The sequence below is a fragment of the Phodopus roborovskii genome, unplaced genomic scaffold (assembly GCF_943737965.1).
Source record: "Phodopus roborovskii unplaced genomic scaffold, PHOROB, whole genome shotgun sequence".
In the NCBI taxonomy this organism is placed as follows: Eukaryota; Metazoa; Chordata; class Mammalia; order Rodentia; family Cricetidae; genus Phodopus; species Phodopus roborovskii.
This window is the reverse complement of record NW_026126480.1, coordinates 56,265,263-56,510,319: the sequence shown is the minus strand read 5'-3', so window position 1 is coordinate 56,510,319 and position 245,057 is coordinate 56,265,263. Positions and strand designations below refer to the sequence as shown.

At 43.0% G+C, this 245,057-nt stretch overlaps 6 protein-coding genes and 1 long non-coding RNA gene across 19 annotated transcripts; 2 read left to right on the top strand and 5 right to left on the bottom strand.

Moving 5' to 3' along the window:
• Positions 1 to 9,158: 9,158 nt before the first annotated feature.
• On the bottom strand, positions 9,159 to 42,311 carry Plaat5 (phospholipase A and acyltransferase 5). Its single transcript, XM_051193864.1, has 7 exons — positions 41,825 to 42,311; positions 41,287 to 41,380; positions 40,189 to 40,297; positions 16,119 to 16,227; positions 12,966 to 13,228; positions 11,798 to 11,991; positions 9,159 to 10,279 (listed from the first exon to the last, which is right to left on the bottom strand). The coding sequence occupies exons 1-6, from the start codon at positions 42,294 to 42,296 to the stop codon at positions 11,899 to 11,901; spliced, it is 1,140 nt and encodes a 379-aa protein (XP_051049821.1). The 5' UTR covers positions 42,297 to 42,311; the 3' UTR covers positions 9,159 to 10,279; positions 11,798 to 11,898.
• Positions 42,312 to 46,407: 4,096 nt separating this feature from the next.
• Positions 46,408 to 46,919, bottom strand: LOC127227750 (uncharacterized). The gene is made up of 2 exons (XR_007835008.1): positions 46,570 to 46,919; positions 46,408 to 46,477 (listed from the first exon to the last, which is right to left on the bottom strand). It is a non-coding gene; the product is annotated as an uncharacterized LOC127227750 (long non-coding RNA).
• A 1,117-nt stretch (positions 46,920 to 48,036) lies between these two features.
• On the top strand, positions 48,037 to 56,918 carry Lgals12 (galectin 12). 7 transcript variants are annotated; one of them, XM_051193854.1, is made up of 10 exons: positions 48,037 to 48,241; positions 48,534 to 48,712; positions 50,759 to 50,847; positions 50,922 to 51,195; positions 53,028 to 53,147; positions 53,369 to 53,407; positions 54,168 to 54,194; positions 54,704 to 54,792; positions 55,997 to 56,147; positions 56,723 to 56,917. In XM_051193854.1, exons 2-10 carry the CDS (start codon positions 48,644 to 48,646, stop codon positions 56,867 to 56,869), a joined length of 1,005 nt encoding a protein of 334 aa, XP_051049811.1. In that variant the 5' UTR covers positions 48,037 to 48,241; positions 48,534 to 48,643; the 3' UTR covers positions 56,870 to 56,917. The 7 variants fall into 7 exon arrangements, with proteins under 7 accessions (XP_051049811.1, XP_051049812.1, XP_051049809.1 ...); XM_051193855.1 differs by lacking the exon at positions 48,037 to 48,241 and adding an exon at positions 48,254 to 48,452 and having other exon boundaries at positions 56,741 to 56,918; XM_051193852.1 differs by lacking the exon at positions 48,037 to 48,241 and adding an exon at positions 48,254 to 48,452.
• A 9,162-nt stretch (positions 56,919 to 66,080) lies between these two features.
• On the bottom strand, positions 66,081 to 86,486 carry LOC127228794 (phospholipase A and acyltransferase 3). Of its 2 annotated transcripts, XM_051193863.1 has the most exons (5): positions 86,372 to 86,486; positions 85,934 to 86,000; positions 71,794 to 71,896; positions 69,247 to 69,515; positions 66,081 to 66,304 (listed from the first exon to the last, which is right to left on the bottom strand). In XM_051193863.1, the coding sequence occupies exons 2-5, from the start codon at positions 85,946 to 85,948 to the stop codon at positions 66,203 to 66,205; spliced, it is 489 nt and encodes a 162-aa protein (XP_051049820.1). In that variant the 5' UTR covers positions 85,949 to 86,000; positions 86,372 to 86,486; the 3' UTR covers positions 66,081 to 66,202. The 2 variants fall into 2 exon arrangements, with proteins under 2 accessions (XP_051049820.1, XP_051049819.1); XM_051193862.1 differs by lacking the exons at positions 85,934 to 86,000; positions 86,372 to 86,486 and adding an exon at positions 82,825 to 82,902.
• Positions 86,487 to 102,557: 16,071 nt separating this feature from the next.
• On the bottom strand, positions 102,558 to 146,519 carry Atl3 (atlastin GTPase 3). 3 transcript variants are annotated; one of them, XM_051193843.1, is made up of 13 exons: positions 146,350 to 146,519; positions 128,811 to 129,025; positions 128,465 to 128,608; positions 123,616 to 123,720; positions 122,306 to 122,356; positions 118,783 to 118,839; positions 118,278 to 118,370; positions 117,280 to 117,418; positions 109,120 to 109,247; positions 108,525 to 108,581; positions 107,040 to 107,111; positions 104,792 to 105,223; positions 102,558 to 103,581 (listed from the first exon to the last, which is right to left on the bottom strand). In XM_051193843.1, the coding sequence occupies exons 2-13, from the start codon at positions 129,015 to 129,017 to the stop codon at positions 103,495 to 103,497; spliced, it is 1,572 nt and encodes a 523-aa protein (XP_051049800.1). In that variant the 5' UTR covers positions 129,018 to 129,025; positions 146,350 to 146,519; the 3' UTR covers positions 102,558 to 103,494. The 3 variants fall into 3 exon arrangements, with proteins under 3 accessions (XP_051049800.1, XP_051049798.1, XP_051049797.1); XM_051193841.1 differs by lacking the exon at positions 146,350 to 146,519 and adding an exon at positions 146,209 to 146,310; XM_051193840.1 differs by lacking the exon at positions 146,350 to 146,519 and adding an exon at positions 145,915 to 146,087.
• Positions 146,520 to 158,674: 12,155 nt separating this feature from the next.
• Rtn3 (reticulon 3) lies at positions 158,675 to 214,967 on the top strand. Of its 4 annotated transcripts, XM_051193819.1 has the most exons (9): positions 158,675 to 159,163; positions 173,673 to 173,733; positions 185,444 to 187,401; positions 206,512 to 206,719; positions 209,804 to 209,942; positions 210,236 to 210,305; positions 211,341 to 211,387; positions 212,142 to 212,200; positions 213,067 to 214,967. In XM_051193819.1, exons 1-9 carry the CDS (start codon positions 159,022 to 159,024, stop codon positions 213,110 to 213,112), a joined length of 2,730 nt encoding a protein of 909 aa, XP_051049776.1. In that variant the 5' UTR covers positions 158,675 to 159,021; the 3' UTR covers positions 213,113 to 214,967. The 4 variants fall into 4 exon arrangements, with proteins under 4 accessions (XP_051049776.1, XP_051049780.1, XP_051049777.1 ...); XM_051193820.1 differs by lacking the exon at positions 185,444 to 187,401 and having other exon boundaries at positions 158,914 to 159,163; positions 173,673 to 173,729; XM_051193823.1 differs by lacking the exons at positions 173,673 to 173,733; positions 185,444 to 187,401 and having other exon boundaries at positions 158,902 to 159,163.
• On the bottom strand, positions 214,961 to 223,466 carry Zfta (zinc finger translocation associated). The gene is made up of 5 exons (XM_051193837.1): positions 222,895 to 223,466; positions 220,304 to 220,795; positions 219,248 to 219,637; positions 218,431 to 218,982; positions 214,961 to 218,255 (listed from the first exon to the last, which is right to left on the bottom strand). The coding sequence occupies exons 1-5, from the start codon at positions 223,031 to 223,033 to the stop codon at positions 217,792 to 217,794; spliced, it is 2,037 nt and encodes a 678-aa protein (XP_051049794.1). The 5' UTR covers positions 223,034 to 223,466; the 3' UTR covers positions 214,961 to 217,791.
• Between the last annotated feature and the right edge of the window lie 21,591 nt (positions 223,467 to 245,057).

Sequence of the window (245,057 nt, the reverse complement as noted above, 5' to 3'; positions counted from 1 at the left end):
ACATGATGAAAATGGAGGATAGTCACGTGAAAGAATTAACAACACAACTGAAACTTTAGAACAAAAAGAAGCAAACTCAGCCAAAAGGAGTAGAAGCCAGGATTAATCAAATTGAGGGCTGAAATCAATGAAGCAGAAACAAAGGAAACACTACAAAGAATCAATGTAACAAAGAGATGGTTCTTCGAGAAAATCATCAAGATAGACAAACCTTTATCCAAACTAACCAAAAAGCATAGAGAGAGAACATGCAAATTAGCAAAATCAGAAATGAAAAGGAGGCCAAGGTTGAAATCATGCAACACTGTCCACTATGTCTACCATTCTCTAAGTGTTGTTAGTTTGGGGGAATTAATTCATTAAAAAGACTTAGGAGGGTTACAGTATTGCCTGTCTTCCATTGATGTTATCAATGCTACCCTACTGGAAAATCTGAAAACAATTTGTCTTTTAAAATGTTATGTGTAAATATAATGTGTAAATATAATAGAATTGTTTTTAAAACCAAGTAACTAGGATGTAGAAAAGATAACTTAGAAAAAAACAAAACAAAACAAAACAGAATTTCACTTTTATTTAGAGTCCTAGTTCTGCCTGGTGTAAGACAGGCAAATCCTGTCATCTCAGATTTAAAGCAAATGTACCCTTTCAGACTATTTTCTTCTCCCCAAGGTTGGTGTCTGAGTGATGAGGAGGAAAGCCGGGTGTGGCCTGCCACTTCTCTTGGTCCTTGTCCATGCCTAGCACAGAGTGACTAGTTCATCCTCTCATGTCAGTGACTGTTTGATCTGCCACCTTGCACACGGACCCAAAGATACATTTGCTACAATGTCCTACTAGGGTGCATCTTTCTTGAGAGTTTGGAAGTCCTGTGTCATCAGTTGTCACATTTAGTGATTCTCCTGGCTGTAGAAGTTTATTCAGGCCTGTGACCATGTGGAGAGACCGTGTAATGTGTAATCCAAGTTGCTTCAAAATGGCAGAATTCCTGTTGGTAATAGTGTCTAGTTCTCCAGTTAATCAGTTTATAGAAGTAATACCTAAGTGTATTGTTCACACATGGGTCATTTTTAAATTCTGTATATGACAACATTATTTTTAGTAATAATCATGAGATGAAACAAATTCGAATCAACAGACAATGGATCTTCTTATAGTGAATCTCATAGACATGATGGCACCAAATCAATACTAGAAAATATTTTTGTTTGCCATTTTCCTTTTTTTTTTATTTATTTTATATAACGAAGTCCAATTAAATGAAAACAAACATTTATACACAATATTTGGGAATTTGGGCGTTGTTCTTTCCAAACTACTTCCTGCTGGTAAGGGGCTCTGTCATGGGGGATTCGAAGAAGATTCAGAAATCCTGGCTGTAGTCTGTAAGGCTGCTTTGTCCAGCTGTTTTGAATGTAGGATCACCTTGTACTCTGTTTCAGGCGGTCTGGTGTGATCAAACCACATTAGTCTGGAAGGAATCCACAGCTTTTCATTTTCTGTGGAAAAAAAAATAGAAATCCTTTTCCCCAGTAACTTGTCCTTCAACTTAAATTTTGGGGTCAAAACATTTTTTTTTAATTTAATTTATTATTTTACATGTCGATCCCAGTTCCCTCTCCCTCCCTCCCTCCCTTCCTCCCTCCCTCCTTACCTCCCTCCCTCCTTACCTCCCTTTTACCCTCTCTGCCCTCTCACATGCACTCTAACCACCCTCCCCTCCTATCCCCCCACACCAATTCCATATGTAGGGGAATGCCATCCAGTTGGGGTCATGTAGATCTGACAGGTCATGTGAAGTAGGGACTAAGCCGTCTCTCCTGTCTCTAGATTAAGGCAGTTATCCCTCCATGGGAAATGTGTTCGCAAAGTCCTTTTGTGCACCAGGGATACATCCTGGCTCCACTGTCTGAGGTCCCTTAGACTGCTCAGTCCTTCTGGCTGAGACCCTTATTCAGGGGGGCCTGAGTCAGTCCCATGCTGGCTTCCCAGCTATCAGTCTGGTGGCCCGTTAGCTCCTCCTTGTTCAGGTAAGCTGTCTCTGTGTATTTTTGCTGCCTGGTCTTGTCCTCTCCATCTGCATCTGGGTTCTAGTTCCACTCAGTGTTTATGTATGGGTGTTTGATCCTGTTTCCAACAGGCATTAGTTGAGGGCTCCATGGAGAAGTTAGTTGTTGATCTCACTCTCTGGGAAGGGCATTTATGATAGCCTTTCCACGGAAGCTCAAATTGTTAGTTGGGAGCAGTCTTGTAGTTCTCTAGACCTTTCTTTGTGTTCAATTTTATCTTCAAACCAATATTGGCTCCTTCTTTTATGTTCTCTCTCTCTGTCTCTGTCTCTCTCTCCCTCTTTCCTGTCTTCTATTCCTAACCAGGCTCAATTTTCCTGGTCGCGCATGTTTTCCTTTCCTCCCCCTCATTTTCTCCAACTTCTCTCTCCATTCGTTGCCCCCCACTTCCACTGAGCTCTGGGGGGGACTTGTCCCTTCCCAGTTCTGTGAGGGACTTTATATGAATCTCTTAGAATACACCTTGTATCCTAGTTCCTCTGGTGGTGTGAATTATAGGCTGGTGATCCTTTGATCTAGGTCTAAAATCCATTTATGAGTGAGTACATACTGTGTTCCTCTTTTTGTGACTGGATTACCTCATTCAGGATGGTTTCTTCAAGTGCCATCCACTTGCCTGCGAATTTCAAGATACCATTATTTTTTTCTGCAGAGTAGTATTCCATTGTGTAGATGTGCCACATCTTCATTAACCATTCTTCAATGGAGGGGCATCTAGGTTGCTTCCAGGTTCTTGCTATTACAAATAGTGCTGCTATGAACATAGTTAAACAGATGTCTTTGTTGCATGGATGTGAATCCTTTGGGTATATGCCTAAGAGGGGGATTGTCGGGTCATGTGTAAACTAATTCCCATTTTCCTGAGGAACCACCATACTGATCTCCAAAATGGCTGTATGAGTTTGCACTCCCACCAGCAGTGGAGGAGTGTTCCCCTTTCTCCACATCCTCTCCAACATAAGTCATCATTGGTGTTTCTAATTTTAGCCATTCTGGAGGGGTAAGATGGTACCTCAAAGTTGTTTTGATTTGCATTTCCCTGATAGCTAAGGATGTGGAGCATTTTCTTAAGTGTCTTTCAGCCTTTTTTATTTCCTCTATTGAGAATTCTTTCTTCAGTTCTGTACCCCATTTTTTAATAGGGTTATTTGGTGTTTTGTTGACTAGTTTCTTGAGTTCTTTGTATATTTTGGAGATCAGCCCTTTGTCGGATATAGGATTGGTGAAAATCTTTTACCAGTCTGTGGGCTGCTGTTTGGTCTTGTCCACTGTGTTCTTTGCCTTACAGAAGCTTCTAAGTTTGAAGAGGTCTCATTTATTAATTGTTGCTCTCAGTGTCTCTGCCCCTGGAGTTATGTTCAGGAAGCAGTCTCCTATACCAATTCGTTCAAGGGTACCTCCTTCTTTCTCTTCTAAGAGGTTCACTGTGGCTGGATTGATGTTGAGGTCTTTGATCCATTTGGACTTGAGTTTTGTGCATGGCGACAGACATGGGTCTATCTGCAGTCTTCTACACACCCTCATTCAATTGTGCCAGCACCATTTGTTGAAGATGCTGTCCTCGCCCCATTGTATAATTTTAGCTGTTTTGTCGAAAATCAGGTGTTCATAGGTATGTGGGTTAATATCAGGATTTTTAATTCGATTCCATTGGTCTACCTGTCTATTTTTATGCCAATACCAGGCTGTTTTCAGAACTATAGCTCTGTAGTAGAGCTTAAAGTCAGGAATGGTGATGCCTCCTGAAGTTCTTTTATTGTATAGGGTTATTTTTGGCTATCCTGGGTCTTTTGTTTTTCCATATAAAGTTGATTATTATCCTTTCAAGGTCAGTGAAGAATTGTGGTGGGTTTTTAATGGGGATTACATTGAATCTGTAGATTGCTTTTGGCAAGATTGCCATTTTTACTATGTTTATCCTACCTATCCAAGAGCATGGGAGATCTTTCCATTTTCTGGTATCTTCTTTAATTTCTTTCTTTAGAGTCACAAAGTTCTTATTATATAGGTCTTTCACTTGTTTGGTAAGCGTTACACCAAGATACTTTATGTTGCTTGTGGCTATTGTAAAGGGTGATGTTTCTCTGATTTCTTTCTCTGTCTCTTTGTCGTCTGAAAAAAGTAGGGCTACTGATTTTTTTGAGTTTATCTTGTGTCCTGCTAGTTTGCTGAAGGTGTTAATCAGCCCCCTGGTAGAGTTTATTGGGTCTCTTATGTAAACTATCATATCACCTGCAAATAGAGACAGTTTGACTTCTTCCTTTCCAATTTGGATCCCCTTGATCTCCTTTTGTTGTCTTATAGCATTAGCTAGAACTTCTAGTACGATATTGAAGAGATATGGAGAGAGAGGGCAGCCTTGTCTTGTTCCCGATTTTAGAGGAATTGGCTTAAGTTTCTCTCCATTCAGTTTGATGTTGGCAGTTGGTTTGCTGTATATTGCTCTTATTATGGTTAGGTATGTTCCTGTTATCCCTGACCTCTCCAAGACCTTTATCATGAAAGGGTGATGAATTTTGTCGAAGGCTTTTTCTGCATCTAGTAAGATAATCATATGGTTTTTCTTTTTCTGTTTGTTTATATGGTGGATTTACACATAACATTTTAAAAGACAAATTGTTTTCAGATTTTCCAGTAGGGTAGCATTGATAACATCAATGGAAGACAGGCAATACTGTATCCTTCCTAAGTCTTTTTAATGAATTAATTCCCCCAAACTACAACACTTAGAGAATGGTAGACATAGTGGACAGTGTTGCGTGATTTCAACCTTGGCCCTCTTACTTACAGTACTGAAAGGTTAATTTTTCCAACTGCTAAGATCAGATGATTGACAGTTCTCAACTGAGTCTTCTCTGGGAGAGTGACCTTATCTTCTTTGACATTCTACATCAACAAACTAAGCATGGAGAACATGAGGGACTGGTCCTCTTACTGCTTCATGGCAACACTCAGCTCGAGAGCCCCAGTAGGACAGCTCAGTTCTTTCCTGTGACTGTCTTACCAATCAGTTTTTCCCTCTGCCAATCCTGCTCCTTCCCTCAACCCCCAGTAAACTTCTGCCCGCATATGTTACCTGTTTCCCAAGGAGCCTGACCTGCAGTCCTAGGTACTCCACAATGCTAAAATGGAACAGAACTATAGAAATATGGGATAACCAGAGAGGGGAAATTTGTTTATCAGCACTGCTCAATGTGTCTCATTAACTCTGAAGCTTTTCTAAGGAACCCTAGTGAAAAGTCTGGCAGAATAACAGCTGGGTGCATCGCAGCCTATTCTCACCCTGGCAGAAGAGAAGGTGAGGTCTCAGAGATGCTGCTGTGGTCATGGTCTTTCCACAGACTCAGATCCCCCCCCCCTTCTCCATATTAAGCACCAACATGGCATGTCATTTGAAAGCTGGTGCTATGATGCCCTAATCCCAGAAAATACTGTCTTCCAGGATTTGACAGTCACTTAAGCCAGTAGATTCCTCATATTGATTAATCTGTTTTGTTGAGTTTTCTAAGCAACTCTGAGAGTCCTAACACAGGTCCACTTTTGACTTCTTCCCATATTTAAAGATTGACAGGTCAACCAATGTCATGTATTTTTTACCACACATTCTTCATTTTTAATGCATGAATATATATACATGTGTGTGTTCCATGTGTGGAAGGGTCATACACACATGTGTGTGCATGTATGTATTGGGGCCAGAGGACAACTTCAGGTGTTATCCTCAAGAGCCATCCACTTCCCTTAAAGTAGGGTCTCTCATTGCTGGAAGCTTCCTAGCTAGACTAGACTAGCTGGCAAGTGAGCTTGCAGGCTCCCTGTTTCCACTGCCCTAGCACTGGGAATACAAGCACACACTACCACACTCACAATTTTTTCTAAATAGATTCCTGGGGTTAAACTCACTTATTTCATCAAATGGAGACATAGCCACAGTCAGTGTTTACCCAGAGAATGTACTGGATAAATTAGTTGGTAGAGTGAGCCTGTGTGTCTAAGTCAAAATAATAGAGATGAACACATAACCATGGGTGAGGTGAGCTCCTCATAGAGAAGTTTCCAGAACACATGTTGCAGTTTCTGGAACAGCAGGAACACTTGGCTAATGTTACTGTCATTGCTTTATTCCCAGTTACTATTGGAAGATACTGTCATCAAGGGCTTCTGATCTAACAGATGTCTCGGTGGTTAGTTCCTCTTCTTCACTGAGCAGCTAAATGATACTAACTTGTGCCTGCCACTAAAGAAAAGCATAGAAGCCACTGCTCTGTAAATCTCTTGTCTTTGTGACAGAGTTTCTCTGTCCTCTTACTGACTGGTTTAGGAAAAGACAGAGTAGCCAGTGTTCATCAAGGCAAAAAGACAAGAAACCTTTGACCACCGGGGACTTTTTTTCAAAGGCTCCTTATGAAACAAAACTGAAAATACCAAACGTAATCACCTGTAATGCACCTCCCACATACATAAATTCAGAGATATTTTGACTTTGAAGCTGTACGTCAAGCAATCATTCCAAAGGTAAATACAAAATTTAATCTTTTGTCAGGCATGGGGACACACAGCTGTAGTCCCAGCACTCCAAAGGATGAGAGAAGAAGGTCACATGTTGGAAGCCAGCCTGGCTATGGAGCAAGATGCTATTTCAAAACATGAATTAGCGACTGGAGAGTTGACTCAAATTGGTAAAGTACCTGCTGGACGAGGATGAGGCCCTGAGTTAGAATCTCCTGGCACCCATGTAAAAAAAGCCAGAGTCACACATGGCTGTAACCTTAGCATACGGGACAGAGACAGGTGGACCCTAGGAGCTTGCTGACCAGAAAGTCTAGACAGTCAAGTACCAGGTTCAGCTGGAGACCTTGTCTTACAGATAATATAGAGAAGGGCTGAGCAAGATAACCCTGTGTTGACTCCTGGCCTCCATGTGTGTGTACATATGTGGGGATGAGCCCACACTCACACATACACAGCACCATGCACATTTACAAAGAAGTTAACATCTTTTCTTATTTCTCCCCGAAAACTGAGTAACTTGAGAAAGTAAAAATATTTTTGAAACACAATACAAAACCTACCATAAACAAACAAAGATATCCAAGTAGTTTGTTCACAATAAAGATCCTGCCCAGGTAGAAGTCTTGAGAGAGACACCCAGAACAGACTCTTCAATGGCTCCAGTCCCCCCAGAGTCCCAGTAACTGCAGCTTGTTCCGCTAGCATAATGAACTGTTTTCATGAGAACAGTATGAGGGCTGAGATGGCCTCTGACCACTAATTTACCATGAGTTCAGTCTCTAGTCTCCTACCTCTTGTCCCTGTGTGACAAAACATCCCGGGGGCATCCTACAGATTCCAGAATTACCCTTCCCTTCTAAAAATCTAACATTTTGGCCAGTTCACTCTCAAAACAAGAATTCTAATGTGATGGTTCAAGGGTTGGGTCATGTTGAAAGCACCCACTTCCATGCCTACATTTAATCTCTAGAAGCCACATGGCCGAGTGAGAGTTGACTCCCACGTGGTATCCTTTGACTTCCATGTGTACTGCTACATAGTATATGTATGCCCATACACATACACACGTATATAGCATAAGTAAATAAATGTAAAACTAATTCAACTCTAGAGGACACAAAGAAACTACTGTTAGACTAACATGGAACCTCTGTGTTTCCTATGGGCTATCTGTTCAAGAACTCTGTCCTCTGAGCTTAAGAGCTATTATCAGCTTACTCAAAATAGCAAGTTTGAGATCCAGCTTGTTGATGTAGAACAAGAAGGTCATCAGACCTCACCTAAAATCTTAACTGCTCCTTCATATGAGCACAGCTCGGGTGTGTGCACATACACATTGCCAGCTTTCTGTAATTTGGCCTCAGCTGCATGTGGTCTGGTGGTCTCAGGAGGCACTGGAGAACACAGAATGTGGAAGGTGAACTAAAGGGAACATTCAATCTACACAGCTGTTGGGAAGTAGACATCCATGCTGGGATGAGACTCTTGGGTGGTGCAGCTGCTTTGCAATGACCCATGTCCTGTAAATGGCCCCTCACCCATGCTGTAAGGAAATTCCAGTTGGACTATGGTATAACTGTTACTCTGAGCTGTCACTGTGGGCCACAGTTTATATAACAGCATGGCTGGTGACCCTTGAGTCTTTTTTCCATGGCTACAGCTTTCTTGGTGTCTACCAACTACGAATCTTGACTCCTCCCCCTTTATTCTTCAAGAACAACTGATAACATAGCTTTAAGATAGCATAGAGTGTTTATGAGAGAAATAAATAAACTCTGAGTTGAGTACAGGTGATAGCTTGTCTCTATTCCTAGTTTACAAAAAGGGTTCTCTCTGGCCTCTTCCTACAGTCTCTGACATGTACCCCTCGCTAGACCCATGGTGATAGGATCTGAGACTAATGAGAGCACTCAGTGCACAAGAGTGCTTGCTGTGCCAACATGAGGACCTGAGTTCAAACCCCCATCACTCATGTAAAAAGTTGGTTGTGGCCTTATGCACCTATAATCCCATCCTTAGATGCTGGGGGTGGAGACAGGAGATTTGCTGAGGTTAGCTGGCTGCAAACCTAGCTCCAGGTTCAGCAAAAGTGATAAAGCAGGACACTCAAAATCCTCCTCTGGCCTCAGTGCTCCCAGAAGTACACACATACACACACACGCGTGCGCACACACATGCTTGATAGACATGTTCTCCGCTCCCATTCTCCCACTTCAGCTAGCAAAACCACATTTCCCCTGTGGCTGTAACCCCCATGCAGCATCGCTTCCTGAAGTTAGCCTGCCCATCATTAGGTAAAACATGAGGCTTGCAGCATTTGCTGGCTCCTGCGTTACTGCTACTATGTATCCCATGTCTGATTTGTCACAGGACATGCCAAGTGAAGCAGCCCCCCCCCAGTGTATCCACCTACCCTCCAGTGCAGTCTCAAAACAGTCACATCCAGGTCACTTTCCCTTAGGCTCTCCCCTCCCCTCACCCTCCTGCTATCAACAGGGAAGCATGCCCACTCAGAGCAGTGACATGACAAGTTTCTATTCTACAATGCAGGAAACACTACAAGTTTTGTTTCTTAAAAAAAATTCTTTAATAAAGTCTCACCCCCTCATCTTGAAGGTGTGAGATGTGAATTCCAGAGCTCATGGCCTTACTGGCAGCTTGGAAATAGAAGGGACTGCTGTCCAGGAAGCAGTCTATGGCCCCATGTGTCTTCCTTCTCCTGTCTCTGAATGTCAATGGTCTGGCACCCGAGTACCCTGAGTCATTGCTTATAGGCTGACAAATATGCAGGAAGCCAGCACATGGGATTTTGCACACTCTCCAAAGCCTGTTTTGTTTTGTTTTTAAATGGGTGAGGGAACATAATTGATGATATATTTTGTCCATGGGGTTCACACCAGAAAGCCAGAGCAGTGAGCAAGAGGTGGGTGAGTTCACTATGAGAGTCACTAAACACTTTATGCTGGGGGAGCTGTTTGTTAATCAAAGAATTCCCTGTTTGCTTATTAGGCATCAAAATCATTAAGAAGTCCACTAAAACAGGACAGTGCTAGTTTAAAGCTAAAGGGGATGTGCTTGTAGAGGCCTGGTGCTTAGGTTCTACCTTGAAGGAAGCCCTGACACAGACGTGAGTTACAAGACTGAAAGAAGACTTGGGAGCCCAGCTTGTCTCCCAGGTGTTGGGTGGACAGAGAAAGGGGACCACAGGTACTGGTTTCTTGCTAGTCATGATGTGCAGAAATGAGGGCTTGTCTGACTGCAAGCATCCAGGACAGCCAGGCACGCTACACAGGCTGGTGGGAAAGGGCGGAGAAAATGCCAACGAAGAAATATGCCCAGGCTGCAGTATCCAAGAAGCTGAACGAGGAATCAAGTTGGGGTTGCTGAGAAAGGGATGGAGGACAAACACCAAAGTGTTTCCTTGTGTCTGTTTCTTCCAGCAGGAGACAGGCCCCTGAACAAGCAGCCTACGATCTCTCAAACACTTTAAGGTTTCCATCTTGCTGATGCATGCTGTCCGAGTCCTCCATGCTTTCCAGCCATTTCTAGAGCCATGGGAAAAACCATCTCTAGCTTCTTCGGGTGACTTCAGCTTTCCACAGAGTAAAATCTACAGGGACAATTTCAGATCTTCCATCAGAACCACTCCTTCGTTCCAACGGTGGAGATCAGTGGACTTAGGTGTTTTGAATATTCATCTGAAATCAGTTAGGATGGAAATTTCAATTTTTCTGGCAATTATAAGTTTTTTTTTAAGTAGTCTCATTGGTTATGCTTTAAATTGAAAACTTTTTAAATAGTAAAGAATAAGATTGACACATGTGATGGTCAGGGTCAATTATCCACTTGACAAAAATCTAAAATTACCTAGGAGATGGATCTCTTAGCATGGCTGGAAGGGATGTTCTTGAGTTCACTGAGATGGGAAGACACACCCTGAATGAGAACATGCCATTTTATGTGCTAGGCTTGGACTGAGTAAAGGAAAGGAAACGGAGTAGAAACTGTGCACCCATTCACTGTTCTTCTATTCTGACTGTAGGCATAAGGTGCTCGACTCTCTCAAGGTCCTCACCCTGGTGGACCATTTCCTGGAACTGCGAACTAAGTTCACAGCTGCTTTTGCTGAGTTGCTTTTGTCTGAGTTTTTAATCAAAGCAATAAGAACAGACTCTAAGTCAGAAATCAGTACCAAGAACTGGGGTCACTGCCGTGGTAAACCCCACGAGGTGGTTCTTCCATCTTTGGAGGTGTTTTAAAGCTAGACTGTGGGAGTTTGGATCACCCCACCCCTGCCCTGCCTGCGCGCCCCCTGGATGGTGGAAGCAGAGTTTAATGAGCATCTGGTGGGATCATAGAAGGGGAGGATGCTGAAGAAAATGCCCAGCTCCTGGGGTTTCAGAGAGAAGCAGGGACTCTATCAGGAACGAGCTGAGGACCATTTGTGTGACATTTGGGACAATGATCTAGCTTCATCCTGCCCATGTCCCAAGAACCTGAGTGAAGCTAAATTGAAAGAGTATGAGCTGGTTTGTTTGACAGAGGGCACTTTAGGACAGGGGAGTGCCCAGGGTGCTAAGAAGGGCAGCTGAGATTGTCAAAGGGACAATTTATAATATAAAATTAATTCTTTTACTTCTAAGCATGTGGATGTGTGTGTCTGTGTATTAGTATGTGCTGGTGCCCACAGAAGCCAGAGGCCAACACTAGAGTTGAGAGCCACCATCATGGGTGCTGGGAACCAAACTGAGGTCCTCCACAGACCAGCAAGTGCACATAACCACTGAGCCTCCTCTCCAGTCAGATTAAGGTACAGCTGGTCCTAAATAGTGAGCAACAGCTCTCCTTGGTGTCCTCTCCACCCTCTCCTCCCCCAAACAACACTGTGAGTCTGAGAAGGCAGGACTGAGAGAAATAGAAGGAAATAGAAACATCTGAGAACACCAGAAAGAGCCCCTGGGGAGAGGTCTTCATTTCTGGAACTGTTCTAAAGGAGTTTCCAGAAAATTTCTGATGATTTCCCGGTGCTACAAAATAAAATTAGCCTAAGAAACAAACAAAGAAATAAGATTAAACAAATAAATGAAATGTCCCCAACAGTGCCTGGCACACACAAGATTCATAGCAGATATCAGTTCCTCCCAGGATAAGGGTGTGAGGGCCTATGTCAGCTATAGTGAACAGATGTTACACATCCCAATCTTCCAGAAACTCACAGTCTTCTTAAACAGGGCCACAGAGTGAGGAAGGCAGGGAAGAAGAAAAGTAAGTGCATCTCTGTAGGTGACTCTTCCTGCACTCGGATTCTGCAGCATCTTCAAGCAGACATAGGTTTGGGTCTTATGCTATCCATTACTGCTGAGATGACAGCACCTGCAGCCTTTGCTCCCTCCACCAGGGCATGCTCCACCTGCAAAGCACAGTGGTTCACGGGACAGTGGGTACCAATTTCAAGCTGGCACCCTCCCTTGCTCCCACCCCTCCCATCCCCCTCAGGATCCAGCCATCCTGGAGTCTTTTCCTTTAGGAAGGGAGTGCTATCCTCCAAAATCCCTAAAGTTTCCAGAGACCCAGCGAAGGGGGCATCTGAAGACAGGCACCCAAGGCAGGGCAGTCTCCCTTTCCCCAGGCCATGGAACCTCTAACCTTTTTCTTTCCCAGAAGTCATTCAGCATAGGATCTGCCTCCAGACTAATACATAATGCAAAGGATCTCTACATGGGATAGGCTGAAGCTACTGAGGCCCTCATTCAACAAAAAGGGCGTGGGCACAGCTGCACATGAATCAGTATTCGCACTTAGTTCAATCTCATGGCTCCTGGATCACTGATCTCCACTTGGGGGTCTTTATTCACATGCAAATATTCATGGGATGGAGATCCTTCATTCTGGAGCTCACTAAGCTCCTAGCACAGTCTCTCAAGAGCAGAGCACAGCAAGCAGAGGACACAGAGTGGAGAGGAGGATGCCAGAAAACAAAGTGGACAGAGGGGATGGGGACAATGGGGAGATTTGACCCCACTCTGTGCAGAGAACATAAAAGTCACAGGAGAGGCAAAAACAGAAAATGGTGCCCCACCTTTAATTCTTGGGGTTTGGTTTTGTTTTGTTTAATTTTACCTATTGAACAGGAGTTACACCTTCCCTCTGCCCATGAAGTTTTCTAATAAGGGCCAACTATTAATGAGAACAGCTTAAATTGTTACAGGTATCTGGGCTTCAGGGCTCTTTTGCGAGTGTCGTATGTTATCACTGGCCTGTCTGAGCTAGGCAGGTAACAGGGCAAGAACTGGAAAATGGCATATCTATGCCCAGCATCAAAGATGACCTGACAGATCCCAGCAAAGCACGGTGAGGAGCCACTGAGGGCACTCAGGAACACACCTGCTGGCTCCTGGGCACGCCGTATCTAAGGTCATTGACAAAGTGCTCACAGTTCCCTTCGATGAGACTATACTGCACTATCTTGTTGATCATGTTTCTTGTGCGCTGCATGATCTTATCCACGGGGAGGGGCAGGTATATCCCATCCAGCTTGTTGTTGATCTTCCAAGAGCAGCCGTGCAGCACATCCTCCAGCCGGCTGTACTTCACCACAGCACGGTTGCTGAAGATAGATGTGATGCTGCCCACCTCAAACTCCTCACCTGGGGAACAACAACAAAAGTTGGGAAACCTCAAGGTCAGGGTATGCCGGCTCTTCCTAAGATCTTGTGTAACCTGCTTACTGTGAAGTTCTCCATCAAACCATCCGTTTGGAGTATGGCGGAGGAGAAGGGATTGGATTAAATGTACCATGGAGGGATACTTTTCTTGGGGATGAAGGCAGGGCGTGCCCACATATGCTGGTGTGCATGAATGTATGGAGGCCAGAAGCCAAGGTCGATTATCTTCCTTCATCACTCTCCATCTTATTTTTTGAGACTGGATCTCTCACTGAATGAAGAGCTCACCTATTGGCTAGACAGGCTGACAAATGGGCTCTGGGGATCACCTATCTCTGCCATACACAGATTTTAGCATGAGATCTGGGGATCTGAACCCAAAATCTCATGCTTGTGTGGGAAGCACATTATCAATGAGGCAGCCCCACCCAAGTAATCTTTTGCCCTGAGTTACATGCCCTGTTCGGCTCCAGAAGAATCTCGTTAGTAACTCTAGAAATACCTTATCACATGGCCCTGGACTAGACTGTGTTGCCCTGACCCTGTCTTAGAAGCTGAGTCTCATTTCCTAAGCAGATGTAAAGAATCTCCACCATCTGTATGCCACTCCCTGGTAAGGCTCAGTCATGGGCATGATAGCAGTGATCCCATAGCATGCCCTCCATCTGCAAGGAAATAGTGAAGTCACATATTTAGACCTCTGGTGCCTACACTACCACCATCCATGCAGAGCCACTCTGTGTTCATTACCAAGGAGGGGCTCTGCAGATTCAGAAAAAAAAGAAAACATTAGAAAGTTGCTACATTCTCTCACACTCAGTGTTTAGAAGACATGGAACCTGTCTAAGGCCACATGGGTAGACATGAAATATCATCTACAAGGCAGAATTTTCAATATTCCCATCAAAAAGAAATGACAGGTGGGGTGGGGTGGCTCAGTGAATAGGGCATTTATCCCACAAACATGAAGATAAAAGTTCATATCCTCAGAACCTATGGGAAAGCCAGGGAAGAATGGGAGCTGCTCTAACCCCAACACTTAGGAGGTAGAAATGGAGATCCCCATGGTTATCCAGAATTGGTAAGCTATAAGGTTCAGAGAGAGTGATCAAGAAAGATGCCTGATATCAAGATGTCTTTTAACATGATGACATTTCAGGCCTCCACATGTGAGTGCAAGAAGACATGCATGCACACAGAGACCATTATAAGCACTTACACATACAAAGAAAGGGAAACAATATTAGAGGATATGGATATGCTAGCCACCTGTGTGTGGTCATTGCAAAGCAGTCTAAATCACACTGTATCTCACAAACATCTACCACTACTGTATCAATTAAGGACAGGACATTTTTAAAGATTATTTACCCACAAGAGCCACCTGGAGGGTTGCACACAGTATGTGTGTCTCTTTCCAAGTTTTCCAGGAGCAAAAAAGAAAAAAAAAAAATATGTCCCTTATTCTATTCCTGTGTGTTACAAGAAAATCTACTGATTTCCCAAAAACTAATTTAGCCCCATTAACAGCAGCCCTACTTTGCCCTGCGGTGGTCACAGAAAGAGGTGAACTATGGAACCACTGTATCATGAACAGGCACAGAGATGTCATCTTAAAGAAGGGGCTGGTGGGAGGGGATCGCTGCTAACCATCTCTTTAGCGATACAAGTGGGGTGTTTCCCACACAGGCTACAGGAAAGAGGTGGGGAGGGTTTTCTTTTTTATATCATGTTTTAGTGTTTTTACTTATCCTTTGAAGAGTTCATACAATGTATTTTGATCATATTGTTTCTCCTCCTATGCTCGTCCCAGATTCCCCCCTCACTTCTTTGATTAGGCTCCTGGACGGAAAATGGAGACAGGAAGTGGATGGACTGAGAAGAAAAGGAACAGGAAAGGGATTCTACCATGGAGGAAAGTCCTGCCAAGGTGGGAGATGGAGCCCAAGGGAAAGCCTGCAGGAATCAAGGCTGAGAATCAAAGACCTTGGCAGTGACCTTCTGTGACTCCATTTTGAGCCAGCAGAGCTGCGTAGGACACTTCAAAAGACATCAAGTCACCCCTCCCCCACCCCTCACCATGCTCCCCCCCCCCCCGGGACCAGACTCCTGAAATGGCCACTACAAGCAATGGTCCTAGACCACATCCAATTTTAAGTTGTTTATAACAATTATCTGTAATCTCCTATTATTTTCACCATCTGGTCGTTCATCAAATCTCCTCTTCGCTTTAGAAAGCCTCAAGTCCAGTCAAAACCATAGGACATGGAATAAGAAACAAGTAAGCATTTAGGTAAGGCAGCCTAGAGCACACTGGAACATCAGGAAGGCAAAGGCTTCCACCTCAGGAGGAAGGTGACAAAAGATGGCATGGACGTAAGTGGGAAGCAGCAGTTAGGACCAACAGAAAACAAGTGATGTGGGAGCGGCTACCTTCCTTGGTGTCTTTAGAAACGTGATGAAGGATGCCAGATGACTGACATCAGAAACAGGAGTTGAAGGGGATTTTAGAGACATTCTACACTCCTGCCATTCTTAGCGCTAGATACCTGGTGCTTACTAATAAACAAATAAATGTCCGAGAATGTTTATGTGCTAATGGGCAGTGGCTGAGGACCACAGTGACTGACTGTCCTTCTGTTTACCCTGCTAACTTCCATAGCAGTATCTCAATAGTGTATCCATTCTTACTATCCTTCTGTTTACTCTGCTGAATCCATAGCAGTATCTCAATAGTGTATCCACTCTTACGGTCCTTCTGTTTACCCTGCTAACTTCCATAGCAGTATCTCAATAGTGTATCCACTCTTACTATCCTTCTGTTTACTCTGCTGACTCCATAGCAGTATCTCAACAGTGTATCCACTCTTACTTGGGGGAGCCAAATGAACCACACAATCATCTTCCACGTAGATGGCCCAGTGTTCATAGCCAATTCGAAAAATCTCAATCAGGTCTCCAGGTCTAGGTCTTGGTTTGTTCTGTGATAAGAAGAAAGAGAGAGACAGATAAAATGAACATGTCCAAGGAACTCCAGAGCCACAGGCCAGCCTGTTCATAGGTCATCTCACCAGAAGACCACAGAAGACCCTGACAAAATATTGGGGTTGTCTGTGTTGGTGATCAGTCTGTTGACTTGTTGTATGATATTTTGTTTGTGCTCTGACAAATAAATTTCACCTGGAGTCAGAGGGCAGAGCTAGCCACTAGTTGACCAGAGAGGTTTGGAGGACTGTAGACAGAGAGACAGGAAGTGACAGGTGGGCTGGAGAGAGGATCTGGGCCCTTTGGATGAAGGAACTGAGAGAGGAAGGAAGCACCTGGTGGCTGCTCCCAGCTCTCTGATCTTCCAGGTTTTTACCCCAATATCTGACTCCTGACTTTTTATTGATTAAGGTTAATCAAATTAATGCTTCATCTGGCATCCAACTTTTGGGGCATAAATTCCATTTGCCCATGGCTTCATAGCCACTGGCACCCGCTGGAGCAGCACATGGCAGGGCTGCTCCCAGTGGAGACACTGCAGTGCAGGCTCCTTTCCCTTTATCCCCAGCGAGTCTCAGATTTGCTGTTGTGACCTCTCTGAAACAGTCTCCAGTTGCCACCCAAACTCCAGAGGCATCTGAGTTCCAAAAGCCCCTGGACTTATCCTCACCGGCTGGTTCTGCCTTCAGGCAGCTCCCACCACCCGTGTTTCTTCAACACCATCCCCTGTGTGCGTTTTTAGACAGCTGGCTCCCTCTCCACAGTGGGTGGTGGGATTCCTGAATCCCCCTCCTCGGGATGCTGCCACACTAGGTAGCTGACTTGACACCCACTAAGGTTTCTACTGCTGCTGCAACCACCACACACTCTTAGCTCACAGCTACGCATGCACTAGCAGCTGCAGCTGTGCACTGCCTGTGCTATGCAGCTCACACATCCCTGTCACCAGCAGCGGACTTGGTGAGACAATTGGGAATTCTTAAAGGGGGGGAGATCGTTTTTTGTTTTTGTTTTTCTTTTTTTAAAGAGGTTTCCCCCCATGTTAAAAAATGGGAACCATGGGCTGGAGGGATGGCTCAGGGATTAAGAGCACTGACTGCTCTTCCAGAGGACCTGGGTTCTATTCCCAGCACCCATATGACAGCTTCACAATTGTCCGTAACTCCAGTTCCAGGGGATCTGGCACCTTCACACAAACACACATACAGGTAAAACACCAATGCACATAAAAATAAATAAACCTTAAAGAAAAAAATGGGAAACACTATTACAATGAAAGGAATTAGATCTCTGTATGATTACACAATGGATTGTTTAAAAATGGAACAATTAAAGAGGGAGCTCATGGACTCCAGTCTGATAGCTGGGAAACCAGCATAGGACCAACCCAGACCACCTGAATGTGGGTGTCAGTTAGGAGGACTTGGCAGTCTATGGGGCCTCTGATAGTGGATCAATATTTATCCCTAATATATGCATGGACTTTGGGAGCCCATTCCACCCTAGACACATGGGGTGGGCCTAGGCCATGCTCCAAATGATATGACAGACTTTGAAGACTCTGCATAGAAGGCCTCACCCTCTCTGGGGAGCAGAAAGGGGATAGGATTGGGGGGGGGGAGACAAGGGAGGACAGGAGGGTGAGGAACTGGAATTGACATGTAAAACAAGCTTGTTTCAAATTTAAATCAAAAAATTATCTTTAAAAAATGAACAATTAAATGAGGAGATAATTAACTTAGATGGGATTTACTTAATGTCAATATAAACATTATCTTATAAACATCAGTTTGATAATTCTTGTTTTATCCCGAAAATAGTCGGTTGATATGAGTGCCAAGATGCAGGCCTTAGAAAAAGTTACTAGAGAAAACAATGCCGTTTGACTAGTAATTACAAACTGTAAGAGACATTCAGACAAACACAGAGGAATTTAAAGGATAACCAACCTCAGCATTACATTATAAGGTTACAGAGGAACAGCCCAATATTATCAAACAATCAGCTTTAATTTATCCAATCACCTTACAGAAACAACTACCAAATGACAGGTATCCCCAACGCTGTGTAAGAGCTAACTGGACTCCTGAAGCTGTCAGATTTGAGGGGATTTAAGGAAGTGTGTGTGTGTGCATGCATGCAAGTGTGCGTGCCTGTTTCCCTTCTTTGGGATTTTCTGGTGTGAGATTATTGCCTCTTCAGGAGATAAATGTTCAGCTATTAGTGTTTAGAACTTTATATCAGGCAAAACAAAGCATGAGATGGGTCAAATGTATGGGGTCAGAGGGACAAAGAGGAAAATTAAAGTCATATGTAGCTAACATAGCAATGAATTTATGGGAATGTAATTTCTTACAGCAATAGAATACCAAGACTGACATTCTTTCAATCTCATAAACAAACCATAAACTAATGTATGTTTCTGGGAAAATTATTAAAAGATATTATAAAGAACAGTCACTGACCATTCAGGTTATACAAAAACAGGACACAACAGCTCCATCTTTAAAATGGTTCACAGACAAACCTGTATGGGTGGAATTGTATGCGTTTTTCTGTGGCCATCAGAAAAAGAAAAGAAAAAAAAAAAAAAACAAAACAGGCCTTAGAACAGATAGCATAGGAGCAGCTAAGTGCTCAACATACTGGAGAATTGAGCAGTCCTTAGAATGTTCCTGTGTTAGTTATTAAAAAAAAAAAAAAGTCTGGAAAATGGAGAATGTTAACAGATTTGAGAGCCATAAATAATGTAATTCAACCAATGGGCTCTCTACAGCCTGGAATTGGCTTGCATTCTCTATTACCTAAATAATAGTCTATTAAAGTTATTAATTTAAAAGACTTTCTTCACTATACCTTTACAAGAAAAGGCTAGAGAAAAAGTTGCCTTTGGGGTGCCTACTTACAATAATTCTCAGCCTGTTAAGAGATATCAGTGGAAGACTCTCCCACAGGGGCTGTTAAACAGCCCCACCCTGTGCCAATATTTTCTTTTTATGTCTGTCAGGGGTTTGATAATTTTTTCATCATTTTTATTTAACTAAGGATATTAAACAGCCCCACCCTGTGCCAATATTTTGTACAACAGCCATTGGAAATAATTCATGGTTTCCTTAATCTATAATTTATTATTATACTGACAATATCTTCCTAGCTATTTCAAAACCTTACAGAAAATATTTGAAGAAGAAAAAAAATTACCTTATTGGGGATTTCAATTTGCTCCTGAAAAAAAAAAACACAAAGAAGAGATTCTATTGATTACCTAGGATATAAAATAGGTTTACAAAATAACATCAATCCCAAAATGTAAAAATCAAGAGAGATCAATTGCTGACTCTAAACGACTTTCAAAAATTGCTGTGAGACACTAACTTGCTACAGTCCACAACTAGATTAACAACTCAAGAACTGAATAATTTATTTCAAACCTTACAAGGTGATAAGGCCTTAAATAGTTCAAAAGAATTACCAGCTGAGGCTAAGAGAGAATTGGATCTGGTAGAAAAGAAATTACAGGATGCACATGCAGATCACTTGGATCCAGAGCTTGAGTGTATCCTGGTCATTTCACCTTCTACACATTCCCCTACAAGAATTCTTATGCAGAGAGAAAACAATGTCTTAAAATGGATATTTTTACCACACAAGCAGTAAAAAAATTAAAGACCTATATAGAAAACATTTATGAGTTGATTCTAAAAGGGAAATTGAGACTTCATCAATTAACAGGAATTGTGGTATCTTTTACTAATGCTGAAATTCCCTCTTTATGTGTGGAAAATGAACACTGGCAAAGAGCTTGCAGTAATTTTTTGGGAGAGGTTAACAACAAATGTCCCAAATGCAAGAGAATTCAGTGTATAAAGAGAGCTAAGTGGATCCTTCTGCTCATTAAATGGGGAACGCCATTTTCTGGAGTCCTTCAATTCTACACTGACGCAAACAAATGAGGAAATGCGGGTTATAAATCAGAAAATTTCAATAAACTAGCTCAAAGCCCTTATGATTCTGTTCAAAAGTCAATTATATGCTATTCTCATGGCATTATTAGATTTCTAGAACGTTTTAATATCGTTACTGACTCTCGATATGCAGAGAGAGTTGTTTTACATATTGAAACTGCTGGATTTATTCCAGATGATACATAACTGACTTTGTTATTTATTTAGTTAAAAGAAATAATCAGAAATAGAAATCATCCACTGTATATAACATATAATAGATCCCATACCAGTCTACCAGGCCCTTTAACACAAGGTAATGATGAAATTGATCATCTATTGGTAGGGAATGTTATTTTCAGATGTGTGGCTTTTGTTTATGCTGCATTTGTTTAACCCTGTGAAGCTGTGATTCCTTGTCTAAAACACCAGATGAGCTAATAAAGAGCTGAACAGCCAATAGTGAGTAAGGCAGGAGCCGCCCCGCCGCCGGCCCCGCCGCCCCGGTCATGGGGTAACAGTGGAAATATGGTATACAGAAGTAAGAAAGGAAAAAAGTCCAGATGCAAAAGGTAGTCAGAAGGTAGCCAGGGTAATTTAAGTTTAAAAAAAAAAAAAAAAAAAAAAAAAAAAAAAAAAAGCTGGCAAGCCAAGCTAAGGCCAAGCATTCCTAACTAAGAATAAGCCTCAGTGTGTGACTTATTTGGGAGCTGGGTGGTGAAGCCCTCAAAAAAGCCAAAAGAGTAAAATATTGCACAACAAGGAGTTTGCTAGAAGCCTCAGAATTTCATTTTAAAACACCATGTCAATAGAAAGGATTTGAAAAAGTATTTCCCATCACTTGGCAACAAGCCAAGGAAATGTTCTACTTATTCTTTGCACAACCAAACGACACCACCTGCAGGAAGTAACCCAAAGGGCACTAAAAGAAATGAAATTTGGCAAATGGACATGTTTCATTTTTCAGATTTTGGAAAATTAAAATATGTATTTCACACCATAGGTAGATACTCAGGATTTCAATGAGCAACTGCTTTGAGTTCTGAAAAGGCTGATTCTGTAACCACACATTTGTTAGAAGTTACAGGCATTGTAGGTATACCTGCAGAAATTAAGACTGACAATGCTCCAGCATATGTCTCTAAGAAAATGAAACAGATTTTTGCATATTACAATGTAAGGCATATTACATGTATACCACACAATCCTACATGGCAAGCAGTTATAGAAAGATTTAACTCCTTAACAGTGTTTTAAGGTGTAAAGTTTATGTGAGGACATGAAAGTTTAAGATGTGAGTATCCAAGGAAGTGACTTAAGGTGTGTAAATCCAAGTTATGAAGGTTTAAAGGCTTAAGTGCTGACCAAGAGACAGTAATTTGAAATGCTTAAAAGAATGAAACATATTCCCGATTTCTCTCTCTCTCTCTCTCTCTCTTTCTCTCTCTCTCTCTCTCTTTCTCTCTCTCTCTCTCTCTCTCTCTCTCTCACACACACACACACACACACATTATGCTACTGTTATATTAAGACTCCACAAGTTCATAGTCTTAACAGTAATCAACGGAGTTCTAGAGGCTATTAATCCAACTCTGACAGCGTACAAAACACCATACTATACCACTATACATATCAAGATCTTAAATTCCCTTTGGATGTTCTCTAACTATAGACTTCAAAGGTGTTTTATTGTGCTGAAACATCTGTCACAGTTTTCCAGATAGAAGAAAGAGTGTTAATGCTTTCGATCTAAATCATGTCTGGCATGAGTATACTGCCATTTCTACAATGTGAGTTTCAGTACAGATTACAAACAGAAATGCTAATGTGTCTAAAACTTATGTTTTCACAAACTCGAATTCCTGGAAGCTCCACTGAGTCAACTTGGATCCACCTGAACAGGTAAGATTCACTCTAGATAAATACCACCCCCTTCCCTGGTCTTTGGATCCCCCTCCATCAACTACCAGGAACTAAGAGGAAAAAAAATTCCCTAAACTTAACCTTGTCCTCTGCTCTGCCAGCATCTCACCAGGTTCAAGAGACACTGGACGGTTCCACATAGCCTGGACAGCAGTGAAGCAACCAGCTACCCCAGGATGTAGCCAGCATCCCATCTTTCTCAGGTCCCCCAAAGATGGCCAATGCCCCCCAGGTCAGCAGGAAGCCGTCTTGAGAACCTAACCTGCCACACCTAACTCCTCGCCTTTTTTAATAAAGAAGGGGGGAATGCTAGCATCCAGGACCTGGCAGAGTGTGTCACCCCTGCACATATGGCAAGCAGTACCTGGCTCTGTATGCAGGCCCAAAAGGTCCCTTTAAGAGACGAGCTCCACCCACTCCCACTCTCCCTCTTCCTGATGTCCCTCTGAAGAGGCAGGCAGGCCTTTTCATGTCTCCTCTCTCTCTCTCTCCAATGTAAGGCTTAAAAATCTATCTAGAGCCTGAGAAAGCTGGGGAAAAACATGGATCATTTAAGAAACCCTGCTGTACACAAGAAGAGCACAAATTTGAGGTTAGTTTTGTTATAACATGATGTACATACATTTCTACTTTTGTTCAAGTAGAGTATACAACTCAAGTACCTATACAGCTCATTTAATAATGCAATAAATTTCTAGTCCTTGAAAATTATTATTACAAACTATTTAGGATAATAGTCACCTATTACAATCAAATTTGTAGTCATGTTAGGTGCATTTTCAAGGCCAAACAGATATATTTTAGGTAGACGGGTGGTTTTCAAACACTTCAGAGATCTACAATATATGGCATTTAAGATGTTTTAATAATATAAGGTTCTTTTTATGACATTGATATGTGTCTGCTGCTGGTAACACCATTCTATTTCAGAGACGATAATAGGCATTGAAGAAACTCCATATGGAGTTGACTTTCTTTGTGACAAATTTAGCCACTGGGCAACAAACTACCCTTGTCTTGACCGCTGACAGTATTCTGTCCAATTGGACAAGCTGAACACAAAAGAAAGTGCCTGCCAAACTTTGCCAAGACAAGGTAAGACAGTCCTTCAGAATATCCTACTTCACAGAAAAGTCTGTCAGATATTCTAGGTCTGTAGGTCAAAGATGGATGCCCCAACATTACAGAGGAACTTTGGGTGACTGTCCAGGCAGCTTGAGGTCCCTGTCATAAGGTAATGTTTCACCCTGGGGTGAAGTTGAAGACTAGATAATCATATAATCATAGTTATAGGGTTTTTTTTAGTTAGGATAAAACATAAATTATATATGAAACTCTAGACTCGCCAAGATAGGATAGATAACAGAGTATTTTCTCTAATTTTGCCAAATATGAATGGATTGGATATTGTTACTGTAATTCTTAATAACTGTTTTTGTTGTATATAACTATGTTAAGGTTGAACCCTTCCTTTTTAATTGGCAAAAAAAGGAGAAATTCTGTGGATTATGCTCATCATTAAATAAAAGCTGATTGTCCAAGAGCTGGACAAGAAGAGATTAAGTGCAAGAACCAGACTAGGAGAATTCTGGGAAGAGGAAGGGCAGAGTGAGAGATTTGCCAGCAAACACAGAGAAGGAAGATGAGAATGCTGTACTGAGAAAAAGTACCAAGCCATGTAGCTAAACCTAAGTAAGAGTTATGGGTTGATTTAAGTGTAAGAGTTAGCTAGTAACAAGCCTGAGCTATCAGCTAATCATTTATAAGTAATGTAAGCTTCTGTGTGGTAATTTGGGAAGCAGCTGCTGGGTATTTGGGACCAAGAGGCTCCAGGGCAAGAAACATCCATTTACATTGACTCTCAGCCCTGAATGCACCACATTCCCTGTGGCATATGCTTTAACTCCTTCTGACACTTCTTAGGAGTGAGTATATTAAGCTTTCAAAGTAGTGCGTGCTGGGAGAACACTGCACAAAGAAGGAGCCTCATGCAGTTTCAGGGGTGGACAAGCAGGATGCTGGTCACTGCTAAGGTGTGTATAGCTCTGCCTTGGCCTGGAATCCTAGGCACCATCCACCTTGCAGTCCTGACCTAGGAAGACATCATGACCAGTGTCTAAAGAGCTGCTAACATTACTGACAGCCTGATTCCTTCTGTAAGTCCCCTACATGGCTCCCCTGCAGCCACACACACCAGTTGAAACACCGGGGAACCTGTTATCATTTGACTGCACCCACATATCTCCAACAAAGTCTGAACCTCTGCTAAGTGTGTCCTGTCCCTCAACCCTGGGAGGCCCTGCAGCCCTCATAATTTACAGACAAGTCTTTTACTACAGTTTCATAACACTGAAAACTCCACTTTAACCTCCTGTGTGGTTCCTACCTCCTGACTGGCCCAGGTGAACATTCACTGTCTGTTAAAGAGGCTAAGAGAAGAAAAAATGTTCACCTGACAAGGTCTGTGCATATTTCCATGTGTACTTGTGTGTGAATATGTATATGTGTGAGTGTGTCTGAGTGTCTATCTGTATGTGTGTGAGTAGGTGTGAGGCTGAGTATGTGTGAGTTGTGAGTGTGTAAGTAGAGGGGGTGGAATGGCATATATGTATGTGTGTATGAATTGTAAGTGTATGCATGAGCATGTGAAAGTATAGGGATGGGACCAAATAGGGTTGTGAGTGTATGAATGTGTATGAATGTGTGTACGTGACTTTGTAAGAAGTGTATGTGAATGTGTGTGAGAAAGGAAATATGTATGTGTAAGAGAAAGAAAAAAGTGTGTGTGTGTGTGTGTGTGTATTTCAGCAAGAGAGTGAATATATATGAAGAGTAAATACAACATTACAAATATGAGGAGCAACCAGGCAGTGATGTGCATGCCTTTAATCCCAGCACTCAGGAGGCAAAGACAGGAGGTTGTCTGTGAGTTCAGGGTCAGCCTGGTCTACAGAGCTAGGTCAAGGACAGCAAAGGGTACACAAAGAAACCCTGTCTCTGAAATAAAAACATAAGGAGCATCCAGGTCATTAAAAAGTATTTATTGGTGGCCAGTGAGGTGGCTCATCACATAAAGGCACTTATCCCCAAGCCATGTGACCTGAGCTCAATCCTGCAGGACCCATATGGTGAAAGGAGATACAAACTCCACAAGTTTGTCCTCTTATCTTTGCATATGCACTGTGGCACACACACACACACACACACACACACACACACACACACACACACATGCACACACACACGGACATACACTAAATAAACTTAATGTAAAAATAATACAAAATGGTACAAATCTTTAATCCCAGCATTCTGGAGGCAAAGGCAGGTAGATCCCTGTGAGTTCAATGCCACCTGATCTACATAGTGCAATGGTTCTCAACCTGTGGGTTGTGACCCTTTGGGGGTCAAATGACCCTTCCCCAGGAGTTTCCTAAGACCATCTGCATATCAGATATTTTACATTATGGTTTGTAACCATAGCAAAATTAAAGTTATGAGATAACAAAAAATATTTTTGGCTCAGGTCACAACATGAACTATATATATTAAAGGGTCAAAGCATTAGGAAAGTTGAGAACCACTGACATACTGAGTTCCAGGACAGCCAGGGCTACATAGAGAGACCCTGTCTCAAAATGCCAAAAAAATAATAATAGAATTAAAAATATGTATTGTCATTTAATCTATGTCAGGTATTGCTGTGCTGGGAAGTAGGGATGCAGATCAGTCTGAAGCAATCATAGCAGTGGAGGCAGAGAAATGCTAGGGATGCTCACTGGTGTGCCTGAGGGAATGTGCATAAGAAGGCACAGTGTGTGTGTGTGTGCCGTGTTTTATGTTCCTCCATGTGTGTGCAAGCAACCTGCTGAGATTACACAAATACTGTGCTTCCATGAAAGAAAAGCCAAATGTACTCACATAACACATGTGTACCCAATAAGCTTCCCCAAAAATTGATTTCCTGCAATCACCAAATTCCTTCATCCTTCCTACTCCAGTAACGAGTGCTTTAATTTAAGATATCTAATCTAAGTTTTTTTTTTTTTTTTTTTTTTTGCAGACAGTCTCCCTATCCCCTAAGTATATCCGGGGTGGTACTGGGGGAGGCTTTGCTCAGTGCTGCCCAGTGACTCAGAAATCTGAGTCTATAGAGGTGGGAGATGCCCCAAGCTGCCTTTGCTAGCACTGCTCCTTACCACACATACACAAGTTTCTCAGCCATTTATTTACCAGAGCGAGCATTCGGCAGAGGGGCTGGAGAGGTGGCTCAGAGGTTAAGACTGCTTACTGCTCTTGCACAAGACCTGGATTTGGCTCCCAGCACCCACATCAGTGATGAACGACTGCAACCCGGATTCCAGGGTATCTGATACTTCTTCATACAAATAGTCTCATTTGCACCCTTTGCCCAGTCCCTCTCCTGCCACGCCCCCAGGCTGGGTCTCTTCCTTCCACTAAGTCAGTCCTAACTTCCACTTTCCTGTGTGTGTATTTCATTGGCCTAATCCTCCTTTAAGATCTTTTACACAGACACAGACACACACACACACACACACACACACACACACACACACACACACACACACACTTTAGATCTAGGCTCCACACAGGAGAGGAAACATACAGTATTCGTCTTTCTAAGTCTGGTTTATTTCCCTTCACAGAATGGTTTTCAGTTCCATCCATTCTCCCTCTTATGGATTCTGATTCTCCTCTTCAGCTATAGGGTGTTTTGATTGTTTAGTGGCCCACACAGACCATTTCTGTATCTACCTAAGGTTTCTTCTCCCCAGCCTCTCAATTCTTTTAAGCCTGGCTTCTGGGATCTGCATCACCCAATGGGCCACCAACGGCTGAGGATGAGCTACACCTTAAGTCGGTAAAGCTTTGTCCTTTATGGATGGGTTTCTGCGTGACTTAGAGTGCTTAAGTCTTTGTTCGCTTCTATTGTCTGTACTCACAAGCCCTACTGTTCACTCAACAATAACAGACTCACCAGGGTCCCTGGATCCCACCCAAATATATGAGCCAGCCTTGCACACGTCTGAGATGTATGGTCATCTCTCACTGCACATTTCTGGCTGGTCAGCTGAGCTACTGCTTATCCCAGTCAGTATTGTAACCTTGAGGCATGCTTCTGCGCCACTGAAATGGCCATTGACTCTAGCAGCATCACTGGGAATGGAATCGTCCCCATTGTGCTGCCATGGATGACAGACCCTCTAGTAAGTCCCAGCCAGCCAGGGCACTCTGAAGCACAACAGATTTCCACCATCCTTTCATAGAGTATGAGACCAAATTTTAATATTTCCCAATAATGAGAGCTGGAGAGAAGGCTCAGCAGCTAAAAACATGTACTGCTCTTTCAAAGGTCCCAGGTTCAGTTTCCCAGCCTCCACATGGTGTCTGTCTGTAGCTCCAGTACCCTCTTCTGGCATCCCTGGGCATGAAGACCTTACAAGGGCACCAAGCACACACATGATGCATAGACATACAAGGACACAAACAACTATATACATAAAATGAAAATAAATATTTTTTAAAAATACTTGGTGTTGGGTGGTGGTGGCAAACACCTTTAATCCCAGGACTCAGGAGGCAGAGAGAGGCAGATCTCTGTGAGTTCAAGGCCAGTCTGGGCTAAGAGCAAGCTCCAGGACAGGCTCCAGAGCTACATAGAAACCCTGTCTCAAAAAAAAAATGCTTTGATCATAGGGCTGGAGATATGGCTCAGCAGTTAAGAGCATTTGTTCTTACAGAGGACCCATGTTCAATTCCCAGCACCCACACAGATATAACCATCCATAACTCCAGTTTTAGGGGATCCAATGCAAAACAACCGTACACATAAAATGTAATCAATGAAACTGTTTTAATTAAAAAGAAATTCTTTTTAATTTCAGTCAGATTTTCAGACCCTTTAGCGTACTATCCTGGCAGTTTGTTCCTCCAAGCTTTACCTTGTCTTTGTGGGAAGAGGAGGTGCTGAGCCCTGTGCATCTGTCCCACTCTGCTCACAGCCCCACAAGGCATACATACAGTCTACACCACAGAACTTCACTGAAGAAACCAGAGCTGAGGGATACAAGAGCTTTACAATGTACCCAACATGTCCCAGACAGAGCTCACCTAGCAGAGCCAGCTCTCATTCTCTGCCGAAAGAGAAATGCTGTATATAGCAAGGGACTGGCCACTAGAGAGCAGCCCAAGCCAGGCTTCATATCCAGAAAGCAAATGAAAAGTGGATTTCAATGTCTTCATCAAATCCCTCCCCTGTAAGAGACAGAGGGTGTGGAGGACAGCAGGAAAACAAGGTCCTCTAAATCACCTGAGCAAAGACCATATGAACTCGGAGACTGAAGCAGCAACAGGGCCAACACAGGTCTGAACCAGGTCCTCTGCATGCATGCATGCATATATAAACATGCACATATATAATTTTTTCATTTATTTTACATACAGACCACAGTTTCTCCTCCCTCCTCTCCTCCTGTCACACCACACTCCCCACCCCCGACCCCTCATCTATCACCCACCATCCCCTTCTCTGTCTCAGTTCAGAAAGGGTAAGCCTCCCACGGGCGGACGTCAACAGAGCATGGCATGCCAAGTCGAGGGGGCTCCTCTACTGCATCAAGGCTAGGTGAGGCAACCCAGCATGGGGAGTAGGTTCTTCCCCGGGTTTGTATTATAGCTTTCGGTTTAGTGTTTTCATGGGCCTCTAGAGTGTGTGAAAGACTGGGTCTCTGTTTCGGTGCCTTGGATTTTTTTTTTTTTTTTTTCTTCCATTGGTTTGCCTTGTCCAACTTTCAATGTAATGGGTTTGGGAGTAGGGGTTGTTTTATCTTTCTAGATTATATTTTGTTATGTTTTGTCATATCTTAGAAGCCTGTTCTTTTCTAATGAGAGACTAAAAGGGGGTGGATCTTTATGGCAGGGAAGGCAGGAAGGAACTGGGAGTAGAGGAAGGGACAACTGTACCAGGGTAGAGTATATGAGAAAAGAATATTTTTGATAAAAGGGAAATTTGTTTAAAAAAAGAAAGGATCCTATTAAAAATTGGATTTCAAGATCTATGACCTCCCCTTAAGTCCAATTACAGAGTTGTCAGTTATCTCCAAAGTATGTATGCCCCTGTTACACCCTTAGGATTGCCATGTGCCATGCAAGTTATTACGGCTCATAGGCAGCATAGCTAAGCAGGACTGTTGGCTGTCCCCTCATTTAATAGCCTGTAAGGGGCCTTCTGGTTCCATGAAAAACAATCCTTTTCAGGGAGGAGGCTTTCAAGTCAGATCTTGAATGAAAACTTACAGCTGCCACTTTGCTAGACCAGTATCGTCAACCACACTCTAAATACAATTATGCCCACAGGAAAGTACTCTCATCCCTTATCAAGGGTGCTTATCTTTTCAACAGGAGACCACTATAGAAAACCACAACTGAGAACAGTCCACCCTACTTCGGAGACTTCTCGGAGCAACTCTGAACACAGGAGACCTGCCTATCCACGCAGGACCACCCGGAATTTCCACCTGCTTGGTCTCTGACTCCACCTCCAGTCCTCTGCTGGAGTCCGGGGCCCCTCCCAGAGATCCGCCTATCTCTGCGGGTCCACTCTGAGTTCCCTGACCCCCAAAGCAGGGCCTCTGCTAAAGAAAGAGGCCTCAGCTGGAGAGTGCCAGTTTCCAGTAGTGAGATCAGACTATTCTGCAGAAACTTCCAAAGTTTCAGCTCAGCCTTTGTCCTCTTCCGCCATCCATTGGCTAGAGCCATTGGCTAGTGGCATCTTCTACTGGATCCTCAGCCCTGACCCCATCCCTGGGCCCCTGTCTGCGGAGAGACTTCCTATAGAGCTTATATTGAACCTCTGACCCACATAAGCCCACCAGGGAAGTACCATACAAAGAGGGAGAGACCCCACCAACACCTACTGGAAGAAGCTATGGGACGACAGCAATACAAGAAAACACCTAACAACAGAAAGACAAGCATGACACCACCAGAATCTAGGGAATCTACACCAACTAGAACGGAACACAACAACAAAGCACGGGAAGCAGAAGGGAACAACTTAAAAATTACCATCATAAAAATGTTAGAGGCCCTCAAAGAAGATGTGAGAAAATCCCTTAAAGAAATGGAGGAAAAAAACAAACAAAAAAGTGGAAGAAATGAACAAATTCCTTAAGGAAAGTAAAGAGAGTACAGAAAGCCAAGAAAAAACAATTAAGCAGGTGAAGGAAACGGTTCAAGACTTGAAAACTGAAATAGAGAAAATAAAGGCAAAACAAACCGAAGAAATGCTGGAAATAGAAAAACTGGGCAAAAGATCAGGAACTACAGACACAAGCATAACCAACAGAATTCAAGAGATAGAAGAGAGAATCTCAGGCGCAGAAGATAAACTAGAAGAAATAGATTCATCGACCAAAGAAAATCATAAATCCAACAAATCCTTAACACAAAACATCCAGGAAATGTGGGACACCATGAAAAGGCCAAACCTAAGAAATATAGGCATAGAGGAAGGTGAGGAAGCCCAGCTCAAAGGTGCTGAAAACATATTCAACAAAATCATCGAGGAAAACTTTCCAAATCTGAAGAAAGACATGCCCATGAAAGTACAAGAAGCATACCGAACCCCATATAGGCTGGACCAAAGAAAAAAGACCCCTCGACATATAATAATCAAAACACCTAGCATACAGAATAAAGAAAGAATATTAAGAGCAGCGAAGGAAAAAGGACAGGTAACATATAAAGGCAGATCTATCAAAATTACACCTGACTTCTCCATGGAAACCCTCAAGGCCAGAAGGTCCTGGATAGATGTTCTAAAAGTATTAAGAGAACACGGATGCCAGCCTAGGCTACTATATCCAGTAAAACTCTCAGTCAATATAGATGGAGAGAACAAGATATTTAATGACAAAACCAGATTTCCCCAATATGTATCTACAAATCCAGCTCTACAGAAAGTATTGGAAGGAAAACTCCAACCCAAGGAAGGTAACCACACCCACAAAAATGTAGGCAACAGATAATCCAACTACACCAGAAACCAAGGGTAAAACAGGACAAATATATTCACAATACCACTGCCAACAACAAACCTAAATCAAACAAGCATCAACAATCAATGGCCCTTACTCACCCTCAACATTAATGGTCTTAACTCACCTATAAAAAGACAGAGGCTAACAGAATGGATATGAAGACAGAATCTATCCTTCTGCTGCATACAAGAAACACATCTAAGCTTCAAAGATAGACATTACCTCAGGGTAAAGGGTTGGGAAAAGATTTTCCAATCAAATGGAACCAAGAAGCAAGCATGTGTGGCTATCCTAATATCTAACAAGTTAGACTTCAAATCAAAATTGATCAAAAGAGATGAAGACAGTCATTTCGTATTCATCACAGGAGAAATCCATCAATACAAAGTCTCAGTTCTGAACATCTATGCCCCTAATACAAAGGCACCCACATTCGTAAAAGAAACGCTACTAAAACTCAAAGTTCATATAAAACCTCACACACTTATAGTGGGAGACTTCAATACACCACTCTCAACACTAGACAGGACCACAATCAGAAACTCAACAAAGAAACAAAAGAACTAACAGAAGTTATGTCTCAACTGGGTTTAACAGACATCTCTAGAACATTCCATCCAAAGACAAAAGAATATACCTTCTTCTCTGCTCCACATGGAACCTTCTCCAAAATCAACCACATACTAGGTGGATAACAAACCTCAACAGATACAAGAGAATAGGAATAGTCCCCTGTATCTTATCGGACCACCATGCTTTAAAATTGGAATTCAACAACAACACAAATAGCAGAAAACCATCAAACTCATGGAAACTGAACAATGTGCAATTGCACCACACCTGGGTCAAAGAAGAAATAAAAAAAGAAATTAAGGACTTTCTAATATTCAACGAGAATGAGGACACAACATACCCGAACTTATGGGACATCTTGAAAGCAGTGCTACGAGGGAAGTTCATTGCACTAAGTGCCCATATGAAGAAAACAGAGGATAGTCACATAAGAGAATTAACAGTGCAACTGAAAGCCTTAGAACAGAGAGAAGCGAACTCACCCCGTAGGAGTAGACGCCAGGAAATAATCAACTTGAGGGCTGAAATCAACAAAATAGAAACCAGGAAAACAATACAAAAAAATCGATGCAACGAAGAGTTGGTTTTTTGAGAAAATCAACAAGATAGACAAACCTTTATCCAAATTAACGAAAAAGCAAAGAGAGAACATGTAAATTAACAAAATCAGAAACGAAAAGGGGAACATAACAACAGACACAGAGGAAATCCAGACAATTTTCAGGTCATACTTTGAAAATATGTATTGCACAAAAATTGAAAATTCAAAGGAGATGGACAAATTTCTGGATAACTATCACTTACCAAAATTAAATCAAGAACAGACAAACAACTTAAATAGACCTGTAATCCGCAATGAAATAGAAGCAGTCATCAAAAGCCTTCCAACCAAAAAAGGTCCAGGGCCAGATGGATTCAGCGCAGAATTCTACCAGACATTCAAGGAAGAACTACTCCTCAACCTGTTCCACAAGATAGAAACAGAAGGTTCATTGCCAAACTCTTTTTATGAGGCCACAATAACTTTGGTACCCAAACCTCACACACAACTAAGAAAGAAAACTACAGACCAATATCCCTGATGAACATCGATGCAAAAATACTCAATAAAATACTGGCAAACCGAATTCAAGAATACATCAGAGAAATCATCCACCATGACCAAGTAGGCTTCATCCCTGGATTGCAGGGATGGTTTAACATACGAAAATCTATCAACATGATCCACCATATAAACAAACTGAAAAAGAAAAACCATATGATTATCTCCCTAGACGAAGAACTACAGGCAGCTAATGAATCCTGGTTCCACTGTCAGAGGTTCCTTAGATTTCCCAGGCCTTCTAACTAAGAGACTTTGGGCCAATTTCCATTGATGCCACAGCCTACAGGCCATTAATAATCTAAGTCTTGACATTGGAAAGGAAAGAGGAAGAAGAGGAGGAAGAAGGGAAGGAAGAGGTAAGAGACTGGGAGGAGGTGGGGGAAAGAAGATAGTGGAGAGGGGGGAGCGATAAGAGGAGGGGGAGCGAGGGGAGAGGCTACCATGTCACCAGTGGATGAAGAATGACACATATATAAAGACAGGCATGGGAGGTCAATGCAATCAACCTCTGCTGTCTCTGGTCCTGACCAGATGGCAGTGGTGTGGGACAGGTTTTTCTGAGTCTGCCCACAGTGCCTTCCCAGGTGAGCTACTGTGTCACCTCTGAACCACCCACTGACTCTGTGTCACTGTACCCAAGCACAGACCTGAGGACCTAAGAATTCTGCCCCATGACACTTCCCTCTATCCAAACTATTGAGCCAGTGGGTGTCATAGGAACCCACTTCCCTACCAACAAAAACACCATGACTCCCAGGACACCTGGTTGTTTCATCCCACTGGCGGCACAGCACCATGGCAGCAAGCAGTTAAGGACCCTGGTTGACCTTTCCTGGTCCAGACACCCAGGTGACAGCAGCACGGTGCACACTGACCAAGTCTACACCAGAAAACGAGCTAATGAAATCCCACTTCGAGCATCAAGGATGTTGAACAAGCCATGTGGCCCAGGAAATACTGAGTCAGGAAGAAGAAGTGAAAACGTTAAGACATTGCCCCGAAGAGCTGGAGAATTGGCTTAGTGGTTCAGTGCATTCCCTATCCTTCCAGAGGACCCAGCCTTTACATAGCAGCTCACACCTACCTGCAACTGCAGGCCAGGGTATGTAGCACACTCTTCTGGCCTCCACAGGCACTACGTGTATGTGGTGCACATATGTAAATGCAGGTAAAGCCCTTATGCTCATTAAACAAGTAAGTTTTCTTGCATTTGAGGGAGATGTTTTCCTTTGCAACTTTGTCACTGGACAGTCTAGTAAAGTAGAAAAGTAAATGCATTTACACAGACTTGAGAGTCATCTGGAGTTATTCATGCTAAATGCAAGGTTCCATCATTCCCTCTCCTTACTCTCTCATTCCCCAGCTTTTTGTGAACAGCAGGAACTTATAGCTACCCTCCCAGTGGCCTCCCACCCCAACCAGTGTTCAATTTCTTGATGCCTTCCCCTGACTCTGTCTGATTCAGCTCACTCAGGAATGCACTGTGATTTCAAACCCCTTCTGCCATCTGCTGTTTATTTCCTTTGCATAGGATTCAACCCAGATCTGGCCCTTCTCCCAGAAACAGGCATCCAAAGAAAAAAAAACCAGTCTTGTGTAAGGTGCCCAGATTCTAAAAGCATCATAAATCAAGTGGGCATAGAACAAGGAAGTGGGTGGAAAGTTTGTTCCTGCCTGGGGCAGGTGGCAGGTGCTGAGATCGAGTTGGTGAAAGTAAGAGCGTCATTTTCAACTTTAGAAGTGCCAAAGGTTAAGACCTGGTCAGCCATTAAAGCAGACTGACTCTTTAGTAGTGTGTGAGCAGACACCAGAGCAGTCATACGGGGCTGGAAGGGGGAAATCGCCACTTAGGACTCTGAGAGGAAGCTTCCAAAAGAGGACAGAGAGATGGGGGATGAGGAAGGAGGGAGGGAGGGAGGGAGGGAGGGAGAGAGGGAGGGAAGGAGAGAGGGAGGGAAGGAGAGAGGGAGGGAGGGAGGGAGAAAGGGGGGCAGCTGCATCTATGTTAAAGATTCTACAAGGCCAAATGAGAAAGCGTCATGGTTATGGAGAGTTAAAATGTTGTAAATTAGAGTCAAATTATCTTGGGATATTTTTGGTTCCTTTGAAAGCTATCCACTGCCCAACCCTGTGTCTGACCAAACATCCTTTTATGAAAACCTCACAATGTCTTCTTAACAGAACACTGGCTTTCATCGATCCAAATGCTGAGACTGTCACCAGACAGCATCTGAAACCTGTAGCAGAGTGTTGCCAGCCTTGCTGAAACCGCTTGCCCTTGGGCCCTACTACTATTGGTGAATTTATGCTTTTCTTTGTTTGGCAACTAATAAAATCTCATGTAAGCACTTCCACAGTAGAACACAGTATGTGGGGAGCCTGACTCTGTGTGTCCATACCAGGATCTCACATACCTGACTCCAGGAAAACACCTTATTCCCTCTGAGGCAACACTTGTGCATGTGTATTGATGGGAATGATGGGAATATACTCCACATTTACCCCTAACCAAGACGTCATCTCAGTATAAAACCTGGAGCCTGAAGTGTTCACAGAACACGAAAGAATTTGCATATGAGAGGTCCTTTCTTGCCCTCACTTTCCCTTCTGTAGTTCCAAATTATCTACAATCATACACTGTGGTCCAAAAACATAAAACGGGAAAAAAGTGCTAGAAATGAACAATTCCTAAATCTTGTAGTTCTTGCCTTTCTGAGGAGTATGATGAAATCCTGTACCTTCTTGCTCTACACCACCTGGGATACAAGTCATCCTTGCTCACATATCCATGGTGTATATGATGCCCTCCCATTAGTAACGTGGTAGGAAAAACATAAACAGCAACTTCTGCACAGTGGCTGACAGTGACACAGCCCTTGAAAAAAAGGCACCGCTCCTGTATACACATGCAAACACATATACCACACACATACACACAAAAAGAGCCCAGAGCTGCCCAGCTCCTATGATGAGTCCTCCTTGGCTCTTATCTAATAGCAGTCACAAAAAAAAAAAAAAAAAAAAAAAAAAGTTTGCAATCCCACTGACAGAGTGATACAGCAGACAGTGACCATTAAGCTATTCTGTGTCACAGGATCGGCCAAGGGAGATCTCTTACAAAGTTCAGACGGAGATCTCAAAGGCAAGAAGAAGGGGCAACCTGGAAGATCACTTCAGCAGGTGGGTGAAAGTGAAGGCCTTTCTCATACACAAGATGGAAGGCAAGAAACTAGGGACAGGGTGGTGGGCAGACAAGGCCCACAGGTTATCAAAGGCCAGGGGCTGGAGAGGGTCTTTCCCAGAGGGAAAGACAACCGGGTACATGGAAGTGTGGTGGTGAGGCTCTGGCAGAGAGATCAAGACAACAGAGAAAATTAGTTAATCACCATCAAAGGGGTCCTGGAAATGATAGGAGGGGGGTGGAGATCAAAAGCACAGTGAGGAGGGGGTGGGGCCCTGGGCTTTTCAATCAAATCTTTGTTTCAGCTTGAGTTTTCTTCTGTATGCTTCTCTCTCTGCTGAATTCAGTTTTTAGGTCCTGAGTTGCCTTGGTTTCATTCAGCTGAATGTTTGTGCTTTCCTGGGCATCACTCGGGAGTTTATTCCTGTGTTCTGAGGCGCCAGTGTCTGCTACTTGAACTCTTTGATCGTGCTCATGATTGCTCTTTCATATTCTGTGCCCTGGGATTCATCTCAGTAATTCTTATGGGAGAACATTTCTATTGGACTAGAGAACTTGGACTGGAGGGGGCACATATTGTCTTGTCCTTTCATACTGTTTGTTATGTGACCTGGCCATATAGGCTTTTGTTGGCTGCATGTCTGATGTAAGATTCTGGCCTGCCTCTGTTGTGTGGAAGCTTGGTTGATTTGGGATCATATATGAGATGTTGGTAGGCCAGCCCTTTAGACACTCAGAGCTGAGCTTTGATCTAAAGGACAGGAATGATTCCAATTCAGTAGTAACCAAGAAAGCTTTCAGCTGGGGCAGCCTGGGCTGGGGTACAAAGGTGCATTAATCAAGCTGGGCCTGGGAGTATGGGGCCAGTGTGGAAGGGTGATATTCTGGGTAGCTCACTAGGTTGGGCCTGTGCCCAGACTACGGAAAGATGAGGGTCTATCTCAAGGGAAGAGCGGTGTATTTGCATTTGTCTGCTTAAGTTGGCATAATCAAACTCCACTGACTGGATCCCTTATACAACACAGCTAACTTCCTCGGAGCTCTTCAGACTGTAGAGTACAAAACCAAGGTGTAGCAAGGCAAGTGTCATCCTGAGACCCCTTCTTTGAGCTTATGGTGTCCACCACCTCACCTGTGCCCATGTGGCTTTCCCTTTGTGTGCTCTCACAGAGTGGGGGATGAGGGTAAAGAGAAAGAGGGTTCCCCGAGGTTTCTTCTCACAAAAACACCAATCATAGCAGCTCAGGGCCTCATCCCATGACCTCATTTAACCTTAACTGTTCCCTTACTCCAAATACAACCGCACTGAGGGTTAAGATTTCAACAAGTGAATTTGGGGGGGGGGGATACATACATTTAGTCTATAAGAGCACAAATATGCTATGTTTACAAGAGCAGTCCTAGCAATACATGGCAAGGGTCTGAGGAAGCAAAAAGACTTAGGTTCACTGGAAGTAGACAATCATGAGGAACCTGCCCAGAGTGACCAAGGGATGAACATGGAGCAGACACATGCAAGCAGGAAATGAAAAGGGAGAGAATGGGATCAGGAGTAGAGGCAGGACTACATCTATTTCCAGCAAATCTCAAGACCTCATTTCAGGAAATGATCTGGTCCTCCCTGCCCCCAGCAAGCATCAGTCAGACATGTGGCCCCTAGCAGGTTGCCCATGCTACAATGGATGGGTCTACACACATGCACATACCAGCAGTGCTAACTGTTGTTACGAGCAGGTTTTTCCACCGGCCTGGTCCCACAGCCGTGCCAGCCCCAAGTAACACACAGAGAGACTCTGTATTAGATATAAAGCTGTTGGCCAGTTACTAGTTTCTTATCGGCTAGCTCTGTTTTAAATATTAACCTATTTCTATTAATCTGAGTATTTCTATGTGGTCTTATCTTCCCTGATAATGAGTTTGATGACTACCTTATATGCTATCCTTGAGCCCTCACCTAGCATCTGATGGAAACAGAAGCAGACACCCACAGCTAAACATTGAGCCAAACTTCTGGAATCCAGTTGCAGTCAAAGAGAGGGAGCAGGGGTAGGGATCAAAATCATGATGGGGAAACCCACAGAGACAGCCCACCCAAGGTCATTGGAGCTCATGGACTCTAGACCAACAGCTGGGGAGCCTGCGTGGAACCTAAATAGGCCCTCTGCATATGGTCAACAGTTGTGTAGCTGGATATGTTTGAAGGGCCCCTAGCAGTGAGACCAGGATCTATCCCCAGTTCATGAGCAGGCTTTTGGAGCCAATTCCCTATGCTTGCTCAGCCTGGATGCAGTGGGGAGGGCCTTGGTCCTGACTCAATGTGCCAGGCTTTGTTGACTCCCCATAAGAGGCCTTACCCTTTCTGATGAGTGGATGGGAGGGTGGGTTGGGAGGGAGACTGGGGGAAGGTGGAAGGAGGGGAGGGAAGGGAAACTGTGGTTGGTATGTATAATGAACAAAAAAATTAAAATAAAAAATATTTTAGGGGGCTGGAGAGATGGAGCAGTAGTTAAGAGCACTGACTGCTCTTCCAGAGGACCCAGGTTCAATAGTGAGATATTTACTTTGTCTCCTTCTGTGGCACTGACCATGCCCATTGGGGGTGGAGCCATGGGCGGAAGTGACCTGTGGAAGGAGTTCTGGGGAAGAGCTGGGGAACACTCTCTTGCTGGCGGGACTCGGACAGGAGAGCATCCGGTGAAACTTGCTGGTGTTCATCTGTCTAGGTTGTAAGTTATTTCTCCCTGAATAAACATCTATTCGACCTATTTGTTTATCCTGATCCTTATTTAACCGCAAAAGCAGCTCACAACTGTCCCTAACTCCTGTTCCAGGGAATCCAAACACCAATGTAAATAAAATAATTAAATAAATAAATTTTTAAAGGAAAGCTTGGAATTCTCTTTGGTTGTAACACTAGAGACACATTCATTGGTCCTGTGAAAATAATTGACATCTCTATAACCCTAAAAAATTGATATACAGACTCTGCTATATAATGAGAAAGTAAAACCCATGGTTAGGATTATTCTTCTGCTAAAGAGGTATTTAAATGAACAGGATAACAAGGTCATAGTGAAAGCCAATAGTAGCTATTACAGCTGTGGTCTCCAGCAGACTCTGAGCATCTCACCAAACCACTGCTAGAGAACCAGAAAGATCATTCAGGGGGGTAAAGTGCATTGCTACCAAGCCTGACAACCTGAGTTTCATCACACAAGCCCATATCCCCATACACCATAAATAAATACATAAGTAAATGTAATAAAATGTTTAAAATGAAGGACATGCACTATGACTGCACTTGCTAAGAAAATGCAAACTAATCTAAAGCTGGCAGAAAGCAGGCTGGTTGCTGCCTGGAGATGGAGTCATGGTAATAGCAGGGAAGAGATTACAAACAAGTGCTTCACAACTGTATACATGTATCCATGAGATCACAGACCCCCTTGCTGGCTCATTCATGTTCTCTCTCCCTCTTCTCCCTCTTCCTCTCTCCCTGTTTCCCACTCCCCCTACACACACACCAGACCATACCCCTTTGCAACTCTCTCTTTCTGAGACAGGGTTGATAAGAGAGCATATTGTTCATCCTCTGGAGCTGCAGAATAAAGTCATGATCCTACCTGATGCCTGCCATCATGCCCTTTGTTACAGTGACAGTTACAAGATCGATCATTCGGTATGAAGCTTGCTTCCCCACCCACCCACCCACTCCAAAACCTATCAGAGTCAGAAACTCCTTTGTTCTCAGGGTTTGAAGGGCTGGCACTCCCCTCAAGACCCCACCATGATGCTGTTAAGACACTCTTGTCTAGTCTCAGGCTCTTGAACTCCAAAGCCCCATGCTGCCCCTCTCCCACATTGAGGGGCTCTCTTCCCCAATAAAGGTCTTCTAAGGAGTAATCTTATGTCAGCTCCCTCCCAGGAACTGCCATTTTCCTCTGTTCTTCTCAGCTCTAACAATATCAGAAAGTGTCTAATTACATATTTTAAACATGTAGAATTTAATTATGTGCTAAATATACCTCAGGAAAGCTACTTGAAATGCATAACAATATCTCAAGTCAGTGCAGATATTTATTAGACACAGACAGAGAAGTAAAACACAATACAGTGTGCAGTCACCAAGAGACTAAAACACTCATTCTATCAATTCCTGGGATACTCACCTCTGCTGCTTGATTTTTTAGGTTGCCTTCTATCTCCAACTTAGGTGTTGCAGTCAGCTCTGTTCTGTTCTTGCTGGGTGTGATCTCCAAGTCAATTACTGGCTTCTCTCTATAAACAATTTTACAATCACATTTCAAACAAAATTATTCCATAGCTGTTGGAAAGTCTATGTGACCAATCGCTTCAGATCTGAACACCTTCCTATTTTGTCATTGAAAGAGACATCCTTCACACACCTGCCAACTTGATTCCATGAAGACACTTGCTTTCAAACCTCTGCTTCCTGGTTTTTTGACAATTGTTTAAAACTAAATGTATAGATAAGAGGTGTCACATTCAAAATAGAGTCCCTAATCTCAAACCCAGAAAAATGTAGCCAGAGGGAATGCTGCCATGCACTGCCAGGAGAAATTCCACAAAGCCATAACTTGCCATACCTGCCCAGCAAGGGGTCAACTTGGACTGACCCCACCCACCCCTCCTGCTGGCTCCTAAATGTTATTTAGTCAATCTGAGGCCAAAGATGATTGATTCACAGCAATTTCCATTCTCTTCTTTTCAGCTCTAAATGTTTCTCTCCCTCCCACGTTCTTGGAACGCACTGTTGGTTTCCATAAGGTGTGTACACTTTGCACTTATTCCCAAATAGATTCTATTATTCATTCTTCCCTGCCCCCCATCAGAGCGTTTAAGTTTTTGTTGTTGTTGTTCATTATTCTTTTCAAATGCTTAGCATCAAGTGATACTTGGACACCAATTTTAACAGAAGACAGTATGATGCAAAAGGCCTCATACCTCCTTTCACCCCAACCGAATGCCCAGCACAAGCCTCCTGAATTTCTCGTTGGTTTGTGCTCCTACAAACCCACTCAACTTTCAAGAGTCTGCAGATTGGCCTTGTGGGTAAAAACTTCAACAACGTATGCCAATAGCCGTCAGGTCTACAGCCTTGATCAGTCTTACCCGGCGGGCTCTACTCACTGGTTTATTGTTGACTGATTGGACAGAGACCACTTGGTGGGATGGAAGAGTTCTAAGACAGCTTTACAAAAAGGCTTCTGGTACCAAAGCCCCAGTCCTTATAGAATAAATCTTACCCGCGAGGCAAGCTTCTGGCCTGTTCTAACCGGCAGCCTTGCTTGAACCGCTTTGGCAGAAGCTGGACCAACAGCGCCTGAGATCTCGCTGACTCTAATTCAAGAGGGAAGGGGTATGATTTCATATACAACTCCCTTCTATGCGGGAAGAAGTGAACCCCATGAAACACCAGCTCAAGCCTAAAGTGGGCTGGGTGTTCTGGTTTAGAATGGTGTCTGGTGAATGTCTCTAATCCCAACAGAGCAGGCAGAAGTAGGCACATCTCTGTGAGCTCCAGACCAGCCTGATCTACATCTAGAGTTGCATGCCAGCCAGGGCTGTGTAGAGTGAGTGTGTGTGTGTGTGTGTGTGTGTGTGTGTGTGTGTGTGTGTATTTACAACTGTGCCCGGTTCCTGCTTTGCCCTCCACAAAATTTGGAAGGGGGGAGATTAATTAGAGGTAAGCAACTGCCAAGCCATTTCTGACAGGCTGCTACTCTCTGGGACAAGAACCACCCAGAAAGGCTTCGAGGGAAAGGCCCCATTCACGGGGCAGACCTGAGTGGGACACGGTTGATGGTCCAGTGGCAGGCTGGGTGTCACTTGACTCGGTACTGCTGGTCTTCGAGGTGAACTTGGGGCGCGGCCATGGGATCTTGGAGAGGCGGATCCCGTACTCCCCACCAGCGGTTGGACTCAGGCCCATCCCGCCGTGGCCAGCAGGGACAATACGCCTGAAGAGCTCACAGATGACACGGCCCGGGGTCCGCGGAGCTCCTGGATCATGGGCATCGGGTCTGGAGGGACTAGAACCCGAGGTGAGCGGGGAGGGAAAGCGGTGCCAAGGGGCGCGCGGCAAACGGCGGCGAGGGTGCGCGGGGCAAGACACGCGGAAAGGGGGCACGAGCGGGGCGGGGGGTGCAGACGCTGCACCTGTCAGTAAGCTCATCCGTGGACACTGGCGTGAAGGAAGGCGCCACAGCCCCTCAGAGAAAAGGCGGGCGCGCAGTGCTGGATAGAAGTGGGTCATTCGTGAGTCATGCAAAGCCGCAGCGTCAGAGGGAGCATCTGAGGCCTCTGGAGAAGTCCACAGTTATTGACTAGCCAGCCCCACCGAGGGTTTTGAGACCGGATTATGAGGCCTGGGAAGCCCGCTTCAGTTTCGCTACACAGTGAGACTCAGGCAAGCCTGCGCTAGAGTAAGACACAAAGGCTAAATATGGGGTTGGAGTGATGGCTAGAGTTAAGAGCAACTATTACCCCTGCAGAGGATCCCAGGTCGGTTCTCAGCACCACGAGGTGGCTCACAACAGTCTATAACACCAGTTCCGGGAGTTCAGACGCCTTCTTCTGGCCTCTGGCCAGCACCAGACATGCACATGGTACACACAGATGTGCAGGCACAAACACATGTACACATCAAATAAACCTTTTAAAAATTAAAGCTAAATAATGCCAGGCGGTGGTGGCACACACCTTTAATCCCAGGAGGCAGAGGCAGGTGGATCTCTGTGAGTTCAAGGCCAGCCTGGTCCACAGAGTATGTTCAAGGACAGCCAGTTACATACAGAGAACTCCTGTCTCGAAAAGCAAAAATATTAAAGCTAAATAAATATATAATGTAATAAGCAAAGGTGGGATCTCAGAACTGTAGCATACCCAGTACACACAAGATCCACCTATATCCCTTGCTTTCTACCTCTCATCCCTTCCATCCTGAGTGTTATGTCTAATTGTCCATGCATTTTGTTTTTTGAGCAGGCAGGTCTTGAACTCTGGGGCTCACACGATCCTTTTTCAGCCTCAGCTAAGACTACATACAGTAGTGACTTTACCCACCTGGCCTTTACCTCTACAAAATCATGTGATATTTTCACACATGTGTTTGATGTGCTTAGATCGGATTCATTATTCACTCTCTATCTCCTTACCTCAATTTCCACTTCCTTCACATCCCCCTTCATATTCATGTCTTTATTATTATTCCTAAAGTCCACACATAAGAGCTTGCACCATACTTGTCTTTCTGAGCCTAGCTTATTTTGTTTAACACGATCAGCAGTTTCTTCCATTTTCCTGCAAACAATGAAAAGTCATCCTTTGTGATTGAATAAAACCACGAATTCTTTATCCATTCATCCATTGATTTCCCCTAACCTTTTAACTTGTTTTGTTTTGTCCAAATCCTTCTGAATCCCTAATACCTTGTTTTCATGCTTGAAGCTTTGTTTTTAGATTGATGTCTGGCCTGGATTATCTGTGTCCTCCCAAAATTCATATACTGAACTCCTAAGCCCTAGGTAAATGGACTAGGTGAAAGGCTTTGAGAAGAACTTGGATGCTAACAACAAACTCCTCATGGATGGGACTTCTGTCTTTACCAAAAAAAAAAAAAAAAAAAAAATGGATGGAAGGAAGGAAGGAAGGAAGGAAGGAAGGAAGGAAAGGAGGGAGGGAGGAAGGAAGGAAGCTGCTAGAGAACTGGGAACCCCCCATTTCCACCTATGATCCTGAAAATGGGTCTCACCAGACATTGAATCTCTAGAGCAGGTCCTGGAGACATTTCTGTTATCTACAAGGTTCTTTTTTATAACATGCTGTAATGGCTTGAATAAATGCCCCCAAAGGGTCAGATATTTGAACACTTAGTCCCCAGTTTGTGGTGTTGCCTGGGGAGTGCCATGGCTAATCTTGATTGTCAACTTAAAACCCAAGCAGCTGAACATGACTATAAGGGATTCTTTTTTCTGATTATTTGATATGGAATACCCACCTAACTCTGAGCCAGATCTTCTAGTAGCAGCTCATATGAACAAACAGAAGAAACTTCTGCTTTTTGACTACTGACCCTCATTCTCACTGGCAAGTTCGTCTAACCTGCAGCCAAGGCATTCCTGCCTTCTCCTTTGGGATTCCAACATACACTAACAACCAGTAGCTTTCCAACACTGCCCCCATACTCCAGCACCAGACAGGAACTACAGAGACACCTAGTCTGGAGAACTGACTACTGGATTCTTGGCCTTTCCCTCATGAGACAGCCATTGTTGCACTACCCAAGGTATGTATTCATTCATTCTATCAGGCCTGTTACTACGAGAGATTTAGGAGGTGTGGCCTCCTGGAGATGGTGGACTTCAGGGAAAAAAGGCCTTGTGCCATTTCCATTCTGCTCTCTGCTTTGTGCTCATGGTTGAGGTGTGAGCTCTCATCTTCCAGATCCTGCCATCTTGTTTGCTGCTTACTGCCATACTTCCTGTGATAGTTTGAATGTAATTGCTCCCATAAGCTTATAGGGAGTGGCATCACTATTAGGAGGTGTGTCCTTGTTGGAGTAGGTGTGGCCTTGCTGGAGGAAGTGTGTCACTGTGGGGTGGGACTTGGAGGTCTCCTTTGCTCAAGCATCATTGAGTGTGACTCTCAGTCCACTTCCTGTATCGTTCTGATCAAGATGTAGCCAGCACATTTTGCTTGCAGGCCACCATACTCCCTGCCATGATGACAATGGACTGAACCTCTGAAATTGTAAGCCAGCCACCACAGCTAAATGTTTTCCTTATAAGAGTTGCCATGGTCATGTGTCTCTTCACAGCAATAGAAACTCTAAGACACTTCCTCAACCTCATGAACATTTATCCCTCTGGAACATAAGCCCGAATAAACCCTTCCTTCTGTTAGTTGCCATGGTCATAGTTTTTATCACAGCAACAGGGGGGAAAAAAGCAACTGGTACACTTAGCAAAGTGACAGTTGCTTCTTTCACACTGTGTGGAACTCTTCAGCGACTTTCTTCTCCCAGAGTTGTTTCTATGACTTACTCATGTGTAGGAGGCAAGAAGGTCCTTGTACTCACAGATAAGTACTAAGGGGCCATTATTGTTAAACACACAGGATTGTGCTATAGTGCAGTAAATAAGAATCTGGTTATTTGGAAAGAAACCGCTGAGGGTTCCTGTACCAAGGATGCCTCTGGATGCTCTCCGTCTCTGTCCAGGAAGTAAGAGAGAGAGCTGGGGTCTGGGACCCCAGACCTAGTCTCCCCTGGTCACACCCACACCTGTCCTCACACCCCAATGAGCACGGTCAATGCAATGGGTGTGGGTAGGGTGAATATCTCACTACATTGTTCCTTCAAAGGAAGAGATTTATAACCTGCCATCCACTACAGTGAACAGCCTGGTGACTTTTGCATTATCTGTGCATGACTGAGACCATACCAGACCCTTATTGTGAGCTGGTTTTTCCTAGTCAATCTATAGCACCCATCAAGGTGTCCCGTGCACTTTACAAAGAGTTTCAATGTAGTCATATCCAATCTTTATTTGGCTAACTTTGTGCTTTATTGTGCACACAGGATTGAGTTATTATCACCAAGAAAGTTTTACCAATGTGCTGTGCTTAAATATGCCTAAAATAAACTGCTTGGAGTCAGAGTTACAAAGTTTGGACCAACACTGGCTGCTTTGTCATGTTGAACCAAACTCCCTTCTTGCCTCCAAAGAATTGCTACTCTGCTGGCCATGGTGGTCACAAAGACCCATACACACTCATATAGAGACTGTAAATTAGCCCACTGTATGCTCATGCCATGGTTTACTGACCCAATGATAAAGCTACTTGGTGGATAGGTATGATTGTTTGCCTTTTTCCCTTAATTGAAGCAATTGGGAAGGAACCATAATTGTGTATATTCATTCAAGAGAGTTCATGTACCCAAGGGTACATGTAAATTTTCAGCTTTACGATAAAAAAAAAAAAAAACTATCTTTTTTTCTGACAATACCAATTTCACTTCTCTCAGGAATATGTTAGAAGTCTTATTGGTTTACATTTTTATCAGTGGTTAATACTTTCACAGTTACTCTTTCCAGATAAAAGGTTATAAAATATTTTATTAAGTTATTTTATTAGAAGCTGGAGATGTGGCTCAGCAATTAAGAGCACTTCCTGCTCTTAGAAAGAACCCAGATTTGATTCCTAGCACCCACACTAGGCAGCCCACAACTGCCAACACACCAGCTCCAGGAGAGGCAATCCCCTCTTCTGGCCTCTGTGGGCATCTGCACTCAAGTGGCATACACAGGTACACACTAAACATAAACAAAAATAATAAATAAATGAATACCACAAGAACAATGGGATGAAATGTAGTTGGTAATACACCTGTTCATTCATGAAAACCCAACACAAGACAGATGGCCTTGTTCATCCCTGGAAAAGAAAAGAATATCTGTATGTGAGAATGAGAGAAATGATTATTCATGTTAAGAAAAATGAAGCTTGACCCCCCAATTCCCACATACACAGAAATGGTTCCCACTAGGTTAAGTGGAGTGGGGCCAGCTGCCAAGTTCTGTCCATTCTTCCAACTAGTTTTTCTCCTAGTATTCACACCCTCTAATTATCCCATCCAGTTGGAAGGTGTGGTAAGGAAGGGCCCCTTTCATGTTCTGGAGAATGGGTTCTGGGTCCCTCGAGAATGTTCAAAGACCTGGAGAAAGAGACATCATGCCACCAGCCTTTTCACCTGAAGGCCCTCACTGGCCACATCCCTCATCACTGGGCCTTGGAGTGTGACAAGAGCACAAACCTCTGCTCTGTTTCAGGCCCGGTTGTAACCCTCCAAATGCTGGATACTGAATCCTGACCCCTAGAACGTCAGAAATATGACTGTGTTTACAGACACAGCCCTTACAGAAATAATTAAGATAAAAATGAGGTCCAATATGATTGCATCCTCACAGAAAAGGGAGATCAGAACCCAGCCACAGACAGCAGAAACAACCAACTGTATGAGGGCAAGGATTGAAGCCCCAGGAGAAGCCAAACCTGTCAACACCTGCTCTTCAACTGCCAGCCTCCAAAACAGACAAAACAGATTTCTGTTGTTCACAACCCCTCTCCAGTGTGTTGAGTGTTGTTGTGGCAACCCAAGTAAATGAGTGCATCCTTCCTCCTTATTTCCCAGCAGGACTGAGTGTGCACTGGGGGAAGGGCGACATGGGCCTTGGGGACCCAGATCTGATTACTGAGCAGAGCTCTGTATCCTGGCTCAACTGGTCTCTCCACTTGTAGTTTCTCCTTCCCACTGTATGTAGAGTAGCTTTTATTTATCCTGAACACACCCTGGGTTGGATTTCCCACGGAAATACCTTTGGCTCCCCTGTTCCACCTACCCAGCAGGCGCTGAACAAAAGTGCTTTCAGTTACCACCTAAGTCGGGGTTTCACAAACATCCACGCGCAGTGGGATTGCCTGCAGGGTCAATTCTTGAACTTCACCCCCCAAAAACCCTCATCAGCAGGCCTGTGATGGAGGCCCCACAATTCACCTTTCTGGCAAACTTCTAGCCGTGCCCCCCTCCCAGGAATTACTTACTCTTCTGCGCCCCGTGCACTTGACATTTTGTCTACCCTGGTCCCTGCCAGGAATTCCCTGCTGCCAAGCCTGACCCCACAGTTAGATCAGAAAACCTCCCAACTTGGGCTAAAGTTGAGAAGTTAAGCTATTTTTAAATGGGAAGCTTTACTGCAATCTGTACCAGGCCTGGAGGCCAATCCTAAAACACAGCTATCTAGGCGCAGGCTCAAGCACAAGGCTCTGCCATGGTCTCCCTCTTGACACACAGGAGAACAAATGGGTGGGGGCAGATTTCAGGGAGAAGAGAAGACTTGTGGAAGGACACATAAGAGCAGGAGCTCTGTTCCCGCTAACCCAGGTTGCTTATCTGAGACCACGGGAACCCTCCTCTCCCTGCTTACTCACCACTTTCTTGTGACCCCAGCTGGTCCTTGGCATTTGCAGCTAATGCTGAAAAGGTCTCATGGGACTGTACAACTTGAAACAAATAGTGGGGAAAGAGGCAGGGAAATGAGGACAGGAGGAGCCAGGAAGCTGGGGGCGGGGCCTCTCAAGGAACCTGCACACGTGTACCACTACCATGCCTTTCTCTGACCCGAAGAAGGCCCTGTCCAGGTGAGCCCTCGCTGAAAGGAGCCAACCCCAGGCAACCCTTTGAAATGGCCAAGTGCTTCAGACACAGATGGATTAGTTAGCTGGTCCGTGAGTGAGTGCCAGCTACCGGCCCCTGGACACGAGATTCTAAGAGCAGCCACGGTCCAGCCAAAGCTGCTGCTGTGTACCACCAGGCCTGGGGGTGAAGCGGGATCTGATGTGGATCCTAAAGGTAGGCCACTGCCTTTCCCAGGTCTGTTGCAAGAAGCCCTAGGACTCCACAGAGAACAGGTGAGACTAACAGATTGTACAGCTGTTGCAGAGACTGAAGGCCCTGCCTGGGAAACGTGAGTTAATTCAGTGGAGGACAGTGCTGCTGGAATCAGGATTGGCAGCTGAGTTGAAGTTGCTCCGCCTGCTCTCATGTCAGCTGATGAACACCTGGACCCGATTCCTGACAGCTTCATCCTGCAGCCTCCAGTCTTCCACCCAGTGAGTAGGCTTATCACAGTGACTGATCAGCTAAATCTAACTTGCTTGGGAGTGAGTGGGCTCCCAGGGTCCTTGCCTTTTCAATCTGCCTCTTCTGGGCTGGGTGGCTAGAAGAATGGAGGTGGGATTATTGAGAGGGACACTAATGACTAAGGGCAGCTGCTTCTCCGAGCTGGAAGGAAGGGCCTGGGAGCTCTCCCAATCAGAATCCTTCTCTCCCTCTTCCTGTTCAGTGCCCAGGAGACTTTCTGAAGCCCAGCAATGCTCTACAGAAGGCCAAACTCCCAGCAGGCACTACCACTAATGAGCACTGATCATTACCTTCCCCTGCTTGGTCCTCTCCTCCCTAGAGTCCTCCATCACTCAGTTAATTAACACATTCTGCCAAGAGACTGGGAACTGTGCTGCTGGGCCCTGCAAAGCTGTGGGAACCATGCCATATGGAGAGCCTGGCCTCTGGCATCTCCCCAGGTGCCTGAGTAATGGGATGAAGCATCTGAAACCTCCTTGGTCCCCATCGCCTCTTGCTTCACAGGCTAAGAACCACCACCTGGAAGGCTTCTTAGGGTGGTCTGGGCTCTCTGATTGCCACTGGGTGTTGACAAGCAATGCATGAAGGCTGGCTCTGTGACACTGGCCCCAGGTTCACCTGCTGGCTTGTGAGCATGCCTTCTGCAGAGCACCCACTGTGCTCAGATAACTGCTGAGCCACTTGAAGGGAAAAACAGTGAGGTTCCAGTTATAAGGACCTGTTATCTTAATAGGAAAACAGCTGGCCAGCTCCTCTATACTGGTGGTCCTGGGCCAAGCTAGCATTGTGAGTTAAGTGCTCTGAGAGCTCAGGAAGGGGAGAGCAAGAAGGTGCCAGGTTGGAGGGAGAGGAAAGGGTGGGAGAGAACAGACCCAGAATAAGACTTGCAATGTGTGTGTATACTTTAGGAAGGCCAGGTCACCTCTGTGAGAGGAATAGTGGGCCCAGCAGGTGACAAGTCACTTTTGGGAATCCCTGAAGAGAGACCACATCAGGGTCAGCTTGCTCCCAACTTCTCCATTCTTTTTTCCTCTCAGCTCCTAAACTCTGGACATTCACCAGTCCTCAGACACATCCTTCCCAGGTGGCAGTGGGTGGCAAGCCTCAGTGGGGACACAGCAACCTACTGGTGCTCTAACAGGACAGTGACGCTGGATTAGGCTTCCCCCTGGCATTGTGGTTTTTGACATCTCTGCCCAAGAAAGGAGGGCTTTGAAAAGAGCTGGACTAACCACTTGATGGGATGTAGACTTGCCATGGAAACAAATCTATGGACAAGTCTGTGAGGTATTATCTAGGCTCCATTAACCAAGGTAATGAGTGTATCCCTCAGTGTGGGGTGACACCATTCTGGGGGCTGAATCCTGGTCTAAATAAAAAGTATGCATCAAGCTAAGTACCAGGTTTTGTTGCAGCCTGAATCCTGACTGTGGATACAATGTGGCCAGCTGCTTCAAGCTCCTGCTGCCATGAGAGAAGAAATTAATCCAGGAATATTGGAGAGAAAACTGGTTATTCCCTACAAGGATATTTTATTTTGAGAGTGTATCAGTTACTTTTTCTTACTGCTGTAAAAAAAAAAAAAATACTTAGCAATAGCAACGTATGGCAGGAAAGGTTTGTTTTGGCTCCCAGGCATTAGAGAAACATCCGCCATAGCAAGAAAGGTGGAAGGAGGTGGCCACTCTTGAAGTTCCACAGTCAAGAGTCAAGGGCCTGGAATGCTTGTACTCCACTGGCCTTCACCTTTTTACTCAGTCTGGAAGAGGCCTATGAAAGGCACTGTCCCCATTTAGGGTGGGTCTTCCCACTGCAATTAACCTTACCTAGAAAATCCCCTTCAGATGTTCCTAAAAGTGTGTTTCCATGGTATTTGTAAATTTCAGCATGCTAACAGTCAAGATTAACTTCACAGTGGAGAAGCTGGGTTTCCTGGTCCACCACACCTACCCCTGCACACAGGGATCCCTGGTTCCACCTCCAATTGGCACACCTGGTTTCTCTCCCTTGCTCAGGTGGTTCCCTATGTCACAACAATTTTTGGTGGCCTGTATGCAGGCAAGATGGTCATGCTGCAGGGTGTGGTCCCTCTACGTGCACGAAGGTAAGGAGGACTGTCTAGGTTTGGGTAGAGCCCAGATTTAGGGGCATCAATCTGGGCTTCCTCTCTACCTTCAGAATTTCTTGTGGGTCTCTGACCAGAAGGACATCTCAAAAGCCACATAACATCCCCACCAGGTTTCAGGTGGACTTCCAGTGTGGGTGCTGCGTGCATCCGCGGCCAGATATTGCCTTCCACTTCAACCCTCGTTTCTACACTGTCAAACCACATGTCATCTGCAACAGCCTCCAAGGTGGACTCTGGCAAAAAGAAGTCCGGTGGCCGGGTGTCACCCTGAAGAGAGGTGCTAGCTTCCTCATCCTCTTTCTCTTTGAGAGCAAAGAGGTGAAGGTGAGTATAAAGGCTAGGCATCACTTAGTCTAGAATGGCACCCCTACACTATTCCTTCTCTTGTCCAGTTTTCCATGGCATTGCGATAAACAGCACTGTAGAGAAGGGGATAAGGTCCCTGGATCCAGTGGGGAGAGGGATCTGCTGCATGGTCAGAGAATAAGCACTTGGAGGCCTCCTGCTTGGTTCCAGACACTGTGCTGAAACCTTTATGAGAATGTGCCCACTAAATCCTCCCACAGGGTCTGAGATGGGTGCCTTCACAATCAGCTTATAGCTGAGGCAGCAGGAGATGGGGAGAGAGAACTTAATGCCCAGGCTTTGACCTCCAATATGATCCCAATAGAATGATAATGGCACCTTCAGAAGGCCCTACAGGACAAGACAGCTGGTGGAAGGGAAGTCCTGATGCATACAAATTACCCCCAACTTCCTGAGCCTTGGTTTCCTTGCTGTAGATAGGAGGAGGGGAAGGAAGAGGAGGAGACGGATGATAGCAATGGTGGTGATGCTGCTGCTGGTGGTAAGGTGGCGGTAGTGGTGGTGGTGGTAGTTGCCTTGGACTGCATGACAACCATTGCTGTTTGAGAAAGTTCAGCATTTCAACATTGCAGATAACTCTTCAGCACCTTTTAACTTTCATTGTTAATGATTCTCACTGTCTTATAGGAGTTCCCTTATGCCTTTTCTTTGGGAAATTTTGTGTGGGCTTTGAAGGATGAAAATGTATAAAATGGTTAAACTAAATAATTCTTAGGAAAAACTCCCCCTCCACCATGGAACACAGGAATCCCATTGTGCCCTCCTGATTACACCAAGAACAGGAACGTTAGAGGCTGACTAGACACACCTGACCCCAAGGATGAAATCCAGATCAGGTTCCAGACTCTGAGGTCTGAGGCCAGAGTTTAGTTGATAGGTATAGACATCAGAGAGGCATGGTATAAAGGGAAAAGAGTAAAACACCAGAATCCTCCCTCCTGGGAGCATATGAGGGGAACAGGCCTGTGTAGAAGACTAAGACACGAAGGGACAAAATTAGGCAACAGTTCAGTGCAAATACTATATTATGTCTCTTGAGGAATGAAAATTGTCCTTAAGTTGTAGTGGAGGGTCTAGTCCTCAGAAGAAGTCCTTTTCCCAAGGTCAGGCATTTGGTTAAAGGCCTCCATTCTGTCAGGGGCCTTTCTAAAAGGCATCATTCTCCTTATCTCTGACAGGAGGAACTCATGGCCTTGGTATAAGAGGGCTACTGAACCTTTGAGAACACACACATTTAGATATTGCTGAACTTACTATGTTTGTCTCAGGAAAATGCTGCAATGAAGCTAATGGCCCCTTCTGACCCTGAATCATTGAGTCTGCTCTCAATCTTGCCTGTGGCTAAACTATTGAGTACAAAAGGTGTAGCCTTTTCTCGATAAACACAATGGCAGCCATCCTGACTCACCCTCAGATCTTGTCCCCACCCCCAATTCCTACCCCACCACCAGAACACCACACATCCTCTGACCTGAACCCTGACATAGCAGGTCCCCAGCAGGTAGTGACAATGATGACAACTCACATTGGCTGAGAGGGGGAAAGCTCTGTCATGGGTAAAGAGAGCATGGACAGTGCTCTTGTACCAGGATCAGCTCTGCCACCTACCAGCTCCACAACCTTGGACAGATGACATAAGTTTATCTGCACAGTGCACCTGCCTTGCAGAGTTTGGGAGGAAAAACAAGTTAAGTAAAACCCAGGGAGGCATGCTTGCTAGTGCCTGGGATGGATTATGCACACAGTGAGTAGTGGGCTGCTCTTCAGCTGGGCTCTGTCTGCTTCTCCAGGTGAGTGTGAATGGACAGCATTTTCTTCACTACCGATACCAGCTCCCACTGTCACGTGTGGACACCCTGGGCATTTATGGTGACATTTTGGTGAAGGCTGTTGGATTCCTGAACATCAATGTAAGTTCTCTTGGAGCCAAGACTAAGTCAGTGGTGGCCAGAGGCAAACACAAGGCCCTGGATTCAATCCCCAGTGCTGCCTAAACAGCCCTAGATTGATTCAGTAAATCTGAGGAGGGGCCAGGAATAGAAATATTCCGCCACCAGCTTTAAAAGGTATGAGAAGTCATCAGAGGCTTACAGTGGTCCCAAAGGCTCAGTTTCTTTTTCTTTCTTAACAGCCATTTGTGGAGGGTAGAAGAGAGTATCCAGTTGGATATGTGAGTTTCTTCTATTTTATTGCATTTATTTATTTTGTGTATGTGAATACATGATGTGTCCATGTGTGTGTGGTCAGAGAAGCATTCATGGGTGGAGGTCAGAGAACAATTTGTAAGAGTTTCCTTCCCCCATGTGAGCCCAGGGATGGAACTCATTTATCAGGCTTGATGGCTCACCAGTTGGGATATTTGAGTTTTGGGAGCAATGTTGGACAACTGTGCACAGATGCCAGCTGGCCTCTCTCCTCCCTGCACATGGTTGCACAAGACCCAGCTGACCCCTTCCCTCGCTGCTTCGGATACCAGGAATATGCCTGGCTCCCTTAAGCCCCTGGAGAGCCTGGGTTTGCCTCTCCCCCTCCTACCTCCAAGGCAAGCTTGGGAAGATGGGTTGGAGGAGTCTACTTCCTTCAGAGGCCCATGATTCCCATGTGAAGACACTTTCTATGGAGCTTTAGATCAACCCTGCAAGGTGGCTGTGGTTGGTATCACAGGACAAAAAAAAAAAAAAAAAGGAGAGGAGACCCATGGCCTTGCTGGAGATGTGGGATGACAGCTCCACTGTCCTTCCAACACTCACCATTACTCAGAGATGGGAGAGGGGTATCTCAAGATTCTAAGGATCCTCCACTGGGAGCCCACTCACTTGTCTGCTGCTAGGAGAGGCACAAACTCCTTGTGTCCCCCCAGTGCAAGAAAGTAGGAAGGCCTCTTTGCCCAGGCAAATGCTTACAGTCTGCCCTGCCTCTCTCTCCTTCAGCCCTTCCTGCTGTACAGTCCCAGGCTGGTAAGTGACTCTCTCTCTAGGTCTCTCCTGGATGTTTAGTCCCATTTCTGCTCCCTGACTTCCTGCTTTCCCTTTCTTTGTGGGAAACTGCAGCAGTGGGAGGGCAAGGCAGCTCCAGCTCCATCTTCCCTTACTCTGCAAATGGGTATTTAATACTTCCCTGTGACGGCCCAGTGGTAAGCGATAGGTTAGGGGGATCCAGCAGGTCCCAGACCTCCAGCTGCTCATAGATGGCACAGTGCCAAACCACTGCAAGCCTGTTACATACAGTTGAGAGCACATCTGTGGGAAGTGCCAGGACACTGAGCACTGGCTGGAGGAGCATGAAGAAGCCCTCACAGGTCTACAGCAGGCACTTAGAACATGGATGGGCAGGACTGAGTCTCCTAGCTGCAAGCCTACAGAGAAACTCATCTACCATGGTGTCCCTGGGTCCCTCAGGGTAGCCTGTTGGTGAAGGACCCTGACACCCCTGTGATCACCATCTCAGTCATTTCCATTTTTGTCAGGAGGTACCCTGCTCACGCACTCTTCCTCGGGGTCTCTGGCCCGGGCAAGTTATTGTAGTTCGAGGATTGATCTTGCAAGAGCCGAAAGAGTAAGTGTTTAATTTTAAATGCTTTAATTGTAAATACTTGGCAGTTGGGTCCCAAATTGGGGATATGATCTCCTCCTTTGTCATAATGTTTGGTTTAGGGAACAACCAAGCAATCCTAGAAAGGAAGTGTTCCATGGTATTTGGGAGCCAGAACCTGGAGGCTGTTAGAAAACAGATGCTTCCTGCCTTCTCCTCCAATGGGCACTCAAATCCAGACCTGTAGCTTAGATCCATTTAGACCAGAGGCTTCAGTTCCCTAATGTCACCCTGACTTGATAAGAGATTCTCTCTAGATACCCATCATCTTCATCTGGAGCTGGAGAGATGGCTCAGCATTTAAGAGCACTCCCAATACAAACACGAGGGCTGGAGTTCCGAGGCCAGCACCCATGGAATAAGCCTGGTATACTCATAATCCAGCACCCCTGGAGACAGAAACAGGAGGAGTGCCAGGGCTTGCTGGCCTCTAGTCTCACGGAGAAGCTGGAGCACCAAGCTCAGGGAGAGACCCTGCTTCAAAGGAATAGCAAAAAGAAATAGAGAAGGACACCTGACATCCTCCTCTAGTCCCTGGTATGCATGCATCTGCATGAGCACGCTCACACACACACACACACAAATACGTAGATGTTGCATCATGTAATAATACTGTCTAAGCAAAGAGCATCATTTTCATACTCATTTACGGTTCTATACAAGCAACTTACATGCTCTTTCATTTAATTCTAACAGCCCAAGACAAGAACAACACTCTTATCCTTCCTAATTTACAGATGAGGAAACACACAGAGATTAAGTGAGTCATCCAAGGCTGAAGCTCTGAAACTACAGAGCATAAACTGTGCAGCCTAGTCCTTACCACTAAGCTTGTTGCCAAAGCAATAAGCCACAACCTGACTCGTAAAAATAAATGTTAACCGCTGCTGTGACCAAGCCATCCACATTTCCAGGGGAAAAAACTGAGGCTCCAGCTAGGTAATTACTCTGCCCCCATAGTCTTCCAGTCTGGAATTCAAGTATGATACTCATGTGGTGTCTATGCCTCTATGCTGTTATGCATGCAGGTGTCCTGCCCAGAGCCTGACACAGAAACTTAATTCTTGGGAGCTATCTGATCTTCCAGTGGCTCTCCTGCCTCCAGCCTTCAGAGATACAGAGATGAAGGCATCGGTGGCTGACCCACTTCTCTGCCTGCTTCCTGTAGTTTCACCCTGAGCCTGAGGGATGGGACCACCCATGTTCCAGTGACACTCAGAGCTTCCTTCACAGACAGAACCCTGGCCTGGGTCTCCTCCTGGGGACGAAAGAAGCTGATCTCAGCCCCCTTCCTCTTTTACCCCCAGCGATTTTTTGAGGTAGGTCTAAGCCAAGTAGTCACGTCTCTGCTTCCCATAGTGATCTGGACGACTGTGGGCTGGATCCTGGGATGGATGAGCAGGCCAATACCCTGGGGCTAGGTAGCCAGAGCCAGCCCTGCTGCAATGTTCAGACATTGGCCCATCAGTCCTCTATGCTGATGCCAGAGATGCTGGGCGCAGAATCACAGGCATAATTTATTCAGGTAGACCCAAGTATCAGTTGTCTTTAAAAGCTCCCCTAAGCTTCTAAAGGCCAGGTGTGATGGAGCACACCTGTAATCCCAGCCCTTGGAAAAATGAGGCTCAAGGCCAGCCTCAGCAACATAGGAAGATTGACACCAGCCTGAGCTACATACATGAGACCTGGTCTCAAGTTCCCTTTATGACTCCAATGTGTAGCCAAGGTTGAGAACATTTCCCAATGGAAAGCAGCATTGCAGATGGTGAACTTTAACCCCTGGACCTGTCTGTCTCTGATCACTGTGTCCCCTCAGTGAAGGAGGATCCCTATGGTAGTACACCAGGGAGGGTCTGTCTGGAAGCTCACCATCCAATCAAGCTATTCTTACCAGGTACTGCTCCTGTGCCAGGAAGGAGGGCTGAAGCTGGCACTCAATGGGCAGGGGCTGGGGGCCACCAGCCTGGACCAGAAAGCACTGGAGCAGCTGCGGGAGCTCAGGATCACCGGAAGTGTCCATCTCTACTGTGTCTACTGCTAAGGAGGGCTCCAAGGGCATCCCAACCAGAGAAGAGGAAGGGCAGCTACAGCCAGGACCCCACAGTATGGCCTCACTCGCTGTCCTCATAGGACCATTCACCTGTCACCACCATGTCAGGCCTAGTTCACATCCAGGTCACAAGCTTGAGTCTGCAAGGACATGAGGACTCCAAAGCTAGGGAAGGCTGACAGCTCTGTGCCTCCTCTACCAGGAGTTTCGTGGCCCTATCTTTCTAGACTACACTCAAGGGGAACAAATTTAGTAACTCACAAAGACACACACACTTACTGCATTTTAATTTATCAGTTCTGAAAACAAGGGCCCAGGTCAATGTGGTATCTCTGCACTTGTCTTCAGCATTCCAACTCTGTCTTAGTCCTCAGTCCACCACTCCATGGGGCAGTGTGGCTGGAACTCTATATAGGCCCAGCCACTGAGAAGGCAGGTAGAGTGTGAAAGATGAGCCCCAGGCCTATGAGCAACATACTATCTACACTCATACTTCCATCCACACATGAATTTCATCTACAGTCATTCAATAGTTTGTGAAGACTTTGCCCAAAGTGACAAATACCATAGTTGCTTGCTTGGTTTTGGCCAAAGGAAAATAGCCACACCCCAGAAAAACACACTAATAATGGGACCACATTTTAGTCACCCAACCATATAAACAGCAGTAATCTCTCATAAGGTTATAATATAGTCTAGGTAGGTCAGAAGCCATACCATCTATGTTTGATGTTCACACAATGGCAAAATATTCTAATAATTTCTCAGAATTTGTTCCTGTCATAAAATGATGCATGACTTTATTTAGCAGAGCAAGTAGACCAGGAAAAAGGGAAGACTATTCCTGGAAATAAAATCTAGGTTCATCTTAGATAAGACTTCAGAGTCTTATCTCTTGGAAATGTTTCTGTAATTCCATCTACATGCCCATAGCTGCACCAACTTACTGGGTGGAAGGTGTTGATGAAGGATTCACTATTTTATAACTTTATACTCTAAGCAGAGAACCATTTTCTTCCCTCATCCATTTACCAAGATTGATCATACATCTATCACGGGGGAAAAAAAAGCTCAATAAATACGGGGGTGTGGAGAACTTGTACTGCAAATATGCCTTTATCATAATACAGGGAACTAGAAGTTGGAGAAAAAGATGTCTGAAAGGCAACCCCTAGATACCAAGGCCCTGGATTCTGGGAAGAATCCCGGTCAAGGAAAAGATGGCAGGTTGATAGGTTGAGTGTGAGTAGAGTGTGCAGCTTTCATGGCAGAAACAGAGGGCAGGAGACAGGCCACTTAACCAAGAGCAAAGTCTGTACTGTTCTTACATAGTGTGATGCCTTTCTGATAGTTTAAAGTAAATCCTAGAACTCTGTAGAGAAATTCTTTATTCTCCTTACAACTTTTCTCAGCCCCTTATTATATACCCACAATTATTTTCTTAAAATAAACATGTTAAGTACTGGAGAGATGCTCAGCAATTAAGAGCACTGGCTGTTCCTCCAGAGAACACCCCCACACACAAATTCTCAGCATCCACATGGCAGCTCACACCCATCAGTAACTCCAGCTCCAGAGATCTGATGCCCTCTTCTGGCCTCTACAAGCACTGCATAAATATGGCACACAGACATATGCAAGCAAAACACCACATAAACAAAGGAAAATTAGCCCAGAGGTGTTGATGGTGCAGGCCTTTAATCTCAGCAGTCAGGAGGCAGAGGCTGGCAGATTTCTGAGTTTGAGGTCAGCCTGGTCTACAGAGTAAGTTCCAGGACAGCTAGGGCTACACAGAAATCCTGTCTCAAAAACCCACCCAAAATAATTTTTTTAATAAACTTGTCAGTTCCCACAGATATATATTCATGGTTTGCACTAGCACCTCAGCAGCATTTACTGATATAATCATATTTACTTATCTAATCTAATGAAATAAAATATATTGAGAGAATTCTAATATACTATCTTAAAATTTTTGGAGTAAAACTTATTTGGTGTTGATGAATCTTAACAAATACATTGTGCATTTTACCACTAATATGTATTTTTATTATGTTCATAAATTGGCCTGCCATTTTACTTATTCATATGTATTAGTGGCTTTTCTATTACTGTGATAAACTCCATGACCAAGGCAAACTCTAGAAGACAGGGTTTATTTGGGCTTATGGTTCTAGAGGGCTGAATCTGTCATGGCAGGAAATAGCAAGCATGATGGCAAGATGAGAGCTCACATCTTGAACAGCACAAGCAGGAAGCAGGAAGAGTAACTCAAAATGTCAGGAGATGCTTCCTCCAACCAGGCCACACCTATTAAGCCTCCCCAAGCAGGGCTACCCACAAAGGACCAAGTATTCAAACATCTGAACTCTGGTGGACATTCTCATTCAAACCACCAAATCATGCACATGTTAGACTTAAATTGCTGTGACAATTTAAGAAACAGTTTAAGGAGAAAGGATTTACGTTGGTCACAGTTTTAGAGTTTTCCACACATCATGGTGGAGAGCACACGGGACAGCCAGGAAGCCCAGAGTGGGGGTAGGGTGTGCCCACACTTGCCAACTTGCTCTTTCTTTTTCCTCCATGGCTCTCAACCTATTGGACCATGTGCCCTCATTCAGGTCAGGCTTTTCATGCTTAATAAATCCTCATAGACACACAGGGAAGCACGCTTTACTTAACTTCCAGACATAGCTTAACAGAGTGTTAAGATGCAATGAAATACTCAAAAGTTGACATAAAAAGAGACAACAGCAGATGATAGATACTACTGTGGGTACCCTTAAAGATGGCTGCACCCCATCTTGGCACAAGACAGAGTTCAAAGCTGTCAGCAATCATAAAACCTAAAGGTCAAAGGTGTGGCTACAGAAGGATGTTTTGGCTATCTTAGTCTAAGTAACAACAGACTGACTCTCAAGGCTAGGGAAGGAGAAGTTGAATCTGAGGTGTAGCTACTCCTGACCGCAAGGCTAGGGAACAAGAAGTTGGAGCTAAGGTGTGGTTATTGAACCCTTAGAATAAGTGAGGAAGAAAAGTCTGTTTGTTCCGTATGCATGATACTGTGTTCCCCTTTTTGGATAAGGAATATAAGAGTGGTGAAAAATAAACTCGTGGCATTTCAGTATTGACTGATCTGCCCTCCTGAACTTTATTCTGTCTCTCTGTCTTTCTTTATTGTCCATAGCTAGCCTTTCCCTCATCCTCACACCCCCCTTCAGGTATGGACTTGGGACCATTCGGCTGGCTCCGATTGCAGCCCCACAAAGATAGCCCCTGACATACTTACTACCTTGCCTTCCAGATAGAGGCATTAAATCCTCTGGAAGTTTCCATGATAATATCTATAGTACACAGACAGCTCCCTTCTATAAACATCTTGGGCACGCCAAACATCAGAGTTTGTCTTGAGAAGGCGTTCACGGGAAAAGGCGCTTGCTGTGGAAAAGTTTGTTTTCCCTGCTAGACTGGTCTTTGAGACCCAGGATGCCTGTGCAGGGCCCAGTCCTGCAGGGTCAGCCTCACCCTTGTGTAGCGGAGGTGTTTGGAGACTTACATGTGGTAGCGAACTATGGAGTGTTTGGACTCAGCTAAGGGAGGAATCCCCTGCTCAACTCTGTCATCCTGTCTCTCTCCAATCTTCTCTACCACATTTGTGCTCCAGTAAAAGCACAGAGTAGCCAGTCATAGTGGCAGAGGCAGGTGGGTCTCTGTAAGTTCAAAACCAGCCTGGTCTACATAGTGAATTTCAGAATAGGCAGGGCTACAGAGAAAGAAAAAAATTCTATCTCAAAAAAAAAAAAATGTAATACAAAATAATAAAAGTGCTGTCTAAGGCTGAAGAGATGGTTCAGTGTTTAAAAGAAGTTCCTGATCTTGCTGAGAATTCTAGCTCAGTTCCCAGCACCCACATTGGGCAGTTCATATCCACCTGGAACTCTAGTCCTGAGGATCTAATGCCACTGGCCTCCAAGCACAAATGTGCACAGAGCCACAACAGAAGCACACACATATGCATAATGTAAAAATAACCCTTCAGGAAATAAAAGTGCAGTGCAACCTTAGCAATCTAAACCCTGAAACCCCTTCCATCAGCCTACAAACCGATTCACAATGGTTCCAAGGACAAACCGGCTGAACTCAGTGGGGTGCAGCTCAGTCCCCCAACAACTAGACTAAGGCTGGAAATAAAATCTAGACTCACCTTAGAATGGACTTGGGACTCTAACTCTTGATAGTGTGTCTGTAATCTCCTTGGCATGCCCAGAGCTGTGAGCTGTGCCAGTCACTGGGTGAAAAACACTAATAACAAATTCCCTAAAGGCAGTTCAGAGCAGGGTAAAGAACCTGCTCTCTCTGGCCAGGAGACACAATCTCACATCCTAGGGGCAGAGCATGAAAACTCTTATAAAGTTTTTGTGTGCCCAGTACTGATTGCTAAACGGTGAGTTTCTTCCTTAAAAATTGAAAAGGATGGACTGGAGAGGAGGCTCAGCAGTTAAAAATATGTACTGCTTTTTCAGAGAACCTGGGTCTGACTCCAGCACCCACATCAGACAGCTCACAATTGTCTGTAACTCCAGTTCCAGGGAATCTGATGTCTTCTAGCCTCAGCAGACACCTGCACACATGTGGTGCATATAAACTCACACAGACACACACACACAGAGAGAGAGAGAAATAATAAGTTAGTCCTTTTTTAAAACTGCAAAAGAGTTTTATGTAGGTAATACTAAAGGTATGTAGGTAGTACTAAAACAGAAACATACACATGTGCAAACAAGTGCTATGTTTTACCAATGTGGTTTGTGATGGGGAAAATTGTTTATATAGCAACAAAAGAGGAAAGAATATATAGATTTCAATTTATGTAATTGAGCGACTAAAACAAATAATTTTATAATCTTGTATACAGAGATCAATTTTCGTCTTCCCTGTTTGCTTTGTTCTCTAGGCATCCCCAGATAGCCTCTTTCCATAAAGAAAACACCCTGAGTCACTTAGTACATTCCCCTGCTGCCTGACAAACAAAAGAGCAGCAGTTGAGATGGTCCCCTGAGAACTTCCCAGTTTCCCTGCAGAGGGAAACACACCCCAGGGGCAGACAGCTGCCATGGTGCTAACAGAGGTGACTAGAAAGATAATCTGTTTTTAATTGAGCTATACATTTTCCCCACCCTCCTTTAGAAAAAAAAAATCTTTATCTCTGGTCATTGGATATTTGTTTAATAAGGGCACTGAATTGCTCATGACTGTGTCAGAGGATCAGCAAATGGCAATTAATTTCAGGGGATCAGCCCACCAGGAAACAAAGCAGTGATGGGTGAAACTCTGGATAGGCAAGACCTCAGCCCCAGAATGCTTCTTGCTCCTGCTGAGTCTTTGGTGTTTGCTGCAATTTTTCTCTGGTATCTAGCGTGCTGTGAATGGGTGTGGGGAGATCCCCACTGCCTTTGATGTAGTATGATCATCTCTTTGAAATACTCCCGTTCTACTGTGCACTTTTACCTGTGGATTATAATGAAGATGATTTCTTCTTAAGTTGTACTGTCTAACTGATAATAATGAATGTTATTTTAAATAGAGTTTTGATGACTGAAAATAAGCATAAGGAAGTAGGGCCTATGAGTTTCACTTTGGGAAGTGCATGGACTTTCTTAAGGTTTAGGTTAATGATCTGAAAAACAGTTGAGTCCCAGGAGCCAAATCTTGATGTTGAGAGATGTATTCACAGGTTTTGATGTGCATCATAGCTGTAGCAAAGCCTTAAAATGACTTCAGGTTAAGATGTTTTGATAATAGCTTTGAGGTTAAAAAAAAAAAACTTATAAAACAATCTAAAGTTTAGGAAGGCACATAGCTGAGTGAGGAACTTGTTAGGGTCAGGGAACAAGAACAAAGCAGCCCAATTATATGCTGATGTGCCTTTCTTGCTAGGATGGGATGATGATTAATTCTTTGTAGGTCTTAAGTTTGTATATTTTTGATTTTCCTTTTCTTAGAGCATACTTGATATTTACTGTCTTTGTATATAGTTTTGTATCAAGTCTAAATCTTTTCTTTAAACTAAAAGGGGAATTGTAGTGAGCTATCCACCCTGTCCTCACCTGTTGCACTGACCACGCCCATTGGGAGTGGGGACAGGTGCGGGTGTAACCTGGGAGGACTAGGTCTGGGGTCTAGAACCTCAGAGGCTCTCTTTTGCTTCCTGATGGGGACAGATAGCATCCAGAGGCATCCTTGGGACAGGAACCTGCTGGCATTCATCTGTCTCTGTTGTAAGTTATTGCTCCCTGAGTAAACATCCATCAGCTTATCTGTTTTCCCCAACACTTATTTACTCATGATAATTCCTTGTGCCCACTGCTGCCCTTAGCTCCCTGATATAAAAACTGTTGATGACTTAAAATAGAGTTGACTAGTTCTTTTTCATATATATAATAGTTTAGCTTTGTGATTCTTCTAAGATTTCTTATAAGATTACCTATTGAGATAAATAATAAAGTGATTGGTCCTTCCTCTCAGTGTCCTAAGTAGGGTGCCTGCCAGTACCTGTAAGACTGGGGACAAGGGCAGGCTGGTCTGGATTCTAAAAGAGGCCAGCCTCTGGGTGCTGGGCCAGCTGCTTGATGCTAACATGTGAGCAATAAAATCCTGCCTTGAGCAAACCTTTTGCATAACACCCAAAAGGACTGAGGGTTGTGTCTTCATTCCACATCCAGCTCACAGTAGCACACCCAGCCCTGTGTCCCAGTGATGATCACCTATTTAATGGGTTCTCTGTGTGTGTTGAAGTCATTGTGAAATGGATTCCCACTACTACCTGAAGGGGTAGCTAAGCTGAACGCATTCAGAAATGTCAACAACTGCCATGACCAAGCAGAACCCCATGAGCAATGACTGTGATCACAAAGGTCACTTAGCCACAGCAGAGGACAAATTCAGTTCTGCAGTCCCATGGGGCTGTCTTTCTGTTTCATACTACAGGCCCTGAGCAGGTTTGGGAGGCAGGAGAGAATAGGACCAGGTGAGAAGCCAGGTTGGTTCTGTCTCATCACTGTCGATTCAGGCAGTAATGGTGCAGGCCTTTAATCCCAGCACTTGGGAGGCAGAGGCAGGTGGATCTCTGAGTTCGAGGCCAGCCTGGTCTACAGAGCTAGTTCCAGGACATTGAGGACCACACAGAGAAAACCAAAAGAAAAAAGGAAAAAAAAAAGAAAGAAAAGGAAGGAAGGGAAGGAGGGAGGGGAAAAGGGAGGGAGGGAGAAAAGAGAGAGTATTGTGAATTTTGATTAAAAATAATGGCTTAAAGTTTCTATTGCTGGGAAGAAGCATCAGGATCATAGCAACTCTTATAAGGAAAACATTTAATTGGGATGGCAGCTTACAGACAGACATGGTGCTGGCTACATCTTGAGCAGAAGGCAACAGGAAGTAAGTGACACTGATTGGTATCCTGAGCATAGGGGACAGTGCAGCCTGGCACATTTTATCTTTTTATTGACAACTGTCAGATACTTCTTTGTAACAGCTACTTTGGGTGGTATATAATGGCCCCCATAAGCTCATAGGGAGTGGCACTATTAGGTGTGGCTTTGTTGGTGTGAGTATGGCCTTGTTGGGGGAAGTATGTTACTGTGAAGGCAAGCTTTGGAGCTCATACATGCTCAAGCCATGCCCTCTGTCTCAGTTCACTTCCTGTTGCCTGCAAATCAAAATGTAGAACTCTTAGCTCCTTCTCCAACGCTATGCCTGCCTGCATGATACCATGTCCTGCCATGGTGATAATGAACTAAACCTCTGAACTGTAAGTCACCTCAATTAAATGTTTTTCTTTATAAGAGTTGCCATGGTCTCTTCACAGCAATAGGAAGCCTAAAACTTGTCAACCAAGCACCCAGAGAGGGTGACTGGTCACTACAATGGCAGTCCAGACATAAGATGACTTGAAGAAACTACACTCCAGCTATGAGGTACACTACAACCTGAGCTGCTGGAGCCACCAGGGCCACTACAGGAGGCTTTGCTCCAGGGATCTCCCAGAAAGCTTGTGACCGGTCCTTATGCTGGGTCAATGGTTGAAACTGTGTACTATTCGGTAATGGATGGGAATTTTAAGGCATCTACATGTGCCTTGCCCCTTTTCTAGCTACAGAAATAGCCTGTTTTCCCATCCATATATAATAAAGTCTCCTGGATGGCCCTTTTGTCTTCTTGTGGTCTTTAATACAGAGAATGCATGCTGGGCTGACTACAAAAACACATTCTCTCTTGGGGACTCAGGGTTGAGTATGTAAGTGATAATGAGCTGAGGTGAGAAGAGATGGGCAGATGGAAATACAGGACCGGTGTGAGAAAGTAGGAGTACCGAGGAGGAAGGGCCAAGGCAGACGGATCTTGTGCTGGTTGTTTGTTCTCAACGTGACACAAGCTGTAGTCATCCAGGAAGAGAAAACCTCAGTTAAGAGAATTCCTCTATAAGATTGGCTGTAGGCAAGTCTGAAAGGCATTTTCTTGATTAATGATTGGTGTGGGAGGGCCCAACCCACTATGGATAGTACCCCTCCTCGGCAGGTGGTCCTAGGTTGTATAAGAAAGCAAGCTGAGCAAGCCATGGAGAGCAAGCCAATAAGCAGCACTACTCCATGATTTCTGCTTCAGTCCCTGCCTTGAGTTCCTGTTTCAGCTTCTGCCAATGGACTGTGACCAAGGAGCTGTAATCCAATAAACCCTCTCCTCCCCAAGTTGTTTCTAGTCTGTATCACAGCAATATAAACCTGACTAGAATAGAGCTGGAATGCAAAGGGACATTGGAAGACCAGCCACATATATCTTGAATTTCTCTGTGGAAAGGGATTGTACTGGGGATTGAACCTAAAACCTCATGCATCCCGGGACAGCACTCTACCACTGAGCTACTGTCCCAGACCTAGAGGATTTGTGTTTCACACTCCACTGAACATCCACAGAATCCAGCTCCTGAGTTTCAAGGTGTCATGTTGGATCAAGTTCTAGGCCAGGAGCCGTAGTTATCTGAGGTTTCTTGAGATAACAGTGTTGGACTCTACTTCCTGCAGTTCAAAGGGTGCTTCAGCAAAGAGAAAGAATAAGCAGGGAAGACAACTGTCTAGAACCGAGCCCATAGCTTCCCTCCAGAGACTTCACACTAGGTAGCTATGCAGCATCCTTCCAGCAAAGCTCCTTTCTTGTGCTTTATTGTATGCTGTGGAAATAGCCTAATTATAAAACAGTAGAATCTATGAATTAAATTTCAAAGCCTCTAGCAAAAGAAGAGCCCCTAAGGATGGGTAGTCATCCAACTCATTGCTTCTGTTTCTTGTTTCTGGAGAGCATGACTCCAATGAGGCCAAAGGCTGCCAAGCCCACTCCAACAATACCTACTGTCTTGACAGCATCTCTGACCTGCAACAGAAAAGAGAGTGAGTTGGGCTCTGTGCCAAGAATGTGGGACAGGCTATTCATTGCACAGCGTCATTCAGCTCATGGCACCTCACATGCCCCCTTCACTTCCAGTGGCCAAACTTGAAAGCCAACAAATGCTGGCAGGAGCAATGGGAGAAGAAGGGCTTGGGCTTGGGGGGCGGGGTAAGAAATGGACAGAACCAGCTGGCCTGGAGCTTACCTGGACCCAAAATGAATTCAGCCCCAGACTATTTAAAGCACAAAAATCTTTGTAAGGCATCTATGGAAAGAACAGTAATATGGCAGCAGGATAGTGAAGATCCTGGCCAACCAATGGACAAGTGCAAAGTCAGGAAGAAATTACAATTGAGAAATCAAAAATAAATCTGACCTCTATGACACAAAGACCTCATGCCATGTTTCCAGTGTCTGGGCCTGCCAAGTATGGATGTGTTCCCTTTAAAAGGTTGGGGTTTTACTGGCTTTTGTTTGTTTATTTGTTTTGCTGTTTACTTATTTTTCTCTTGTGGAGTCAGGGTCTTTCTATGTAGAACCTTGAACTCAAGATTCTCCTGCTTCAGCCTCCTGAGCAACAGGGTTAAAGGCATGACAACACACACAGCTCTTTCTTTGTATGGATTCTGGTCTCTGCCTAGAGCCCAGAGTCAAAGCATGGTTGCCCCTCTTCCATAGTCCTCCTTTTTTTATTACAAAAAAAAAAAAAAAAAAAAAAAAAAAAAAAAAGGCCAGGCGTCGGTGGCTCATGCCTTTAACCCCAGCCTTCTGGAGGCAGAGGCAGGAGGATCTCTGTGAATTCAAGGCCAGCCTGGTCTACAGAGCTAGTTCCAGGACAAGCTCCAAAGCAATACAGAGAAACCCTGTCTCAGAAAAGAAAAAAAAAGTCTCATGTAGTTCAGGCTGGCCTCAAACTTGAGCTCACTATATAGTGAGGTGTCTTAATAAGAGTTTCTATTGCTATGATAAAACACCCTGAACAAAAGCAACTTGCAGAGGGAATGGCTTATTGTATCTTACACTTCCAGGTAACTAATAAAGATTACTCAGAAACTGATATACACCTAAAAATGATACTCTAGGCATCACAGTATACTCAGCTGATCTCAAATTGTTCAGAATTAATCACAGGGCTCAAATCTCTTACTTTGTAACTGCATATTTGCTGCCGGCTAGAGCACAGTATGAATAAGATGTACCTAGCTAGATATAAAACATTTGTCTTGTATTATAATGATATGTGGTGAGGTCAGTGATGTCGAAGGAGTGGAAGAGGAGAGAAACTAAAATGTTAATTATTCTTGGAAAATGATTAAAGAGAAATTATTTGAAACTGCTCATGCTTGAATGCATTAGAACTTACATAAATAAAGATGGCCTGAGCTAGTCAGGCCATCAGTTTGAGACAACCAGTGTTCAGACTCCTCATTTTTTGCCGACTTCACACATCCTTCCTGCAGCATAAGACCCTATTGGAGCTGGACTCTGACATCCTGCCCTCCCCTCCATTCCTTACCTGGTGCCTATCTTCTGTAGGCCCTGTCTTCCTCATTGTTGACCTAGTTTGGATGGAAGTTTGAACGGTACTATCAAAGAGAAGTCTGACTGCTGACTAGGCTCAAGCCATGGTGTTATGGAGCTACCTTGCTAAGGGAGATGGATCAGTAGTAAAGTGCCTGCCTTGTAAATGCAAGTACCTGAGTTTGAGCTCCAGAACTCTGTAAAATGCCAGGTGTTATGCTCAACCCAGATACAGTGGGAGGGCTTCCATCCTGACCAAATGATGTAATGGACTTGATTCTCCCCCATGGGAGGCCTCACCCTCTCTGAGGAATGAATGGGAGAGGGAATGGGGACTGGTATGTAAAATAAGATTGTTTTTAATTTAAATTTAAAAATTAAATTTAAAAAGAGAAAACATAATTACAAGAAACACACACACACACAAAGCCAGGTGTGGGGGTATGCTTATAAAATCCCAGTGCTAGAAAATGAGACACATTGATACCTGGGGCTTGCTCATCAGTCAGCTCAGCTTAGCTGGCAAACTCCAAGCCTGTGAGAAATCTTGTCTTTTTCTTTATTTGTTTATTTAAAAAAAAAAAAAAAGAGGGACAGTACCTAAGAAATGACACTGGAGGTAGACCTTTTGCCTCTACATACACCCAGGAACACACACACACACACACTTCTATCCAGTGTTTTCCTTGCAGTTCTATATCAGGAGGGGTAAAATGGTCCACGGATAATGAAGGAAAAGCAACATGACCCTCATTCTTTCCTGAAGCTCATATTGTGAGAACAATAGCAAAATAACGCTGATACCACTGGTTCAGACAAAAGATACTTTGTTAAGGCACCCAACAATGACTCCACTGTTCATGGTCACACTTTGTACCCAAAGGCAGTGATCAGTATATGAATACAATATCTAGTTAGTCCTGGTGGTGATAAGATACAGTCAGATCAAACATAGGATGAGGACAACGCTATCTGTAGCCTGCTAAGTGAGGCTGGTTAAATGAACCCACTCATCAGATCTCTCTGCCACTCACTAACACAGCTGCATCTGACTGCTAGGGAAACAGGGCACCGGTTTAAAGACTCAAAAAGATTTGTTAGGTGAAATGAATGGCCATAGGCAGGTGACTTGAGTTCTAGAAGCTTCTTTTCCTCATCTACAAAATGGGGCTAATAGGGCTTACCTCCAAGGCTCTAAGAGCATCATCACAGGGGTGGACTGGTCATCATCACTATGTGCCTGACTTCCCACTCTGAGCATGACACTCTCGGGGACAGGAAGAATACGCCTAGGCTATTTTTGTACTGTTTGAAACTCTGTCTCCACCCACACTCACATCCAGTCACTGTCACAGCTGGGGAAATGACCTGGCACCTAAAGTCAGGTGCAGGGGCTGAGGACACACCTGGTCACTTCGGGGAACTCCATAACGAAGTTGATTCACAAAGTGCTCACAGTTCTCACTGGTCAGCTTGTAGAGAACCTCCTGCCCCACCAGCTCCTCCGCCTGCTGGATGATCTTGTTTGGAGGGAGTGGGGTGTACTCGCTGTCATGTTTGTTATTGACCTGGTACTTGTCCCTCCCGGCCACATCGCTCAGCAGTTCTTTCTTCACTATGGCCTTGTCGGTCAAAGCAGACATAATGCTGGCTGGCCCAGCTCCTGGAAATTCACCTGTGGATCAAAAAAAAAAAAAAAAAAAAAAAAAAAAAAAAGCAGAGAGGAGTTGTTCCTGGACAAGGCCACCACAGGGATTCTATACTAGCCTACTGCTCGGCATCCAGGCTTAGCACCATCCACAAGGGATTAGCAAGGTAGAAATAGGTGAGGCTTTAGAAGAGGTTCTTACGGTACCTGAACCATTATCAAGATGGAGACTAGTAAAGTGCCACGATTTACTGTGATGTTTTAGTGGTAGCAGTGCTAGTGAGGGATGAGACAGGGTCTCACTCAGTGATGCAAGATGGTCTAATCTGTAAATTACTATGTGTCCAGCCTGGTGTCAAACTCTCAACAGCTTCATATGCTGGGATAATGGCATGCACCTTCACCCCCTGACTACTGGAGTTTTTCTTTAACCAGAAGATGTTCTACACTATAACCACTTCTTGATTATGCAAATATGCACCAGGAGCTCCCTATCTTTCTAGAAAAAGTGAATGTAACCTACTGACTCCACATGGGCTACAGTTCCTTGACCTCACCAGGTTGATGGCCTCAGGAGGGGAGGCTGGTCTTCTAGATTCCCACCCTTCTAGGAAAAGAGAGAGAGAGAGACCAAAACTCTCCAGAGGATGTGGTGGTAGCCCTGGCCAAGGTCCTCGGGTGAGAAGAGACAACAAAGGAGTCACTAGAAGAGAAGGAACTTGGGTTCTGTAGGGCCAGGCTGGGCAAGTGAAGATTAGCTGACAGCACAGAGCCAGGGTTTCCTAACCCAACGACCCATACCATGTGAATGAACACTGGCTATGATGGCTGGAAAGGAGCTACACACAAGAAGTGGACCCAGGAGCCCATTGAGCATCACAAGAATGGTTCCCTGCCAGGAGCAGGGCCTCCTGGGTACAGAAACAGCACCTGGCAAGCAGGACAGGACCAGTCTTTAAATGTGACACAGGGAAAGCATCAAGCAATGACAGGAAGGAAAAGCAAGTCAAGTAATCCTTCTTCCATGAAGTTTTAGAATAGGCTGAACTCTTCTAGTATATAAAACACTTGAAACAGGCATGATGGTATGCTCTCTTGATCCCAGAACTCATGTGACATACAGGCAGATCTGTGTGAGTTCAAGGGCAGCCTGGTCTACAAAAATGATTGACTAGCCATTTTAAGATTAGGAGCCATCTTTTTACATGGTCAAAATAAGTTCATTCCTGATTTCTGTAAACTTGGGTTTGACCTGTATTGACTCATTTTCTGGAACCTGACATGTTCTACACCCTACACCCAGACCTCCAACCTAAAATGATAAGATGTTCTGCCAAAAAGTTTAAAATGTTCAGCCAAATTCCTTTACAACCAAAATGCCTGTAGAAATCTCCCAACCCTTAAACACCCACTAGCCTTGAAGTTTGGGGAAACTATATAAACCTGTGCTCAATGCTATTTTCTCAAACCCCACTTTAGGGGGACAGCCCTATCTGACAGAAAGAAAACCTTGCTTAATTTGACCAAAGAATTTGTTTAATGGCCTTTACTCTCATTCTGTGGGATTAACATAAAGAGTTTCAGACCACCTAGGATGACATAGTGAGACCCTGTCTTTGTTTTGTTTTGTTTTGAAACAGGGATGTAGCCCTACCTGTCCTGGAACACTCTATGTAGAACAAGCCTTGAACTCACAGCAATGGAGATCTGTTGTTTTAGCTTCTTTGGCACAGTAGCTATGCTTTAATCTACTGCTATTTCAGCCAGCAATTTCAAATCCGCTGTTACCGGCCTGCTTCTCTGGCAGTGGCCAGGTCACTCAATCTATAGCCTGGCACAAATTCTGTTCCCACAGGCACCAGTTCTGCCATTGCCACTAAAGGTCTTTAAGGCTCATCATTCTATTTATAAATAAGACTCGAGATTCAGAGGCTGGGGTGAAAATCTGCTAGCTCAGAGAGGTTGAGGAGCAACTAACTGACCTCTCCTTGCTGGCATCTCCCAAAGTGTGCATCCTGCTCCACCAAACAAAAAAGCCCCGCTACTCTAAATCCCTCCCTATTCCTTCCAGTGGAAGTTCTCAGGGGCAGGGCCTGGCTATTCACAGGCCTGAGGGGCTTACACCCTGGGTTGTAAGGAATAAAGCTCAAAAACCATCCTGACACATCAGACTGCCTTCACATAAATTAGAAACAAATGGATAATCACAGAGCAAGGAGAACCCAGGGACCACCTTTTGCCCACAGCGCCACACATCCTTTCCCAGTCTCTATGGCCAGCACAACGAAGACTCTGGTGTTCTTACTTGGGGGAGCCAGGTGGATCACATATCCATCACCAACATAGATGGCCCAGTGTCTGTATAAAGGGCGGAAAATCTCAATCAGGTCTCCAGGCTTTGGTTCTGGCTGCAAAACCAAGAATAGGACTATTAGTGATGAGACCAGAGCAGACTGAACTGAGAAGGTGCAGCCCCTTAGTCCCACCAATCGGCTCCATTCGGCAAACCCATGTGGATGCAGGCCCTATAGGTCTGATGGTGGCTTACCTCACAAGGCTACGATCCAGGCCTGCAGGAAAGATGCCATCCCCACCACCACCATCACACACACACACACACACACACACACACACACACACACACATCATGATTTAAAACTTCAAAATGAGGGCTGGAGAGATGTCTCAGCAGTTAAGAGTGCTTACTGCTCTTGCAGAAGACCTGGGTTAGGTTCCCAGCATTCACATGGTGGCTCACAACCATCTGTAACTCCAGTTGCCAGGAGATCCTATGCTCTCTTCTGATCTCCACAGATACAGCATGAAAGTGGTACACATAAATACATGTGTGTAAAACACTAAAAAACATTAAATCTGAAAAAGAAACCTACAAAATACATGACACTGCAAACATGCTCAAAAGTACATGGCTCAGAAAGTCACAGGCTCTAGCTGAGGACCTACTACTGTTGTTTTGATAGCTTTCTTCCAAATACTTGTGTTTATACACATAGACAGAAGCTTCTTCTGCAGTGGGCAGAAGTCAATGCAGAGACTCATAACTTGACAAAGGGTTAAGAATAAGCAGCTATTGAGTGCTCAGCCCTAATGGGACATTTATGTCATCACCAACCCACCCACCTGAGGTTCAGGGAATGTGGCAGAAGAACTAGAGGATAGAGAAGAGTGCTGTTGTCATTTGGACATGATGACATGGCCACCTGAAGAGCAAGGGGACAAGACCAGTCAGCATTCCAGCAGGCATCACCAATTAGATTTAATGAGTTACCAAAGACAGAGAAGAAAGACAGAGAAGAGGCAGAGAGAAAGAAGGAAAGAAAGGGCCGTGTTGGGGGAGTGTCAAGGGGAAGTTGGAGCCGGATATAATCCAGATACATTGTATACATGTATGCAATTATTAAAGAACAAATAAAGGACATTCCTTAAAAACTGCTATGCTAAAAAGTCTCTTCATTACCTTTGTCTTTTTAGTGCTCTTGCTACAAATATTACTTACTGATCTCCTCCTGCTCAAGGTGCTGAGGCAGGATGATCAAGAATTCCAGGCTAAGAGGAAGGCAGATCTCTTAGTTCGAGGCCAGCCTGGTCTAATAGCTAGTTCCAGGACAGCCAGAGCTGTTACACAGAGAAAACCTGTCTTGAAGAAGGAAGGAAGGAAGGAAGGAAGGAAGGAAGGAAGGAAGGAAGGAAGGAAGGAAGGAAGGAAGGAAGGAAGGAAGGAAGGAAGAGAAGAAGGGAAGGAGGGAGGAAGGGAGGGAGGGAAGAAGGGAGGGAGGGAGGGAGGGAGGGAGGAAGGAAGGAAGGAAAAGAAAAGAATTCCAGGTAAAGAAATGGCTTAGTAGTTAAGAACACTGACTGCTCTTCCAGAGGATTCAGATTCAATTCCAGCACCTACAAAGTGGCTTACAACTGTCTGAGTCCAGTCCAGAGAGACCTAATGCCCTTTTCTGCCCTCCCTTGGGGACCAGGTACCCATATGATACACAGACATACGTGCAGCCAAAATACCCATACACATTTTTAAAAGTAAATCATTTTTAAATGACTTCTATGCTAGCCTGGGCCACCTCCTTCCTCACCCCCCAACTCTGAAAAAAAAAACTTATTACAATGTAAAGACAAAAAAAGCATTTAAAATGTAACAGTTCAGCCTACAAAATAATTATTTACAAAATAATAAGTAAAAGGCTGTTCCCCCAAAGCTACACACATTATAATTTTTTTACATGACATTCCAAAATAGGCATAAATATAGAACAGAAAACTGACCACCAATCCTGAGGGGCTGGAGTGAGGAATAGCACCACAAGAAAGGAACATGGGAAATATTACGGTCATTAAACTGTACTGTTCTACAGTTTTTCTGGCTCTCGTATACAAAGTAATGTAATCACATTCCCCACCCCCACTACCTTCTCTTGTCCCCTCCCCTTTCCAGAAGACCCCCTTTGTCGCCCCAGCTGGTCATTTTCTATTTTCATGTCTTCATTTTGTGCAGGTCTCATGCAGGGGGTCACAGCTGCTGTACGTTCATGACATGCATGACACAGTGACCATGCCATTCAAAAGACACACGGTGCTCTAAAGCACCCCTCCCCACCCTCTGGCTTTACAGTCTTTCTACCCCTTCTTTCTCAACGTTCCCTAGTGCTTGGAGTGAGTGACATACCTATCCCACTAGGACTGAGCACTCAACAGTCACTCAGAACTTAGACCAGTTATGAATCTCTCCTTTGACTGTCACAGTGACCTAAGGCTGTGAGTGCATCTGTCCTGACTGCCACAGTGACCTAAGGCTGTGAGTGCATCTGTCCTGACTGTCACAGTGACTTAAGGCTGTGAGTGCATCTGTCCTGACTGACACAATGACTTAAGGCTGTGAGTGCATCTGTCCTGACTGACACAGTGACCTAAGGCTGTGAGTGCATCTGTCCTGACTGCCACAGTGACTTAAGGCTGTGAGTGCATCTTCTCTGTGCCTTGGGGCAATGATTGGCTTGTATCAAAATGGAACTACATATTTTAAAAAGTAAATTGTATATTGAGGTTTGGTTTCGTTTTGTTCTTGAGGCAGGGACTCGCTTAGCCCTGAAACTTGCTATGTAACTGAAAGACAACTTGTGCTGGTTTCCTATACCCACCTCCCAAGCATTAGAATTTCTTGTGTACATCATCGAAGCCTGCCCTCTTTATGCTGTGTTTTGTTCTGTTTTGTTTTGTTGTTTTTCAAGACAGGCTGTCCTGGAACTCACTTTGTAGACAAGGACTGCCTCTGCCTCCCGAGTGCTGGCATTAAAGGCATGTGCCACCACTGCCCAGCTCTCCTGATGCTGTTTTAACTGAAGCTATTATCTTTCCCATATTATTACTTAATTAAATTACACGTTAATTTTTTAAAATATAATTATTTGAGGGTAGTACTATACGCATTTAATCGCAGTACTTGGATAGCAGGGGACCTCTGTGAGTTCAAGGGCAGCCTGGTCTACATAGTGAGCTCCAGGCCAGCCAGGAGTACATAATGACCCTGTTCTGAAAGCAAAACAAAACAAAAGAAGTAATAATGGAGAACTAGAGAGAAAGTTCAGTGGTTAAGAGTACCTACTGCTCAGCTGGGCATTGCTGCTCACGCCTTTAATCGCAGTACTTGGGAGGCAGAGGCAGGAGGATCTCTGTGAGTTCGAGGCCAGCCTGGTCTATAGAGCTAGTTCCAGGACACAGGCTCCAAAGCCACAGAGAAACCCTGTCCAAAAAAAAAAAAAAAAGACCTGCTGCTCTTGCAGAGAGTCAAATTCAGTTCCCAGCACACACTTCAACCAGGATCTGACACTGCTGTTCTGGACTCCACCAGTCCTGATCTGCAAGTTCACAAGGTTTTGTATACTTTGTAAATAACTCTTCTCTCTCTGCAACAGTAGGGTTGAGGAGTTGCAATAGAGACTATAGCCTGCTAATCCTAAAGTGTTGGGGCTGGGAGACAACTCAGTCACTAAAGTGTTTACTTTGCCTGACATCCATTTGAATCCATAGCATCCACATGAAAAAGTCAGACATGGTGATGTGTGCTTTCAAGTGAATCTCTTGGGTTTGCTGTCCAAGCAATCACAATCAAGCCTACTTGGCGGCCCACTCCAGGCCAGTGAGAGATACTGTCTCCAAGGGGGGGGGGAGACACTGAATGTCTTAGGGGTTTTTGTTGCTGTGAAGAGACACTGTGACCACAGCAACTCTTACAAAGAAAGCATTTAATGGATGTGACAGCTTACAGTTTCAAAGGTTCAGTCCATTATCATTATGACAGAGAGCATGGTGGCATGCAGGCAGACATGGTGCTGGCTACATTTTGGCCAGAAGGTAGCAGGAAGTCAATTGATTGTCACACTGGGTGAAGCTTAAGAAAAGACCTCAAAACTCACTCCCACAGAGACACACTTCCTCCAACAAGAACATACCTACTCCAATAAGGCCACACCTCCTAATAGTGCCTCTCCCTTTTAAGGCTGTTTTCTTTTTTTCTTTTCTTTTTTCTTTTTTTCCTTTTCTTTTCTTTTTGCAGTTTTTGTCGTTTTATTTAAACACAAATGAAACATGCACACCAGCTATGTTCTTCTTTCCTTCGATGCATAGCCTGGTGTTGGGATTGGTGACTCTGACGGCCAGCTGTGCTGCTCTTTCCGGTTCTTGGGGAAAATGTTGCGAGCAATCTCAGCACATCAGCAGCACTTCCAGCTCCTTAACACTGTGGACCAGAAACTTCCAGAAGCCGCTAGGCAGCATGCCCCTGGTTTTCTCATTGCTCCCTTCACCAATGTTGGGCATCAGGATCTGGCCCTGGAATCTTCTCCACAACCTGTTTTTGATACCTCTGGGTTTCCTCCAGTTTCGCTTAATTGTAACATATTAGTCTGAGTGGTGTGGGATCTTCCTGGTCCTCTTCAACCATAATGCCACAAAAGAGATGGCAGCCACCTTACAGGTAGCACCAAGGAAGGGGGCCATTTTCTTTCAAACCACCACACCAAAGGAACAATATCCAAGACTATAGTTGTGGAGCTCTGAGGAGGTTTTAAAGGCACAAACCACAACTGCCTCACCTTTGGAGATTTCTTTTGCTTCGTGAGGCATTATCATGTTTTGACTTGTTTTGTATTTTTTTTTTTTTTTCTGAGTGAGCAGCAGTTAAGTGAGCTTACACAAGCAGAATGAGTGCCTGATTAATATTTTAGGAAAATAACTGCACAATAAGAAGAGAGGACAGTTTTGGGAAATGAACCAGGTGGCTCTGAGATCAGGCTCCTCTTAGATTGCAGTCAAGATTCAATTGATGATGGGTCGTGGTCTAGACATCCAGTGGCTAACAATCAGGTGAAGAATAAAGTCCTGCTGACTCACAGGTTTTTTCAAACAGTAACTTAGTTTGAAACTTGGTTTGAAATGGAGCTAATTTTTAAACATTACATTATCTTCTGGCCTAGGAACAATACACACAAACACATACCACACACTCACACACACACACACACACTTAAAAATAAAATAAATCTTTTTTAAAAAATAACCTAGCAGGGCATTAGTGGCTCACGCCTTTAATCCCAGCACTCAAGAGGCAGAGGTGATGGGAGATGTCATTCTGTAAATATGTTTCTCGTATTGGTTAATGAATAAAACACTGTTGGCCAATAGGAGAGCAAGATAGGTGGGACTAGGATAGGAAGAGACAGGAAAGAGTAGGGAGAAGATTTAAAATGGAGGACCTACAGGGTAGAATGCCAGCCCCTCTCTCCGGTAAGATAAAACCACAAGGAAATACTTAGATTAATAGAAATGGGTTAATATTTAAGACAGAGCTAGCCGGTAAGAAACTAGTAACTGGCCAACAGCTTTATATCTAATATAGAGTCTCTATGTGTTATTTGGGGCTGGTGCGGCTCTGGGCCCAGGTCGGCAGGGAAAAACCTTACTCCTAACACAGAGGCAGACAAATTTCTGTGAGTTTGAGACCAGCCTGTTCTAAAAGAGCTAGGAGGACAGGTTCCAAAGCTACACAGAGAAACCCTGTCTCAATAATAATAGTAATAATAATAATGATGATGATGATAAATAACTAAAAGTGCTTGTTATCTAGCCTTGTACAGAGAAAAAATGCCAATCTGACGGACCAGCCTGACTCCATCTTAAAGTTAAAGGCCATTTTGTTATAAGGTCAAATTAAGTTCATTTGCTGCAAAATTCAAATTGACCATGTTTTTAGCATGTTTCTGGAGTTTGACATACTCCCTACCCTATGAAATCTGACTCACACCTCAGACACATTCTAGCCTAATAAGATGTTCTGGTTGGGCAGTGGTTGCACATACCCTTAAATCCCAGCACTTGGGAAGCAGAAGTAGATGGATCTCTATGAGTTCGAGTCCAGCTGGTCGACAAAGAGAGTTACAGGACAGACAAGACTACACAGAGAAACCCTGCCTCATAAAAACAAACAAATTTTAAAAAAAAATATTCTACCAAACTGATCTGTCAAATAATCTAATCTGACTGCTTCTGTAACATTTGCTTGCCAAATCTTTACATCACCAAATTCCTTTGAAAATCCCCCGTTGACACTTTTTCCTATAAAAGAAGCCTGAAAAGTTAACTCACACTGTTCTATCAAACCCTGCTTAAGAGAGTCAGTCCTAGGCGTGGCAAATAGAGCTGTCTTACTGGCTTTAATTTGGGTGGTAGTTCTTATTCTTGCTCAGTAGGATCAACATTCTTGGAGGCCCCATCAAGATTAGAGCCCAACTCAAACTCACAGACCCCTCCCTCTGCTTTCCCTTGGGGTGCACACCTGATGAAGTTCATACTAAGGTACTCCCTTCTGGGACATCTGGTACTGGTTTTGGTGGGATAATGAAGTACAGAGCTCTTGACCAGGGCACAAGTGAGACATCTTTCTGGCTGTATGGGGCTTTTGTTTGTTGTTGTTTTGTTTTGGCCTCGTTCTGGGCTCTGAGTCTTGTTCTGCATTTTGTTTGTCTTTTCTGTTTCTTTACTATAAGTCTTCCATGGACTGAGTTCAGGACAACTAGGCAGAGAAACAGAATGGTTAACAGGACTAGTAACCCCCGAGACTCCTTTAAGTTGTGTTTTGAGGACCTTTGACAAACCTTACCCTCCTATAATTAAGCAGAATTATGATTATCCTATTACCGGGATTGCCTCCAACCCTTCTGTGAGCTGGAGGGGCTTATCTTTGGCTTCAGCTCCCAGGTAGCCTTGGCAGTGGCCAACACCACCCTTGGTATTCCTTGCCACCTGGACCAGATTGGGTATATTCTACCCATCTGCCCATGGATGGAGGTTTGTATGGGTGGAGGTTTGTATGGTCTGAATGAATGGGCAAGCTAGCCAAGGCCTGGTCATAGCAAGGAAGACTCTAGAGACCCCTGGCTGGGAACCAAAAGCCGTCCAAAAATCCTGTCCTACAGGACTCTCAGGCGGGCCCTCTCCCCCACACCCTCCTCTTTACCCTCCACTGCCCCCACCTCTCCCAAGCGCATTACCTCCTCCTCCTTCTTCCACCCCTCGGCCTTTCCAGAAGTCACCCCACTCAACTACTCCTTCTGCCCCAGCTCCCCCAGTGGAGCTGGGTCTTTTCCTCCTTCCATACTTGTCAGGGTGGTCCCAATAGGTGGCCTGATTCAGTTTCCTGCCCCCGGCCAGCCTGAAGCTTCTGTTTCCACTCCTATCCCCAAGCAGAAGCAACTCCAGATTCAGCCTCCTCCCACTGGCCAACCTGCCCAAAACAGAAGGACTCCAGTCCTTCCCCTCTGCCAGGCACCTGAGGGATGATACCTGTGTGTTCCATTTATGACAACAGATCCTGGCAACTGGAAACTAGAACCCCCATTTCAGCAAAGACCCTAACACTCTGACTTTCCGGATTAATTAATTCCATTTTCTTTAACCATCTCCCCACTGAGGATGACTGCCAATAAATTCTCCACCTCTCTTCACTAAGGTAGAGGGCAAATCCTAGCAGAAACAGCTATGGAGCTGTCCAATTACACACTCTTGATAATGATCTGAGAGCAGCAGCAATTGGCAAGGTTCTATTCAGGATACCATACTGGGGCTATGGGACAAAAGATGGTAGGAGGTCACAGTGAGTACCACCAGATTCTATTGGACAGCCTGAGGTTGGCAGCTCACAAACCTACTAGTCTTTCTAAAGAAGCTGATGTAAAACAAGGCTCAGAAGAATTGCCTGGAGGCATACCCCCTATATATACTTTTATAGATCTAGAGGACCCAAAAAAAAACCTTAAGACTATTAACCTTGCCTTTGTAATTCAGTCAGCCTCGGATGTATGTAAGAAAAATCCAAAAGATGAATGGGTTTGTAGGAAAGAATTGGTCAGAATTATTAGAAATATCCCAAAACGTTTTGACAATAGAGACAGCAAGGAAAATACTCTAAAGAAAATAAACCAGGCCACTGTGGCAGCGCTACATGCTCCTGGCACTTTCAGTCCTGAACAAGCCACCTACAAGGAAAAGGCCCAACAAAAGGACCAATACAAGGAACTGGGGCGCTTGAAAAAAATGAATGGCCCCAGTGGAAACGAGTAGGCCTTCCCGGGCCACAGATAAGCATTCCTCAGCCAAAACCAGTCCTGACTCTGGAAGAATTGGGGGGGGGGTCTTTCAATTTAGGCCCTAGAGCCTCAATTGAGGGACACCTGTAAACGTCTGCTAGACAAGGGAGCATCACATTTTGTACTACAGAAGCCCCTGAGACCCCTTGATAAAACAATGGATTCTTCCCTGTTAGGGTCTACAGGGAAAATTAAAAAATATAACTGGACTAAAAAACAGATTGTCGTTTTTATTTTCACTCAGTGGGATCAACAAATGTCTGTTATAAAAGGACCCATGGTGATCCCAGGAGCCCAATTGAATTCTATTGCTTTCTGCATAGGGAACATGGATTGGATTAGCAGAAAGTTCTCTCAGATGCAGGAACAAGGCTGCCTTTTCCAGAATGGGGCTCAGGAACCCCCCTAGTCATCACAACCCTACACAGCACAGGCAGGAACAGTGACAATGCTGAGACTGTGTGCCCACATGATTTCAGAACAAAGCACTTTTATTTCCCACAAAAGAAGGCTGCAGAGGGCTGCAGAGCAACCATTTTCCTTAGCAAGCAGGTTGAGGAATTTCTGGCCTCCAAAATTTCATTTTGGAAAACAACCCCAACTACCTCATAAGGACCAGATAAAACAGAGCATGAGTGTGTGTGTGTGTGTAATCAGGTCATTGAAGAAAACAATATGGATTTACATGGGCAGGCATAAAAACAATAATAAAAATTACTTTCAAAAAAGCAAACCAAAGCCATACATGTTCAAACCAAGGCTCAACTACTTTACTGTAGAGCCCTGGACAAGTTTACCCAAACTCTCCCATCTCAGTCTCCTTGGCCATAAAATGAGGACAGTTATAAATGGCACTAGATTCAGAGGTTTATCCTGAAGATTAAATAAGTCAATAAGTATAAAACATTGAGTGGAGGAGGAAATAGCTCAATAAAAAAAGTGTTTGTTGCACAAGTGAAAATATCTGAATTTGATCCCAAGAACCCAGTTTAAAGAGAAAAAAAGAAAAAAAAGTAAGCCAGGTATGATGGCAGTACACACTTTTGATCCCATCCCCCTGGAGGCTGGGGGAATCAGTGGATCTCTGTGAGGTCAAGCCTGGTCAACATAGTGAGTTCAAGGCTAGTTAAAGCTATGGCACTTTCTGTTTGTTAAAACAGAAAGCCATGCTGGAATGAGTAAAAGCACTTGCTGTACAAACAACCCAAGTTCTCCTAGATGCAAGAAAGGTCGGCATACAACTAAGCCCCGCATTCCTACAGAGAGGGAGAACATGCCAGAAGCCTGTGCGTCAGATAGCTACCCTGGAGTACACTTGCATAGGGCAGAGACAAGAGAGACCCCACCTCAACAGAGTAGAAGGTGAGAACTAATTCCTAAAAACAATTCTCTGATCTCCACCCAAGCACTATATAGCACATGGCTAGCCAATAAAGTCTGACTGGGGATTTCCAGGCAAGCAAGAAATCCAAGCCTCCCTCCAAAACAAAGGTCCAGGCTGGAGAGATGCCTCAGTGTTAACAGCACAGGTTGTTCTTCCAGAAGACACAGATTTGATTCCAGGACCCACATGACAAGTACCAGGGAATATGAGGCTCTCTTTTGACTTCTGTGGGCACTGCACACACATAGTACACCGGAACACACACACACACACACACACACACACACACACATGCTCGCGCACACACATGCCAGAAACTAAAAATGAAATGGGCAGCACCCAGGACTGCCCTCTTGCCTACTGAGCATATGCATATGCTCCCTGACAACTCAGCAGCTGCACTGTGAGTCTGGTTTTATCCAGGAACAGCAAGGACACCTTGGCACTTCTGAAACCTAGCCTAGAGAATTCTCCTCCCTCTTCCCATAAACCACATGCTCTAGAGAATTTGAGAAATACTTGACCATGCCTTTTGCTTTCGATACTGAGAAAAAGATCTGGGAGTTTGTGGAAAACAAACAAATTACATCTGGGTCTTACCAAAAATGGACTTTTCAGTGAGAAGTTGGGGAGTTTCTATGCCAAGGTTTTGAGAGAAGAAAGTCTGTGAGGAGCTAGGAGCTGATCTAAGATGACTGGATCCCCAGAAACTCACCAGGTACCCTTAGAAACCATTCAAACTTCTGGAATCAATCTCTGGGAACTTTCTGATTAATCAGGACAGTTAGTACTATCCAGTAGTGTTACATTAAAGTAACTGTGATAATGATAATGTAAAAACCACTTAAATCTATAAGGAAAATGCTAGAGAACCTGTGCTGCAGGCTGGGGCCTGTGCAAGTGACAGGGTGGGGTGCAGAAGAAACAGGAAGCGATTGACAGCCCTGACTTCCCAACCTCTGGTACAGAAGAAAGGTAGATAAGACAGATTCAGCCTGACACAACATCCTTCCCTTGTGCCCCTGCCCAGACTTCCTAGTCTGTCAGAGGGGACCAGTGGCTACTCCAGCAGGTGCCCAGCCTCAGAAGCCCAAACGCCCCAAGCGTCCTGCCCACCCAGGCTCAGGCCTATTCACCTCCAGGGTAAACCTGGCCCCTTTGTGCATTCCAAACTGCTACACCCCTGGCTCACACACCACCACCAAGCACAAGGGTATTCACAGGTTACCTGGAATCCTGCTAACTGCCTCATTTCATAGATGAGAAAAATGAGCAGGAATGAACTTACCTGAGGCATCAGAAGTTTTCCAGAAGCCATAGCCTGCAAGATTCTACCACAGATCTACCTGAATTCAAGTAGCCAATGATAAGATAGGATATGAAAGTCCTAGTCTCAGTTTTAGTATCTGTGCTCTCTTCTAAACTGAAACCAGATTCAAGGTCCAGTGATAAATAAGCTGTTTCCACCTCTAAAACTCCAGCCCAGCATTTTCTGTTTCGGTTTTGGATTTGATGTAATTTCTCATTGCTGGTGGCAGTTTGTTTATTTTGTTGTTGAGTGCTGGTGGTAGTGGATTTTACTTATTTACTTTTGAGGTGGAGGGTCTTGCTGTATTGACCAGCCCAGACTCCAACCTTGCGTGCCACCTCCCCAGTGGTAGGCTTACAAGTGTGTGTGTGACCATGCCCAGCTCTATAGCTCTCTTAGACAGGATGACTACAATGAATGGGCTGAGCTAGGGGAATGTGTGGGCAGTTGCCATGTGTATTCTAACATCTAGACTAGCCCAGCATGCTAAGGATGAGGACTGGATCTACTCCACCGGCATCCAGCCTGGCCCTTACAGGTCTCATCAGAGGCTGGTGACCTCAGGAGGGGCCTATTCCTCCAGCCCCTCCCAACTTTAGGAGTGAAGATGCAGCCTGCAAGAACAGAATCCCCCACTACACTTGAGAAGCATCTTCTCCTTTCTTTATACCCTAAATAACTCCACAGAGATTACCCAGACGTCAAACTCAAATCAGAAAGCAGTCAGGCCTAGTTTGGTGGCATGTGACTTTAATCCCAGCACTTGGGAGAAAGAGACATGAGGATCTCTTTTGAGTTTGAGACCAGCCTGGTCTACATAGTGGATTCTGGGACAATCAGTACTACATAGACACTCAAAAGAGCAAAACAAACAAACAAACAAATAAAAAAAGCAGTCAGTTAAGGGATTTGGGACTCAGGACTGGAAGGCACATTCTTATCACAGGACTTAAATTTCAGTTTCAGTTTGAGCACTCACTTCCAAGAAACCATCCAAAGTTCAGCAATATAGTAGGTAGAAGATGGAAGCAACTCTCATCCAAACTTCTTATCCAGTTAGAAAATGAGAGCAGGGAGAGATCTGGGTTGAACTTTCATGCTGGCCTGCTCCCCTATGCCCTCCCTGCACAGGAAGCTACCCAGGCCTCTAGCCACAGCCCTACCTTTTAGTTTGGGTTTGGGTTTTGTTTTTTAAACTTTTCCCCTTTTATTTTATGTGTACAGGTGTTCTGACTGCACCTATGTCTATGTGTCACATGTATACAGTGCCCTTGGATGCCAGAAAAAAATGTGTCAGATCACTTAGGACTGGAGTTACGGACAGTTGTTAGCTACCATGTGGGTGCTGAGAATTGAACCCATATTCTCTGGGAAAGCATCTGGTATCCTTAACCACTGAGCCATGTCTTCAGCCCCTTTTTATTTTGTTCGAGACAAGGTCTCTCTACACAGCCCAGGCTACCCTCCTCTTGTATCAAGCTCCAAATAGTGGGTTTGCAGGTGTGTGCCACCATGCCCGGCTTCACAGCCCTTCTGATGGGGTGACTACAAACATTGAGCTTAGTGCAAGGAAAAGAGTGATGAGTTTCCCTGCTGGACCTGAAAGGAGGGGGTCGTCCGTAAGGAGGGGGTTCCTATGCAAATCTCCTGTTGGCACATATTTATTTCTTATTCTTTTAATTAAAATAAAAATGCAAGAGTGGTGAGCTGGCTCATCAAGTAAAGAAGATTGCTGCCAAGCCTGACGACCTGAGTTCAAATCCAAGGATCCAGACATTGAAGAAAAGACCTAACTCCTGCAAGCTGTTCTCTGACTCTCACGGCATATGCATGCCCCTGAAACACATTTAGAAACACACACAGTTACACAGTGAAAACGCACAACAGAAGCACACATGTGTTTTCAACAGTCAGCTCCTAATGTCTCAGTAGGGTTCAAGCTTTAGCCACAGTTGATGCTGCTAACTTCTGTGGTTAGGTTTTCCTGGGTATAAACAGAATGCAAAACAGTCTGGCCTGGCAGTACCAGAGGCTGAGAGTGCTCCTGGAACTGCTGACTTGTAAGTGATGCTCCACTCGAGACCAGAATGAATCTGAATTTCATTAAAACCCACAACAGATACTCAGCTGGAACACAATCCCAAGTGGGTTGTCTGCAAAAACCTACAACCTGAACCAAGTCAATAAAGTCCCTGCAAAGTGAAGAGGACATTTGCCCAGTTCCGATCTCAAGACATCATGGGTTAGCAAAGAGGCTGGGCCTGGGATGTATCTCAGTTGGTGGAGTGCTTGCCTGGCATGCAGGAGGATTTCAAAAACAATATGGGGCCCATAGCTATAACTCCATCACTAGAGAGGTGGAGGCAGGAGAATCAGAAGTACAAGGTCGTCCTCACTACTTAGCAAGTTTGATGTGAGCCTGGGCTACCTGAGGCCTCTTCTCAAAAACAAACAAACAAACAAAAAAAAAAAAAAAAAAAAAGAGCCAGGCAATAGGTGCACACCTTTAATCCCAGCAATAGAAAAGCAGAGACAGGAGGATCTCTGTGAGTTTGAGGCCAGCCTGGTCTACAGAGTGAGTTCTATGATGGGCTCCAAAGCTACAGGGAAACCCTGTCTCAAAAAACAAAAACAAAACAAAAATCAGAAGGAAAAGAGAAGAGGGATGTGGAGAAGAAAGGAATGAAGGAAAAGCCAGAGCTGGGAATTTGCTGGCAACAGGGATAGCCATGAAATAAATCAGCTGATGACAGAAAAGCCCACTATCCAGGGGGTTCAACTTCTAACAGTCCACCCCAGGAAATTGTCCCGTGTTGCTGGTTTGATAGAAAGACCCAACCTCCAACTTGCCGGCCTTCTATTGAGCCTGTTTCAGGCGGGGTGGCTTCCACCCTATCCACTTCACTGAGTGCTGACATGGCTCAACAGGTGCCTTCTGACCCACAGCCGATACCTGATCCCAGCCGTGGATGAAGTGTGCTCCTTCACTACAAAGCTCCTCTTCAAAACAGCAAGTCAGACCCCGAGAAGACAAGAGTCATTATTAAAACGCTACCCCATTCCTGCCCCACCCCCACCCCGTACTTACTATGGGTGCTGGCATCTTCTTCAGCAATGTGTGGGGCTCAACTTCAGCTTAACAATGGCGTGGATGCCTAAGGCACAGAGGGAGCAGTGCTTATTATGTCTCTAACAAGAAGCGGGGTCCTGGAGCAGGTGGCTTCCAGCAGGGCCCTCTAGGAACAGCTACCAATCTCCTCCAACTTTCTCGCCCGCCTCTTCTCTGCTCTCCGCTTGCCCTTGAATTGATAAATCCCTCTCGAGAGGCCAGGGGCAGCTCACTGGATTCCTAGGCGCTAGCACTCTTTCTGGCCAGGCACTCGGGAGCGTCCCTGGCTGCTTTTTGTACGTCCTGCAGATGCCAGGCGGGTGGCAGCTACGTGCCTGACTTGTTTACCACCGCCCAACCGCTCTCCTGCTCCCAGACAGCCTGCGGGGACTCGCAGAGGCAGCCGGGCTTTCTCACCTTTGCAATGGTCCCGGAAAGAAGCGCTCCACCCTCTTCTGTTCACTAGTTGGCAAGCAAGGCCAGGGCAATGAGGACTGGTTTAATGGCCGCAGTCCCAGCCAGGCCTGGTCACCCCGCCCCTCCTCCTGTGACTGACTAATGGTGTCCTTGGGCGTTACTTAGCTGCCTCCCTCTGGCTTCGTGCTTAGCTACTCTGCTCCTCTGTCCCAGTTATCCCTGCCTCTGACAGTCTTCAGACACCCCTCTGCCGGTGCCTAACATGTAAGGACATGTCAAAAACAAAATAAAAACAATAACAAAGCAGGAAGTGAAATTCCCACATGACAGCTTCCCACACTATATCAGAAAGAAACCATCGCCCAGAGGCCCTGGATTCCATTCCCAGAACCAACCCCCAAAAGATAACTCACCTTTTCAGTCTTCCTAATTGATTCAAGCATTTCTGCACACCTTAACTATCCCTTGTCCACAGTATAGAAGTAACTGACTCTTCCCTAGCTGCTTCTTAGGGTCCTTGTCTCCTCCTCCTCTTCTTCACACTCCCTGTTTCTTTCTGATCCTAGGAGTCTCACAGACACTAGGAATTGCAATTGGGCCACAAATCCATAAGTCTTCATTTCCCCATGCAAACCCCTATGATACACAAAATAGAGTCAGAAAACTTGTATGTTTTTACTCCTGTTCATCTGTCTTGTGTCCATTTAATTCTGAAATTCGACCCGGATCCGAGGGTAGAGTTGGATTCTTGCTTTTCCCTACAAATTTATGTGAAACTTAAAAGCCAGCCAAAGGGAAGGGTTTGATGGCATACAGCTGCAGCCTGAGGCAGAAGATCACCAGAACCTGGAAGTTCCAGACCAGCCTGGTCAGCATAAAGACCTCTGTATAAATGGGAGTGGCGGGGACAACTAGGAACCATACACCTAGCCAAAAAGCCTTTAACTTTAAGCCATAGTATATCCCCAAATGTGTTCATCTGTATCACCAATGGCACACAGCATTTTATGAGTGAGTGAATGACCAAACACAGTCCCTTGCTCTGCTCTGGGCTCGGACTTCACAAAAGTGAAATTAATTCTTAAAAACAAAACAAAAACAAAAACAAAAAACACAGGTTCAGCTTTTTTTTGGACGTGTTAACAAAATAGGTTTAGTCAAAAGGCCAAGGTCCATGTCATTATCAGACTCCTCAGAGTCTTTCCTCTTTGCTTGCACGTTTTCCTCCTCAGTTCGGGCAGCAGCAGAGGGGACAGAACCCCTGCTGGCACAGCTCCAGCTGCTAGAGCATGCCCACCAGCCCCTACACTGCAAATGAGGCTCCCAATGTTGACAGGCCAGGCCAGGAAGGGTCAACGTGGACACCAGCTGCTTTAATGAGGACATTGACCTTACCCTCCATGACAATCACCTCACAGGCATGCAGGATGAGCGTGGAACAGATTCAGGCAAGCTCAGAGACAGAGATTATGTTTCAGACTGCCGGCATGATGCTAGTCGCAAAAAGAAGTGAAGGCCTCACCATCACATGGTCTTAGCTTCCTCCAAAGGACCAAGCACCTTGGCAGCAGCTGAGGAGAGGCTAAAATGAATTGTTTTGTTTTTTCAAGATAGGGTTTCTCTGACTGTCTGGCTCTCTCTGGAACTCACAGAGATCTGCCTGCCTCTGCCACCAGATGCCACTGGGATTAAAGGCATGCACCACCAAGCACTACAATGAATTCTTAATCATATCTATATTCATCCATTCCATGCCAAAATTAGGCTTTTAAAGTGAGGATGCTCCGGCCAAACCCTAGCCTTGCCCTTGCTACTTTAAGAGACTATAGTGTATAGTTCCCTCTGAGCCTCATTCTGTTCGTCTGTAAAACAGGTCACTGATGCTATTAGACAATGCACAAGAATGTATTTCCCAAAGGAAGAGATCATTAACATGCTCAACATTGTCTTCCACGTGGTAAGTCCTTGGTCAGGATGTGTTAGTAACATGAGAGGCACACGATCATCCCCATCACAGGATACTCACTGCTTCTTGATTAGGAGAGTCAGCATTAATAAATGCCACTGTTTTATGTGCTCTGTCCTCAAACAATCCATCACTGTGCATACTGGGCTAGTGACTGTAAGGCCATCTAAACCCACAATGGGGCTAGTGAGATGGCTCAGTAGGTAAAAACATCTGCCACTTTAGCCTCAGCCAGTGTTAGATCCCAGGACCTGCATGGTGTGGGAAAAGTGACCCCTGCAAGTTCTGACCTGCACACCTACACATTTGCACCATGGTATATGCACATGCTCTCTCTCTCTTTCCTCCCTTTTCTCTCTCTCTCTTTCTCAAATGTAATAAATAAAGAAAATAAGAAAAAGATGGAAAATATCTTGTGTAGTAGTAACTCTGGAAGTAGAATCCAGGGTTAGGCAAGCTAGCTCTACCCAAGTTTTATCCCCAACCCAAGTGCATTTTTGGAAACCCATATTGGCTTCTGCTTCTCCTCACACTCTGCTTTTAGATGGACCCAACTGTTACCTCCAATGCCCATCTTTCCTAACATTATGCCAGACACAAACAGAACAAATTGTACAGGAGTGGTCTAGTCACAGAGCTTTGGATTTTCCTTTTCACCCCATTCTGTAATATTCAGTAAGAAGCTACTGCTTGATGCCAGCACCATCATTAGACTGCCCTTAGCATTCCAAGACTGGGCAGCTAATACAGGAAAGGTCTATTTGGTTCACAGCTCTGGAAACTACCCAGCATCTGTTGAGATCTTTGGGCTGCACCAGAACATGGCAGTGGCATTGCATAACAACACAGAGCCAGGATGCTCGACAAAGCTTTCCTGATGGAGCCTCTCATCCCACTACCTACTAATGATGAAGGGTTTGATCCATCAGTGAGGGCTCTACCCAGTCATCTCCCAACATTCTCTCCTTTTAATTGCTGACAACATGTAGCACTGAGGATTCAGTTTCCAGCACATGAACTCTAAGGAACATTTAAACCATAGCACCTGCAGTTTATAGGCTTTTTGACAAATCAATTTTCCTTGAGAAACAGGGAAGCAATACTACTTTTTAAGAATTTTCTGTCTTTTCACTCTGCCTGAGTGAAATGGGGAAAATGATTCCAGCCTTGAAGAGGATTCACAGATCCCATGAGGAATCTGAGCAGGTGGAGAAGCCACTGTAGAATGAGGGGAGGGGTGGGGCTAGCAGGAAAACAGTAAACAGGGACTGTCTGTGATGTCTGTCTCCTCTACATAAGAACCAGAGCACACATTCCTGAACAGCACAAGTGACTGTGTTGCTTAACAGCCAGTCAGAACAGACGATCTCCCCTGGGGAGGGGTGGGGGGTGGAAAGGATCTCTAGCCAACTGAACGCAGGGTTTTCACATGCATCCAGGTTGCTGTGGTAACACTTGTGAATATGCCAATTCTAAGTTTGCTAGGCTTTTATGAAAGACAATAGTGAAGTGCTTCTTCCAAATCCCTTCTTTCTGAAACCCCCAGAGTACTTCTGGGGAGAGCAGAGAATAAATCCCAGGTGAAATGCCCTGAAGCATATCCCCTGCATAAAAAGTATAGCATAAGCATCTCTACCCACCATCCTCAAAAGAGCATTCCAGAACCTTTACCCTAGGCATCCTTCTAGGCCTAAGTGTCTCAATCTCATGCATGCTAAACAGCTATTTTGGGGGCCTAGGGAATGAAGTGGGTTCTTGCATCAGGCTGGCCAGCAGTCTTTCCTTTGGTGACTCTGGTAAGAGCAGCAGCCTTCCTGCAAATTACCATCTGTGACCTAGGTCAGACTTTCTTAAACCTTAGCCCCTGGGCTATGGCTGACTACAAAGGGCATGACTCAAGCCATACCATCCTAAAGTCTTTCCTGGAATGGAGATAAACATGTTTTAAAAACTCTGGTGACATTTAAGTGTGATGACATAAGACTAGAGCCATTTGTGACCCCAAAGGCATATGGAAAAACCATCTGTCACAGCAGATAATGTGTTTGTACAATGATAAGAGCCCTGTAGGGGTTTTTCTCCAGTGCCTGGTATTGGTTTTGCACTTACGTGCCCATTCAATCTGTACTTGCCTTAAAGTCAGCTACCAGGTAAGCTAAAGAAAGCATCAGCATTGAAGAGAAGCCACAATTGGGCCCACACTACTCACCCTGGTCCTAATGCTGATAAGGGCAACAATGACAGCCTGCAAGTATTGGATCTTTGTTTTTACCCCACCCCTGTTTCAATCTGAGTTTGCCCTTCTCCTGCTAACCTGTGAGGACCTCCTACTCACCTAGAATAACACCTGACACAATCCATAATCAGGGACAGAAGTCAGAATGAATGCTGAGCCCACCCAGTGAACTCCAAAGTGCAGAACAAATCTTTCTGGGCTAGAATCACAAGTACTGGAGAGATGGCTCAGTGGTTAAGAGCACTGGCTGTTCTTCCAGGGTTCTGAATTCAATTCCCAGCACCCATATAGCAGCTCACAACTGTCTATAACAGGATTCAATGTCCTCTTCTGGTGTACAGATGGGCATGCAGACAAAGCACTCATATGCATTAAATAAATAAATAAATGTTTTTTAATTCATAGTTCAGTTGGTAGAGTATTAACTGTGATCCCACCAGAGATGACCTTTCAGGCACAGTATGCAGCTGAAAGACCCGTGGAGGGCATGGACCCTCACGCCCCAACTCAGGAAAGGCGGCCCCCCCAAATCACTCACGAGAAGCAGTCTTGATGCAAAAGCATGAGGTTTTTTATATTACAGTGCACTGGGGTCCGCAGTCATACTCCATGTGGGGTAGAGGACTGGGAACCCTGGGTACAGGGTTCAGACAGCTTTTATAGGGTTACAACAAAGCCTGCACATCACAAACCAATTATCTCATAGCATCCAGTGTGGACCAATCAATTTGAACTATCCAAGCCCATGCTTCACCCAGGAAGTCTGCTTTTGATAGGGCTCCTTGGTAGTGTGGCACAGCTCATTTTCTGTTCATATTCACTTACAGGTGCTGTCAGTAACCCACCCTGTCATAAACAGTCAAGAATAAACTTTTGCCTACTCACTGCTAGGGGGCAGAGTCTAGGGGAAATTAGGCTAAATTTTTCCATCCTTACACAGCCACTTGAAAGTCTTATTCCAGCTGGCTGGGACTATATTCAGCTATTCAGGACCCAGGCATAGTGCTCAGTAGTTAGAATAAGCGATTTTTAAAGGCAAAAATCACATCCTGTTTATCTCATTTGATAGCTGCAAATGGAGGTTTTACGCAAGCAAGCAGTTAGCAGAAGCTAAGTTAGCTAGAGCATCTTGATTTCAGGCACCTAAAATAGAGTTGCATAACTTTCCAGGACATTCTCCATCAAAGAGATCAAATTCTAGGTAAACCGAAAATGGCCTCAGCAAGAATCCAAGGTGTGGAAAGCTCTACACTATCTTGCTCTATCACACTGCCCACTTGTTTTATAGGCATGAGTCAAACAGTTGACTCCTCCTGTTCTAGGAGGGCATAGTTGGTCCTAAGAACCAATAGTTTAACTGAGTTTGTTCTATGTTTTATGTAGTTAGCCATGCAGTTGAAGATGCAGAGCCCCATCATTAGCCTGATCAAGATAAGAAGCAATGATTGGCTAATGCTGACAGTAAGGTGGTCAGCCATGGGTACCAGGTAAGTAGAGACTGATGCCAATTATCTGATCTATGTCTCCTTTCTTCCTTTCTTTAAGGTTTTCCTGACCCTGGCAAGGTTTTCCCTAATTACCACTGATTGGTTGGCATAGAAACAGCAAGTCCTCCCTGTTTCATAAAAAAAGTTCTAGCCCCCTTTAGTTCTATAGGACTATCTCTGCAAATGAGTCAACTTAGCTCTCCAGCCTGGAGAAATAGAATTCTCCAAATGGCCTAGGTCTAAGCCTATCTGGAAACTAAGTTCTCTAAAGTTCTGGTTTCCAAAAACAAGGCTAAGATGCCTATGGCTGCTGCACCAACTATTCCTGCCTCTACTAGGATGGGAACCAGAATTGGGGCATGTTCAACCTTTGCCAACATTGAATCAAGATCAGTATGAGCTCTCCTCTCTTCTAGTATTATAGCATCTACTTGGAGGCTAACATAAACAAGTACACATAGAATGGCAGTGTGACTTTTCTTTGAGTCGGGCAGGCACATTTAGTCTCCTGGCTGGAACTAGTGGGCAGGTTCAGAGGTGGGAGATGACAGGATTCCCTTCACCACTGGGTCAATAGCCTGGCAAGTTCTGGCTAAGCCTGCAAGGACTTGAGAAGGGAGTGATTAGACATTTCTGCCAGGGGAATATCTTAGAGTGTGGCAAGAATGGGAAATGGTATCCCAAACATTATTTCAAAAGGAGGAAGCCCCTCCCAGCAGGGAACACATCAGGCTCTGATCAGGGCAAAGGGAAGAGGTTGATCCAATTTTTCACCAGTTTCCAGGACCAATTTGGTCAGACTCCTTAAGAGCTCTACTCATTCTTTCTATCTGACCTGAGCTCTTTTAGGGTTGAGGATTGATATCTTGTGGGAGCAAATACAGGGCTGCTCCAGAGGCAGAGCTTGGTATCAAGTCATCTAGGTGTTAAACATCAGTCTCTTTGGTGCCCTTCTCAAGAGGGTCTCAACAGAGTGTGGGACTGTCAGTAACAATTAGTGCCCTAAAGTTAATGTCATCTTTTTTTTTTACCAGCAGGACAGTGGCAGCCATGGCTCTTATATGGCCATCCATCTATGACAGGGTCAAGTCGCTTGGAAAGATAAGCCAGCAGTGTTTTCCAGGGTTCCAGGGTTTGTCTAAGGACCCCTTAGGCAATGCCTCTGGCCTCATCTACATATAAGTGGTTTAGTCTTGGAGGACCAGGGCCAAGGCAGACACCAGGACCTTTGTCAAGGCCTCAAAGGCCTTCTGCTCAGCCTCAGTGCATTTCAATGTCTACATACTCGTGCTGGCCTAGTAAAGCTTGGCTATCTCAGTAAATTTCATTATCCATATTCAGCACTATCTAACTGCTCCCCAGAATTCATGTGCTTGGTTTTGTTTGGTTGGGTTTTTTGATGTGGGAGTAGGGATTTGTAGGATGACTGAAATAGTTGTAGGAAAGCATTAATTTACCTTCCTCTAGGCTGTAGCCCAGGTGTATAACCTGCAAATGCACAGCTGTACCTTTTTTAACTGAGACTTTACCCCACAGCTTGGAGTTTCTAAAAGGCCTGTTGCCTGTCTACATTCCTATACAGAGGTCAAACATATGAGGTCATCTACATACTGGAGCACGGTATTTTGTGGATATTTTAATTTAAATTCCAACATCCATATTCAGGGCTTCACCAATGTGAGTTTTAAAATTCTTTCTCCTGGTCTGTTTCCTCTCTTCTGTTTCCCCAAGGGTAGCAATCACTGCACCGTGTGTAGGGGTGGGGTGTGGGGGCTCTTTTCCTGATTGTCTTCGGCTGAATCTCACACCCAGTGGGAAATTACCAGGTCCTTGAGTAACATGACTTATACTGGATAAGCTGGTAGCTTTTCTGGCTGCAGCTTTTAAACCTCCCAGTAATGTTTGCCACCAATAAATAAATAAATAAATAAATAAAAGTGTCCAATGGCCAGGCGTTGGTGGCAAGTACCTTTAATCCTAGCACTCAGGAAGGAGAGGCAGGATGATCTGTGAGTTCAAGGCCAGTTTGGTCTACAGAGCTAGTTCCAGGACCACGAAGGGCTGCTACATGGGAGAAACCCTGTCTTGAAAAAAAACAAAACAAAAAAACCAATGTCCTTTTCCCTTAAAACAGGTTGGTAAGGGCCTGCAGCTTCTCTGGGAAAAAGAAAGTTGTGGTGTCTCTTCATGCAAAGCTCTAAGACATGGTTAGAGAGGACTTTTCTGAGCCCCACATCATCTCAGGTTGAACACTTCCTAGCTATCCTCTCCAGCTGGTACCCTCTTCACCAATCTTGAGATCCCAAGGGCCCTAAAGTATCAGGGTTTAGTCTCTGGAGATCATGCTGGGGGACTCCAATGTTATGGAGAGCCCATTAGAGATGACAACTTAAGACAAAAGTTTACATCCAATTGAAAATCTTTATTCTAGCCAGCAGGGACTACTGGGGTACTCAGGACTCATGCATAGCCCTGAGCATTTAGAGGGGTTTTTAAAGGCAAAAACAGTGGTATCTCCTTCCGCAACTGACAAGGAGGTTTTGCACAAGCAGGTAGTTTAACCAAAGCTAAGATAGCATTTAGTTGGAGGGTGGGCTGGTGCACAAGTAGGCAATTTACCAGAAGCTAAGTTATTGGGGAGAGGGATTTTGACCTCATGTTCCTAGAATTAAGTTGGGTTATTTTCCATGGATTCTCCATAAAGTTCAAATTCTAGCTAAACAGAACACTCCGTAAAAATATAAGATGGAAGAATCTCTGTAGGGTCTTGTCCTGTTACAAGAGTACTTTTCTAGAATATCTGATGTTCTGATTGCTTTCCCAGCACCACATGAGCCGGGTGTGGCACAACTCAGTCCAGATGAAGCAGGTGGAAGCAGAATCATGCTTATCCTCGGATATATAGTGAGTTTGAGGCCAACCTGGACAGCTGTTGACCTTTGTCAACCTATGCAGATCTGTCTTTGAAATCTGGGAATGAGGACCTTAATGGGGAGGACTAAAGTCTAATGCTGTAGACTTTACTTCAGTTTCAGTATACTTTTTTTTTTTTTACATGAATATAAAAAAGCAATGATCCAAGGAAGGTTGAATTCAGAAAACCATGTAAATGTAAACACTAGAAAGCACACACTAAATATTAACAGAGCAGCCCTTTCCTAGAACTTTCTCAGGACAAACCAATTAAAAAACAATTGTCTGGGGGCTGGAAAGATGGCTCAGGGGTTAAGAGCACTGGCTGTTCTTCCACATAATCCTGAGCTCAATTCCCAGGACCCACATGGTGGCTCACAGCCATCAGTAATGAGATCTGGAGCCCTCTTCTGGTGTGCAGACATACATGGAGCCAGAGTATTTTATACATAATTAAAAAAAAGACTATTTTTTTAATTGTCTGACACCTTCTATAGATTATATCCAGTAAAGCATGAAAGCAAGGCAGAAGCCATATCCAGAGTCAAGATACACGAGAACAGCACTCAGCACATCCTTTCACCAGACTGGGTTCTATAGCTATGTGCGACATCCAACAATAAATGTCTTAAAAATTGACTGCAAATGTTTGTCACAGGAGGTACAAATTCATGTAAGAGAACAAAATGTATTTTGAGGTAAAAGGTCCCCTGCCTTTTTTCCTGGAGCCTCTGTTCCCCTAGGCATTGTTCACCATGCATCATTCTTTTGACCATTTTCTGACATCTCCCCTTTTTATTTTTTAAAGCAAGAACAGGCAATGCATGCAGAGTGTCCTCATTCATGTATTGTTCAGAGGAATTGACAGCCTAACAGAGGAGTGAAAAGACACGATAAGTACAACACTAGATGCAAAAGCACTATGCATGTCGCCTTGCCACCAGGAACAAGGATATATACCTGGTAAGGCATCAACAATCCCTTCTAGTATTCCTTGTCCCAAAATTCCAGGCAACTGTTTAGAGAACATCTGGAAGGGTTTCATCCTATAAGGCAGCAATATCAAGAGACAAATTCCCATGAATATCTTATTCATGATATTTATCATGGTCCAGTTATAAAGGCTGATCAAATCAAGCAGGGGCTATACAATAACTAGTAATGTTCCAATCACATCAAAGGGGTTTTTTGTTTGTTTTTTGTAAATTGAACAACTATAATTTAAAATAAATAAGGTAATGAGTATCTCAGAGAACGAGAGAACGGCTCCCCCAAACCCTTATTTTTTAAAAGTTGGTTTTGTTTTTCAAGACAGGGTTTCTCTGTGTAGCCCTGCTGACCTGGAACTCGATCTGTAGACCAGGATAGACTCAAACTGACAGAGATCCACTTGCCTCTGCCTCCTGAGTGCTGGAATTAAAAGCATGAACCACCACTGGCTGGCCTAAAAGTTGCCTTTTTTGGGGGGGGGGGTACAATTTGCCATTCTTCACAGAATTTCTTAAAATTCTTAGTAGTAAAAGCAGGACCATAACCTGCTTTTAACTGTGTGGTAATACCCATAACAGAGAATGTTTGCAATAAGGTGGAAATAAAGAGCTTTGGAGGAATAAAATAACTAACTTTGAATGTTAAATGGCTAATATTTTATCATGTAAGGGTTGACCATCAATAGTTAAATTGTCAACATGACTATCTTTGGGGAACAATATTATTAGCAGTGTGAACACCCAAGATCTCAAAGTCACTGGCAAACGGAATGTTACTTCCTTCCCAGTGAACAAAGTGAAGCATAGGAGGATCTGGTACATATGCCCAGTATGTCTCAGAAGTAACATATGCATTCAACAGAGACAACACAGCAAAAACAGCAATTCTGTAGTCATATACTTCCTCTGAGACTTCACCCTTTTCCCTCAGTCCCTAATTTTTTTCATTTGAGTCACGGTTGGTAGGGAGACAACCATGGTCCCATTTTCTTCCTTTTCTTCAGGTGTAACCTCTGCAAATGCTCTGGAACCTCTTTGTCCATTTTGCACAGGGTCCAGCCAATCTTTCTGCACTGGCCTTTCAGCACCCTGAGGAAAACAGAGCCTTGGTTCCAGTGAATTGCTGAACCATACATAACCTCTCTCCAAAGAACTGTGACACTGACTTTTTTTCAGAGGGGTCCAAAAACATCCTGCAGCAGTTAAGGCCATCTTTGCCCAAATTCAAAAGTTTAAAGTATATCAAATAAGACAAAATATTGTGAGGCATAGCCATACTACTCTACCCCTCCTCTTTATTTTTAAATGTTTAAGTTGCCCATTAGCTCTTTCCACAAAAAATTGACCCTGGCAGTTAGATGGAATGCAAGTGATGTAGGTTATATCAAACTGTTGACAAAGTTCCTGAAAAGGCTTGGCAGTGTATGCAGAAGCATTGTTAATTTAATATTTTACAAAGGCACAAAATAGGAAAAGCCAGTGTTAACTCATCCAAAGTGTTTACCAAAACTTTAATATTTTTCATGAGTACAAATTTAAAGGGTTAACTCAACTTTTATTTTTATAAACAGATCTTTCTAGCATTTTATTTTTTGTAGGAAGCAGGATATCATAATATTATGCATAAAATGTATAATAAAAGCAAGAGGATATTTACAATTAATAGAGGAGGTGCCTAGTCTCACTGCAACCTAATTATAACATGGCTGGCTGATATCCACAGGAAACACACCTATATCTGAAGAGAAACAGGGGAGGAGAAGTGGGGAAGAGAGGTACAGGGAAAAACTTGGAGAGGAGGGAGGGAAATCTTTGGTTGAGAATGTAAACAAAAAAAAAATTTTTTTTAATTTACTTTGTAAGCTAGAACAGTAAGAAAATAATAGTAAATAATATATAGGACAACTTTTTAAATATACCATAATACAATTGCCAACATCTCTACTCTTGTTCTTTGGGCCATTATTAAATAATAAAGGTCACTTGAACATATACACATACACCAAAAAACAAACAAAAACCAGGAGGAAACAGCTTTTTAGCTTTTTATTCTATTGAGTGACTGCCAATAGTTTAGGCATTGTCTGCCTTTTGGAGGGCCATATCCAGAATTAACCCTGTGTCAGCATAGAGGTGGATGTCTGGCATGCACATTTGCATTCTCATGTGCTAGCTGTTACTTTTTTGCCTCCCCACCAACCATCAGACAACCAACCACCGCCTGTAAAAGACGAGAAACAAAGTTTTGATATGGCTCTGTAGTTTTTTGGGTTTTTTTGTTTGTTTGTTTTTTTTTTTTGTTTTGTTTTTTACTCTTAGGGGGCCCACCACACAGAGGAGTGAGGGGGAGAGGGAGGGAAAGTCCATCGTAGCAGCAAACTCTTACTCCAGTACTCTTACAGCAGAGGCTGGTGGATCTGTGTGAGTTCAAAGCCAGCCTGAACTACCTAGTGAGCTCCAGATCAGCCAAGGCTACATAGTGACCACCACAACCTTTTCTCGGGACTGAAGAAACTCAGTACTACTTCCCCATTGCTTCCCAGGTCACAGTGGAGAGGAAATGTGTTAGCACAGCTCTCCCTCTATCCATGCCACCACTGTGAGATTCTATTTAACTACAGTTGGCTCTGGCTCCCAGTAGCCCACTACAAGTGTTACAAACTAGAAGACGTTACAATCTCAAAACTACACACTGCTGTCTTTGAAGCAGCTGGAAAACAGCCTTTCCAGATCATTGTGGAAGGCTAACTGAGCTGACTTGCCACTGCCCCTACCTACCAGGTCACCAACTCCCCTTGAGCCCCACTCTGTCCCACAGGTCTTCCACAAGAAAGAATAGTAACAACAAACACGGGTAACATGGTGTTGTGATCTTTAATCCATTAAATGAATGTACAACCCATAAAGGAAACAGAAACAAGCCTTTAGCACAGAATAGCTTCATTACTTCCCATTGCACTTAAAAAAAAAATTATATTTTTTAAAGCCATTCAAAGGCAAGGATCTAACAGAAAGTACTTAAAACAAATCATTTTAAAAATAAAACTGAGGACAATTTATGTATGTTCAAGATCAAACTCTTTTAAGGCTTACATTCATAACAACTTTGATCACCTGAACGGAAGAGGTCTGGGCATCAATGTGACCTTCCCGTGGTTGTAACGTTGAGCTTCAACTCTGGCACATGAGACTCTTTCCCATAGGAAACCTTTCTGTTGATAAGAGCTATCTTGAGATGCTCCTGCTATGGGGTGCATGGGTGACTATATTCATAGTTACAATCCCATCCTCTTTGTTCATAGTACTTCAGGGTTTTCTGGATTTAAAAGATTTCAGGATCCACAAGGAGATAGATTGATCTCTATGAGCTCAAGGCCAGCCTGATCTGTATAATGAGTTCCAGAACAGCCAGGGTTACATACTTAGACCCTTTCTCAAAACAAAACGACAACAAAAATTTAGGAATTGAAGTCACAGTGCCCAGTTTGGCCTTTTCAGAGTACGAGAGGGGATACTATCAACATTTATTTTTAAAAATCCTAGTTACCTGTCAGTGTGTAAGGGCAGGTATATAAACGAAGGCACTATGGCAGCTTTAAAAAGCATGGACAATCCTCTACATTAAGGCACCTGCTGATTCTAAACATAGTAAACTCTTGAGTAAGCAGACCTAGCAGCAGTCCTCAGACAAAGCTGCTGGAAATGTTCAAGTGCACTTCCTGTCTGGGTTCCCCCCTTTTGTGGATCAGTTCATTCTCACTCATTCATGCCCATTCCCACCTGCCAATCACCTATTGAAGTCTGTAAGAAATGATCTCAGAGCCCCATCGCAAAACCGCTGAAGCAATCTCTAGATACAAAGCAGAGACTGATTTTCTTTCAACACAACAGATTAGTCTAAGCATGAAAAGGCAGACAAGAACCAGTGTCCAAGATAGAGCTACAGTACAGTACAGCCCCTGAGGAAAACAACCAGCCCACAACAACAGGCCACATGGAACAGGGAATATACTCTGCTAAATGAGGCTTGCTTGCAGCCTCATTCCTGACAGAAATTGTATTGATTCCACATTCTATGTACAAGGATGCAGAGATGTTGGTCACCTGATTTAAAAAATCAAATCATACTTACACTTTAAAAAAAAAAAACAGATCTTTTGATACTTTCATGTCACTTTCTTTTTTTTTTTTTTTTTCTTTCTTTCTTGGCTTGGGCTGAAATTAACCTACGGAATTTATGTTTCACTCACATATCCAGGCACTACTGTATGTGACCTCCTAAAGAAACTGAAAAGAATAAGGCTTTTCTGCTGGGTGGTGGTGGTGCATGTCTTCAATCCCAGCACTTGGGAGACAGAGTTTGAGGCCAGTTCTAGGACAGGCTCCAAAGGCACAGAGAAACCCTGTCTCTTAAAAAAAAAAAAAAAGGAAAAAGGAAAAAAAGAAAACACAGTGCTTGTGAGAGAGAAAGCAAATCAAACACAAACACAGCAATTTGACCTAGTATAAACAGGTATCAAACATAAACCTCTCGCTGGAGCTGCACAGAAAGAAAAAGGGGATGGGAGAGGAAAGAAGGAAAAAATAGAAAAGTCGCAAGCATCCATGAAAGAGATTTTTGGTACTCTTCACAAGGAATGTGTAAAATGACTTCTCAGCAAAAGAATCAAAGCTGTGATTCTATGCATTTGATGGTAAAAGAGGCAAACTGAAGTGTTTAACTTGGTACATAGGGCAAATACCTGCCACACACTCTGCCCTCTGGTTCCATCCTCAGCACCCAAAACAAAACCAAGAATACTTTGGCAACATTTAGCTTCTCTTGAAGTGAGTTATTCTCAATGGAATGTTTTGGAAATCTCTATTGTGTTTATAGGAATGTGCTCCACACATTGGCAGAGTGTGCAAATTAGCACCGCCTACACAGAAAGCCTGTGGAGACACTGGTCTGACTCCCACACCATGTCCCTAGCCCACAAAGAAAAGGCTGGAGGTGCTGATAGATTCTTTCAACCAGTTATAATTCTCCTTAGAACTATTTCTAGTCAATCATTAAAGGCATTTTATATTGAAAATTTGTGATAGAAAATTCAACAATTAAAGTTAGAAAAGAAGCCAAGAACCCCCCCCCCCAAAACCCTCAAAGAAAACTTCATAAACATGTTCCAGAAGCAGAGTAAGTTAAGTAACAGAACATTCACTTTAGACACATACACAGATGTAATACTAAAGTATTACAGCAAATCTTCCCCATATCATCTTTTCTCACCATTAAGAGTAGAGCCAGAGCAGGGCAGCGGTAGCACACGCCTTTAATCCTAGTGCTTCGTGAGGCAGAGGCAAGCAGATCTCTGAAGTTAGGGCCAGCCTAGTCTACAAAGCAACATGGAGAAAGCCTGTCTCAAAACAAACAAGCAAAAAGAATAGAACCAGAGATGGGCATGGGGACACACCCTCTCTGACTGAGTCCATCACTCAATACAAGTTTCCAGACAGGGAACACTACATGAAAACTGCTCAACTTCAGGACTGAGGTTCCAACCCCTTACATGGTCAGCCATCACTCACAAGCAGTGAACAGTTTTAAAGCAAGCTGAAATTATTCCCAGATACCAGAGCAAAAAGAAAAATTAGTATGAGTTTCAGAACAAGATGTATGAAAACATGTAAAATGCTTAATATTAATTCAGGATTTGTTAAATGCTTGACTGGAAAACTTAGTAAGAAGAAAATTCTCATAAAGAAATTAAAGACTTCCTTTTTTTTTTTTTCTGCCTTCCACTCATACTTCATGTACTTAAAATTCACACTAGGTTTTACCAAAATCATTCTATCTCCTTCCCACAACAAAATTTCAAATTACCTAAAAAAAAAAAAAAGAAGGCTTCTATATCTGCTGGCATGTTTTAAGGTTTAAGTTCACAATAATTCACCATTATAAAGTCAAAGGGGAAAAAAACTAATACATAAAACTTGATCATATAACCAAGGTATATGTAAATAAGAAAATTTTAGAGTCTGAGCAACTGTCCTTCATAAGTCAGTTATTTTAAAACTACTAACCAAAAGGAAACTCAATTTGAAACAGTTTAACTAGACTGAATGCCCTTCCTTCTTCAAGGGAAAAAAAGGAAAGTTAACTAAATAAAATTAATAGTTAAGCTTTGATCTTATGAACATTAGATAGTACATAGAATAAAAAAGCATTTTGGGGCCAGGCACAATGGCACACAGAAGCACAAGTATCTCTATGAGTTCAAGGCTAGCCTGGTCTGTATCAAAGGTTACAGGCTAGCCAGGGCAACAATGAGACATCACCACCACCACCACCACCACCACCACCAACAACAACAACAACAACAACAACCCAAAAGAAAAGTGTGAGTAAAGACTTTAGCTCATATTACTTTATATTATCACTAAGCAATATGAAACTGAACATTAATAGTAGTATTTGGTAATGTCTTTCTGTATTAAAAGTGACTACTTCTGAGAGTGACATATACATACATAAACGTATAGTGAATGTGACCAAGACAAAAGTTCAAGTGACTTAATCAGAGGTTTACCCAAACTACAATTTTACCATGAAGTGTCTAGCTCATTCCTTTTATTATGAAGCCCTGGCCTTTTAAGGACCATTTGCCTCTTTTCTAGAAAGAAGCTACAAGAATAAAAATAAAAAAGCAATTTCCAACAAAACTGACAGCCTACTGTGTAAAAGACCCTATATTCTCCAACACAAAGTATTAAATGACTTAATCTTTTCCATGCTGCATAGCAAAGATAATTCATATAAATAAGGTTTTTGAAGCAAGGATGGTAGTACAGGTCTGTATTCAAGCTATTCAAGAGGCTAGGGAGGGAGGAAGGAGATGGAAAGTTCACAACCAACCTGGGGACAGGGTAATTTCAAACTCTGAGACTGCAGGCAAGCAGGCTAAGAAAGGGATAGCTCTAGGGCAGAGCAACTGCCTAGCATGTCAGGTGCTAGGTTCAATCAGCAATAGTAGGGGAAACTGTTTAAGTGTATCATGTCAGTTGGCCTTTAGTTCTGAGCCTTTTTCAAGTTGCGTAAACTTTTGAAAAACAAATTTTCAAAGATACAAAAGAACTAAAATCCAAAATCCAAAAGAAAACTTGATCCAAAACTGCATTTCATGAGGTTGACCTCCATTCCTCAGTGTTCACAGCTACAGAGGCATGGACTGATCTTAAAAGGCACTATGTGGCACATCAAAGACTTAAAAGCTGCATTTCTATGTTCTCCTTTTAGCCCCCACACCCACCCCTTAAAGTGCACAAAGCAGAGAAGAGAGTAGCCTTGGGTCTGTAACAGCAACAAAAAGAACTGCTTCCAAGACAAGTGGAATTGGAAAGCATAGGAGAGGTCAGTTCATTTATTACAGTGCCCCGTCTCAGCGATTCCAGGATGGTCTCGGATCTGCCATTCCTCTGGAACTGAACCCATGATGGCATTAGCAGAAATCCAGGGGTTGACTGAGCTCTTGTTGGATCTTGCCATTAAGAAGCTATTGAGCTTTTTTATCTGTAGGTGGTCTCCCAACGATGGCATCCCTCACTGCAGCCTGAGTAGAATTACCAATATGAGAAGAAGCCTGCAAAAGTCCATTTGGTTAATGTATTAGTTAATACACTACAATACAGCATAAAAAAAAAAAAACTAAGTCCTAGGTGATAACTTCTAAATAGCTTCCCTCATCAACACTGAGTGAGGACCACAGTGTTGAGAGGAAACAATGGCCTATGTTGACTCCTAGGAGTCAGTGGAGCATCTGCTCCTCTGCTGAGGAGGTGGAGACTCCCCTGGCTTCAACAATGTTGACCTAACTGATCTTTTATGCCACAGAAAAAGAAACAAACTTGTCCTAAAAACATACAAAATGACCAGCTGCCATGGTGCCCGCCTACAATCTCAGCACTCAGGAGGCTGAGGTAGAGGATTATATGTGTTTCAGGCGTCCTACATTACACGGTGAGTCCCAGGCCAGCCTAGACTATGGAAAGTCTCTGTCTCAAAAAATAATTTATGAAAACTAGAGCTCAGCCAGGTGTAGCATATAGGATATGACTATATCCTCAGCACTTGCATCACATAAGAGCTCTTCAGAGGCTCATCAGGTAAAAAACCTTGCTGCTCAATTCTAACAACCTGAATTCAATTCTCAGAACCCACATAAAGGTGAATGGCAAAAACTGACATCACAAAGATGTTCTCTGACCTCCATATCCTGTGCTCTGGGTCTCATATACCCACATTCACATATCATATACAACACAACACACACAAGAGTAACAAACTTAAATAAACTTTTAAAAATAAAAAACCCTAGAGATCTCGGGAGGCAGAGGCAGGTGGATCTGAGTTCAGCCTGGTCTACAGAGCTAGTTCCAAGACAGGCTCCAAAGCAATATAGGGAAACCATGTCTCGAAAACAAACAAACAAACAAAAAAAACTAGAGATTATGTCAAACTCAAAAACAATTTGTATTTTTAAGACATAAATGATAGACTATATGAAGATGCTATAAAGAACCCTAGTTTTGTATGTTAACCAAAACAATTAATTTAAAATAAAACTGCCCCAGGAAGAACACATTATATCAAAGACCCTTTTTTGTATTAAAGTGCCATTTTTAAGCATTAAGGCAAAGTATAAGGATTAAGTATTAATATACTAAAAAAAGAATAAAATATAAAGCCCATCAGAAAATGGGCTTACCCTTTCTTCACTATAAAATTCTTCCAAATTTCAAAACGCTAAGTACAATCACCATAGACCCTTAGCCTCAGCCAGCACCACTCACCTGTTCTAATACATATGCTGCACCAGAGTCAATAGCTCCACCCAGCTCACGATACTGACCGGAATACCTGATGTAGCCCCAGGTAAGGAGTGCTATTAACAGCAGTCCAACCATACAGTTGAACAGCTGGGCTACAACCTCAAGCCCAATGAAGCCAGTGAAGCCGGAAGCTATGTACAATACTGCTATGCCTGTGAACAGAACTGCAGGGGTTCGGAAGGTGCTGAAGACATTCTTGCTGCCATTGTGCTTGCAGAAGTTCTCATACAGTTCCTTGATTTCCTCCTCCAGCTCTTGCTGGTAACGGAAGCTGAAATCCTTCCCACCCATCTTTTTGGTCTTCTTAAAGTGATCTAGAGCAAGCTGTTTAAATTCGTGGTGCTTCTCTTCTAAAATGTCTGGAGACAAATAAGGTTTCTCTCCCCCACAAACCTAAAAATGACAAAAACACATGATGAAAATTCTTGTACATGCCAAATTAAAGAAGTAAAAAGACACAGTAGAGATTAGAATGCTCTTAAGGGGAAAAGTTTAGAAGTTAACTTCAGAAAATATTCAAGGGAGACTGAGGGTGTAATACACAAGATAGAGTACTTGCCTAGTAAGCACAGAATCCTGGGTTCAATCTCAGTACCATATAAATCAGTATGGTGTTACACACATATAATTCAACACTCCGGAGGTGGTTACAAGAGGATCAGAAAGTTCAGTGTCATCTTTGGCTACCTAGAGTTTGAGGCCCACTTTACCTAGGCTACATGAGATTCTGCTTCGATAAAAAGTCAGAAAAGGCCGGAAAGTTGTGGTACACACCTTTAATCCCAGCACTCAGTAGACAGAGGCAGATGGATCTCTGTGAGTCGAGGCCAGCCAGCCTGGTCTACAAAGTGAGTTCCAGGACACCCAGGGCTACACAGAAAAACTCTGACTCAAAAGATTAAAAAAAAAAAGGGGGGGGGCTGGAGAGATGGCTCAGCAGTTAAGAGAATTAATTGACTGCTCTTCCAGAAGACTTGGGTTCAATTCCCAGCACCCACATGGCAGCTCACAACTCTCTGTAACTCCAGTTCCAGGGGACCCAACACTCTCGCACAGACATAAACGCAGGCAAAAATACCAATGCATATAAAATTTTTTTAAAAATTCAGAAAAGACAAATACCCAAGGCCAAAGCCAGACATACTAGTATATACCTATAATTCCAGCACTGAGGAGGCAGAGGCAAGAGATCATGAAGTTCAAGGTGGAGATGGTCTATAACAAATTCCAGGTCTATCAGAGCTACCTAGCAAGTCCTTACATAAAAATATAATAACTAATTTTAAAGTTTAAAATAAAAACAAGTTAACACTAATCAAAAAGAACAAAAGACACTCTTGAGAAAGCTTGGTTAGAAATAGTTAATAACCAGATACTGGGAGGCTAGAGAGATGGCTCAGCAGTTAAGAACACTTGCTGTTCTTACAGATGATCAGGGTTCAGTTCCCAGCACCCACATCAGGAAACTGGCCTATTCAGGTACCTACAGGTACATATATACACATAAATGAATAAACTTAGAAGAAAAGAAATAACAGACATGGTAGCATACATTTGCAATCCAAGACTCAGGAGGCTTATCATAAGGGATTGTCGTGAGTTTGAGACCAACCAGTACTACATATCAACACCCTGTCTCAGAAAAAACAAAAATAACTAGAAGATCCCAATTACAGAGGAAGACTGTTTCAAAAGAAAAGAAAAATTAAATTTAAAAAGGCAGTAATTAGAACATCCCAATTACCAGGATGACCTGAAAAACAGCTTTGTGTCTCATCATCTTAAGACACATTGAGCAGGGACTGGAGATACAGCTCAGTAGTTAAAGGAGGGCTTTTAGCTTTCCCAGATAACCAGGTCACATTTTCAACACCCATGCTAAGTCATTCACAAACACCTAAACATTCGCTTCAGAGGATCCTATACCCTCTTCTGGCCTCTGTGAATACCCACATATATGTGGCATACATTCACAAGATTCATAAATGAAAACAAATCTTTAAAGCACATTTTTGTACCACAGCCTTAGTGAGATAAAGGCAGTACAATCAAACATTTAAAGCCAGCCCCCACTACAAAGCCTATTCCATAAAACTCTGTCTCAAATAAAAAAGTATACATTGAGTAAAATAAAGTTTGGGCCTCTGAAGTCAACAGTCATGCTCAGGAAATAGATACTCCAGAAAAAAAAGGTGTTACATAGACATACCTCCTCCATGTTGTTATAATAAATATCTTTGGCAGAGGCTGCAGCTGCCAAATTGTTGGCTTCAGCAGTGGCCTTTTAAGAAAGAAAGTATGAACTATAAATAATTCTTGAAACATTTTCCCAGAAACCAAGCAAAAATATCACTCTTCCTATTGTCATTCTTCCTTTTATTATTATTATCCTATTATTATTTACATTTCTATAACTCAACTGATAAAATACATGTTTTTGCCAATTTTTGTGCCAGAACATCTATTCTGACAGTTTAGAATCTGTAGCATAAACCAAACCCCCAAAACTCAATAAAATATAATTTGTTTTATTTCAATTTCAACCCTAACTGTTGCACACTTCAGACTGGAGATAAAGTTCAGTGGTAAAGCATTACCTAACCTATAAGGTATAAGGCAGCTGGGTTTAATCCCAGTGCCTCAAAAAAAAAAAAAAAAGAAAAGAAAAACCAAAAAAAGAGGGGTAAATTTCATTATACTATCACTCACAAGGTCCAGCTATTTTGTGAAAATATTTTGCTACTAAAGAAACCAGTATTTAGCAAAAATACCCACATGTTTAGCATATGAAAATAAGAAGCATATGACCAGTGAATCCTAGGGGTAAGAGCCAGGTGGATGGATCTCTGTGAGTTTGAGGCCAGCCTAGTACACAGAACTAGCTCCAGAACAAGAGAGTTCTACCAAAGTAACCAATGACTGGAAGTGGCTTGTCTAACACAGCAACTATGCTTCAGCTGGATATAACAAAACAGTTTTTCCAAGTGTGCCATAAAAGAAGCCCCAACTGCATGAACTACCTGATAAAGAACACAAACAAAACAACGGGTAGCCACTGTGATATTTATGACCTAACAAATAAAGCTTGCCTGAAGATCAGAGTACAAAGCTAGCCATACTAGTTAGCCATACAGGCCAGGCAGTGGTGGCACAGACCTTTAATCCCAGCACTCAGGAGACAGAAGCAGACAGAGATCTACAAGTTCAAGGCCACCCTGAGCTACACAACATTGAATATGTCTAAAGAAGAAACAGCTCACACAAAGGTAATCCCAGCACTTGGAGTAATCTGTCTTTAAATCCTGCACTAAGGAGGTGGAGATAGAAGTGATATGGCTGGGCAGAGAGAGGAATATAAGGTGAGGGGAGACAGGAGCTCATGGCAATCTGAGGCAGCAGTCTGAAGACAGAATCGCCCCTTTGATCTGAGCATTGGTAGAGGTAAGAACTCTAATGCTAGCTGTTTTGCTTCTCTGCTCCTCAGCATCAACATCTGACTCTGGCTTTTTTAATATTAAGACCTATTAGAATTTATGCTACAACCCACACTTGTTACAAAATGTACTCTTAAAAATCAAGGTAAGTCTATAAAAGGAGAATGGTCTTGCTCTCCTCTCCAGGACTCACTTGTGTCCTATCTAGATAAATTCTAGCAATTAAAGCATGTCATTTAGGATACCAAAGACTTTATTACCTGAAGCATGGATTTTGGGTGAGGCAGATCTTCTCCTTGGTAAATTTTAATATATGCCTTAAAATATAAACATAGACGCAATCACAAAAATACAATTACAAAATATTTTACTCATATTTTTTAAATAGTGAAGCCACACAACTTCATTTTCCTAAAATCCTAGATCAATAACCAAGAATTAGCAGAAGCACAACACACTTCTGAGTACATGTTAGCATTTTTAGTTATCTAAAAGTACTCTCAAAGCAGCACAAGACTACCAAGGCCAGGATTTAAGTCAAGTCCCCATACACGATGGTCTCACCACGACCTTGGGCAGAAACATAGTTGTGTCCCATTTATGTTCGTCTCTACTTACAGCAATCTCCTAACCACCTCCTGTCCACACCATCTTCCTTGAAGACACAGTAATGGCTATTCTAAGAGAGTGCAAAGAACATCATTTGGTTCTTATACCCATACTGGTGCCCAGTGGCCCGCTCCTGGAAGAACACTAAGATTTTCCTTAATGCCTCTGTTCATCTCCGCCCAGAAAACTAATATTAAAATCAATTAAAAAATAAAAACTAAGCTTAGAACTGTAACTCATATTTACCTTAAAATATTCCAACAGTCCTCGGCAGGTGACTTTTGAGCCATTGATCTCCTTTTCCATTAACTTAGATGGGTTTAGTACATATGGTATCAGTGCCTGCAACTGTTCTTTGAATTCACTAGCAATATCTATTACATAGGATAATAAAGAAAGAAAGAAGAAGTCAAAATGAGCACAAAACAATACCCTTTCAGAAAGGGAATGAAGACTGTGTTTCCTATCCTCTGGCTGTGGCCGGCTACTGACTGCTGTCCTAATGCACTTGCATTTGTACCCTTCCTTCCTGTCACATTTAAGTCCTTTCCAGTTCAGAACAGAATAGGTGGTGGTGACACACACCTTTATACCAACGCTTGGGAGGCAGAAAAGGCAGATCTCTATGAGTTCAAGGCCAACCTGGTCTACAGTTGGAGTTCCAGGAAAGTCAGGGATACACAGAGAAACCCTGTCTGGAAAAACAAAGAATTAACTAAGGTATTTAAAAACAAAGTAATTACTTCATTTGCCCATGCCCTTCCCGTACCCCTCCTATCCCTTAAAATGAACAAGAAGCCACTATTCATTCATTTGCCTCATTTTTGCCAAGATTTCATCTTAAAAGATGACGCTCTTCCCTGGCACTGTGACTCCCACCTGTAATCCCAGCAGGAGGACGTGGAAGGGGATCAGGAGTCTAAGGCCAGCTTGAGCTACATGGTAAATTTGAGACTAAAATGGGCTGCATTGTTAGTTTTCAGGCATCTGTACTGGCCTGCCCTTGGGGTCCTGACAGGATATGATCCTCAGAGGCAGCCACTAAGAGCACTGCCTATGCACATTCATTTGGTACCCTTTTAAAAGGTGGGCCCTGCCCCCCCCTCTTTTTCTCTCTCCTACCACTTTTGTCCCCAAGGATCAGTCTCTGTCCCATCTCACTCCTATGTGAGCCCTATTGCATAGCATGACTTTTCTTCACACCGTTTTTAAATAATTTACAACATACATAAACTGTCCCAAGTAAATGAATGAATGAATGAATGAATGAATGAATGAATGAAAAATTGCCAGATGATGGTGGCATACACTTTTAATCCCAGCACTATCAAAGCAGAGACAAGTGGATCTCAGAGTTCGAGGCCAGCCTAAACTACAGAGCGAGTTCCAGGACAGCCAGGGCTATACAGAAAAACCCCTGTCTCAAAAAAAAAAAAAAAAAAAAAAAAAAAAATCCACTCCAAGTAGTACCTCCTGTTAATTATCTTTGTAGGTCACACAAGGTTCTCAAAGCAAGTTTAAGGGATTCAAGTAGAGGTGACCTTTCCTTAAAGTTAAGAATAAACAGATCCAACTATGAGGATGTAGGATAAATCAGAAATATGATTTATATAAATCTTCTAATGTCTTTATGAGGTTCCCTATCAAAATAGATAAACTCTTCAGCATTCCATAAATGTAATTATAATGTAAAAAAATGAACCCATTAAGTTCTAAGGAGTAAAAAGGTGGGACAAATTATTAATCTCATAGGATGGAGAGGGCTCAGCCCTCTTCCAGAAGAGAGGGGTTTGATTCCCAGAACCCACACGGTAGCTCACAACTGTTTGTAATTCCAGTTCCAAAGGATGCAACATCCTCTTCAGCCTCTGCAGGAATTGCACTCATATAATACATAGACATATGTTCCAGCAAAACATGCATACATGTAAAATTTGAAAATAAAATCTTAAAAAAAAACTACTTTAAGTCACATACTGAAAAAAGTATAAAGTAATGGACACACTATACTGTTCTACATATGATAAAGTACATGTGATAAACTATAGAACCTTACAGAAAGAGAGAGTGTGTGTTAGAGGACAACTTGTGCTAGTCATTATCTTGCTACCGTGTGAGTCTAGGCTTTTGGCAACTGTCTTTTCAGTGAGTCATCTCTCTGGTCCTCTTTTTAAGCATGAGAATATATTATCTATTTTTAAGCATTTTATGGTTTCAACTTTCATTTTACTGAAGGACTATTCCAAAACACATGTATCAAAGAAAGATGCAGACATGAATGTTTAAAGATCTCAGACTACTTATGTCCTTACTAAGGCTATTCCAAAATAACAGCTTTTAAATCATAAAAGAACTGTCTCAAGACAGTCAAGCCCAGTTGCTCATGATGTCAAAGAGTAAGCCCTAGTGTTTGGTTAAGGAAACACAAATAGCTTCTGTAACGATTTCCCTGCTCCAGTGAACAGTTTTCTTTATGACAATGACACTGTCAACCTAACAGCTGATGAAACAATGCTCAAAAAGACACCAAAACTAAGTTCGTGTGTGACCAGAGATTACTGTGATTAGACTTGGCAGATGCCTTTACCCTCTGAGTCACCCTCACATCATTTCTTCTTACAAGTCTATCACAAATAGTCTATCGCCAGGAGGTGGTGGTGCACGCCTTTAATCCCAGCATTTGGGAGGTAGAGGCAGGCAGATCTCAGTGAGTTCGAGGTCAGCCTGATCTACAAATCGAGTCCCAGGACAACGAGAGCTACACAGAGAAACCCTGTCTCAAAAAACCAAAAAAGAAACAAATAAAGCCTATCACATGTGGTACGAGATATGGTGGCACATACCTACAATACCAGGAGGCTGAGGTCATCCCTGGCTACCTAGAAAGTTAGAGGCAAGTATGGGCTTTGTGTCTTCAAAATTTTTAAAACACTGTGTGGCTCTCAAGTCAGTCCTAGACAAATATTTACAAGTCATCTGTTATTTATTATTTATTTATTTTGGTTTTTCAAGACAGGGTTTCTCTATGGCTCTGGAGGTTGTCCTGGAACTAGCTCTTGTAGACCAGACTAGTCTGGAACTCACAGAGATCCACCTGCCTCTGTCTCCTGAGTGCTAGAACTAAAGGCATCATCTGCTTTTTTTTTTTTTTTTTTTTCAATTTAGCATTTATTCTTCACTGAAATTCAATAAAGCCAAGCCTAGAGGTACATGCTGGAAATCCCAGCACTTGGGAGGCTGAGGTAGGAGGATGAGTTCAAGGTCAACATGGGCTATATGAGTTCTAGGCCATCGTAGGACACAAGAAGACAATGTTTCCAAAAGAAAGCAGGTACAACAGGCCTCAGTGGATAAAAGGCTCTTGGCTATGCACGTCTAATGATCTGAGTTTAATCCCTGGATCCCACTTAAGTGTGTCAGAGAATCATTTCCACAAACTATCCTCCAGCCTCAACAAACAATAGTTTGTTGACATGCCTACAAACAATATAAAAAAACAAAACCATGAAACCTTCTCTAATATTATAAAATATCTATAATTCTAAAAGTATAGTCACTTAATCTAAGTATAGTATCACTTAGCAACAGGAATAAAGTCTGAGAACTATGTCATCAGGTAAGTTCCTTACTGTGCTAATACTGTCTAATGCATATATAAAAATCTACATGGGGCAGATTATAACACATATTTTGTACAAAGGCCATTGTTGAGTGAAAAGTTACATAGTACCTGACTATATTCTGTAGCTCCTTAAACAGATTTTAAAATTGAGGTAAAAAAGGAAAATTATACTTTTAAGTATTTTCATTTTTAAAAGTACTTGTAAACTAGGCATGGTGATAAGTATGAGTAGTTTTTTTCCCTGCTGGTCTGGTCCCACCGCCGCGCCAACCCCAAATAACATGCAGAGACCCTATATTAGATATAAAGCTGTTGGCCAGTTACTAGTTTCTTATCGGCTAGCTCTGTCTTACATATTAACTCATTTCTATTAATCTAAGTACTTCCATGTGGTCTTATCTTACCAAAGAGAGGGGCTGGCATTCTCTCTCCATCCTCCATCTTGGATCTCCTCCCTACTACTTCCTCTCTCCTCCTAGTCTCCTAGTCCTGCCTATCTTGCTTTCCTATTGGCCAACAGTGCTTTACTCATTAAACAATAAGAGAAACATATTTACAGAATGACATCCCCCACCAGTGATACTAATCTGTAATCCTAGTACTGGGATGAACAAAACAGAAGAGCAGATGCAAGGTTAGTTTGAAGCTAGCAAAGTCTACACTACAAGCAAAACCCTATCCCAAACAATACAGTACAACTTACTTTTTTGGGTCAGATTTCATATGCTATTCTTCAATCTTCTTACATTTAATAATTTATTCCTGACTCCTCTCTCCTATGTATATATAGAGAGAAATCCAAATAGCTACCTAATTATTTTTAATAATTGCTTTATTTTGAGGCAAGGTCTCTCCTTATGTAGCCTAAAATTGGATATTCCTACTTCTGCCTTCCCAGTGCTGGGACTATAGGTGTGCACCACCACCACCACCACCACCACCACACACACACACACCTGGCTAATGAATGAACTTTAATTCTCTGTTTAACATACTATATATAAATCAACCACTTCCTCTTAAGTACACATTTGATTTGAAGTTATCCCTTATTATAATAATGCAACATCCTTTTGTTTTGATTTGTTTTTCAAGCCTGTCCTGGAACTAGCTCTGTAACCAGGCTGGCCTCGAACTCACAGAGATCCACCTGCCTCTGCCTCCCGAGTACTGGGACTAAAGGCGTGTGCCACCAACACCTGGCAGTGCTACATCCTTAAACACAACTTTTGGACAATTTATTTGGACAATTCCTTAAGATAAACTCTTAAAAGCACAATACTGTATCCAAAAAAAAAATAAATAAATAAAATTTAAAAAAAAAAGCACTTAAAATTTTGCTACTGCCAAAATGTGCATAAAAACTGTTAACAGTCAGGCAGCAGTGGTACACATGTTTAATCCCAGCACTCAGGAGACAGAGGTATCCGGACCTCTGAGTTCAAGGCCAGTCTGGTCTACAGAGAAACCATCTTTGGGAAAGGGAAAAAAAAAAAAAAATGTAACATACTAACATATTTTTGTTTTACTGATTGTTGTTATGGTTCACATATTTTCAATCATTTGGGTTTGAGAGTTTGGAGATTAGGGTCTGCGTGTGAGTTTGGGCTCAGTTTTGTGTTTGGTTGCTTTTTGCTTTTTATTCAATGCTTAGGATCACACTCAGGGCTTCATACATACCAGGGAAGCCGCTCTATAACTGAGCTATATACCTCTGGCCCTTTATGAACTTGCATTCTCATATTAAAAAAAAAAAATGACTTAAACCCTATTTTATTTTTTAGTACTATCTTGAGGCTAGTCTGGTGGTACAAGCCTTTAATCCCAGCATTCCTGAAACAGAGACAGGCATACCTCTGAGATCATGGCCAGCCTGGTCTACATAGTAAATTCCAGAGGCCAGCTAAGACTATATATAGTGAGACCCTATCTCAAAAAATAACTTAAAAAAAAAATATATATATATATATATATATATATATATATATATATATATATATTTCTATCTTGAATGGAAGAACCAAATGGTTCCTAATCATGAGACTGGAGATTGATAGTTCTATCTTGAATGGAAGAACCAAATGGTTCCTAATCATGAGACTGGAGATTGCTTACACTAAATAAGCATAAATAGCATGAAACAACATACTCCCTGTTCAGTGACTAAACCATCTGCAAACTATATGTGTGAAAAATGAAATAAAATAGTGTTGCCTGCCCATCTGTAACCTCAGAATGTGTCCTTACTTGGAAGGTGTCCTGGCCAATGTGATTCACTAAAATGAGGACTTAAAATGGATCTGATGGGCTAGTAGGAAGAACATCATACAAAGAAGACAGCTATATGACAACAAAGAAATTAGAGTGGCACAACCACAGCCAAAGAGTGCCTCGAACTGCTGTCACCTTCCAGGAGAGGGGCATGGGAGAGCTCTTCTCAGAGCCCCCGAGGGAACCAGTCACTACACTTCCAGCTTCCTGAACTGTAAAAGAATAAATCTTTGCCTTAACTGCCCAGCATATTCACTTGTTAAAGACAACCACAGGAATATAAACGTGTGTCCCAGTTAACAATACACCTTCAAGTCAAAGTCAGTCTAGATTTTGTAAAAATACAACTAATCATAAAGTACCATAACCCTAAAAGAAATTACCAGTTGGGCACAGTGATGTATATCTTTAACCCCAGCAGTCAAGAGGTAAAGGCAGGAAGATGAGTTCAAAGTTATTTGGCTACCAATGACGTTTGAGGCCAGCCTGGGCTACATGAGATCCTGCCCCTCCAAAAAAAGAATAAATATGTACGTTCTCAACACACCAACACACACACACACACACACACACACACACACACACACAAATGCACTTAACTTTCTCTCCTTACTTAGCTCTGAAAAATTCTCTCCTACCTCTTTAGGTAACAGTTTATAGCTCCACTGTTTAAGTAGATATCTCTACCAAACCCAGGCTTTGCTCTTGAATCTCTCAATCACTGAGAGACAAGCTCTCAGAGTATCCCCTTCAAGAAAGCTGCCAACTACTTAACATATCATATCATACAAGTGTCAAACAGAAGACAAAGACTATGCGTCTCAAATTCAGTTTGTTTCACAGCATTTTGACCAGCTGGTCTGTAAATCTTTTTAAGAGATTTATTAATGGGGAGAGAGTATGGGTAAGAGCAATGGCCCAACAGAAGAACACTTCCAGGATTCTAGTTCGATTCCCAGCACCCATACGATGGCTCAAAACCATCTATAACTCCAGTTTCAGAGGATCAGACACCCTCTTCTGGCCTCTGCAGGAAATGTATATACATGGTGCACAGAAATATTTGTTGGAAAAACACCCATACACATTAAGTAAAAAATAAATGAGTAAATAAGTCTGAGGAAAAAAGATGGAGATGGCTCAGCAGTTAGGCATACTTGTTGCCCTTGCAAAGGACATAGGTTCAGTTCTCAGCATCCACATGGAGGTCACAACAACCAGTAACTCCAGCACACTCTTCTGAGCTCTGCAGGTACCAGTTACACACATGGTGCACAAACAGACAAAACACTCATATAAAATAAATCTTTTAAAAATGTTCAGTATCCATTTTTAGTTTATGTATATGTGTGTGGCTACATGTACATATGTGTGCTATGTTCATGCCAGTACCCAGGGAAGCTAGAAGAAGGCAGCAGATCCCCTGAAACTGCTGTTACAGACAGTTATAAACTATTTGATGATGGTACTAGGAACAGAACCCAAGAACACTCTATAAACTATTGAGTTATCTCTTTAGCCTTATATCTGTACATCTTGACTTAGAAAAATATTATTACTCTTTTTAAATTAACTAAATAAAAAATAAAAACTGTATTTTTATTTATTATTTTTAAAGGGCAAGTTGCCTGGTACCTCAACAAGTACATATTCTCTAAAGATTTCCTACAAACAACAATGAACTTCTATTTCCCTTGTGTGGGCTTTAAAGTACCAAAACCTGGATGTGGACCTCTGCCCCATTGCTTTTAGTTAAAAACACTGAGTGAGTTGCTTAACTTTCCTTGTTTTCGCTGGTTTCCTAATGTTGAGATAAAAGAAATGATGTAACTTCATGGAATTACTTTGAACTTAGTTTGAAAGTGCTTTGCACAACACTGGGAATCCAATTGAACTACAAAGCTGGCAGCCACTATCAGCAGTTTTTTAGGGAAAATTAGGAGATGCTATGGTCAGCCTATAAACAAACTGCTTAGCAACTGTAAACTGTGGACTAGCCATTAGGTGACTCAAGGTCTCCAGGAATAAGAAACAAAATAAGATAATGGTACCCAAGCATCCTGACTCTGATTCTCTAACCCATAAACTACTCAGCACTTCCTGACCTTAGCACATGACCCAGCATCGCATTTGCTATAGGCACAAATAAGTTTAAACAGTAACTTGGCCATGTATCGTGGTACTTTTTCTGAGAAAGATAATTTTACTTGAAAATTTTTGGATGTCTTAGCTTTCAGTCTTTATTTAGCACTTTGATCTCTTGTAAAGTGGGAATTCTAATATGTCTTTTAGAAAGATACCCGAAGAACAATATCTCATTTTCAGTTTGTGAAACAAGCAAACTACTTGTGATAGTCACAGTAAATCAGAACAAAATCTAAACTAGACTAATACCATTTTTATAAGACCATTCATTCTCACAAGCATCCATTTGACTCATAGTTGACACTTACTGCTCATTATGGAATTCCTAAGATCAAATCATATATACAATAACAATGTCTATAACACACCTTTCAATTTCCCATCAAAGTCAGGGCTTGTGGCCACCTGGAGCCCTGGATGTGGTAAAAGAAAACAGGTAACATCCGAGAAACAAGAGTGAATATGATTTCGAACGTTCTGAATTTCTTCATGTTGATGTTCCTTCACCTGCCAAGGAAAACCAACAGTTTACCAGCCAAAAACAATTTGGTATCCTTCACTAAGCATCCACTAGCATAGGACAAAAGAAAAACTTCCTGACTGACAGATCAGTGTGACCAGTGAGAAAAGCCAGAACCCCAAGAAGTAGTAAGTACATGAATGTACACTTGGCTCTCATAGCTAACAGAGAGCAGGTAATAAAGACTTGGTTTTAAAGGTTATTGTACAACATTTAAGAACAGAAGGCTTGTTGGCCAGGAGGATCCACATAAGTTAGCAGTGACTGACAAAGGTCTCCTGTGCTTTGGTTTTAGGGAACAGGATGTGTGTGTGTGTGTGTGTGTGTGTGTGTGTGTGTGTGTGTGTGTGTGTGTGTGTGTGTGTGTTTGTCAAAGCAAATAATAATGAATAAACATGATAGTCTAAAGGCACAAATAGAACCTGATTCAAAATAACAACTGGAAATTGTAATTATAATGGCCTTTTGCTCAGAGTTCCTCTACAGTGCTTATATATTACATATCCAGGCTCTTCAATTTTACCATAAAAAAAAAAAAAAAAAAAGGGGGCTAAAAGATGGCTCAGCAGGTAAGGATACTTGCCACCAAATCTGCTGACCTGGTAAAAAGAGAACTCCCACAAATTGTCCTGACCTCCACATGAGTACTGTAGTGCTTTCCTCTCTCTCTATCATACATACAAATATATACATGTAATTTTTAAATTTTTAAACAAAAGTATAATGGTTTATGTTAATATTTATAAACATTTTACGGAGTATCATTTTCAATAATATGCTTTAAACACAATAGTAAAAAGCAAATGAGAAAGTTACTACTTTTAGATAATTACTCAGAAAAATTACCTGTAATCGCTTATCCAAAAATGCCATTCCTCCTTGCAGTCCATAGCTGTATTCATAAGGGAAACTCCAGTCTCGAATCAAAAACATCAGTGTCTATTGTGACAGAGCAGAACAGAACTATAACACTATATAAGTGCACATTCAAGAGTAATTATAGTTGGGGCTGGAGAGATGACTCAGTGGTTAAGAGCATTGGCTGTTCTTCCAGTGGACCTCAGTTCAATTCCCAGCAACTACATGGTGGCTCACAACCATCTGTAATGAGATCTTGCACCCTGTATGGCGGCAGCATACAGACAGACGCAGTACAAATAATAAATAAATAAGATTAATTATAGTTATTTCTAATACTTCCTGCTAATCTTTTCAAAGGGAGTAAAGGTATGTTGAAGGAGACCAGCCTGAGTCAGGCTCAAAAACAAAAAAAACAAACAAACACTGTAGCTCACAGACCTGCTGAACTATGAACTAAACAAAGATATAAATGACATTCATAGGGCTTTACCTGGAAGGGTTTTTGGAAAATTTCATCCATTGCCAGACGTCCATATTCTGTGAAGAGCTTTAAAAAAGAAGGGTCAATGGCTTTAAACTACTTTAAGATAGTTTCATGGTATTGTTTTGCAAAATTATTTGAGAGCTGCTAAGATGGTTCTGTGGTTAAAGGGTACTTGTTCTTCCAGAGGACCTGGGTTTGATTCCTAGTACCCACAACCATTTGTAATTCCAGTTCCAGGGGATATAACACTCTTCTGGCCTTCATGGGTACTAGGCACATTCATACATGCAGGCAAAACACTCATACACATAAAATAAATTTTAAAAATTTAAATATTCATTTGCCTGGCCTTTAAATAACCATAAGCACTCAGACCAGTGTACAGGGACATTCCCATTTTGTGCACTGTTATCTCCAACAACAAAAATCCTGGTGGTATAGTAAATATATACACCATTCAAATGACTGAATGAACCCACTCATATTAAGAGTATCGCATACATTTACCTGCTTCTTCATGAAGCGACAGTTAAGTATAATAAAATGAAGCTTAAATATCAAATTAACAGGACAAAGAGAACATGAAATAATACGATAGTACAAAGAACTTGTCACAAACACTATGAACAAAAAGAAACATTCAATAGTAACTGTCCAGTTCTGGCATGTTATACCATACTAACAAATGGAAGGAAGCAAAAAGACCCAAGAAGTGAAACATTTTCTCTCAGCAGAATTCTTAATTGCTAAGAAATGAAAAGCTGTGTTCCTTGCAAGAGGAGCAAGGGAATGACAACTAAAAAAAGTTTGGAAGTCTGCCCCTAGGTCCCTACCCTCTACCAGAGAATTACAAAAGCAGTGTATATAGTCTAAATAACAATAATCTAGCCTTGGGGCTGAGAAAAGTCATTCAGTGGGTAAAAGCTTTAGGTATGCAAGTTTGAGGACCCCAACCCAAATTCAATCCCCAGAACTTACACAAAAAGCCAGATTCAGTAGCTTGTATCCATAATCCCAGAATTCCTACAGCAACTTGGGATGGAGAGTTGGGACAAACACCCAAAGCTAGGAGGCCAGCTAGCCTAAGACACAGCAGCAAAAAGAACAAGACAGGTTCTGCCCCAACAAACTGGAAAGTGAGTATTAACTAACACATGTATAACATAGCATGCACATATACATGCACATACACACATACATACTTTTTAATAAATCTAGCCTTTAATACCAACTTTGTAATGGAGTATTGGACACTGAACCTAAGATTATATACATGATAAGCAGTTGCTTTATCTCTTAGATATCTCTCTAGCCTCCCACATTTAAAACATTCATTTTATAACTTTTCACACTGGTCAAAGGACAACTCTGGGGCAAAGGACAACTTTGTAGAATAAGCTCTCCACTGCCACCCTGTGGGATCCAGGGATGGAACTTGGGTCATAAGGCCTTCATGCAAGCACATCTACCCAGTGAACCATCTCACTGGTCCATCCCCTACATTTTATTTTCAGCAATTCTGCAAAAAAAATATACCATCCAGTTTGCAGAGTATTTGTGACAGCAGTCTTTGACCACTATACCAGTTCATTCATGTCTCTCTCATAGACTGGACTATAAAGCATGTGAAGGCAGCTAGGCGGTAGGTGGTACACACCTTTAATAGAAATTGGGAGGCAGAGGTAGGTAGATCTGAGTTAGAGGCCAGCCTTATCTACAGAGTGAGTTCTAGGACAGCCATGGATACACACAGAGATCTGACTCAACCTGTGAAGGTAAGAATTGTCTATCTCAATGGATGTGGTGGTGCATGCCTTTAATCCCAGCACAGGCAGAGGCAGGAGATTTCTGAGTTCTTGAGGTCAGCCTCAATATACCCTGAAGGAAAAAAAAAAAAAAAAAAAAAAAAAAAGATGTCTATCACAACCATTGATAAATCTGTAGCATGTGGCCCCTTTGCATACAAGATAAGACTTTTGAAAAACTGTGAAAGAGGAATCAAAAAGACATCAAGGGGCTGGAGAGATGGCTCGACTGTCCTTACAATGCTCTCCTAGTTCAGTTCCCTGAAGCCAAGTTAGGTGGCTCACAAGCACCTCTAACTCCACCTCAGCAACAGATACAGCCTGTTGTGGTAGAGCACACCTGTAATCACAGCACTTGGGAGGTAGAGGCAGGAAAATCAGAAGTCCAAGAACAAACAGCCTGTCTCAAAGGAAGGAAGCAGAGAAAGACAAACAGGTACACAGAGTGGAGGATTACTACAACTGCTCTTATAGCTCTAAAATTTCTGTTTTAAATGTTTCATTTAGTTTCTTCCAGGATTTTCATCCATTAAAGAGTTTTGCTTAATTTTTTATATTTATATTACATACACACACACACACACACACACACACACACACACACACACACACACACACACCAGTGCACATGTAGAGGCTAGAGGACAACTTTAAGGAGTTGGTTTTCTATTACCACCATGTGGGTTCTAGGAATCTAACCCTTCTACTGCATCATCTCACCAGATCCTTTGTTTTTTAAGAGGGTTTCTCTGTGTAGCCCTGGCTGCCCTAGAACTCTCTCTGTAGACCAGGCTGGCCTCAGACCCACAGAGATTCACCTGCCTCTGTCTCCTGAGTGCTAGAATTAAAGGCGTTTGCCACCACTGCCCATCTTATTCTTGAATTCTTTTAAAATGATGTTTTATGATATTAAAATGTTTATGAGGCCAGCTGTAGTGGCACATTGGCTTTAAACCCAGCACTTTGGAGGCTTAGGAAGGTGGATCTCTGTGAGTTCCAGATCAGCAGGGGTACACAGAGACCCTGTCTCAAAAAAAACAAATATTCAAAAAACAAAATTATGAGGAATACATACTTAACAGCTGCTTGTTTTTATTTTTTTTTATGTGTATGTTTATGCTGTGTATGTAATGTGTGTGTGGTATATGCATATGTAAATACTCATGTATATATACATGTGTATATGTTGTGGCATGTGTATGTGAGACCAAAGGATAATCAGATTTCTTCTATACCTTTTAACCTTAGTTTGAGACAGAGTCTCTCACTGAACCTGGAGCTAACCAGTTGCCTGGCCAGTGAACTCTAGATATTGTCCTATCTCTACCTCTCTAACACTGGGATTAGCAGACTACCATGCTAGAACTCATGCTGTGTAGACTATTCTGACCTCAAGCTTAGAAATCCACCTGCCTCTACTCATGAATGCTGTGATAAAAGACATGTGTCACTACTCCTGGCTGTTCATTTTCTTTGAGTGCTAGGGATTCAAACTCAGGTCCTCATGCTTACACAGCAGGAACATCAATGATCGGGCCTCTCTTTCCTGCATCACCTACCCACCCACCGCCCACCACCGTTTTCTCACATCCCTCCTCCTCTCTGGTCTCCTTCCTGTCCTCAAACAGTTCCCCCTTCTACCTGCATGTCTAGATTCCACATAGGATAGAAAACAATTGATATTTTATCTTTCAGCCACTATTCTCATTACCCTTTTTTATTACCTGTAGCTGTTGAAGATCATCTTCTTGAATGTTCTGGGACAAATTGTAAATCTAGAAAACAAAATCCAGATTGATAGCACTCTAGCTTACATCAAACAAGTCCAGAATAGGCTTAGAGCACTGGAAGATTTGCATTTAAGCATATGAGAGTGTGTGTGTAGATATATATGGAGAGAGAGAAAGCACAGTACTATCAGTCTTTTAGGAAAAATAAGAATATAGGGTTAAAATCCAAAAATTCCTTCTTTATAGTTTAAAACGGTTTAAGAGGACTTTTCTTGGAATATTTTGTATATAATATTCCAAGTAGAAAAAACTCATTTTGAGCTCAACAGTTTAAATGTGCATGTAGCTTGTGCTGGTTAAATTTTTTTAACAACTTGACACAACCCTAAAGTTGTGTCAATATCCTCACTCAGACTGTCCTATGGCCATGATTAAAAGGGATTTTTTTTCTTTTTGAGATTTATCTTTTTTATTTGTATGATCTTTTGCCTGTATGTACAGGTATATGCACCACATGCATGCCTGGTGCCAAAGATCCCCTGGAACTGGAGTTACAGATAGTTGTGAGCTGCCTAGCAAGTGCTGTGAATTGAACCTGGGTGTTCTAAAGGAGTAGCCAGAGCTCTTTTTTCCCCCCTCAACATATGATTTCTCTGTATTGTTTTGGAGCCTACAGAGAACTAGCTCTGTAGACCAGGCTGGCCTCGAACTCACAAAGATCCGCCTGCCTCTGCCTCCCAAGTGCTGAGATTAAAGGCATGTGCCACCAACGACTAGCTAGCCAGTGCTCTTACTTAACTGCTGAGCCAGAAAGAGATTTTCTTGTAACTGATGTGAGAGGGTCCGGCCCACAGTAGGTGGCACCATCCCTAGACAGGTGCGTCTGAAATTTTATGTTATATTATAAAGCTAAGCATGAGCAGGAAAAAGCCAGTAAGCAGCATTCCCCTATGGCTCCTGTGTCCAGATCTCCAGATTCCTGCCTTGAGTTCCTGCCCTGACTTCCCTCAATGATGGACCATGACCTAAAAGTATAAGCCAAATAAACCTTATCTTCCCCAAGTTGGTTTTAATCAGTGATTTATCACAGCCACAGAAGAGCAAACTAGAAGTCTAAAAAGAACACTCATATACAACCACAAGAATTTTGTTAACAGAAAATTACTGACAGACTAGAGAGCTCAGTGTAGAATAGTTGCCCAGCACTGTCAAGATCCTAGATTCAATCCCAGAAAAAAGGAGGGAGGAAGGGAAAAGGGAAGATGGGGGAAAGAAAGGGGGGGGGGGGTTGTTGGATATCTTACCTGAACAGAACTAGTCATGGTGCTTAAAGCAAAGATGGTAGCACAATCTTTCACAGTTGATTGGCTGTCAAATGCCCCCTGGGTATCCATCAGAACAACTGCAACCTAAAAAAGGAAAGGAAACACAAAAGTAGGTTAAGATAAAGAGAGGAAGAATGCAAAGAATAAATTAAAAGTAAACAGTTGGACCTGGTATTCTATAATCCCAGCACTTGAAAAGCTAGGGGAAGAGAATAGCCACCCATATGTTCAAGAACAGTCTGGACTACATAAGGAGTTCAAGGCCAGCATGGGCTATAGAATAAGACCCTTTCTCAAAAAAAAAAAAAAAAAAAAAAAAAAGTAACATTTACATGAACCACCCAATACCTGCTTGTAGGTTCTATCATAAAAATGCAATTAGGTGCCTTCCTTTGGTAAGAGTACTTCACTGGGCAGTATCTGTTCTGACCTTGTGAAATGATACAAAACACAGGCATATGCAGCAACATGAAGAAAGATAAAATTAACCCACCAAAGGGAAATGCCAATGTCATAACCAGCCTTACTCACTATTCACCAGGCATTTCATGCTTTAATGTCTTTCTTAAATTAAATTCTAAAAGTTATTGGTAATATAAATTGTAATAGCCACTATGGAAATCAGTGGCTTGAAAATTAAAAATAAAACTCACATATGATCTAGCTATACCACTCATAGGCATACCAAAAGACTATATGCTACCACAAAGATGTATGCTCATCCATGTTCATTGCTTCTCTATTCACAGTAAGAAACTGTGAATGAATAAAAAAATGTGGTACAGGTAAACAAAAGAATTTTATTCAGCCATAAAGAAAAATGCAATTCCCAAGAAAGTAGATTAAAAAAAGGAAGAAAGAAAAGAAGGCAGATAAGAATAAAAAATAGTATACTAAGCAAGGTGATTCAGGCTCAGAAAGACAAACACATTTTCTATCATATGAAGATCCCAGCTTCTAATTTTTTTTATATGCCTTATTTATGTGAGTGAATGTGTAGAGGCCAAAAAAAGAGAAAAGGGAAACTTAGAGGAAGTTGGTGGTGAACACCTTTAATCCCAGCACTCCAGAGGTAGAGGCAGACAGATCTTGGTGAATGTGAAGCCAGCCTAGTCTACAGAGTTCCAGAACAGCCAAAGGCTGTTACACAAATAAACCCATCTCAAAAAAAAAAAAAAAAAAAAAAAAAAAAATGGGGTTAGGAAAAGACACACAATGGGAGGGAGAGATGGTTCAGTGGTTAAGAAAATTTGCTACTCTTCCAGAGGACCAGGGTTCAATTCCCAGCACCCACATGGCAGGTCACAACCATTTGTAACTCCAGTTCCAGAGGATCAATGCCCTCTTCTGGCCTTCACAAATAGAAGGTTATATATGTGGTACAGACATACACAAAAGCAAAATACCCAGACACATAAAAAATTTTGTGCACTTTGGATTTGATTTGAATAGATATTACTCCAAAGAATACCTGAAAAATGTTCAATGCCATTAGTTACTAGTAAAATATAAATTAATTATAATATAGATATAGATATATTATAATACAAAACCACAAAAATTTACCACTTCACACCTACTAAACTGGCTATTTTATACACACACACACACACACACACACACACACACACACACATAGCTGGAGAGGAGATAGCTCTGTCAGTAAGGCACTTACTTTATAAAATGAGTTTGTATTCCCAAGAACCTATATGAAAATACTGCGACTCATAGTGTGCACATACATACATACATACATACATACATACATACATACATACATACATACATAGAAAGAGAGAAGGGTCTCAAAACAAAGGCTTTGGGGGCTATTCAGAGGCGTATACAAGGCCATCAAATAAGTTAATATACATAAAACAGGCAAATAAGCCAAGCACATTGGTGCACACTTGTAATCCCAGGACTCAGGAGGCTAAGGTATCAAATTGGAGGGCAGCTTTGATTTTGAATCTGATCTCACTCAAAAGAAAGAAAACAACAGTATCAAGGACTGGAAATATGTAGAACCTAGAGCCTCCTGCATTACTAGTTATGCACATAGGTTAGTAGAGCTGTCTTTAAAAGGTATTAGGCATCTTTTTTAAAGTTAGTCACAGGTTGGAGTCATTCAGTGGTTAGGAGCACTGGCTGCTATCCAAAACTCCAATTCAGGGATCTAATGCCCTCTTTTGGCTTCTGTAGGCACTGCGTGCACACTGTACAGAAATACATGCAGGAATAACTAACCCATACACATAAAAAATAATAATAGGTGCCTGGAGAGATGGCTCAGTGGTTAAGAGCACTAGCTGCTCTTCCAGAGATCCTGAGTTCAATTCCCAGCACCCACATGGTGGCTCCCAACCATTTATAATGAGATCTACTGCCCTCTTCTGGCCTGTAGACATACCTGCATAATAAATAAATTAAAAAATATTAATAATAATAATAATAAAGTTAGTTACAGAATTGCCATGTGACAGAAACACACACAGCATTTTCCCCAAGCTCTTTTGCTGAGGACTTAGTCCTCAGCTGCTGAACTCATATTAAGAGGTGACTGCATTGTAAGGGCACTCACCTCATTAATGGTGACCCACTGGTAAGTTCATATTGGATGAGTAAGTAGGGACTCAGGACACAACTCTGAGGTATATGTTTGCCCTAGCCCCTCCAGCTTCCTGTCCACTACACAAAGTGAGCTTCTTTGCTCCTCCACTTGCTTCCCACCATGATATTCAACCCTGCCTCATCATATGCTTCCTGTCATGTTCAGCTTAGACTCAGGTCCACACAATGAACAGCTGAGGACTGAAATTTCTGAACCTGTGACATAAATAACACACCCCCCCCCCCAGCTCTTATAGACCAGGTCTCAAACTCACAGAGATCTGCCTGCCACCTGCTTCTGCCTCCTGAGTGCTGGGATTAAAGGTGTATGCCACCATTGCCCAGCAAATCTTTCCTCCCTTAAGTTGTATATCTCAGGTATTTGTCACAGACACAAAAAGCAAACATATGGATATATACAAGAAAGCTTCAATCTTAGAAGAACTTGTACATAGATGTTTAAGGTTCTTGGGCCACTGAGCCAACTCTCCAGCTCTGGTTTTTTGTTTATTTTGAGGGGAAAGGTTAGTTTAGACAGGACCTCAAATTACAGCCCAAGCTACCTACCCTTAACTCATGCCTCAGCCTCCCAAGTACTAATATTAAAGGTATGTACAGGCAGCATTATTTGTAATATACAAAAGACACAAGCAGTCCAAACATTCACAACTGATGATTTTAAAAAAAGTATGGTATTTTCATACAATGTAATACTGTTCAGCCATGAGAGGGAGTAAAGAGCTATTGAAGTAAGAGACTTAGGATGAATGGAGAGGACAGGCCCAAAAAGCATATAATTTCACTTGTACCATATGTTCAGAATAGACAGCTCCATGGAGATGCTAGAGATGTAACTGAGAACTAGAACATTTTTGCCTGGCATCCACATAGCACTAAGTTCAATTCCCAATACCAGAAAAGACAGAAAATCATGGAAAGAGAGAAGACAGAAAGAAAGGGAGAGAAAGGAAAGTGAGATACAAGCACAACTAGTTCTCCATCTAGTTGTACATCCTAACAGCTCAGTCAATAGTAAATTAGTAGAGACAAGGGGCTGGAAGAAGATGGAAATGGAGAGTGACTGCTAATGATACAGGAAGCTTCTTCTGAGGTAATGAAATGTTCTGGAGTAAGATGGTGATGATACCTATTCAGCTGTATGTATATGCTAAAAACCACTGAATCTGGATGAATTCTGAATCAGCATGATATCCCAGTTTAACAAAAGTTCACTGTCACACATACCTGCTAATTAGAAAAATGAGCCTATAGAGGAAACAAGGGGATATGCTGGAAGCTCTCTGAAGAGCAGAAGCTACATGTGTAATCAACATTGAAATGGTCTCACAGCACACACTAGCACAGTAAAACTTCTAAACCACTTTTTTTGTTGTTTGTGAAACAGTGGCCCACACTTTACAGCCCATGCTGACCTCAAATGCATGCCAAACTTCCTATTTCAGCCTCTTGAGTATAGGGATTACAGGTACAAGTCATCGTGCCAAGCTCCTTTATGTACATCTTAAGAAGCCTAGGCTGGCCAGGCGGTGATGGAGCACGCCTTTAATCCCAGCACACGGGAGGCAGAGATAGGCGGATCTCTGTGAGTTCGAAGCCAGCCTGTTCTAAAGAGCAAGTGCCAGGATAGGCTCCAAAGCTACCTCAGTCCCCGGTGCTATAGGTACAAGCAGCACATTCTGCCTAAGTTGCTTTCTTTTAATAAACAGCAGAGTGGTTTTTTAATTAAAAGGAATTCAAAGATGGAAGGGAGGTATGAATAAGTAATCAGTTTTACAAAGCAAACATTTTTATTATAAAATATATACTGACACTTCCCTGAATCAACATTTCCACTTAGTAAAGGAGCTAGATAGTACATTATAGGATTTACTGCCAAAGAACTCAACAGAAAAGCAATTAGGACATTAGAACATAGAAGTTACCATGGACATAAAAGGATCAAAATTATTTTTTGATTAAATTAACATAGAATATCTTGAATGAAGTTCTCATCTAGAACCAAGCATGGGAGTATGCGACTATGATCCTAGCACATAGGTGGCTAAGACAGGGTTCTCTAGATTCAAGGCCAGCCTGTGGTACCTAGTGAGTTCCAGACCCACCTGACTACCTTATCAAGAAAAATCCTATCTCAAGAAAAAATAAATATAAAATCTCATTTGGTTATTCTTTTTCTTTCTTTTATTTTTAACATCCTTACCTTTTTCCCACCTGGCTTCTCCACGGTGAAAACTTCACTCCAAATCTGAATCCCAGTGGTTTCTGGGTCAGAGCCTCCTCGCCATGAAAATCCTGTCAGTGGTTCTTCTGGATCACCCAACCAATTTGAATGACCACCTTCATTCTACAGAGAAATAAGATGTTCTATTTACATCTTTGGTTTTGCTTTCTGAGGTGCTGGGGATAAAATACAGGGCTTTACACACATTAGGCAAGCACTTTACCATTATACTATACACCCCAAATCTCACCAAATCTTAAGTAATTCTAATTCATGAGCTTATTTTACTCACTTTCTACTTTGAAATAAACTAATTTTTCCTTACCTGAGAATATAAGTATCGTAGCATAAAGTCCAGAATGAAGGATTTGCCCTTTCGAAAGGCACCAGCCACTGATACTACTACCACATCAAGATCTCGGATGTGATCCTGCAGGAGGATGCTGGCCAACGCTCTCTCTTCTAGCTCAAAGGAATGTTGCTCTTTGTGAACCAAAACAACCTGCACTGGACCAGGTTTTCCATTCTCCATGGCATCACCTATGCTCATTAAAAGACCAAAAAAATTAAGTTTTACACACACACCATGAAGAGAACGAAAGCTTTAACAAGGCATATATGTGGAAACCATAAAAGAGAGAGTTTGTGAGGGTACTAATAGAACTCCATTAACACTAAAAATATTTATTAACTAAAAGATCCCAAGAGCCTGCAAGATGACTCAGCAGGCAAAGGTGCCTGGTGCCAAGCCACATAACCTGAGTTCAATCCCCAAAACCCACATGCTTAAGAAAAGAACCAATGTCTGAAATTGTCCTGATTCCCACATTCGGGATGAGTGTGCCTGTGTGCTACACACACACACACACACAATCACACACAAATATAATATTTTTTTTTAATTAAAAGGTCCCAGAAGCTCTCTTTCTGCCATTTTTCTGAGACAGGTCTCTCTCCTCTCCTCTCCTCTCTCTCTCTCTCTCTCTCTCTCTCTCTCTCTCTTTCATCTCTCTCTCCCTCCCTCTTTCTCTTCCCTTCTCTTACTCCCATCCCTTCCCCCAATAAACAAATTTCCTACATTAAAAAGTCCCAGTAACAGCAGAAACTGCAGAAATTCATAACAGATCAGAGAGTTGAAAATAAAGAGCTTTTGAACATTCAGACATAAGAGAATCTGTATCACCTCCTCTGCCAAGACAAAGAGATCATCATGGAAGACAAGGGAGAAACAATGTTAAGAGCCAGAGGACAGAGCAACATGAAGTGGAACTGTCTTCTCAAAACAAGGCATCACACCTGCATTCAATCTCACAGCAGTTGTGATTACTAGCACAAGAGCTGGACAAGCAAGACTGGATCTGTCAACCCATCGGTAGTGGAGCACACCTTTTTTCCCAGCACTCAGGAGGCAGAAGCAGGAGGATCTCTGTGAGTTCAAGGCCAGCCTAGTCTACAGAGTGAGTTCCAGGACAGGCTCCAAACCTACAGAGAAACTCTGTCTCAAAAAACAAAAAAAACAAAGGAAAAGAAAATGTAAATATATATGTATGAAAATGCTATCATGAAACCAAACATTACATATAATGAACATGTGCTAATGTTATGTGGAGATCACAGGACAACTTTCAGAATTGTTGATTTTATCAGATGAACTATGTCAGACCCAAAAAATATTTTTAAAAAAAGATGTACAGAGCCTGCAATGGCCTGATTTCAATACAGAAGGAGAGAAGAGAATCCTGTCAAGTTGTCCTCTGACCTCCATATGCACACCATGGAACACACACACATACCGACACAAAAGAAATGTAATAAAAATATTTTAATAAAACAAAAAGATATCAATAAAAAGGACATGTATCAGGCAAGTGCCACATGTCTTTAATCCCAGCACTCAGGAAGTCAGACCTCTGTGAGTTCAAGGCCAGCCAGGTCTACACAGTGAGTTCCAGGACAACCAGGACTGTTACACAGAGAAACCCTGTCTCAAAAAACAAACAAATAAAAAAAAACCCAAAATCAATAAAATACAGGAGCTGGAGTAATGGCTCAGCTGTTTAAGAGCCCTTGTTGCTTTTCCAGAGGACCCAGATTCAATTCCCAGCATCCACATGGCAGCTCATAACTATCTGTGACTCTTGTCGCAGGGGATTTAGCACTCTGTTTTGATCTCTGTGGGTGTCATACATGCACATAGAGCACATACATATATGCAGGCAAAACACCCATACACATAAAATAAACAAATAATTTTTAAAAATAAAGCTTTAAAAAAAAAAAAACAGGCTGAGGAGATGGCTTAGAGGTTCAGATTCCAGAAGCCAAGGTCTACCCTCAGAAGGCAGATTCCCCCAGAGCCAGCTCGCTAGCTAGAACAGCTATATTGTTGTGCTTTGGGTTTGATTAACAGACTGTGGCTTGGGCGTCAGTGGTACACACCTTTAATCACAGTACTGAGAGGCAGAGGCAGGCAGATCTCTGTGAGTTCAAGGCCAGCCTGGTCGACAAAGAGTTCCGGGACAACCTCCAAAGCAATACAGAGAAACCCTATCTCAAAAAAACCAAAAACAAAACAAAAAAAAAGAGAGATCCTGGCTCAACAAATAAGGTGGAAGAGTTTAATCAAGGAGGATTCCTGATGTCAACCCTGGGCTCCAAATGTGTACACACACACACACACACACACACACACACACACACACACACACACACACACACACACACACGAAGGAACGAACGGGGATTTTTTTAAAGCCTAGAGTCCATTATGTACCTCAAGTTGGCCTGAAACTCAAGATTCTCCTGCCTCAGCTTCCCAAATGCTGAGATTACAGGCATGTATCATTACTTCTATCTTGGATTGATTAATTATTGACACTGTAGCAGATAACTCTAAGACCCAAAGGTCTTTAGTCTCTCATGTGAAAGAACTAATGAGAAAAATCTGGGCTCATGGTGCAGCTCAGTAGCAAAGCATTTTCCCACTGCATGCCAAGTCCCTATATTCCAGCATTTTAATAAAAAAAATAAAAAATCTGGGAAGTTTATTCTTAAGGAAAAGCCAGGGCTAAAGTAAAGTATAGGACTCAAAGAAGTTTACGAAACAAAGTCCAACTGTGGCAGAGATGGCATTCCCTCAACCAACAAGAATTTCTGGAAAGAAGCTGTGTCTGTGGAGACTGATTAACTGATTAGATGCCAATGATGGGACTGGAGAGACAGCTCAGTGGTTAAGAGCACACAGACTGCTCTTCTAGAGAACCCAGGGTTCAATTCCCAGAATCACAACTGTAATTCTAAAATCTGTTACCCTCACACAGACATACATGCAGGCACCAATACACATAAAATAAAGATTAAAAAAAAAACAAAACAAAACAAAAAAAAAAAAACTTAGTGATGTGGAGAGGTTGGAATGTTGCAGATTCAGAAGCTTATCACCTTATCTGAGCTAGATTTAACTCCCAGAACAGCCATTTCTTGCATATATCTCTGTCAATTAACACTCTGTGACTAACAGATAAAAACCTTTTGAAATTTATTAACTTAGCAGACCACTAGTCTCCACTAACCTAAAAGCTAAAGAATGTCATGATACTGTTGTATTCACCAATGTGTTTCAAACTTCATGTAACTGCTTCCATGTTCTTAAGATTTAGGATAGCCTAAATCTATATTCCCAGGTCATGGTCACTCAAATATGGCTCTAGAACAAACTATCTTATTTTCCTTTAAGATGAAAACTGAGTTTTTGTGACAATACCTTAAAACTCTCTGATTTCTCCCTCTTGCCATGCAAGTGTTTTGTGTGTGCTTGTGCGTATGTGTGTGGTGTTGGTGTTTTTTTGTTTTGACTTTTTTTGTCATACAAAGTAATGGGTTTTATTATGCAACCAAACAACTGCCATCTTGGGGTGTTCAGTGTTGGCCTCTTGCAAAATGATTAACCCAGCTGGCTCCTGGACGGTTAACACAGCTTTGTGGAGGTGTGAGGAGAGTCACAAGACCCTTACCCGAGTAGCATCTAGCCTCCACCTACCACCTACTGTGTGGGCAAGTTTTGTGTCAAGTCCACACAAGCTAGAGTCATCAAAGAGGAAGGAGCCTTAATTGAGAAAATGTCTCCCTAAGATCAGGCTATAGGGCATTTTCTTAATTAGTGATTTATGTGAGAGGGCCCAGCCCATTGTAGAGACACTGCTGGGCTGGTAGTTCTGTCTTCTATAAGAAAACACCCTGAGCAAGGTTCTGTAAGAAAGCATAGGGTACTCCTCCATGGATACTGCATCAACTCTGCCTCCAGGTTCTTGCCTGAGTTCCTGTCCTGACTTCCTTTGATGATGAACTTCGATGTGTAAACTTAAGCCAAATAAACCTTTTCCTCCCAGGTTGCTTTGGTTATGGTATTTCATTTCAGAAATAGGAAGCCGGGGCTGGAGAGACGGCTCAGTGGTTAAGTGCACTGGCTGCTCTTCCAGAGAACCTGGGTTCAATTCCCAGCACTCACATGACAACTCACAACTGTTTATAAAACTCACAAACTGTCTATAACTCCTGTTCCAGGGGGGTCCTACACCCTCACACATACATATAGACAAAATGCCAACATACATAAAAATAATAAATTATTTTAAAAAACAGAAATAGTAACCCTAAGACATCTATGTATGTAATTCTGCTTTATTTGCACTAACACTCTAGGTAAAGGCTTTCCAATTGTGACCATTGGGAGGAGGAGCACTCACACCCCTGTAGGAAATCCCTTACCTATGTTCTATAGGGAAGCCCAATAAACTCATTGGTTACCCAGGGTGTACTCTGACAGAATTGGACCTTGGTTTGTGCTTGGGTCATTAGAAGAGGTAGACAGGTTGCTATGGGATGGAATTTTAACATGTCATTATTGTCTAATTCATGCCCCCTCCTGTTAGGATAAAGCTTGAGGGGACCCTTCGTGAGGGACCATGGCAGATTCCATGGCAGGCGAGGGTGACTGAGGTGGGGGACAAACACACCAGGCAGACAGAGCTTAAATGAGAAGTTTTATTATTAAGGGGAAGGAGGGGGAAGGAAAGAGAAGAGGTAAAGAGACACAGAGAGAGGACAGAAAAGAGGGAGACAGGAAAAGTCCTGTCTGCCCCAGGGGAACCTTGGGGAAGAGAGCTGGAAAAGAGAGTGTAAGTGGGCAGGGTTCTGTCTTTTAAAGGGGTCCTTTGCACCTACACACAGACTAACTACACAATCATGGAACCATGAACTGACCAGGATACTACCTGAGTGCATTCTGCCAGGTGACAGGTGCAGGCTAATATAATGCCTGAATCCTTACACCTCCCTTATATAAGGTTTTATCATAGCATTAAATACTCAAAAGAATCACAGTTCCAGACCAACTTTTTGATCATGTGACACATGAAAGTTTTGATCAGTAGACTGTGACTGAAAAAAAAAATACAAGCAACTTCCAGATTAAGCATTTTCCTCCTCCTGACTAAATAGAGAAATAGAAGTGAGTCACTGAGGGCCAGGCACAGGAGGGCAACACCCTAGAACACTGGCACAACAAGAGAGGCAGGGCCTGATCCTCCTGCAGAAGTACCCTACCAGTTAGTTCACTTTTATGGGAAAGAAACAGATGTCTGTCTTGTTTAAATCAGTAAAAAAAATAGCAACTTTTAAATACAACCAAATCAAGTGATCAATACAAGAGTCTCCCAAGACTTTATTACTAAGTTTATACATGGGAACTTCCAATTTCATCTATTCTATTATAGCTTGATTGAACAATGAGAAAGACACAAAGCAAACACATAGTAATTCTCAAATGAGTGGGTGATATGCAGTATAACAGTCTAAAGCTATGAACCTAAGGATACTGGTGGCACTATCAGCCAAAAGGCATAAAAAGTTAAGTACAGGCTACAGGCAAGATGGAATAATCCAATGACAAAACGGTATGCAGTTATACCTAATGAACTGCACTTCAAAGTTGGACATTGGACAATATTAAGGATATAGGGAAGAAAAAGGAAGTTGCTGGTCATTATCTATTCCTCTTTTGGTTCTTGCAAGGAACCTGTAAAGGATATTAGTGTGAAAGCTGGGGTGATCCAGCATGTCCCTTCATCAGGAATATAAGCAGTTATTAACATTCACTTGGCTAAAAGAGATCTTGTTCACTAACAGTGTTTCTTTAATTTGGGCCATGAAAAAAGGAAAGCATTTTGAAATGTATGCATCACCAACAAATGTATACACATTGAGCACCCCACTTTTTACTACACCATCATCAGCTTCCTAAAGACAACAGGCATTATTACTTATTTCCCAAGCAAAAACTTCATTTCCACTCATCCCTTTACAGATATCAGATAAAGGGTCTCTGCTGATTGACTTATCCTGGACTCCATAATCATTTAGATTCCTTAATCAAAACCTTAGGGGCTTGGGTCTATCTCAGTAGTGGTTTAGGGAACTTAGGATACATAGCACTGATCAGAGACACAAACAAAAAATACTGCTCTCATAGAGGACATTGGGAAAAAAAAATAAAACATGAAACCTTAAGGTCCTGTCCCTTGCCAGCAGGCCTTTTTCCCTTTCTAGCCTAGTTATTATCTCTGACTGTTCCTTTGACTACATTACTACCTCATCCCTTAAGCCTCAATTTCTATACTTCTTTACTTATTAAATACATCATACCCACAAAATAATGGCACACACCTCTAATCCCAGCACTCAGGCAGCAGAGGCATTCCGTTCTCTAAGTTTAAGACCAGCCTGGCCTACAAAATGAGTTCCAGGACAACCAGGGATATGAAGAGAACCCCTGTCTTGAAAAAACAAAAACACTGAGCAAGGGTGGTGCATGCCGTTAATCCAAGCACTTGGGAAGCAGAGGCAGGTGAATCTTTGTGAGTTCAAGGTCAGCCTGGTCTACAGAGCAAGTTCCAGAACAGGTTCCAAAGCTACATACAGAGAAAACCTTTCTAGAAAAAGAAAAACAAAAAAAATTAGCCAGGCAGTGGTAGTGCAAGCCTTTAGTTCCAGCACTTGAAAGGCAGCGGCAGGTAGATCTCTATGAGTTAGAGGCCAGCCTGATCTAGAACGCTAATTCTAGGACAGTCAAGGCTAAACAAAGAAACCCTGGCTATACAAAGAAGCCCTGGCTACACAAAGAAACCCTGGCTATACAAAGAAGCCCTGTCCTGAAAAAAGCAAAAACAAAAAAGAAAAAGAAAAGTTAACAAATACATCATGAAGGTAACCACATTAAATGCTATCAAAATTACAAAGTATAGGGATGCAACTAGGCCTGCCTAGTATGCACAAAGCCCTGTGTTCCACCCCCTTGCAACACAAAAATACAAAATAAAGCATTTAGGGACTGACAGCTCCAAACTAAGTTTCCATCCTGTAAGTCAAAACCTTTCACTATTCTCCATACTATCCTGCTTGGAAAATTCATTCTCACTGGTATTTCTACAGGGAGAAAGCTCAGGCTCAAGTCCTATCTTGTCCTGCCCTAATTCCACAATTTCCAGCAGATGACCCATGCAACCACTCATTCCATGGTCTGGAATTCTTCTTGCTCTTGACTCAGACTTCAATACTTAACTCCCCTTGTCTAGATTACCCATCCTCCCTCTGAGTACTTGGTTTTAATTTTTCATTTCACTTCATTTATTAGTGTGTGTGTGTATGGTGCCTGGGTTCATGTATAGACATGAGAGGAAAACTTATAAAGCTTAGTTCTCTCCACCATGTAGGTCCCAAGGACTGTTCTCAGGATACAGGCTTACAGCAAGCACTTTTACCTGGGAGCTATCTCACCTGTTCTCCATGACTTTATACAGTATGATAAAATTAATAAAAATAGGCTTTAACATCAAGACAGGGCAAGGCATGAATTTTGGCTTTCTCTACTCCAAAACGTAAGTTTTTGTTTGTTTGTTTGTTTGTTTGTTTGTTTTTTAAGATTTACTTATTATGTATAGTGTTGCGCCTGCATGTATGCCTGCATGCCAGAAGAGGGCGCCAGGTCTCATTCTAGATGGTTGTGAGCCACCATGTGGCTGCTGGGAACTGGACTCAGAACCTTTGGAAGAGCAGCGAATGCTCTTAACCATTAAGCCATCTCTCCAGCCCCATGTAAATTCTAAGAGGGCAGGAACTTTTGTTATTTTGTTCAATGCTATGTCCTCCAAGTTCCAGAACACTGCCCACAAACATCAGCCAACAAAATACTATGGCATAGCCAGTCGATAGTGGCTTATGTCTTTAATCCTAGCACTTGGGAGACAAAAGCAGGTGGATCTCTGTGAGTTAGAGGCCAGCCTAGTCTACAAAGCCAGCACCAGGATAGCTAGGGCTGTTACACAGAGAAACCCTGTCTGGGGGGGGGGGGGGTTGAGGAATGTGGCATAAACAAAGCCTGTGATTTTGTCTCAATATAACTCTAGAAAATATATATGGCCACTTCAGTCTCCATTTATAAATCTGACCTAGCTGCAAGAAGAGTCAGAAGAACTGTTGGTTCAAACCCAAACTAGAATACAATATCAGTTCAAGTCTAGGATACCTATATAGTGTAATGTTGTCTCCAAAAAAAAAAAAAATCTGCTGGGCAGTGGTCATGCACAGCTTAATCCCAGCACTCAGAAGCAGAGGCAGGTGGATCTCTGAGTTCTATGCCAGCCTGCTCTACAGAGTCCAAGGACAGACAGGACACATAGAAACCCTAAGAAGAGGAAAAAAAATCTAAAAGCTAAAACACAGCACCTGACAATATAAGGTGCTCAATAAACAGATTCCTTTCTCACATTCCTGTTTCCACTGAGATGTGTACATACTATTACTCCAGACATTACAATGTTATCATACTAAAATTAAGAGTTATCAGGCAAGGGGTGGTGGCACATGCCTGCAAATCCCAACACTCAAAAGGCAGAGGCAAGAGAATCAAGCATTTTCGGCTAGCTTCAGAAACATCTGGAAGACAAAAGGTACCCTGGACAACATGAAACTCTATCTCAAAAAAAAAAATAAAGCCTCACAAATAGACTGGGAGTTATAACCTGGTAATACTAGAACTAGGGAGGACTGAAAGTTTGAGGCAAACCTAGACTACATAAAGAGAGCCTATCTCACCCTCCTCTCTTGCAGGGGGAGGAAGGCAACTTTAAAAACCTTTATTCAAGAAACATTCTAGCATCCTTTCAGGCCCTCTGGCATCTTCTTTTTTATTTTATTTTTTGTTTTTGTTTTGTTTTGTTTTTTCAAGACAGGGTTTCTGTGTAACTTTGGAGCCTGTCCTGGCACTCACTCTGTAGACCAGGCTGCCTCCTGAGTACTGGGGTTAAAGTTGTGCACCACCAGCACCATCACCCCCACCCCCCAACCCCCTACCCCGCCCTGTCTTTGCACTAGTTCTTTTCTTTCTTTACCCTCATTGGCTGGATTTACAGCGATACTTACTCTTCTGTAATCTCTTGTAGATCTTACTCTCTCAATGAATTTGCTGGGAGAGACAGAGGGTCTCAAAGTCAGAATGTAGCAAGGCTGACCTTGAACTCCTGATCCCTCTACCTCCACCTCCCAAGTAAGTGCTAGGTTTATAGGCACAACCACCATGGCCAGCTCAAAGAGCTCTTTATAATTTCAACTCTATGCTCAATTTTTAAATTTTTTCTCTTTATCTACCTTGTATTTTGATGATATAATGCCCCTACTCTCTAACCTACACTGAGGCAACATGTACAAAAACCGAAGTACAAAAGAGTCACTAGATGGTCCACACATACTAGCAAAAGAGATATGTGGAAACACATTGGCCTGAAAAGTCAGGAGACAAGTCCTTATTCCAGTTCTGCCACTCAGCATGTGTGATCTGGCCGGTTTGCCTCCAGTCTCCTTTCAAAACTTCCCTGTGGTAATTTTTTAAGTCTACACTTAGTATTTCAAAATGGTTCCTCTCAATTACTCCATCTCTCCTAAATCCTTTGCATTTTCCCTACTTTATCTCCCTATATGCAATATATTACCAAGTCTTATCAATTCTTCCTTCTAAAACTGAAGCTTCTGCTTTAGCAAAGGTTATTTGAGGGCATTTTTATTTGAGCTTTTTGTTTTTACAGGGTCTTTCCCAGGCTCACCTCAAACTCTATCTTCCTGCTTCTGCCTCCAGAGTGCTGGAATTACAGTACTGGGATTAAAGGCAAAGGTTGTCACTTGAATGAGGCAGTGTGCAAAGAAGAAAGCCTACCACAGCAATAAGGAAGCACTAGAGTTTTGGCCCTGGTTCTGCACTGAATAAACCATTTCATTTCCATACCTCCATTTATACTACAAAGTCAGGCAGAAACTGTTAAGCTCTAAAATCCAACCACTGCTTTTTCAGGTTAGTGTTGAAGGATTTTTTTGTTGTTGTTATTGTTGTTTGTTTTTATACAGGATCTCATACTTTAGCTCAAACTAGCCTAGACCTCATGACAATCCTCCTGCCTTAGCCTCTCACATGTTGAGATTACAGGCATGAGCCACCACACCTGGCATACCTCTCAAGAATATCAAATTCTTGTCGGTGACATTTAATTTCAGGGATAATATCCCCCTCTCCCTTTACAGAGACAGTTATTTCCAAAGTACACACTGAGACAATAGATAATGCTATAGATTATAAGCACACAAAAGTAGACAACAGATGTGAAACTGAAAATATGCAAAAATCTGGCCTATCTATAGTTATACCCATATCTACAGAAGTAAACTTAAGCCTATGCTTAAGAAAACAGAAATACTGTTATCAATGTCATCTGATTATTGCTGCAAATTGCTCATGATAAATGATAACTATCAGTCATCATTTCAGCATGCTGAAAATCTTGAGTAACGAGAAAGCTGTTTAACAGCTTATGTAGACACTACAACCTTTTTCCTAATTACTTATGAACTACTGACCTATCCTTTACTTTAGCACAATCCATCTAATTCACACTAACCAAGAGGTTTAATAGGCCTATTCAAACAATCTCTCCAGTAAATCGCATTCCATATATTCTATCACTCACACTGAATGAAAAATGAAGATAAATGACTAACAAGTAAAACTATTAGAAAATTTTTAGACGTGGATATTACAGCACTAACACCTCCTAGAATTACAGGAGTGGTGGTACTCAACTTTAATCCTAGTACTGGGAAGCCTGGTCTACACAGCCCAGGCTGCCTAGTAAGACCCTGTTTCAAAATGGAGTAAAGGGGACTGAGAGCCTAGGGTTGCAGCTCAGTATTGTAGCACATGCTTAGGATGAACAAGGCCCTGGATTCAATACCTTAACCAACAAAAAATAATATGGCACTGGGCCTAGTGGTTCACACCTTTGAACCCAGGAGGATCTATGAGGTTGAAGCCAGCCTGGTCTACATAGTGAGTCCCAGGATAACCAGTGGTATATAATAAAGATATTGTCTCTTAAAAAAAAAAAAAAGTATGACAGTTTTAAAAGAGCAGCATAGGTTGGCTACTGACCATGGTTAGCCTTTTCAATCTTACAAAAGAATACATAAAACCTAGTAAGCTCAACTATAACAATATTAACCAGCTCAGTGGTAGAGTGCTTGTCTAACATGTACTAGATTTGATCCCAAGCACCACAAATACACAGACGATACACACATACAACCAGTAAGGTTTTGGTCTGTCTGAAATAGAGTATCATGCAGCTCAGGCTGACCTTGAACTTCTAAATCCACTGCATCAACTTCCTGAATACTAGGATCAACTGGCCCAATTTTATGGGATTCTGGGATCCAAATCAAGGTTCCATTCATGCTAGATAAATATTCTACCAACTATGGTACATGTCCAGCCCCATAGTAAGTTTAAGTGGTTCTCAATCTGAATAGTGACATAGTCAATGAAACTGGTTAACTGATAGCAGTTACCACTGCTGCTTCAAAATTTTTTAATTTAGTGGATTAATGTAGATCAAAATTTGGCAACCATGTCACTACTGACATTAATAACCAAATAACCCTCTGTGGAAAGGATCCTATGGACTATGGTATTTAACAGTATCCTTGGTCTGTACCCACTACATACTAGTGGCATCAGTAGTACCCATAAGGTTAACATTCAAAAATTTCTACAGACACTTTTAAAAGACACATGGACCAAAAAAAAAAAAAAAAAAAAAAAAAAAATCTGTTAAGAACCACTGAAGAGCTGGAAAGATGGCTCAGCAGTTAAGACATTTATTTGTTGATCTTGCAGAAGACAATGGTTTGGCTCCCAGCAGCTCACAACTGTCCGTAACTCATTTCCAGGGTAACTGACGCCTTCTGACCTCTGCAGGCACCAGATATGCCCACGGTACACATACATACATGCAAGCAAAACCTTAAAAAAAAAAGAAAAATAAATACAAATAAAAAAAGAACTGGGCTAGAACCATCCTCAGTATTCATCCTCACTGTCCAAAGAATTCTGAAATGAACTAAAGTTACAGACACATTTTACTGAGCAGACTATATGAGTCATGGTGGAGTTATGACCTGAGTTTTCCAGGTCATAACTCTGAAATAACATTCTCTAAAGAGCAAAAGCTACACACAAAAAAAGGTACACCATTTCCATGCCTTGCTTTTACTGGCAGTCCTTAAAGTTCCCAACTCACAAAGCCAGAGAAAACATCACAAACAAGGCAAGTATGCTAAGCTTAAAATATGATAAGTTTAAAAGCCCTCTCTGCTAACTGCACAACTACTGGATGCAGTTCTTTCCAATGTTTCTATGTCGTACTTTGGCAGTAAACATGCCAGTGGATACACAGGAAAGATTGTGTGAAACTACTCAAACCCAACTGTACTGGCTGGTTTTGTGTGTCAACTTAACTTAAGCTGGAGTCATCAGAGGAAGGCCCCTCAGTTGAGCAAATGCCTCTATGAGATCCAGCTGTAAAGTATTTTCTCATTTAGTGATCAGTGTGAGAGGGACCAGCCCATAGCGGGTGCTGCCAACCCTGGGCTGGTGGTCCTGGGTTTTATAAGAAACCAAGCTGAGCAAGCCAGGGAAAATAAGCCAGTAAACAACACCCCTCCAAGGCTTCTGTATCAGCCCCTGCCTCCAGGATCCTGCCCTGTTTGAGTTCCTGTTCTAACTTCCTTCAGCAATGAACAGCAATGCTGAAGTATAAGGCAAATAAACCCTTTCCTCCCCAACTTGCTTTGTGGTCATGGCACTTCATCAAAGCAACAGAAACCCTAAGACACCAACCAGCCAAAATATTGGGAAAACTGTGTATTTTAATTAAAGGGTTTAGGAAGAAAAAGTTTTCCAACTCGTTTACTATAGACAATCTTTGTGCTTTAGCACAAGATGCTAAAAAAAACATTTTATGTGTTCACAGGAAGGTCAATGTTTCATGTGTTAATGATAACCAAGTATGACTAAACAATATTTAGGATTCAGAAACTAGGCAGGGAAGAGGGCTCAGCAAGTAAAGGTGCTTGCTTCAAAAGTCTGCTGAACCCAGAAGCAGAGAATTGAATGTACAAAGCTGTCCTTTGACCTCCACCTCCACACACAGGCCATGACATAATCACCAAAACACATCCATCATGCATTCACACTCAATAATAATGATGATAATAACTTTTAACTAAAAAAGAAAAAAAAAAAAAAAAGATTCAGGCCTGGAATCCCAGCACTTGGGAGGCAAAGGCAGGCAGATCTCTCAGTCCAAGGTCAGCTTGGTCTATAAAGTGAGTTCCAGAATAGTTAGGGCTGTTACACAGAGAAACCTTGCCTCAAAAAACCCATAGCTAAGAACTTTTTTATGTGTATATGTATGTGCTTTCCCAAGTTTATGAGCAGCACATTCATGCAGGAACCTAAGGAGACCAGAAGGTGGTAACTGATCCCCTGGAGCAAAATGTACAGTTGTAAGGGTACTGACTAGATATGGTGCTGGGAACCAAACCTGTCCTCTGCAAAAACTAATTCCTCTTAACCACTGAGCCATCATCTCTCCAGCCCCAAGGGGGAAAAAAGAACTTTCTAACAGGATAAATTCAATAGTAATTGTACTTGCCTCTTTCCTAAACACAGGGAATCCAATAGTTAAATAACCTTTCTTGCTTTTAGTCTGGTCTTATTGTTTTCATTTGTCGTTTGTTTTTGTTTTTTCAAGACAGGATTTCTCATTGTAGCCCTGACTGTCCTGGAACTCCCTCTGTAGACCATACTGGCCTTGAACTCAGAGTGCTGGGATTACAGGCATACACCACTACCCAGTTTATCATGCTTTTTTGTTTGTTTGTTTGTTTGTTTGTTTGTTTGTGGGTTTTTTGGGGTTTTTTGGGGGGGTGGGTAAGAAAGAGAGTCTTACTCTAGCTCAGGTTGTCCTGGAACTATGTAGTCCAGCCTGACATCAAATCCATGGCAATTCTGCCTCACCTCCCAAATATTGGGATTGCAAGTGTGAGCCACCATTTCCATCTTAAAATAAGGCTTTTTTCAGAGGGAAGGTGCTAAAAACAATAACATCTTAATTGGCAATAATTGGCTTAGACTAAACCATTTCAGGTTATCCCGGCTCTTACTCCAATCCTTTGTTTACTTGCTATATATGAGTAAAGTCTATCACTTAACTTAAACTAATTGCTAACAAATGTTTAACTTCTATCAAGTAAATATATACAACTATCAACAGGGAAATTTGATTATTTTTAAGTATGCAAAATGAAATTAGTGGGGATTTTCTCTTTCACTGTTTCCTAGTCCCTCAATGGATAAAATAAGAATCTATGAGTTGTGCTTATTGTGGAGGTAATTTGAAAACTGGGAAAGGGGAGGCAGATTTCTGTGAGTTAAAGGCCAGCCTCATTTTACAAAGCACATTCCAAGCCAACTACAGCTACACAGTGAGACCCAGTTTTTTTGTTTATTTTTAATCTACTCATTCAACCAAGGATATGCAAGCTTTAAGTCCCTAGATAATACAGACCTATAGTTCTAAATCAACTGGGATTTGTTTTAAATTACATTACTCCCCTTCACTATTTCCTCTAAACATTAAATATGCTCCTAGAGAGTAAGATGGCCAGGGAAAATGTTTTAAAATCCAAATTTTAAAATGCAGTTGTGTTAGTTACTTTAACACCATGAGGGACTTCTAACAGTACAATGGTGCATACCTGAAATTAGATGAGGTAAAAGCAGATCAGGAGTTTAAAGTTGGCCACCTTGGCCACATGAGGTCCTGTCTCAAAGTCACACAAAATATTAACAGGCAGCCAGGCAGTGATGGTGCACACCTTCAATCCCAGCACTCAGGAGGCAGAGGCAGGAGGACCTCTGCGAGTTCAAGACCAGCCTGGTCTACAGAGCGAGTTCCAGGACAGCCAGGGCTTCACATAGAAAACAAAAATATATAACATACATACATACATACACAGGCACACTAGTCATTATGACTAAATTCTTTTTTAAATTACATTTTAGTTAATGAGTATTCATTTGTAGAGTGCACATATGGAGGTCAGAGAACAACTTGCAGGAATTAGTTATCTCCTTGCACAAATGGTGTGGGCCCCAGGAATCAAACTCTGGTTGTTACAGGTTTGGATGGTTAAAAAAAAAATGCCTTTATATGCTGAGGCATTAGGCTGACCCATCATGGATAAATTCTAAATCAACTTTCAAACAAGTTCACATCCATCTAAGCTACTCATAAGAACAGGCAGGGTGAACTTTATATTTCTGTCATAAGATTATTATTCATTTTAGGATTTTTGTTTGGTTGACTGGGACAAAATCTCCAACTCAAAATCCTCCTGCCTCCATTTGACTGCAGAGTGCTAGATCACAGGTATGTAACATCAAGCCTAGTTCCAGTATTTTGTTTTATAGAAAAACATTTTTTAATTTTTATTTTTGGGGGGTGGAAGTTTGAGAAAAGGTTTCATGTAACCCAGGATGACCTTCAAATTCAGTTCACAAAGCAGCCAAGCATGATTCTGACTCCACAAGTTTTGCCATCATCTCTAAATGACTATTATCTTGTCAACTCAAAAAAAAAAAAAAAAAAAACCACAATTCTTAAAACCCCATTTTGAGCTGGGCGTTGGTGGCCCACACCTTTAGTCCTAGCACTCACACTCGGGAGGCAGAGGCATGTGGATCTTTATGAATTCGAGTCTCGTGTTTGTGTTTCTTAGGCAAATTATAGCAAAAGAACAACACCTAGTATCACAAAACAAATAGGTCATATTACTAAGAAAATTATTCTGGCACACAATCACACCTACCTCTGTTTTTCTTATTGTTATGACTATCACAGGAAACAGTAAACTATTACAAATAAAACAATATGTTGGTACTGGCCTAATCATTATGTGGAAAAATTTTTTTTCAACCAAACGTTCCTTCACTCATGTGAAACCGCACAGAAATTGACTTTTCACTTTGCTTGGATGCTACCTGACACACAGTAACCTGACACAGGTAACAAGTCCATGAGTTTTAAGTCCACTTCTCCAAAGCAAAACTTCAAAGCACGCCGTCTTAGTCCGTTAGGTTTTTTTTTTTTTTCTTCACCTTTTACAAAATATTCCATTTCCTGTTCAAATAAGACTGAGACTTGCTAAAAGATTCTTCAAACACTATTATTGACTCCCCTCCTCCCCCCCCCCGCCCCTTTAGATTTCACAATTGAAACTTTCAATCACTTCAGGCGCATACCCATTAAACTAGAATAGTAGTGACAGGTAAAATGTCAGGCGAAATCGCATCCATGAATTCATGGTGGGACTATTTGGCTTCCATCTAGTACTTTTACTACCTCGTTTTGTGTCTTCGGAAAAGGCAAAGAACCTAAACTTACTCAAAAAACTTGCAAAACAAAACAACCGATTTAGGCCAGTTCTTTTATCTCTTAACACGGTGATAAGCGGGGGTGGAAAACGAACTTTACTAATACTTGTCAGTGCCTCAAGGTTGTTCCGATTAAAATAAAACCTTTCGACTCCAAGGCCGCACCGCAGCATTCCAACACTTTAAAACTGAACAATAAAGCATCCACCTCCCCGCCGATCCCGGCCCGTTAAGACTGACAAGTCTCTCGGCTCGGCTTCCCGACTCCGGAGCGCGCCACCGCCCGGCACGCCCTGTCAGGCACAGGGCGGAGCTGGACCGGCCAGACCACCGTGCCGCCCGCACACCGCCGCGGACTCCCGGCTGAGACCGAAGACGCTGCCCGCTCCAGGAGCCCCCGACCCCGAACTCGGAGCGGAGGCACCACGCGGTGCAGCCCCGGTCGCCGCACGAGGGAGGGCGGCGGCAGGGACGGGTTGTCACCTCCGAGCCGATGCACTGGGAGGTGGCGTGCGTGACCACGTTCGGGTCCAGGGAAAACTGGACGCCTCACCTGCTCCTCTCGAAGCCACCGCTGCCGTTCGCTGAGGGGGCAACATGGATCCTCCGCCTTCGGCAGAAGTAGCAGAGGCGCAGAAACAGGAGCAGGCTGAGGAGGCCCTAGGGGAGGGAAACAGGCGGGGCCTGGACTCCGAGAGAAACAGAGGAGGAGGAGCGCGCGGACCCTACAGCTTGTGGGAAAGCCCGACCGACAGCGCAGGGCGTGGCGAGGGCGGGAAAGCGCACGCGGCCGGGTCCCGCCACTGTTCGATGCGCGTGCGCCGGAGCGTGTATCACGATGCGGTACCTGTGACAGGGTACTGGAACCTCAGGTCCATCGGGAATTGTAGTCCTGTGCTCTCTGGGCCCTGCCCCGCTGTCCCAACTTTTCGCCCTCATCCGGGAGGAAGAGGAAACGGAGGGGGCGGAGCCGAGTGGGTCTTCTTACCGCTGAACTACAACTCCCAGCAGGCCTTGTAAAAGGAGAAGAACGAGGAGGGCTCTAGGTAGACCCTGCCTGGCGCCTGAGGCGGAGACCAGGGCCGGGCTTTGGCTACCCGGTTCCTGCCGGGAGCCCCCACCCGGCCCGTCTGATGGGCTCTGGTGTTCCTCGCTATCCAGGACTACAGGTGGTGAGCTGAAAGGCCACAACCTGGGATGACGTGACGCTTTGATGACTTTGACTTCACAAGGACAGACCATCGTGACTTCATTAGTACCAGTATCATCATCACCCCCCCAGTTCATATCCTTGACTAAGTCTTAAGTGAATCATCCTAATAGTTAAGTAAGACCTTACTAAATTAGGCTCCGTGTGGTAATCTCAGTACTCAGGAGACCAGGAGAGAAGGATCAGGTACTTGCCTGGACTACATAATGAGTTCGTGTCCAAAACACACACACACCTTTAGCATGACCGCTACTAAGGCATAATCCACCTTTTATGGATTTTAGGCTTATAGAACCTTGTTTAAAAGTTGCTTTACAAAACGAAGTTGTTGGAAAATGCTTTTATTCATACTTGACATATGATTGAGGAAAATACAATTTGCCTCAACTGAAAAATACTGTTTTTGAGTTCTAACAAATCCTAACAGATGAAGGTAGTTATCCAACTTCTCCCCATCACCACCACCTGGCCTCACTATTGTCTCTCTCGTTCAGCAAACGTCTCTACTTTCTTCCTTCTGCCTACTCACAGCTTCCCTCCAACTACCTCAAGACTCTGCCAAGCCTTTCAGCTATCATTACTCCTAAGTGATTAAACCAGAGGTAATGATGATAATTCTACTTCAGCCTACCTAAAAAAAAGTCCTGTTTGCACTTCTTAAGCCCTGCCCCTTTCTGATCTCCCTCCCCTCCCCCCCACCAGCCACAACTCTCAAGACTGTTGGGATAATTCCAGATTTTAGATTTAAACCTAGATTAGATCTTCTAGGTTGTGTAGTTGTTTCTTTTAAGATTATAACTTGAATCAGCGGCTGTGATCACCCACAGGAGACTCTCATGGGACCAGGCCTATAAATATCTCCTCATGAGGGGGAGGTACATATTCAGGAGCCTTCATGAGCTCCTCAGAGACCCACTGCTCCCAATGTTATATAAGAGGTGTAAAATTGACCAGAAAGTGGGACTCTTTCATTACCACAACTGCCCATAAGTGGCCCAAAGAACTCCTCAATGCTACAGGTGAGACTCTTTAATTTGTATAGTTGCCAATAAATTGCCCAAGGGACTTCCTGGTGATGTAACTGCCTGAGTCACCCATGCATCTATAAGTAGCCCTAATAAACTCAATGGTTCACTAAGCTGGACTTGGATGAATTCTTTCCTTGGCCTGTCAGTGCCCTTCCCTGAAGGATGAATAGGCCTTTCTATCTCCCAAGAAAAAGTCACACAGCATAGGCCAACCTGGCCCAACAAGAAACTAGAAGTAAACATCAGGGGAAGAAATTAATTCAGAAGACAGGACTTACAGGACTTGACACAATCCATTATGTTACATGCTCGAATAGAAGAGCCAAAGGTCAATGACTGGTCACAATTGCAAACATTATTGTGAAAGAATTTAAAATCATCCACACATTCTATCATTCTCCATTTCCCTTTCCTATATCTTTCTTTTAATGATTTTGTGTGTGTGTGTGTGTGTGTGTGTGTGTGTGTGTGTGTGTACATATGCCACAGTAGAAGTCACATGTAGAAAGTCAGAGGACAACTTTTCAGAAGTTGATTCTCTCCTTTTTTAAAATTTATTTTTAGCTGGGAAGTGATAGTGTATGCCTTTAATCCCAGCACTTTTGAGGCAGAGGCAGGCAGATCTCTGTGAGTTCAAGACCAGCCTGGTCTGCAAGAGCTAGTTCCAGGACAGGCTCCAAAACCCACAAAGAAATCCTGTCTTGAAAAAAAACTAAAAAAAAAAAATTATTTTTAAGTATTATGTGCCTGTGAGTATGTGCACATGAGATACTGGATCCCTTGGAGCTAGAGTTATAGGTATTTGTAAGCCACCTAAACACGGGTGCTAGGAACTAAACTTGGGTCCTCTGCAAGAGCAGCAAGCTCTCTTTAAGTGATGAAACATCTTTCCAACATCTCCACCTGGCTTTTGAGGCAGGACCTCTAGTTTCTGGCACTCACTGCCTTTGAAAGCTTCCCAAAGATGTCCTGTCAATTCCCATCATGCTTAGAACCACTGAGAAAAATATATATATATTTGTGGGTGGTGTAGGGATCAAACTTGGTTGTCATTCGGAGTAAATGCTTTTAACTGCCAAGCCATCTTGCTGGATCCTGCACTACATTTCTCCCAGTGCCTTCTTGCTATCAGATTTGAGTTTTACATTTTTGGGGGGAAGGGGGGTTGGAACAGAGTTTCTCCCTGTAGCCCTGGCTGTCCTGGAAAACCACATGCTTTCCTTTGGTAGAGGTTGGTCTCTAAGCTGTGATCAATCCAGAAATCTATCTGTAATTTGTTCCATGTTTCAAAAATCAATCCTTCTTCCAAGTGTGAGGAAGGCTGATGTACTTACAGTGGCCTCAATGAAGTCATGTTTGGGCAGACCTAATGCTAGCACTTGCTGTTCACTTCCCAACAGAATGGATTTCAGTGCATTTTCATTGGAAGCTGTTAAAATCAAACAGAGCATCTTGTTCCATAGCAGAATTAGGTATGTAATATTAAAAGAAACAAAGTTCATGAGCAATTAGTATAACTTATACCTTCTTCATTGATGAATACAACCTTTTCAGTTACTACCTGTTTCAGGCACTGGTGCTGTAGCTTTTTTGTTCAAAACAAACAAAATTCTCCATTTGGAATTTACATTATAATAGGAAGACAAAAAATGAAACATCACCAGGCCTAATGGTGTTGTACCTTTAATCCCAGCACTTAGGAGACAGAGGCAGGTAGATGTATAAGAGTTCAAGGCCAGCCTTGTCTACACATCAAGTTCCAGGACAGCCATAACTACATAGACATAGACAAGAACAAAACAACACAAAAAACCCACAGCTGAAGTTCAAAATACCAAATATTGACTGTCATTGCAGCCTGTCTTCTCACTTAGAACTGAATCACCTGACATGACTAGAAGTTGATCTTTTCTTGTGGTTTTCTAGAAAAAGGTGACAGGTGACATGTAGGCACTTTTGAGTGGGGCCAGAGTGACTGACATTAAATTTTAGCACTAATACTCATTAGCTGTGCAAACTCAAGTGAATTAATCTCTCTGAATCTGTTTCATCATCTACAAACTAATTGTAATAACCACCGAGTTTTAGATTAAATGAGATGTGTTTGTCCCTGATGGTTAGTCCAGAACTGGTGATTATATTCACTCTGGAAAAGCCAAGCAAAGTCATAAATACTCAAGGCACTTATTTTATGAAGCATAAAAATAGCAAAATTGTTATCCAAAATGACATCCACTATGACTCAAGATTCCAAAGCCTTCCCAAAATAGGACATTTGTTATGTTTCAGGCATAGAGAGAGTCAGTAATGCTGCATAAGATGCATTCCTGTCTTCCACAGACTCACATACTTATGGTGTAAACAGCTAAGTATCATTCCTTATTGATGCTCCATCTGGCACTTACCACCTACTTACAGGACCAACGGCTAAGCAGCTTCAAAAGGATAGAATATTACCTGCATGGAAATCATTTAAATACCCACCTTGGGTTGGGGTGGAACTCAGTAGTTAAAACACATGCCTAGCATGCTCAAAGCCCTGGTTTGGAGCCCATCAACACAAAAATAAAATGCCTTTCCGGGCTCAAGAGATAACTTTATGGTAGAGCACATGTTTAACATGTAGCAGACCCTGGATTTGACTCCCAAGTATCACAAAATAAGATATTTGCACCTTAATTTTCTTGTATATAAAGTAGGATGATAAGTGTTGGGCATGGTAGCATGTGCCTTTTAATCCCAGAACTCAAGAGACAGAGGTAAGTGGATCTGAGTTCCAGGAGACAGTGAGGGCTTCAGAATGAGACCCTGTCTTAAAAACTAAATGAATAAAATAGGGTGATGATTTGGTTAAAATAGTAAACTCCACTGCATGGTGTGTTATAAAGCTGAATTAGTCCCATCAACAAAAAGAAAAAGAACAAAAAAACTGTAGACCCAAATACTGAGAAAGGTGATTTAAGGCCACTCAACAGAAACTTCATCTATTTAAAGGGGGTGGGTGTATAGCTCAACTGGCAAAAGCACTTGCTTTGAGAGTCTGATGACCCAAGTTCAAATGAAACCCAGGGAACCACATAAAAATGTTGCATTCAGTAGCTCTTGTTTGTAATCTCAGCACTCATATGGACTGATGGGAGAGTGCGATAGGAGAAGCTCACAGAACAACTAGCCAGGAGTAGCTGGTAGCTGGCAAAGTGTCAGGAATGTTAAGAGTGATCCTGCCTCGACCAGATGGTGGTGGCACATGCCTTTAATCCCAGCCCTAGGGAGGCAGAAGCAGGTAGATCTCTAAGTTTGAGGCCAGCCTGGTCTACAGAGATAGTTCCAAGGCCACACAGAAAAGCCCTGTTTTAAACAAAACAAAAAGGAGGAAGAGGAAGGAGGATCTCTGAGTTGGAAGTCAGCCTGATCTCCAAAGTGAGAACCAGAACTCTGTGTAGAGAGAACCTATCTGGAACAACAAAAAATGGGTGTGCAAGGCATAAGAGAAGGCTCAATGGTTAAGAGCACTTACAGGTCTTCTAGATGCCCCAAATTTGGTTTCCAGCACCACTCATGTAACTCCAGCTCCATAGGATACAATGCCTCTGGCCTCTTGAGAACACCTGCACACACATGCACATGCCTCTCCCACATACATACATATAATCAAAGATAATGAAAATACTTTATAAGCTGGGTGTGGTGATGCATAATTTTAATTTTTAATTGCAGCACTTGGGAGGCAGAGGCAGTCGGATCTATATAGCTAGAGCTATATAGTGGAAACCAAAAAAAAAAAAAAAAAAAAGTAGATGTAGAGATGTAGGTATATATTTACCATACTTATTGTTGCTTATAGAAGATTTTAACCAAGGTTATCTATCTGTTTGTAGCAATGTGGAAGAGGTTAGTAATAAAGGAAGCTTTACAATATAGTCATGTACCACATAATGACATTTGGTCAATGACAGCATAAAAGCTATCATTTAGTGATGTGGGCATTGTGGTATATATCCTCTCATTCATGTGATTATGCTAATGCTGGGGCAAACCTACTGGACTGTCAGTCACATAAAGAGATTGTATATCCAATTGTATATAGCTAGTATATAGTTAATAATGCCTGGTCATGTCAAGCATCATGCTGCTGGCCCATGTACTTACTATATTTAACATTTCAGAGTTTCCTGCTTCATAAAATGAAAGCTGTTGTTGGTTTTTCTTTTACTCTAGCCTCACATTGGAATACCAAAATATCATTGGGTGTTTTTACATTTTACTCTTTTGGCTCTTTTGAGGGCCCAGCACCCAGCTCCCAAATAAATCCCTCACAGGAGGCTTAGTCTTAATTATGAACACCCAGCCTAAGCTTGTCTTGTTTCCAGCCCACTTTTCTTAATTTAAATTATCCCAACTATCTTTTGCCTCTAAGCTTTTACCTCTTTTTTTTTTTCCTGTGTATTTTACTTCCCTCTTATTGGCTGAGTGGCTGGCCCCTGACTTCCTCCCCTCCATGATCTCTTGCTCCCTCCTTCCAGGTTTCTCCATATATCTCTACTCTCTGCCTGCCAGCCCCACTTATCCTTTCTCCTGCCTTGTTATTGGCCGTTCAGTACCCTATTAGACCATCAGATGTTTTAGACAGGCAAAGAATTACAGTTTCACAGAGTTAAACAAATGCAGCACAAACAAAAGCAATACATCCTTACATCACTTAACAAATGCTCCACAACATAAACAAATGTAACGCACCTTAAAATAATTTTCCACAACTGAAAGCAGTGTACATGTGACATTGGCAGCAGCTTTGCATGTCTTGTGTTCATTGAAATCATGTAATTGCAGCAAGAGCCACATGGACCATCCCATGAAGGTTTCTGAAAATACACTGTCCAGTGTTCCTGCAAGGGTAAAATTTCCTAATGATGCCATTCTCTCAACACATCCCTACCACTAAACAACTCATAAGTGCATACAACTCTGCAGCAACGGTCCGGACAGGGTTTTTCTGTAGCTTTGGAGCCTGTACTGGAACTTGCTCAGTAGACCAAGCTAGCCTTGAACTCACAGAGATCCACCTGTCTCTGCCTCCCAAATGCTGGGACTAAAGGCATGAGCCACCACTACCTGGCCGAGTATATGTTTGTTTGTTTGCTTGCTTGCTTTTTGGGTTTGTTTGTTTGTTTACCAATTCCAGGACTCAGCCCTCTTTGGCTGTGAAGCCTTGGCTGTCCTGGAACTCTGTATGTAGACCAGACTGGCTTTGAACTCCTAAAGATCCATCTGCCTTTGCCTCTGTATGCTGGGATTAAAGACTTGTACCACTACTGCCTGGCTCATGATTTTTAATGTATGTGGTGTGTGTGTGTGTGTGTGTGTGTGTGTGTGTGTGTGTGTGTGTGTGTGGTGGATGTTTATAACACATCTGGTGGCACAGACCTGTAAATCCCTGCTATTCAGGAGACTGAGGCAAGAAGACAGGATTTGAGGCCAGCTTAAACAACATAAGACTTTGTTTCAACACACACATACACATACACACAAAATGAAATTTAAAAAGGGCTGTGGATCTGGATAATGGTGGTACTCACTTGAGAGGGTGGTACTCACTTGAGAGGCAGAGGCAGGCAGATCTCTGAGTTCGAGGCCAGTTGGGTCCACAGAATGAGTTCCAGGACAGCCAGGACTACACAGAGAAACCCTGTCTCTGAAAAAGGGAGGGTGGAAACAGTGTAGCAACAGAGGACCAGTCTAGCATGGAAGGGGCCCTGGTGTCAATCCCTAGTACCAGAAAGGAAAAAGTGAAGATGTGGAGAAAGGGGAACTTGTATACTCTTGGTAGAAGTACAACTTTGTACAGCCATACAGAAAACAATACGAAGCATTTCAAAATACTTCAAGCAGAGCTACAGTATGACCCTGCAACCCCCAATGCTGAATATATATCTGATGGAAAGGTACACATCTGATGGGAAAAGATGCCCATGGTTTGATTTGTTCTGATTGTTTGGAACAGGGCCTCACTATATTGTTCAGGCTGGCCTCAAATTCCCTATTCTCCTATGTCAGCCTCTTGAGTGCTGGGACTGTAGAAGTATGCCATCACTCCTGCCTTTCCATGTTTCTTTCAGCATTGTACACAATTGCTAGAATACAGATTCAGTCACAATGTCTATCAGTGAATGAATGGAGAAGGAAAATGTATATAAACACAATAGAATATAATTATAGAATAAAAAAAAGGAAATCCTGTGATCTGCAGCAACGTTCAGGAAGTGACAGATATTATGTTGAGTAAAATAATTTAGTCACAAAAAAGACAAATACCACATGCAACTTTAATTCCAACATCTGAAAGGCAGAAACAGGTGGCTCTCCTTGAGTTCAGAGCCAGTTTTGTATACATAGTGAGCTCAAGGCCAGCCAAGGCCCCACAGTAAGACCCCATCTCAAAATAATAATTTCTGCCAGGTGGTGGTGGTGCACACCTTTATTCCCAGCTCTTGGGAGGCAGAGGCAAGGTGGATCTCTGAGCATGCTCTACAGAGGGAATTCTACAGAAGGAGTTCCAGAACAGTCAAGACTACATAGAGAAACCTTATCTTAGAAGTGTGTATGTGAGTGTGTAATAATAATAATAATATAATATAATAATAAATAATTTCTTCTGAGTCATTCCCCACCTAAAAGCTTTTTACTGACTTACTATTAGCCCTAAGATAAGACTCAAGTCCCCTTCCTTCTACTTTAACCTCCAGAATGCTGGGATTACAGGCATGTGCCACCACATCTGATATTTCAGGACATAAACTCTTCAGCACAACTGACCCCTTATCAGCCTGATACATAACCAAATCACTGTAAACACACAACCTTTCTTTTCTTGTTCATCCCCAAGTTCACTCATCAAGATAAACATCACAGTATAAAACATTTTATTAACTTAAAAAGCCTCATAGCCTTACAAATTCAAACACTTCAAAAACTCAGTCTTTAAAAAAAAAAAAAAGTCTCTTTTAAAATCCAGATTCTACTCCAAAGTCTTTCATTTATTTGTTTATTTTTATTATTTATTTATTTATTTTTGGTTTTTCGAGACAGGGCTTCTCTGTATTGTTTCGGAGCCTGTCCTGGAACTCACTCTGTAGACCAGGCTGGCCTCAAACTCACAGAGATTCGATTGCCTCTGCCTCCCGAGTGCTGGGATTAAAGGCGTGCTCCATCTAAAATCTTTTTTAAAATTTAAAGTCAACTGTGGGCTTCTGTAACATGAAAAATAAGTACTTTCATTCTTCAACAGGGGAAGAACTAGGGCAAAGTTACAATCTAAAGCAAAACCAAACTCTAACAGTGTGAATAACTCAACTTCCGATGTCTGGGATACACTCACAATCTTCTGGGCTTGGGTCACTTCTCCAGCTCCGACCTCTGCAGCACACACAACTTGTCTTCTTGGCTCCATTCCATACCTGCTCCTATTCTTAGGGACTATCCCATGGTACTGGCATTTCCAAAATGCTGGGAATTCTGCCGCAACTAGGGTGCACTTGCACCAATAACCTCTCCTGGGCTTTCTTCAGGGACTCCAGCCTTGCTACATAGTGCCAAGAAAGCTACTCTCCAGGACACCTCCATGCCTTCAAAACCAGTACCACCTGGGTGACTCATATTACCAAGTTCAGCTGCCAGCATGAGGCACCACCTTGGCCATTACTGGATTACTGGAACGGAGTTTTCTGTGAGCTGACCCTGACCCTGAACATTTCCCAGAAGACTTCACCTCACTGATCTGGTCTTTTCTTTCTAAATTAGATTTTATTATATTTTTTTCTACACTTTTCCCTACTCTCCTTCCCTCCTCCTCTTTCTCCTTCCACTCTCCCCCTCTGCCCCTCATGCTTCCAATTTATTCAAGAAATCTTGTCTTGTTCCCCTTCCTAAGCAGATCCATATATGTCTCTCTTAGGGTCCTCTTTGCTACCTAGGTTCTCTGGGGTTGTGGCCTGTACTCACTTATGAGTGAGAACATACTGTATTTGTCTTTCTGGGTTTGGATTACCTCACTAAGGATGGGTTTTTCTAGCTCCATCCATTTGCCTGCAAATTTCAAGATGTCATTGTTTTTTTATGGCTGAGTAGTACTCCATTGTGTAAATGTATCACATTTTCCTAATCCATTCTTCAGCTGAGGAGCATCTAGGTTGATTCCAGGTTCTGGTTATTACAAATAATGCTGCTATGAACATAGTTGAGCAAATGTCCTTATGGTGTGAGTGTGCATCCTTTGGGTATATGCCCAAACATGGTATTGTTGGGTCCTGGGGTAGATTGATTCCCATTTTTCTGAGAGACCACCATACTGATTTCCAAAATGGCTGTACAAGCTTGCACTCCCACCAGCAATAGAGAAGTATTCCCCTTACTTCACATCCTCTCCAGCATAAACTGTCATCAGAGTTTTTAATCTTGGCCATTCTCACAGGTATAAGAAGGTATCTCGTATTTGTTTTGATTTGCATTCTTCTGATGACTAAGGATGCTGAGCATTTCCTTAAGTGTCTTTTGAGATTCCTCTGTTGAGAGTTCTCTTTTTAGATTTGTACCCCATTTTTTATTGGATTATTTGGACTTTTGATGTCTAATTTATTGAGTTCTTGGTATATTTTGAAAACCAGCCCTCTGTCAGATATGTGGTTGGTGAAGATCTTTTTCCATTCTGTGGGCTGCTGTTTTGACTTGTTGACCATGTTCTTTGCTTTACCGAAGCTTCTCAATTTCAAGAGGTCCCATTTATTCAATGTTGCTCTCAGTGTCTGTGCTACTACTGTTATGTTTAGGAATCAGTCTCCTGTGCCAATATGTTCAAGGCTACTTCTCACTTTCTCTTCTATGAGGTTCAGTGTGGTTGGTTTTATGTTGAGGTCTTTGATCCATTTTGGTGATAGATATGGATCTATTTGCATTCTTTTACATGTGGACATTCAGTTATGCCAGCACCATTTGTTGAAGATGCTTTTTTTCCATTTTATAATTTTACCTTCTTTGGCAAAAAATCAAGTGTTCACAGGTGGGTGGATTGATATCAGGGTCTTCAATTATTCCATTAGTCCACCTGTCTGTTTTTTTATGGATCTGGTCTTTTCTTAATCATGCCTGATTATTTTGATCCATTGTTCCAGCAAAGCAAAGGTTTTACTTTAGTGGTTCTAGTCTCTTGTTAAACACAGAAAATTCAGCTCCAGCTGACCAGACACCACAGATTCTTCACACAAAAGGCCAGGTCAAGTCTTTGCTTCCCTCTGAAACTTCACAAGCCAGGCCTCCATCCTCTACACAGCTTTCAACATTCTTATCTCCCAAGATTCTCAACACTTAATGGCTTTTCTAGCCCAAAGTTCCAAAGTCCTTTGACAATCCTCCCAAAAAATATGGTCAGGGCTGTCACAGCAATACCTCACTATGATGGTACCAACTTAGAGATTTTATCACTGCAATAAAACACCATGACCAAAAAGCAAGTTGGGTAGAAAAGGGTTTATTCTGCTTACACTTCCATATCAGTGTTCACCACTGAAGGAAGTCGGGGCAGAAACCTGGAGGCAAATGCTGCTCACTGGCTTCTTCCCTGTGCTTGCTCGCTTGCTTTCTTACAGAACTCATCTCCAGGCCAGGTATGGCCTCACCCACAATGGGATGGACCTTCCCCCATCAATCACTAATTAAGAAAATGCCCTACAGGCTTGCCTACAGCAGGATTTTATAGAGGTGGTTTCTTTTTCTTTTTGGTCTCATGAGTCTGGGATTTCCTTGTGTATCCCTGACTATCCTGGAACTCTCTTTGTAGATCAGGGTCTGGCCCCGAACTCAAAGATCCATCTGCTTCTGCCTCCAGAGTGCTGGTATTAAAGGCATGTGCCATCACCACCTGGCAGTTTGCTGCATTATTAACTGATGCTGTTGAGCGCCAGAGTAATATTTTACACAGTTATTTCGGGAAATTCTAAGGGCATTTTTCAGAGCACTGCAACCAGGATGCTGTCTGGGCTTTATGTGACCTTAAAAAACTGTCTAGGACAGACGAGGTCCACAGCTTGTTCTAGATTTCCAATGCTCAGAGAGTCTTCCCTGTCTGCTGCAGTCTGCTTGTCCAGCACCCCCTCCATGAGTTTGCATCTTTTCAGGATTTGCTGAACCTGCAATTGCACTCGGGGTCATCGATTGTTGCTTAGCAACATCAAATCTGACAGCTTTGATTATCATCATTATTATGTACTTTCAAAATTTTTGACCAGATACCGAGAGGCTTTGAATTTAGCAAGTCAACCCAGAAGATCAATGAACAAAATTCGATATAAACTGATGTCCAGTTTCAAATATGTTTTCTTTTAAGGACTCATCTTAGGACATGAATAAAATTCAGTAATGTGTATCTGTCTCATTTTTAACACCTCATTTTATGCCCTCCCAGTCACAACCAGCTATTATCTCCTGGTTTTCCTTTCCTCGGAAGTTTTTACCACTTCTAAAGCATGTCTTCTCTAGCTCAGAATCTACTTAGAGAAAAGGCAACCTGAAGCCCTCTTTGGGAAGAAAAATAAGATAAAAATAAGAATCTGATTATGAGACTGCATTGCAATGTGATTGGAATGAGTAATGGTTTCTCATTCTGCCTAGCATTTCTCTCCACCTATCAAACGTGGGACTGTGCCATGTCTGCCTCGGTGAGGCGATATTACGACACAACCAGCTAACTCAAAAAGCACATCACGGAGGGTGGAGAAGGGGAGGAAGGTGTCTCTATATATTATGGCTTTCACTTTTCTTTGGATTCACAGGCGGGTATGCGTCAGACAAAAGACATTAACTAGAATTTATGATTTAAAAAAATCATTTGCAGCTTGTGGAAGCACAAAGAAACCTCGATCGTTAAAACATAACCTGCCAACTAGAAAACATTCACATAAAGAACCAGGGGTTGGAGGGGAGACCGGGCACTATTAATCCGCAGTCGGGGCTGCAGTGGCGTGCGGGTTCTGGTGCTTAGCCACGCCCCTTACGTCAGGTTTCTATTCCCCCCCCCGCCCCGCACCCCCTTCGCACACACATACACCCTCCAGAGGCTCGCCCCAGCCGCGGGGCCAGTCACACTGCGTCCTTTCCTGCGGGAGCGCTGAGGGACAGTTCTTGCGCCTGCGCATTGCGTCGCTGCGCGCCTCCGAGGCCACCGCCCGCGCGTCCTCGGGTTCTCTGTGCGCCTGCGCGCTCGGACTCCTCTCCCCGCGGAGCACGGTTGAGTCAGTCAGTCTGTCGGAGTCAGTCTTCGGAGCAGCCGTCGCCCGGTACTTCGGAGAGCCAGCTGCTGGATTATTCTGTGTCCCCTCCCACTCTCCGGTCCCACGTCTCTCTTTGCCTCTCTCCCGCCCTTGCTCGTACAGCCATGGCGGAGTCGTTGGCGGCCACTCAGTCCCCGTCAATCTCCTCGTCGTCCTCCGGGGCCGAGCCGTCCGCTCTCGGCAGCGGCGGGAGCCCGGGAGCCTGCCCCGCCCTGGGGGCGAAGAGCTGCGGCTCCTCGTGTGCGGGTGAGTCGCGCGGGGAGCTCGGTCCCTGGGAGCGCGAGCGACTGGGTTTCCAGGCGGGGGCGGGCGACCTACCCGGGCCGCGGGCGGCTTCAACCCCTAGGCGGGCATTTGAGGAACAGGCAAAGGGGGAGGGGAGCGAAGGGCCGAGCCGCGGTGAGGAAATAACGGGGTGTGAAGAACACAGGTTGGGGGCAGGGAGGTGGTCTAGAGAATGGTCAGTCGATGCTGACTCCCTGCGGGTTAGGACACAGTCGTGGGTTGGAAACAGAAAAGCTAGGTGAACTGAATGGATATCATGTTCAGGAGGCTGCAGAGACCTGGGGTGGAACGGGGCGGGCGGGTAGGGGGGCTGACTTAGTGGAGGATTAGCGAGCTTCAGAGGATTGTGACAGGTGGGTCGTAGGAGAAATGATGTTAGGATTTTGAGAAGGGTGGTGGTGGAAGGGGTGGCGTTGCAGGTTTGCAGGCAGGTGTTGACACAATCTTACATGGGTGATAGTCCCCCCCCCATTTTTTTTTTTTTGGCCAGGAGAATCAGGAAGTCCTATTACTGCTTTGGGCTAAACTGAATGCCAGATTTTTCTGAGGCTCAGAGGTAGAGGAGGCGTGATGAAAATAGCACAGGAAGATTTGGGAGGGAGCTGCCGATAGTCCAAGATGGATCCTTGGCTGCATCTGCAACACAGCCGGCTCTTCACGGGCGCATCGTGGGGGTGGGGACACGCAATCAGTTGCTATATTCTAGACGATAATAAATACAGTCATGTCAAGTCATCACCATGTTTTGATTTCATGTTTTCGATGGCCTATTCTCCATAGCAGTATAACGAAAGGGAGCATTTGCTGCAGGGAAAAAGAGGAGAAAATTCAGACAAAGCCTGGGCTGGTTGGACCCCTTTCTCCCTTGCTGAAAAGACTAGGAGGGACGCTGCCAGCCTCCTTTAGTTTCTATTGTATACATGTCTGCCTGCTGGTGGGAGCTGACAAGCAGGCTCTCCTCGTGCAGAGATCTGCAGTGCAGATGTCTTCTTGAGGAAGAATATGCTCGCTGGCAGGTGGTGGTTCTTAAAGAACTGAGTCTTTGGTGAAAAAATACGATCTGTCAAAGGAAGAATTTTGAAAGGTTTAAAAAATGCTTTGTTATCTCCAACACTCTAGGGTTGGTCAGTCTATAATGAACACAATATTCCTGATCTTAGCATCAAATGTATTGTCTTGTGTTTCCTAATACTGGCTTTCCACCTGTCTGAGAGCTTTGTTGTCTTGCTGGATTCTCCAGGGTGGTTATAGCCATTTGGGTAAACGGTATGAGAGGAAGCTTCTGCAGATAAAGGAATGAGGCAGCATATTTGGAACCGTGGTTCTGTTTCAACCACCAGCATTTCTCCAAATTTTTGTGTTCTGGGCTAACTTCCAAATGAACAGTGGCTTTCTATAACTTAGCAACTTGGTCCCTTGGCTTTAATTACATCACGACTTACTGTTTGGTTGGCCTCTTCTATTCCTGATTTCCAAATTTCTGATAAAGATGTAGGTTTTAGAAGTTGGCTATTTGTGCTTAAGATTAGATGTTAATTGACTAATTATTCTAGCTAGCAGCCAGGGAATTAAAATTTTAGTCCTGACTATGATCAAATGGTGAAAAAGAAATTTTAAGACAAAGTAGCTCAGGCTAGCCTTGAACAAAAGATGATTCTGCCTCAGCCTCCACTGGGACTATAGGTGTATTCCACCACACCTAGCAAGAATCAACACTTTTATTCTTTTAATGTGTTGTCATGGATTGGCTCCTTTGGTGCTTCAGAAAAATGCAAGTATATACGGCCACCAAGTAAGTTTTATATTAGCAATATGAATATACTAACATGCAATGTTTCTGTTATATTTCTGATACCATTTGCTCATGTCACATGTCATATTGTCACAATTTTATTATTGCCGTTTTTAAACAGTCTTCTTCTGGAACTCATTACATATCCCAGCAGGCCTTGCACTTGAGGCCATTTTTCTATCTCAGTGTTTCAAAGCTATCTTGCCTTTTTGTTTTTGTTTGTTTTAACATACCTCTTTTTGGTTTTCCAAGACAGGATTTCTCTCTGTGTGTAGCCTTGACTGTCCCAAAACGTTAGATCCTCCTGCCTCTGCCTCTTAAGTACTGGGATAAAGGCCTGTACCACCACCACCCACCTTTTAACAACTCTTTATGGTAGTGGAAAAGATGCTAAAATGAGGCATTTTTGTGAACAGTGAAATTTATATATTGAAATGGTATGTTGAGTAGATGGATTTGCATTGCACTTTCCTAATATAAATCCCCCAATATTACCCACTTTTCTTAATTTTACTATAGAATTGGTATTTGCAACATTAGCTGTTGACGTTCCTCACTAGTGAGGTTTTTGGTTTTCCTTGTCTGTTCTGTGGTGCTATAGATGGCACCAAGGGCCATGCTGCTGCTAGCACACACTTCACCACTAAGGCACGTCCCAGCCCACTGTCAGCACTTAGAGCAGTGTTTGTCTGTTGTAACTACAAAAATACTCAATAAGTTTCTGTTGAATGAATCATTAGATTTACAAGCTGGAAAGGAACACATGAAATACACACTAAATGAATGTCCTATCACAAACTCCTGTCCATGCAGTAGTAGTTTCAGTGCCCCCCCCACCCCCACCCCCCCACCCCCCGTGCAAGATTCTTGGTGGTCAAGTAACTACTTGAATATAAAAGTCTTATCATACAGGGCTAGCAAAATGGCCCAGTGGATAGGATGCTTACTGTTAAGCCTAGCACCCTGAATTAGAACCCTTGGCCCACATGGTAGAAGGAGAAAACTGATTTTCACAGTTGTTCTGACCTCCATAAGGAACACCTTCTGTATTTTAATTTTATTTTTGTATTTTATGTGTGGGTGATTTTTGCCTGCATGTGTCTGTGCACCACTGCATGCAGTGCCTGGTGGAGGCCAGAAGGAGGCGTATGAATCCGTAGGACTAGGGATGGTTGTGAGCCATCTTGTGGGTGTTAGAATCAAACTCCTGGCCTCTGGAAAAGCAGCCCTTAACCACTCTTAAGCATAATTCTCCAGTCCCCTCATATAATTTTTCATATGTTTAGAAAAAAAATGACCATGCCATGTTGAAATATATTTGTGTTCTAAGGAATCATTTTTAAAACAGCTGGGTGTAATGACGTAAATCTTCAGTCCCAGGACTCAGGATGCAGAGGCAGATGGATTCCTGTACATTAGAAGGCAGCCTGGTCTATATAGAAAGAATTCCAAGCCAATCGAGGCTTCATAATAAGACACTCTCAAAAAAATCAACAACAGAAAACAAAAAGTCTTTTTGAAGTACCTCAGTGAAGCTGAATGTGGTACTTGTCATCTACAATTTTGATACTGAGGCAGGAGGTTCACCAGCCTGTCTCAAAAAACAAAGATACTACAGCAAAGTCACCATTTTATTATAGCCCATTTCTCCATGTTTCTCTCTTGACATGTCTCAAGGTTTGGGAAGATGAAAATAAGATGAAGTTTGTTCTAAAATTTAACTCTAAAAATTCTACTGTGGTTATAGAAAAAACATGCAAGCATTGCTGTCAGTCTTGAGCTTCATGCTCTTTACTAAGTTTTTTAGTTGCTTTTAGTTAAGAGTAAATGTGGCTTAATATCCTAAAAAAAAGTTTTGTCTTGACTGTTCAGTAATGAAGTTTAGAAATAGTGTTTTCTCATTTAGGTAGAAATGACTAACAGCAGTCTCTGGTCCAGTGCAGTAGGTGCTAAAGTGGCAGTAATCCAGGATAGAGAAGTTGAAGGGCCAGGATGCCTTTCCAGATTTCTGCCTTTGAAGGAGACTGCGTTTCAGAGGCAGATATTTGAGGTTGATATAAAAGAGACAAAGATATGTAATATTCTTTTTGAAGTGAGAATTGCCCAATACCTATATTGTCTGAATTTATTTTATGTTTATGGGCGTTTTGCTTGCATATATATGTCTGTGTACAATTGTGTGTCTGTCGTCCTTAGAGGTCAGAAGAGGGTGGCTGATGGTCTGTCTGTAACTGGAGTTACCAACAATTATGAACCACCATGTGGGTGCTAGAACTAGAACCCAGGCCCTCAGGAACGGCATCCAATGCTTTTTTTAGGAGGAGGTTCAAAACAGAGTTTCTCTGTGTACCCTTGGCTATCCTGGAACTCACTCTATAGACTAGACTGGCCTCAAAGTCACAGAGATCTGCCCGCCTCTGACTCTGAAGTGCTGGGATCAAAGATGTGTACCACTCCCACCCTTGAATTTATCTCTTAAAATTTGTTCTTGTACAAATCCTGTGACTTAGTTTCCATACCACTAAAATAATGACAATAGTTGGTATGAAAATTAAGCACACAGAAAGGGCTTTGCCCATAGTGAATGCTAGCAAATAATAGTGATTAATGTGAAGGGATAAAATACAAGTTATCAGTATGAACTCGGTACTTTTGCTTTGTGTCTTTAAAGGCAAACTACTTCAAACCTGACTTTTGTTATTAACAATATCTAATACTTGATGCATCTGCAAATTATAAATTTTCTGCACATAGAATAGTAGTTATTGCACGAAAAATAAAAGATACAAGGGCAGATAATTGGGGTTCAGACTTCAAGCTAAAGATCAGAAAAGCAAACCATTTAAGTCACTAGATCTTACAACTACCTCAGCTGAAAGGACTGATCCTGGCCCCACCAAACCTCAGACAGCATATGCTCTCCTCAATCCTCAATGTGCCTGGAGAATCCTGAGACTTCAATGTCTTCCCATCCTCAATAATACTGACTACTGAAGACCCTGCTCCTATCTTTTATTCCCCTCTAGTACCTCTAGTACTGGGATTAATGGTGTGTGATCCCAGGTGCTGAGATCATCTTTGAGATGTTTCTCTTTAGGACTGAATCAATCTTCCTGTAGACCTGGGTGGTCTTGGATTCACAGTGATCCATCTACCTTTTAATCTTGAGTCCTAGGTGGTATATCACCACTGACTGATCTTTATGGCTTGAGGCTTGCTTTGCTTTCTAGTGGGCAGTTTTTTTTGTTTTGTTTTGTTTTTTTTAAAGATTTATTTATTGTGTTTACAATGCTCTGCTTACATGTCTGCTTCAACACCAGAAGAGGGCACCAGACCCAATTACAGATGGCTGTGAGCCACCATGTGGTTGCTGGGAATTGAACTCAGGACCTTTGAAAGAGTAACCAGTGCTCTTAACCTCTGAGCCATCTCTCCAGCCCCCTGGCTTTGCTTTCTGAAACCCTAGGCAAGCTTTAATAAATCATAAATAATATATCACCACAAGTAGTAAAATTACAAGTGAAGAAAATCTCAATCTTCCTTAACAATAAAATTGTTATTGTTATCTTTCCAGTAGTATTGATGTGTAAATGCAGGAGCTGGCCTGTGCTAGACACATAGTCCACCAATGAGCTATATATTTATTACTAGCCTCTTTTGTTGTTGTTTGTTTTTCAGGTCATGATTTCTCTGTGTAGTATCCCTAGCTGTCCTGGAACTCTCTCTGTAGGCCAGGCTAGCCTCCAACTTACAGAGATCCACCTGCCTCTTATTCCCAAGTGACCCAGCCACTTTTGTAAATTTTAATTATGTGTTTGTATATAAGTATGTATGTTTAAGTACAGGTTTTCATAGCAGCCAGAGGTGTCAGATCCCCTTAGCACTAGAATTACAGGTCATTGCTGGGAACTGAACTCCAGTCCTCAAAAGCAGTATGTGCACTTAGCCACTGAACCATCTCTCCAACCCTCTCCTCAGTCATTAAAAAAAAAAAAAAAAGAAAGAAAGAAAGAAAGGAAAAAGTTGTGACCGTGGTGGCTGAGTTTGTTTTTAATCCCAACAATTAGAAGACAGAGACAGGCAATTCTCTGTGCATTCAAGTTTAACATGATCTATATACCAAGTCCCAGTTTGCCAAAGCTACATAGAAAGACCCTATCTCAAAAACAAAAACAAGAAGGGCTACAACTTGTTTTGTAGGTGGCTTGGCATAATGTCAGTATGCTTAAATATTTTCTGTAGTATTCTGGCTGTAGTAAATATAGTTAGGATACATTATACATTGCTCATCACAGCAGACCTGTGTAAGAGATAGCAAGGATGGTCATGTCAGAATAGTCTACATACACCCAACGGTCTTTATTATTTTTACTACTCCTGGGAAAGAAAAGGTTTCTTTGGATGCTCTTTTCTATTGAAGCCACGTTCGTAAGTAATTTAACTACTTAGCTCATATAAAAGTACTTGCCTACATAAATTTAATGGATATATCTTAACCCTAACTTGAAACCTCCAGGTGGTTGTTTACAAAGTTTAGGGTAAGAGTTTCAGTGTTTTATCTTTATTTTTTGTTGTTGTTCATTTATTCTTTGCACTGCTTTTGTATTGAACCCTTTTTGCTTTTTAGTATTTTAGATGTGGTCTGAAAACCGTAGCAGAAATAGTGTTGCTTTGTTCAATTCAGCTATGAGGAAATTGTTCCTCATGATATGCCAGTTACCTGTTCTCCTCAGGTGAGTGTTGCAAGTGCTTGTTGAGTGAAGTTTGATAATGAAGGAATTAGTGACACGTCATTAAAGGAAAAGAAAAAGTTAAGTTTATCAGCGGTTTTGGCCCAAGCATTATTTCTGTTGAAAGATATTTCTCTTTAAAGTAGCTATAGTCTTAGAATTGACCACTTCCTAGTTCTTGGCAGAATTACATTGGCTCCAAATAAGTTTTATGTTAGTGACTATGTGTGTAGTAATCATGTGTACCTAGTGTGTTTTGTGTTTAGCTTTATGGTTAATGATTTTAGCCTTCTAAACTTTACAGACTTTTAAAAAACATAAAGGACAGAATGTTTGCCTGGCATGTGCTAAACTGTGGGTTCAGTTCCCAGTACTGCCAAAAGAAATTTTAAAAACTTTTTTTTTTTTTTTAAGATTTATTTATTATGTATACAGTGTTCTGCCATCCTGCCAGAAGAGGGCACCAGATCTCACTATAGATGTTTGTGAGCCTCCATGTGGTTGCTGGAAATTGAACCCAGGACCTCTGGAAGAGTAAGCAGCCAGTGCTCTTAGCCGCTGAGCCATCTCTCCAGCCTAAAGTTTTTTATTTTTGTGTTTTGTTTTGTTTTGTTTTTTTTTTTTTTGAATAACTTTCTGGCCAGGCATGATGCCACACACCTTTAATTCCAGCACTTCCAGGGAAAGATACATGGACTTTTGTGAGTTCCAGGCCAGCCAGGGCTACATATTGAGACCCTACTTCAAGAAAAGAAAGAAAAAGTGTTGCCTTACTTTTATTCTAATTCATTTATTATGAATATAACTCTATAGTTGTTTTAGATTATGGGTTATTATATATGTTTTGAAAGCTATGAATATGTTCTCAGTTTAAGCTATAATAACACCATCGTTCCTGATTGCATTGTGGGAATCTTTTTTACTGTGTATCTATGAGTTACGGAAGACATATGACTCTCATTGCAACTCTAGAGAGAACCTCTGTTGTTGTTGTTGAAGACAGGATCTCACAATGTGTCCCCTAGATGTCTTGAACTCTATGTAGTCCAGGCTGGCTTTGAACTCATAGATACCCACCTACCTTTCAAATGCTGACATTAAAGGTGGGTTCCACCACACCTTACTGAGAGAACTTCTTTAACTGCTGTATAAGTGTTTCACTTAGGGAAGGTTAATTAATCGTTAGTGGGTGGACCATCTTGTGGTAGATGATTATGATTATTTCAAAGAATATCCTTACCTCTTTTCTTAAATTAACTGACTTACTACTACTTCCTTTAAACACTTCTTTGTAACATAACCAGGATAGGTCTGTGTTGGCACTTGGCATAATCCTCATTGGCAGCTTGCCCTTCAGGATAAGTACAGGGGTATTCTGGAAAACTTAAGCAAAATTAAGGACCCCTTTTGTCCTGTTATGTCAAAGTATTTCAACAATGACCATTGTTTTTTGTTTTTTTTGTTTTTTGTTTGTTTGTTTGTTTGTTTGTTTGCATTCAAGGTAGAATTACTTAATAATAGGATCTTTGCCCAACTGGAAATTCAATTTGGGGCCCAGTAAGTACTAGGCAAGCAAGGATGTTGCCAGTAAGCTACATCTCTAGCTCTTTGTAGATCTTAATTTTAGTCAAGGTCTCACCAGTATGTATAGGCTGTTCCTGAACTCACTTGTAACCCAGGTTGTCCTCAAATCTTCAGTCCTTCAGCCTCTTCCTCAAGCAGCTGGGATTATAGATGTATGCCAATCAGGGCTGGCTAATACTTCTGATATCTTAATGTTTTTGGAGGTTTCTTGTCCTGTCTGCCAGTTCCCTAATAGCATTCAGAAGCTTAATATTAGTTACATTTTTTTTTTTTTTTTTTGGTCATCAGCTCAGGCATATTACTGACTAGCTCTCACAATTAAATTAACCCATTTCTATTATTCTATATTTCACCACAAAGCTTGTGGCTGTTTATCTCACGTCTTGCTTCCTTGGTGGCTAGATGGCGTCTCCTTGACTCTGTCTGCCTTTTTTCTCTATCTCTGTTTGGATTTCTCATCTGGCTATATTCTGCCCAGCCATAGGCCAAAACAGCTTTATTTATCAACCAATAAAAGCTTCACATATTTACAGCATACAGAAGGGCATCCCATATAATCTCTCCTTTTCTGTCTAATTGAAAAAGGTTTTTACTTAATTAACATCGTAAAATTACATATAACAAAACAGTTATTGAGAAAGAATTACAGTTATAATATTTAGTCTATTTGTATTTGGCAAAATTAAAGAAAATACTCTATCATCTATCCTGTCTTTGTGAATCTAAAGTTTATATCTAATTTATCTTTTATCATAACTAAGAAAAACTATAACTGTCTTTAACTCCATCAAAGACCCCAGAAGGATATAATATTACCTAAGTAAGCTGGAAGTTCATTGTAAGCAACTTTCATAACTCTAGAAATGACAGGGATATCTGGGCACCTGGACATTCTCCCAAAGTTCTGAATGTAGGGCCATCCATCTTCAGCCTGTAGGCCCATAGTATCTGGCAGACTTTTAAATGAAGCAGAAAATTTGAAGATCTGTTCTGCCTTGCAATGGCAGTTTGTCAGTTGCTTTCTTGTGTCCTGAACAATGTCTGGTAATTTCTTCTGTGAAGCAGGAACCCTGAAGAATCATCCCATCTGGTTTTGGCAAGTTCAACAGTCACTTGCATGTCTGGTTTATACAGCATACAGTCAAGCAGTCAAGCATTTTACCTGTGTGTTTAGTGTCAGATCCCCTAGAACTGGAGCTCACAGGTGTGAGCTGCCATGTGGGTGCTGGGAATTGAACCAGGGTCTGCTGGAAGAGTAGTCAGTGCTCTCAACTGCTGAACCATCTCTTCAGCCCCAATTTGTATTTCTTAACTATATATTACATTTTAAAATGAGTTGCATGAACATACTACCTCAAACAAGAGTATACATACATACATACATACATACATACATACATACATACATAGTAACAAAATTGACCTTAAATTTGTATCAGTAAACCAAAATCCATACCAATCTAAAGTATTCATTTCTATATCATATCCTATTTTTTTCTTTAGAAAGAGATTGACTGTGACCATTAGCCATTTAAATGAAAACAAACCTTTATAAACAATATTTGGGGGCTGGAGAGGTGGCTCAGAAGTTAAGAGCACTGGCTGCTCTTGCAGAGGTCCTGAGTTCAGTTCCCAGCAACCACATGGTGGCTCACAGCCATCTGTAATGAGATCTGGTGCCCTCTTCTGGACATGCAGGCATACATGCAGGCAGAACACTGTATACATAATAAATAAATCTTTTAAAAAAATAAATAAATAAACAATATTTGGGAGTTTGAGTATAGTGTTTTAGACTACTTCCTGCTGATTGGGGGCACTGTTAATCTTATGGAGATCCTGAGAAAATTTAAAATTATGTTCAAGTCCTGACTGGGGTTTTTTGTGTGGTTGGTCATCTCAGCCAGCAGTCCTGAAGCTGTTGTAGATGTTGGAGCACCTGGGCCATTGATTCAGGGGGTCTTGTTCGATCAAACCATATTAGCCTGGAAGGAATCCTTAGCTTTTCATTTGTGGAAACAAAAGCAGAACCTCTTTTCCAAAGTAACATATCCTTAGACTCAAATTTTGAAGTCAAGATACCTTTAAAATATATATATTGGTTTAGCATAGCAGCTCCTGCAATCAAATGCTAACTCTGTAGTTAGCTCATTAACATTCAAAAATTAAAAAAAAAACCCACAATAATAATGTGCACAATTCAGACTTTATTTGTATTTTCCATCTTTATATGGCCCATTATAAATTTTTTACTCTATTTGTCCTCCCTCTATTCTCCACTATCTCCCCCCACCCCCACCGCTAGAGCTTACTTTGGCTAGACTGGCTGGCCAGTGAACCCCAGGATCTGCTTGTTTCTAAAGCTCCTTCCCCCAGTGCTGGGATTACAGAAGTGTGCATCACACCTGGCTTTTACATGAGTGCTGGGGATCTGAACTCAGGTCCCTGGCTTATATCCACTGAGTCATCTTCCCAGCCCCTGATCTTGAAAGTTTTGAGGAATACCAATCAAGATAATTTACAGAACATCTTCCAAATTGGGTCTGCCATATTTTTCTTTATGTCAGACTGAAATGATGGACTTAGAGTAAGATTGACACTGAGATAAAGAGTCATCATAATCTTTGAAGGAATAGTAACAATGTGGTTTGCTAACTTAGACTGCAGAGTTTCTCCAGGACAGTTCTGCTTCCCATCCAAGTCACTAACATATACATATGGAGCTTAGAGGACAACTTCTAGCCCATCATGCCTGACTTTATGCAGGAGCTTTCCAATTTAGTAGAGATCTCAGTTCTTTTTGTGCTTTTTGTCTGTTTTGTTTTCTTTGAGGCAGGGTTTCTCTGAATAGCCCTGGCTGTCCTGGAACTCCATTTGTAGACTAAGGTGGCTTGCCTCTGCCTCCTAAGTATTAGGATTAAAGGCATGCACCACCATGCCCAGCCAAGGTCTGAGTTCTTTTTAAAACATAGGTAAAAGCTGGGTGTTGTGAAGCCAATACTCTCGAGGATGCATAGTGAGACCCTGTCTCCAAACAAAACAGTCTCCTCCTGAAAACACTTATATATGATAGTGTCACACCCTATAGTGATTCCTCACTGTACAAAGTGTATCATCTAGATATGTAAAGGCATTTGGAATCTTCCCAGATCCACCTGCCCCCACCCTCCACTGTCCCACCCCCTCCTCTGGCCCTTTTTCACTTAAGATGGCAAAGTCTCTTCTGGAGCAATCTTTATTTATCCCAGTGGCTGTCGCTACTGCATTCCAACAACTCACTACTCAAGTTTTAAGGCTCTTACTGTATTAGACTAGCTGCTTACAGAAAGTTATTCCACTCATTTTGGAGGATTAAGATCAACGTTCTACAGTTCACTTCCTTACAGGGTAGAATATCATGAGTAGGAATATCATGTGGTTTTATAAGTAAGAAACCTCATGCAATATTGTTGCAAACTGCTGGTTATCTCTCTTCCCTATCAGAACAGATGCTATGCATACAAATTGGCAGGATGGAATTTTCCACTGGGTGGGGGTTATAAGTAGAAATGAACAGGCAGACAGCTGGAAGGTTCATAGGGCTTATTTATTTATTTGTTTGTTTGTTTGTTTTGTCATTGGGTTTACTTAAAGGAGTCTTCCCCCCCAAGCAGGTTGTCATATACATTTATTTTGTTTTTGGTTTTTGCTTATTTTTCAAGGCAGGGTCTTACTATGTAGCCCAGACTGTCCTTAAACCTACAATCTCTTATTTCAGCCTTGTGAATTCTGGGATTATAGGTGTGTGCCATCACACTTGACTGTTTAAATTTAAACTGGTCAGTTGATAGATTTAATGTTGGCACTAATTGCATTTAGAAATGAACCCATCTGGAAACACTGAGCAAGAGATAGTAAGGATTTTCCTTTACAAAGAGGGGAGAGGCTAGAGAGATGGCTGTGAGTTTTAGAGTAAATTCTGCCCTTGCAGAAGTTGGTTCCCAGTACCCCCAGTGGATCACAACTGCCTGTGTCTTCAGTAGTAGAGGATCTAATGCCCCCTTGTAGAATATGCAGGCACCTGAACTCATGTGTACATGTCCACACATAGATATACATAATTTAAAATAATAAATTATTTTAAGAAGAGCAAGAACAGTTGTTTTGTTTTGTTTGAGACAGGATTTTTCTATGTAACAGTCCTGGCCTGGAACTCATTCTGTAGACCAGGCTGGCCTTGAACTTAGAGATCCACTTGCCTCTGCCTCAGAAGCGCTGGAATTAAAGGTGTGCACCACCACTTCCTGGCTGAGAATGTTTAAGAATGTATATGATACTTTATCTTAAGGCAACTTGAAAGTGAATTTCAAATTCTGATTTTGAATTAATGAGTGACTATCTGATCTCCACCAAATTCTGCCTTGATTTTAATGTGCTCTGTATTTGTTATAAAAAAATTCTCCTAAATTAATAATACTTAACAGAAAATGCTATTGCTTAGTTATTTAAAACAATCTTCTGATTTTAAGTAAAAGTTTAGTATTTATGAAAACATTTTTATAATTGAAAGAAAAAAAGAGCTCATAACATTTTTTTATATTTAGGACATTTTGGGGAATGTTTTGTTTTTATGTGACCTTTTAACATTTACTTTGTATTTATATGGGTGCATGCATGTCACAGTGTTGTTATGGAGATCACAACCTTGTGGAATCGGTTATCTCCTATCATGTGTGAACTCTGGTACTGAACTTAGATTATCAAGCTTGGTGGCAAGCACCTTTACTGCTGACCCATTTTGCTATCTCAGGAGTCTTTTTTTTTTTTTTCTCTTCTAATTTATTTTTACTGAAAAGATCATGTTTTCTTAAGTGCCAAAAAGCAAAATCTTTCTATCCCAGACAACTTTTCTTCTTCCTATTCCTCTTCTCTTTTTGAAAATAGAGTCTCACTATGTAATGACTCTGCTAGCCTAGACCTCTATATAAACTATGTCGGCCTCAACTCAAAAAGACCTGCTTGCCTTTGCCTCTGCCTCTTGAATGCTGGGATTGAAAGGTGTGCCTCCATGAGTGGCTCTGTGTGTGTGTGAGACAGAGAAGACAGAGACAGAGGTGCCAGACTTTCGTGTATCCTAAGGTGCCTTGAACAGACCCTCTTGAATTTAATTCCCAAATGCTGGGGTTATAGACCGTCATTACCATTTTGGTTTCACCCCAGACCATTAACCATTAATCCCTTCTGTTAGTCGCTTTTAGTTGCAATGTTGTTTTTTTAACTAGCTTTCTGTTGGCAGACATTTACATTATTTCTAGTACTTAAAAGCCAGCACTCTTACTGGATAGCCTCACACACCTGTCCTTGTACACATAACGTGTCTTGTCTGCTGGGGATTGGAAGTGCATGCTTTTAATCCCAGCACTGGGGAGGCAGGGGCAGGAGGACCTCTGTGAGTTTGAGGCCAGCCCGGTCTACAAGAGCTAGTTCCAGGACAGCCTCCAAAGCCACAGAGAAACCCTGTCTCAAAAAAAAAAAAAAAAAAAAAAAAAAAAGTGCCTTGTTTGCATTAAGTGCTTAGTCAAAGGGTATGTTTATGGTGCAGATAAAAAGGGGATGTTATGTGTACGTTACATTTTTTTATGTTGACAGATTGGAGGACTGTGATTTTCAAAGATGAAAGATTTCTCATGTTAGCCCTGTTTTCCAGTGAATTGTGACTTTTGTTTTTTAAAATATTGAGGGTCAGGTTTTGCCTTGGTTTTTTTGTTTTGTTTTGTTGTTTGTATATCCTTGGCTATTCTGGAACTCACTCTGTAGACCAGGCTGGCCTTGAACTCAGAGATTTACCTGCTTCTGCCTCCCAAATGCTGGGCTTAAAAGGCATGCACCACTACCTCTCAGCCCAGTTTAATATTTCTAAGTACTCATGTTAGTGACTTTGTTGTTGTTTTGAGACATCCTGAAACTTGCTTTGTAGATTATGCTTGCCTCAAACTTACAGACATCCACCTGCCTTGTCATCTTAGTGACTTAATGCTTCAAAATGTAGTTGAAAATATTTAAAGCAAATAGCAGTTAGTACTTAGAAACCAACTTTGTCAAACAGCAGCAGAGGGGCATCTGCTCCTGAGGTTGTAGCTGTTATGAAATGGTAGGACGTCCTCTTTTCTCCTGAAGGTGAAATGCTTGTCTAAAAGAGACTGCCTTGGTAAACTTCTAGAAGTGCACCCGGAAGTGAAATGAGGTATCACTGGCAGGTGAGTGAAAACCGTAATCAGAATAAAGTTTGAGTCTTCTCTTGGCCAATAAACCTCCAGAAAAAGAAAGTTGAAATTAAGATTCCTATATAAGGTTGTCAATTTTTATGCTGTATATTTTCTTTCAGATTCCTTTGTTTCTTCCTCTTCCTCTCAGCCTGTATCTATATTTTCGACCTCACAAGGCAAGTCCATAACTTTTTTTTTTTTTTGCACATTAACAAAAGAAAAATGTTAAGAAAGAGGCTGTAACTGAGGATGAGGTGGAAATCTTTTGCTGCCCCACTTCTCTTGAAATAGGAAGTAGTTACTAGCTCATCCTTTTTCTACTTAAGGGTTGCCAGTAGGTCCCAAATGTGGCTGAGTGAACCATTTAATACAGCATAAGCTTTAGATGTAGTTTTGACTATTACTTAAAAATTAAAAACTGGCTGGAGAGATGGCTCAGCAGGTAAGAGCACTGGCTGCTCTTCTGGAGGACCCAGTTCAATTCCTAGCACCCACATGGCAGCTCACAACTGTCTGTAACTCCAGTTCCAAGGGATCCAACACCCTCACATAGACATGCAGGCAGGCAGATATGAATGCATATAAAGTAAAAAAATCATTTTTAAAAATTTAAAACTTGAGCCAAGGAGATGTTTCAGCAGGTTAAGGTGCCTTCCACCTGGCCTAATAGTCTGAGTTTAATATTCAGGACCACATGGTAGAAGGAAAAAAATCAGAGGTTGTCCTCTGATCTCCATGCATGAATTCTCTCTCTCTCTCTCTCTCTCTCTCTCTCTCTCTCTCTCTCTCTCGCTCTCTCTCTCTCTCTCTCTCTCTCTCACACACACACACACACTGTTAGAAGTGTACTATGTTGGGACCAATAGATCAGCAGTTAAGGGCTCTTGCTTCTCTTCCAGAGGCCCTAAGTTTGATTACCAGCAATTATGTTGGGTGAGTTAACTATATTTCTAGCTTCAGGGATTCAGTATCCCCTTCTAGCCTCCACAGGTACTACATTCTGCATGAACATACCAAACCACTCCCCCACAGAGACACACAATTAAAAATAAAATAAATCTTAAAATGTTTTAAAGTTTACCTGTGGGGTTTGGGACTTCTCAGTCCCAGAATGCACTTAACCTAGTCATTTGAATTTATTTAATTGATACAGAGAGGGTGGCTTTAGAAAGCAGTATGTAAATATGCTTCCACTGACCTATAAAATAACAGTTTTGCTACAGGATTTTTAATGAAATCTGACTGAAATTTATCCCAACAGCAAGGCTGCTTTCAGATCCTTAGGAATATTGAACAGGTCTGTTTACTTGTAGTAGTTAGGGCTCCTTATCCTAAAGATTAAGCTGTGACTTAAAAAAAAAAAAATCAAGTGTGCTAGTTCACACCTATAATCCTAGCATTGTGAAGGCAGAGGCTGTGAGTTCCAAGCCAGCCAGGATCGCACAATAAGATCCACCCAGTCACAAAACAAAAAATTGTCTACCAATGGGGGAGGCGTTTTAAGTTAGCATGGCAGCTCCTGCCAAGAATTTGAGTGTGCTTGTGCCTCGTTGATTAATGCTGCTAATAAAGTGGACTCCATTTGTAGTGTGATACTAAACCCAAATACAGGTCAGTGGGAAACTTAGTTTTTTAAAGATAAAATGATGAAACTGTTATGGTTCAGTGAAGACAAAACTCTTGGCTTCCATACACATGTAGACTGAGATCTCAGAAGTTCTGTGTGAAGTGTTCATTATTCTAGCTAGGATTGTCAGCAGCTTGGATGCTGGTTCATTAGGGAAGGCTTTGACCTTATAATAATAATAACAGTGCTGGAGATGTAGATCAATTTAGTATACATGAGGCCTTGACTAGTATACAGGAGACTTTGAGTTAGATACCCAGCATTGCAAAAATAAAAAATTAAGGTCTGGAGAGAGATGGCTCAGAGGTTAAGAGTACTATCTGCTCTTGTAGAGGACCAGGGTTTAGTTCCCAGCCCATATGTGGCAACTTAGAAAACATCCATAAATCCAGTTCTGGGGGATCCAGTGACTTCTGTCCCCACAGGCACCAGACAGGCATGAAGTGAATGTATATATATGCACGTAAAACATTTGTGCCCATAAAATAAACACATTTTTTTAATTTAGAAAGAACAAAAATCTTATGAAATGTTTTAATTCAGACTGATAACATTAGAACCCCTAACTCCTTTATAGTATCCTTAATTATATGATATTGATATAAGAATCATAATTCTGCTATTTTAAGAGCCAAATCATGACCTTTGAAATACATGTTTTACTTTTGCTTATTAAAGAATTTCATTTTGAATCTTGCAAACTCAAAATAGTCTTACTGTAAAAGCAGTTAATGATGCTGTATCCCAGCCTCTTATTGTAAAACAAAAAAAACAAAACAGTATTTAAAAATCAGTTCAGGGGAGCTCTACCAGTCTGGAAGCCAGCCTGTTCATCTTATGAAGAAACACTTGGTAGATAATTGGTTTGTACTGTAGGGTAGCCAATATTGGAAGTTTCTATTCTGCTTTTAAAAATAAGAGGAGGAGAAGTTATGTTTGGTTGACAATTAAAACCCTAGAAGCAGTCCTGTCTCACAGAGGCCATTCTGAATGCTGCCACTAGCAAGAACTTTGAGTTTGTAACTGTCACTAACCCACCTAATCTTCTGCATCGCTTGGCCCTTTAGTTTCGGGAAAAACACTTTTTCTATCTATCCAAACCACAGCAGTCATTAAGTAGAACAATTTTGGATATAAGAATGATTTGTGAGCTGGGATTGTAGCTCAGTGGTTGCCATATATAAGGACCTACGTTCAGTCCTCAGCATAACAAAAAAAAATTGTTTTGTATTTTTAATACTGAAATACAGATTTATCTATTTATCATTATCAGGTTTCAGGGAGTTGCATGTATCTAAAAAGAAAAAAAATACACCATTAATTTGGATTGAATAAAAACATTTTGCCAAAATAAATTATTAACTTTTATGAAAGACATGCTACATAACCTAGGAAATCAAGCTTTTTAATAAACGTGTTTATAGTTAATATGCCAATGTAGTAATCAGTTCCTTCTTAATTAATTTGTGTTTTGGAGTAGACCCTTGTAGTCTTGTACCTCTGGGCTCCTTTTTCCATCAAGCAGAGCTAAACTTTGGGCACCCTCTAAGCCTTTCAGAACTGAGGAATGAATTTTAATGATGTCTTCCTATGTATTATAAGACACAAAGACATCGGCAGACATACTGCATGTGGATAATATTTCACAAGCCTTTACCATGCTAGTATTTGATGCAGATCATGAATTCTAACAGCCAGTGGTAGAGGGAAGGCACTAGCTCAGTGGAACAATCTAGTTTTAGAATGGTGAGTCAAACAGGGTCAAACAGACCAAGGACTCCAGAGATCCCCTTCTTATAACTGCTGCACCTGTGATACAGACCATCAAATGAATAGCTGCATTTAGGATTAAGAAATCTGGAGAGATGGCTCAGAGGTTAAGAGCACTGGCTGCTCTTCCAGAGATCCTGAGTTCAATTTCCAGCAACCACATGGTGGCTCACAATCATCTGTAATAAGATATGGTGTCCTCTTGTGGCATGCAGGTAGAACACTGTACAAATAATAAATAAATAAAATCTTAAAAAAAAGCTTTTTAAAGGATGTTATATTGAAGCTGATATTAAAACCACAAGAGCAAAAGATGTAGAACTTTAACTATATTCCCATTATTAGTGTTATAATGTATTATCATTTGGGGGAGAGGCCCTCTATTAAACACAAAATCTAATTGGAGTATGGGTTCAGCTTTGAAGAAATTGACCTGAGAAATACTTTCATTTTCTTTAGAAAAGTTTCTTTTTTTTTTTTTTTTTGTTTTTTGTTTTTTGTTTTTTAAAGTAGATGGAAATAAGATTGGAAAGAGGGGATCCATCCACCATTGAGGATTGGAAATGGAACTGTATCTTGGGCGTTTGTGCTCAGTTTGATTGATGCAGTGGGTGTCTGGAATAGGAAGTTACAACACTGAACTTTGGGGCAATCATTGAGGAAAACATTTTCCAGTTACAGCCTTTTTCTAAAAAAAAAAAAAAAAAAAAAAATTAAGTGAAACATTTTTCTTTGTACAAAGGAGACTTTTTGTTTAGGACCTTGCTTGGCTGCAAAGTTGTCTGCTGGCTAACTTCCTATTTGGATGCTGTGGCTGAAAGTCGCTGGTACTGTGATGCACGGTAATATGTCTTGCCTTCTTGTTTTGTGAAAACCTACCCCTGAAGGTTCAAGCTTCCCCTGTATTGATATACATGATCATGTGAAAGAATGACTTAGTGGCTACTGCAGGGTGGCACCCTTTGCTAATGTGTGTAGTTTTCTATGCTGAGAGAACCCCTTTAATTAAAACAATAGAAAGAGAAAGAGGGGAATTAACTGAGTGGTAATAATAGCATTAGTCTAAGCTATTCATTCTTTTTAGGAAGAACTCTAAAAATCTAAGATGCTTCTTGGATTTTGATCACACGTTTTTCAGTGATTAAAGTAGGACATTTACATAGAGAAGTAGTAAACTTTTACTCTTTAATGCTGTTTGAGTGGACCATATGAGTGGGAAAAATAGAGAAGATATTTTTGAAGAGTAGGGTAAGCTGTAAGGGATTTTACAGTTTAGATATATTCATTTGGTATATATGTTGAGTTTACTTAAAGTTTTTTAAATTGTGTCACTTTTTAATCCTCATCTTATAAAATATTGTAATTCCAGAAAACCCTGCTCAGTCAATTCCCATCCCAGACTTTCTAGTCATGTGTTTTGCTGTATTACATTCAAATTTAGTGTTACTGTATTTTTAAAAAGAGGCGTAGAATTGACTATGTTTAATGTGTGCTTCTGGAATTGGGACCCAGACCTGAGCACATGCTCTGCAAGTGCTTTACCATTGAGCTCCATTCCCAGCTCTATGGGAATAAAGTAAACAAAGAATATCCACCCCTGCTCCTCTTCACTGTGGCATTGTGCTTCTAGACAAAGAAGAGTGACCACCACCTATGGCTTAGAGAACTGGAGCTCTAAGTACAGTTCTGATTATTCTGGCCCCCTAAAATTTGACAGATGTGCTAAAGTGGTGGCTAGGGGATCTAAAGAAAAGACCCTGGACTCTATCCTTGGAGATTGTGAGTTAGTGAACGAAAGCCCCAGCCCCAGCCCCAGAAATACACGATGGTGTACACTTTAAGCCCATCACTTAGGAAACAGAGACAGGTGGGTCTTTGTTCATTTAGGATCAGCCTCCTCTACAAAATGAGTTCCAGGCTAGCCAGAGCTATGTAGAGAGACTTTGTCTCAGGAGAGGTTTAAAAAAGGGTTTTTTTTTTTTTGTTTGTTTGTTTCTTTTTTTAAAAAAAAAAAAAAAGCCGGGAGTTGGTAGCACACGCCTTTAGTCCCAGCACTCGGGAGGCAGAGGCAGGTGGATCTCTGTGAGTTCGAGGCCAGCCTGGTCTACAGAGCTAGTTCCAGGACAGTCACCAAAGCTACACAGAGAAACCCTGTCTTGAAAAACCAAAAAAAAAAAAAAAAAAAAAAAAAAAAAAAGAAAAGAAAAAAATTTTTTTTTTCTAAATGAAAAAACTATAATTAGGCAGTGGTGGTACATGCCTTTAATCCCCCAGCAAGATCCAGGAAACAAAACAAAGAAGCCAACTAGTAGTTGGCCTAAGAATTGGAAAGAATTGTAGCCAAGCAGTGGTGGCACTTGGGAGGCAGAGGCAGCCTGGTCTACAGAATGAGTTCCAGGACAGCTAAGGCTACATAGAGAAACCCTGTCTTGAAAAAGAAAAAAGAAAGGAAGGAAGAAAAATTGTAAAAGCCCAAGGCTGCTTTTTGTACTAGGTTATTAAATCATACAACTGCTTATACGCTGAGTTAAGATACACTTTTAATCCTTGATGGTGAAGATGATTTGCAGAAACATTTTGCTCTGAAAACCTTTTTGTTTTTCAACCTTCACTTAGCTTTTGTTGTGTAGATTTTAAACATCCTCATTCATATAGCACCTAACACAAGCTGAAATGCTGTTTGGCTTAGATCAAGTGATGTAGAAGTTTTTTACTATCCAAAACTCGTGACAGGACACAGAGCTCTTTAAAGTCAGCTGTGGTAGTACATGCCTATCATCTCAGCATTGCATCTTGCCCTCTAATAAAAGGCATAGTCTGGAGTCTATGTCAGCAAGTTTTTATGTGAGATTGAGAAGTTTACCCACCTTTATACAGTAGTACAAGGACCTTGTGTCTGTCTGTATGTGGGTAGGTGGTTGCACATGTTTGTAAACCTCAATGGGCACCTCAATGTTTCTCAGGACCTGCTCACCTTGGATTTTTGAGCTTTGCAATTTCATTGACCTGGAACTTGCTGATTATGCTAAGTTGAGTGGCTAGTGAGTCCCTCAGTGCTGTGATTATAGATGTTCAACCTTGTGCCTGGCTCTTTTTTTAAACTGGGGTTTCTGGGGAGCAAACTCGGGTCCTGTGTTGAGTGGCAGACACTACAGACTAAGCTGTATCTGTGTGTACATATTTGTGTCTATGTGCACATGTTCATAGAGGCCAGAGGAGGACATAGCCAGTCCTATGGACCTGCCTGTTTCTGTTCTACAGCTGGTGGGGTCTCAGGTGTGCAGGTGGATGCTAGGGATTTGAACTCATGCTGGTAAGTGCTCTTACCACTGTGCCATCTCCCCAGCATGTTTTTTTTTTTTTAATAATTTATTCTTATTTTATATGCACTGGTGTTTTGCTAGCATCCATGTCTGTGTGAGAATGTCAAATCTGTTACAGACAGTTGTGAGCTGCCATGTGGGTCCTAGGAATTGAACCCAGGTCCTCTGGAAGAGCAGTCAATACCCTTAACAACTGAACCATTTCTCCAGCCCCTTGTTTTGTTTTTCAAGACAGGATTTCTCAGTGTAACAGCCCTGGCTGCCCTGGAACTTGTTTTGTAGACCAGACTGACCTCAAACAGAGATCCGATTGCCTTCTGCTGAGTGCTGGGATTAAAATCATGTGCCACCACCCCACCCAGCATCTTTTAATAGGGTGCTTTTTTTGTTGTTGGTTTTTTTTTTTTTGTTTGTTTGTTTTTTTTGTTTTTTTTTTTTGTGAATGGTAGGAAAATTAAAGTGACTAAAGGTCAACATAATAAATGAATCTATATGATGTTTACACTTACTTGTTTAATAAAGTAACACCATACTTTGGAGTGTTTTGAACTCTTAAAATAAATGTGAACATTGAGTCTCAGTGTTGGAAAAACTAATTTAGAAACTGCTTGCAATGATTTCTTTTAATATATTTTATTTAATTTGAGACAGTCTCAACTGTCACCCTAGCTTGCTTGGTACTCACTATGTAGACTAGGCTGGCCTTGGACTCTCAGAGTTTGATCTACCTTTACTTTTCTAGTGCTGGGATTAAAGGCATGTCCACTTCTTATTTTAATGTGTGTATTTTGCTTGTATGTATACCTGATGCCCAGAGAAGTCAGAAAAGGGCATTGGACCAATCCCCTGAAATTGGAGTTTTACGTGGCTACTGTGTGAGTGTTAGAAACAGAACCCAGATCCTCTGCCAAAAAAAAATTGCTCTTAACCATAGAGGCACCTTTTCAGCACCACCACCCACCTTTGTTATTGTTATTTGGCTTTTGTTTTGTTTGTTTTTGAGACAAAGGGTCATATAACACAGACTGGCCTTGAACTCCTAATCTTACTGCTATCTCATGAGATTTCTTCATGGAGATCTAAATGTATGTGAAACATTGCAAAGTATTTATTTGCTTGTGTTTATCTTGTTTTTTTGAGACAGGGTAACTGTAACCCTGGCTGTCTTGAAACTCATAACAACCTGCCTGCATGCCTCCTGGGTGCTGAGGTCAAAGGCATAAGATACAATGGACTTTAGGTGTTTGAAAAAAAAAAAAAAAAAAAAAGCTAGTAGACATTTTCTGAGTTAATTCAAAACTTGAATTAAGTCATATAGTGTGTAGTATTTTAGTAGGTAAAAACTGAAGTTTTCTGCTATGTTGTAAGGTGCCATGCTGACTACTAATTGGAGAGTTCTTTTTTCGAGCTATAATAAAAGGCCTGTTATATTCTGCTTAATGTTTTCATACTATAGACCTTTTACTTCCAGCCCAGTTTTTCCCCATTGTGTTAGTACATATCAGCTCTACCCAAGTTCGTTAGGATTACAGTTATCTGAAATTTCTTTTCATCTGCCATAATTCTAATGGAGATCATTAAAATTAAAACACGGATGAAGATGTTACCTTCTTTGGCTATACGTGGGAAAATCAACAGTAATGAGAGCTAGCATCTATATCTTGTAATCACCAAAGAATGAACAAAGCATTTTTCTGTTTACTCTCTAGACTGCTCTCGCAAAACACTGTCCACTCATATAATGAGTTATTAGGAAGGTGTGTGTATGTGTGTGTGTGTCTTGCTTATGTGCTGGCCTTGAACACTCATCCTCTTACTTCACTCTTAACCAGTGCTGGAAACCCTGGAAAGCACATAGCTCTAAAGTCATTTGTGTATATAATAGATTGGTCATATTCAACAGTCTTTAATAAGGAGCTGGGGCTATAGCTCAGTTGATTACTTGCCTGGCATATATGAAGCCCTAGATTCAATTCCTAGCACCCTGGAGTAATAGCATTTGGGGAGGTACAGACAGGAGGATCAAGAATTGAGAGTCATCCTGAGTTACAATATACAAAAAATAAGTTTGAGGTCAACCTAGAATGCAGAAGACTTTGTCTCAAAAAAAAGTATATATTTAGTAAAATATTTGCAGTCTGTCAGGTGATATCCTTAAGAAAACTCCCTAGCATTCTGAGGGCGAGGCTTCTACTCTAATCTCATAGTTTTGCTTTACACAGTTCAGAACCATTGGAGTGCTCAGTGTTCAGGGGAAGTAGGAGAGAAGCAGGGCATAGGAAACTGGCATGTCCATGTCCTGCCAAAAGCAGTGTTCTGTTTTTTCTAGTAACATACATATTCTATGATCATCATTTCTTCCTTTAATGCTTTCTTTTTCTTTTCATGGAATATAACCAAACCATTATTTTACTTGTTTACTGATTTTGTGTATTTCTGTTTCTTCTACTCTGTTAGCTCCATAAAGGACTGGGTTTTTCTGTTTCACTTGCTGCATTTTCTGAAACAGTGCCTGGCATGTAATAGACAATAAGTATTTGCTGAATGACAATTAATTCACTTCACTGACACGCTCATCTGTGATAGGTCTTCTGAATCATCTGAAATCCAGGTCTATTAAACAAGTAGGCTTGACTCTCTTTGTAGGGTGTGGTCAGTTTTGTTTGCCTCAAGTTCTATTCCTATTAGGAAAGCTTCAGAATTTTAATTCACTTTGCTAGGCTTTATTTATCTTACACTCTTTTCATGCTGATTATCACAGCAATGTAGTGATTGATGGGTTGATGGGTGTAAGCCGTGTTTGCTACATTTATAGCCTCTTTTTTTTTTTCTGTTTTATAACCAGACTTACCCTCCTTGTTTTTTTTTTGTTTTTTTTTTTTTTTTCCATCTATGAGGTTTTTCCCATGACCTAAAGTACAGCTTTGCTATTCTAAAGCTCAGAACCTGTGACATAAAATGTTAGTAATGTGCCCAAGTAAAGCAACTGGTTTTTTTGTTTGTTTGTTTTGTTTTTGTTTTTTTTAAAGGCAGGGTCTCTACACAGCCCTGGCTGTCCTGGAATTCACTATGTGGACCCCTGACTCACAGAAATACTCCCACCTTTGGTGCTCTCACCTCCCATACCCACCTAGTACTGGGGCTGAGGGCATGTACCACCACTCCCAGATAATAAAACAACTCTTTAGATAGCATTTGGAAACATCCTGTAATAGTGGGGGTTTGTTTACCTTACTAAAATACTTAATTCTGACTTTAGTTTTTAATAAATCTGCATGATGACTTAAATTTCCTTTTATTTGATATAATTAGAAGAGAACCTAAGCTACATACAGAGACAACCCCAAAGGAATTTTTCTTTCATATATTCCCAATTACTCATACATGCTCAAGACATTGCTATCCTGAGCCTACTTAGGCCTCATCTGATCAAGTTGGGTCTTTGATTTATTTATCTAGGAATATCTTAAGGTCTGCTTTGTTCCAGCTCCAGAGATATAGCAGTGTGTGAAAAAGACAGTGCCTTCTCTCATATATGGGAAAGACAGTGCCTTCCTTTGGTATGGTTATTTTCATCTTTCCTTGGATTAGAAAGAGTATCATAGTAAATGAATGAATGGTTGCTGTGGAGTTAATTATTAGTAAGACTTAATACATCATCCTGGTTTTAAAAGAATTGTTCACTGTCTTAAAAACAAAACAAAACAAAAAAAACAAAAACAAAACTCATACCAATCAGTCCTTTTCAAGTAAGAAAGATTTATTTTGGCTCATGAGTTCAGAATATTTACTAGGTCAGAAAGCAAAGAACAAAGTGCTGGTTCCCAGGTGGCCACTTCTTTATTTTCTTGTCTTCCCCCCTAGACTAGCCAGGGGCTAGGGCCACTCAGGGCAGATCTTCACCCCTCAGTTAACCTCTCCGAAACATCGTCACAGTCAGTCGTTGAGATGATTCTGAATTCTGCCGAAGTGACAGTGAATGAAGATGAACCATCACAAGTACACCCTTGTCGATTTGACAACCCAATGTATCACTATAACACTGCACACCTGGCCCAGTGTAAGGCTATGCCCATCTCCATAAATCCCTATAGTTTTAACAGTTCCAACATTGTTCAAAAGTCCAAGTCCAGAGTCTTCTTTGGAGGCTCAAGGCAACTCTTTCTGTGATGCCATTTGATTTTAGTTAAATTGGCCAGTTGACAAGAGATTTGGGAGCAGGCTGACCTTTTCAACATTCTTTAGAGCATCAGGCAGTTTGTATCCTTTTCTTAAAGGATGTAATGGAATGTTTTTAGTCTGATTTTCAAGCTCAGGAAATTTCTGCTGCCTCTGTAGATCAAGAACCTGAACCAAGCCACTTTCCCTTCTCAGATTGTGAGAATTGTAATAGGGAATCTGTAGAGTCAATGTGTTTTGAATTGTTCTGCTTACAAAGTAAGGTATAGCAGCTTGTAATAACAACAGGCTCTTCTGTATAGATTATGTTGCTCCTATTAAATGACCTTTCTCCCACAGGGGGAAAAAAAAAGGAAGAAAGGAAAAACTCCCCAAACCTCCCAGTAATCCCCTTATTGTGTGTGTGTGTGTGTGTGTATGTGTGGTGTAGGCAATTAAAAAGTGTTTGTCTTGAGGATGTTTTGTCATTTACAATTTGTAGCATGATGGCTTTTGTTTTACTGTTGGCAGTTAAATGCATGCTTTGTAGGATAATCATTGATGTTTGCTTTGTTATGTACTTGTGTGTATGCATATGTTTATATGCATACTCTGTGTGTGTGTGTGTGTGTGTGTGTGTGTGTGTGTGTGTGTGTGTGTGTGTATGTGGTTTAAAAATAAAAAGCATGCTGCTTGGCCTGACTAGCTAATGTGTACTTGCATCTGGTAAACAACCTTTTTCTTTCAAATTCTGACCATCATGGGATTGAGCTCTCTTTGCCCTGATGAGCAACTTTTAGAAATTATGGCTTCCTCCTTTCTTTCATCTTCTGAAAGGCATAACCCTGACCTTACAACACTGCTTGGAGAAACAAAGCAAAATATTAGGCAGCCAGCTTATTCTAGCTAAAGAAGGAAAAGACCCCTTGGTTCTTCTGGGTATGAAAAGGCTGGATTTGTCTCAAGGAACTAATAAGGACAGAGTAGACACTCTGGTTTTTCTTACAGCCAGCGGTCCCTGCAACCATTCTTCCATTCCAGACAGTTTCCCAGAGCAGCCTGCTTTTCTCTCAAAGGAAACTGGTTCAGCAGAAGAGTGGATAGTTAAAGACCAAGAACCCAAGAACCCAAACAAGGTTCCAAGTGAAGAGGACAGAAGTGCACTGGATCTTGGGCAGTCTAAGACAGAACACATTTGCACATATTCCTTGTCCCCATCTGAACTTTCAGGAGCCAGTGTCGAAAAAGATTCTCCTGAGTCACCATTTGAAGTAATTATTGACAAAGCAACTTTTGACAGAGAATTTAAAGATTTGTATAAGGAAAGCACAAATGACCTGGGTAGATGGGCAGCTCACAGTGATAGAGAATCCCCTGCAGACTTATTGGAAATGGATGACAAAGTGTTTCCCCTGAGAAATAAAGAGACAGGGCGTTACCCAGCTTCTGCGCTACTCAGTAGACAGTTTTCACACACTACAGCAGCACTGGAAGAGGTGTCTAGATGTGTGAATGATATGCATAACTTTACTAATGAAATATTGACTTGGGACTTAGTTCCCCAAACAAAACAACAGGCTGATAAATCATCTTGCACCACAAAAAGTACAGGACTAGACAGGAGTGAACATCACTCAGAGATTCCAGTTATAAATCTTAAAACAAATACTCATCAGAAAATGCCTGTATGTTCTCTTAATGGGAACACTCCAATCACCAAATCCACAGATGACTGGGCAGAAGCATCTTTCTCTCCAGAAAACATTTCCGGAAAACCTATAAAAGACTACCACCTCAGCTCCACAAAAGCCAGTGACAGAGGTATGTCAGGCAGTTCCCAGCCACTTCCAGAGCCACCTGGCTCTGTGCCTGAGAAATGGGTCTCAAGCTCTGGAGCAACCACAATGGAAGTATCTTTACCTAACCTGAGGGATGCCTGGCCTAACTGTGTGCTGGGAGAAGTCACAGAGGTTGATAGTTCTGGGGAGTCCGATGACACAGTCATAGAGGATGTAACAGCAGATCCCTCATTTGAGACCAACAAAGTTCTGCCAGAAAAACCTGACTCCCGTTCAGGTACTGCTGCAAAAACAAGTGCAAGGGATATCAAAGAAACTCCCAGTTGTGAAACTGTGAGGAGTGAAATGTGTGAAAATTCAGAAGAGCCAAGTAGTGCCTCTGAGCTGCATCAGGCCCAGCCAAAAACTCCTACTCATAGGAGTCTGGAAGGTGAGGTGTGTTCACAAGTACCTAATACTCTGAATGAAGTTGCACCTGAAAAGCCTGCTATGACTGACAACCCCCAAATTCCTTCAACAGCACCCCCAAGTGTTCTTAGTGAGACAGGATTCCCACTAACTGTGACAGCTTCTGCCAACTTGGAGTCTTTGCTTGGAAAATATGTTGAAGATACAGATGGTTCCTCCCCAGAGGACCTGCTGGCTGCCTTCATAGGAGCCAGGGAGAAAGGGCTCGAGGGTAAAGAGCATGGGAGCTTGGAAGCAGTGTTAGAGAAGACAGCAGACTTTAAAAATGCTTTCCCTGTGGAACTCTTGCATGAACATGAACTAGGTGGTTCTGAAACCAAATACAGTGAACATAGCAAAGAAACAAATGGAGGAGAGCTGAGTGTGCTCTCTTCTCAAGGTGCCCTCCTGGTGTCTCCTGACTTAGAGCAGGAGCAGCTCACCATCAGAGCCATTAAAGAATTAGGAGAAAGGCAGGCTGAGCAGGTGCAAGCTGAAGGAGCACCTCCTGGAGGAAAACTCAAGCAAGCCTTTGCTCTACAATCTTTGCCACAGAGGTCATCTGACATCCTAGAAAAAACAGATGTCGAGACTGCAGCTGATCTTGGGATTTCCAGAAAGCCATCTATCATCAAAGACACTAGAGTAGATCCTATTTCCAACCTTAGCAAGACTGAAACAGTTAACAAGCATGCCCTAGCAAGACTTCTGTCTGATTTCTCAGGTAACCATTTATACCAGAAATTCTGCATGTAGTTAATTCTGCTGTGATTGTCATTCTGCTTTATGCCTTGTACATAAAAGCAGCTTTCCCTGCATGTCCACACACACACACACACACACACACACACACACACAACACACACACACACACACACACACACAGTGATCACTTAGTTTGGTTTTTCTATACTTGTATTTCCCAAAGCCACAGACTACTTAGTAACACTAACCATTTGAGTTTTTAATGTCTCTATTCTGTGACAAGGTTCTTTCTTAATAGGTGTCCTGAGTGTGGCTGCTGCCTTTAAAAATAACACCACATTCTTCTTTATTTACTGTGTTTTATTTTGTGGTTTTGTTTTGAGACAGGGTTACCCACGCTGGCCTAGAGCTGACTACGTAGCCCAGGTTATTGAACTCCTTCAGTCCTCCTGCTTCAGCCTTTCAAGTGCTGGGATTACAGGCTCAGTCTGTTTCTTACTTATTTTCAAGGTTTAGTTTTTAAAAATATTCATAATGGTTAATATTGATGGGTACTTGGGTTTTTCCTTAATGGAACTTGTAAATTTTAATTAATTATCAAAGATAAAAGAATTCCTGCAGGGAAACTCAGTAAATGTAACTTTTAATTAATTTACTGTATTCCACAGAGGGTTTATGCTCTAAAAGTAGATGACTATTATTATAGTGCTCTTTTAGAATAATACTTAAGAGAAACTTGTTCATTCTTATATGTTAGACCTACTAAATAGTCTTCAGACAACAGAACATTTGACAGTACCAGAAACCTTTCTTTGCTACCTGTTTATTTGAAATGACCCCTTTTTTAGCAGTTGGCTTCCAGTAAAATAGTTTTAAATGCTGCTTGTCTCACAAAGAGTGTTAGTTACTTTTTATTGCTATGAGGAGACATCATAACCAAGGCAACTTACAAAAGAAAGTTATTTAAGAAGGGCTCACTTAATAGTTTCAGAAAGTATGAATCAGTGACTGTCGTGGTGAAGAGCACAGTGGCAAGCAGGCAGGCCTGGGTCTGGAGCAGTAGCTGATACGCAGTCAGGAAACAGAGCCAACCAGGGTGGCACGGGCTTTCGAAACTTCAAAGCCCACCCTCAGTGACACACCTATTAGTGCTTACCAAAACATTTCCACCAACTAGTGACCAAACATTCAAATATATAAGCCTGTGGGGTTATTCTCATTTAAACCACCACAGAAAGTTTTAAGGGGGAAAAAGGATATTTAAAGCTCTGCACACAGCCAACCTTGTGGTTCATGCGTGTAATCCTAGCACTCGGCATGCTGAAGCAGGAATATTGCCTTGAATTCAAGGTTAGCCTGAGCTACACATTAAGAAGCTATATCCAAAAACAAAGCCAAAGATAACAAAACAAAGCTGTCTGTAAAAATTGGCTCTGGACCTCATATCTGATACCCAAGCTTTTTACCTATACTGCATAGTATTAGGTGCTGTGTAGACCACCATAGTTTTTAAACTTTTGGTGCTTGATTCCTTGTTTTCAAATGAAGACATACTTAAAAGGTAGTATTTACAACAAAAGTTAATATTTTGGTCAGGCATGATGGTACACATATATAATCCTTAGACCTGGGAGGTGGAAGTAGGCCGTCATCCTTGGATGCATGAAACTGTCTTGGATGGGGGGTAGGCAGGGAGAAGGGGAGTTGTATTTAAAATAAACTTTTATGTCTAATTTACCTGTGAATGTATTTCCTTATTAAGGACCATAGGCAACCAGGCAGTGGTGGCACATGCTGTTAATCCCAGCACTCAAGAGGCAGAACCAGGCAGATCTCTGGATTCCAGAATAGCCAGGACAGTAGAAACCCTATCACAAAAAAAAAGAAAGAACCAGGGGCTGGAGAGATGGCTCAGTGGTTAAGAGCACAGGTTGCTCTTCCAGAGGACCCAGGTTCAATTCCTAGCATCCACATGGCAGCTCACAACAGTCTGTAAACTCCAGTTCCAGGGGATCCAACACCCTCACACAGACATATATGCAGGCAACCAAATAAAAACCTGTGTGTGTGCGCGTGCGCATGCGTGCGCACATGTGCGCACGCGAATCATTTTATGTGTATGGGTGCTTGCTTGTCTGCTTATATATTTGTGCACCGCATGCATGCCTGTTGCTCAAAGAGGCCAGAAGAGGACCCCTTGGTACTGGAGTAGCAAGATGGTTTTGAGCCACAGTGTGGGTGCTGGGAATCAAACCCAGGTCCTCTGAAAGAGCCACCAAGTGTTATCAACCTCTGAGCTTCTCTCTAGCCCCATAAGTTTGTATTTTTAGAAATTTACATATTTTAGGGTTTTTTTTTTCTCTCTTTCTATTCTTATTCTCTTTCTTGCTCACTGTGTGTGTGTGTGTGTGTGTGTGTGTGTGTGTGTGTGTGTATTTGACCTGGGCACACACATGTTTCAAGAGGGCAGCTTGAAACAACCAGTTTTTCACTCCATGCCAGGAATAAAACTAAAGTTGTCAGACTTGACAACAATCCTCTTTACCCACTAAACCATCTCATTAGCCCTATTTATTTAGTTAATTAGTTGGGGAGCAGAGATTGAATTCAAGGCCCCATGCCTTCCAGACAAGTACAGTGCCACTGAGCTACATCCCCACCCCCCAAATCTGTGAATTAAAGATAGCAGTTATACTCTAGAAATTGGAGAGTCTAATGGAGGAGTGTAGGGTTCTAACTGTTGTTTTTACTGTGAATAGAATGTAACTTTGAACAATTAATTCATAACTGTTTGGATGTTCAAGGGCTTGCCTGTAAATGAAAATGTTGAAGTGATTTACTGCTCTAATGATACATTGGTACCTTTTAGATTCTTCTGGGTTGTACTGGTTCTCATAGTTACTTTTGACTGATGAGGCGTACAGAAATTAGGCCATAAAGTCTCCTGTCTAATTTTGGCATTTTTAGACTTTAATGTGACCTTAGACAACAAGCCTAACTGGTTCAGCATTCTCCTTTAGTAATGAGGTGATGGTAATTATTTTGCTGTGTTTTATAGTATGTTACAAATTATAAGGAAAGAATCTTGTAAATAGTTAATTATTGGTAATTCCCAGAATGAGAGATGAAAAGGGCTGTGGAAGTTAAGGATATTTCTCACTGACCAAACTCTGTTATTGGTAAATATTTTTAGATAATAGTTAAGGCAGATTGACATAGTTAGAAGCTTAAAGGTTATCCTTTACAAATTTAAAAATTAAAAACCTTGTCAGTTATTTCGTTACCATATTTTTAAAGATGTAAACCATTTTGGTAAAATGCATCAACTTTTTGTTTTCACAAGGTTTACACATACATGACACCCATACACACGTACACATAATTACAAAGAAAATCTTTAAGGGTTTATTTATTTATGTACTTAATGTATATGAGTACTCCATCTTTGTGTACTTCTGTATGCCAGAAGAAGGAATGGGATCCCATTACAGATGGTTGTGAGCCACCATGTGATTCTTGGGACTTGAACTAAAACCTCTGGAAGAACAGTCAGTTCTCTTAACCACTGAGCCATCTCTTCGGCCCTAGAAATAAAATCTTTAGATTAAAAAAAAAAAAAATTTATAAGTCACATTTTTTTTAAATTATAGCCAGGTAGGCTTCTATTGGACCCAGTCTTTCTGCACATGAGTATACTTTGAACAATTTTTTTAAATTTATTTATTATGCTTACAATTATCCTAATGTGTGCTTGTACACCAGAAGAGGGCACCTGATCTCGTTATCAATGGTTGTGAGCCACCATGTGGTTGCTGGGAATTGAACTCAAGTCCTCTGGAAGGACAGCCAGTGGTGCTCTTAACCTCTGAGCCATCTCTCCAGCCCAAACAAATTTCTTTTTAATTAAAAGAAAAAGGCCTGAAGGCAATATAGAACATACAGAAACAAGCAGATTCTGAAAGGGTTAACACTTATAAGAAAGAATGGAATATATTTGAACAATTAAATTCAATCCATTCCTACTGCTTTTAACTAGAAAAACAAGAAGACTGAGAGAAGAATACTTAAGTCATTCTCAATGACTAGAAGTTAAAAGGGAAGAAGGATCTGGAAAAGAGAGATCCAGAGGATGAAAGTCTAAATTCTTTCTGTAAAGTAATCTCTGTGTCAGCTTCTTTCTAATCTCTGACTCCTGTGTGCATGAGCAAATCCAGGCAAACCAGCTAAAGACAAAGGAACTGAGTTGTGACTTGATCTTCTGCACCAGAGACAAGAGTTTTCAAACTGGGTTTAATGAAATGTAATAGCGTGCTTTAAAGCAATCCCCAAAGTGAATACTCTCCAGGCTTTGGTGGTTGTGAGCACTTGCTGCTATTGCTGAGGGCTCAAGTTTGGTTTCTTGCCTCCTTTGGCATCTTTGCTCACTTGATACACATATAGACAAGCAGACACACACATAAAATTTATGTGTTTATTTGTGTTAGGGGTATTGAGGCAGGGTCTGTCTATGTAGCCTGGCTGTTTTGGAGCTCTCTATGTCCTTGAAGTCTATCTTCCTCTGCCTTCTGGGTGCTGGGATTAAAGGTATCCAGCTAAAAAAAACTTTTTAATGTTAGAGGGCTATAACAGAATAAGTACACCAGCTGTAAAACATAATAGTTGTAGTGTCTAGAATGGAACCCAAACTAACTTTTTAAAAACCAGAAAAGTATAATCCAGTCTGGAAAATAGGGAATCTATATAAACTAAGTTCATATGTTAGAATTAAATCAAGGCCAGCCTGGTCTATATAGTAAGGTCCAGGAAGCCAGTTACATAGTGAGTCCCTGGAGAGAGAGAGAGGTTATTTAGAGCCACCAACAAAGTGAAGGGAAATGTTTGTGTTGAATAAAAATAAAGGAAATTTCAGCCTTCAAATACCCTATAGGAAACCCTAGAACATCTCCATTGTGAAAATCACTTTGTGACCTTAATAGCAAAATGGAGGTGATGGAAGAAGGAATCTGTGAATTTGATGATAAATAGGGAATTTACACAACCTGACAAATAAGGGAGAAAAAAAATACCCCAGAAATTCAGGGATCTGTGGAATAATCAAAAGATTGAACAATAGGATTCCCACAACAGACCAGAGAAGAGCTTTTTGAAGATAAAATGATCACAGGCTTCCTAGTGTGTGAAACATATACATTGGTTGGCCAAAGCAGTTCAGTAGTCACCTACTGGGATAAGTCCAAAGGCAACCTTGCTTGGAACAAGTATCAGAGGTCTCAAGACCACTCCCAGGGTAATTGGTTAGGGTTCAGTGGGTTCAGAAACTGATAACTCTACTGCTGACAGTTGATTGCTGCAGAGGAACACACAGAGGAAGATGCCATAGATAAGCTTTCAGCTGTCAGCACTCATGCAGGGAAGTACTGAATTCTTCCTCAACTATGATGACAAAGTACAGAGTTGCCATCCAAGAATGCTTGTTAAGTCCTTGGTATGCAGGAAGACAAGTGGTGCCCATGCGACTCCTACGTAACTACTCAGATTCCAGCATCTTTCCACCAGGCCAAAACAGACATTTGCCATAAATCATATTACTAAACGACACTTAATCTTTTTGTTTGTTTTTGTTTTCCTGAGATGAGTTTTTCGGTGTAATATCATTGGATATCCTGAAACTCACTTTGTAGATTAGGCTGGACTCCAACTCACAGAGATCCACTTGCCTCTGCCTTCCCAGTACTGGAATTAAAAGCATGTGCCACCTCCCCAGCTACTACACTTAATCTTATCACTGTGAAAGAGCATAGCCTTGTAGGAGACTTGTAAAATGTTTGGGGGAGGGGAGGAAATGTTCATCAGATAAAATATTTTATCCTTCTTTCTTGCTTCTACCTCCCAAGTGGATGTGCCACTATATATTCAGTTTTAACCCAGATTTCTGTATTAAATAATGAAAGACTGAAAATAAAATCAAGGGGCTGGGAAGTGGCTCAGCAGTTAAGAGCCCTGATTGTTTTTGCAAAGGATGCCCTCTTCTGGCCTCTGTGTACATTGCACATACATGCACATTAATACTCTTGTACATGAAATACAAACAAATAACAATGCTTTTTAGATGTGAGATTAAGAAGATTAAGGGAATATTGTCATAGACAACCTGGACTATAAAAATGCTAAAGGGGGTTTTCCAGGGGAAAAAAAATGACATTAGTCCTATCAAGCAGCAAAGTCAAAAGGATCAAGAATTTAAGGCCTTACCTGGTAAGCCTGACAGCTTGAGTTTAGTCCCCTAGAGTCAACATGGTAGAAGGAGAGAACCAATTCCCACAAGTAGTTCTCTGTCTTCCATGCATGACAGTGAGCTCAATTCCAACCTGGGCTACATCATGAAACCCTGTGGGGGAGGGGGTCAGAACAGAACAATGTACTATCCAGATGGTTCATTAGCTAAGAGCACTTGCTGCTCTTACAGAACACCCAAGTTTAGTTCCCAGTCCCCATGTTAGGCAGATCATAAAAGCCTTTAAGTGGATCTCCAGGGAGATCCCACTCTGACCTCCACAGGTAACCTGCATTCACATGGAGCACATATATAGAAAATACACTTAAAAATAACTCAAAGGAAAGTAACTGTGTGAAAGGAAGGAAGGAATCCATCCTACAGAATCTATAAAACAGCCACTAACACTGCTAAATGAATTTAACAAAATTATAGGAGAGACACTGGGTAATGTTCAAAGTGTAAGAAAACATGTCTAGTGTGCATAAGGTCCTAAGTTGATTCCCTAGAACTACAATAAAATACTCAAGGGCTGGACAAATGAGTCAGCAACCACCCATGACTGCAGCTGCAGGAGATCCAGTGTTTTTTAAGGACTATGAAGAGGGGTGGGAAGTTGCAAATCAGGAAGGGTGGTTGGTACATGCATGATATTTCAGCACTTGGGAAGCTAAAGGAGAAAGACCTGAGTTTGAGAGTAGCCTGTACCCCCACCCCCACCCCCATGCATAAAACAATTGCATTTAAAACCTCATTTAACCCAAAAGGGGGGCTGAAGAGATGACTCAGTGACTTAGAGTATTTGTTGCAAAAGACCAAGGTTGGATACCTAATACCCACTTGTTTTTTAATTAACAAATATTTTTTAAGACATGCTAGTAAGCCTGGCAGTGGTGGTACACACCTTTAATCTTAGCACTTGGGAGGAAAAGGCAGGTGAATCTCTGAGTTTGAGACCAGCCTGGTCTACAGAGCAAGTTCCAGGACAGACAGGGTTACACAAAGTTTTTTTCAAAAAATAATGAAATCAAAATAGGAGCTGGGGAGATGACTCAGCAGTTGAAAATACTGCATGCTTTCCACTTTATATTTTATAAAGATTCCCCACTTTATATTTTTTATTATTTTGGTAAGAGTTGGCAGATGTTTGGAGAGGTTCTTTAGTAGTTAAGAGTATGCACTGTCTTGCAGAGACCCAAGTTCGGTTCCAGCACCTACTTTGGGTACGCACAGCCACCTGTAACTATGGCTTCACCAGCCACTTGGATTCATGTACACATACCCACTCAGAAACACAAACACACAATTTAAATGGGTTTGTTGTTGTTTATTTTGCTTTTCTCTTTTTTTTTTTTTTTTTTTTTTTTTTCCTTCGAGACAGGGTTTCTCTGTGGCTTTGGAGGCTATCCTGGAACTAACTCTTTTAGAGCAGGCTGGTGTGGAACTCACAGAGATCCGCCTGCCTCTGCCTCCCAAATGCTGGGATTAAAGGTGTGCACCACCAATGCCCCAGCCCTAAATAAGGAGAAAAAAAAAAAAAAGATTAGGGCTAGGCAATATGACACACACCTTTAATCCCAGCATTTAAGAATCAGAAGCAGGTGGATCTGAGTTTGGAGCCAACCTGATCTACATAGTGGAATCTTGTCTACAAACAAACCAAAAAACTCTGTTTTGTACACACAGGTGCTACCTGCTGTAGTCAGGAAAGACCACCAGAACCCCTGGAGCTACAGTCACAGAATTGTGAGCCAGAATTCTTTGTTAGGGACTGAACTCCTTCCTGTCCTCTGCAAAAAGCAGTACTTCTAATGGCTAACCCATCTCCTTCACCACTCTGTCACCTATGGAGTGGGGAGTGGTGGACATGTTTGGCTTCTAGAGTTTCCCTTAAGTTCTAGCCTCTCATCCTCTCATGTGGTAGCTTCAATGACTAGCCTATCCTAATGACAGGCTCTTCATATTTGAAGACAGGAGCACTTCTGTATGGGTCATATAAACTCGTGACAAGTTTTAGGTGGTATCTTAGGATATTGCTTACCAGTCTTAACAGCATCTGGCATACAAAGTTAATTGAAAATCAGTAATTTTAAGAACTTAAAAAAAAAAAAATCTTACAAAGCCAGGGTGGTGGCATATCCCTAAGGTTAGGTAAGAGGACTGAACTCAGCCTAGGCTAAATAGCATGACTCTGTTTGAAAAGAAGAGAAGAATAGACTATCTCCATGGTTTGGGACTAGGCAAAGGATTCTTAGGTGCACTAACCTCAAAATAAGTTAGTTATATTTCGTGAAAATTAATTTTTAGTTTTTGCATAACGGAAGACATCGCTAGTAAGCACTGCCTTGAGAAAATACATGCCAAAATGTTTCTGTTGAACTATCAGAAACTGGACTGAACAGATTAATGACACTTCCCATAAGAACTTTACACAAATGACTGGTAAGACAGTATAAATGTGTCCAACAGTAAATTTCACACAACAGTTAACCACTGTTGGTGCATGCTAAAGGCTAAAGTTAAAGACAGTCCCCAGTGACAGTAAGGTGGTAGAGTAGTGAGTTTCATGGACCGAGGGTGTAAATAAGGAAATTGTCCTGTGAACTAGCAACCCTACTGTAGAGGAATAAAAGCTCCTTCACAAAGGTTTTTGTTTTTGTTTTTGTGGCAGTTTTACTAATAATGTCCTGAAGCTGGAAATAGTAGTTTATCAGTAAGGGAACAAACATTTCTTGACTTAGTTATATCTATTTGTGGGTCTTGGGACAATTTGTGGAGTCAGTCCTCTACTTCTACCATGTGGGTCCCAAGTTTACCAGGCTTGGCAGCAAGTGATCTACAGCCAGACATAGCTGTTTTTGTTTGTTGTTGGTGTTGGTGTTTTCATCAATATAAACAAATCTCAGATATTATGCTCAGTGAAAAAAGCATAATAAAGTGAACAACGTAAATTACATCTGTGTGGCGGTGATTGCTTTTGAAGTGTTGACCTTTCAGTCAGCTGAAAGGTTTGCTTGGCTCATAGTTGGCTTTGTTGTGTTGCTCTTAGGCCTGTGGCATCACCCATTACAGGGCAAATGTGCTGAAGCAAAGCTGTCAACCTTATGGCCAGGGCACAAAAGAAGAAAACTGTCCCACAGTCCCCTCAATACCCCATAACCTAAGACTTCCACAAGAGTGGGGCAGGGCTTCCAAATTCCATAATGAGAAAGGTACAAAATTAAGGACCTTTCAAGAGTGCGATCTTTTCTGTACACTGATGGGATTGAAAAGATGTTCATATTGTACATGTACTTGGTGACTGACAATATTATGAAAGAGATGCTCAACTTTAAGCATGGTTATCAAGCTGAAGTAGATGTCCCGATAGCCATGCTTTACTTTGACATGCATGTTTTAAAACTGGAGTGAACAAGACACATACAGAATACAGTACATCAGTGGATAACAGTGATAGTTGTACAACAATGTAATGTACTTTTTTATTTTTATTTCATGTGCATTGCTTTTTACCTGCATGTATATCTGTATGAGGGTACTGTATCCCCTGGAGTTGTGAACAGTCGTGTGGGTGCTGGGATTTGAACTAGGTCCTGGAAGAACAACCAGTACTCTTAACTGCTATGACATCTCTCCAGCCCCAAATGTGCATGTACTTAATGCTACTGAACTACTCTAAAAAAAAAAAGAGAGGGGGGGAGGATAAAAAACAAAAAAAACAGCCCAAGTTGTTTTATGTCATATGTATTTGAGTACAGTTTTTTAGGTTTATTTATTTTGTGTGTATGAATATTTTGCCTGCACATATGTTTGTACACCATGTGCATGCCTGATGCCCCTTGAAGTTAGAAAAGGCATTGGATTCCCTGGGACTGGAGTTTGACAGACAGTTGTGAGCTGCCATATGGGTGTTCAGAATTGATCCTCAGTCCTCTCCAAGAGAGCCAACTCCAGGTAGAAGCCAGGCATGATGGTTCACATCTGTAAATCTGTAATTCTAGGACTTAGAAAGTTGAGGAAGGAGTACAGTGAGCTTGAGACCAGCATGATATGACAGGAGGGTTGTACAGTCAAAGCAGTTCAGTTGCTAGAGTGCTTGCCTAGCATACAAGACCCCTGGGTTTGAATCTTGGAACTGCATAAATGGAGCCTGTTGGTATATGCTGTAATCTCAGTACTTGGGAGATGGCAACTAGAGGATCAGAAATTTAAGGTTTTTCTGCTTGTCAGTTTGAGGCCAGCCAGGGCTTTGTGAGAACCTTTCTTAAAATTTTTTGTTTGAATTCAGATTTGTTAGCAGTGAACTATTGTGAGTTTAGTGTGGTCCATATACCACTTTAGTGTGGTTCTATATACTCTTTTATTGTTGAGACAATCTCACTCTATAACCCAGACTAGCCTTAAATTCATGGTCATCCTTCTGCCTCAGCCTCTCAAGGGATTGTAGGTATAATTGTTTATAAGGACAGGATTTCAGGTAATCCACCACACCTATCTTCTATACTGTTTCTAAATTAGCAAAGCCAGAAGTCTGACAGGTGCAAAAATACAGACTTAGTAGAGGAAGAAAACTCAGGTCCTTGTGTCTTTACCCATTTGTTATCTAGCTGTATCCTTAAATAAGGGAGGTCAAAGAGTTTCCAGATCTACCCTGCTTCATAGCTGGGAAGGGCTGATCTCACACTCCTGTTGTATGTGCTCTACAAATTGGAAATTGGGGGAATGAATGAAATGAATGAATGAATGAAAAATGATTACTAAGAGTCTAGGGGGTTAGTTAGTTTGAAGGGGGTCCCTACAAATTTCTTTAGCTTGCTGCCAACCTCATCTGTGGCCAAAGCATGTGTGCATGTTTGACAGGGAGACTTTTACCCTGTCAGTGATCTGTGCCACTTAGAGATGTGTGTTGTGCTAATATAAATCTGTGGTAGAGCAGACATAAGCCTCTTCAAGAGCCACAAATTTGGGATCTGAATTTACAGACATCTAGTATCTTTTACAACTTAAAAAAAAAAAAAAAAATGGCCTCATCAGGTGGTGGCGGCCCACACCTTTAATCCCAGCACTCAGGAGGCAGAGGCAGAGGCAGAGGCAGGTGGATCTCTGAGTTCAAGGCCAGCCTGGTCTGGTCTATAGAGTTGAGTTCCACACAGCCAGGGCTACATAGAGAAACCCTGTCTCGAAAAAAAACAAAACAAAAAGTGGCTTCATTTATCCTATTAATGAAAACTGAATCCTAATAATAAAATAATTCATGGGAGAATGCCCATATCTTTTTATTTTAGTAAACTACTTTTTGAAACTGAACTGCCTGCTTTACTTTTTATTTAATTTGGCAATGTTAGGGATGCAGCTTGTAGCCCTGGCATGCTTGAAGGCAAGAGCCTGTGATTGAGCATTCCACAGACTTTGTGTTACTTTGACTGTCCGTAAACAAGGTTGGCCTTAAACTCACAAAAATCTGCCTGTCGCCGCCACTACCACCTAGCTAGCATTCCTCTATTAATGATCAATTTTCCCTTTTGTAGTCAAAGCCTGGCAGGTAGCAAGGACTGTGGTCCCAACACTCAGGAAACTGAGGAAAACTGCTGAGTGGCCAGCTAGTGCTACAAATGGAAAACAGTACTCTATAAAATAACCAACCAGCCCAGCCACAAAGCCTGACTTTCCCCCACCTAACTTTTCTTAGATGTATTGAATATTGGAACGTTAAAGCAAACAAAAGACTGAAAAGAAAAGAAAATGTGTAAATCTTGAATTGTTCTTTTAAAATGAAGTTAAAGGTTAATTGGAATTTTGTCAGTTTTATTCCTTTTTCAGAATAAGCATTTTATACCCTCAAGAATAGTTGGGTGGTGTTCATGCCTTTAATCTCAGCACTTGGGAGGCAGAGGCAGGCAGATCTCTGAATTTGAGGACAGCCTGGTCTGCAGCATAAGTTCCAGGACTACACAGAAAATCCTGTTTGGGAGAGTAGATTAAATTATGTAGACTTTTGGGGGTAACAGCTAAAAATCAAATCAAACTGAGCTTAAAATCAAATTCTTTGCCAAAATTTAGTAATATAGCAAGTAAATGGATCGGGAAATCGGCAATCACTGCTGTTTCTGACTGAAATTTGCAGAGGGGCATCTTCTCTCTTGAGACTGCCATTAGCCACAGCAGCTCCCTCTTTTGGTGTATTACGGTTACTGCATCTGGCATTCTTAAATCTCGATTCATCCTTAAATCTTGCTAGCAAGAACTAGAAAACCTTCGTTTTCAATAATAATAAAAATAATGTGTGGGCCTAGGGCCTGGCTTGGGTTCCTGGAGATGCTCACTTGGGGGACCTATGCTCCCTAGGGCCGATGTGCCCTTTTCGCTCGCGTGGCTCCACGAGACCGCTGCAATAACGGCCACCTTAGCAGAGCTCTCTCCGGAACAGGCAGATGCAGCTTGTGGTGCCTGGGCAGTATGCGATGGGAAACTGCTGCTGGACGCAATGCTTCGGGCTGCTCTGCCGGGGAGGGGCCCTGATGGAGACAGGAGGCTGCTGTACAGGATCCAAGTGTTTTAGAGTATGCCCGAGAGGTGAGCGCTTAACTTAAAAAGAGTCTTGCACATTCTACTCTTAGGTGATGGCTGGAAAGAGACCAGAAGCACCCTAAGCAGCCCACTGAGGAAGTGATAGTTGATTTGTGAGAGAGGCATTATGAGTCAATTGCTGCAAAACAGACCTTCTTCAGGAAATCCAGAGTTAACTTCAGAAGAAGAGTTAAATTTGGGAGAAGGGGCTTGGTATGCTGCTCAACCCTGAGCAGCCAGGGCAGCAAAGCAGAAAGTAGTTGGGTCAGGAAAGTTGCACATGCCTTATACCTCCTAGCAGCCTAGCAGTGAGACTCAAAGTTAAGGGCCACAAGACCAGTTTGGATCTTGTCTGAGAAACAAAATGGCAGTATGGATTTCATCAGATACACCAAATTAACACCAAGTGCCTAAAGCAGCTATTACTTAACGATCAAAAAACTAAGCTAATAAATATGTATCCTTTTGATGAGACCAGAAGATGAAAGAGGAATGACTAGGATGTTTCTCAGGAGGCAGCCTTCAGAAACAGGAGTACATTTATTCGTTAGGCAGCACTTAGGTTAACACTGACCCGGGCAGGAGAAGGACTTTGTTAAGGCAGAGATGGGTAACAGCGGCAATTCTGAGCGTTTCAGGTTTGTGAATCCTGTCTTAGAACTGTCAGATTCTAGCATCAAACACTCTGAAACAGATCAAGAGATTGGATGAAGTGAAATTTTGTGACCCCGCTTAGCAGTTCTGACCTAGTGTTAAAAATGGACTAGAATGCATTCGTGATGAATGCTGAGCCTTTTAAGGGGGAGTAGAAATCATGTTGTAAGTGCTTGTTTACTAGAAGGGAGTGGGAATGGTGGAACAAATCTGAATGGCTTCAGAGTAAGTATAATTTCACAATCCTTCTGCTTTTCAAAACCAGCTAAAGGACTGTAACATGTTATCCATTACATTTATTGTAACTTTTATAGCATGTTTATCCTTATTAGGTTTTGCATTTTAAATCTTGACTATACTTTTACTGCCTGACCAAACCTATTTTATTATGCAACTAAAAAATGTTTAAACGTGCTTTTGTTAATTTTCAGCAGATAGGAAGAGAGTTGAAAGGAGATAGATTAATTTGGAATGCTATCTTTCTCGTTTCCCTGCATTATTTTACTTTGATGAATAATTTACTTTGAATTATTCACTTTGAATTCTGTTGTCTGATAACTAAGCACAGTTAATTTGAGAAGATCCTAAAAAAAAAAAAAAATGCTAGGTATGGTTTCTTTGTATACCTATCACAAACACATATCCTAATGTAATGTTAACACATTCTGAACAGATGATACTATATAAAATAAGCTTCTGTACATGTTACATTGGTAATAATTAAAAATGATATGTAATCATATTTAGATATTTTACTTCCTTATACATGCCACTATATTGACTTTATATTAGTTTCCTGAGTTTGTTTTCCTATTTTTAAATTCTGTTTCTAATAAATGATCTTTGAAATATTTTACACAGAATGTGTAAATGTAAATGGTTGAAGAAAACATAATAGTAATGCAGGTATTTAAAACTAAATAAAGCTAAGTGGTGGTGCCACCCACCTTTAATCTGAGCACTAGGGAGGTAGAGAGGCAGGAGGATCTCTCCGAGTTAAAAGCCAGCCTGGTCTACAGAGCAAATTCCAGGATAGCCAGAGCGACACAGTGAAACCCTGTCTCGAAAAACCTAAATAAATAAATATCCAATTGGTATAAAAGATTCCACTGATGTATATCAATAGATATAATTTATGGCAGGCAGCTTTTCTTTTTCCCTAAGTTTATGAACCAACATACAAGGCCAAGGAGTGCCATTGAGATGGCTCAATAGGTAAAGGTCAAGCCCACCCTGAGTTCATGCCCAGAACCCACATGGTTGAACACCAACCCTTGAAAGTAACCCCCCCTCCAAATATACACATGCACTAAATGAATGCATGATTGCAAAATAAAAAGCCAGGAATACAAAACATTCCCTGATTGTTTCCTTGATTTTTACTGAGGATTGAGCATGGGTTTTTGTAGACACGCTTACCTGGGCTTTCCTTAGTATTTTTCTTTGTAGCAGCAACAGTGCACAGTGTACTGAAAAAGGAAGTCGAGGTAAAAATCTAGATTTTGCCATTATTTTCATCTCATAGAAGTAAATATTGCCTGGTGGTGGTGGCATACACCTTTAGTCCCAGCACCTGGGAGGCAGAGGCAGGAGGATCTCTGTGAGTTTGAGGCCAGCCTGGTCTACACAGTGAGTTCCAGGACTGCCTCCCGAGTGCTGGGATTAAAGGCGCGCGCCACCACTGCCGGGCCATATGGAGGGGATTTATTAAGATGTCTTACCTGCTTTGTTTCAGCTAATCTAAAAATAGCTGTCTGCCAACAGAAGGTCTAAGAATCCAGTAATTGTTCAGTCCTTGAGACTGGACATCTCATCTGGTCTTCAGAGTTCATCAAAATCTCAAAAAAGTAGGCTCTAATGCCAGTGAAGAAATAGACTTGCCGGCAATAACAGGCAATTATCTAAGCCTTCCTTCTTCCATGTCCTTTATATAGGCTGCCAGCAGAATGTGTGTCCCAGATTAAAGGTAGATCTTCCCATCTCAACAGATCCATATTAAAAGTGTGTTTTTGCCACTTCTTTTTAGTTAAGTTGATATAGTCAAGTTGATAACCAAGAGTAGCCATTATAGCCATATTATAGAAGACTTGGGAAGTAGGGAGGAATCATTTGTAATTCACCAGCAATATAAATATTCTCAGTAAATACAGAGGCTCTGCATCAGAAGCATAGAAAAATAACTAATGAGACTAGAGAGATGGCTCAGTGGTTAAGAGCACTGACTTCTGGAGGACAGGGGTTTGATTCCTAGCACCTACATGGCGGCTAACAACCCCTGAGAGCTAATGTTGTCTTCTGGCCTCCATGGAAACTTTCTGTTGTTGTCTGCCAAGAATGCTTTAGTCTCCACTTGGCATATTCCTGTGTGAGGGGCATTATCAAGAAGTGAATGAAAGTTATAGTCATGCTGGCTCTGGGTTACAGGCTGGGCTGTCACAGGTTTGAAGAGCATGTTAGAAGTATATAAGATGCTCTGAGGAGAAATAAAGCTGTAAAGGCATACAAAGTAATGGGATACAGTGTGCAGTAGAACAGGAAATAACTGGGCGGGGCCTGAAGAAAGCAAAGGAACAAGCTGTGGTTTGGTGTATAGAACTATCTATTAATGCCCTTTATCTGCTGTTCCTTCTTTCATCCTTTTTTGGCCCAGACCCTAATTCCACTGATTATTTTAAGGCTGAACCCAGGGCCTTTCTCTATGGTTATGCCGTTTATATCCTGCATATATCTAGGGGGCACTAGTCACTAATTATTATAGGTCTGACTGTCTTTTCTAACAACTTACCAGCAGATGGCAGTAAAGTCCATGAAGACACAGTGGCTTTTTATAGCTTATGCAAATGTAGAAGTCTATTTCTTTACTTTTAGGTTTATTCATTTTATTTATATGAGTGTTTTGTATGTGTGTGCCTGGTGCCCATTGAAGTCAGAAAAAGACATCAGATCCCCTGGAACTGAAGTTAAAGACAGTTGTGAGCTCCCCTGTGAATGCTGGGAACTGAACTTGAGGGGTCTTCTGAAAGAGAAAGCAGCCAGTACTCTTAACCTCTAAGCCATCTCTAGCCCTGTTGTTTATATTTTATACTAGTTTTTAAGAATATAGATAGTTGTTTTAGAGTATGTTTCTCCAGTTATGTTTGTTCAGTTTTTTTCTCTTTAAATACAAGGTATGTATTTTGTGCCTGGAACTCTATAGAAGCAGTATCATGTCCTTCTAGGATATGTCATATGCAGGAGCACATATCATCTATTTGTTCTGCTGGTGGTGACATGGAGCCTTTATGCATTTTGTGTTGAAACTACACATACAAATTTTGACATGTGTACATGCCTGAACTCTGACCATAGGAATTGTCCTGCTTAGTACTGGCCCTTTTTAGTAGGTCTGGTTCTGTTCAGTTTTCTTGTATCATCTCAGTTCAGTCATGTGCAGGTTAGTGGCACCCTGTTTTGTCTCTTTTTTGCAAAACCACTGCAGCTGTTCTGTCAGGAATCACAGAACCTTTCCTTCCAAGACTCAGATCTGTCCAACACTAGAAGCCTTGTCCATTTTTATAAGGTCAGGCTGGGCAATTTCCATGTCTCAAGAATTTAAAAAAAAAAAAAAGTATTGGACAGATGTGTGTCATAGGCCTAAAATTCCAGCACTTAGGTGATCAGAAGCTTGGTGTTGGGATACAAAAAAATAATCCAAAATAATGAATTCAAAAATAAAGAGGTGCCAGGATATCAAAGAGCTAGATGGCTCAGTCAGTAAAGTGTTGGGCCTGCGTTTAATCCCTAGAATCCACATTAGGATAAGAAAGAGAGGAGGAGGGTACTGAGTTAGTGCAGTTTTATAATCCCAGTGCTGGAGACAGAGAGGGGAGACAGGTGGATCCCTGAGGTGTGGTGGTACCTTGTTTGTACAAATAAATAAAATGTGTCTGAAGCTCAGAGGGTGGAGCTTTTCCACTAGCTAACCATAGAGGTCTGGAGGTTTGTACAGACAGGAAGTGAGAAGGCTGTGTGGAGAAAGGAATATAGGTGAAAGGAAGCAGGAACTCAGTCTCTTTTCCACTGGGAAACTAGTGAGGTAAAGGTGACTTTGGCTTGCTCCTTCTTTGTGATTCCTCTCAGCATTTCCCCTATCTGACTCTGGGCTTTTATTATTAAGACCTATTAGAACTCATGTTGCATATTGCTGCCCAATGTGGGGCAGAAGGAACAAGCTATAGCCATGCTTTATTTGTATGAACAAGGTATGGCAACACTGGGGCTCAGCATAACCTGTTAACAAACTCCAGAACAGTGAAAGACCATGGTTTTTGTTGTTTTGCTTTTTTGAGACGACGTTTCTCTGTCTAACAATCCTAGCTGTCTGCAAATCATTTTGTAGACCTAGCTGGCCTCTTAACTCACAGTGATCCAACCAAGCACTGGGATTAAAGGTGTGCACCACCACTGCCTGGCTTGTTTATCTTTACATTTCAGCACTCAGGATGCAAAGAAAGGCAGGCAGATTTCTGTGAGGCCAGCCTGCTGTACCGAGTGTGTTCCAGGACACCCAGGGAAACAAAGAAAACCTGTCTGAAAAATGACACCAGAAGGGGCTGGAGATGGCTTAGTGGTTAAGAGAGCTCTAGCTTCTCTTGCAGAGATCCTGAATTCAATTCCCAGCAACCACATGGTGGCTCACAACCATCTATAATGAGATCTGGTATCCTCTTCTGGCTTGCAAGCATACATGCAGACAGAATACTATATACACAATAAATAAATCTTTTTTTTAAAAAAAGATACTGGAGCATCTGGCTTCCACACATATGCACCACACCCAAATGTATCAATTGAAAATTATTTCAAAAACAGTACCTCAAAGGGCCACAAATACGTAGCTCAGTAGGAAAGTGGTTTTACTCAGCATTCATAAGACCCTGGATTTCTCAGTCTTAGGCCCTGGATTTCTCAGTCTTATGCATGCACACACATTGTGGTTCAGGTAAGTACATAGTCTCTTATAGCTCTTCTTACTTATAGCTCTTCTATTTTCAGATTAAGACAAAAACTGCCCACGGCTGTCTCTCCAGCCACAAAAAATAATAAACGACAAAGACTTGTGTTTGATTTCAAGTAGGATGGTCTGTTTTTGTCACTACTTTCTCTCTTACCCCAACTGGTACATTCCACACAGTGCTGGCTTTGGGTCTGGGATCTAACCATTTTATAAGCATTGTCTAATTTAATGGAATGATTGAGATGGGGTCTTGCTATGTTGTCTATTCTGGTGAACTGTAGGCTCCAGTGATCCTCCTGTCTCAGCCTCCTGACATATATTGTCTGACTTGTTTGCTTCATGTAGTCAGCAGCTGTCAAGATGTTTCTATCTGTGCTACCCTTATCACCCCTACTCCCTGTAGAATCCAAGACCTCGCTTGGTGAACCTTGTTTATTATCTTTTCTGCCAAAAAAAAAAAAAAGTTTACAGTTGATTACACTTTACCCCAGTGAACCCAGTAGCCATAATAAATGCTTGGTCTCTCATCTCTATAGTGGGCACAGTGCATATATTTGCTGGTTAACATTCTGCTCTGCAGCATGTATAGCCACAGGTAGGGCCCTGGGTTCTCTAACTTCTGCTCCCTCTCTTGGCAGTACGTGATCTGATTTTCTGGCGAGATGTGAAGAAGACCGGCTTTGTCTTTGGCACCACGCTGATCATGCTGCTCTCGCTGGCAGCTTTCAGTGTCATCAGTGTGGTCTCTTACCTCATCCTGGCTCTTCTCTCCGTCACCATCAGCTTCAGAGTCTACAAGTCTGTCATTCAAGCTGTGCAGAAGTCAGAAGAAGGCCATCCATTCAAGTAAGTTGAAATCCATGATTTGCTGAGATTGCTCAGATGTGAAGTTCTGACCTACCTCCTGCAGCTGATTGATGACAGAAATATCCTCTAAATGCCTTGCATTCACCCTAAGAAGTGATTGGGTTAGTATCTAAGCAAATCCCGAGCAGGGTACAAACTAGCTTGCCCAGGGTTGTCTACTGTTTCATGTTTCAGCCCTATATAGTAAAGCCCAGAAACAACTTAGAACTCCTAATACTAGAACCAGGACTTTTCTCAGTGTTAATTCTGAATTATATTTCTAATTTACTTTAGCTCTTGTATAGTTTCCCTGAGTCTGGGAGCCTTTTTTTTTTTTTTTTTTTTTTTTAAGTGTCTGGATCCCCTGGAACTGTAGAGTTGCCTGTGGGTGCCAGGAATTGAACTCAGGTCTTCTGGAAGAGCAGCCAGTGCTCTTTAACCTTTATTTTATTGTTTATGTATGTGGGTGTTTTGCCTGCTTTGTATGTCTGTACAATATATGTGTGTGGTGCCCTTGCAGGCCAGAAGAGGGCATTCCAGACCTGTAGTTGCAGGTTGTGAGCTGCCTTGTGGGTGCTGGGAATTGAATTCAGGTCTTCTGCAGAATGACCAGTGCTCTTAACCACTGAGCCATCTCTCTAGTCCCAATCTTTTAAAAACTCTTTGTCTCCTGGTAGTGGTGTTACATGCCTTTAATCCCAGCCCTCGGGAGGGCTTCGAGTTCGAGGCTAGCCTGATCTAAAAAGTGACTTCTAGAGCAGTCAGGGTGCCACAGAGAAACCCTGTCTCAAAAAACCAAAAATAAAAAAAAGATAAAATAAAAACCCTTTGTGTCAGAGAAAGAGCCCCTGCTATGACCTCTGGAATAGCCCGCTGGTTCCTTGCTGGTGTTTGTACATTCTGTTGAGAAATAGAAGGGATAACTTAAGTCATGTGTGCCCTTAAATTCTTTTTGTAAGTGTGTATGTGTGGTGTGTGGGTGTGTGGTTTTTCAAGACAGGGTTTCTGTGTGTAGCCTTGGCTAGACTTGAACTCACCTCTGCCTCCTGGGTGCTGGGATTAAAGGCATGTGCCACCACAGACCAGCTTTTTGATACTTTCTTAATAAACAAAGAATGAGTTCAGGGTTACATCTCAGGACAAGGTGGCCAGGAATGGTGGCTCACACCTGTAATTGCTGCATTTGGGAAGCAGATCACTTTAAGTGCAGGCTAGAGTTATCTATATAATAAGTTCTAGGCAATCCAGGGCTATGTAGTTACTCTCTTTCCCTGCACACATCCACACCCATTTTTTTTTTAAATCTCACCCTTTAAGAACAAAATACAGAGTGTGTTGTGTAATTTCCAGCCCTAGCATATTCATGATCACTACCATTTTAAGTCTTTCTTACCACCACCACCACCCCTTTTTTTAATTGGGGATTGAGTCCACAACCTTATGTATGCTAGGTAACTGCTCTACCACAGAGCTGTAGTCCCTACCCTCTTTTTTCTTTTAGTTTTTGTTTTGATGGTGCTTGTTTGAAACAAGGTTTGTCAATATAGCTCTGGGTGTTCTGGAACATGTTAAGGGTCTTTCTTAGACAGAGAGATGATGCTTAGCAGGTAAAGGTATTTGCCTTTAAGCTTGATAACCTGAGTTCAGTTCCCAGGACACACATGGTGGAAGGAGAGAACCAACTGCCACAAGCTATCCTCTGAACTCTACACGTGTACCGTGGTGTTGTACATGTGTAGAAACATACACTTTCTTAGTCAATGTCTTGTTGCTGTAAAAAGACACCATGACCATGGCATCTCTTATAAAGAGAAACATTTCATTAGAGCTGGCTTACAGTTCTGAGGTTTAGTCCATTATCATCAAGGCAGGAAGCATGGTGACATGAAGGCAGATATGGTGCTGGAGAAAGAGCTGGGAGTTCAGCGTCTGAATCAGCAGGCAACAGGAAAAGAGTATGTGCTACTGGGCCTGGCTTGAGCTTCTGAAACCTCAAAACATACCTCCTGTGACATATTCTTCCAAAAGGCCACACCTCCTAATAGTGCCACTCCCTATGATCATGTATGTAGGCCATTTTCATTCAAACCATCACAACACACACACACACACACACACACACACACACACACACACGTATGTATGTACGTTAAAAATAAAACAATTTATTTTAGAAAGCTAGAAGAAGGTGCTCACTTGTATAGGGGAGGAGGAGATAGGCAGGTCTCTAGGGCTTACTAGCCAGTTAGCTTATCCTGATTAGTGAATTCCAGGCCAATGGGAAACTGTCTCAAAAAAAAAAAAAAAAAAAAGTTTTACAAAAATGGTGGACAGAGCCAGGAGGTGGTGGTGCATGCCTTTAATCTCAGCTAGGAGGTAGAGGCAAGCAGATCTCTGTGAACTTGAGGCCAAACTGGTCTGCAGAGGGAGTTCTAGGACAGCCAGATCTATTAATGCAGAGAAACAAAAAATAGACAACAACAAAAAAAATTAGTGGACAGTGCCAGAGAAATGACACCCAGAGTTGTTCTCTGACCTTCACATGCAAGGCATACACACATACAAATGGATTTTAGGTTTTTGCTTGTTTTATAATACTAGGGATTGAACCCAGGATCTCATGTGTGCAAGGCAAAGTCTTCTGCTGTCTGATCTACATTCCCACAGAATGTATTTTGATATTTCCATTTTAGATAGTCCTTCATTATACATGAAAGCCCTACAATTTCATAGATAATTGGCATATTTGCTGTTATCCACTAAAGGACAACTGTGTCCCCTACAGATTTCTAGAATGCCAGTTTCTCATTAAAAAAAAAAAAAAAAAAAAAAAAAAAAAAAAAAAAAAAAAAAAAAAACACTGTGGCTAGGCAGTGATGGCCCATGCCTTTAATCCCAGCACTCCAGGAAACAGAGGCAGGTGGATTTCAATGAGTTTGAAGCCAGCCTGGCCTCCCCAGTGAATTTCAGGACACCCAGAACTTTTACACAAAGAAACCGTGTCTTGAAAAAACAAAATGCTGTTGTCATTGAAGAATTTTCCTTTATGTGTCTTATGTGTGACTGTTTCTTCTTCTTTGGAAGGGCCTACCTGGATGTGGACATTACCCTGTCCTCAGAGGCTTTCCACAACTACATGAATGCTGCAATGGTGCATGTCAACAGAGCCCTCAAACTCATCATTCGTCTCTTTCTGGTAGAAGATCTGGTTGACTCCTTGAAGGTTGGTTGCTAGGCTATGATTCAGAGGTAAAACAGGGAATACAGGATTTTATTAAGAAAGAGAAAGCCTGTTAAAAGGGGAGGTAGGTGTCAACAGAAAAAGCTGTTGCCTCCCTCTTAAGAACAGCATTAAAACAGCAGTCATCAGCTCAGCACCCAAGACAGTGACAGTTTTCTGACTATAAAGTGCAGGTCATACAGAGTGTAATACAGCACTGCATTTATGTAGGCCTAGTTAGCCTGAACTCTGAGTTACATTATTCTTGCTTAACCCTCTGACATTGGACTTCACAGCTGGCTGTCTTCATGTGGCTGATGACCTACGTTGGTGCTGTCTTTAATGGAATCACCCTTCTGATTCTTGGTAAGGTGACAAGGAAAGTGTGTCTGTATGTTTATTTCTTGAAGTAGTCTGTAAGACTAAAATGTAAATTCTGGGCCAAATGGTACAGATCTATAATCACAGTTATTCAAAAAGCTGAGGCAGAAGGATCGAACCTGTACCAGCAAGTTAATAAGATTCTGTCTCAAATAAAAATTATAATAGGGGTTGGGGATGCCAGGCATAATGGTACACACCTATAATCCCAGCACTTGGTAGATAGAAACAGAAGGATCGGAATTCATTATGTTAAACCTCATAATGAGCTCTAGGCCCACTTGGGACACATGAGACCCTCAATTTAAAAAAAAAAAAAAAAAAAAAAAAATAGTCAGTCACTGAACATGCCTTTAATCCTAGCACTTGAGAGGTAGAGGCAGGTGGATCTCTGAGTTTGAGGCCAGTCTGCTCTACAGAGTGAGTTCTAGGACAGGCTCCAAAGGTATACAGAGAAACCCTGTCTCAAAAAAACAAAAACAAAACATAATAATAGCCCAGGGTAGAGTGTGTCTAAAGAGCATGTGCTCGGCATACCCACTTATCCCACATGGCCAGCCTCTTGATGTCTACAGTGTGTGTTAGAGATTGGAGTAACCTGGGCTCCTGGCTCTGTGTTTTATTAGATGGTCTGACAAAGAAATTTCAAAGTGAGTTGGGAAGTAGTGACTCATGCTTTTAAAAATCCCAGCACTGGGGAGGCAAAGGCAGGAGGATCTCTTGAGTTCAAGGCCAGCCTGGTTTACAGCATGAGTTCCAGGACAGTCAGAGCTACACAGAAAAACCCTGTGGGGAAGGGGGGAATTTTAAAGTAACTGTTAAGTAAAAGATTGTTTAGATTTGTTTAGAAACCACTTTTGTATTTTAGAAATTGATTCCTGTCATACAAAGAAAGCAGCCTGTGTGGGTTTTTAACACTGCCCTGATCTGTTCTCTCCTAGCTGTCCTCCTGTTTCTCTCTATCTGTGTTGCTTGAGTCTCTCACATTTGCACTTGCCATTTTTTGATTCTGTCTTACAGCTGAGCTGCTTGTTTTCAGCGTCCCAATTGTCTATGAGAAGTATAAGGTAGGCAATTGTCTGGAAACAGGTATGCTAAGTAATGTGCGACTGGCTTCAATTCATTTTAAGGAAAGTAATAGACTGAGAGTCTTGTCTTCCAGCAAGACTGGAGGCCTAGGATAGATGTTCTGTGTCATGGGGAGAATTATTCTTTCCAAAAAAGGAAGGTGAAGAGATGCTATATAGAGAAAGTTGATTTTGGGCTTTTTAATATTAAATGAGTTAATCATGCCTGGGAACCATAACACATAACTACAAAAAGTAGATTAAATCTGCAGTTTCAAGTACTCAGAAAATGTACTTCAGTGTTAATAAAGGAAATATCACTTATGTCCTATTTCTACAAATGAGAGGTGATTTTTATTTTGAAGTGTTGCATAAATTGAAATCTGAAATTAAAAATTTATAATTCTTTGAAATCTAGACATTTTTATTTTCTAGAATAGTGACTAGTAGAGTTTTTAATGGGGCAAGAGAGAATATTAACAAAATACATTATGTGAAAGAATAATGTAATTAAAAAAGGTAGCCAGGCTGTGGTAGTGCATGACTTTAATCCATGCACTTGGGAGGCAAAAGCAGATGGATCTCTGAGTTCGAGGCTAGCTGGTCTACAGAGTGAGTTCCAGAACAGCAAAACCCTGTCTTGGTTGGGGGGGGGGGGGGGAAGCCTTCAAGAAAATTCTTAGCTTGTATGTTGCTCAACTGAGTCTGAGTCTAACTTCCTTTCTTTTTTTTTTTCTTTCTTTCTTTCTTGAAGACGCAGATTGATCACTATGTTGGGATTGCCCGGGATCAGACCAAGTCAATTGTTGAAAAGTAAGTGCACTTAAAGACCATGTTCACCATTTCCTATGTTTACTCTACCTCTCCCCCCATAATTTCTACTCTGCATTATAAACTGTTACTGTCAAAAGTAACTAATTTTCACCCTGAGATAGTTTTATTTATTTGAGCCTTTTGTTAAGAAGCGTCTTTTGGGCTGGGCAGTGGTGGCACAGGCCTTTAATCCCAGTGCTCGAGAGGCAGAGGCAGAGGGTCTCTGTGAGTTCAAGGCCAGCCTGGTCTACAGAACAAGTTCTAGGGCGGCCAGGGCTACACAGAGAAGCCCTGTCGGGGGGGAGGGGGGGGTGGGGGGGGAGCACCATCATTATCTTTGGATTTTGTTGTTATGGTAGTTTCGTTTGTTGAATTCAGTTTTGTTTTGGTTTTGGGGTTTTCTTGGGGTTCTTTTTGTTTGTTTGGTTTGATTTTTGGGTTCTTGGGGGGTTTTTTTGTTTGTTTGTTTGTTTGTTTGCTTTAGAGACAGGGTCTTGCTATATAGCCCAGGCTGGCCTTGAACTTAAATATCCTATCCTTAAGCTATCAGGAAAGAAGTTATCAAGGGAAATACTTTGGCTGTCAAATAATTTTTGGTTATTTAATCCTATTTTATTCTCATATGTATCCCAAGTTAAGGCAACTCTTCCCTTGTCTTTTGTAGTAAATAAGTAAAGCTTAGATCCTGGCATTGTGGTAAACATCTGTAATCCCAGGACTTGGGAGGCAGAAGCAGGTAGATCTCAATGTGAGTTCAAAGGACAGTGTGGTGGGAGCCCTACCTGATATCCTGGAAGAAATACAAACCTAGAAGAAATGCATATTTAAAACAAATATTTTCAGTTTCCTTCTTCTTTCCTTAATAGGATCCAAGCAAAGCTTCCCGGAATCGCCAAAAAAAAGGCAGAATAAGCACATGGAAGCCAGAAGTGCAACAGTTACTAAAACGCCATTTAATAGTTATAACATCGTCACTTGTACCATGAAGGAACTTGCTCAGTGTCAGCTTGAGCCTGGTTCCAAGTTGTTTGTTCTTTTTAATTTGGTGTTCTCTCCCCTCCTTTCCCTTTACCCTCAGTACCAAGCACAAGACGTGTTAGACTGAAAAAAAAAGAACTGATCTCTTAGAACCCAAAAGAATAGTGAATCAAATTAATAGAATTAATCAGAACATAACAGTGGTGGAGCTTTTACCTGTACCATGAAAGGAGAAAAAGAGAAATGTCTCTAGGGTCCTCTATCCAGTTTCAAGGACTCATATCAGTTCCCATTTATATTTTTGCCTGTATTTTTAGTTAGGAAATAATGATTAACTTATGAATTGTCTGGGGCAGGAGTGGGATTCCTTCCATTGGGTTTGTGCGGCCCTCCAGTCCCACTTTCCTGCCTTACAAATAAGAAGCCACTCCTACTGCTCTTCTTCTTAATGATAGAACTGTCAACTCTAAATAACTTACAGGTGATAGAGGTAATTCCCTTTTCCCAGAATGCCATCTGAGAAGTATGGAGGGGACAGAGTGGGGTGGAGCAGTCAGTGGGAGGGCAGCAGCCACCCTCCTGCTGCTCTTCTAGGGGAGGAAGGGCTCTGCCAGCTGAGAGGCCAGTGTCCAAGCCATTGGTCTGGGATACCAATGTAAGTGTTGGTTTGAGAAATCATTCCAGAATGTGCTTCTCCCTCTTTTCCTTGCCCACCTTACCTCAAGTTTAATAAATATGGTTGTACTTTTCTTATTATGAAATAAATGTCTGTAACTGCTGTACACTGCTATAAACTTAAGAAAAATAATTTGCATGTGGGCTCCCAGCCATTGAGTTACTGTAATCCTATCTTAGTCTGTGGGGAGTGAGGTACAGGAACACAGAAAGCCTTCCTGTGTCTTCCCTGCTGCTTCCACCTGTGCGGTTTAAGTTCAGCCTGAGGACTGAAGCCCTACTGGCTGCAGGTCATGTGTCCGCAGTTTAGAGGCCTCAGTTAACCGAGGGGGAGGTGAGTGGGTGCTGTTCTGAGGGGAATCTCCATTTTCAGACACATTTATGACATAGTTCCTACCATGGCCCACAGTGCTCATTTGGAGAGTATTTTCAAGAAGTTTTAGGTGGTGGGTGGCCAAGCAGGACCAGGAGATGTTGATAGACAACAGAATAATTTATGATTGACTGGGGGATCTTGATGCATTGCCTTCAGCAAGGAAATCCAGTCAGCTCATAAACTGGCATCCAAGGGATCCTTCAGTTCTGAGCCCTACCTATTGTGAGGAAAAGCTGGGGCCTCAAAGGTTATGTCATCTTCAATGATCATAAAATTCTGTGACTGTAAAAATAGGAATGGAACCTCTTTCCCCTCCTTTTGGGAAATGACTTAAGGATTTTGATTGCCTTACTTCATTTTCTTAGTTTCTTTGCCCTTGTTCATCTTGAATTTTTGGTTTCCATTGTAGAAAACACTCCATCACCATCCTCTGCCCTCCCAGGAAATGAATGCACTGATGGTCTTTGGGGCTTCCCAACTAGGGACCCCATTCTGCACTGGAAGCCTCCACACCTTGCTCTTTTCTTTGTTGCTGCTGTGTTAAAATAATTGGAAAGATTTTTGTGCCACATAGTAATTTTTCTTTTAAGAAAAATCTATAGATGAAAAAGTTACTAATGAAATTGTGTACGTGTCTGTGCGTGCAACATAAAAATACAGTAGCCTCAAGGAGCTCTTTTGGTCCCTGTAAAATTGCAAATTGATGTATTATAAATAAAGAACACAGTGACTGTCTCATCAGTATGCAACTTTATTCTTTTTACAGTTTGGGTGAAATGAGAGCAAAAGTCTTTCACTCACTCCCACCCTCATTCCAGGAACTTTCTAAACAAACTTCCAAGATTGCAAGGATTCACACAGCACTGAGCAAAGCTGCCCTGCATTTGGTTTCTAAAATGAGTTAGAGACCCTGTAAAAGGTGATCTTAGAAGTGGCAGGTGAAAGGGCCTGGTTCAGCCTCTCACCAGCCTGGGAATAGGAAGGGTCCCCACTTACCATAGGAAGCAGGCTGTAATCCACATGCAGCCAAAAGCTGAAACTGAGCTGGTCATGGCACATCTGGTCTGACATCAGAACTCATCTCACTCGCTCTGCCCCAAGACTAAGTTGGCTGTAACTCATGCTGGACTTTTAAGACTTTATTCAACATAACTCTTGGGAAAACTTAAGCTGAAATACTTTTTAAATGACTGATGCAAACAACTTCACAAATACACATACAAATGTTTGAATAGTGTCACTAAGTAACATGGCATATAAATATGTATCCAGAGTAACATTTACATATGGGCCATAATAGCAAGCATACCATTAACAAAACAATGAAGGAATTTCACCTGTTCAATCAGAATCCTGAGGGAGGAGACCCACCAACCCCTTGACCCTTGGGCCACAGGTCCAGTCATGGTAGAATCAATCACTGCAGCTGTATGGGAAAGCCCTATCAAAATGCATTGTGGGTCCCATCCTTGTGACAGTCAGCAGGTGGGCCCAAGGGTGCCTAGAATGACGCTAGCCTGGGGGCTTCCTCTCAAGTGGAAAACCATCTATAACTTCTGCCCCATCAACCCAGACTTAAGCAGTGAGCTTTAGCAGTGAGCTGTAGGGATGACAATCAGCAGCTCCAATTCTGCCTGTTTCTAAAAAGTGTAGAGGTGAGAATCACTCTTAGTTTAAAAACATGCATGATGAAAAGTAAAAAAGGTCAGTGTCCAGCGTGGCACAATCCATAATCTCTGTTTTCAAGATTTTACAAGTCTCCAAACCCCTGGCTGGTCAAAACTGTAATTTAACTGAGCCGTTCCAGAATACCGAATGGCTTCAAAACTAGCACTAATACTCTGCCACCTTCTGCTGGAGAAACCTTGGTCCCAGGCGAGGTAGGCCCCACCCCTCGCAGGCCTGCAGTGGTGAAGCAATGTTTTGCTGCCCTCGGGAGTCACAAGTGCTGTCTGTGGGCCTGCAGTGCCCAACACACTACACCTTGGCAAAGAAACCTTGGTAACTTGCCAGGTCGGAAGCAGTGTAATACAGTTGCAAAGCTCACGGAACTAGGAGTTGAGATTTTAATTCTAGCTCTTGATCTGTTCGTAGCTGGCTAAGTAATAATTTCTGGGATTTGGAATTTTGCTCCTCTCTCTGAAAGGGGTCAATTTGTGATCTCCAGGGTCCCTTCCCACTGGCAACCTTGAATTATATAAAAATGCTATAAAATCCGTGGTATAAAATCCAACTCGACCAGGAAGTCTGGGGAACTGGGCCTGAGGCACTTGAACCTTGAACTCTGGCTCTGGCAGGTGAGAGAAAGGATTTATTTTTCTTGTTTTCTCACCACAGGGGCCACAAAGGCCCCAGAACCCAGGGCCCCTCCCAAGTCCCATGCTCTGACCACTGCACCCTGACTTTAAAAGGAGGGCACAGTGCCTGCAGTGGCTTCCCTTAGTGAAGAGCAGACACTGGACCTAGAAACAAGGCCCGGGAACATGGGATATTTAGTATCCTCCCAATCCCCTGGCCACACTCATCTTTCCTCCTCCACCTCACAGCTTATCTCTGATACACGCATAATAAATAAGACATTTGCACGTAAGGGTGATTGGGCCAGTTCCCCTCTCCCTTTCATATAAAAAAGCATTAAATACAGTTTCAAAATAAAATACAAAGAGCAAAAAAGGGCCTGATCTCGGGACCACCTGTTCTCCACGGGAGAATGAAATCTACACATCCCTCTCGGACCTGCCTGGGAGATTGAGGGGCCCTTCTGGCACCAAGGGTAAAAGCAAAAGAAGCCAAGGCCGGCCTCAAGCCCTGGGGCGCTGAGAACCGATGTGGCATCCACCGAGGACAAATCACGTTCAGTGGGGGCAGTAATAGACACCACTGCCCCAGTACCCCGGGCTTTGCACCGTGCTGGCACTGGGCCTAGAGTGTCCCTGCCGCTTTCACTGGGTGGGTAAGAGAAGCTCTCTGAGCAGGAGAGGCTATGGAAAAAAGTGCTAATCCCTTTATGACTCGGTCCCAACAGCATGGATGCGCGGTCCCCTGAGCCACCCGGTGAAGCCGGCTCAGCTGACGGGGCTTCAACGCTCCGCCCGCTGCAGGTCCCAATGCGCCGCCCGCGCCTCTAGGAGGCCAAGAATACCAATTTGGACCCAACAGCCAGCAACCTGGGAGCCGAGAGCCGCACCCGCGGGCGGGCGGGCGAGGCCGCATAGAACTGGGCCCCCGGTCAGGACGAGCGCCCTGCCTTCCACCCTAATACTGATTTCGGGCACCTCCCCACCCCGGTCTGGCAGCACTGCGCCCTTGGGCGCGGCCTGGAACGTTCGCTGTGAACACTGGAGAGGCGCTTTGGCTTTTCGAGAAACGCGGGGCCCGCGCGAAGAGTGCCGGGACCCCCCGGCCAGCGCGCACCAGCATCGTGGGGAGTAGCGGCACATCAGAATGTCACCGAGGGACAGCGGCAGCGCCTCCCCAACCCCGGCCCAGCCCGGCCAGCGGGGGACCCCAGCGCCTGACATCAGGGTCTCTCAGCCCAAGGGCCAGGCCAGCGCAGGGAATTCTACGCGCGACAAACCGCGCCCGGCTTGAGTTCCGCACCGCCGTCCCGCGGCGCCGGGGCCGGTGACCCAAAGCCCTCATGGCCGTAGCAGCGCAGTGCAGCCTCCTCGTAGGCCTCCAGAATGGTCTGGCGCTCCTCTGGGGTGAAGTCCATGGAGAAGGGATGCACCTGCAGGATGTGACGCTTGATGGTGCTCACCTTGAGCGTGGCCAGCGCGCCCCCGCACACCATGCACACCAGGCCGCGCCGGCTGCCGTCGTAGTCCATCAGGTATTCGCCCCGCCAGCGCGGCTGGTAGTTGCGCCGCTGCTCCCGGCTGCGCGGCGGCGGCGGAGGGGGAGGTGGTGGCGGTGGCAATGGTAGCGGCGGGAAAGCCAACCCCCCGGGCTCCTGGCCGTCATCTTCATCTTCCTCTTCTTCGGCGGGCCGCTCCGATGGCGCCCCGGGGGACGGTGGCCCGTCGCCTGAGGAGGAACAAAGGGCTGCCTTAGAGCGGGTGGCAGGTATCTGGCCCAGTCCCTACTCTCCACTGGTCCTTCTGCCCCATCCGCCCGTCTCTCCCGGCATCCTTCCATTCTCACCACCCTTCCCTCCGAGCCCTCGGTCCCTGCCCGCGGCTCAGGCCCTCCACAGGCTCACCCCACCACTCCTCTGGCTCCGCCTCCTCTGCCCCTCCCCCCTCCTCAGAGGCCGAGGCTGTGCCGGGGGCGACAGGGTCGCTGGGGGACTCCGGGCTGGGCAGCCCCAGGGCCAGCAGGTGTGCGGCCTTCTCGCTCCACTCCTGGGCGATGAGGGCCTTGACTGGCCCGCTGAGGCTGGTGGAGCCCGGGTGGCGCTGGCGGATGTGTCGCTTGATGGTGCTCATCTTGAGCGAGGCCAGCGCGCCCCCGCACACCATGCACACCAGGCCGCGCCGGCAGCCGTCCAGCTCCATGAGGTACTCCAGCCGCCAGCGATCCTGGTAGTGGCGACGATAGTCTCGGCCCCTCCGAGGCCGGACCGAGTTGCCCGCCCTCTCGCCCTCGCCCTCCTCGCCCTCCTCCTCCTGCTCTGCCGGCCCGGGCCTCTCAGGGACCCAGCCAGCCTCTTCCTTTACGTCTGGGGGGCTGAGATCCTGAGAGGAGGGGGCTCCAGCAGCGGGGGCGGAGTCCCGGCTCTTTCTGGTCAGGTCCTGGGGGACGAGGTCATCGTCTGTTGGGGAAGGGGTGAAGGAGAAGGGCTCAGCCTGTTGGCTGGGTTGCCCTTACCCACACAAGGGGGTTCCATCCTTGCTCCTCACCCCGGCCCCAAGCTAGGCGGCCCCAGCCAGAGAGAGAGGGGTGGAGAGTTGCGAGTCTGTGTGTAGAGGGAAAGTAGCCAGCCCTCAACCAAATGTCCCTGCCTCCCAATTTTGTTTTCAGCTCCCATGCTGCCGCCCTAATAGAGAAGGGGTCTCAGCCCTGGGACAGCCTCGCACCTGGTGAGGACTGGGTGAGCTCGGACAGAGCCTCAGGCTGGTCACCCCAGGCCTGCAGCAGGGCACTGCGCTGGGGGCCACTGAGCCCTAGGGAGCTGGGGTGCATCTCCAGCACGTGAGCACGGATGTCGTCCAAGTGCAGGCTGGGCAGTGCCCGGCCACAGGCCATGCACACCAGCCGATTCCCCCGTGGGTCGTAGTCCATGAGACACTCGGCCCGGAACCAGTTCTGCAGGGACTCCTTCAGCCTCCGCTCCAGGCGCCGGGCCCCCAGACCCCTGCTGCCCCCAGCCCTTCTGGAGGCGGCAAGGCGCCGGCGCCGAGGTGCCACTGTGCCCCCTCGAACCCCTCGCCGCTGGCGCCGGCAGGCCCCACCAGCTGGGGCTTTGCCTGAAAGGGTTGGAGGGAAGCAACTGAGACTCCGGGCCTAGGGGAGTCCCCCACCACAGTCAGGTGCTCCACACACAGCCTCTTTCTCACTCAAATCCGATGGCTGACCTTTGCCTACTTTCCCTCTTCTCTTAACATCTTTTCTGTTTTTTAGACAGAAATTCATACAGTCTAGGTTGGGTTCAAACTCCCTGTGTAGCCAACACCATCTAAACTACGGATGCTCACTTTCCTGGTACTGAAATTACAGGCACGTGACACCACACCCACTCCCTTCACTGACAGCGCTCTCCCCAACCCTCCAGTTCACTCAAAGCTCCACCCAGCCTCCCTCAGCCCAGATTTTAGCCCCTTCCCTGAGCTGCACTGTCCCCCCACCCCAGCTTCCCCAGCAACTCACAGCCCTTTCCTCAACTTACCCCTCCCACCGCTCCTAGCTCCTTCCAGAGTATCAAGGCTGTCAAGGACGCGGGGAAACTGCCCCCCACACCACTATCCCTCCCCACACTCAACAGTAAGAGCAGTAAACAGAATCTACCCAAAGAAGGGACAGAGACTTCCTCAAAAAATAAAAACTAAATAGCTAGAGAGCAGAAAAACTGCCCACCACCACCACCTCGCCCAGCCCCATGACACACAATCCTCTGCCTCTCCATAGTCTATTACCTGAGCCCTTGGGTGGGCAAGCTTGAAGGCTGGCCCCTTCCTCCTCCTCTTCATCCTCTTCCTCCTCCTCAGCCCCCTGGGCCCCCAGGCTCTCAGCCTCACCGCAGGCGCCCAGCCCCAGGTGGGCGTCCCAGCTGTTGCTGATGACCTCCTTCTCTCGGGGACTCCAATGGAGGGAGTAGGGATGCTTCTGGCGGATGTGTCTCTTGATGGTGCTGAGCTTGAGGGTAGCCAGGGAGCTGCCACACACCATACACACCATGCCATGCCGGGAGGGGATGAAATCCATCAGGTACTCCAGTCGCCAGTGGTCATGGTAGTAGCGTCGATGGTCCCTGCCAGGGATGCGGCTCTTCCCAGGCCTCGAGGCCCGAGCCTCACAATGATCTGAGTATTTCCTGCCTGAAGATGCCGGTCCCCTGGCCCTGGAGGAGGGTAGGGGGGTACTCCCCCAGGACCCCAAGGCACCCCCTTCCAGCTGAAGAGCTTGTCCTGAAGAAGGGAAAAGGGAGACATGCTCTCAATCTCCAATTTCCAGGGAAAGGACTCAAGGCTTTGATTTGGAAGCATGAGAAAGGGAGGTGGGGGAGGGGAGTTTAGGGCCAGGAAGGGACGGCAAGAGCAATGAAAGGGAGGTGGGTAGTGAGGGAGTCAAAGCACCCTCACAAAGAGCAGGGGCAGCGAGAGGGCGAAGAACAAAAGGAGGAGTACTGTGTGAGCTCCCTGCAGAAGGCCAGGACGGTGCCAGTGCACAGAGCTACAGGCAGGGGTAAAGCTACATCAGCAAGCTGGGCAGTCACAGAATGGAGAAAGCAGTAGGCAGAGGGGAAGAAAAGGGATGTCTGTGTGCACCCACATCTGTGGACAAGACTCACCCACCTGCAGCCCCACCAGGAGGGCCCCACCCAAAGGTCCTTTCCCAGTAATACTCCACATATGCCCTCCTGGAAATAGCAGTTTAGGGATGGGGTATGTCATATCAGCTTTCCCACTGGGGGACACCTAACACAAAGGTGTCAATACCTCCAGGAAAAGGAGCTTCTCAAACCCAGACTTCCCCAGAGTGGGTAGATGGGGGCTGGGGGGAAGCAATGGCCCTGAAAAGGGAAGGTAGGGCAGGACAGCCACCAGAGTGACTACTGAACATACATATGCAGATAGGGGTGCAGTCACCACCCATCAAACTACTATGGCTTCCTAGGCGTTTGCCTCATTGGGGCTGGCTACAGGGGTTTGACTACTGCCCAGCCATCAGAACTGAGGGCATCTCTGGGCCCCACCAACCCACTGGTATTCCTATACTTTCTCAAAAAGACACAGATCCCTACCTTACCCTCCCTGCAGAGCTGGCTGACCCTTTTTTTTTTTTTTTTTAAAGAAAATGGTCTCCTGGCCACAAAGACTAGATAGGCTGGTTCTGGTCATTCTCTCAGTACAAAATCCCAGAGTCAGACCAACAAAAGACAGGATCAGAGAAAGCTCCTGTCCTTGTGTGGAGTTTTCTTTTGTTTTCATTATCTTTATTTATTTATTTATTTTTAAGTAGAGCTATAGAAAATAATACTAGGTTCAACATCTGGCTTCACTGGTGACTTGCTCCATGACCTTTGGTAGGTCATGTCCGCTCTCTGGGCCTAAGCGCCTTTGTCTACAAATGCACTGACTGGCTGAATAGCTAGCACCCTACTAAGCATCCTTGCCATGCGGGAGCCCTGTAAGTCTAAGGCAGACTGGCCCTTTAAGAGCAGAAAGAAAAAAAAAAATAGGAAAGAAAAAGGAGGAGCTGAGAGTCTTTAAAAACAAAAGGGGATGGGGGCTTCTGAGGAGGAGAGCTCAGAGAGAGGGGAAATCTCCCTAGTGAGCTAGGGGCCTTCCACTGATAAAGGCAAGGAACCCTTCAGCAGGAAGACAAAACAAACAGCAGGCTTTGAGGGACGACGAGGATCGGCCGGTCCTGATACAGCTGACAAACTGGGGCCAAAATAAATTCTGAAACGCGGCAGTGCACCGGCAGGAGGGGGCATCCACCTTCGTGGGCGAATCCATCCCTTACTTAAGACCTTCCCGACGTGGGGGACTGCAGAGGGGGGCCCAAGGCGTAGGCTGTGCATTTTTTCCCTTAGTGCAACCGTGAAGGGAAGAGTTCTCGTCTCCAGCAAGGCCACTCAGGAGAGGGACAGCGCACCAGAGATAGCGGAATCCCGAGCTATACTACTCTGGGGAAAGCCCTAGAAGGGGAGGGTGGTGGGGGCTGGGAGGCCTTTGAAAAGACCACTTGGGAGTCTGAAAGAGAAGGGGCGGGGGCCGGGAGTTCCAGTGCCTTCCTGGCCCATGTCGCTGGTACCCCAAAAGTGGGCACCGCGGGGCCCTTTAAAGAGGAGGGATCCGCCCCAGCCCGGCGGGCAGACCCCGGCACGGGCGGGGGGCGCCCCGCGGGCCTTGCAGCTGCGCTCCGTGCCCGCCAGGTGGCGCCCCCGGCCGCCCTGCGCTCGTCCCCCGCTTTGTTCGGCGGCCGAGAGGGGCCCGGAGCCGCAGCCCTCCCCTCCCCCACGCCGGGGCCCCCGCCCCGGGCCGTCGGGCCCAGCTCTTACCGCCGTCGTCCTCCTCGGTCTCCGCGCCGCCGCTCGCTGCAGCGGGCGGCAGCCGTCGGCCCCGTGCCGAGGACACTGCGGACCCGGGGCCGCCCCTGCCGCCGCCGCTCCGGCTCCGGTGGTCCCCGCCGGGCTCCATGCGCTGTGCCGAGGAGCGGGGGCCCCGGGGCGGCGGGGCGCGGGGCCGCGGAGCCGGCGGCGGCGCGCGCAGGGCGCTCGGTGCGCGGGGCCCCGGACGCGGGCCGCATTCACGGGCGGCCGGCCGCACGGACGGCTGGCTGCTCGCTCGGCGGCTCGGGCTGGACCGGGGTGGGGATTCCTGTCTGGGGCCCCTGGGGCTCCTTTAAGGGCTCCTGGGTAAATTTAAAGGGGCCGCGCGCAATTTCCTCCTGCCAGCTCGCGGGGGGCTGGCGCGGGAAGGCGGGAGGTGGCGAGTCCGCAGTGGGCGCCAGTTACGGACGCGGGGAGCACGGACCTCAGCGCCCTCACGGGCCCGCCCCGCCGCGTCCGCAGCTGCCGCTCCGGCTTGGAAAGAGTCGCCGAGGTGACCGGGCCCCCGTGTCCAGTCTGCTAGGATGCGCCTCAGCCACCGCCCCCTCGGGGCATCTTCGCGAGCAGCTCACCGCGGCGGGTCAGCTGGAGACCGCCCGGTGCGCCCGCCCGGATCCTTTCCCGGGGTGCCTCCTTGTCCTCCAGCGCGAGCTGGGCGCGGGCCCCGAGCGGACGCGCCTGGCAGGGGCCCCAGATGGCCGCGGCCCCGCAGAGAGGGAGGAGCCGTGGGGGCCGCCGCGCCCCCTCCCGCGGGAGCCTGGGGCTAGCGCTGGCAGCTCTGGCTTCTACCGGGGAGGGGCGGCGGGGCGAGGCTTCCACCCAGCCGGCCCGGGCGAGGGCGGCGGCCGCGAAAGTGCAAGCCTAGGAGAGGGTCGCGCAGAGGACTGGAGGAGAGCGAGCGCGCGGCGCCTAGCCAGCTGGCCTTACGAAGCGGAGGTGGCCCCGGGCTGGAAGCCGGAAAGAGAGGGCGACTGCGGCAGTGATTAAGGCCCCTGTCCCTGCAAGCCTGTAGGTGCCGAGGGACGCAGTCTGTTCAATCCGGGGGCTACTGCACAGGACCAAAGCGCAAAGAATATATTGGGCACGTGGAGTCGCATGTCCCTGGGATGGGAACCCCTGGGGTGAATTCTGGCTACGGCCCGGGGTCACCTCCAGGTCCCAGCTCCCGGAAAGCCTGGAGAAGGAACCTCCAGCGGTTGTGATGTCAAGGCATCCTGAGGTCCTGCCAGGACAACTGAAGAAGCAGGTGCACTTTTAGCCTTTGGTTGGTCTCCCACAACAAAGCGAAGGCCTGGGGATCCTAATTACGGGGCGCGGGACACCATGAGGGTCTTATTATCTAGAGATGGATTTTATTCCCTGCCTGAGGGGAGGCATACTACAGTCAGTCAAACAAGTCACGTTCACGGAGTCGTTCTCACACTGAACACCTACTATGTGCTACAAGCACTGGCTTTCTGGACTCAAAGCCTTGAACGGGATTGCTACTACTGCCGGTAGCTTAGACATTCTCAGCCAATAAAAAAGAAACAGTTACAGCCCCTGGGGATTAAGGAAAGTATTCAATCACCCGGTACACAGGAAACCATTCCCCCGAAGCGTATAAGCGGAGAAGAAAGGAACTAAAATTTCTGAAGTGGCACAAGGGCGCTTTCAATGGCGCCCCCTCCCCCATCCCCGAATCGTTTTCAGTCTACAGGATGACTTGGGAGAGACTTCACCTTGGGTAAATTTAAGTCCCTGTGCCACAACTCTGCTTTCCCATGTCTGGCTGCCCTTCATTTCACCGTTGGGTTGAGCAGGGCTGTACGCTCATTCCATGAAGGATGCACCATGATGTGGAAGGTGGCCAGGCCCAGGAACACAAAGAAAATGACATGGAATTGGTCTTGACATGCTCCTATGAAAAGCTTAAAAAGGAAAAAGAGGCCAGAGTTCATTCGAATGCCTTTAGTCCTAGTACTTGGAGGCAAACACAGGCAGATATCTGAATTCGTGCCTATCTGGTTTACACAGCAAGTTCCAGGCCAGCCAGAGCTACATAGTGAGACTGTATCTTTAAAATAATAATAATACAAAAAGGAAGAAAGAAAAGGCTGGTATGATGGCACACACCTGTGATTCCAGCACTCTTGGAGACTAAGACAAGATGATTAGATGTTAGCTCTAGGTCTATCCCCAGAACTCTTTCTAAGGGAATAAAACACCCCAAAGCAACCTAGTAACCTAAAACCTAAAAGTCTGTTTTTCTAAGGCCTTACACTTTATTTGGTTTGGTTTCTAGCTACAGGGCCAGCCACTGTAAGACATTTTGGAATCTAGCCTTTCCAGTATTATTTATAAAAGGCAATTTTGTTACCAAAAGAAAGATACCACAGCCATCTGGAGCCATTTTTAAGTTGCCTGTCCTCACCCACATTCTGCTCAGTCTCAGGAAGGGCCCCAAAGCTCTATGATTTGTGAATTTGCCATCCATAGCTTAGACTTTGCAGCCAACCCATGAACCTGGAGCTGGCTATTAAGATGAAAAAGCAGACTACTAAGAGAACACACCCTTCCAAGCCAGGAATAATGGCACACACCTTTAATCCCAGCACTCAGGAGGCAAAACCAAGTAGATTTTGTAAGTTTGAGGCCAGGCAAGTCTACATACTAAGCTCCAGGACAGTCAAGGATAATGAAACCTTAAAACAAAACAAAAAACAAGGGGGGCGGAGAACACCTGGACTCCTCTAATCCTAGCACTCAAGAGGCTGAGTGAAGCAGGAGAATTGCCACAAGCCTTGAACTGACAAAATCCAAAATCCTGCCTCCAAAAAGAAAAAAGAGAGACAGAGACCAGAGGCACGGTAATAAAAACCTATAACCCCAGCATTTAAGAAATAGACATAGGAAGATCAGGAGTTCAAGGCCAGCTTTAGCTACATAGTAAGTTCAAAGCCAGCTTGGCCTATATGAGATGCTTCCTCAAACACACAAATCCAACAAGGAGAGAGGAGTCCTGAGCACCAAGCCCTGGGCTGGCAGCAAAGGATTAAAAATAGGGGCAGTGGTGATAACTCAATGGACAAAGTGCTTTCCTTCCCAGTATGAGGACCTGCATTTGATGCCCTCCAGACCCACATTTTAAAAACTCTGAGCATGACAGTATTGCTTGTAATCCCAGTGCTAGTAAGATAGAAATAGGTAGCTTCTTAGAGCTCCCTGGCCAGCCAACATGGCTTTAGTTGGTTCCAAGCCAGTAAGAGACCCTGTCTCAAAAGAATATCTTTCACATGCACATGTACATCACACACATATTAACAAAAATACATGTGTGTGGGGGGGTGTGTGTTTTAAAACGTAACAATGCAAAGGTGCAACTCAGAGACAGACCTTATACTTAGGATATACTCAAGTCCCAGATTTGATACTCAGTACCACAAAAACAAATAAGAACACAGAGGTATCTGCTTCTACTCTAGGCACTCTGAGGTAACTGGGCAGGAGGAGCCAAGAATGATGATCAGGGCTATGAGGTGACTTTCAGGAGACCTAAGTACTTCTGCCTCTCTGAGCACCCTTCTCTGTTGAAAAGAAATGTCAGTTAACCCCAGCACTCAGGAGACAGAGGCAGGTGGCCTGGAACTAACTATGTAGATCAGGCTGGCTTCAAACTCACAGAGATCCACCTGACTCTGCCTCACAAGAGCTGGGATCAAAGGTGTGTGCCACCACCACCACTGGCCCTCTTTAATCCTTTAAAATTCATTTCTTGTTTCCTTCTAATCATAAAAAAAAAATTAAACATCTCATGAGCCCCTGAAACTGTGTCTTTTCAGCCTCTGGGGCCACTGGGATGCCAGAGTTGGTTGCAATATGGGTCATATATCCAAGAACAGCGGCCAACCTGGGAAGGCATCCAAGGGACAGCATGGCTTAAACAAAGCCTGAAACGACCAGGAAGCATTGCCAGGAGGAGAAAGAGACAGCAGGGTCTTCTGGCCAAGGCCAGGCCTGTTGGGGTGAAGGATAGGCAAGTGGAAGAATCAGAAAAGGAAAGGAACTTAACAAGGACTAAGGCTTAGGGGCTATCTTGAACATCCAGCCTTTCCTGGAGAACCTGGAAGATTGAACTTCCAGGAGGTAGCCCTGAGGATACCAGAAAGGGAATTGGAATTATAGAGCCACACACTGGCCCTTAGATCAGGCTGCAGCAGCAAACAGTGAATGCACGGGGTTAGGGCTTGCATAGGGCACAGTACACAGTAGTGCACACATGAGGGGGTGGGCTGGGAAGTGAAATGCTACCTGTGTGCACCCTCACCCCTGCAGTGGATGCTGGAAGATGATATTTATTAGCCATATTGCTTACCTGGAAACTGCTTACCCCCAAAGTTTGTCCTTCTGCCCAGTTTCTATCAAGGTTCCCCCAGAGGCTAGCAGCAGTTTTGGCTTGAGCCATATTAAGAAGGTAGAGCTGGAGCTGGGTGGTGGTGGCACACCTTTAATCCCAGCACTCTGGAGACAGAGGCAGGTGGATCTTTGTGAGTTCGAGGCCAGCCTGGTCTACAAAGTGAGTTACAGGGCTAAACAAAGAAACCCTGTCTTGAAGAAACAAATATGCATACACAAAGTAGAAAGTAGAGCTGGGTGTAATAGAGCATATTTGTAATCCCAATACTTCAAAGGTTCAGGCAAGAGAATCAGGAGCTCAGTGTCAGAATCTAGTGAGGTGGTTCAGTGTGGCTTGCTACATAAACATGAGGACCCCACATTTGACTCCCCAGAGCCCATATAAACCCAGATTCAGCGCACAAACATGCTAACCCGCTACTCCTGTGGCAACATGGGAGGGGAAGAAGAATCCTGGGGGCTCTTAGGTCAGCCTGTTGTATGAAGCATCCATCAACAAATAAAAAGACCCCACCTCAAAACAATGTGGGAAGCTGGGTACAGACTTTAATCCCAGCATGAGGTAAGCAGATATTTATGAGTTTGAGGCTAGCTTGATCTACATAGTGTCCAACCAATGTTACACATAGTGGAGCCTGAACCAGGGATCTCCCAATTTTTTAGACTGATTTATATGTATGAGTGTGTGTTTTGCCTGCGTGTATGTATGTACACTATGTGCATGCCTGGAAGCCAAGGAAGTTAGAAGAAAGCATTGGATGCCCTAGAACTGGAGTTAGGGTTGTGAGCCACCATGTAGGTGCTGGGAACAGAACCTGGGTCCTCTGCAAGAGCAACAAGTGTTCTTAACTGCTGAGCTGTCTCTCCCCTGCCCCAAAGACTCCTAGTTTTCATATCTTGCATCTTCTCTTCCACCCTAAGCCTCAAATGCTTGATCTCTCTGCTAGTGTTACCAGCCAGGGCTATGGGCTCCCTACCCTCACAGTGCCAGAGATCCTCAAAGGGAAAGGCTACTTCCTCCTCCTTCCCCTCCTTCTTCATTTCCTGTGCAGAGCCATGAAAAGATGGCTCTAGCTGAGAACTAAACCAGAAGAGAAGGGGAGACTTGCAGGGAGCAAATATGTTTACATCCTTGTACCCAAATTGCCCACAAACACTAATCAAGCCTATTTTTCAATATACTCAGAGCACAGAAACAAATATTGGTTCTGGAAGGCAGCCTTTTGACCCTCCAACTATGTCAAATGTCAAGTGTGTGTGTGTGTGTGTGTTGCTGAGATAGAAACCAGAATCCAACATTCTACGCAAGTTCCCTACCACTGAATTACACCCCTGCCCTCAAAGGAACTTTCTATATAGAATGGAAATGAAATCATCCCTTGTAAAATCCCTAAAGAATTCCAGACACAAAGATTATATCCAAGCCAGGCATGATGACTCAGGCCTATAATCCCAGTATTTAGGTGCTAAAGGCAGGAGGATCTACATGCAGTTCAAGGCCAGCTTTGACCATATGGCAATCTCAAAGCCAGACTGGGCTATGTTTGATTCAGAGTTAAGCCCAAAACTGACAGCTTTGTGATGGGGACGAAGCTAGGAATTTTAGTCCTACACACATTCAGAAATAGAGCAGTCGATAAATTTCTTGCTTTTGGAAAAGAGAACCCAGGCAAACTGTTCCCTGATGTTAACTGAATGGAGAGTTCAAAGCAGGGAAAAGTGTGTGACAGCCCAAGAGGGCTAGCTTCAGATGAGAAAGGAAACAGTTTGTCCAAAGCACAGACAATGCTTTGTGGAGATCCAAGCCTACCTCCTCTTAAAAAGACTTAAAAAAATAAGTGAATAAAATTTAAAACAGAATTCGGTTGGAACAGTGCTCACCCAGCATGTGCAAGGCTCTGGGTTCTGTCACTGCTGCCTCACAGCCCAAACATGGTGCTGCATGCCTGACATCCAACACAGCACTTACGGAGTACAAGCAGAAAATTCACAGCCACATACATTAAAGGTCAGCCTGAAATACAAGAGGCCCTATCTCAAAATAATAATAATAATAATAATAATAATAACAACAACCACCCAAGGACAAAAGCATATAACCAGACAAGGTGGCACACAATTGTAATCCCAGCACTTAGGAACCTAAAGCAGGATCATGATCCAGGTCAGGTTGGCCATATAGTCTGAGTGTCTCACAAACAAAAACATTGACAAGTTCTCTCTCTCTCTCTCTCTCTCTCTCTCTTACTCACTCACACACACACATACACACACATGTAGAAAAAGAATATTAGTAATGGCATATTTACTACAATCATCTTTTTATTTTTGTTTGTTTGTTTGTTTTCTCTGTTTTAATAGTTTCTCCAAGTAATACCTCTGGTTGTCCTGGAACTTGATTTGTAGACCAGGCTCACAGAGATCCGCCTGCCTCTGTCTCCTGAGTGCTGGAATTAAAGGCATGCATCAGCACTGCCCAGTGGTGCAACCAACTATCAAGGAGATTATCACCAGGTGGTGGATTCCCACACCTTTCATCCCAGCACTCAGGAAGCAGAGGTCTACAGATCTATGAGTTAGAGGCCAGCCTGGTCTACAGAGTGATTTCTATGTCAGCCAGGACTGTTATACAGAGAAACCCTGTCTCAAAAAGCAAAAAACAAAACAAACAAACAAACCTAATAGGTAAATCAACAGTGCTAGAGCTGCTGGGACACACCTTTCATCCCAGCACACACAAGAGGGTTAGGAAAGTGGATCTCTAAGAGTTTGCTCCAGGTCAGCCATGGCTACATAGTGAGAGCCTGCCTCAAAATAAGTCTTTAAAAAAAAATCAATTAACCTCTCTCTCTTTCCAGTTTTCTCGAGACAGGGTTTCTCTGTGGCTTTAGAGGCTTTCCTGGAACTAGTTCTTGTAGACTAGGCTGGCCTTGAACTCAGAAATTCTCCTGCCTCTGCCTCCTGGGTGCTGGGATTAAAGGCATACACATCATCGCCCTGCTTCTTTCCAGTTTTTTGAAACAGGGTTTCTCTGTATTCCTGACCATCCTGGAACTTTCTGTAGACCAGGCTGACCTTGTGCTCACAAAGATTTGCCTGCCTCTGCCTGGGGTGGGCCACCACACCCAGCTCTCTCTCTGTCATCTTTGTTGTTTTGTTTTTCCAGAGAGGGTTTCTCTTTTTGTTTTGTTGCTTGAGACAGTGTTTCTCTGTGTAGCTTTGGAGCCTGTCCTGCAACTCACTCTGTAGACCAGGCTGGTCTCTATCACAGAGATCCTCCTGCCTCTCTAGAACTCGGCTGTGGTCTTTTCATCTCTATGTGTGCCATGACATGGTATGTGTGCACCCACGCACACACACACTCACTCACTCAATAAATGTATAAAGTGCATAAAGCTAAAAAATTTAATCATATAATGTTTTAAGTATGTTTACTATTTTGTGTTGGGCCACATAATAGCTATTCTGGGCCCCACTTGGATTCTCCTGCACCTGGAAATTTCTCTAGAATATTAAATGCTGAAGGTGAGAACAGGCCTGATGTTGTGGAATATTTAACTATGTAAAGATATGTTACATTTGTTTATGTTGCAGAATACTACTTTAATTATGTGATGATGTGTTACATTTGCTTATGCTGCATTTGTTTAATTATGAAAAGATGTGTTGCTGTTTCACCTTGCCTGCTTAAGTCACCTGACTGGTCTAATAAAAAGCTGAATGAGTAGGCAGAGAAAGAATAGGCAGGGCTGGCAGGCAGAGACAGTAAATAGGAGAGAAGAACAAGAGAAGAGAAGAGAGAAAGGGAGAAAGAGGAGATGCCCAGACCAGCCAGCCAGGCAGCCACCAGACACACAGACTTGGAAGAAGCAGGAAAAGTAGGGCATACATACAGAGAAAGGTAAAAAGCCCCAAGGCAAAAGGTAGGTAAAGAGAAACAGGTTAATTTAAGTTAAAGAACTATCCAGAAATGAACCTAAACTAGGCTGCACATCCATAACTAACATGAAGTCTCTGTGTCATGATTTGGGAGCTGGTTGATGGCCCCAAAGGAATAGTCCAGTATAGCCTGGGATGGGAGCCCTAGGGCGATAAGGACTGTCTAGAGTAGCAGCTCTCAACCTGTGGGTCACCAGCCTTTCACCTTAGGTGACCGTAGAAAAATTACACTTATGAAGTAGCAAGAAAATAATGTTATGGTTGGAGGTCACCACAACATGAGGAAGGAACTGTATTAAAGGGTCACCACATTAAGAAGTCTGAGAACCACTGGGCTAAGAGGTGAGGTGGGTGGGAGGAGCCACAGATCTGATATCCAATCTCCAAGTTGTATCAGTGCATGTGTATTCCCTAAATTTTGTTTCCTCTTCCAGTAATCCTAAATTTGCTACAAACAAGAAAGAGAAATTAAAAGTTTTTCTCTCCTCATTTCTGGCCAAACTTTAACCTATTTCTTTCCATCAATTTCTTTCTTTTATTTGCTTTTTTGTTTTTTGAGGCAGGGTTTCTTTGTATGGCCCTGGTTGTCCTGGAACTCACTCTGTAGACCAGGCTGACCTCAAACTCAGCTCCACCTGCCTCTGCCTCCCAAGTGCTGAGATTAAAGACATGCACCACCACCGCCCAGCCCCCATCACGTTCTTTTAATTTAATATTATTATATGTGTAAAGAGTTTTGTATATCCTGTGCTGTACATATGGAGGTAGGAGAACAATTTTCAGCATTAAATTCTCTCCTTTTACCCTGTGAGTCCTGGGGCTTGAACTCATATTGCTAGGCTTTGTGGCAAGCACCTTTATCCACAGAGCCATCCCACTGGCTCATGATGTCATTTCTCAACTTTATCCATAGATTAAATGCAATCTTACTTTTTAAAAAAAAATAGAGCTGGAGAGATGGCTGAGCGGTTAAGAGCACTGGCTGCTCTTCCAGAGGCTCACAACCATCCTTAATGATCTCTGGTGCTCTTTTCTGGCATACATGCAGGTAGAACACTGTATACATAATAAAAAAATCTCAAAAAGAAAAAATTAGCAGGCAGTCAATGGTGGCACAGGGCTTTAATCCCAGTACTTGAGAAGCAGGTGAATCTCTAAGTTCAAGGCCAGCCCGATTTACAGAGTGAGTTCTAGGACAGCCAGGACTACACAGAGGAAACCCTGTCTAGAAAAAAAAAAAAAACCCAGCAAGTTGTTTTATGAATATAAACAAATTGAACCAGGTGTGGTGGCACACACCTTTAATTCCAGTACTTGGGAGGCAGAGGCAGGAGATATCTGAAGCCAGGCTGGTTCTACATAGTGAGTTTCAGAACATCTAGGGCTGTGTAGAAAGATCCTGTCTAAAAAACAAAACAAAAAAAAAAAAAAAAAAAAAAAATCAAGCCAGGCATGGGCACAAGCCTTTAGCCCCAGCACTCCAGAGGCAGAGGCAGGTGGATCTCTATGTGAGCTTCAGGCCAGCCTGGTCTACAGATCCAGTTTCAGGGCAGCCAGAGCCGCACAGAGAAACCCTGTCTCAAGCAAACAGATTCTATTAGCCAGGGCTGTTGCTGAAGACAACACAAGCACTGGTTGCAGAACACTGAGATGGAAGTGCTTATACTGACAGAAGGTGCTGTGCAGATTGCTGCAGGAGAATTATCACCAACAGTCTTACTCAGTGTGAGCCTTGCATACCACACCACCAACCTACCATGTGTCTAATGGTGCAGGGTGGCAAATCTGCTATGGGGGTAACCAACTGCTTTCTGATTTCCACTGGAAGGAATTCATCTTTGGTACTATAAATATGGCCAAAAACCTGGAGAAGTCATAAGAAGGTAAGCTACTGCTATTGTTTTCTTATGGAGTCATAAGATGCTCATCAAATTACCTTCTAAATAATTATGTCCATGCTTATAAATTACTGTCGCTGTCAGCGGTGGCCAGAGGAGCTTCTTCTGCTGTGAGCAGTGTTAACTACAGACTTCAAATTGGACAAAGAGGGGAGAGTAAGTGATATTGAACACTCAGCTATAAATGGATATCTATATCACCCCAACCAAGACTCAAGGAATGTCAAGCCAGGTGTGGGGGGGCATGCCTTTAATCCTAGCACTTGGAGGATCTCTGTGAGTTGGAGGTCAGCCTGGTCCATAGAGCAAGTTCCAGGATAGCCAAGACTACACAGAGAAACCCTATCTTGAGAAAAAAGAAAAAGAAAAGAAAGAAAGAGGGGTAGAATGTTGTAGCCAAGGTTGGCCAGGAACTGAAAGAGAACCACCCACATTTCCTTCCCAAGGATTGTTCTAGGACTACAGTTGTGTACCACCACACATGGTCTTTTGGGCATGTTCCCCCGCCCACTACACACATACACATATCATACAACACAATACTAAGAAATCAAATTCTGCCAGGCATGGTGGTACACAACTTTAATTTCAGTGCTTGGGAGGCAGAGGCAGGCAAATCTCTGCATATCCTAGGCCATTCAGGTCTACACAGAAAGTTCCAGGCAAGCCAGGGCTACATAGTAAGACCCTGTAACAAAAAAAGAGGAAAAGAACAACAATGTTTATTTTTTGTTTTGGTTTTTTGAGATAGGGATTCTCTGTGTAATAACCCCGACTGTCCTAGAACTCATTCTGTAGATCAGGATGGCCTAGAACTCACAGAGATCTGCCTAACTCTGCATCCCAAGTGCTGGGATTAAAGGTATGTGCCACCACCACCTGGCTAATGTTTATTTTTTATTAGAAAAAATTTTATTATGGTGTGTGTGTACGTGCGCGCGCGCGCACGTGTGCGTGCTCACGTGTGCGTCCTCAAGAGCATACATATAGAGGCCAGAGGATGAATCTGGCATCTTTCTCGGTTATTTACCACCTCATTTTCTTTGAAAAACATTTTATTTTATGTATATGTGTATTTTGCCTGCATATATATCTGTGCACCACTTATATGCTGATGCCTGAAGAGGCCAGCAGAGTATATCAGAATTCCTGGAACTGGATTTTCAGATGGTTGTAAACCACTATATGGGTGCTGGGAACTGAACTTGGGTCCTGTACTCTTTAACCTCTAAGTCATCTCTCTAGCCCCAAGGAATATTTTTGTTTGTTTATTTGGTTGGTTGGTTTTTCCAGACAAGGTTTCTCTGTATAGTTCTGGCTGTCCTGGAACTCTCTTTGTAGACCAGGTTAGCTTTGAACTTACAGAAATCCTCCTGCCTGTACCACATTGAGTGCTGGGATTTAAAAGGTGTGTGCAACTACTGCCTGGATTCAAGAAATACTTTTTTAAAATGTGTGTCGCCTGTCTGTGCACCACATGTGTGCAGTGCTGGAGGAGGCCAGTGGAGGATGTCAGGTCCCTGGAACTGGAGTTACAGGGCGGTGACCTGCCATATGGGGGCTGGAACTGAAACCCTGGTACTTGGGAAAAGTGACCAGTGTTCTGAACCACTGAGCCTTCTCTTCAGCCCATAATTGTTTGAAAAGAAGTCATCTATGGATTGATAAGATGACTCGGTGGGTAAAGGCACTAGCTGCCAAGTCTGATGATCTGAGTTCAATCCACCGGACCCATGGTGTAAAAGGAAAAAACTGATTCCTCCAAGTTGTTAGCTGACCTTCATATGCAAGCTACCGCACAAGTGCTCACACACTTATATCAACTCCTGTCCTCTGACCTCTGCACACACTCTGTGACACTCATGGGAGTAACACACACACACAATAAACTAATTAATTACTGTAATAAAAATTTAAAGGATCGCCTAACAAAGAAACCAGCACTTGCCATGACCTGCATTTTTCTAACTGTTAAGACTAGTGGGCCCTGAGATTAGGATGTAAAAAATAAATAAATAAATAAAAAGAAAAGAAAGAAAGAAACAACAACAACAAAAACTAGTGGGCAACCACACTCCAGTCTCATCTGGGTCTTGGTAGACCCATACTAGATTGACAGGAAGTGAACATCCATGCCCTTCCTGCTAAAGCCCAGGGTCCAGCTCTAGACAACAGGATGCAGGAAGGAACCCAGAAGCAAAGCCTCCTGTGTAAAGGGGTGGAGTCTTCCTTAGGAAAAGAGAGGTTGTCTTCCTTAGAGACTGGGGGGGGGGGGGAGGAGGCTCATGTGCCCTCACTGGGTGACCCAGGAGTCGGATGTAGACAGACTCCATCATTCAGGGGCAACAGCCAGCACTGTTTCCTGTGTGTCGCAAGGCCATGCCAGAATGAGCCAGAATTGTAGTCACTGCTCCTTCTGTAATGTGCATTGCATCTGAGAATTCAGATAACTCAATGTTGACATATATTAGTGTGCACTCTATATGCCCCTTAAAGATACGCATTCCTAGCTGTGTGTGGTGGAAAGCTGGCTATCCTGGAAGTTACTATGTAACCCAGGCTGGCCTTAAACTTGCAGTGATTCTCCTGTCTCTGCACTGTTGAGTGCTGGAATTAGGTGACCTTGTGAATGAGCAGCTATTGTTTGTATCTATCCCAAACCTTCACTTCTTTTAGCAGCATTTTGGGTTACTGAGTAGGGAGCTGTACGTGTGCGTCAGCTTGACTGGATTTGGAATCACCTAGGAGAGAAATGTGCCTCAGGGTCTGTGAGGTCATCTCCCAGGAGGTTTTCTTTTGCGGAGGCTCAGATAGGGTAGCTGAAATACCTTTTCCTTTAGTCCTGGCCTGCTTCAGAGTTGCTATGTAGATGATGACCTTGAATTCCTGATCCTCCTAGCTCTACCTCCTAAGTACTAAGAGAGTGTTTTCCACCTTGCATGGTTTCATATACATCCTGAACATGGGCTGGGTCTTGACCTTAGTAAAGAAGAAAAAAAGAAAGAAATCGCGTGCATTCATGACTCCTACTTCCTGAGTGGGTATCACGTGGCCTCACACTCCTGCTATCATGACTCCCCACCACCGTGCACAAGAAGATTATCCCACACCAAACACACACACACACACACACACACACAGGTATGGCAATAAGTGTAGAAAATGTAAACATCTGTAAGATACAGAAGCATTTATCCATTAGTTCCCAGTCTCATGCTGGGGTCACGGAAGCCCCAGGGCAGGAAGCCAGAGGTTCTAGGCCTGGGTCTGGTACATTAGAGTTGTACTTGTGTAACGCTGATAAAACCTACTTACAACTGTTTCTAACTCCTGGTCTTAGTGGTCCATATCTGGACTCCCAAACACTTGGGAGGCAGAGACAGGTGAGTTGAGTAACTCAAGACCCTCCTGAGCTACTTAGAAAATTCTAGGTCTGCCAGGAATACATAGCAAGACTGTCTCAGAAACTAACAAAGCAAACTGTAAAGGACTTGCAGATAGCAGTGACTTGATAAAGGAATGACCAGTAAGCTTCAAGGGAAAACACTAAGATTTCCTGTGTGTTTCATTTGTGTGTGTGTGTGTGTGTGTGTGTGTGTGATGCTTTGTGTGTATGTATACACTTTGTGTGAGAATTCATCACTGAGGTGGATGACAGGAGTCATCCTCAATTCCTCTCCTACCTTATTCTTTGAGGCATAGTCTCTCAATCTAATCTAGAGCTCCCTGTAAAGTTAGAATTACAGGTAGGCACCCATGCCTACCTCACATTTATGTGAGTTTCCAGTCCACACTTGTGTGGTAAGTGCTTTAAGCAGTCCCGATGCTGTTTTTCCATCGGTACAATAGCTGCACCTGAATCTACTGCTGCTTCAACCAGTAATTGCAGCTCTGCAATACCTAGCTTACTTCTCAGGCAGCTGCCAGGTGGGACTTTTATGACCTTCAGGATCTGTCTCCCACTGCTGCCACCAAATATAGTTTTTTAACTAAATGTCTAATGTTCTATTTATCAAAAAGACTCATGAGTCAGAAGCTGGGGTGAAAACCCGCTAGCTCAGAGAGGCTGAGGAGGAATCAGCTGACCTTCCCTCATCACAGGTGTCCTCTGAACGATATCCTTCCTCTCTGCCAAACCCAAAACATCACCACACTCAAAGTCCCTCTCTACTATTTCCTGTGCCTCTCTCTGTACTCCAGACTCTCTTGGATTCTCTATTACTTTCTGTCAACTAGTTGCTGGTTCTACCTTCTGACCCAAGGATGATTTTTTTGATTAATGCAAATACAAACTCAGAGTTCACAGTGTGATCAAATATCCTGCGACACTCTGAGCCATCACCTCAGCCCCTTGTTTTGTTTGAAGCAGGGTTTGATGTAGTCCACACTTTCAAACTTGATATGGACTAGGCTAACTTGATGGGATTCCCGAGTGCTAGGGTTTCAGGCATATGCTGCCATGCCCTCCTCACTTCGTTTCTTGAATTCCCAGACTTGCCTGAGCTCCAACTCAGTTCCTCTCATGGAGAGAGGATTCATGGGGAAAGCCATTGCCATTACTTCTCCCTCCTGTACCCAGGGTTCTGATCTCTGGTGAAGTGTCTTTACAGGGAAGAAAACACCATTAATGGGTAGTACTGCCGGGGATCTGAATCCTTCCAGCTTGTCTCCAGAGCTTGCATTTGCACTAACGCAAAGCCTTCAACATAGTGCTGAGAGAAACTTCAGCGTAGGATGCATCCCAGCTCAATGAAAAAGACTACAGTAATTAGCTGACTAGAGATGTCTTCCATGAACAAGGAGCTTGGGAGCTGCAACTCTAAGAACACAAACAAACAAAGAATGATGAACTACATCAATGTTAAAAACATGTACTGTGGGGGCTGGAGAGATGGCTCAGTGGTTGACAGCACTGGCTGCTCTTCCAGAGGACCTGAGTTCAATTCCCAGCACCTAACTGGCAGCTCCCACATGTCTGTAATCCAGTTCCAAATGATCTGACACCCCTCACACAGACATGCATGCAGGCAAAACACCAATGTACATAAAATTAAAAAAGCCAGGAGCCAGGCAGTGGTGGTGCACCCCTTTAATCCCAGCACTTGGGAGGCAGAGGCAGTTGGATCACTGAGTTTGGGGCCCACCTGGTGTACAGAGTGAGTTCCAGAGAAACCCTGTCTCAAAATATTAATAATAATAATAATAAAATAAATAAAAGTAGCAAGGCAGTGGTGGCTCATGTCTTTACTCCCAGCACTGGGGAGGCAGAGGGAGGTGGATCTCTGAGTTGGAGGTCAAGTCTACAAAGCAAGTTCCAGGACAGCTAAGACTGTTACACAGAGAAACCTGTCTTTAAAAAAAAAAAAAAAAATCAATCAATCAATTAATAAATAAATAAACCATTAAAAAAAACCATGTACTGTGGATATCATTCAAGTTACAGGGGCTTGTCTAGTGTGCAAAAAGCTCTCAGTTCAGTCTCTAGCAAGACATTAACTACATGTGACGTAGCACTCGGGAGGCAGAGGCAGGACAGAAGTGGGAGGTCATCTTCAACTCAAAGAGATTTGACACCTGTAGTGATATATTGTTTACGATTTATTAAAGCCACTGGAGATCAAAATAGCAAAGCAGCCATACTAGTTAGCTATAGAAGCCAGGCAGTGGTGGTACACACCTTTAATCCCAGGACTCAGGATTAATAGGTAGATGGATCTCTGTTAGTTCAAGGCCACACTGACTACACGAAATTGATCCAGTCTTAAAAGAAACAGCTCACACAAAGGTGATCTCAGCACCTGGGATCACACACCTTTAATCCCAGCACTAGGGAGGTGGAGACAGGAGTGAGATGGCTGGGTGGAGAAAGGAATATAAGGAGGAGGAGGAGACAGGATCTGAGAGACTTTTGTCTCTGAGGGTTTGTGGAGACAGGATTGCCATTTCAGTTAGGTAGCTACTAGCTTGGCTGCTTTGCTTCTCTGATCTTCAGCTTGAAGACTGAACCCCAATATCAGTCACTGGGTCTCTTATTTCTCATGCTAGAGGCCAACCTGGGATACATAAGACCTGTTCTCAAAAAGTAATACATTATGGGCTGGAGTGATGGCTCAGTGATTAAGAACATTGTATGCTTTTGTAGAGGGCCCTGTAGTAGCCATTTTTTAGTATCCTCAGGGTGGGTGCCATATGTAGTAACCCCACATTGCAGTGCCAATCTGTAGGAGCCTAACTTTGTGACGCTACAGTCCATCTACAGGGCCCAGGTTTGGTTCCCAGAACCCACATGGTAGTTCATAACCATCTGTAACTCCACCTCCAGGAATCCAATCCATTCTTTGGCTTCTGTGGGCTCTATATATAGAGAAGATATACACCCCTCCCATAAACATATATAAAATAAAATAATTTATGTATATATTTATTTTGAGACAAGTCTGTCTCTCTATTATATATAGTTCAGCTCTGGCTGTCCTGGAACCTACTATGTGGACCAAACTGGCTTCAAAATCAGAGATCCACCTGGAGTGCTAGGATTAAAGGGATTCATTACCAAACCTAAGGGCTGTTACGAGTAGTTTTTCCTTGCTGCCAGTCTGGTCCCACCATGGCGCCAGCCCCAAATAACACACAGCTACTCTGTATTTGACATAATGCTGTTGGCCAGGTACTAGTTTCTTATCGGCTAGCTCTGTCTTAAGTATTAACCCATTTCTATTAATCTAAGTATTTCCATGTGGTTTCATCTTACCAGGGAGAGGCTGGCCTTGTGTTCTCTACATGCTGACTCCTCCTTACTACTTCCTCGAATCCTCCTTGTCTCCTAGTCCCACCTATCTTGCTTTCCTATTGGCCAACAGTACTTTATTCATTAACCAGTATGAGAAACATATTTACAGAATTACATCTCCCATCAAAGGGCCAGCTCTGTTTTTTAAAAACTGAACAAAAGAGGGCTAACAAGGTGGTTTAGTGAATAAAAGCAATCGCCACCAAGGCTGATGGCTTGAGTTCAATCCCTAGAATCCACAAGGAGAAAAGAAAGAACTTTTGTGTCTCTGACCTCCATACATGCCTGTGACCCCTACACACACATTAAATAAATGAAATTTGCTAGGAGTTTGTAAAGGAGAAAGAAAGAAAAGGAAGGGAAAAAGAAAAAGAAGTTGCTTTTAAAAAAATAAATAGCTGGGTGGTGGTGGCGCTTGTCTTTAATCCCAGCACTCAGGAGGCAGAGGCAGGCGGATCTCTGTGAGTTCGAGACCAGCCTGGTCTACAAGAGCTAGTTCCAGGACAGCCTCCAAAATCGCAGAGAAATTCTGTCTTAAAACCAAAACATAATAGATAGATAGATAGATAGATAGAGAGATAGATAGATAGCTAGATAGATAAAATGAATAAAAGAGGGGTTAGAGTGTAGCCTAGCAGTAAAGGGCTTACCTCACATGCACAAGGCCCTGTGTTCTATTCCCAGCATTGGAAAAAAATAAAAGCAAAATATTTGAACTAATATGTTCAAAGAAGATACAAAATGTTGAGTAAGTGTCCACCATTGCAGTCACCAAGGAATGCAAATCAGCACCACTGTGACACAACATTGTTGCATCCACTAGGATGGCTTTCTACTTGAGATAGACAATAACAAGTGTTGGCAAGATAAATTATGGAGGAATTGCATCCCACATACACTCCTGGTGGGAAAGCATCACTCAGCAGCTGTGGAAAATGACCCGGCAGTTTCCCAGGGAGTTGGAAAGAATCAGCCACATCACTAGCAATCCCCTCCAGGCACATGCCCAAGAGAACTGAAAACAGATGTCCAAACAAAACTGCACATGAGAGTGTACACCTCTCTGTCCACAGTGACGGAAGGGTGGGGATAATCTAAGTGATTATCACCGTGGCATGAAAGGGGCACTGGTGTGTGTGTCTGGGGTCCCAGCACTCAGTAGCCAAGGCTGAGGGTGCTGAAGTCCTGGTCAGGCTGGGCTACAGTGTGAGCTTGGTGCCTGAGATGGCCAGAAAAAGGCGCCAGACTCCCCAGAACTAGTTACAGAAGGGTGTGTGTTATGTGATATTTTGTTGCTTGGTGTCAGAGGGCAGAGCTAGCCACTAGTTAACCATAGAGGCCTGGAGGTCTGTACAGAGAGGAGACAGGGAGTGATTCGGCAGAGTCAGAGGATTTAGGCTTTTTGGACAAGGAACAGAAGATCATCTGTACAGCAATCTCCACAGGCCCTTGGGTTCCAAAGGCCTCCTGAGTCCTGAATTAACGCCTCACCTGCAGCCAGCTCTGCCTTCAGGCAGCTCCCAACACACATGCTTCTTCTGCACTAACACCTGGGGCTCCCTCCCCCCCTGTGGGTCACCAGCTTCCCCTAGACCCCTCTTGGTGCTTCTGCCTGCCTTGACACCCACTTGGGCTTCTAGTATTGCTGCAACTGTCACACACTCTCAGCTCAGAACTACACGCCAGCAGCTACAGCCGTGCACTGCCTGTGCTCTTGGCTCAGATGTGCCAGCCTCGTGCTCTGCCATCATTCTCAGCAGATTTGGTGAGGCAACTGGGAATTATAAAAGGAGAGACTGAGTTTTTCCCCACATTAAACAATGGGAAACTAGGGCTGGAGAGATGGCTCAGCGGTTAAGAGCACTGGCTGCCCTTCCAGAGGACCCAGCCTAAATTCCCAGCACCCACACAGCAGCTAACACTGTAACGCCAAGATGTGACACCCTCACACAGACATACATGCAGGCACAACACTAATGCTCATAAAATAAAGATAAATAAATAAATAATGGGAAACTGTATTATTATGGAGGGAGTTGGGTTTCTGCATGGTTACACAATGGATGGTTTAAAAGTGGAACAATTAAATGAGGAAATAATTAACTTAGATGGGACTATGCAATATCAATATAAACATCAGTTTGGTAATTCTTGTATTATCCCTAAAAAAGCTGATGGATATGAGAGTGCTAGGTTGTTGGACCTAAAAAAAAGCCAGGACATAAGGCCTAGTGGAACTTCCTGAGCCTGGCTAGAGTTTGGGGACCTGTCTTTGGCCTATCACTTCGGTACAGGAGAGGGACTCAGCAAAACTGCCTCTGCCCAGGTACTGCTACTGTGGTGAAATATTATTGGCCCTTAGACCTCACCCCATCCTGAGGTCCCCACCCCCTTTCTCAATGCTATATAAGTGCCTGCCTGCAACAATAAAATGAGCTCCTGCTTTGACAAGGCTCCAGACTCAGTGTGTTTCTCAATGGTGACTAGAAGGGGGGGGGGGGGAGGTCTGGGTCATTGACCTCTCCATTCTGCTCAGCCCCAAGGAGGGACCACCTCCCTCCACAGCCTTACCTGCCAGAGGATCCGGAACTAGGTTGGTTATTTGAATGCCAAGATATAGGCCCTGGAAAAAAATTACTAGAGAAAATAATGCCATTTTGACTGATGAGTTATAAGGCTTAAGAGATACTCAGATAAAGACAGAGGAATTTAAAGGAGAACCAACCTCAGAATTACATTATAAAATGAAAAAGGAATAGCCCAAGGTTATCAAACAACCAACCTTACAGGAACAACTGCCAAATGACAGGTGTGGCTAAGGCTGTGTAAGAGCTGACTGGACTCCTGTGGAAATGTTAGATTTGAGGCGATTTGAGGAAGTGGTAATCTGATATGGTATGCATTCACCTTTTGTGAAGCAGATGTTAACTTCATGGTCAACTAGTAACAGAATTGTCCTGCAAGACTGGAAAGGCTTTGTTACAGCAGTATTGGAACCTGGTCCTCAATTGCAGTGGAGAAGCAGGTGGAGAGATGAGGCTAAGACCACTGAACAACAAAGTAGGGCAAGAGGTATTGAAATCTCCCAAGACCCACTTCTTGAAGACTGCAATTATGTTGATGTACAAAGACATTTTCTATATAATGACCACACCTTGACTCTATGCCCTACAGCAGCTTTGAATGCTTGGGAGAACTGAAGAAGTCAGAAAGAGAACAGAGTCATTTACTAAAGTTATACAGGGTCCAAAAGAAAACTTCACTGATTTTTTTTTTTCAAACATTGACTTCAGCTCTAAATAGAATTATACAAAATTCAGAAGCTAGACAAATAATAATCGGATCTTTGGCTTTTGAAAATGCTAATTCACAATGCAAAAGGGCAATTAGGCCTTTAAAGACAAGATCAGCCCCTATAGAGAATGGATCCAAGATACAGTCTGATCAGCTTGGACCCCAATATCTGTCTTTGGGATTTTATTATTCATGCTACAGAAATCACCTGTCCTGTCCAATCATCATCATGGTGCTGAAGATCAGAAAGCAAAGCAGCCAACTAGAGAGTTCTGTGTCTACCAAGGCTCAGACCAAAGATGATCCTGTCCCCAGAGAGACTGCAGAAGGCAATGTTCTCCACCAAACCTCAGATGACCCTGAGAGTGCACTGAGCTCTTTAGTGCTGGGATTAAAGGCATGTTAAGTGCTGGCATCAAAGGTGTGAACTCTGTTTCTCTTTTAGACTGATTCACTCTCAAGTATCAAGGGTGGCCTTGAACTCACAGAGATTCATCTGTCTCTATTCTCCAAGTGCTGGGATTAAAGGTTTGGCCTCTATGGCTAACTAGTGGCTTAGCTCTGCACTCTGATCTTCAGGCAAACTTTACTGTTAGATTACAATCAAAATACCATTACAGATTCCCAGAGGTTTGAAGAAAAATCAAAATGTCAGGTGTCTTAATTGTGGCAAAGAAGGTCACCTAAAAAGGAATTGTAGTCATGGCATTTCTAGGATTGATGTTTCTTCTAGGAATAATCCAAACAGAAGGCCCTTGCTTTCTGGAGTGTGCAAAGGTGTGACAAAGCCTGACATTAGACCAATGAATGTAGATCAACAAGAGACAGATAAAGTCCCTTTGCAGTCAGGAAACACCTGGGGGCAGGGCACTCCAGGCCCCCATGTCAAATTTGGTTCAGTCATTCTCTGTCACTGTGGGGGAAACTCCCCCCAACCCTGAGAGCAATTAAAGGACCTAATGCCTATTGTAAAAACAAACAACAAAACATACTGCTCTATAATAGCTTTAGAAGATAAAATAAAATTTTAGGAGAAACTATAAAGCAAATATTCTGATAAACTTCTGTAAATGATCAAAGACCAAAGTTAAAAACACAAATAAATGACATTCCACAGGAGAAGAAAAGCTATGGTTACCATAGAAATTGATAAAGATTAAATTTGAACCAAGAGAGACCTCTTGATTAGAGGAGGTGATAGTTCACCAACCAGTGTTACCATTCATTCTAAACTAACTTGTTAGACTAAGAAATGTTTTTCATTTGATTAGATATATAATTTACTGAAAGGGAAACTCCCCAAAGTCAGGGTTGGAGCAGGGTTTTGTTTTTGTCTTTCTAGGAGAATGAAGGAATCCAACTAAGGAATCTGAAGACCACTGGACAAATGAGACATCAGAAGAAAAGATGACTCCTCCAGAGAAAATGTCCCAAGAAAAAGAGTAAATTGGCCTATTGGTATACCACATTTACAACAGGATAAAATTTCATAAATCTTCCCAAATGTTTGTTTCTGCTGTTCTCTACAGGCATATAATACAAATTATTTTTCTGTAGTCCCAGTTCAATTAAAAATCAAACCTGGATTTGGAGTTGGAGCATGGCTCTTTCCTTCTCTAAACCCAGGGGTCCAAAATCTCTGTCTCATGTCAGAAGAGCCAACCGATATGGGACAGAAGAAAAACCAAAATTAAGGGACTATTGTATTGCCACTTTCTCATAATCCTCTGGTTTTATTTTGATTCTTTCTTAAGATATAATGTTCTCTCAAAATTTAGGAGATGAATGTGTACACA

What these genes read in the sequence shown, in the direction of transcription:
- Plaat5 (XM_051193864.1), bottom strand. Translation starts at nt 42,296, where the DNA reads ATGACCCACTTCTATCCAGCACTGCGCGCCCGCCTTTTCTCTGAGGGG. An exon ending in GCCAGAAGCTTGCCTCGCGG is followed by an intron (nt 40,298 to 41,286) that starts GTAAGATTTATT and finishes AATTGTTTATAG; the next exon opens with AGAGAAGCCAGTAATTGACT. An exon ending in GCGTGCCCAGGAGCCAGCAG is followed by an intron (nt 11,992 to 12,965) that starts GTGTGTTCCTGA and finishes TGTGCTTTGCAG; the next exon opens with GTGGAGCATGCCCTGGTGGA.
- Zfta (XM_051193837.1), bottom strand. Translation starts at nt 223,033, where the DNA reads ATGGAGCCCGGCGGGGACCACCGGAGCCGGAGCGGCGGCGGCAGGGGC. An exon ending in TTGCCCACCCAAGGGCTCAG is followed by an intron (nt 219,638 to 220,303) that starts GTAATAGACTAT and finishes CAACCCTTTCAG; the next exon opens with GCAAAGCCCCAGCTGGTGGG. An exon ending in GGAGCCAGAGGAGTGGTGGG is followed by an intron (nt 218,256 to 218,430) that starts GTGAGCCTGTGG and finishes GTTCCTCCTCAG; the next exon opens with GCGACGGGCCACCGTCCCCC.
- Rtn3 (XM_051193819.1), top strand. Translation starts at nt 159,022, where the DNA reads ATGGCGGAGTCGTTGGCGGCCACTCAGTCCCCGTCAATCTCCTCGTCG. An exon ending in CTGCGGCTCCTCGTGTGCGG is followed by an intron (nt 159,164 to 173,672) that starts GTGAGTCGCGCG and finishes ATTTTCTTTCAG; the next exon opens with ATTCCTTTGTTTCTTCCTCT. An exon ending in GAAGAAGGCCATCCATTCAA is followed by an intron (nt 206,720 to 209,803) that starts GTAAGTTGAAAT and finishes CTTCTTTGGAAG; the next exon opens with GGCCTACCTGGATGTGGACA.
- Atl3 (XM_051193840.1), bottom strand. Translation starts at nt 145,960, where the DNA reads ATGTTGCCCCCTCAGCGAACGGCAGCGGTGGCTTCGAGAGGAGCAG. An exon ending in CTTTGATGGGAAATTGAAAG is followed by an intron (nt 109,248 to 117,279) that starts GTGTGTTATAGA and finishes CCTATGTAATAG; the next exon opens with ATATTGCTAGTGAATTCAAA. An exon ending in ATTATAACAACATGGAGGAG is followed by an intron (nt 105,224 to 107,039) that starts GTATGTCTATGT and finishes TGTCATTTTTAG; the next exon opens with GTTTGTGGGGGAGAGAAACC.
- LOC127228794 (XM_051193862.1), bottom strand. Translation starts at nt 82,854, where the DNA reads ATGGCTTCTGGAAAACTTCTGATGCCTCAG. An exon ending in GAAAACTTCTGATGCCTCAG is followed by an intron (nt 71,897 to 82,824) that starts GTAAGTTCATTC and finishes TTGGTTTTGCAG; the next exon opens with CCAGAACCAAAGCCTGGAGA. An exon ending in GAGTTCCCCGAAGTGACCAG is followed by an intron (nt 66,305 to 69,246) that starts GTGTGTCCTCAG and finishes TTTCTGTTGCAG; the next exon opens with GTCAGAGATGCTGTCAAGAC.
- Lgals12 (XM_051193854.1), top strand. Translation starts at nt 48,644, where the DNA reads ATGTCAGCTGATGAACACCTGGACCCGATTCCTGACAGCTTCATCCTG. An exon ending in AGCCTCCAGTCTTCCACCCA is followed by an intron (nt 48,713 to 50,758) that starts GTGAGTAGGCTT and finishes TCCCTTGCTCAG; the next exon opens with GTGGTTCCCTATGTCACAAC. An exon ending in TTGAGAGCAAAGAGGTGAAG is followed by an intron (nt 51,196 to 53,027) that starts GTGAGTATAAAG and finishes CTGCTTCTCCAG; the next exon opens with GTGAGTGTGAATGGACAGCA.